The following is a 262,176-nucleotide window of genomic DNA, read 5'->3' on the forward strand; positions in this document are numbered from 1 at the left end:
CAGAAGTAGAGTCAACAAACACATCTCGATCTTTCTGCCATTGTTACATTCTACGTAGAATCATAGAATTGTAGAGTTGGAAGGGATCCTAAAGGTCATTGAGTCTAACCTCTTGCAATGCAGTTATCTCAGCTAAAGCATCCATGACAGATGGCCATCCAATCTCTGCTTAAAAACTTCCAAGGAAGGAGAGTCCAGCATCTCCTGAGGGAGACAGTTTCTTATGTTTGGTCAGAATCTCCTTTGTCATCTTGGTCTCCCTCCTTCCAGGTTGTCAACATCCTTCTTAAATTGTAGTGCCCAGAATTGGACACAGTATTCCAGGTGGGGTCTGAGCAATGGGCATAGCCAAGGCAGGGCAGGGAGGGGCAACTTAGGGGCAATTGCCCCCTAAGTCAATAAAAATGCATAGCTAACTGAGGTTGTGCCCCTCAAAAATCCTCACTATACCCATGGGTCTGACTAAGGCAGAATAGTATGTGACTATTACTTCCCTTGATCTGGACACAAGACTTCTGTTGATGCAGCCTGGAAGAGCATTTGCTTTTTTGCTGCTACATCACCCTGTGAACTAATGTGAAGCTTGTGGTCTACTAAGACTCATAGATCCTTTTCACATGTACTATTAGTAAGCCAGGTGTCCCTTGTTATAAAATGTTTAAGGATACACACACACACACACACACACACACATTCATAACTGTATATATAAACCACATGTCTGAAACCCCACAGATTAGGTCGTGAACAAATTGACCTCAAATACTGTATTTCTCTGCAAGGTCAAAGTGGGAAATCTCCCCATTGTCTCTTTCTTCACAAATCCTTTCCTCACAAATCCTGTTTTAAGAGGGCACATTCAAGATATGAACAGGGTGTGAGCCTCTGACCTGTGACCTAGATTCAGGAATTGAGTAGCAAAAGAGTGGCCAGGATGCCCAGGTAATCCAGTCAGGTAACTTGCCAGACAAGAGATAAACAATGCACTCAGACTTCTATTGTAGACCGCCTTTTCTGTGATGTATAATATATGATGTTTCTGGGGGTGGTCTTGGACTCCAGGGCGGGCAATTTAAAATGTCTATTTACAGGTGGGTAGCACCTGTAAGGGCTTGCACGCATGGCTCTGGGTCCTCCTCCTCAATCCTGCATGTGAGGGGAGCACCCTGTTGCAACAGTTAATAAAGATCAGGCTTCCTAGCTGCTTTGCTTCTCAATATTCTCTGGCTGGTCTCTGTTATTTTCTCCTACCGATAGAGAACCTACAAAAGGACTCTATATGGGCTGTTGGGTATCCCATAAGGGAAAAGGAGTTTTTTTTTCTTATATCACCCCATCTTCTTATATTTGTGTAGTTGGTTCTTCTTGCCTAAGTGCAGAACTTTACATTTGTCCCTCTTGAAATTCATTTTGTTAGTTTTGGCACAGTTAAAGTCTGTTAAGGTCACATTGAACCCAGATTATGTCTTTTGAGGCTTTAGCTACTGCTCCCAATTTGGTGTCAACCCCACAGAGGTTGTCTCTAATAACTCCCCCCACCCCTGCCCACCAGAGAAGCAAACAAGAAAAGCTGCTGTTCCCCATCTTGTGATGCAGTCACTTCGTAGAGGGAAATGTCTGAGATAAATCACAGGTTCCCCAAACTGTGTGGGAATTTTAACCTCTGGAGCAGAAGTGCAGAACCATTTCAGGCCAGGGTGCCACCACAGCTCATGTGCAATCATCTGGGGCTGCATAATGCTGGTAGGCGGGGCCTGGGGCAAAAATGGGTGGAGCAATTTTTGTGACTTACATTTCCACAGCTGGCTGCATTCCACCCATGCAGAAGTCAAGAGGTTTCTAAATACACACACACCTCCCTCTCCCTCATCATAAACAATATTTACCGGTATATGCCAATTAGCATGCAAAATCCCTGAGTGGTTTACATAAGGTAAAAGGTAGGTAAATGACCCCTGGATGCTTAAGTCCAGTCAAAGGTGACTATGGGGTTGTAGCGCTCATCTTGCTTTCAGGCCAAGGGAGCGAGCGTTTGTCCACAGACAGCTTTCTGGGTCATCCGCTCCTTCACATGCAGCTGCTGGGTGACCTTGGGCTAGTCACACTTCTTTGAAGTCTCTCAGCCCCACTCACCTCACAGAGTATTTGTTGTGGGGGAGGAAGGGAAAGGAGAATGTTAGCTGCTTTGAGACTCCTTCGGGTAGTGATAAAGCGGGATATCAAATCCAAACTCCTCCTCCTCTTCTTCTTCTTCTTCTTCTTCTTCTTCTTCTTCTTCTTCTTCTTCATGTGGCCAGCATGACTAAACCGCTTCTGGTGCAATGGAACAAACACCATGATGGAAACCAGAACGCATGGAAATGCCATTTACCTTCCTGCCACAGCGGTACCTATTTCTCTACTTGCACTGGTGTGCTTTCGAACTGCTAGGTAGGCAGGAGCTGGGACAGAGCAACAGAAGCTTACCTCATTGTGCGGATTCAAACCACTGGCCTGATCGGCAAGCCCAAGAGGCTCAGTGGTTTATACCACAGCACCACCTGCATCCCTCTCGGTTTACATAAAACACAGTAAGACCATTACATTTTTATTTATTTTTTAAGAAAAAATGTATATGAGCATTTAAAGTCAAAATTGCAAAGAAATGCATTGGTAAAAATGGAGACAACATCAACAAAACCTTAGATTAAATTTCAACAGATAATAAAATAGGACATAGTGATGAACCTAATGCCTAATTAAATGGAGGGATCTTCAGGGGGTGTTTAAAGTGGGCCACTGCCCATTATCAGAGTTGAAGACACATTTCAGGCAGGCAAAAGAATAATGGAAGGGTTTGGAGAAGGACCCAGCAATGGGTGTGGCCTCTGGAGACTGGTGTGGCCTCAGGAAAACCCAGAGGTCAGAGAGAGAGTCCTGCAAACCCACATTGGCCTGAGGTTTCCACTTCCTTCCATTTAGCATTAACAGTTAACCCAGCTCAAGCAGGAGACAGAAAAATGAAGGTGGCAGCCTCCTCCTCCTCCTCCACCCTTCTTGCCATTCAGAATCCTGCTGTTAAGGACAGTAACCTGATCTACAGCAAGAGAAGCAAAAGAAGTGATTAACTCATGCACAGCTCTGAATGGCTCTTAGAAAGCAGGATTTGAAACAAGCCTCTCAGGACAATGCCCGCAGATGGAGCCAGCAGAGGCCCTGAAAGGGCTTTTCTTCTCAGCCCTTCTTTCTCTGCCCCTGCAGCACGTACACCTGTGGGGAAGGCAGTGGGCTGGGGCTGCAGGGAAGCCCTGGTGAGTCGGAGGTGAAATCCAAATTGTGCCTACTTCCCCCAGCATGCATTGCAAATGGCCCATTCCCACCCACCCAGCAAGCATATGCACACCCAGTCAGTCAGTCAGTCAGTCAGTCAGTGTGCAACTGTTTTTTTGTTGGAGGAGAGTGAGAAGAGGGCAACTGGACCATGCTACGGTTTGGTGCACTGGTCTATCAAAACCAGTGTCGTCCTTCCCCACATTGGCCAACACCTGCCTTTAAGAAGTGCTCAAGCAGTGCAGGAGAATGTAAGGACATAAAGAAGAGCCTGTTGGATCATCCTGTTCTCACAGTTGCCAACCAGATGCTCCAATAGGAAACCCACAAGTATGACCCAAGCACAAGAACCCTCTCCCCTCCTGTGGCTTCCAGCAACTGCTATTCAGAAGCATTGCTGCCTCCAACTGTGGAGGTAGAGCACAGCCCTTGTGGCTAGGAGCCATCGATAGTCTGCTTCTCCTTGCTCCAAAACTCCTAATGACCACACTCAACAGCTTCATACAAATATTAAATAGCACTGGGGAGAGAACAGTAGGCTGCAGAACCCCATAGCAGAAATGGCAGGGGGCTGAGGAACACTCACCCGGTGCTACTCTATGGACACAACCTTGAAGATAAGAATGGCACCACTGGAATACAGTGCCTCTGATGCCCATCTTACTAAGTCGGTGCAGGGGGATATGATGATCGGTGGAACCAAAAGCCACTGAGATATCAAGCAGAAGTAACAGGGTCGCATTCCTCCTGTCCTTCTCACGATAAAGGTAATCCATCAGGGTAACCAAGTTTAATTCAGTTTTGAAACCGGGTCTGAATAGATTGTAGTGCCTCTAGATGATCAATCTCCGCAACCACTGTCTCCACCACCAGAGGCAGATTTAGGGGACCACAACCAGTTTGCCCCCACCGGGCAGTGAGCCTTATCTAGTTTTAAAAAGCCAGGATGGACAAGATCTAATGAGAGCTACACAGGTGCATCACTGCAATTATCCTGTCCTCATCCTCAGGACACATTCATTTGCTCTTTACCCTACTCTTCTTCAGCCAAAAAAGAAGAGGCACCCAGATTGACTTAAAAATGTCAGTGCTCAGATTTTAGGTTTACAGATTAACAGACATGATGCAAAATAATGAGGGAGGGGAGGGGGAGAGGAAAAAGCAAACTCAAGCAATATTTCTTAAGTTTTAATGTGATTTTGTTGTTCCATTATAATGATCCCATAGATCTTATATTTTAAAACAGTAATTTCCCTCCCACTGGGGGGGGGCACAGTATTTGGGAATTTTAAAGGCCATCTAAACGTTATTCCCCACTCTCCCACCTCTCAGTCTCTCTAAGTTTTTCATGTCTGCACTCAATCATCTGTTTCTTTTACCATTCACATCTATTCTTCTCATTGGGATGCCTTCACCAAAAAGCTCTAACTAATACAGGAACATTTGGAATTTGCTTAAAGATGCAGTCTAGATGAAGATACTTTATGATGTCACTCTGCAGGGGTTATGGGGCTAGCTAAGCAACGCCCCCCCTCTCTCTAGCACTAAACATTTGGGTTGAGGCTGGAGAGGACCCAAGTCATTTTGCAGATACACAACAAACTTTCATTTTGTTGGGAGAGGAAAGGTCGCTCTTGTTAATCCTTCTTTTGGGGTGGAATGTACACAACTGTCACTCTCCTTAACATTTAGAATTAAACAGCCCCTTTGGCTTGTGTTTGCTGGGTGTTTATTTTCCCCTCTTGCCAACAAGCTTGATTTTTAATATGCTTAGAGGCTGAAGGAGCACAGGGCTTTTAGGTGCACATTTTAGTTTCTCCAAAAAGCAAAACACAAACAGCAGTTGTCAAATCTGCAGCATTTTGGGGGGATTGGCCCTTAATCAATCAGTTCCAATTCTTATTTGTCTAAACTAATCAATAGCCTCTTTCCTAACAAAGGACATTGGTAATTATCTGGAATAGTTTTAGTAATTAGCTGTGGGTGTGTAAAGACAACGAAAGCACAAGGCAGGGTGATGGTGCAAATCATTCTAAGGAAGACAAGGGAAAACTGAGAGGGGTACTGCCTGTGTGATAGCGCTTCTTGTCTTGGAATCTGGAGACAGCCCTAGTAGAAACAGTGGTAGAAACAGTACAAGCAGAGAAGCAGTGAGGTGTAGTGGTTAGTGCATCAGACTAGGACTGGGCCAGGTTCAAATCCTTGCTTGGCCATGAAACTCTTTGGACTGTCTTCCCAACCTTGAGGTCCTCTAGATGTTGTTGAATTGCAATGCCCTCTCACCCCAAAGCATTTGTCAGACCAGGGGCTGATGTGAGTCCAGAACATCTGGAGGGCTCCCAAGGCTGTCCTTGTGCATCATGGCTGTGTCATGAGCAGCAGTCCAGAACAAGTCAAGAGCAGGGAGTTAGGACCAAACAGCAACCAAGAACAGAGGGCAGGACCAAAGACCATAACCAGAAACACAAGGAACATAACACCTCAAGTATTTACCACCTAAATCTACCACAGAGCACTGCCAGTTTCTAGGAATTCTGAACTTCTTGGTGCAATTTTGTCCTGCCTATCTGATGTTACCGGCCCACTCTGTCAGCTGTTAAAACTGAACAATGCTGGGGCCTGCGTCAGGAATGCTCCTTTAAAATGACCAAAGAGTGGTGCCTATTCTTTTGACATTTCCCCCACAGAAAAATGCTTCATTCAGTGCTATCTCACAAAACACTATTTTTATTTATTTTACCTATTTATTAAATTTGCATTCCACCCTTCATCTGAGGACCACAGGATGGTTCGAAATATAAAAATGGCGTAGACATGAATGAATCGCGAAACAAGCAACTGAACCAAAAAACCAGCACGCCTCAACACCGAAGAATGTGCGTGACACCCAACATTCTCTTGAAAAGTCACAAAAGAAAAAAAAGAGGACCAAACCCATCAAAGGTTCGGCTTTGTAATGGTACGGCTGGGGATTAGGATGCAGCCACAGGCTAAGTAGTAAACGCAGCAGCAGCATGGTTTTAACTAGAAGGAAAACAGGGGAAGAAGACACGTGCATGCATGTGTTTGTGTGAATGTGAGCGAGGGAGACACATCCACCATTCTACTCCATGAAAGGTCATATTCCTTCTTTCTTTCTTTCTTTCTTTCTTTCTTTCTTTCTTTCTTTCTTTCTTTCTTTCTCTTGAACTTGTTCTTTCACACAATCACATGCCGTCCCCACCTCCACCCCCCCAAAAAAAACACAGCAACCCCAGGCCCTTTCGCATCCCTCCCGGGCAGCACAGGCCAACCCGCACACTCCCTGACAGAAGGTCCAAGCAGGGGTGAAGTGCAGACCCGCTCCCCACTGAGAGCCCAAAGGCTTGTGTCTGATGCCATGACAATTGACAGAAAGGCTCTGTGGCTTCCAGGCAAGCAGGTGGTCCTCTACCTAGACCGAAAGGACAGCAAGCTCAGGGCTTTTTTTTTTTTTTTTTTTTTTGCTTTTTTTTGCACTGGCTGTATCACACTCAGCAGACAGGAAGCTGTTCCAAGTCTGGATGCCCTTCATGTCTCAGTAGAGCCATCCTCTCTGTCATCAGGCTCCTGCTGATTTTCTGCTCCAGTCATCGTTGGAAGCCATCTCTCCTGGAAGACCATCACAAAACGTAGTGTGAAGGACAGCCCCTTGTCAGTTGCCTCCTTGGCTGAAACAGGGAGCATTGCCAGGGAGCATTGGACCCCCAAACTTCCAACTGCCTACAGGAGCATGGGGGCTTTGGAGATTCTTTTTAATCATAACTCAGCCAGCTCTATGGAATCATAGTATTGTAGAGTTGGAAGGGACCACGAGGGTCATCTAGTCTGACTGTCCAACCCCCTGCAATGCAGGAATCTTTTGCCAAATGTGGGACTCGAACCTGCCACCCTGAGATTAAGAGTCTCATGCTCTCCCAACTGAGCTATCTCTTTTCAACTTTGAAATTCATGTGTGGATGCCAAGGAGCAAAGAAGCATCTGGTGCTAATAAGGGGTTAAATCCCCAACTGACACTGCTGTGGGTGGGAAGACATAGCAAGCCCCCAGTTACGAGTTAAATACACTGGGAACTGTTAAATAAGTAAGTGCTTATCCGTCACTCAAGAACTCTGTATGCACTGGCCAGCAACTCAGAAACTGCCTTATCTTAGACCACTGGTCCACCTAGTTCAGTATTGTCCACACTGACTGGCAGCAGTTCTCCAGGGTTTCAGGCAGGGGATGTTCCCAGCCCAATCTGGAGATGCCACTGGGGAACTGAAGCTGTGATCTCCTCTGTGCAAAGTAGGTAATTTAGCTCTTTGATAGGGGAGGGAAATGGAAGGTGGGCAGTTTTCCTGTAGAATATCTGTCTGCACATCACCGTTAAGTCTTTGTAAGTATGAGAACTAGAGAGACTGTATACTAATGCACAGAGCATGGGAAATAAACAAGATGAACTTGAGCTCTTGGTACAGAAAACTAAATATGACATAATAGGCATCACTGAAACCTGGTGGGATGAGTCTCATGATTGGAATGTAGTAATAGAGGGATACAATCTATTTCAGAGAAATAGACCAAACAGGAAAGGAGGAGTAGCAGCGTTATATGTCAGGGATGTGTATACCTGTGAAGAGATCCAGGATTTGAAACTCCAAAGCCAAACCGAGAGTATCTGGGTCAAAATTAAGGGAGAGAAAAATAACAGTGATTTCATTGTGGGAGTTTAATACAGATCCCCAAGCCAAACTGAGGACACAGATGATGCCTTCCTGGAACTGATGGCCAAGCATTCAAAAGGAAGTGAGATAGTAGTAATGGGGGATTTCAACTATCCTGATATTTGTTGGATGTCAAACTCAGCCAAGAGCACAAGGTCGAACAGATTCCTCACTGGCCTTGCAGACAATTTCATTGTCCAGAAAGTGGGAGAAGCAACAAGAGGATCAGCCATTTTAGATCTGGTCCTAACCAATAGTGATGACCTGGTTAGTGGGGTAGAAGTGGCAGGATCATTAGGTGGGAGTGACCATGCTCTACTGGAGTTTATTATACAGCGGAAAGGAGCAACCAAGCATACTAAGACTCAAATTCTAGACTTTAAGAAAGCCGACTTCATAAAACTTAGGGAAACGCTGGGTGTGATCCCATGGTCAGTAATACTAAAAGGGAAGGGAGTTCATGATGGATGGGAGTTTGTTAAAAGGGAGATATTAATAGCACAACCTCAAGCAGTACCAATGAGACGAAAACATGGAGGGGGCCCTAAAGAAGCCAGGGTGGCTATCTAAAGAACTTTTTTTTTTTTTAATAAGAATTTATTAGCATTTTCATAACAAAACATAAACCCACACCCACACCTACATATATAAATCAAATACAGACACAAATACAATTCTTCTTGTTTACACACTTAAGAAAATATTCTATTTCCAGATCTTGACAGTTGACTTCCCCTGCCTTCTCTCCTTCGGTTTTAAATCCATATTCTACTTTAATAACATCATCTCTCTAAAAATTATAGTCATTTTAAAAAAACTTCGAACCTTAAACAAAAATCTTAGTAACAATTCTTTAAATCTTAACAAATTATTCTTATATCAAATCTAAACTATTCTTCTTTCCCTTAAACTGCTGCTAATAACAAAAAATTTCAAAATATCCCTTTTCTTGTTAAAAATTAAAATAAAACTTAATGTCTTAACCCTCCGATTTCAGATTACCATAACAAAGCATTAATATTCTGTACTTGACACACTTCACCCTATCCCCCCTCTGTCCAATGTCCTTCTCCATCTTTCACCGGAACCACTCCTCAAATTGTCCTCTTTTCTTGTATGTCCACAGAACCAGACACAGTCCCCAACAATCTTTGCATCGAGCATCAGGATACACTGTTCATCTTCTTTCGGCTTCTCCCATTCAATGCTGCATTCTTCTATTTGTAAATATCTTAATTTCTTGCCCTTCGCTCCCGAGCTCACACCTCGGGGGCTGGATATAACATTCCTCGCCGTCCCCGGGCTGCCACCACCGAAGGACGTTTCTTTTTCCGGGAATCGCCATGCCGTCTCTCTCGATTTTTCAACCATCTCCTTCAGCTCTTTGCCAAGGCTTTCTTCCATAGTATCGAATATCTGAAAGGTCTCCTCTGTGGGAAGTAGATTTTTCTTCATATCCCCACTAAAAACCTTCAATTTCTGATTAAGCATTTCCAGTTTCAATATAATAATCCTTTCTTCATCAGTTAGTCCAGAGTCCAGAACAATTTCAAAAACAAAGCCCAACATGGTGAGGACGGGCATAGGTATCAAATTTCAGTTTCTATTTCAATGTTATCCGTCTTATAGCAGTAATTTTCCACTTCGGTTCAGAGTTTTCACAGCCATTTTCTCTGAAACCGGGGCGCAAAGACCAAAGCTTTCAAGAGGAATATTCTCCATCCTCTTCCTCCCCAAAGGGAGATCTATAAAGTCTCACTCATAAAAAAATCTTGACAATGTAGCCATCCAGTAGCAACAGTATCACAGTCCGTTATTTTCTTGCCACCGAAGGGAGACAGGCAGACTTCCTTTATCTAAAGCCTCCCGGATCGTTAAGTCTTTAAGCTCAGCAGTTAATCCCATCACGTACTCACGACCTCCGGGCTTCTTTTCCTTTCATCTCTCAAGGAGAACGGCGTCGCTCGTCACGGCCAGTACTCGCCGCTTTTCCGCCCGGTTGGGGCATTTCCCCTAATGGCCCGGCTCCGCGCTCCCTTCACCCCCACTCCCCCTTTACAGGGGGAACGAGGGAAGGGTGCGTAGCCTAGCGGGCCCGCCGGGGAGCCCGAGGCGCGGGACGCTCTTCCCGCGCCTCACCGGAGCCCCGCGTAGCGGTGGCGGGGCTCCAACCCCCGGGCTGGACTGGGTCGCCTCGCTGCCGAGGCAACCCAGCGACCGCCCGTGATGGCGACCTCGCCGGAAGTCTCCGGCTATCTAAAGAACTTTTAATTGAGTTAAGATTTAAAAGGGATATGTACAAAAAATGGAAAAAGGGGGAAACCACCAGAGAGGAATTCAAACAAATAGCCAGCACGTGTAGAGACAAAGTCAGAAAAGCTAAAGCACAGAATGAACTCAGGCTTGCTAGAGAGGTTAAAAGCAACAAAAAGGGCTTTTATGGGTATGTCCGTAGCAAAAGGAAGAACAAGGAAACAGTGGGGTCACTTAGAGGAGAAGATGGTGAAATGCAAACAGGGGACAGAGAAAGGGCAGAACTCCTCAATGCCTTCTTTGCCTCAGTTTTCTCCAAGAAAGAAAACAATGACCGACCTGAAGCAGATGATTCAGCAGGGGAAACACAGCCCAGAATAAGTAAGGAGGTAGTACAGGAATACTTGGCTAATTTAGATGTATTCAAGTCTCCAGGGCCAGATGAACTACATCCAAGAGTATTAAAGGAACTGGCAGAGGTGATTTCAGAACCACTGGCAGTAATCTTTGAGAATTCCTGGAGAACAGGCGAAGTCCCAGCAGACTGGAGGAGGGCAAATGTTGTCCCTATTTTCAAAAAGGGGGAAAGAGAGGACCCAAACAATTACCGCCCAGTCAGCCTGACATCAATACCAGGAAAGATTCTAGAGCAGATCATTAAGCAAACGGTTTGTGAGCACCTAGAAAGGAACGCTGTGATCACTAAAAGTCAGCATGGGTTTCTGAAAAATAAGTCATGTCAGACTAATCTGATCTCATTTTTTGACAGAATTACAAGCCTGGTAGATGAAGGGAATGCTGTGGATATAGCCTATCCTGATTTCAGCAAGGCCTTTGACAAAGTGCCCCATGATATTCTTGTAAAGAAGCTGGTAAAATGTGGGCTAGACAATGCTACCATTCGGGGGATTTGTAACTGGCTGACAGACCGAACCCAAAGGGTACTCATTAATGGCTCCTCTTCATCCTGGAGAGAAGTGACTAGTGGGGTGCCACAGGGTTCTGTCTTGGGCCCAGTCTTATTCAACATCTTTATCAATGACTTGGATGATGGGCTTGAGGGCATCCTGATCAAGTTTGCAGATGACACCAAATTGGGAGGGGTGGCTAATACCCCAGAGGACAGGATCACACTTCAAATGACCTTAACAGATTAGAGAACTGGGCCAAAGCAAACAAGATGAATTTTAACAGGGAGAAATATAAAGTACTACACTTGGGCAAAAAAAATGAAAGGCACAAATACAGGATGGGTGACACCTGGCTTGAGAGCAGTACATGTGAAAGGATCTAGGAGTCTTGGTAGACCATAAACTTGACATGAGTCAACAGTGTGATGCAGCAGCAAAAGCCAATGCAATTCTGGGCTGCATCAATAGGAGTATAGCATCTAGATCAAGGGAAGTAATAGTACCACTATATTCTGCTCTGGTCAGACCTCACCTGGAATACTGTGTCCAGTTCTGGGCACCGCAGTTCAAGAAGGATACTGACAAGCTGGAACGTGTCCGGAGGAGGGCAACCAAAATGGTCAAAGGCCTGGAAACGATGCCTTATGAGGAACGGCTTAGGGAGCTGGGTATGTTTAGCTTGGAGAAGAGAAGGTTAAGGGGTGATATGATAGCCATGTTCAAATATATAAAAGGATGTCATATAGAGGAGGGTGAAAGGTTGTTTTCTGCTGCTCCAGAGAAGCAGACACGGAGGAATGGATTCAAACTACAAGAAAGAAGATTCCACCTAAACATTAGGAAGAACTTCCTGACAGTGAGAGCTGTTGGACAGTGGAATTTGCTACCAAGGAGTGTGGTGGAGTCTCCTTCTTTGGAGGTCTTTAAACAGAGGCTTGACAGCCATCTGTCAGGAATGCTTTGATGGGGTTTCCTGCTTGGCAGGGGGTTGGACTGGATGGCCCCTGTGGTCTCTTCCAACTCTATGATTCTATGATTCTATGAACTGGGCTGACCTCCAAAGACTCAAAATGCAGCCTCTGAGCACAACACCAACAGATAAACAAAACACCATTTAGTTGTTGGTGGTTTGTTTTTTAGAAATTTATTAATAATGACATGCTTGCTGCTCTGTATTCTCTGCAAAGGGATTGGTGCCTTTTCCTACTGCATGGAGGCCTCTCCAGAATGGCCTCTCTTCCCATCACCAATCATGTCAGCTCTACAAGGACAGGCTTTGCATTAGTTCTGCCCATTTTCTTCCTAACTCCCAGCACCCATCTTTTCCAGGAAGTGGTCTGTTTGTTTGCAATTCAGGGGCTGTCTAGGCAGCCATGTAACATGCATAAACATTTCTCCAACATTTGTATATGTAGCTCACAATTAACCATAATCCAGAGTTTCAAATCAACAAAAGCTTAGTCTCAATGCCTCATGCCAATATTGCTACAGATGTTGAAAATTCAGTACAGGGGTCCAGCCCTCGGAGTAAAAACATGTCGTTGCTGCTTTGGGACATTGTAATATTTCCACTGTAGGTTTCTCAGGTGAGTGTCCACTAAAATCAGTCCAGTTACTGAATATGTATATATTTAAAAGCCAGTGGATGATGCTTAATACCATTTTTAAGTGACCATGCCAATTAACTCAAGATGAAACAAGGCTGCTGTTCTAAATAGCAATGAAAAACTTCCATCTTCATAAATCTCTTAAGGGATGCAAATATTGAGTATATTTACCATCTTATAATTAGGCAAGACTTCTCCAAAACACAAGAACTTTCCTTTGTTCACTACATCTACAACGAGTCCCTCCCTCGAGTCTTATTTGAATGTTTAAAAAATGAAACTTATTTGAAGCTGCTCTTTCCACGTGCCTTGGGAGGAGAAAGAGAGTTTTTGAGCAATCTTCACAAAACAAAATGTCACAAATTCAGTGAGGAGATAGTTCCACAACTATTTGGCAAGCAGAAGAAGTAGGACCGTTAGGACAGAGGCCAAAAGATCCAGACCCGGCATCACAATGCCTGTTCCAAGGTTGTGAATCAATGACACCTCTTTGCTTTTCTGATCCCAGAGCTGCTTGTTTGAAGGGATGCTGTCTGTGTCCAGATCATACGCCAGCTCTAGAATAAATAAAGAAAAGAATGTTGAATATGGAGTGGAACCTACTGCTAGTGGTTCAAATGACTTTAAGAGAGGGTTTGAATACTCCAGGTCCATCAGTACAATATACCCACATCTTGTGTGCATCTAACCCGCATGATTTCAACCATATGCTGCTGAAGCCTGGCTGGCTGAAATTCCATAAGTTAAATGCTAGTAAGGTGGGGAGCTTTTAAGCTCTCTGCCTTGCTTAGAGGGAAAGGCTCTCTTGATGCACCAGTTCTGGGATAATCTTGCTCTACCTTTTTGAAGAGGTATCCATTTCCCATTTTTACAATCTTCAGTTCTCCACATTTGCACAACTTTTCAAGTCTTCATGAAAATTCACCAGGATTGTAGTGGAAATCTCTCCTAATACACACATTTCACTTCACAATTTTGCCAAATGCACAATTTTGCCTAATGTAATGCTGACTTTCCTATGCCGTTTTTCACTTATATGTATTTTTATGCACACTTTGCCCTGCTAGATTCATTTTGGCAGAAGAACTGCATTTCATAATTCCCAGGTTTTCCCCACAACATTCCTTTCCTTTAAAAGAGCAGCCTGAGGTGTGGGAGAAGTGGGTTGAGGGTGGGGGGATAGAGAGAGAGAAGAATCCAGACACCTTACGTAGTGTTGAGAATTCTTCTCTATTCACTCCAGCAAAAGCAACCACAAAGCAGGATTCCATTGGGGAGCACAGACCACACACCACATGGCACATTTGCAGAGGACAAGGGAGCCCAATCACGTTAATAGCTTCTGTATGATGCAAACATTCCTGCCATGGAGCCAGTTCTCAATTAAATCTCTTGGTCCTGCCAAGATTCTCTCCCCCACCCTACCCCTCCACACAAGCTCTTCCAGGCAGCCTCCCAAAATCAGCTCCAGAGCTGAACCAGGCAGGCTACACCCAGGTGGCAATTTTGACAACCTGTGCTAATTCAGTTCCCCCAGCTTCCCTTCTCTTATGCTCCAGCCCTGTACTTTCTGCTTCTAGTTAGACAGACCTTTTGCAAGGATATTCGTTAGCTCCACTGGCATTTTCAAGCAGAAGAGGCACCTCCTCTCGCCACCAGCTCTTCTCTTGAAAGTACCAGCACACACAGACTCTCTCCAAGTGCATTGTGTGTAAAAGCTGCCTTTTGTGGTGAGTGGCTGGCTGGACTTGGATGTTTGGTTTTTCAAACTGGTAGCACATCAAACGCAAAGATCTTCTGGACTTGCTTCAACATGCAACAGGAATGACAGCGACCAGCAGCTGTAAGCCTTCAAATATGTGCTTTCCATGTCAACAACAAAAAAATGGGGGAAGGGTTAAGGGGTGGGGGACATTCCGCTGGGGAAACACAATTTGAATTATGCCTCTCATCTCGCTTGGCATAAGCTTTCCAGGTACCGAGTCATCACCAACCAGCCGCCTTTTGCTGGATGCCAACATTTCTGGAAAGCTCTGCAAGGGCAGCCAAAGTCATGCCAAAAGCCAGGAAGGGAAGGAGATTTGCTTTTGAGCTGCCATAGCCAGCCTGTGCATTGCAGCAGGGAACACACACACACACACACACACACACACACACACACTGTAAAAATAAACCTAGTGGGCAGGGGTTTTATATATCTGTGCCTGGCTACCTTCTGCTCTCCCCTCTGTTCATCATCCTCACCATCCTCACCCCATTTTCAGCACCATAAAAGGCCAACCTTTGACTCATGCCTTGCAAGCAAAAGGAAAATATCAAAGACAACATGAGGCTGGCAACCTGCCAGGCAGCCACAGGATAAGGGGGGGGGGAGAGAGAGAGAGAGAGATTGCTAGGTGCCAACGCCACAGAATGCCTTCATGTTGCCATGCCGCCTCTGGGCTTTCTGAAGGAGATGCCAAGCACAGTCTGGTGGATGCCTCGAGGTTGGACAGAGCATGAAGCTGAGCAACTTATCCTCTCCTGCAATTGCACTGCCGCCATGAAGACTGTGACGTGAGCATGGAGGGGAAAGAATTATTTGTTCTTTGACACCTAACACCCATCAAGGATGAATTGAATCAGGGGGTTGAGAAAAGTGGGGATGTTGACCCACAGATGAGCAAGAAGGGGTGGTGCTATCAAGGCACAGCTATCAAAGAGGCAAGAAAAGCAAGGGGGACCTGAATGTTGCCGAAAAGATAACAGATTTTGAACCTTGCTTTGTTTAACCAATAATGGTGACACCAAGTGTCCTTGGACCATTGTCAACTGGGAAACGGGAACATTAATACTCCCTGCCTTGGAAGGGTATTTGTGAAGCTGAATACAAAGCAGTAAGTCCCTTTGCACTTCCAACAGGCTAAATATTTAATTTTCAGTATTCCTTTGCTGCCTCTCTTTTGGGAAAAAGAAAGTAACAACCCATTTTGAAAGCTAAATAAAAACAAGATGGGCTACCGCATTGAGGCCATTTATTTTTTAAAAAATCAAACAAATAGTTAGGGAGGTTCTGGGATTTTGTCTATGGACTCTGACACACCTGGATCAGCAGCAGGGGCTCCTTCAGGCTCTTCTGCAACAGGGAGATTTTGTCACTGGAAAGGAGGAGGCAGGGAATCCCCAGCAAAGTCAAGAAATTTAACACTTTACTGTACTCATTCCAGTTAACAAACTTTCTCTCTCTTACACAGCAGTGAATGTGAATGCAGAGTATGAGTGCAAAGGCAACAGAAGATGGAACACTTTGGCAGACATTGGAACCAACTGCAAATCCCCACACTGAATCGGCCTTGGTTTCACCAACACGTGTGCAGAAGAGGGCTGCACTAGATGACCTCTGACAACCCATCCAACTCTTACAGGCTGTATCCAACCAAGTCCTACTCAAGGGTAGACCCATTAAAATAAATGAACCCAAGGCCTAGCATAGGGTGCAACCCTATGGTGCCTCATTGAGCAGCACACAGAATATTGTGGGTGCGACTTATCCCTGGTGTCTCAGATGTACAAGCCCTACCTCTCTGTGTTGCTGTTATGTCCTGGCCTCACACATTCCAGCCCCTTTCCTCTCCCTCTCCAGCTCCCCAGAAGCACATCCTTCACCAAGCTCCACTGAGTCTCAGTCTGAGAGTACAATGAATATGATGCTATGAGTTTCAACAGTCCTGCATTGGTGGGGGGAGGGATGGGAAGGAGATCTCTGTAGTGGCCCCTAGTGCACCAACTCCTCTTCTCCTTCATTTATTGCTGTCAGATCTGCTGGCGGTTGCTCACGAGTGACCAAGCATGAGTCCCAACTGTCTTTTTAACAGTTTATTGGTGCAGACTATTTACAGTGCAGAGAACAAGAAAACATGACCGTCTCAGTCACTTGCAGAATCCAGGAGTGCCGGTTTCCGGCTGTGACCCCAACATAGGAATTTAGGCATACTGAGGCGCCTCCTCCCGTCTCCTTTTGACCCCTCTGTGCAACTGGGGCGACGGAAGGGGCGCGCTCCCCTCAGAGCGAAACTCACGAGGCGTGCTGGGGCTCTCAGTAACATCCTCTGCCTGCAGTTTGCTCCTCCCCACTGGAGGAGGTACCGCTCTTCCTGCTGTTCCCGCTTGACAAGGTGCCACTACTGAGGTGTTGGGGCTGTTGATACATCAATGAGGGCAGTTCCCTGACAATTTCCAATAATTGTAGCCCATCTTGCTGCTGAGTTCCCTTTAAAATAAAATAAAATCCACTTGCAACAGTAACACAACACAACTTAAAAAAGGTGCAAAATTACAAAACTACTGATTGAAAAAAGAGCCAATTCAGCAACAAATCAATATCATAAAAAGGAGACAGGAAGCTGTCACATATTTGGCCAAACTATTTGCCCATCCTGCCCATTTGTGATCTGCTCTGACCAGCAGCAGCTCCCCAGGGCTGTGGCAGAGAAGGGTCTTTGCCCATCCATCCCGTGAGACCCCACCCTCTTAAGCGGAGATGCCAGGATTTTTTAAAAAGTATTTTTATTAAATATTTTCTTGATTTACAAAAGTATGTCACTCTCTCATATCCCCCCGTAACATTTTTACAAATCAGTTTCATTTGTTGAAACATTAGGAAGAAAAGGGGGAAAGAGGTGGGGGTGGGGAGATGAGTGGGGGTGGGGTGGGGTGACGATGTTTCTATTTTACTTAATATATGTAGGGTTTGGTGTCAACGTGGTTTGTGCAGGTTTTCTGTTGTTCACTTGTGCTCCTTTGGCGGTGAGAGGGGTCGGGGTTGGCGTAGGGTGTGGTTGTTCATTTGTAGTTGGCTGTGGTGGTCTTTGTTTTCATGTGTGAGTGGGGTGGGTGGGTGTTTTTTATCAGGTTAGCCATATTGATTTGTATGCTGTCGGTATATTTTTGTCATTGTCTTGTTGGGCTGTGTGTGTGATGAAGGGGAGCCATACCGGGCTGAAGGTGTCTTCTTCTGTTTGTCCCCGTGTCAGTTTCAGGTTACTGGTTAGTTTTTCTAGTAGGGCTGTTTCCCATACTGCTTGGTACCATTGGTCCATGTTTGCTCCTGTCAGGTCTTTCCAGTGTCTGGTTATGATGTTTCTGGCTGCTGAGAGTAGGTGGGTTATGAGTTCTTTGTGGTGTAAGTGGGCATTATTGTCTTGGAATAATAATAATAATAATAATAATATTTATTATTTGTACCCCGCCCATCTGGCTGGATTTCCCCAGCCACTCTGGGCGGCTTCCAACAGAAATCAAATACAAAAATATCAAACATTAAAAACTTCCCTAAAAAGGGCTGCCTTCAGGTTTTTTCTGAATGTCAGGTAGTTGTTTATTTCCCTGACCTGTGATGGGAGGGCGTTCCACAGGGCGGGCGCCACTACCGAGAAGGCCCTCTGCCTGGTTCCCTGTAGTTTTGCTTCTCGCAGTGAGGGAACCGACAGAAGGCCCTCGGCGCTGGATCTCAGTGTCCGGGCTGAATGATGGGGGTGGAGACGCTCCTTCAGGTATACAGGACCGAGGCCGTTTAGGGCTTTAAAGGTCAGCACCAACACTTTGAATTGTGCTCGGAAACGTACTGGGAGCCAATGCAGATCTCTCAGGACCGGTGTTATGTGGTCCCGGCGGCCACTCCCAGTCACCAGTCTAGCTGCCGCATTTTGGATTAATTGCAGTTTCCGGGTCACCTTCAAAGGTAGCCCCACATAGAGAACATTGCAGTAGTCCAAGCAGGAGATAACCAGAGCATGCACCACTTTGGTGAGACAGTCCGCGGGCAGGTAGGGTCTCAGCCTGCGTACCAGGTGGAGCTGGTAGACAGCTGCCCTGGATACAGAATTAACCTGCGCTTCCATGGACAGCTGTGATTCCAAAATGACTCCCAGGCTGCGCACCTGGTCCTTCAGGGGCACAGTTACCCCATTCAGGACCAGGGAATCCTCCACACCTGCCCTCCTCCTGTCCCCCCAAAACAGTATTTCTGTCTTGTCAGGATTCAACCTCAATCTGTTAGCCGCCATCCATCCCCCAACCGCCTCCAGACACTCACACAGGACCTTCACCGCCTTCACTGGTTCTGATTTGAAAGAGAGGTAGAGCTGGGTATCATCCGCATACTGATGAACACCCAGCCCAAACCCCCTGATGATCTCCCAGCGGCTTCATATAGATATTAAAAAGCATGGGGGAGAGGACAGAACCCTGAGGCACCCCACAAGTGAGAGCCCAGGGGTCTGAACACTCATCCCCCACCACCACTTTCTGAACACGGCCCAGGAGGAAGGAGCGGAACCACTGTATAACAGTGCCTCCAGCTCCCAACCCCTCTAGCCGGTCCAGAAGGATGTTATGGTCAATGGTGTCAAAGGCCGCTGAGAGATCCAGCAGAACTAGGAAACAGCTCTCACCTTTGTCCCTAGCCCGCCGGAGATCATCGACCAGCGCGACCAAGGCGGTTTCAGTCCCATGGTGAGGCCTGAATCCCGATTGGAAGGGATCCAAATGGTCCGCTTCTTCCAGGCGTGCCTGGAGTTGTTCAGCAACCACCCGCTCAATCACCTTGCCCAAGAATGGTAGATTTGAGACTGGGCGATAGTTGGCCACATTGGCCGGGTCTAAAGATGTTTTTTTAAGAAGCGGTTTAATGACCGCCTCTTTCAGCGGGGTTGGGAAGGCTCCCTCACAGAGAGAAAGAAGCATTCACCACCCCGCGAAGCCCATCGCTAAGCCCTTCCCGGCTAGCTTTTATAAGCCAGGATGGGCAAGGATCAAGGAGACAGGTGGTTGGTTTCACTCGTCCAAGCAGCCTGTCCACATCCTCGGAGGTAACAGACTGAAATTGATCCCACGCAACTGGACTAGACAGGACTCTGGCACTCTCCCGCCCTGGCCCTGCTCCCACGGTGGAGTCCATCTCTTTCCGAATCTGAACGATTTTATCTGCAAAAAACTTTGCAAACACATTGCAGGAGATCTTGGGGTCCCTACCAGGCCCCGATGACGAAGGTGGCTCCGATAGATTCCGAACCACCTGAAAGAGTCTCCTGCTGCTATTTTCCGCAGATGCAATAGAGGCGGTGAAGAAAGTCTTCTTCGCCGTCGCTATCGCCACTTGGTAGGCTCGACGTTGAGCTCTAACCTGTGTCCGGTCGGATTCAGAATGGGTTTTCTGCCACCGGCGCTCTAGCTGTCTCAACGATTGTTTCATCACCCTCAGCTCCGGGGAAAACCACGGGGCTGTCCGGGCTCCATGCAACCGGAGAGGGCGCTTCGGAGCCAAACAATCAATAGCCTTGGATCTATTAAGTGGCGGGGGCGGACCAATGTTTAGTAAGGCCAATTCTAGGGTGATTTCTAATCAGATGTTATATAGTGAGTCCAGCCAGTGATAGAATATTAACATATTTATTCATGGCAGCAAGCAAGTAAAAAGACACACACAAACACAAACCCTGCTGCTATATATAGGCACTTGGGCTAGCATAGCCAACCCAGGTGAAGCTAATTAAAAGCAATCACTACCTCCCTTAACTATTTCCTGGCTGCTCTGTTACTGTGCTGTGCCTGCAATTCAATACACAACACCAGAGATGCCAGGATTGAACCTTGGATCTTCTGCCACTCTGCCACTGAGCTATGCCTCTCACAAGTGTAAAGCAACAGAAAAAAGGAAACACATAAAGCAGCAAATGCAGAACAAAGCAAACCCACTGTACTCCCAGGAAGGCTCAGAGGAAAACGCAAAGGTCTTTGCACAGATTGCTTCACGGTCAACAATAAGGGCCTGAAGGGCAGATGCTTCCAACCAACATGGGGCACTAGTGAATGCTTTCACTTCCTGAAGACCATCTTATAGGGGAAGCTGTTAAACAACCTATGTCCTTTTAAATGTGTTTCTATTTATTGTTGTTGTTCGATGCATTTTGTGTTTTGTAAACCGCCCTGTGAAGGGTGGTATATAAATTTAATTAATGATGATGATGATGATGATGATGATGATGCAGGCATGAGATGAACCTCTTATTTCCTCTCATTTCCATGGACTCTGCCCAGTAACCACACCCCCTTCATACCTGGCTGCTGGAGAGCATCCAGTTCTGGAAAGCCCAACAGGCAGGCTGAGCACATGTTTAGGCCACCAGCAAAACAGATCTTGGCATTTGGTGCTTCAAAAGAATAAGTCACCACGGAGAAAATAAAAACTTAGCTGGACTTCCTTATACTCCCCATTTTCCTCTTCTCTTTTTATTACTTATCCCTGCCTAAGCCAGGGGGTACCATAGCTGTCAACTTTCCCTTTTTTGCAGGATATTCCCTTATTCCAGCGCCATTTCCCATTGCAAAAAAAGGCAAAGTTGACAGCTATGGTCGTTTCCCAATGCAAAAAAAAGAAAAAAAAAAGGAAGGTTGACAGCTCTGGGGGGTACCGATCAAAATAATGCAAGGAAGTCAGATCTTGCCATTACAATACAGGAAGAACTGGCTGCTGGATCAGGCCAGTGGTCCAACTCTAGTTCAGCCTCTTGTTCTCTCAGGGGCCAACCATGGGAAAACCACTAAGGAAGAATTAAGCCCCAAACTTCTCCTGCAGCTTCCAGCAACTGATATTCAGAAACAATTCTGCCACTGACATTGGTGGCAGAGCAGAGCCATTACGGCTCACAGCTGTTGATAGTCCTCTCCTCCATGAATCTGTCTAATCCTTTTAAAAAGTCACTTAGGTGAGTGGCAATCACTGCCTCCTGTGAGAGGGAGTCCCATAGTTTAACCATGCTTCGTGTTACACACAACATGCATGCATTTATATTTCAGCATACATGTAAATTCTGTGCCTTTTCAAAAGTAAAATTTTATTTTTCAGTGCAGTGCTCTTATTTTGAATTGCATGTAGAACCCACCACAACCTGTCCAGTGCTTAGGGCTTCTAAAGGGCATAATCTGGCCCTGACAGTACCCAGTTCTTTTCTACATCTTCTTAGAATCCTGCTGCATGGCAGGGTCTCCATGCCCAGCTGTGGCTTTGCCAACAAGTTGGCCTTTGTTATTGGAGGAAGCTGGTTTCGCTTGCCTAAATCATTCACTGCCTTGTACCGCAGCGTGTCCACCTACAGCCGAGGCAGCCGCCCTCTGAGCCTAATAGCAGGGTGGAAACAAAGCTGCTGGGTGCCAGTTTGCAATTATCCTGCATGTTGAGTCGCATCGTGGGCAAGTGTTGTGGCACCCAGAGAATTTGTGGTTTCTACCCCTCCCCACTCCAATTTAAAAGGGGTGTTCACTTTTAAATGCAGTGGATTATGAGAAAATGAAAAAAGCTGCTTCTCACCCAGAGAGGGACAGAGACACAGAGAGAGTGCTCATCAGCACCATGGGGTCTGCCCTTGGGCATTAAAGGCACAGGAGCAAAGATAGCTAGAACAGTGGCAACCCAGGAAGGCATGCAGACTTCTCTCTTGTGTTTGCCCAATCATTTCTGGAGCTGCCATGGATTCCAACACACAAGCGACCATTCAGTGTCATGGACAAAACATGGACAGGATGGTGAGGTTTACCTCCCCTATTGGAGACAGTTGCTGGTAATCACAAGAGCTGCTGCCCTTCTGCCTTATACAAAGTCTGGTCATTGGACCCATCTAGCTCCATATTGTCTGTACTGACAGGCAGTGGCTCTCCATGAATTCAGACATGAGAGAGGTTGCACAAAGTAACATGCAGTTGTGTTGTCATGGAATGAGTGGTTCTCTTTCTGTGTACGACTCACTGTTACACGTGCCTGTTGGGACCCCTGTGGGCATACCTTCCACCACCTCTGTGTGCTTATTCCTCTAAACACCCAGGTCTTTTCATACCTGTGTGTGCATGTACCTGTTCCTTTCATTCCTGCCTTGCCATCTGTGACATCCTGCTCAAATGCTTCAGCACATTTTGCACGACAAGGCTGCCCCTGTTCACCAGAGGTAGGGCCTTCTCCTCCTGCCTGGCATCCTCTTTGACCAGCTTGGATCTTTCAACTTACTCCTTGTCAAGAAGGCGTGGAGGGGAGAAGTATTGCCCTCAGCATGTTCTTACTTTAAGTGTCTTTGTTCTGATCTGGACCAGGCATGCACCAAGGGACAAAGTCATTTCCCAACTGGGCTCAGCTGTATCTGGAATACAGTGCACAGGGAAATGAAATCCCCTGTAGAAGTTTTGCAAGGGTGTCATTGTGTAGAAACACCCCTTACTGTACTAACAGGTTCTTGCCATGGCCATGGTTTTTGTAAAGGTTTAATGTGCATCAATTCAAGCATGAGATTTAGCTATGATTCCTGCATTGCAGGGGGTTGGACTAGATGACCATTTGGATCTCTTTCAACACATGATTCTATGGCTTTGTCTCTAACACACTCAGCCCTACCTGCTGCTGCTGCTGCTGCTGGGGACTGATCCTTGGATCTTCTGCAGACAAATGATGTGCTATATATCACTCAGCTGTGGCCTATCCCCTAAAGATACAGTAATAATCTAGTCCTGGTGGTTTCAGAGGAAGAACTGAATTAAAGAGCAACGTGCAAAGCTGCGTTATGCTGAGTCAAACCACTATTTCGTATAGCTCAGAACTATCTACACTGACTGGCAGTGGCTCTCTGGGTTTCAGGTGATGCCACTGGGGGTTGCGCCTGGGACCTTCTGCATGCAAAGCAGCTGCTCTGCCACGGAGCTACAGCCCTTCCTACAAGGACACATCATTTTAGGGAGTGAAACTTAATTTTTGCATATTTCTTCAGTGAGCGGTCTGAAAAGTATGTTTCTGGATGTGAGGAATTCAAACCTGCTATTATTTTTGTGACTGGACAACATTTAGTTTGGTAAGTCAAAGTTTGATGAAGAAAAACAAAGTCTGCTTTTGAAAACCGAAGAATTTTAATCTTACCTTCTGAAAATGTCAGGGAATGCCAAATACTACTGCTACAGGTAGTAATATATAATATAACTGCAAGTACTTGACAATTATTTTTAAATTTCTATGTAAATTATTTTTAAATTTCTATGTAAATTATTTTTAAATTTCTATGTAATTTTGCACAGATCTTACTTACCAGTCAAAACTAAATTATATTAATTTAACCAAAATATGTTTTGAATTCCCAACTCATGTTGTAACTTTTTGCCACTCCTCATTTTTGTAATTTGAAAGTTGAAAAATTCAACACACTCTAACAGAGCACAGAATTAGTGCTGGCACCCCTTATGCCAGAGGGCAGGTCCTTCCAAGAACCTTCAGACCTCCAGCAAGGAGAGGCAGAACAAACCCAGAATTCAGGCAGTGGCTGTTTTTTCATACAAGGTGCATTGCAACAGGGGCAGAGGATCAAAAGGCCTCAGCTTGCTTCCAGCCCTTGTTGCTATGTTGCTTTGAGTTACATCAGTTTTTTTTTTAAGCAACTAATAGGTTTAATAAATACACAATAATTTCCATGGTGCTTCTAACTGCAGCAGCTGCTTCCACCAACTAAAATCAAGGGGAGCCAATTCACTATTATAGCGGGGAGGCTGTGGCTGTCAAGATGTTGCTGGAATCCAACTGCCCCTCATTCCTCCCCATTGGGCCCTGCTCTCTGGGGTTGGAGGGAGCTGGAGTCCAGCAGCGTCCAGGGGGCTCCATGTGCTTCTTAATCCCTGAGCAAAGAGACGGCATCTCCCTCGCTCAGGAAAGAATGCCTCTTCTAAGCAGATGTATCCTTCCATATCCTGCATGCAGTCATTAAACCTTGGAATGAATTTAGAGGGGAAAGGCTATCAAATCTCTGATGCTTTTATTGGGAAAAGAATGGAAGATGCACAAAGAGAAGCAGTACTGGTAATTTTTTCCAAAATCAAGATGAAAAAACCATGGCAAATACAGCAGGTAATGGGAACAAAAGAAACAGAACTGGGTGCGAACTAATGAATACATAATGAGTAAAGAACTATGGAATATTATTTTAATATATGATCACAGCAGAGAGACTCTCGTGTGGACAAAGATGGAAAGGCTAATTATTGTTTAATACATAGGAATTGTTGAAGTTATTGGAGACAAAGTTGATAGTAACATTAATTAGAGAACCTCTTTTGGACTTTTTGTTTAAAAAGGAAAATGAATTAATCTATTTAGGTCAGAAGACTGGGGAAATATTGCCAAAATGAAAGCAGATCAGTTTGGTATCATTCAGTGGAACAGTCTCCCTTGGGAGGTGGTGGACTCTCCTTCCTTGGAGGTTTTTAAGCAGAGGTTGGATGGCCACCAGTCACGGATGCTATGGCTGAGATTCCTGCATTGCAGGGGGTTGGACTAGAGGACCCCCGGGGTCCCTCCCAATGCTAAGATTCTATGATTCTTGTTCTGTGAACTGCCCTGAGACCTCCAGGTATAGGGTGGTATATAAATTCAATAAATAAAAAATGATTCTATGATTCTAGAGAGAACAATTTGAATAATTTCTTTCATGTAACTGAGAGATGGGAAATCTGAAGTCCTATCTATCTATCTATCTATCTATCTATCTATCTATCTATCTATCTATCTTTCCTTTCCTTTGGTCCTTTATTTTCTTTTTTCTCCCACTCTATTTTAGTTTCTTTTATTGTATTATGAAAAAGGTTTAATAAAATCTAAAAGAAGAAGAAGAATGCTGCTTCTTAAATCAGGGGATGGGGACATGCAGCTCTCTGGGTGTTTCTGGATTCCAGCTCCCATCAGCCCTGGCCCTGGACATGTTGCCTGAGACTGGTGAGAGTTGGGGGTCCAATAACATCCAGAGATCCCTGGGGCCCCCAGCCTTGGCTTAGGTAGATCACCATTTAGGCAGGAGCCACAGTTTCCTGCTTCATACTTGAATAGCCCCAAGTTTAATCACTGACATCTCCAATTAAAAGGACCAGGGAGCAGATGGTTTTAAAACCATCAGTTGGAGGATGGATGGCGGCTAACAGATCCTGACAAGACAGAAGTACTGTTTTGGGGGGGGGGACAGGGGGCGGGTGGGTGTGGGGAACTCTTTGGTCCTGAATGGGGTAACTGTGCCCCTTAAGGACCAGGTGCGCAGCCTGGGAGTCATTTTGGACTCACAGCTGTCCATGGAGGCGCAGGTTAATTCTGTGTCCAGGGCAGCTGTCTACCAGCTCCATCTGGTATGCAGGCTAAGACCCTACCTGCCCATGGACTGTCTCGCCAGAGTTGTGCATGCTCTAGTTATCTCCTGCTTGGACTACTGCAATACGCTCTACGTGGGGCTACCTTTGATGGTGACCTGGAAACTGCAATTAATCCAGAATGTGGCAGCTAGACTGGTGACTGGGAGTGGCCGCCGGGTCCTGAGAGATCTACATTGGCTCCCAGTATGTTTCCAAGCACAATTCAAAGTGTTGGTGCTTACCTTTAAAGCCCTAAACGACCATAGTCCTGTAGACCTGAAGGAGCACCTCCACCCCCATCATTCAGCCCAGACACTGAGGTCCACTGCCGAGGGCCTTCTGTTGGTTCCCTCACTGTGAGAAGTAAGGTTGCTGGGAGCCAAGCAGAGGGCCTTCTCGGTAGTGGCGCCCGCCCTGTGGAACGCCCTCCCATCAGATGTCAAGGAAATAAGCAACTATCCTATTTTTAAAAGACATCTGAAGGCAGCCCTGTTTAGGGAAGTTTTTAATATTTAATGCTGTATTTTTTTAACACTCAGTTGGGAGCCACCTAGAGTGGCTGGGGAAACTCAACCAGATGGACGGGGGTACAAATAAATTATTATTATTATTATTATTATTATTATTATTATTACCCCCTCTCTCTGCATACTGTATTGTAGCTTCCTCTGTTTGAGGTGCAGACCAAGAAGCTCATCCCTCCACATCTGGCCACCTCCACCAGCCAAACAGTTAATTCATAGGCAAACTAGTTCTTAAAAATAAAATATCAGTTGCAAGAGTACCCAGAAGCAGGTGACTGCTTCATTTATTTACTTCTTATTCTTATTATTATAAAATGAAAGCCTGCAGTTTGTCAAAGGTTTTGTGAAACTGAGCTATTTATGTCAAACCATTCTGACTGTGTCAGGCTCCTGAGACTGAAACACCGTTCTGCTGTTCTCCCGCTTTCCTGAGGACAAGATGTTCTCTACATCAGGCTCATGGAAGAACCCCAGTTTCAGCCTCACCACGGAGCTGGAACACTGTGGCAAAAGAGAGGGTGGGGGAGAGCTTTGGAAAGCAACCCTCAATTTTCACAACAGATGCTTTGAGTCCCTTCTTTGGGAACTGGCTGTGCTCTGTGCTTTGCTGACTCTTCCTTTGCCACTCAGCACACTCTGGAAGAAACAGCCACAACACAGAATTCTGTGGGTGGGAGAGAGAGAGAGAAGCAGAAAGACAGAGAGGGTTTCTTTATCCACATTGCCACTTCTCAGATTAATTTGTAGCAGCAGCCCTTCTTTCAGTGGAGGCCTGATCATACATCTTCAGTTCATTATTCAACATATTGCAACGGAGCCTGCAGGGGCTCTGTAGACCCATCCATTTTGGAAATGCTTGGACCACAGACTGGAGCAGCCATAAATGGGAGGGCTGGGACCAGGCACGGGCTATTTAATGGAGGAGAAAGTTATCCATGGGTGTGCTCTGTCTCCATAGTTGGAGACAGTGATGCTTCTGAATATCAGCTGCTGGAAGGCACAGGAGGTGAAACGACTCTTGTGCTCAGGAGCTTCTTCCGGGTTTCCCACAGGCATCAGTGAGGAAACTGGGAGGATAGAATGCTGGACTAGATGGGCCATTGGCCTGATTCAGCATGGTCTTTTATGTTCTTAACTAAGCCCAGAGAGAACGTGTTCTGTATCCTAGGATAGGTTGATGCAGCTAGAAGGCTTAGGGTGTGTGCACAGATGTGTGCAACTACAACAACTAGAAGTTGCTATATGCTAAATCTGAATGTTGTTTTATCTAGCTCAGCATTGTGCACACCAGTCTGGCACCTTTCAGGTGTTGGACTCAAGCTTCCATCAGCCCCTGTGGCGAGCAAGGCCAATGGCCTGGGATGATGGGTGCTAGGGGTGATCTACGGCAGTGTTTTTCAACCTTTTTTGGGCAAAGGCACACTTGTTTCATGAAAAAAATCACGAGGCACACCACCATTAGAAAATGTTAAAAAAATTAACTCTGTGCCTATATTGACTATATATAAAGTAATTCTCTTGAATAGGAATCAAATAAACAATTTTTCCCAGCGGCACACCAGGCAACATCTCGCGGCACACTAGTGTGCCGCAGAACAGTGGTTGAAAAACACTGATCTACGGTACTGGTCTTCAGTGGGTCATCTTGGACCCTCTAATGGGTTGCAGGCAGGACTAACATGAGTCCCAGTAGCAGCACCCCAACATAAAAGTATTAAGAAGCTGGTAACCCAAATGCATGTTTGGACAAAACTTTCAATCCGAGTACCTGTGTTGGTTTCTCTCAACTATGCTGTAGGATAGTCAGGCAGCCCATGATAGAAATGGAGGCTGCATTCATACCATATATTTATGATGCCACTTTAAACATATGTGGGTTCCCCCAAAGAATTATGGGAAATGTAGTTTGTTAAGGGTGCTGAGAGTTGTTAGGAGACCCCCTATTCCCCTTCCAGAGCTACAATTCCCAGTGTTACCTTGGAATAGGAGTTGATTGTTAAAATCATTCTGAAACTGTATGTTTGTCTTTTGTACTGAGCTACTTGGAGACAATCAAGTGGTGCATAAATTGTAAAAATTAAATAAGCAAATGAACTGGGAGGGGCATGTCTTTAATCTCAGACTGCTTAGGCAGTCTGGCAATTCTAGAAAAGCAGCGGCTGCCACCAAGGTGGCTCTCCACTGATCAAGCAATAGATGAAATCTAGTCTCCCAGCATGTACTCCCTACGCAGGGAATTCCAAGGCTTCACTGCTGCCTCCCAATGTCAAGGGCAGATGCTGCTCACTCACGTTCCTTTCCAAGCCCTCAGCACAAAGGGATTTATGGCTGCTTCAGAAACACCAGGTTCCTCAAGAGTCCTTGAGCAGGGGCTAGACTGGATCATGGCCTAATGTGGCTCAGAAAATTATACCACCGCTAAGTAGTTTGAGCAACTATTTCATGAAACATGTGTGAGTGTATAAGCATAAACATGTTTAATTAGTCATTATTATAGAATAATAAAAGGGACGCGGGTGGCGCTGTGGGTTAAACCACAGAGCCTAGGGCTTGCCATTCAGAAGGTTGGCGGTTCGAATCCCCGCAACGGGGTGAGCAACCATTGCTCGGTCCCTGCTCCTGCCAACCTAGCAATTCAAAAGCACATCAAAGAACAAGTAGATAAGTAGGTACCGCTCCGGCAGGAAAGTAAATGGGGTTTCCATGCGCTGCTCTGGTTCGCCAGAGCCACATGACCCGGAAGCTCTACGCCCGCTCCCTCGGCCAGTAATGCGAGATGAGCGCCGCAACCCCAGAGTCGTCCATGGCTGGACCTAATGGTCAGGGGTACCTTTACCTTTATTATAGAATAATAGATAGTTACTACTACTACTACTACTACTTTATTAATCACCTTCTAAATGAGTCTCAAGGCAATTTTCACATAAGATAATTAAATACAGTTAAAACCACAAAACCAACAGATATGTTTAAGGCAAGACTAAAAGTCCAAGAAGTGGATCTTTGTGGCAAAGACTGATTCATCCAGCTGGGAAAGGCCTGTTGGAACAAAAGCATCTTCAGTTGTTTCCAGAGAAGCTTCATCTCAAGAGGGAACAGGGGCTTCCACACTAAAAGCTCTGCCGCAAGTTAGTGCAGAGTGGACTTCTGAGATCTTTGGAATTTGCAGGAGAGACCCACAGCCATGTATTTTTGAAGTAGCAAAAAGTATGACCCATGGCTGTCTCAAAGCCTATATTATCCCTAAATCAATAGATTACCTGCTTGGTTATACCACAGCTGACTTTTAAAACTTGGTCAGGATGCAAGCCTCTCCCCAATTTACAGTAACTCTCTCTCCCTTTTTAAAAGCAGACTCACCTTAACTGAAGCAGATATTGAGACTGCAATTATGGGAACATCTCCTGGGGTGGAATTGTAAGCTCAGCCCAATGGGCTTGAATTACTGAAAATTAGCAAGGCTAATTTTAATGTCACCATTCAGCCAGGCTCATGATTTGCAATTTCTTAATGGCCTTCGCAAAAGGAGCCTTTATATATGGCACAATCTTGGCTTCATTCTTACCTAAATTCCTTCTCTTATGTCCCGTGAATGGGCCTGTTTTGTAGCCAACACAAACTTTGTCCAGTAAAATAATGTAAGGGACTCAGAATGAAAGGAGCTTAGCTGTTCCTTTGCTCCTGTTATTTTAAAGCAGAAATAACTTTGGTTTCTCCCGAGCCTGGAGACAAAGCCCTGAAATGCAAAGCATGCCCAGCTCCGCAGCTCCCCATGAAAAGAACCTTCAAATATTCGCTAGGACAAGTAATGGACTTATTAGAGGGATGAAAGGAGGGCTTTTCAGAGAGAGAGAGAGCCCCTGTGCTTTAGTCCTGTCATATCAATGATCTTGCTTCAGAATTTCATTCTGTTTACATTCCTCTCCCTCCTCCCCTTTAAATTTCCCCCTCCGCCTCCAGCAGCACTAAAATACTGACACTTGTAAAAATTCTCATTTATGTATGTTAATGTGTGAGGTGCCAGGCATTGTGCAACATCAACTGGAGAGGGGGGAAGGAGGAGGGGAGAGAGTGCCCCAATAAAAAAAGAGGTGGAGCAAAGCAATCATGCAACAGTTTCAAAAAGTGTGCTCCATTTCATGAAGGACCCCAATACATTTGCACCCTCATATGGGCAAGGTCACACATTTAAAGAGTGGGGGGGGGGAGAAGCCTGATCTCACAAGTGACTAGCCTGTATCTGACATCTGCATAAACACAATGGGGAATACCACTGCTGGGGGGATATTCCTCTGTGCAGCCCCGCATGGCAATTTCACAGAAGCAAAGGCTTGGGGGTGAGCTATTGAGCACAGGATATTTCAGGTTTGGAAAAGGTTCAGAAAAGGGCAGCCAAACCGATTAAGAGGATGGAGAGACCCCCCCTCCCCCTCCCCGGAGGGAAGTTGTAGCATTTGGGACTTTTTAGCTTAGAGAAAAGGAGAGTAAGATGTTGTGATGTAAGTTTATAGAAGTATGAGTAGCATAGAAAAGTGGACAGAGAAAGCGGACGTACCATGAAGCTGAGAATTGGGAGATTCAATGAGGCATATGGAAGGAAAGTACATCTCCACACAGCAGAGCAATAGAACTCGCTCCCACAGGAAGTAGTGATGGGCACCATGTAAGATGGCTTTAAAAGGGGCCCTTCAGGGTTTCAGAGGGGGGACAACCATACCTGGAATTGCACCTGGAGTTTCTGCAAACAAAGCTGATGCTCTGATGCTTAGTGATGGTCCTTCCCCTTTCACGTTCCCCAGACAATTGCATATTCCAGTGGCAAGAATATCTTGGTATATACTTGGGGAAGTTTTGATCTGACCTTCCCTGTGCCTGATTTTTCTATTCCCACCGTGGCATGGAGGCCATCTGTGTGTGCCGTGGGCTACACACAAGCATTGAAACCTTGTACATCAAAGCATGCTGCCTTTGAGGCTCCCTTTGTTTCCCAGCCTGGATGTTTGTGGAATAATAAATCTGGATTTCAAGTGGGATTGGGAGGAGAGAGAGCAGGGCAAGAGTGGGAATGCCAGTCACCAGAATTAGCTCCCTATTCAAAAGTCACATCATCAGGAGAGTCCGTGCGTGCACACAATGTGGCGTCCACTGCTGGCTGTTTCCAGCATCTGGCAAGGATGTGTGCTTCTGGACCTCTGGCTGCTCAAACACTTCTTTCCATCTGCTTTTCTGGATGGCACCATCTCCCCTCCAAGGCTGATGGAACCAATCACCAAGGCACAGGTGCCAGGCAAACCCAGACCTCTCCAAACTCCTAAAAATCCCTGCTCCAGAAAACAAAAAGGTGTGCCTTTTATTCTTGTTTACAAAAACATCCTACCTTTCTTCCAGGGAATGCACAGAGCTCTTGCCCCCCTCCATATTTTATTCCCACAACAACCCCTATGAGGCAGCTTGGGCTGGGAGACTGTGGCTAGTCCAAGGTCACCCAGTGAGCTTCATGGGTGAGGAGGACCTGGAACCTGGGTCTCCCAGGTCCCACTCAAACACCACTCCATTCTAGCTTGGAGTTTTTGTTGCTTTAGCAGCAGCAGATGGCATGGTCTCCAAAGTGCAATGCAGAAGGTTCAATTCCTATTAGCATCTGCAGATGGGGCTGGGAGACAATCCTGTCTGAAAATCTGGAAAATACTCAGGTAAATGGACTGATGTTCTGGCTCAGCCTAGGGCAGCTTCCTATATGGCCCAATCCTACACTGAAATCAACCCAGGGGGTAGCTCCACCTCTCCATCAGAATACACAGATCAAGGAAAGTGGGTGGTTTTGCTTCCTGAGTGCCACAGTGTGGTTTGTGGTTAGAGAATCAGACTAGGACCTGGCAAACCAGGGTTCAAATCTTCACTGGGCCATGAAAGTCACTGGGTGTGACCTTGAGCACAGTCAATTTCTTTCAGTCTAACCTACCTCACAGGGCTGTTATGAGGAAAGATGGGAGAAGGTGATATTATGCACACCACCTTGAGATCCTTGAAGAAACAGGTGGTATAGAAATGGAACAAGCAAACAATATGGAATTTTTCTCATTCATGTATTGATTTTATATCCCACCTTTCCCCCCCCTCCCCCAAGGTGCTCAAGGTGGCCTACATGGTTTTCTCCCCCTCCCACAATAACCCTGTGAGGGAGGTTAGCCTAAGAGAGGCATTGACTGGCCCCCAAGTTTGCCCATTGAGCTTCACGGTCAAGTGGGGATTCAAACCCTAGTCTCCCATGTCCTGCCCCCCCCCCAACAAACACCCTTCCAAAGATTGGCTTTGACAGGAGTTTTACAAGATCTCATACAATATTCAAAGCAAAATCCTGTTTCATAAGTAATAACCGTCAGCTCCAGCTACTTGAAATTAATTTTGTGCAGAAAAAATTATGACTGGTATGTTTGTTTGTGTGTTTAGCACTAGGTGCAATTTGTGCCTGAAAAGGCAGTATTTTTTGTTTTGTTTACTGTCTTTTGTACAACAGTTGCCCTCCAGCATGATTTAGGGAGCATGCAATAACTCCCAGGGTACATATCTATGTTATGAGCTTTGCCTAACACAGAAGAGTATTTCGGGGGGTGGGGGTGGAGAGCAAAAAGTAAACAGCTGCAGCGAATTGACGGAGCTCAGAGAGAAACACAACATTGGGAGTGGGGGCAGAGGGAAGAGATATTACTGATATTCTGATAATAAGCAAAAGTCCCACCAAGCAGCTTGAGTGGTATGGTAAATAGAAACAGAAAAGGCTCTCCCCACTCTAACACCCCCCCCTTGATAACAGCTGTTTGAAAGAGTGAGTTCCTAGAACAGGAAGCACCTTTCGGAGACCCAAAATAGCAGCAGTTGCAACCCCTCCCATGCCCAAAGCAGGGAGGGGGAGGAGGAGGAGGGGGAGGAGGAGGAGGGTGCACTTAAGCCAAAATAAGGAGAGGCTGAAACAAGGTGCCAGACTCACTGCTAGGATGAAGGTGCTGAATGCAGGCTTTGCCATCCTGGTACCCTTGCAGATGTTTTGGACTGCAACTCCCATCCCCCCCGGCCACTGACTATGCTCACAGGGTGGGATGGGTGGTTGCCAGGTTTTCAAAGGCTGCACCAAACTGCTTCAAGGCAAAGAGCACAGGAAGTCACCTTATACTGAACCAGACTAATGGTCCCTCCAGCTTAGTATTGTCTATTCTTCTTTGGTGATCCCTTGTAGCCGGGTTAAGATTGTCTTCCATGAAAATGGTCTTAATGGTGAGTCCATAAGTGACTGTGGAGGCCAATTCTGGATCCACATGTCCTTCCACAGTGGGGACATAGGTTTCAGGCGGGATCACGGTGAGGGTTTTCCAAGCGCGGCTTCCTCTTAGCACATTTCTCCCTTTAGTCCTGAGTTCAAGCATCTTCAAAGCCCATGAAACCTTTCGTAAAGGTTGTTCTCCAACTGGAGCACTCGACTCGCAGGCCAGTGTTTCCCAGTTATTGGTGCTTATACTACATTTTAATTGTCTACAATAACTGGCAGAAGCTCTCCAGGGCTTCAGGCAGGGAGTCTCTCCCAACTCTTCCTGGAGATGTCAGGGATTGAACCTGAAACCTTCTGCATTCCAAGCAGGTGCTCTACCACTGAGCTCTGCCTCTTCCCCACAAGGTCAGCCTCTGTTTTGGTCATACTACCACCAATGCTTTATTGGCTGTATTTTGTGATGTTATATTGATTTGATCCTTACATGTTGTACTCTGCCTTATGAAAGTGCAGGTTACAAATTCAAAAAGATATAAAACCATCATTCTCCATCCTATTTTCAGCTATCTTGCCAGGAAATTGGTTCTTCACTTCTTTTCATTATATATATGATTTACATACCACTTAATTGTAACAAACCCTCAAAGCAATTTACAAAAGTAATATAAGAATAAAGTAAAACAGCAAAAACAACAATTTAAAACATTTAAAAATTATTAAAATCAAATATTAGCTGAAAACCAAATTAAATCACGCACCACATATCTGTGTGGTATTGTGAAAGCAAAAAAGCTTTTAGCAGGCGCGGAAAATAGTACAGTGAAGTCACCTGCCTGATATCAATAGGTAGGGGGTTCCGGAGGCTGACTTCTTACAAATGCTGTCCAAGCACTGTGCTGCATGTGAGTGGAAGATGATCTTGCAGGTAAACTGGCCCCAAGGTGTTAAGGAACAACCTCACCTTTAAATAGTCCAGGTAGTTTGTTCATTTATTTATTAGACTTCTACCCCATGATTCCTCCCAAAAGGGCCCAGGATGGCAAACAACAAAAAGTTAAAACAATATTTATTTTTCCCAAAAAAGAAAAAAAGCATTTAAACTATTTTGAAACAATTAAGAAAAACCAAAAAATACCCATAACTTCTAAACACATTTAAGAGCAAGCACCTACCCTCACAGCTGCTAATTTCAAGTACCGTTAAGTCGCCTGGTACCTGGGGAAACAGGAACGTTCTAAAATTAATCCTGAAGTCAAAGTGGACTTTGGCCCAGCAAACTAATCACAAGAACCTGGTGTGTGGCTCTGTAGGCTGTTGACAAAAACTCCAGGCTCAACATGCGATAATCAAGCTCCATCTGAGCACAAGACCCTGTTAAAGGTAAAGGTAAAGGGACCCCTGACCATCAGGTCCAGTCGTGTCCGACTCTGGGGTTGCGGCGCTCATCTCGCTCTATAGGCCAAGGGAGCCGGCGTTTGTCCGCAGACAGCTTCCGGGTCATGTGACCAGCATGACAAAGCCGCTTCTGGCGAAACCAGAGCAGCGCACGGAAATGCCGTTTACCTTCCCGCCGGAGCGGTCCCTATTTATCTACTTGCACTTTGATGTGCTTTCGAACTGCTAGGTTGGCAGGAGCTGGGACCGAGCAACGGGAGCTCACCCCGTGGCAGGGATTCGAACCGCCGACCTTCTGATCAGCAAGCCCTAGGCTCTGTGGTTTAACCCACAGCGCCACCTGGGTCCCCTCAAGACCCTGTTAGGCCACATTTTTTTAGTTATTGCATTTATCTCTCACCTCGTTTCATAGTTGCCATTCTCTCCTCTCCATTTAATCCCCACAACAACCAGGGGCGGAGCAAGGGGGTGCGATGGGGGTGGTCCACCCCGGGTGACACCCTGGGGGGTGACACTCGGCGTGCCCCCCCAAGCCTACAGCGTTGCATCAGCGTTGCATCAGTGGCCCAAGAGAAGCGTCCCCTCCTGCCCCTCACCTCCACCCACAGCCCGAGCAGCAGTCGTACGTAGCGATGCTGTGCACACGCGCTATGTAGCGATGCCCCACCCCCAGGTGCAAGTCGTGTTTGCCACTCGGGGGGGGAGCGGCTTCCTACGCCACTGACAACAACCCTGTGAGGTAGGTTAGGCTGGAAGGCAGGGACTGGCTACCCAGGGAGCTTCACAGCCAAGCAGGGATTTCAACCTTGGTCACCAGCTCCTAGCCTGAGACTCTAACCCAGGCTTCCTCAACCTCGGCCCTCCAGATGTTTTGAAACTACAATTCCCATAACCCCTGACCACTGGTCCTGTTGGCTAGGGATCATGGGAGTTGTAGGCCAAAAGCATCTGGAGGGCTGAGGTTGAGGAAGCCTGCTCTAACCACTATGCCACCACTGGCTCTAAATGTCCTACTTTACAGAGGAGAGTGCTCTGTCTGGAGGGCTGATTGTCCAAGAGGAAGAACTTTAAGGCATAGGGTTGCCCCATCCCAGCTAGCAGCTGGACAGCACAGTAAGTACATACTCAGCTGGTCCCAGTCTTCTGCTGTTCAGTGTGATGCATTAACTCTCTATTTAACTTACAGAAATTTGCATCCATCAATATATGCTCTCCATGGGCATGTGCAAAATTTTATGCAATGCCCATGTCCTTTTTTTCTTTTTGCAAATGCCCAAGTGGAACCGTAGATCTTGTCTGATGTACCAGTATATCAAGAGTCATCGTCATGCACTGCTATTAAACATGCACCAAAATCTCTACGCGCCTAGAACAAATCTGGCCAGAAGACCACAGATTCACTTTTCACACACCCACCCCTCTGCTTCTCCATAGTCTACAAAAACACATAATCCAGATACAGATGTCATCCCGGAAACACACAGAGAGCCAAGATGACCTAAATCTTGAAACGGCCACCACAAGAACGATCTGCATCTGATTTAACTAAATAAACTCTCATTTGTGCAGCAGCAGCTGCAAACTGAACTACTTCCATGGATTACAAGCTTTGCATTTCTCATTGAAAAGAAATTCAATTCTCTTGGTCAAGAGAAACCTTATCAAACAAAAAAAGCAAGTAGATGTTCCCTGGGCCTTGATTAAGGAATTATGTATGGAAGTGAGAGCTGGACCGTAAAGAAGGCTGATCGCCGAAGAATTGATGCTTTTGAATTATGGTGCTGGAGGAGACTCTTGAGAGTCCCATGGACTGCAAAAAGATCAAACTTATCCACCCTTAAAGAAATCAGCCCCGAGTGCTCACTGGAAGGACAGATCCTGAAGTTGAGGCTCCAGTACTTTGGCCACCTCATGAGAAGAGAAGACTCCCTGGAAAAGACCCTGATGTTGGGAAAGATGGAGGGCACAAGGAGAAGGGGATGACAGAGGACGAGATGGTTGGACAGTGTTCTTGAAGCTACCAACATGAGTCTGAGCAAACTGCGGGAGGCAGTGGAAGACAGGAGTGCCTGGCATGCTCCGGTCCATGGGGTCACGAAGAGTCAGATATGACTAAACGACTAAACAACAACAACAAAAGTTAAGAATAAAACAAATGCCCATTGGGTGCAGCATTCTACCTTACAGAGGCCAATCTGAGGTCTCTAAGGAAGTTGCAAATAGGGACAAAGGAAACAGTCCTCTTCTGCTGTTGCTTGCCACTCCTCCTGAGCTGGTATTCAGATTTTCTCAACCAGAAATTGATTACCAGTACATTGCAATCAAAGTGCCAAATTCCAACAAGCTGTGACCAGCCCAGGGCTCCTCCACCAGGTTTCCAAAAATCCTTTCTTCTAGCATTGATCTCTGGGCTTCCCATCTAATAATGCAGAAGGTCTTATATACAGAAGACATACAACCCAGTCATGCCAAATATTCTCTTGTGCTCCATCTCATAGCTCTGTCAGCCTTCCAGGATTTAAGGATTAAGGCTGTAGGTGACAGAAAGGACACTTTTCTGCTTGAAACCCTAGAAAGTTTCTGCCAGTCAGAAGAAATGGATGGACCACTATCCACGGACCACAGAACTGAGGGACCACTTTTGTCCAGATCCAACCCGCTTTTGACCATAATTGAGCAGTGGACCCAATCCTGCTAGAATTCATCTTTTCAGGCGAGTGTGTAGGACTTGTGCTTTTTAATACATTACTGGATGAACATGAAATATAGCATTGTTTGTTGTTTTACATTTTAAATTGCTTTTATTGTTGTATTTTATTTTTTCAAGTTTCTTTGAAACTTTCTTTTATATTGTTATAGGGTTTTTAATGGGGTCAGTCTGGATGTACGTGTGGTCCCCTTCTAGGCCTGTGATCCTTTATCTATGAGGTTAGGATCTATAAAAGGAAGTCAGTCAAACCAGCTATTTTGTAAAGGTAATGGCCACAGCTGCTCAGCTAAGTATCTATCATCAGCATCTTAAATAGGTTGCTCTGTTGTCATAGAAACAAATGGGCGGATGTGTCATCCTAGGATGGAGAACAACAGACTAAGATAGGCTGGGTGTGTGGGAGTTTTGGCTAATGCTGCAAGCTGGGTACATAGAAGCTTGCCTTTGGCTCAGGGATGTCTCTGGGAACCTAATGGGGAGGCAAGATCTGTTGGGGTAATGAGCCCCTCCATTCTATGTTCAGGTTGTATATATGTGTGGATAAAACCATATATCACCACAGTCCCCATTGGCCTTCATTCCAAGGAAACCAAATCCTGGGTAAGCGCTGGAACCCTGGTGTCTCTTGAAACTTGGAGATTGGGGTGCCCTCTCAGCTGCCACTTTGTGTCGGCTCTGGCTCTGGCTCTCCTGTCCTGTCTTTTGCACTGGGCTCTAGGTTCTAGAGGCACACAAAGTAGATCCTGTAAGTCAGACATCTGTTCTAGTTTCTGCCACAGAGTCCTTTGCAAAGGACTGGGAGGAGGTGGTTGGGCAGCACTGCTGCCGCTGCCTTGGAAGACAAACTGATGTGGGTTCTTCAAGAGTGGGTAATCAGACAAACCATTGCTTTCCTGCCATATTACACACAGATCAAATCCAGACAGAACTGCAAACCCATCTTCAAAAGATGAGAGGGAACTGATAAGCAAATTCCTTTTTACTGGCTGCACGCACCAGAAAACCATTGCTCTGACTTCGTTTCTATTACTTTAAAATTTAAAAGTATGGTGAGCAACAACAAGCAACAGCAATAGACCAATTAGCAATTCCAGTTGCAATTAAAATGGCATGAGAACACTCCTCCCTCTTCCTCTAATAAATCTGCATTTTGACAAGAAATTATTGATTTCCAATCAAGACTTCTTTGAAAACAAATCAAAAGAAGAGAAATTTCAGCAAATGTGCTTGCACGCTTTCAAGATAACAGTTCTGCTGCAGTGTTTTATATGCTGACAATATGCCAGCTCTCATGGAAAGATAATCTACTTGGAGCTTGGACGTGTCTCCCCCTTGCCTTTCTCCCATGCTAGGGTGGAATTAATGCCTTGTAAAACAGCAGGCTCTTTCCAACATTGGTTCAAATAGTAAGTCATTAAGAGCCCAAAATAAATAAGGTAAGACTTCACTATAACCCTAAGTTTGGCATTTGGAAGAAAGGTTTGCTGGCTCACAAGATAGCTACAACTCTGGCTGCAGCCACCCTCTGATACCACAAGAGGCTCTGTTTCCAGGCTGGGAAATTCAGAGAAGCACAGACCTATTCACCTATGGCGATTTAAGAACTTTTGCCAGGTTCCCAGGCAAAGAAGCTACCCAAACAGAGCCAGCTAAGGAGCAAGAACTGGGCAGAGGTGTAGCAAGGTCAGGTGGTACCCGGTGCAAAAAATATTTGTGATACACCCCCCCCCCGATGGCTTAGGGTAGGCTTGGGAGATGCGGGTGGGTAGCGATGACATCCAGGGTGGTCCGCACCCCCCTTGCTATGCCTCTGGAACTGGGTGCCGCCTCCATCTGCTGGTGTGAGTTGTGATCAGCTTTCTCTGCTGTGGAAGAAAGGCTTGACCTGCCATCTAGGATGCAGAGCAGAGCATATGAATCTGTACACATATTCTGTCTTAAGAGTTTTCCACCTGCAGGAGCCTGCACACTGATGTTTTCCAACATAAAAACAATAAGCAAGTGAAGCAGCTGCGTATCTTCCCCTGATTATGAGTTACTTCTTCAGTTCTTTTTTTGAAGTTGAATGATAGCTGTGGGAAGACTCAGTGGCATGCAGCCTTGAGAAGGGGGAAAGCAGGGGTAAGTTAAATCCTGTTGCCACGAAACAAGATCCTTGCAAAGACAGTGGCTGTCTAGCAGTTTACAGCAAATATATCTGATGTCTGCCAGGGTCACAACAGTAAAGCCTGAAGCAAACTAATATTGGGTTGTGTTCAACAATTCTTCCTTTTCTCCTTTTTATGATGATGATGATGATTATTAGTAGAAGTAGTATTTCAATTTATTCCCTGCCCTTCACCTGAAGGCCCCAGTACAATTTAAAATACAACACTAAAACTGGTTTAAAAATACTGCAATCACAAAAATAGGGTGGGTCCCAAACATATATGTCTGTTTTACTCAGAGTAGAGAAATTAAAATTAACTTAAAATCAGCTGAAAGTTTTCATCTCTCAGGAATGCTTGACATGGAAGCTGATGGCTGCCAGAACCTCAGCTGGCTGGGGTGGGGGGAGCCCATAATTTACAAACTGCCAAAGGCTTGGAGGACCCTGCAAAAAAAACATTCTATGCTATTTGTATATACAAATATAACTCCGTTGGTTGGAGTGTGGTGCTGAGAATGCAAAGGTTGCAGGTTTGAACCTCATACTAGCAGCTGCATATTCCTACATTGCCATATGCTGAAATGGACACAGGGAAACAAGTACAGTGTTAAAATGAGTAATAACATGTTTATTATTTTATGTATATACTAGTGATTTAAGCCCGTTAAAAAAACGGGCTAGAATATATGTGGAGGGGGCTGACGCCCCACCCCCACCCCTGCCAAAGCCTCCTTTAGCGGGTGGTCGGGGGTGGAGGAGAGGCAACCAGGGCTTCTCCGTTAAAGCGGAGAAGCCCTGCTTGCCCCCCCGCCCCCCACCCCCCCTGCCAAAGCCTGCTTTAGCGGGTGGTCGGGGGGTGGAGGAGAGGCAAGCAGGGCTTCTCCGTTAAAGCGGAGAAGCCCTACTTGACCCCCCCGCCCCCCACCCCCCTGCCAAAGCCTGCTTTAGCGGGTGGTCGGGGGGTGGAGGAGAGGCAAGCAGGGCTTCTCCGTTAAAGCGGAGAAGCCCTGCTTGCCCCCCCGCCCCCCACCCCCCTGCCAAAGCCTGCTTTAGCGGGTGGTCGGGGGGTGGAGGAGAGGCAAGCAGGGCTTCTCCGTTAAAGCGGAGAAGCCCTGCTTGCCCCCCCGCCCCCCACCCCCTTCCAAAGCCTGCTTTAGCGGGTGGTCGGGGGTGGAGGAGAGGCAACCAGGGCTTCTCCGTTAAAGCGGAGAAGCCCTGCTTGCCCCCCCGCCCCCCGCCCCCCCTGCCAAAGCCTGCTTTAGCGGGTGGTCGGGGGGTGGAGGAGAGGCAAGCAGGGCTTCTCCGTTAAAGCGGAGAAGCCCTGCTTGCCCCCCCGCCCCCCGCCCCCCTGCCAAAGCCTGCTTTAGCGGGTGGTCGGGGGGTGGAGGAGAGGCAAGCAGGGCTTCTCCGTTAAAGCGGAGAAGCCCTGCTTGCCCCCCCACCCCCTGCCAAAGCCTGCTTTAGCGGGTGGTCGGGGGGTGGAGGAGAGGCAAGCAGGGCTTCTCCGTTAAAGCGGAGAAGCCCTGCTTGCCCCCCCGCCCCCCACCCCCCTGCCAAAGCCTGCTTTAGCGGGTGGTCGGGGGGTGGAGGAGAGGCAAGCAGGGCTTCTCCGTTAAAGCGGAGAAGCCCTACTTACCCCCCCCGCCCCCCACCCCCCTGCCAAAGCCTGCTTTAGCGGGTGGTCGGGGGGTGGAGGAGAGGCAAGCAGGGCTTCTCCGTTAAAGCGGAGAAGCCCTGCTTGCCCCCCCACCCCCTGCCAAAGCCTGCTTTAGCGGGTGGTCGGGGGGTGGAGGAGAGGCAAGCAGGGCTTCTCCGTTAAAGCGGAGAAGCCCTGCTTGCCCCCCAGCCCCCCGCCCGCCTGCCAAAGCCTGCTTTAGCGGGTGGTCGGGGGGTGGAGGAGAGGCAAGCAGGGCTTCTCCGTTAAAGCGGAGAAGCCCTGCTTGCCCCCCCACCCCCCGCCCGCCTGCCAAAGCCTCCTTTAGCGGGTGGTCGGGGGGTGGAGGAGAGGCAGCAGCGCCATGCAGGCCAACGGGGCAGGAGGGGGTCAGCAGCAACAGGCTCTCCTTGTAGCGGCGGGAGCAGCAGCGTGACCTCCCTCTTCGGCTTCCCCTCGTCCTCTGCAGCGCCGGCATTCCATTTAAACCGCCCTGCTTGAACTGCTGACGCTGCTCGTGGCCCTATGTCTCTCTGCTCCAATCCCTGTGTCCCTGGGGCACATGCTCAGTTGTGCAAACCCAGAGACACACGGACTGGACGCAGAGACACTTGCATTTTATATATATAGATTAATTGAATTTCTTGCCCATTCTTTATGTCCCATAAGAACCTAAAAACATAAGGAGAGCCTGCAGGGTCAGACCAATAATCCATCCAGTCCAACATCCTGTTCTCAGTGGCCACCCAGACGCTCCAATGGGAAACCTGTAAGCAGGACCCCTGAGCACAAGGGCCACACTCGTCCTTCCTGTGGCCCCCAGCAACTGGCCTTCAGAAGCATTGCTGCCTCTGACCGTGGAAGCAGAGCAGGGGAGTTGTGTCCCATTTTGCTGCTTGAGGCAAAATGGGAAGTGGCTCTGCTACATTCCTCGACCTGCTGCCCCTGCCACCACGCCACCCACCACTGCCATGTGGCATCTCCCCGACATCACCTCTGCTGCCTGCATCACCACTGCTTCTTTGCCAGATGTCATAGGAGTCAACTCCTAGGGGCTGAGGTCACTTCAGCACCCCCCATGAAATATTTGAGGGGGCAAATAAAATAAAAATTGTGGGGTGGGGCTTACTTGCCCTCACCCCCAATATTTTATTCAAGTTGCACCCCTGCCAGTGGTGGAGGTTTCAGGGTGGGTGGGGGAGACTATGGGTGTGATGCCTAGGGGACTTCTGCAGCCTGAGGCAGCTGCTTCACCCCACTTAATGGGTGGGCTTGTCCTGAGGCAGAGAAAAGCCATCATGGCTAGTATCCCCATAAGAATTAATCAAATGTTCCCCATACATTATCTCCTTGCAAACAGAAGTCCTTACAAACACCCCTACTAGGGAAGAGTCCGTTTTGTTATTCCCATTTTCACAGAATAGAACCATACAGTTGTAGAGTTGGAAGGTACTGTGAAACCCCAGGATTTCCGGTTTGGTGCCGGTCAATGGCGGACGGGAGCTGAAGAGCTCTGGTTCTCTGAGGGGCTTTAGGGGTTACCGTGCCTGCGCCGCGGGCCCCTTAAAGCCACGGGAAGGGCGTCCCGTGGACCGTGGTCTTGTGGGTCCCAGACGTGCCGTCCCCGCTCCCGATTGACCCTCGTAAGGGGGAAAATCGGGCGAGCGAGGCTCCGGTACGGGACTGAAGAGACGGCTGCCTCCGGAGGACAAAGCAGCGATCCCGCCAGACTTGAGCACCCAGCACTTCCGACTTAGAAATTGCAAAGAGAAGCTCTGTAAGTAAAATTTTTAACTGGACTTTGACTTTTGAGAGCATTAACTTACAGAGAAAATTTTAAAAGGAAGCCTGTTCCCTTTGAACTGCTTGACAGAGCTTGGTAGCGGCAAAAGAGCAAAGCCGCGACTAACGGAAAAGTTTTGCGAACTCTGCCAAACTTTTTAAAAGTGGATTAAAAGTTGTTTGGATGATTTATAAAGACTCAAAAACAAGAGTTATGGCAAAAGAAGACACCGCTCGCCCTCTGGATTAGGATTCAGGGTCAGTAGCGGGCTGCGTTACATTGTTGCCATTTGTTTTTACAATTGTTTCAGTAACTGTTTACCAGTGGAGACATTCTAGTCTATTTGTTGCCGGCTACAACCATCTGCATGGACTTGGTGGTTACATTGCAAGTGGAAAAATAAGTACTGACTTGGACTATTTAAACTAATGATTCTTGACTGTGAAAAGTTTGAAACTTTGGAAGTAAGTGGAATCTTTGCCTAAAAGTTGGATTTGTTGGAACTGTTGGGGACTCCTGGCTCAGCAGTCTCTTTGTTCTCTGAATTGAGCTGCTGGCCACCTGGTGTTTATCTTTGGGACTGTTGGTCTTCTACTGTGAATGTCTGAGACAGTCATTACAACTGGGGTGACCTTGAGACTTCAGCTGCAGAGCACACAGGAAATGCAAGATAGCACTAGATCCAAAACAACTGCTTCTGCACAAAGAAAAGGCTCTGTTTCCTTAACTTTACAGGAGCAAATGGAGAAATTAGCTGCCAGTATTGCAGATATAGCAGAAGGACTTAAAAATGTAACTGATGAGTTGAAGCAAACGCAGGCTTCAGTAAATACAATAAATACAACAGTAAACTCTGCAACAGAAAAACTTCAAGCCGAGATTAAAGACTCCACCCAAACATTGGAAAAGTCAATTGGACAAATTGAGGAAAACGTAAGGAAAAACAGAGAGGAAATTAATAAAATAGGTCAAGAGGTGACAGTTTTGAAAAAGGACTCCGAGGAATTTAAAGTTGTCAAAGAGAAAATAAAAAAGGTGGAGGAGAAATTGGACAATATTGATTTGGAGAAAATAGAAAGAATTGGAACACAGCAGAGAAGTGTAGAAGAATCTCTTGCCTTTCTTCAACTCCGCCAAAGAGAAGGAAACATCCGTCTAAGAGGTCTCCCTGAACTGGAAGGCGATAGCCTAAAAGCATTTATTGTGGAGCAATTTTCAACATTTTGGAATTTGGAAGCGGAAGACGTCTCAGCCCTCATAGTGAAGGCCTTCAGGTTTGGGCCTAGAGGATCCAGAGGAAAGAAGAATACCAAAACAGTCAGCGACTGCTTGATTGTGTTGAACAATAGATACGACAGAGACTACTTTCTGGACTTACACTACAAGAATAACCTGGTGGTACAGCAGAATAAAGTCATTTTTTATAAGGATATCCCCAAATTTTTCCTGGACAAAAGAGTGTCGTACAACGACTTGGTAACAGAGTTAAGGAGAAGAAACATCCCCTTCAGTTGGGAATTTCCGGAAGGCCTGGCATTTACGTTTAAAGAAAAGAAGATAAGGATTAAATCCCCGGCAGAAAAGCAAAAGTTCCTGGACAAATACCTGGAAGATTTCAAAGGTTCACCACTCGATCCAGCTTTCTTTTACAAACTTCCAGGAGCATTCCCACCGCCGGGGCTACCAGGACCAAGTGAAAAGGACCCGGAAGAAGGCAAGAAAGCAGAGGCATCTGGAGGAGGAGAGTAAAAAAGTAAAGGAAAATGGCGCTCAAACTGATGACATGGAATGTTCGGGGATTGAACCAGAGACCGAAGAGACGCAGAGTTTTTTATAGTTTGGAAAAGAAGAACTTAGACATAATATGTCTACAGGAGACCCATATAGTTCGACGACACAAAAGACTACTACAGAACAAAAAACTAGGCAAGAATTCATATCATTGGATAAAGTCAAGAAGAGAGGAGTCGTAATTTATGCAAAGGAAAAATATAGTCCAAGACAGTTATTCAAAGATGAAGAAGGGAGATACATCGCGATTGAAATTAAAGTACAAGGCGAAAAATTTCTGATTCTGGGACTTTATGCACCAAATGATGGAAAGTCAATTTTTTACAAAAATATACATGATCTGCTGTTGGATTATTTGGATTATAAAATAGTTTGCCTTGGAGATTTTAATGGTGCAGTTTCCACATTAATGGATAGATCTCAAAGAACCAAGTTAACAAATGATGGGAAACTACCAAAGACCTTTTTCGAAATGGTGGATAATTTAAATCTGGTGGACTCTTGGAGGTTAAAAAATCCCACCGAAACAGAGGCAACTTATTTCAGTGAACCTCAGCAGTTATGGTCGAGGATAGATTACATCTGGATTTCGAAGGAATTGACACCGAAAATACAAAAAGCAGAAATCGGCCCAAAGACATATTCGGACCATAATCCGGTACAGGCAACTTTAAAAATGGTTTCCAAGGATTCTTTCAGATGGAGAATGGATGATGCCTTGATGAGAGATACCAAGCTGATAGAAAGAGCTGTAAAAAAGATGAAAGAGTATTTTCAAATCAATTGGAATTCAGAAGTTGAAAAGAGAACTGTTTGGGATGCAAGTAAAGCGGTAATGAGAGGATTCCTCATAAGTGAAAAAGCAAAAAAGAAGAAACAACAAAACGCAGAAATGGAAAGATTGCTGGAATTGATTAAAGTCAAAGAAAAAGAATTAAGAGGACACCCTAAATGCCTAAAAATTCAAAAAGAAATCAAATACTTGCAATCCCAATATGCAAAAATTGTAAACCAAGATATTGAATGGAAAGTGAAAATGATGAAGCAAAGAACCTTCGAGTCAGCAAATAAATGTGGAAAATTATTAGCTTGGCAGTTGAAGAAAAGGCAGAAAGCAAATGTCATCAGTAATTTAGTAGTAAATGGAAAAAATGTGGAGAACCCAGAGGAAATCAGATGGTGTTTTCAAAGATTTTATAAACAACTGTACAAGGAGGAGAAGATAGAAGAATCAGAGATAGACCGATTTCTGGAAAAAAATGGATTGCAAAAAGTCCCAGAGGATAAACTAGTAACGCTCAACCACCCGATATTGACTCAAGAGATAGAAGAGGCAATCAACAACATGCAACTAGGGAAGGCCCCAGGACCAGATGGACTGACCGCAAAGTATTACAAGATTTTGAAAGATTGGCTATCACAGCCTTTGAAAGAAATTTGCAACAAAATATTAGAAGGAGATAGGGCACCAGAGATGTGGAAAGAAGCCTTTATCACACTGATTCCAAAACCAGAGACAGATAAAAGTCAAATGAAAAATTATCGTCCAATTTCCCTTTTAAATGTGGACTATAAAATTTTTGCGAATGTTATGGCTACAAGATTAAAAAGAGTGCTGAAAGACTATATTCATAAAGACCAAGCAGGTTTTCTACCAGGAAGACAAATAAATAATAATACAAGAATTATTGTGGATATCTTAGAAAAACTGGAAAGAAACATAAATACAGATGCAGCACTAATGTTTATAGATGCGGAGAAAGCCTTTGATAATATATCTTGGACATTTATGAAAAAGAATTTGTAGAAGATGGGAGTTGGACAAAGATTCCTAAATGGCATTAATGCCATATATACAGAACAAAAAGCGAAAATTATAATAAATAGTGTGATATCGGAGGAAATCGAAGTTGAGAAAGGAACAAGACAAGGGTGCCCTATCTCCCCTTTATTGTTTATCACGGTCCTGGAGGTCCTCCTAAACATGATAAGAATGGAGAACCAGATAAAAGGAATAAGGGTGGGAGAGAAAGAATATAAATTACGCGCCTTTGCGGATGATCTGATGTTATCCCTACAGGAACCTGAAAGCAGTGTCCCCAAAGCCTTGGAATTAATTGAACTGTTTGGACGTGTAGCCGGTTTCAAACTAAATAAACAGAAAACCAAAGTATTGAGTAAAAATATGAGTTCAGAGCAGATACTAAGACTACAAGACTGCACTGGTCTCAATTTTGTTAAGACTGTAAAATATCTAGGTGTCAACCTCACAGCAAAAAATCTGAACCTGTACAAGGACAATTATGAAAAATTGTGGACAGAGATAAAGAAAGACTTGGAGATATGGACGAGATTGAAACTTTCGTTAATGGGGAGAATAGCAGCCATTAAAATGAATGTTCTACCAAGGATGCTGTTTTTATTCCAAGCCATACCAATTTTGGATAAATTGGATTGTTTTAAGATATGGCAAAGGGATCTGTCGAAATTTATTTGGCAGGGGAAAAAGCCTAGAATCAAATTTAAGATTTTGATAGACTCTAAAGAGAGAGGAGGCTTTGCCCTGCCGGACTTAAAGATCTATTTTGAAGCAGCGGCCTTTTGCTGGCTGAAGGATTGGTTTAAATTGGAGAATGTTGATGTGTTGGACTTGGAAGGATTTGACAATATGTTTGGTTGGCATGCATACCTTTGGTATGACAAGGCGAAAGTCCACAAAACTTTTAAGAATCATATAATTAGGAAAGCCCTGTATCAGGTTTGGATAAGATATAAAGACTTGTTAGAGAGAAAGACTCCTAGGTGGATCTCACCAGTGGAGGCCAAGGCGTATAAGAGACCGAACATGTCTGCAAGTTGGCCAAGATATGTGGATATATTGCAGCGAGATGGGGACTCAATCAAGCTGAAAAGCTATGATCAAGTAAAAAGTCAAGTCACCGACTGGCTGCAATATCATCAGGTTTATGAGATATTTAAATTGGACAAGAAAATTGGTTTTCAAATGGAAAAATCAAAACTGGAAACAGAACTGATTGAATCGAACTCTAAAAACCTTTCCAAGATGTATAATTTGCTGCTAGAGTGGCATACGAAAGACGAATTGGTTAAATCGACAATGATAGATTGGGCGAAAGATGTGGGTCATAATATTATGATGGATGATTGGGAGAGACTGTGGCAGAAAGGTATCAAATTTACAGCTTGTAATAGTTTAAGAGAAAATATAATGAAAATGTTGTATAGATGGTATCTGACACCAGTTAAGATAGCTAAGATGAATTCTAAAATGTCTGATGTGTGTTGGAAATGTAAATCTACGAAAGGTACCTTTTTTCATATGTGGTGGTCATGTCCAGGGGTGAATGCTTTCTGGGATAAGATTTATAATGCGCTTAAAAAGGTAATGAAAATTACCTTTAGTAAGAAACCAGAGGCATTCCTTTTGAGCATGACCAATGAAGAGATACCCAGTCAGGATAGAGTATTTTTTATGTATGCCACAACAGCGGCTAGAATTTTATTGGCAAGAACCTGGAAGGGTGAAGAGACTCCAACAGTGGAAGAATGGCAGATGAAGCTAATGGACTATATGGAACTCGCTGAACTGACCGCTAGAATCCGAGACCAGAGGGAGGAGAAGGTGTCGCAGGACTGGAAGAAATTTAAGGACTATTTACTTAAATGTGTAAAATTGAATATTTGAATATTTGAGCAGATCTATTCAGAAGAATCGGCTTTAGCAGGTTAATGTTAAACAAAATGTTTAGAAGAAATTTTTTGTAGTGAATGATTTAATTGTGAAAGAGTACTTTAAGATATTGAGTATAAGTTATGATCTATATTGGAATAAGCAAATTTAAAGAGTATTAAGAGATATGGTAAATGTCAATGGAAAAAGATACAAAGTTACCTAAATCGTATATATGATTTTGAAGGCAGTGGAGGGAACAGGGCAAGTCCCCCTAATAGAGAAGTTAGAAATAAGAAAAGTATAAAATAGGTGTTGGTTAAGGTATGTATTTGATTTTCTTTGTTTGTTGTTATTGTTATTGTTTTTATTTTGTTCATTGCTCACTATGTATTGTGTTTTTATTGTGTTTTTGTTTATGTAGTGTTTTTCCTTTGTTCCATTGGAAAATAATAAAAAATCTTATAAAAAAATAAAAAATAAAAAAGGAAGGTACTGTGAGACCCATCTACAACCCCCTGCCATGCAGGAATCTCAGCTCAAGCATCGCTGACAGATGCTTACAGGTGGCAAGGCTGAGAAATGCCTGTTTGCCCAAGACCACCTAATGAAACCAGGGTGAAGCCAGCATTTGAACTAGATGCTTTCCAGCTCACCCCTGTTAAGCCACTACTTTCCCCTCGTAGTCCTTCAACGGGCAAGGGTGGAGTCAGGTCTGTCCCTTGCAGTCTGAGTGAACATGATAGCACAGAGTTGTGCACCTGAAGCCTGTGCCCCTTTTCCACAGCAGATTTGACATCTGGCCCAGCATTATCATATCCTCTGGTTCTGCCCACCCCACCCCCTCCCAGTCAGGGTCAAACCACACATTATGAAGGGGAATGCTTTTCTTGACTAATGAACTGCAGGCATGTGGGGGTGCCACAAGAGACGTGGTGGACCCTCTCTCCGTTTACCTCATTTCTCTGGTCTCCATCTTTACCTACCCAACAACCCCCTCTGGGAGAAACAGGAGAGGGGCAAAGTGCCCATGGAGGGGTTTTTTGGTTGGGGAAGCAAGAACAAGGGTCAAACACCCCCTCCCCCCTGCATAGCTTCTCAGATCCAAAACTGGCTGCATTTCATTAAAGATGAGGCTGCCAACAGATCCAATTGCAGACCTGCAGTTTTGACCCTCAAGATGGCTTGAGCATTAGATAAGGAAAGGGAGATGCCTCCCTCTGTATATGAACCACAGATGTCCTCTCATTGCCCAATATTCACCAGGGCTGGATAGGATAGCTCAAAGGTCACTTTTTCTCTCTCTTACCCAGTATTTTACTATCTCAGTGGTGCCTGACAAGCAGTGGCTAAATAACTCAGCTTCCACTCCATTAAATAGCAGGTAATTGTCCCTGATCAAGGGGAGGGAATTTATACAAGCATCTGGCCTCATTTCCCACTTTTTCCTCTTTAAACTTGAAAGCTGGAGGGCTGAGCCTATCCAGGTTCATCTGTCTGGTGTTGGGCGAGGGAAGTGAGCAGCAATGCTTGGGAAAAGATTGCTTTGCAGGGACCAAAGGAGTGACATTTGCGCTGTGGTCCACATAGGAGGGAGGGAGGAATATGGGAGAGATTTCGTTCAGGTCACAGATAAAGCAGAACTCAACATAACACTCACTTTGCAAAACGGCGTGCAAAGCAAAACACACCCATCCTTCTATATCTGCACTTCTCCGAATTTTGTGATGTAGTTCTGCAGCCAAGGAACATGCAGAGAAATGCTAGGGTAACTTATGCACACAGATGAAAGTATTCATGAAAGCAGCAAATGCTGTGGAATGTGCTTCCCAGTGAGGTCCACCTGACACCTTCACTGACATCTTTCTAACACCAGGTAAAGACTTATATGGCCCCACTACCAAGCTTTTGACAAACTACTGTTCGCATGCAGACAAAGCTTCCTGTGGTTGCCTTTTGTTCTGCTTTATGGTATAAATATATTTATTTGTGTTTTTACCTGTGTTATAAGTCGCTTGGAAACCTTCAGGTAATAAGACTGGCTGATCTAGTACCAATAATGATAATGATAATGGTGGTGATGTAATTCTTATATTGGGGGAAATCACTTTGCAAATACTTGTATGTTGGGATAAATCCCTGTCCACATGGTGATGGGCAGGCAGGCCACTGGCCTGATGCAGCAGGGCCTTCTTACATTTTTGTATACTCAAGGCACAGTGGTTGAGGGCACCCAAAGGTGTAGAGTCGCAGGTCACAGCCTTGTTAGTAACACCCCAGGGAATTGTGATTCTCACCCATCTACTGGTGCTAGTTTGATGTCTATGGCTAAAAGATGCCCTGGAATCCACATAGGCCATATAATGAGATTCACCACTTTTGGAAATGACCTTTGCAGAACACTGTGGTCACTGAGCTATCACTTGGGTGGTTTTTCCCAAGCTAATCATTTCAATTTCTGGACCATTGTCCAATTTGGTAGGATCTCCCAAGGGTGGTTCCATAAAGTGCAGCATCAATGAGTCTGTTTCCAGGATACAGCATCTGCTGCGGGGAGGAGGGCAGCACACCACTCTCCTCCCAAAACAGTTTCTTTCCCATGATAGATGGGGAAACCAGAGTGGTGGTGCTGGTGGAGAGAGAAACTGTTATGTCAGCAACACCAGTTTTGAGGCCTATGTGAACAAAAGTGAGGGTTAGCAAGATGGTGTTGCCACGTGTCCCGGATAATTGGGTCCACCTGGCACAGCATTGTCTATATGGACTGGAAGAGACTCTCAAGGGTTTCAGACAGGGCGAATTCACAGCCCTGTCTGGAGACACCAGGCCTTCTGGTGACCTTCTGTATGCAAAGCAGATGTTCTTCCACTGAGCAACGACCCTTCCCCCATTACTCAAGTCTGTGCATTGGGGGTGGAGGAAAACAGAAGTTAGCCTCAAAACTGCAAATCCCTGCTCTAATCTAAGTCCTTCTTCACATGTATGTGTGTGTTTAGTTTTCAAGAAGCACAACCAGTCTGTGTGCAAGACACTGGCGCACACAGTGCTGAAAACATTCAAAACAGGTAAGAAGAGCTAAAAACAACATGCCCTCACTGCTAATAATTCCAAGCTTCCCAGGAATAGCCAGGGAATAGTTCAGACAGACTCCTTCACCAGGGAGGGTGTTCCACAAGAGGGGAACCACCACTGAAAGTCCTCACCAAAGGTCAGCAGTGGCACCACCAGTAGAGCCTCCTCTGTCAAGCATTGTGAGTCATCACTGATGGGTACCCACCACTCCTCAATTAATCTGCCCAGTCCTGCTTTTAGTTCTGGAAGTGGGGGACAGCTAATGCACAGCCATATATTGGCTGCCCTGGTTGCAGAAAAAACCCCTGCCAGGAAAGGATAAAGAACTGGCTAGTGTAGCCTTGCCCACCCACCTCACCAGTTACCTGCCAAGAATCTCAACTGACTCTTCACTCTTAATTCCCCATTTCCGGATGTAGCACCACCACAGTCGTCCTCATCATCACAGCCCCCACTTCCTGCTTCATCCTCATCTTCTGGTTTCTCCAGATTTTTCCGGCGCGAGATGGACATTCCTTTTAAGAGCTAGAAGACAACATATTTAAGGGGGAAAGGATCAGAGAGGCTTCAAATGCCAGGAGATTCATCACATCTGTTGCCTTTGATTCTTATGTAACTTTTATATTGTTGTATTCTCTGTAAGTCCTGTATCCCTCATAACAGCTTACACCCCCAGGAGTTCCCTGTGATCTGTGGGAGAGTTTCTCCTGCAAGTTCCAAAGATCTGCAGTTACTCAGAGCAGGGCTTTTTGTGTGGCTTCCCCAGTTCTCTGGAATAGCATCCCTGTCTAGATATGACAAGCACCTACTAGATGTACTTTTCAAAAACAAAATAAAAAAAAATATGTGTGCACACGAAAGCTTATACCAAGAACAAACTTAGTTGGTCTCTAAGGTGCTACTGGAAGGATTTTTTTATTATTATTATTTTTGTTTTGACTACGGCAGACCAACACGGCTACCTACCTGTAACTGTTTTCAAAAACAATTGGAGACATTTTTGTTCAACAGGCTTTCCCTGCTAGATGAATGGGTCTTTGCCACAAGGGTCCACTTGTCAGGGTTTTAGTCTTGTCTTAAAAATTATTTGATGATTGTCTGTTTTTTTCTGTTTTTAATTATCTTATGTGCAAATTGCTTTGAGATGGTGGTTTAGAAGGCAATCAACAAATTAAATGTAGTATCATCCTCATCATTAATAAAAGTTTGCAGACTATTAAACCGAGTGGTTTGTTTCAGGTACAATCTTGAGTCTGTGGTTTTACTGGTCAAACTTCACCCTGTTCCCCTTTGTTGCTGCTGAGCAACTTCAAACCTTAACCGAAGGATCAAATGGACATTATTGCATTCACCAGAATTTGGCTTTGATTGGATCTCAAGATTAATAGCCAAGAGCTCAAGGAAATTTCAGCAAATGTGCTGCTCAGTGTTAGAGCAGGCTGAACCAATTCAGGGGGCTGGAGGAGGGGGGGTGCCATTTCTGAAATGCTTCCCTTGCAAGTCAGAGTGTCAAGTATGCTATTTTCACAAACACATTAATTTTTATGTGCACTTTATCCTAGCATCTGCATTTTTTTGTGGGAGGGAGAAGCACACTGCAAAACTCAGAAAAGTGTGAATGGATTTCAAAGGGTGACTACATTGGAATTTGCACGTTGCTTCAAAAAGCACAAATTAAGTAGGTTTGCCTTTAAATGTGAACTGAACTGGATTCCTGCCCATTCCCTCTGTGGAGCAGCCTGCCTTCTATCTGATCAGACTGGATGTTCATCTAGCCCAAGACTACTGCGATATCTCGGCCTACCTAGATTCTATTTCAAGGAAGATGCCAGAGATTGAATTTGGGGTCTTCTGCAAACGAAGCATGACCTCTGCCACTGAGCTAAGGCCCTTCCCCAGCACTGAAATGACTGGGCAACGGGTGGGCGCTTGCCCTGGCTCTGAACTGTGACTCTCGAGTCCTTAATTAGGGGTGCCAACTGCCAAAGATTGCAGAAGTTTTCAAAATAACTGAACCAGTGCTTCCTAACCAGTGATATTCTTGAATTGTTGAAATGAAGGTTCATGCAGGCTGAGAAGTATCTGTTACTTCCACTGTGAGACTCAGAGCTCTGGAATTTACCACTCTTCTCTTTCTTCTATAAAGAGGGGCTCAAATACCAGAGTCAATATTTTAAGAATATATTCTAAAATGGGGAGTTATTATGGGCTATCCAAGGATTTAGCCGGCTTCATTTCATGGCAAAAGGCTACTTCTTTGAGTATTTTTGAAATACTTTGAATATGTCGAGCCAGGTTTTGAAAAACTTTGTGGAGTCTGCAGTTTGCGTGGCTGTAGAGTTATACTTGTGGCATCTGACCTCATATGTCTGCAGTAATATAAAAACTTTCCCTCTTGTTTGTCTTAGAGGAGCAAACTTTCATTAAGAGTCCTTTGGTTCGTTTTGTATTCTCTCCGCTGCTATAAGTTCCTTTCTTAAACATTTATAGAAGAGAACATCTTTTTAAAGTTGCTTTTAAAAAAATCACAGCAAGTGATGGATTTGTTCACACTGCACAATAAATATTTAAACCCTCTCCCCATTGAAACCACTGCCAGATAATTCAAGGTTTCCTGCCTCACCCTTTGTTCCCAGACTGGCAAGAAAGTCACCGAAACTTTTCCAGGATCCATGGAGTTTTGTTGGGCTCCTAGGAAGCCTTTGCAAACATGGTGTTCTTCATATACACTCGCTGATTGACAAGGAATGGATGGCAACGTAATCACAGGAAGCAGAAGCCCTATGCCGATCCTGAACCATCTCTGTGGCCCATGAACAACCCATGTCAGAGATCTGATGTCATAGAATCATAGAGTTGGAAGAGACCACAAGGGCCATCCATCCAGGAAATGAAACAGCCCCTAGACTGCAGACCTTCCCAAGTGTCCCTATTTTCCAGGGACAGTTCAGGATTTACAGAAGCCATCTCAGTTTCAGATGTGAACCCAGAATTTTCTACTTTTCCTTAGGAGACCCCTATTTTAATCAGAGAAATGTTGGAGGCTATGGCTCAGTTATGCGATCCCCCGAGCCAAGTAGATAAGTAACTATACGACCTTTAGAAGACATCTAAAGGCAGCCCTGTATCAAGAAGTTTTTAAATATTTTGTGTTTTATTATGTTTTTATATATGTTGGAAGCCGCCCAGAGTGGTGGGGTATAAATAAAATTATTGTCCGAAATTCTCGACTTAGAGGGATGGAATAACAGATAACGGATGGCACGCCTATTTGGTTTATAATAAAGTAGCAATACACAAAGAATTTCTAAATCATGTTATAAGAAAACCATTATATAAAAATGGGAAAAATATAAATGGTTGCTAGAACCTAAAGTACCAAAATGGATGTCACCCATAGAAGCAACAGCTATAAAGAAACAGAATACATATCATGAATATGTATCATGAATTAACAACAGCCGAAGAGAATGAGATCAAAATAAAACCGTATGAGGAACTAAAAAATGTACCGTATGTAACACTTGGTTACAATATCACCAATTGGTACAAAGATTCAGGCATGCTAAAAAGGAAGGATTTGAATTAGGAACATCTAAATCAGTGTTTTTCAACCTTTTTTGGGCAAAGGCACACTTGTTTCATGAAAAAAATCACGAGGCACACCACCATTAGAAAATGTTAAAAAATTTAACTCTGTGCCTATATTGACTATATATAAAGTAATTTTCTTGGATTTTTCAATTTTTCCCACGGCACACCAGGCAACATCTCGCGGCACACTAGTGTGCCGCGGAACAGTGGTTGAAAATTGCAAAGTGAACTGATCCAGCCCAGAAAAAGACCATTTCTAGATTATACAATCTCTTGCTGGAATGGGAATTAAAAGAGGAGATAACAAAGGAGGTTATGATAAAATGGGCAAGAGAACTAGGACAGGTAATTGAATTGGAGAAATGGGAAAAAATATGGACAATAGAAATGAATTTCACCGCGTGCTCCACGATAAAAGAAAATATGTTAAAAATGTTTTATCGCTGGTATATCACACCTGAAAAGCTGTCCAAGATTTATAGGAAACAATCAAATATATGTTGGAGATGCAAAAATGAGGTTGGTACATTTCTTCATGTATGGTGGGAATGTAAGAGGATAAAGCCCTTCTGGAATGAAATATATGAACAATTAAAGAAAATACTAAAACTCTCCTTTAATAAAAAACCAGATCTATTTCTGTTGGGACTTTTACCAGAAAGTATTCAAAAAAAAAATAAGAAAAATATTTTATTATATGCTACAGCAGCGGCAAGACTGCTGATCGCAAAAAACTGGAAAGGTGATAAGATCCCGACACTAGCAGAATGGAGATGTAAATTAATAGAATTTGTTGAAATGGCCAAAATGACAGCTAACATCAGGGGCTGCTCAAATCAGGATTTAATTAAAGAGTGGGAAGGGCTGAAAGATTATATGGAGAAGTACTGCTCCGAATTAAAATTGTGGTAGAATGAGGTGTGAAAGCGCATGGGAAAAGAAAGACAGAAAGTAATCTGAAGTCAAAAATAGACGTACTTAAAAACAATGCAACTGGAAATGTAACAATAACTGGAATTATCAGGTATGAGATCACACATGGGCAAGGGGAAGCAGAGGGGGGGTAGGAGGGAGAGGGAGTAAATATGGTATATGAAAAAGATATATCATGATGAAATATGTATGAACTCAGGAAATTCTTATTTGGAAAATGTAACACTTTGTTTGTTGTTATTTATGTCTGTAAATAAATAAATAAATAAATAAATAAATAAAAGTGGTAAAAAAATTTCTTATTATTATTAACACCCCTATTTTCACCAGAGAAATGTTGGAGGGTATGAGACTGGTTTGTAACTGGCTTGTATTATTTTAAAGTGTTCTGCCAGTAAAACTTTGAATAATACTTTTATGGGTCTGGACAATGATTTATTACAAAATGAGTCAGTTATTATGCTTCCAGTTGCTTCAAACTGCACAATATCAATATCTGAAACAGTTTTAGAGTAGGGTGCAGCTGCACTGGGCGTCCTGCTGCAGGGAGGAACCAGAATAACGCTGTAGAATTCTGTAGAACGCTGTAGAATAACGCACAGGAGGTGGGGGTGAATTTTAGTGTTGCACAAGTTTTTTTGTTGCGGGGGGCAGGACTTCTGGGGGGGGCAGAACCGATGTGATTGGTCAGTTAGTTAAGTATTTCTATTGTTTTGCTTGATCTTGGCTACGACCATGTTGCACAGGGTATGGCTGAAATTTGAGGGCCCGAAGTCCATCTCTGTCCTTCAGTATTACATAATTACCCAAGCGCTCCCTGCAATGGGTAAGGGATGCTTTGCATGTTAGCAAAACAGCAGCTGCACACCTGTACATAGAGTGTACCTGCTATATTTGTGACTGTCCTGCCACCATCTCCAGTCAATCAGGCTTTGAGGCTTGTGCAGCAACAGAAAAAAAAACATGAACTGCTGAGACCATGCAAGGATAATACGACAGCAACAATATAAAGTAGGCTCAAGGCAATGATGGCTCCATTACACTGTCTTTGAATCTCCGGGGGCAAGGGGGGGTGGCGGAATCCTATCGTTTGTAATAAAGTGTTCTATTTCCCCACGGCGGCTTGACAAGAATGTTTCAGTCTTTCAGCTTCTGCAAGAGTCAGACCCACAAGTCATGACAATTTCCTATTAAGTAACAATTACAACTGTTTCCCTCCCTCTTGCTGGAAAAAAACTGCATTTGGTGGTTTGTCTGCCTTTAAATAGCTGCTCTTGCTGAGTTGCTACCCTGACATTATCGCTGATTCTCATCTTGTGGCAAGAGGCAGGAAAATATGCAACCCGATAATCACTGAGAGCAAATGTAACAATAAGCAGGTTTTAACTTAATGATAATTTATCCAGCTGCAAGAGTTTAACCAGAACTTTCTCCTCCCCCCCCCCCACCAAACCAGGATGGCATAAAAAAGAAGCCAGCATCCCAACACAACACCACCTACGGAGGACAACAAATCAATCCTGGGCTTACATGGGAATGGCCCTCTCTTCAGAACACATGCCTACATAGTACAGTCTTTCAGGATCCTACCATGTTAAAGTAAGGGGGGGGATCACATGTTTTCATACCTATCCATGTAAATTCTGTCAAAAAGACATTTTCTTAGGGAGCAAGTGCAGACAGATGCTATAACAGAACACTGCTCCCTACAATACTAGCATCCACGAAAAAGGTTTTATTGGGGGCAGAGAAGGATACAAATACTCAGTTGTCCATTTGCATTTTACATTGGGGCAATCATACCACACACTGTCGCTGAATGTGTCACTCTACTCCAGAGTTTTCCAAACTGTGTGTCGCGACACATTCGTGTGTCAGCTTGCAGTGTGTGGGTGTATCGCACGAATGCTCCCCATGCTCCTCTCATGGGGCTTGAAAGGGGTTAGTTTAACCTCTGGTTTGCTAGTAAAACTGAATTACTGTGTTGCAAAATGATGCATGTCTAAAAAGGGTGTCACCAACATGAAAAATTTGGAAAGCTCTGCTCTACTTCCTGGGATGCTTCTCTTGTATGCAGGTACAGAAAAAAGCAGAATGATCAAGGGGGATGGAGCAACTCCCAGTGAAGAAAGGTTGCAGCATTCAGGGAGAGGAGACAGTATGCAGAAAATTATGGAGAAAGTGGATAGAGAAAGCCCCCCACCCCAACTTTATTACACTAGAACCAGTGGGCCTCCACTGAAACCGAATGTTGGAAGATTTGGGACAGATGAAAGTATGTCCTTCACACAGCAGCGCATAGTTAAACTATGGAACTCCCTCCCACAAATGTAATGACTGCCACAAACTTGGGAGGCTTTAAAAGGGGGCTACATACTTCCGGTTCGCTGCAGAGGAATGGCGACGTGCTCCGCCTTGTCTCTGTGACGGAACGAAGCGGTTTAGGCTGCAAGAGCTTCGGAAGCTGCTCCAAGGCTAGGTGCACCCTTGGAAAAGACCCTACGGATGAGTGGGGACCCAGGGGTCCAGCGAAGCATTGAGCTCGCCCCCCTGAACTCCCCGTGATCGTCTCAGCAAGGAGGGAAGGGAGAGAGGCTTGAGTCCACTCTTGGCTCCATCGCACTCTGCAGCCAAAAGCCTCATTGCCGCCACCGTAAACAGTGGATTTTCCCAATTAGAAGGTAAAGTCAAATGAAACAAAGTGGATTTAAAAAAAGGATTGGAACTAAATTAATTAATTTGGCAAAACAGAAACAAAAAAAGGAAGTCAGCTTCCGTTTTCTGCAGACAGGCTCTGCAAGGGTTGTTTTTGTGAATGGGAACAGAGTAACAGTGACAGCCAGTGGAAACTTTTGAGTAACTGTAAACTTTTAAAGATTTTCCTTCTTCTGGATATATATTGGGAACAATATAGCTTGATTGCCCTGTAAAGGGAAAATGTGAGTTACAATTTGGCAGCTGTGTAGAGACATTAATTGCAGTGGAACTTTTGGTAGAGCAGAAGATAAAAAGTTACTGTAAGACAGAACTTAGATTAATTTTACAGTAACCCTGCATCTTGGTGGCAAAAATTGAAGCTAAGCAGGGGAATTCTCTATCTGCGCTGGGGGAGAAATCTCCCAGAAGGAAAGGGGATCCTGGACTAGCTGGAATCGGATGGAACTGTGACATCCAAGCTGACTGAGACCAGGGAAATTGATATTGATATACTCTATCTGTCAGGATTTAACTTTGATTAACCTTTGGTGTATAGATGTACACTCTAATTTGATTTAAAAATTGGATGATTTGGATTACACAATTTGGACTACAACAATTTGGATTACAATCATTGGACTATTAGACATTGGATTACAAACATAGAATTGGATCACAACATATTGGATTATAATTTAAAGAATTGGACTACTCTTCATTAACCACTAGTACTTTGGAGAAGTGGAAGGACAGTGTTAACCTCATGGAAGAGAAGTATAATTTCTGATTGATTTTGACTGGACTTGACTGACTTTGACTGCTCTTTGGAGGTAATTTGCTGGGATTTAGCTTCTTGCTTTTTAAATTGGGAATTAATTTATATATTATTGTCTGCTATTAGGAATGACTTTGGTATAATTCTCATTTCTTGCAAGGGGAATTCTTGGTATACTTTCACTTTTGAGCAGGCTGAGAGAAAGCAAAACAAAGGTAGGAAATGCTTTTGTGTAGATATAGATAGAGGAAAACAGGACACGGGCCCTACTACTAGGAAATCTTCAATTGAAAAAAGATGTGGAAGTGCTCAGGAAGAGACAATGTCAGAAAAAACAGGAAGGCCAGATTTTGCTGAATTTCTCACACAACAGTTTATTGAGTTTAGAAATGAGATGGCCCAGTCAATGAAAAATTTGACACAACAAGTGCACTCAGATTTGGAAAAAACTACTAGTTTACTGTCAGAAAAAATTGAGAAACTGGATGACAAAGTAAAAGATTTGGAAGTTAAGGTTGACAAAATGGAAAAGAGCAATGAAGAACTGGGCCATTTAAAGGAGGAACATCTAACAGTGTTGGGGGCTGTGGGAGGCATACAGCAAAAACAGGGGGAATTGCAGGATCAGGTACTTCTCTTGCAGCGAAAAGAGGAAGATAGGACATTGAGATTAAGAAATTTACCGATTTCTGACAAAGAACCAAACTTAGAAACATATGTTTCAAAAACAATAGCAGGCTGGATGGAAGAAAGAGAGGAATGGGTGGTAGAAAGGATTGAGAGTTGCTTTAGAATTACTACGAAAGAAACACGACAGAGAAAGCAGCCAGATCAGCGCAGGGTGGTGGAAGGGCTCTCGGGATGCTACAGAGAGCCTCAGCCCCACCTGACCAGTAGCACTTCCTCTTCCAGCAGGGGAGACAGCGATGTCTCCAGTAGGGAGGGGGAGGCAGCCCAGGGAACTGAGAGCCAAGGCTCTGGGGATGTTGGAGAGACCCTGCACTCCCCTCAAGCAGAGGGATAGGAGAGAGACACGCCATTTCCATCGTCCCAAATGCGTAGAGGGGTGAAATAAAAAGAGGGGAGACAGGGATTTCGTATACCGAAGCTCTTAGGTTGGGGTCAGAACTGGAAGGGGCTACTCCCGGATTCTGCAGACGGTTGATACAGACATGAACTTTTAAGCTCTGCACTGTACATAGTATGCAAAATAAAACTACTAAAGGAATGGCTGGAGTTTTGCCTGGTTATTCATGAGCAACCATCCAAGGACCTTACAAGATGCAATATTACAGAAAAGTTTTCAGGATAATCTGATGGTTGCTGGACAGAAAGTGGAAATTTCCGGGAGATACCTTTTCAACTTAGACTTAGGAGACAGAGATATAGATTTTTGACAATAGTTTTGAGAAGAGCAGACACAAAATATAAATGGGAATACCCAGAAGGAATCTCATTTACATTTCAGAAAAAGAGATTCAGATTGACAACAGAAATGCAGGCTAGGGAGTTTTTTGAAAAGTATAGGAGTGAATTAGCTTTGCAACAATTGTCACTGGAAGGAACTGGAGGGAAAGGAGGAAGTGGAGGAAAAGCAGATATTGTAAGCGACTCTGATGATGGCTAATCTCAAAATATTGAGCTGGAATGTTAATGGTTAGAACAGCAAAGCCAAAGGTAATAGAATTCAGAATGTAGTAAGTAGATAAAAAATGGATGTTATTTGCTTTCAGGAAACACATATTGCAAGAAAACATAAAAGAATCCTAATTAATAAAAAATTAGGAATGGATTTTGTCTCTGTGGATAATGCAAAAAAGAGAGGAGTGGTTTTCTACATTAATCCTGCACTGAAACCCAAATTAATCCAAAAAGATGAGAAAGGGAGGATTTTAATAGTGCAAATTAAAAACCAATGAGAGAAAATAATTCTGGTTGGAATATATGCCCCAAATGAGAAAGTTTTCTACAAGAAACTGCAAACATAGCTACTTAATTTGCTGACCAAAAAATGATCTTGATGGGTGATTTGAACAGAGTACCCTCATTGGAAAAAGATAGATCAACTAGGGGGGAGGGACGATAAAGAAGGCAGGTTACCAAAGGCTTTTTTAAAAAAAAATTGGCCCAAACTCTGAAGCTGATTGATAGAGGGGAAAACATTTGTTTGATAAGCAGTTCACTTATCACTCTCATGTCCATGACAGCAGTTCAAGGATAGATGTGGTATGGATCTCCAAAGAATTGAAACCTAAAGTAAAAAAATAGAAATCAATCCCAGAACATTGTCAGATCATAATTATATGATAATGGAAATTCAAAAGGAGAGTCAAACATCATTTAGATGGAGGCTGAATGAAGATTTATTAGATGACCAAAATGTATTAGAAAAAGCAAAAAAAGACTCTGGAGGATTATTTTGAAATAAACCTCCAGGGTCAGACCAAATTACAAACTGCATGGGATGCAAGTAAGGCAGTGATAAGAGGAATGTTTATTCAACAGAATTCGATTAAAAAAATTGAGAGAGAAAAGGAAAAAAGAAATTTTGGGGGAAATAATGAAAAAAGAGAAGGAACTGTCAAAAAAAGCTAATAAAGAATTACTTAAACAAGCAATTAGGACATTACAAACTCGATATTCTATTATAAAATTATTAGCATGGCAATTAAAAAAAGTGAACAAAGAAATTTTATAAATAAAATTCACATGAATGGAAAAATTACAGATAAAATGAAGGAGATAAGAGGAGCATTTGTGAAATACTTCTCAGAGTTGTTCAAAAAAGGAAAGGGAAAAGGTGCCAAAATAGAGGAATATATTAGAAACAGTAACCTGCCAAAATTAAAAGTACAATTAACTATTTAGTTAATTAGCCTATCTTGATTTCAAGTGGATGTAGCCTATCTTGATTTCAGCAAGGCCTTTGACAAGGTGCCCCATGATATTCTTGTAAAGAAGCTGGTAAAATGCGGGCTAGATAATGCTACCATTCAGTGGATTTGTAACTGGCTGACTGACCGAACCCAAAGGGTGCTCATCAATGGCTCCTCTTCATCCTGGAGAGAAGTGACTAGTGGGGTGCCACAGGGTTCTGTCTTGGGCCCAGTCTTATTCAACATCTTCATCAATGACTTGGATGATGGGCTTGAGGGCATCCTGATCAAGTTTGCAGATGACACCAAATTGGGAGGGGTGGCTAATACCCCAGAGGACAGGATCACACTTCAAAATGACCTTAACAGATTAGAGAACTGGGACAAAGCAAACAAGATGAATTTTAACAGGGAGAAATGTAAAGTACTACACTTGGGCAAAAAAAATGAAAGGCACAAATACAGGATGGGTGACACCTGGCTTAAGAGCAGTACATGTGAAAAGGATCTAGGAGTCTTGGTAGACCATAAACTTGACATGAGTCAACAGTGTGATGCAGCAGCTAAAAAAGCCAATGCAATTCTGGGCTGCATCAATAGGAGTATAGCATCCAGATCAAGGGAAGTAATAGTACCACTGTATTCCGCTCTGGTCAGACCTCACCTGGAATACTGTGTCCAGTTCTGGGCACCACAGTTCAAGAAGGATACTGACAAGCTGGAAGGTGTCCAGAGGAGGGCAACCAAAATGGTCAAAGGCCTGGAAATGATGCCTTATGAGGAACGGCTTAGGGAGCTGGGTATGTTTAGCCTGGGGAAGAGAAGGTTAAGGGGTGATATGATAGCCATGTTCAAATATATCAAAGGATGTCATCTAGAGGAGGGAGAAAGGTTGTTTTCTGCTGCTCCAGAGAAGCAGACACAGGGCAATGGATTCAAACTACAAGAAAGAAGATTCCACCTAAACATTAGGAAGAACTTCCTGACAGTAAGAGCTGTTGGACAGTGGAATTTGCTGCCAAGGAGTGTGGTGAAGTGTCCTTCTTTGGAGGTCTTTAAGCAGAGGCTTGACAGCCATCTGTCAGGAATGCTTTGATGGTGTTTCCTGCTTGGCAGGGGGTTGGACTGGATGGCCCTTGTGGTCTCCTCCAATTCTATGATTTTATGATTCTATTTTAAATACCCAAATAACAGACCAGGAAATCATAAATGCAATCAATTGGACAAAAATGGCAAGTCACCAGGACCAGGTGGATTAACGGCAAAATATTATAAAAAGTTTAGCAAACAATTAGTGAATCCATTGAAGGATGTGATGAATGAGATTTCAAAAAGACAGGTGAAATCCCAGGAACATGGAAGGAAGCTTATATAACATTAATTGCAAAATAAGATTTGGATCTAATGCAAATTAAAAATTACAGACCTATTTCATTATTAAATAATGATTATAAATTATTTTAAAATATTTTAGGAAACAGTTTGAAGAGACTTTCAGCTGAATATATACAAGAGGATCAGGCAGGATTTCTTCCAGGTTGACAAATGAAAGAGAATATAAGAAATATTATAAATGTGATAGAATACCTGGAGGTAAAAAATGAGAAAAATGCAGCAATGATGTTTATAGATGCTGAAAAAGCTTTTGATAACGTATGTTGGGATTTCATGAAAAAATTGATGGAAGAAATTAATTGCGTACATAAATTTTAAAGAGGAATTCAAGTAATATATTCGGAACAAAATGTGAAGTTAATTGTAAATCAGGTGATAACGAATGAATGTAAAATACAAAAAGCAACTAGACAAGGATGTCCGTTATCACTGCTGTTATTCATTCTGGTTCTGGAAGTACTTGCTAGGAATATTAGAACAGATAAAGAGATTATAGGGATAAAAACTGGAAAAAAATTGAAAGCATTTGCTGATGATTTAGTAATTATGGTAGAAGATAAAAAAAACTCACTCCCTCAGGTAATAGAAAAAGTTTTGGGGAAGTAGCAGGATTTAAATTAAATAAAACTAAAACTAAACTATTAGCGGTAGTTAAAAACTTAAAAGAAGAGGAAAAAAATTTGGAGGAAAGTATTGAGATTTGTTGTTGTTCAGTCGTTCAGTTGTGTCCGACTCTTCGTGACCCCATGGACCAGAGCACGCCAGGCACCCCTATCCTCCACTGCCTCCCGCAGTTTGGCCAAACTCATGCCAGTCGCTTCGAGAACACTGTCCAACCATCTCATCCTCTGTCGTCCCCTTCTCCTTGTGTCCTCCATCTTTCCCAACATCAGGGTCTTTTCCAGGGAGTCTTCTCTTCTCGTGAGGTGGCCAAAGTATTGGAGCCTCAACTTCAGGATCTGCCCTTCCAGTGAGCACTCAGGGCTGATTTCTTTAAGGATGGATGTTTGATCTTTTTGCAGTCCATGGGACTCTCAAGAGTCTTCTCCAGCACCATAATTCAAAAGCACCAATTCTTTGGCCATCAGTCTTCTTTATGGTCCAGCTCTCACTTCCATACATTACTACTGGGAAAACCATAGCTTTAACTATACGGATCTTTGTCGGCAAGGTGATGTCTCTGCTTTTTAAGATGCTGTCTAGGTTTGAGTATTGAGAGAAATCCATAAAAAAGTTAAATATTTAGGAATTTGGTTAACAACAAAAAATATAAATGTGTACAAAGATAATTATGAAGAAGTATGATCTGAAATAAAAAAGAAACTTAGAAATATGGAGTAGAATGAACCTTTCCCTACTAGGAAGAATAGCGGCGATAAAAATGAATGTGCTACCAAAAATGATCTTTCTTTTCCAGACAGTCCCAGTAATGGTTAAAGATGACTGCCTCAAAAGATGGCAAAAGAATATTTCCATGTTTGTCTGGGAGGGCAAAAGGCCAAGGATTAAACATAAGATACTTAAAGATATAAAAGACAGAGGAGGCTTCGCCCTCCCTGACCTTAAATTGCACTACGAGGCTGCATGTCTGGTATGGATCAGGGACTGGATAAAACTGAAAAAGGAAATCAGTAGGTCTTGCCCCAGTTGTGGAGACTGCCTCAGTCTCCTCCTCCTCTGGGTCCTTCTCAAGTAATCTGAGACTATGTTAGCTTCCCTGTTTTTGTTCCTGCCACTTCATACCTCTTCTGGTCCTGGTAGAGTGGAGGGCAGGGGAGCTTATCACAGCAGAAAGGGGAGACCCCGATGCTTCTTCATCAGCCTGACTCCTCTCCTGCTTTGGCTTCTGTCTCTGATTCTGACTGCTGTCTGCCACAGACTCTTGCTCACTAAACCCTGTGACCTCTTCAGCTTCCAACATGTCCTCCTCCTGGGCTTCTCCCCCTTCTCCCCCTGACTGCTCAATGTCATACCGCCACCACTCTTCTGGCTCTGAGCCTTCCTCCCTTGGGGATTCCCCGGCTGGGGCCTCCCACCATTCCTCTGTGCCCAGCTGGTCCAAAGCTGCCTTATGCTGAGTCAAAACATTGACTAATCTCATTCAGTACTGTCTACACTAACTGGCAGCAGTGGCTCTCCAGGGTTTCAGCCAGGGGACATTTCCAGCACTACATTTAATCACACACACCAGGGTGCCTGCATTTGTCAACCCCAATAATGTAACAGGAGTGTGAGACAGACAGACAGTATCAATGGAGTCAGAAAAGGATGTGTTTGGGGGGGGGGGGGCTTGTATAGCTCCTCAAGCTACCATTCACCCACCCCAACACCTCCTGTGTCAAAATCTTTTATTTTCTTCCATTTTTACCCTCCCCACTTTCTCTCACCATGGAGCCCAAGACAGGGTGCAAGCACTTCCCAGACTGCCTCCCTCCTTACTACCAGCAAACACAGCAAGTCCACTATTCCAAACTGAAGCTGTCAATGAATAATGAAAGTTATCCTGCCCTTTTAAGGGTATTTTTAAAAGCTTCTCAACACCCCCTCCCAATTAAGCATAAACAAAGCAGCAAACTGTGACCTCAATCGTTAAGATAAGTGCAGAAGGTTTATTTCAAGCAAAGGGTTCCCTTAGGAGTCTGCCAAGGGAAAAAAGAGTGTGTCTGAATTAATATTTATACTCTTCCTGGAGTGCATATTTCTCCTTTAATTTAGTCTGCATGACTGAAAAGAATTTAATAAAAAATGTTCCAAGGGCTGTGCAGAAATTCTTGGCATATTTTTCCATAAGCCCTTGGACAATGATCAAGCGTGGAGATTGGAAAGGGTTGATAATGGGTCTGCAGCTAAAACAATAGTTTAAATGGCAAGGAAAATTGGAGCATGCAGAGCTGAAGGAGGGGACAGAGAAGAGGGAGAGAGCAAGAACCCGGGATCATCACTCTTCCTCACCTTTCTGTTATCCCTCCTGTACATTCACAGGTGAAACTAGTGAGGTGAAACATGGAAGTCGCTCCACTGCCAGAGGCAGCAATACTTCAGAATTCCAGTTACTGAATGCTGCCTATGGAAGAAAGGCCTGACACATTTATGTCCTGCTTCAGAGCTACCCATATGCATCTGTCTGGTCACTCAGCACCAGACTTGATGGTCTTTGGTCTAATCTGTAAGAAAATAAAGATGTGCCTGGTGGATCGGGCCCATGGCCCACCTGGTCCAGCAACCTGTTCTCATGATGCCGCAGTGGAGAGGCCCCAAGCAGCACCTGAGCACAACAGCAACTCTCTCTTTGCCTGTGGCTTCCAGAAACTGGTATTCAGAATCCAAGGGTGGAGGGTGAGTAAAGCCATAAAAGTACAAATAAATAGTTAAAACCAAGTTTTAGGAACAGGGTTTTCCTTCTCCTAGATGGGCTGCTTTCCCAGGTTGAGGAGCCCCTCTGATAAATACCCTGAGGTGTCACTTCTTCACCCAAAGAACCATCATCCCCTTTGAAAGAAATCCAAGGGAGGTACTGGGGTGTAGATTAAATGCAAATTTGTCATCTCCTGGGGTGACAGGGGGCTTCGGGGAAACCATAAAAAGGTAAAGGGAACCCTGACGATTAGGTCCAGTTGTGCCCGACTCTGGGGCTGTGGCGCTCATCTCGCGTTACTGGCCGAGGGAGCTGGCATACAGCTTCTGGGTCATGTGGCCAGCATGACTAAGCCGCTTCTGGCAAACCAGAGCAGCGCACGGAAACGCCGTTTACCTTCCCGCTGGAGCGGTCCCTATTTATCTACTTGCACTTTGACGTGCTTTCAAACTGCTAGGTGGGCAGGAGCAGGGACTGAGCGACAGGAGCTCACCTTGCTTTAAACTGCACTCCTGAGGTAGGCAAGTCGGGTTTATTGTTACTATAGTTTGTATTTTTGTGTTTTTTATATTGTTAACCACCCTGTGATCCTCAGATGAATGGTGGTATAGAAATTTCATAAATAATAACAATAAAGTTCAAAAACCTGATGGAGTAGAAAGAAAAGGATGTTGATTAGATGCCAAATCCCTGGGAACCTTTCCTCACCTCTTCTCCTTGAGCATACAGCCTTGCTTTCAGGGACCAGGATAAATATTTCCTGATAGTGCAAAGCTATCCAATTTGAACAGCTCAGGGGGCCTAGCATAGTCTTGCAACCTTGTTTACATGATAATTTTTTTTGGGGGGGGGTATTCATTAAAAAAGTAAAAGTCGATTAGGCTACCAGCAAGTGGATTCTGCCAGAGGAACAAGACTGAAGATCCGTCCTCACCTGACTTAGAATCATAGAATCATAGAGTTGGAAGAGACCACAAGGGCCATCCAGTCCAACCCCCTGCTTTGGATGCTCAGTGGTGCTATGCATTTTTTTAAATCTATAAACCTTGTTTTTTCCCTTCCACCAAAGGAGGAGCCCTAATCAGTTTACAAATCAAAAGCAAACACAAAGAGCAACAATAATCAACTGATTAAAATACATTTTAATCACACACAGAGAAAACTGTTTTAATTTATTGCTAGTGTTAGCTTTTGAGCATTTTGAAGAGTTGTTCTTACTGATAATTTTATTGTTCAATTCTTAATAATAATAATAATAATAATAATAATAATAATAAAATTTTATTTATACCCCGCCCTTCCTCGCCAAACTGGGCTCAGGGTGGCTGACACCAATAAAATCACAACAAAAACATAAAACAATTCATTAAAATATGGTGGAGATGCTGTGGCTGTAACCTGCACCTCCATAGAAAGTGAGGCGTCAAAGGTTACACCCAAACTCCTGACAGAAGGCGCTGGCACTAATTGGGCCCCCGCAAGAGATGGGAGCTGGCCTCCCAACCCCATGTCGTCCCGACCCAGACAGAGGACCTCTGTCTTCGAAGGATTTAACTTCAACCGGCTCCCACAAATCCATACAGCCACAGCCTCCAAGCACCTGGTCAGTGTGTCCGGGACCGAGTCAGGTAAATTGCTCTGAGATTGTTGCTTTTTTTACAATCAAGCAGTGTTTAAAATTTAAAAAAAAATGGTTGGTTGCCATTTATCTGTTTCAGGAGGGGTGTGCCTTTCGGGGTGAAGTCAAACTGCTGTGGCTGCAGTAGGGTTGACATATTTTTAAAAGTGAAAATCTGGACACAAAAGTCATTGAACTTTTTGGGCCAAAGTTGTTGAGCTGTTTTGAAATCTCCAAAGGCGATTCTTTGGCCACACGTCCAGATTTTCCCGGACATTCTGCTGTTTTCCGGCCAGACACTGGTTCTGACTGCAGTATTCCACATATGTCCAGGAAATTCTGGACGTGTGACAACCCTAGGCTGTAAAGACTGATGCAGGAGAGACGTGTTTTGTTGTTGCTGCGGCAGATGAAGGCATAAAATAAAAATAAGTAACAAAATAAAAAGAAATAAACCACTCCCATGAGCAGCCCTAAGAATCAGTAAATTTAGCAGCAACAGAATTAAAAGCCTTTGAAGGAGGAAAGGATAGGTAGCACAGTCTTCTGACATTCATTTCCCAATTTATTAGTTTCTTTCTTTCAAAGGAAGGGATTCATCTACTGTAGAGCCAAGTAATGTGTCCTGGGGTTTCATGCAACACTCTGGAGCAGATTCTCCCCACAAAAAGAGAGAATAAAAATCAATAAACAATGGGATTTAAAACAAGAGCAGCAGATTAAAACACAACAACGCTTGTGTAGTGAAAGACCAAATCTTTGGTTTTGGAGCAAAGATTTCTGGGAAAAGCTGAATTGTGGGTATCGCTGTGCCATGGGAAAGTGACCGGGAAATGCCCTTTTGGGAATGTAAAAAGGGGTTGCCTTTAAAAGATTTTACAATCAGTAGATCACTGGAGGTGTGTAAGTCTTGGCTCCAGAGAGGCACCCTGGCCCTGATGAGAACTATGCTGGGGCCAGCTGGTGTTTATTAAGTGGATGAGAAATAAGGAGCTTCCGGTTTGGTGCCGGGTAATGGCGGACGGGAGCTGAAGAGCTCCGGTTCCCCGAGGGGTTTTAGGGGTTTCCGAGCCTGCGCCTCGGGCCCCTTAAAGCCACGGGAAGAGCGTCCCGTGGACCGCGGTCTTGTGGGTCCCAGACGTGTCGTCCCCGCTCCCGATTGACCCTCGTAAGGGGGAAAATCGGGTGAGAGGCTCCGACACGGGACTGAAGAGACGACTGCCCCCGGAGAACAAAGCAGCGATCCCGCCAGACTTGAGCGCCAAGCATTTCCTGTCAATTTAAAGAAAAAGAAAAAAACCCCGGCTGCTGTAAGTACGGAACTAATTGGATTACAATTTAACAATTGGCAACCGGGAGGGATGTCAAAAGGAAGCCCGTCCCTCTCCTTTGTTGTGCAGAGAAGGTAATTTAGTCTCAAGTAGCTGCAGCTGCACTGTTAGATACAATGTCGCTTTGAAGTACTTTGACAGATGAGATGGATTAAATCCCTGTGAGGGGGTTGAAGATTTTGGAAATATCTCTTTTGTGGATTTTTGGATTGTTCTTGGCACCCTGTCTCAGGGGAAAATGGCGCTGGGAAACTAGCACTCAAAGATGGAAAATTACTGACACTTGATACCCTTTGTCTTCTTCAACCATGCTTGCTTTCGTTTTTAAACTGATCTTAGATCCGGGCACTACCCAGGAACAAAGGACAACCCTTTTACAATTAGAACTGATGAATCAGAAAATGGACTTGATAAGGCTTAACTTTAAAGAAATCATTTATGGATCGAGAAAAAGTAGCCAGATTTGGGAGAATTTTGACAAACTGGAAGTAAACTTTGCCAGGGAGCTGGAGGAAACACTGGAGAAATGCAATAAAGTGACTGAGCAAATCCAAGGAAATGGAAAATCCTGTTGGAGTGAGAGACACAGGGTTTTTTTGACTGAAAGAGCAACATCCTGTCTCTGGAGTGGGAGTCCAGAGATGAAGGTCAGAAGATTTTTGAAGACTCAAGTGGAAGATAATCTAAACTACGAAGTGGAGATGCTGGAAGATGAGAGTTGGTGTTTCCCGAGGCTCCCAGGGGGGGAGGTTTATAAATTGTGAGCTGGCACTGAACAAGGATGTGGGAGGGAGATGTAAAGATGAATGGGGGGTGAGCTTGGGAGAGTGTAGGAAAATGGTAAGAAGGGGGATAGGGTGAAAATGATAGAAATTTAATTAGGACGGCTCTATGGTACCCTGAAGATAGCGTGTTAAGATTATAGGATTTTGAACTAGTGAAGAGATATGTGATTGACTATCAGCAGCAGTTTAAATAAGAAGAAATATAAGATTGATTTAAGAATTATTATGTGATATTTTAAGTTGTTAAGTTTTTATGATTTTGAACTAAAGATATATGAAGGATTATTAAGGCAAAGAAAGTTATTGGAATATTTTAATAAAAATGAATATGGATAATGGATTTTAAAGCCAAAAATAGATGTTATCAAAGTATATTAGTATTGAAGGCAAAGGAGGGAAAACGGGGGAAGTCCTTTTTTTTTTAGAAGATTTGGAACAAGAATTCCTTTTATCTGCAAAAAGTAAAGGGATGTAGGTGTTTTGTTATAGATGTATTTATGTTTAGGTTTGTTTGAAAAAGTTGTATGTTGTATTTGTGTATTGTTTTTGTGTTTTTGTTTATATGGAAAACCAATAAAATCTTATTAAAAAAAAAAGAGAGAGAGAGAAATAAGGGAGGTAACGGCCCAGAGACACACAGCTGCCCTTTCATCTGTGACAGGTGAGAATAATGACCTAAGGGCAGTGATTGGCTAACGGGATTAGAGGCCAGGTCCTCTATTGGATACTGAATAGAGGATTCCACATGGGCTAAAGCCTTATCTATTCTGGGCTGTGTGATGCAAATGGGCCGGAGTTGGAGGGTCGAGTGGAGCTTAGCTTGACCTACTGCCGGAAGACTGCTGCTCGAGAGCTGAGGTGTCGGAGGGCTCTCTAACACCTGACTAGCCTATTATGGCTTGGAGGAACATCTGAGGACTTTGCCAGCTCATTCAAAAGCAAATGCAGCTAAGTATTAGCCCCTGCCTTAGGGAGAGGGATTAAGTAACTAAGTGTCTAGACTAGCCTAGTCAGAATGTTGTTGTTTTAAGCATGTACCTTGCCTTTTGGAAATTGTGCCTTTGTGTTTTGCTAACCTTTAATTAAAAGATGTTTTAAAGAACTCTTGTTCTTGTCTCCTGTTTGCTCTGGCGTTTGCTTGGCTAATTCCAGTCCACCCGCTTGGTCATTCTACCGTTAAAAGTTAAATATCTGTGGCTCTGTTTGAGCTGGGAAGGCTGTCTGCTGGAACGCAGGAAAAGCGGCCCTCTCGTTTTGTCCTGTGGCGTCAGCCAGGTTCCAAATTTCAGAGGGTGGTGGCAGCGAAAGACCTGCCTCGACCCGGCCAGAGGGCTGGGGAGAGGTGAAAAGAAAAGAGGATTTTTCCTCACCCCGGACGCCGGTGGCTGGGATAGCCGGGAGGCGGGGGGTGGGGAAATCCTACACCCCCTACAGCTTGAGCAACATTTAAAAGCCCTGGGAATCTTTTAAAAAGGTCTCTGCCTGACACTGAAAGGACATCAGAGGAGGTACCAGGTGAGTCTCATTGGGGAAAGCCCCTTCCTAGTCACCTCCCTATCCTCAGAAGATGGAGACATGAAGAAATTTCTGCTGATCATTGGACATCCACTAAGCAAGTCTCTGTGGGTGAAGCTTTCCCCAAACTGGGTGCCACCACCAAAAAGGCCTTCCCAAGAAGCCATCATCAGGTGGGGGAACCTGCAGAAGGCCTCCAATGAAGATCTTAAGACCTGAGCAGGGATATGTTGGAAAACACATTCCTTCCGAATAATCTTCACACCAAAATCAGTGGGGTTTCATTCCTCCTTTTATAGTTAAAGCTGCCACCTCTGCAGTGTGCATGTCAGGGACTCAAAACCTCACAGTGTGGCTAATGAGCTGCTTAGGACTCTGTGTGTTAGTACACAATGAAACTGTCATGCACAGAATCTGAAACATCAGTTAAAAAGGATCACACACACATCAACAGTGAGTGATCAGAACACCGCTTCCGAATATTAACTCCCTCCCTGCCAAAGCCTAGATCAAGAGATGTGTCTTTGATCACCACTGAATGAAAAACCACATTAGTGCCAGACGTGCCTCAGAGAAGTGGAGGACCATACCAGAGGTGGGGAGCCATCACAGAATATGCACTCAGGCTTCACAGCCCCTTCAGGCACAAAAGGAGAATTGGGGGGCAGGTAGCATTGGCAGGTAACAGGTGGATCCTCTGAACTCACAAGATGCAGACAAAGATGCTAGGAGCTTTATCCTGGTCAAGACAGCAAACATTTCTCCTTGCTGATATTCAAGATCCAGCTTGAAACCACTGAATTTGGCAACCTTAAGTGACTAGTGTTAGACATGGCAGCCCAAGACCCCCTAGCGCTCAGTGGCCTGGAGTGCAATTCCCTCATGGTCAATCTTGGGGGGGGGGCACACGCCAGTGATGGGCAGGGCCAAAGTTTAAATGTGAACAGTCCAAAAGATTAGACTTTCAGCTTTGCCCAACAGAGTGCATTCCAGCTGCACAGAGACCAGATGTTCAAACACACACAAGAGCAGGGTGAGAGAGTGTGGAGTGGTGAGGGTCTTAAAGGACAACCAAAGAGGTCTGGAAGGCCACATCTAGGCCCACCCCGTGCTACAGTGTGCTTCCGTACCACACTGGCATCTCCCTTATAGAATTTTATTGGTTTCTCTCCATCGCTTTGCATGGGCCAGCTGTGTTCTTGGCATCTGTGTTTTGAAGGAGAAGACTGCCAGTGAGGGGAAGGATCTCTTTCAACAAAGCACATCCGCCACGCATCCCTGGGGAGCTTCCAAGCATCTCCAAAGGTCCCTTGTAACACAATTTGGAAGCCACCCATCTACAATGCTTCCCAGAATTGTGAGGTTCTAGTCAATTAAGGGCTGTTGACTCTGAAGGGTCAGGGCCACATACCAGCCTCTCCTTATAAGCCTCCAATTTCCTGAACCACACACACTCTTCTGGCTTGTGAGTCCCAAAATATTTGCTCAGGTCACATAGCTGATAGCTTTGGGTTTTGTAAACAACATGCACACGAAAGCTCATACCAAGAACAAACTTAGTTGGTCTCTAAGGTGCTACTGGAAGGAATTTTTTTATTTTTTATTTTGTTTAGGCAGTTCTCAAACTCTCTTGATACTTTAGCAGGGGAGGATGAAGCAGCAGGACACTTTGAATGCAGCCCCTGCTCCATGGTAGGTCTCCACGTCAATTACCTAAAACTTCTTTTTACTGGCCCGTTTGCCAAAAAGATTACCATATCTCCTTTGCTTTTTCATCCAAATGATTAAGCCTTACTTTCCTAAATATACAAAAAGTTATTTCGACTTAGGGCACATGTGAGAAAAGCACAAGCATGCCACAGTTTCCTGAAGATTAATTATTCCAGCTGTTAATGAATTGTGGCTTCACCCTAACCCGCTCTCTCCCCATATTGCTCTACAAATGCTATTTGTGGCTTGTTTCTGTGTTCTGATTGCGATCTTTCACTTCCAAAGGCCTATCTCAACATCTAGAAGTAGAAAGAAGCTTTGCATTCATCAACCGGACCCCAAGGAGACCAAAGGAAGTGGGTTTCTGCAAGGGTTCCTCTGGCTGTCTGCTACCCCAACAACAGGTGGGGTCATGACCCCAGAAAGAGAACAACAAGGAATCTTCCAAATAAGAGGGCACAAACTATCTCCGACATTTGCTTATCTTGCTAGTGCAATTAGAGATCAGCACCACCATTGCATTGGCTGAGGAAAGCCTTGATGCCAACACAACAGCATGTTGAGCACTGTCAAACTCTCCTTGATAGCTGGCTAAAGCTCATGAACCAAAAGGATAAAATAAACATAAAGACATGTATGGGGTCCGTGTGTGAGAGTTTGTTTTTGGTAAAGAGGGACCAGGAGGGGGGGAGGGGAAGAAGAAGAAGAAGAAGAAGAAGAAGAAGAAGAAGAAGAAGAAGGGCAGCTACCATGCCCAAACTGCATAATTAACTTTGGACCGACCTTCCACAGAATTTAGAGATATTCTGAAGGGAGAAAGTATCAAGTGACATGAAAAGTCATTAAATGCTATTATCACCAATGCCTGTTCACTCCTACTTTAGACATGAGCTTGACTTTTGTGAAACCACCAAAACTAAAAAGAAAGGGCGCTTGCTGAATTCAATGGATTTAATGCCAGGCTCCTTTCCTTGCATACTCCCAAAGGACGGCTCCCAGCCATAGCTTCCTTTCTCCAAACTTCCACTGCCAGTTGCCTGGGTACTTTCCCCATCTGCCAGCCCCTTTCATTATTTTTACCCGGGCCTCAAAGCCTCCCCCCACCCACCTTTGCAGGCCAGAGAAAGCTGTACCCGAAACCACAACTGTGAATCCCATTCCAAATTTGGCACCACACGTGCCAAGTGGAGGCCTTTTGATTTACAGCCCTTGCAGATATGAACGAGGGATGCTTACAATGTTGACCCCGAGGAAAGGCACACAATAGCTTTGGCTCATGGGTGAGAAGCTAAGGCTTTAAAGAGCCACACCAGGAGGGTGATCTACAGGCTTACCCGCCCTTTAGATTTTGCCCTTCTGCTGCTGAGTCAACCAACAGCAGTTGCCTTTGTTTGCAAGGGAGCTCCACAGCTTCCTATCAAAGGAATATTGCTAAAACTATTAATAATTGGATGTGCTGAGCATTTTTAGGGCAGAGATGCCTAATCTATTTCAGCCTGAGGGCCACATTCAGCCTTAGCTAACCCTGATGGTGGGTGCAGCCAACTCACACTCTTGCATGCCCCTCCCCCATGCAAGGACAAAACACCTCCTCCCTAAGCTGATCTGTGCAGATCTACTGAGGAGGAGGTGGGTGATCACTCATCCCCTGGCAAGGGAGGGGGTGACTCTGTATCCCCCAGTGTAGTCCCTCCAGTCCCTTCAGCAGCACCCCCACCTTGCTTTTTGTCAGTCCCAAATTGTTTGGGCATTGAGGTCTGGGGGGAAATGTTTATGGAGAGCCAAGTCAGTTTCTCAGTCCAGGCATTAGCTACCCCTGATTTAATGCTTATTGGGTCTTCTGCAAACAATATCTCTGTAGTTCCATCTGACTCGAGTGATTGCTAATCTGCCCTTCCCCGCTGTTCACACTGAACTGGTTTCATTCTGCTGCAGCATTACAATGTTATGCGGCCAGGGAATCAGGATTGTAGGCTTGGAAGGGACCTCAAGAGTCATCTAGTCCAACCCCCTGCAATGCAAGAATCTCAGCTAAAGTATCTCTGACAGGTGGCCATCCAACCTCTGCTTTAAAACATCCAAGGAAAGAGATTCTGCCAGCTCCTGAGGGAGACCATTCCACTGTCAAACACCTCTTACCATCAGAAAATTCTTCCTGATGTTGAGTCAGAATCTCCTCTATTGTCACTTGAATTCAGTGGCTTGAGTCCAACCCTCTGGAGCAGCAGAAAACAAGCTGGCTCCATCTTCCATGTGTCAGCCCTTGAGATATTTGAAGATGGCTCTTTTATCTCCTCTCAGGATCCAGGCTAAACTTGCCTTATGCCCTCAACCGTTCCTCATAAGCCTTGGTTTCCAGACCCAGATTGTCAAAAATCAAGGTGCTACTACTAGCATACAAAGCCCTAAATAGCTTGGCACCCAAGTACCTCAAATAGTTCCTTCCCGAATATCAGCCACTTCAGACCCCATGATTAGTAGGCCTTGTTGGTGGTGCCTGGTTGGCTGACCTGTGACAGGGACTTTTCAGTGGTGGTTCCTTGGTTGTGGAATGCCCTCCCAAATGAGACGTGTCTGCCACTACAGCATCTTTAACTTTCAGGGGGAATGTGAAAACATTTCTCTTTACCCAGGAATTTTGTGGCTAAAGAATATTGCTCCTGGCAACCCTAAGATCATAGGATGGAAAAATGTTTCAAATTGCAACTGCTTTCAAATGTTTTGAAATGCATTGTTTAAAACTGCTTTATAATGGTTTTCTGCTTTGTTTTTGTATTTAAATTGTGTGTGTGTTTGCCACCCTGGGCTCCTTCAGGGAGAAAGGGCAGAATATAAATGCGATGAAGGAAGGAAAAATACTGATTAGAACATTCCCAAAGAACTAGCTGTGTTTGTTTGCTGCAGCAAAATCAACAAGAAAAGTCTTGAAACATCCCTAACAGTTCTGCCTAATTTCCACAGGCAACAATGCACGTGGAGACACTGTCGTTCCACCCTCTGCAAATCTGACCCAGCAGCCATTGCCCTGGCTTCTGACTTTTTGGCATGCGTTGCCCACCCTGACTATCTCTGTAGTCCATACGGAGCCAGAAACCTGCTTTTGGCTGTGTCCCAGGTGCATTGCCATGCCCTTCTGCCCTCACAGAAATGGGCACTTCTCACATTCTAATATTGTGTATGCCACATCTAGTCTGACATCCTTTTCTTACAGTGGCCAACCAGGTGCCCGTGGGCTCTGAGTACATGAGCAGCACTCTCCCTTCCTGTGGTTTCCAGCAACTGGCATTCAGAAGCATTATTGGACAGAGCATGTCATTCTGGCTAGTAGCCTCAGATAGCTCTCTCCTCCTCCTCCATGAACTGGTCCAATGCTCTTCAGTGGCTATCACTGCCTTCTTTCGGAGGGAATTCCATCGTCCGACTTCATGCTGTATGAAGAAGCGCCATACTTTCTTTTATCTCTCCCGAATTTTCCACAATCCTGGTATGTGCTGCCTAATTTCCGACAGAACCCTCCCAAGAGAGGAGAGAGAATCCAGGTGTTTTGTAGGCATTTTGGGAGGAGAGGATATGAAGTGTACATTCTTATTGAAAATGTCAAGGGGAACGGGAAGATTTTTTAGCAATTAAAAAAGGCACTGTATGTTCAGACTTTTAATTATATGTAGCAGTCAGAGTCTGTCACACTTATTCTGATTTAACTGTCCCAGTTGCTCCTTCCATATGGAGCGGAAGTCTGGGAGGAGCCCTGCGTTATGGTGAATTGCTCCTGAGAAAGCCAACAAATTTTTCCTGAGTCACAAAAAAATGTTGTTAGTCTTTAAATATGGGGTGTGAGTCATGCGGAGTGATAGATTACTGTGCGGCTTTTTTATTCCCCCCCCCCAAAGGAAAATACAGAGGCCAAAAGATTCCTGCAGTACATTCATCATGGGTAAAAAAAGCCCTTCCGTCTTCTTGCTTTAGTAGCAAATTATGGCAACAGCTGGGTGGATCCTAGCAGCCCTTGGATTTCAGATTTCACAGTTGTCACACAAAATCTAATAATGCCATCCAGAAAGGGCAGGCCCAAATTATTATTGGTGCACTTTCAGAAAACTTCTTCCCTCCCTCTTGTCAGATGAGGCATAATGCCATCATGAAAATGAGTTCCTGAATTCAGGCAAGATCCAGCACCCTGAGTAATATGGATACATATCAACATCTCCTATGTGGTTGCCATGCAAAGGTTCCTGCCATGACCCTGGAATCAAGTTTCCCCATTTTCAGGGGTGACAGCAATAACTCCCTTGTCAGTAGGGGGATTACACAGAGGCACAGGAGTAGCACCGCCTTCCTCTGACTCAGAGAAATCCCACCCCAGTAGTGTACAGCACTGGCAAACCCAGAAGTGCAGGGTCACTTCACAATAGTCACAGCCAGGCTCCCACAGCTGTACCCCTTCTAAAATTATACAATAATTTTATAACTATGCAATAATAATAAGGGATGCATTGCAACAATTGACCTAGCTCTCTGTGTGCCAACCTTCCAGCTAGATCTACTATTTTCTGTGTACGTGCCTGGGCCAATGAGTTTGAGTTCACCAGTACCTTTTTTTTTTTTTTTGAATGACTCCCATTGTGTTTACATCAAAGCTCCACTGTATGTAACATGCACACCATTTTCTTGAGACTGAAGCACATCGCGTCAATACCCACCGCGGGCAGACTGAAGCACCTTCTGCTTTCAGTGTTCCCAAATGCTTAGGTTTTGAGCATACAGAACAACACCACAGAGCTCTTCCTGTATGACATCTTCTCCAGAATGACCCTAGGAACCCATCCTCTGTGGCTGACTCATCTCCTTCCACTCTGATGGGTTCCAATTAGAGCAAAGGGTGAGGAGGCTCTAGGTTGTTGATGACAGGGATCCTTTTGGGATCCTGCTACAGTAATAGTCATGGGTCTTGAAATCTGGACCATTACAGCATCCAATTTTCCCACAACTGGCAGTCAGATGCCCTAGTGAGATACCCACCAGGTGGGCTTAAAGGCAATGGCTCTTCCACCTTCGGCAACAGGTTGTCTGCATCTCAGCATGGAGTTTTGTCTTTAACCATTAATGGCTGCTAACAGACCTGCCCTCCACAAATTTGCCTCATGTCATTTTATAGCACAGGTTAAGCAGACACTAGACTGGAATTCACTGACATATCTCTGGGTGGATTTGCTATAATCACCTTTCTAGATTCTGAGAAATGCACCTTCTTCCTAGCACTTTTTGCTGACAAGTTCTACTACACAGCCCACCTGGTGCCTTCCAAATGCTTTAGACTACAATTCCCATCAGCCCAGTCAACACAGTCAATGCCCCAGGTTGAGAAAGGCTGAGTATCAGAGTGTGCAATACTTTAAAATCAAGGAAGGAATCCTTTAACCCCCCAAACCGGGCTGTTAACAAAATTTTCCCTCTGGTTTTCTGAAGAAGTAGGCAATAAGCTCATGACAGCTTATGCTCCATTAATAAAATTAATTAGTCTTGATGGTGCTGCTGGACCAGAATACACTTGCAGCTTATCAGCTTCCCAGCACTTGCACAAACTTCTTGCCAGGTTTTGGGTTCCCATGCTGTTTGCTTCCCTTATCCCTCAAGAACATTGGAGACTGTTAGGCTTTCTGGCCAAAGAGCAAGCCATCCCCCCCCAAAAAAAAAAACCTTAAGTGAAAGGCTGATTCTGCAAACTAAGTTATAAATTGGTTCACGTGCATCCCAAAGATCTGTCAAGATATGGTAGGCCTGAAATATTTTCAATCATCGGCTGCACTGTAACCTCTGGAAGAGAAACCATTTCCCTTCTAAAAGCCTTTCAACCTGCTAATGATCCTGCCTGCCCAATGCAATTTCTTTTCCAGAGTCACAGCCTTAAGTTGACTTATGAATTACAAATTATGGAAACTGTGCATTTGATCACAACAATAAGCATTTGACTATAACTTCCTCCCTCCCTGTCTGCTCCCCCCCTTTACCACCTCCAGTTTCAAGCTCAGGAGCTGAATAAAGTCACACTCACTCTTTGATTACCCTCAGATGTTTTAATTGCTTTCTTCAAGGCTGATAATTGGGGAATGGGGTCCACATTTGAAACAAATGCTTTGCCTTTTGCAGGGAAGTAGCCTCTGGAGCTTAATTGTCTAATACTATAGAGAGTATGGACATTTTTTTGGCAGAGACCTTAAGCATAACTGTTTGGAAGTTACACCGAAAGAGCGCTTTGTTCCAGGGCTGATCCAAATGCCAAATTTTTCTGTCTTCTCTCTTCCAACCTCTGTTTTGCACCCACCCCTATTTTTACCTTCCCACTATGAATTTATCAGCAAATATGAATTGAGGAAGGAGTCCTCGAGACAGTGCTGGCCTTTCTACAAATATGTTAACATCATGTGGAAGAAGTAAGAAAGAAATCTATTGGGAAGACACCTTAAAAGGAACATGGCTTAAAAATCCTAGGGCTTACTGTACATCACTACCTTCCTCCACAGCAACAGATGGCACTGTTGCATCACACATTCCTATTAGGAGCAACACAACCAGCTCTACACCATCACATCCATGGTCTCTCACTCCATACATTCATATATATCAACAGGGTCTCCCCTGACTCAAAATCTCTTAAGTACTGAACAGTTCCTCAAGGAACAGCTTTTAGCCTTACCAACTGACCTGGAAAAATACACTCTTCAGGTCTAGATTCAGGTACAGCCACAGCCAACCCTGGCTCAGCTATGCACAGCTCTGGCTTCCAGTATGGAGTAATTTCTAAACAGGGAATGATGGAACAAAACAAAATAAAATAAAAAATTCCTTCCAGTAGCACCTTAGAGACCAACTAAGTTTGTTCTTGGTATGAGCTTTCGTGTGCAGGCACACTTATTCAGATACACTGAAACGGAAATCACCAGACCCTTAAATATAGTGAGGGAGTGGGGAGGGGTATGACTCAGAAGGGTGGTGGGAATGGGTGATTAGCTGATAGGTGTGGAAAACCTGTTGACGACTCTTAATGGCTGCAATTTTTACAGGGTCTTACAGGGAAAGGCAAGGGGTGAGATGAGATTTACTAAGTTGGACAACTGGGTCATTATGAACAATACTTGGAGTTCATCAAGCCAGAAGCATCTAAGAGAGAGTACGTGAGCTTACCTGATTAATGTGTTTCAGCTTATCAATGATCTGGCTAATGACGGGTTCAGGTCCTTTCACCTTGACTTCATGGTTGCTGAGCTGGGCCTTTCCTCCGTTCCTCACTGCCTGGCGGGTGTACCTGCAAGGGCATGACAAGCATGAGCAATGCAAATGGTGTGCAAGAAACAAGACATAAGAAGATGCTGAGTTTGAGGGTCCCAGAAGGAGGCACAAAGTGTGGAATGCCCCCCACAAGAGTCTAAGGCAAATTTCCCAAAGATTTTCCAAATTGAGCAGTGAAGTTTGGATGTTGGGAGAACCTTCATTTTCTGAAGAGGCTGGGATCCCTTTGAAAAGAACGTGTTAAAAAGTCCCAAGGGCGTCACTTCTTTGAAACACCAGGTCGGAGTGTGTGCATCGCCTCGTCCCCCAATGTGGTAGGTTTGGGGTAAGGGTTGGGGTACCTCATCCTCTCCTTCCTGGCCATTGTCCTCGGCAACCGGCAGAACGACCTGCTTCACGAGGAGCTCAAAACAGAGAACAAAGGGGATATAATGTAGAAGAGGCAGGAGGGCCCTTCTCTCATTTGTATCTGGATTGAACTCTCTCATCCTTCCTCCTCCCTCCCCACCTCCCTCACTGCCTTTCCTTCGCTGCTGCCAATGGGGGGGGGAGGAAACGTCCAACTCGAAGCCTCAGGATCTGCAGACCTCACCTGCGTGCCACTTCTGGAGACACGTCCATCCCTCATGATTTGCCAGCTTTGGCCTCTGCCCCCTCTGCTGATTGGCTGCCGATGGAGGAGAGTGTGACACCGGTACCCCAACCCTTACCCCAAACCTACCACATTGGGGGACGAGGCGATGCACACACTCCGACCTGGTGTTTCAAAGAAGTGATGCCCTTGGGACTTTTTAACACCTTCATTTTCTGAGTTACCCAAGTTTCTCTGCCGTTTCCAAGTCTTGATAACAATTCCCTTGGTTCCATCTTGTGGAACAACAGCCACAGTGCATGACTCCTGGTGCAAGTGTCTTATGCTTTGAGTAATCTGTAAGTGCTCTGTTCCTGTTGCTTTTGCAGCAGCAAAGGCAGGCAAGAAAAGATCAGCTCAGAACACATATATTAAAGCAAAGACCCTCATTAAATTAAAAACAATAACAGCAAAAGTGGGGGGGGGGAGTGAGCAGAGTAACATGCAAAACGGAATGACCAAGAGGATGGAGCAATTCCCCCAAAGGAAAAGTTGCAGCATTTGGGACTTTATAGTTTAGAGAAAAAGCGAGGAAGAGGTGACATGATAAGACCTTCATAACATTATGCATGGCATGGAGAAAGTGGAGAGAGAAAAGTTTCTCTCTCTCATAGAACCCATGGGCATCCAATGAAGAGGAATGCATGTTGGAAGATTCAAGGCAGTTAAAAAGAAAGGCCTTCTTCACACAGCTCATAGTTAGAGGATTAGACACATTCATGGAGAACAAGGCTATTTATGGCTACTAGCCAGGATGGCTATGCTTGGCCTCCATGGCCAGAGCAGAAATGCTGCTGAACACCAGTTGCTGGGAACTGCAGGATGGTGGGCTAGAGGGGCTCTTGGCATGATGCAGCAGGCTTCTCTAATGTCCTTATGTGTTTTGGTCACTTGCAAAGGATCACTTTAAAACTATTTCATCGCATAAATGTATATATAGTATTTCAGATCTTCCATTTCTCACGTAAGACTGAGGGGCAGCACCCACAATCACAAATAGTTGGCACCAAGTGGGCTTCTTATCTGGTCATGAACAGTTGGCAAAGTTGACAAGAAGGAAAATAGGCCCATTGGGTCCCAGGTGCTTCGTTATTTATTTCATTTTACAGATTTATAAACTGCACAGCCAGAGCAGCGTGTAATAAGATACTATACAAATTCTAATAGCAACAGAGCCATTTCTACCCATGTGCCACTAATCCTCCTTCTACCACCTCCAATTTGAGCACAACACCCATGACCTCCCACAGGGTAATCCAGTGTGGTGTAGTGGTTAAGAGCGGCAGACTCGTAATCTGGGGAACCGGGTTCGATTCCCTGCTCCTCCACATGCAGCTGCTGGGTGACCTTGGACTAGTTATACTTCTTTGAAGTCTCTCAGCCCCACTCACCTCACAGAGTGTTTGTTGTGGGGCAGGAAGGGAAAGGAGAATGTTAGCAGCTTTGAGACTCCTTCGGGTAGTGAAAAGCGGGATATCAAATCCAAACTCTTCTTCTCTCCTGGCCAGGTGAATACAGGGTGTGAACATGCATACTCCATGCACCCCAGTCTCCATGGTGGAAGGGGGCAGGATCCACAGTATGCTTTTAAAGCACAATTTAAAGGTAAAGGTAAAGGTAAAGGTACCCCTGACCGTTAGGTCCAGTTGCGGACGACTCTGGGGTTGCAGGTGCTCATCTCGCTCTATAGACCAAGGGAGCCGATGTACAGCTTCTGGGTCATGTGGCCAGCATGACTAAGCCGCTTCTGGCGAACCAGAGCAGCACACAGAAACGCTCACATTTAAAGCACATGGCTTTCTCCCAAAGCATCATGGGAAGAGTAGTTTGTTATGGAAGCTGAGAGGTGTTAGGAGGCCCCCTTTCTCCACACAGAACCACAGTCCCCAAAGTTCCCTGGGAAGAGGGAATGACCATTAAGCCACTGTGAGAACTGCAGCCATGTGAGTGGAATGGAGGGTCTCCTAATAACTCTCCGCCCCTTAGAAAACTACAGTTCCCACAATGCTTTGGAAGAGCTCATGACTGTCCAAGTGGTATAACAGCCCTTACAATGTAAGGTGTGGATGTGGCCTGCGGGTGGTATGCCCTTCCCTTTTCGCAGTTCTAGTCTGAAAGCCCAAATACGGCTTGCCTAAGCCTCTGGTGGACCACCATATGCAGCTGAATTTGGTTTCGAGTCCCTGAAGATGGGAGGGAAAATGGAAAGGAAACAAAGGGAACAGGACAGAATGTCTGCCAGGCTCCGGGGGCCACCTTATGATTTGTATATAAAACCCTCACACAATCTGTTGGCAATAAAAGCCAAACTGGAAACTAATTCACCTCCAGGAGCAAAGCAGGAGGAGTTTAGGGAAGTGGTTGAAGTCTTTTAAGTAATGAGGGAATAAACTGAGAAAAGGGAAAATTTAAGATGAATTATATTTGTGCAGGATCCAATTCTCTTCTTTACTGTTTGGTAACAGCAGCACATTCTCACAATGCGCTTGAAAAAAAAGTTGTTTTAAAAAGGGAACTGTGTCTGTCATCTTATTCAGGAGAGAATTACAAGAATAAACCATCACTAAGAAGCTTATGGAACTCTGTGAATCTGAACACATATTAGGATTTGAGATTTAAGAACTGGGAAAACCCTGACACCGTGTAAAATCCTTCAATTAGCAAGGAAATCTCCAAGCCTAATAGCCTTTGTATATACATTTATAAATTGGGAATATGCCACCCGGGAGAAGTATATATTGCCAGCATTTTGCCATCAACAGGCAACATCTTTTGTAATCACAGTCTTGTTACTTTTCACCCCTCCAGATGAGTTTCTCCAGCAATTCTGCAATTTCACAGCCAAGAGCCTCTACACCCTACGGAGATTTGAAGAGAAAAGCTAGTTTCCCTTGGAACATTTCATACAAACATAGTATGCACAGCCATTCATTCATCAGCCCTGGCTACCACTGATGCGAAACCAAGGTAATGGAGCTTTAAACTAAATCCTGGGGAGAAGGGAGAGAATATTACAAATGACAAGGAAATACCTAGTCCTGGGGATAATAGCTTTACTGATGCACAGGAAACTGAGGTGGTGCTGCAGAATCCACTAAAGGACAGGAAACTATAAGAAGGAAGCATCTGGAGGAAATGACTCATGGTTTCAGTTGTCTCTGTATTAATGCACAGAGTATGGGAAACAAAGAAGATGAGTTTCAGCTCTTAATACAGGATGGCAAATAAGATCTAATAGACATTACTGAAACCTGGTAAGGTGAGACTTATAGGTGAGCCTATTCAAAAGGAAAAGACCAAACAGGAAGGGGGGAGGAGGAGGAGCATTATATGTAAAGGATAAGTACACTTGTGATGAGGTCCATGACCTGGAGCACAGAAAGCAGATTGAGAGCATATGGGTAAAAATTGTAGAAGAGGGAAGGAACAGTGACCTATGGGTTTCTGCTATAAACCTCCAGACCAGACTGCATACTTGGATGATGCCTTCCCAGAGCAGATTACCAAACATTCAAAAAGGAGAGATGGGACACTACAACTACCCTGATATCAGTTGCAACTCAAACTCTGCCAAGAATGTAAGGTCCACCAAACTCTTCAATTACCTCACTGACAATTTAATTTCCCAGAACATGGAAGAAGCAACAAAGGAATCATCTACTGTAAAATAATGCACGGCGTAGAGAAGGCAGTTAGATAAAGAAAAGTTTTCCTCCGTCTCTCATAATGAACTTGTGAACATCCGGTGAAGTTGAATGTTGGAAGATCAAATAAAGTACTTCTTCACGTGGCACATAGTTAAGCCATGAACTCGCTTCTCCAGGAGACAATGATGACCACTAACATTAAAGGAGGATTAGACAAATTCATGGAGGAGGAGAGGGCTATGGATGGCTAGCAGCCATGATGGCTATGAGCCGCCTCTACAGCTGGAGGCAGGAATGTTTTCAGATATCAGTTCCTGGAAACTGCAGTAGGGCAGAGTGCTCTTGTGCTCAGTTGCGTGTCGAGACCCCAAAGCCGCCCTCCCGGGAATGAAATAAAAACACCAGGACACAGAATATAAGGTTAATGTGATTGGGTAAAAATTTGGCCACAACTTTATTGGTTACAGCATGTGAGCGGTATTGGCTTAGGCATTGAGTGGACCTGACTATATCTGACTCCTGCCCGCAGAGCAGGAAGTCCAGTAAGGGTAAACCACTGATAAGGGGAGCCCCGTCGATTCAGACCAACTCGAGTTCCCCTTGGGTTCCAATGGGGTCGTGGCATGGCCCTAGCCCCGCCCCGGGCTTCGGACAAGATCCCACACCCCCGGATTCCTTTAACGGACTACCCTTAAGCTTGGAGGGGCAGGCGATGGCCCGGCCTCCCCTCCCCCAACATTAGGTCACTCAATGCCTAACCGCCACCTTACAAAGTTGTGACGATTGCTAAGTGGTAGGCGAAAACCAAATGGCCCAGCCAATCTGCCAAGTGGAAAAATTCCTACCAGGCCCCCGACAAGGGCAGGCGACCAACCGAAGTCCAAAGCAAGGCCATAGGGTGAAACCTGCCTACAGGGAAGGGAGGGAGGGTGGGAGATCCGAGGAAGCGAGCCGAAAGGAGGTCTCTCGGCTCGCGCCTCTCCTTTTGAAAGGGAGCCCCCGGCCACGCCCCCAGCCGGCTGATTGGCCGGTTGCCTGCTGACGCGGCCGGGGACTCCTCCGAGCAGCGAGGGACAAAGTCCCCCGCCCACAGGAAGTGTGGAGAGCGGCTCTGCGGTCCACCGCAACTCCTCCCCACGAGGAGGTGGAGTGGATTTCCTGCTTGCCGGATTTCCTTTGAAGCATCTGGGTGGCCTCTGTGAGAAGAGGAATGTTCCTGGATGAGGTGGGTCATTGGGCTGCTCCAACATCTTACATTTGCGCACATACTTCCTGCTTCTGATAAGGTTCCAGGAGACCTTGAAGTTCCAATCTGAGTTGCAGAAAAGCAGCCATGTAGCCTAAACAATGATCTGTGGGAGTTTTATTGTGCAAGCTTCACTTGTTCCACTGAGTTGCTGATGAGTAAAAATTAAACCTCACTGGGATCCAGTGAATATTTAGGCATTGATCAGGATTTGCCATGGGATGCAGTGCTGCTATTCTATTCTCTTGCAAATTGCTTGGAAATCTGTGGTAACAAGTGATTAACAAATCTAATAATAAGTATATCAATAATATTAATATTAATAGTTTTGAGCCTAATTTCAGCAAGATTGAAGTGCAGAGAAGATAGCACTCTATGAATGCTATATGTGTGAGGCTCTGTTGTGCTTTTGTATTTTCTGTTGGAGTGGCTGGGGCAACCCAATTGGACAGATGGGGTAAAAAAAACCATAGTAGTATTAAGCTCACAGAACCAACATTATCAACCCATGCAATACATCATTAGCAAACAAAAAAACAAAGCTAATGCTAGGCTGCATTAATAGAAGCATACTGTCCTGATCAAGGGTAGCAATAGTCCTGCCTTGGTCAGACCACACCTGCAGTCCTCTGGGCACAGCAATTTAAGAAAGATGTTGACAAAATGGAATGGGTGCAGAGAAGGGCAACTAAGATGATTAAGGGTGTGGAAACCAAGACTTATTAGGAATGGTTGAGGGAGTTGGGTATGTTTAGCTTGGATAAGAAGAGACTGAGAGGAGATATGAGAGCCATCTTCCAATATCTCAAGGGCCGTCACATGGAAGATGGGAGAAAGCTTGTTTTCACTTGCTTCGGAGAGTGGGACTCATACCAATGGATTCAAGTTACAAGAAAGGAGATTCCAGCTAAACATCAGAAATAACTTTCTGACAGTAAGAGCAGTAGAACAGATTCCCTTGGGAGAAGATGGACTCTCCTTCCCTGGAGAGGTTGGGTGGCCATCTGTCATGGATGCCTTAGCTGAGATTCCTGCATTGCAGGGGGCTGCACAGGGTACCTTCAAACTCCACAATACTATGAAACGATTGATCAAACTAGTCCATAGTCTGGGAGAGGGGAGTCCTTGACCCAGCATCATTACTAGAGGCACAAGTATCCTCTGGGACTGCTTTTTAGCAGCTTTAGCCTCTAGACACTGTGACACATGCTCTGGTACCCTCCTCGTTGAGTACTGTATTTTTCCGTGTAAAACATGCCCCCCTGTATAAGACGTCCACTATTTTTGCAGACTCGAAATTCAGAAAAGGGGGGGGGAGAGATTGTTGTTGAGCTTTTTTAGGGGAGTTTGCTGAAAATTTCTCATCTGTCTGACCGGCGCTGATACTCGAATGCGTCGCAAAAGCTGCCAATAGCCCACCCAATTGCCATGGCAGCAGCCAATCAACACCAGCCCTTACTGCAGCAAACAAGAACACGCCCAATAGCTGCTGTCAATCTCCAGGTAGCCACAACAACCAATCCCACGTCCCCCCCATGCACTATCTATGTTTAAGATGACCCCAAATTTTGACATTATTTGCATGAGTTGTAGGAGGATTCAGATCCTGCTATTTATTTATAAAGTCATTAAAGGGTTGTCCACTTGCAAAGGATAGATCTTTTTTGTTGTGCCTTGCAGAACCTGGGCATGCTGGGACAGTTTCTCCTATAAAGCTTTGTGCCATAGTTCATCTATCTATTTGTGGTGTGGAAAATGCACAACATTCCAGTGACTCCAATCTAGCTGTTCACAAAAGGAAAGCTAGCAATGTTTTAGTGTGAATGGAAATGTAAGCAATATTTATTATTGCCATTAGTGCTGTGGTGGGACATGGCAAGACATCTTAACCAGAAATACTGTAGAACATAAGGCACCAAGTAATATAATCATAGAAGGGGCCACAAGAGCCATCTAGTCCACCCCTGCACTGCGGAATCTTTTTCCCAACGTGGGGCTCAAACTCACCACCCTGATAATCTCATGTTCTACCAACTGAGCTATCCCAGCAATCAAATACCTTGTTCCAGAAGTGGGTGAGTGCTTAACCACTCCACCACATGTGGATAATAGTGTCAGTTTCTGAGCAGCCTTACCAACATAAGAGGGAGTCAGATTGATGCTATGTAGGCAAGGAGGTGTCCAGTGCAAGTAAAACAGGATTCATAAAGTTGCTTCTTGAGTGTTTGTCAAAATGGATTTCAACAGTGGGTTTTTGTCCAAAGCCTTCCCACATCCACTCCCCTATTTGAGTGGTGAAGTTGGTTTCCTACTGGGATCAAGGAGTTGTGGACAACCCCATGTTTAGGACAAATAGGAGTTTATAAATTTGGGAAGCCATCTCTTTGTAGTCCAGGGTGGATCGGGTGCAGTGGTGTTCATATGTGGCTTGAGATCGCAGAAATTGCTCTTGGTTGCACTTGCATGCAAATGAATGAGTTTGCAAATCCTACAGCCATGGGTAGGAGATTCCTTCTAATCTGACCGCTAGTGCCTCTTTTCTGATGGGTTTGCCTCTAGAAAGAAGATTGTGAAATCTGAATACCCCTTTCGCTTCCCAGTCTGCACATACTTATCCTCTTGTTGAAAGTTGAGGAAAGGAAGAGCCATAGGAGGAAGGGGTGCCAGAAGAGGGGCTTATCATTTCCAGATTGAGAAAGTGAGTCTTAAGAACAGATTTTTAATGTTATTGACTGCATTCCAGGACATAGGCAAGAAAGGAAGGCCTCGTATTGTCAGTGGTTTTGGTAATGACTCCATTCTTACCCAGGGTATGTCCAAACCTCTGGTGATGTGGAACATTGTTATTATTCATTTTAGTTGAAAAGCATCAAAATAAAGTGGTCTATAGAGGGTATTTTTGGCAAATCCGTTGTGCTTACCCTTTGTTGAATTAGAATTATGGTGTGTTGCTGCTTCTTTAGAGTTTTGATGGGTTTGTATATTGGCAGAACTTGGGATAGAAATGGAAAGCAAGGTAAGGTGGCCATTTTGAGGGCAGTAATGCAACTGAGTCGTGAAAGGCCTGTTTGTTTCCTATTTCCACCTGCAAATAGGTCAGATTGCAGTTTGGAAGCAAGGCTGGTGTCATTTCTTTTTGTACAGTTGGTTTAAGTCTTTAGTCTCTAAGATGTATAATCTGCTCATAGAATGGGAAACTAAAGAAGAAGTGGTGAAAAGCGCCATGATAAAGTGGGCCCAGGACTTGGGCATAACATCTACATGGCCCAATGGGAAAAATTATGGAACGAAGACAAGATTCACGGCATGTACCAACTTAAAGGAAAATGTCATGAAAATGTTGTACAGGTGGCATTATACCCCAACGAAACTATCCAAAATGTATAAAAATCAGTCACCTATATGTTGGAGGTGTAAAAGTGACCTGGGGTCCTACTTCCACATGTGGTGGGAGTGTGCTGTAATCAAAGAATTCTGGGGAAAGATCCACAATGAATTAAAAAAACTCCTTAGAATCTCATTCAAGAAAAAACTTTCCTTTTAGGAATTTTACCGTCAGAGGTAAAAAATGAGAATAGACCCTTACTTACGTATGCCACTACAGCGGGCAGGATTCTAGTTGCAAGGAATTGGAAGAGTGATAGTATTCCCACAGTAAATGACTGACAGGTTCTTATGATGGAGTATATACAGTTAGCCATAATGACGGGGAGAATTAGAGGACATCTTAATCAAAAGGTACAAAAAGAATGGGTAACCTTTTCAAACTACTTAAACCAATATAACAACATTAAAATCTCCTGGTAGAATCAAGGTGACTCTTGTGTATAAACAGAATATTAACATCTTATTGGAAATGACTTAAGGAATATATATTCATGTAACTGGACCCGTGTGTTAAAAAATGGTTAAGATAAAGAAGTAAAGAGTACAAATGGAAGTTAAATCTGTTTATTTGTTCATCAATGTTTGTTCATCAATGTTTAAAGTTTAATGTATGTTTGTTCCCCTTTCCACCCCCCACATCTTACCTACCCTACCTTTCCTTCCCCATATTCCCCCACTCCCACTTTTTTATTTTGTTTATATGTCAATTTATGTCAAGATATGTTAAGTTATGTAATGTTTCGCAATGTTTTGTTAATTGGTGTTACATCAATAAGCGTTATGTTAGGTTAGGTTGTTAGTTTATGTTACGTTTTGTTACTTTGTTATTTTGTGCTTTGTTATGTCTATTATGTTTTGTCATCAGATTTGTTAATAAAATTAATAAAAATAAAAAAGTCTTTAGTTAAGTATCTGAACCCTGAATAACGCGGCTAGAAGCCAGAGAAGGTTTGCATATAGTTTCTTGCTTCTCCAGGGATATTGAAAGTCATTATCGTGGATTTGAAATTATTTTTTAAGTATTTTTTTAATTGAAGATTTTCTTGATTTACAAAGGTAGTGCAATGTCTCTTGTATTTTTTCCAAATAACATTTTCACAAATCAATTTTGTATGTTGAGACATTAGGAAGAAAAGGGGGAAAGAGGTGAGTGTTGTGGTGTGGTGTGGGGAGATTGGTGGGGTGGGGTGACGATGTTTCTATTTTACTTAATATAACGGTATGTAGGGTTTGGTGTCAGTGTTGTTTGTGTAGGTTCTCTGTTGTTCACTTGTGCTCCTTTGGCGGTGAGAGAGGTTGGGGTTGGCGTAGGGTGCGATTATTCATTTGTGGTTGGCTGTGGTGATCTTTGGTTTCCTTGTGAGTGGGGTGGGTGGGTGTTTTTTATCAGGCTAGCCATATTGATTCGTATGCTGTCGGTAGATTTTTGTCATTGTCTTGTTGGGCTGTGTGTGTGATGAAGGGGAGCCATACCGGGGTGAAGGCGTCTTCTTCTGTTTGTCCCCGTGTCAGTTTCAGCTTACTGGTTAGTTTTTCTAGTAGGGCTGTTTCCCATACTACTTGGTACCATTGGTCCATGCTTACTCCTAACAGGTCTTTCCAGTGGTTGTGATGTTTCTGGCTGCTGAGAGTAGGTGGGTTATGAGTTCTTTGTGGTGTGAGTGGGCATTATTGTCTTGGAAGATGTTTAGTAAGACCAATTCTGGGGTGATTTCTAGCACTTGCTTGGTTATCTTTCATATTACTTGCATGGTTGTTGTCCAGAATGGTTGGATTATGGGGCACTCCCACCACATGTGGAGGTATGTACCTGTGCCTGTGGAGGTTCACCCTCTCCAGCATTTTGGTGAGGTTCCTGGGCGTATTAGCACTAATTTTCTTGACGTTAGATACCACCTGTAGGTTAGTTTCAGGGTGAGTTCTTTTCATTGATATGGATTTAAAGGGGGGTTTAGACCACATTCTGGTCCATTGGGTGGGGTTGATTTCATATCCTATGTCATCCTCCCATTGTTTTTTGATTGTGTATAGGGAGTTTGGGGTTTTTTGGAGTAGTATTTTGTATATTGTGGATACCATCCCTTTGCTGTTTCCCTTTGTCATTAGGATGAGATTTTCGAAGGTTGTCAGGGGCCTAGTTGCTGCTGATTTCACTGCTGGATTGTTTAAGAGGGCATGTAATTGGTGTTGTGTTAACCAGGGCATTTGGGTGTCTTCTAGTTTGTCCTGTATTTCTTGTGTTGACAAAGGTTTGTTGTTTTTATAAAAGTCTATTAGGCGATATATGGATTTGAAATTATTTGATTCCTGCTGCTGCGTGAAACTGCTTTAAGATGGATTAGAGAGCTGGTATCACACAGCTAGGACTTCTTGTCATTATCAATACCTCAACTGAAAACAGATTGGTAGTATGTGAGTCTTTTCCTGATGGTATGCCTTGAAGGTTGTGGTTTCTGATCTTGTTTGCCAGGGTTTCAACCGCTAGAGCAAACAATGGGGGGGGGGGTTTCCCAGCAGGTGAACGTGTCAAGTGCCTCATTGTAGTTGGATTACCAGTGATCTGAGTCTGTTCATTAGGGTTTTGGCTGATTTGTATATGTGTGGTCTACAAAGTGGAGCATTTCTCCCCTCCATTTTGTTTCACAAAGATTTCATAAAGCTGCGTTCAACTCTGCCTAAGGCCTTGAATGGCTCCAAGGAAATGAAGGCTGCCTGAATTTTGCTTGAGGAAATTTTACAAACGGCTTTTAAGGCTTGGTGTATAGAGTAGGATATGTGTTGCTTTCGAATAAATCCTGTTTGATGGGGAGATATCAGCATGCATATCAACACATTCAACCTCTTTACCATTACTGCAGACAATATTTTTGCATCTTAATTAATTAAGAAAATTGGAAAGTAAGATCCTAAAAGAGCTGAGTCTTTATCAGGTTTACATACAACGCTATCTTGGAGCGTCCCCAGGATTCAAGAATAGCTCCACCTTCAAGTATATTGCTGAAAGGTTTAGTGAGCCATGGAGCAAGTTCATTTTTAATACTTTTTGTAGAATGTGGCACCCAGAGGCGTAGCAAGGTGTGGTGGTACCCGGTGCGGGAAAATTTCTTGTCACACCCACACACACCCCACATTGAAATTATTAAAAGAAAGAAAAATAAGATACTTACAGTTGCAAGTGTTATTTTCTGGTTTATTTACTTAACATTGTGAGCATAAGCACTTAATCCCCCCACCTAACTTGGTTCTCACACCCCGCCTCTCCTGCTGTGCATTCCAGGGTTTGGGTCCTGAGTTGAGGGAGCTTTTGCTTCTCTCCTTCCCTCCCTGCTCCGCCTGTTTGCTCCCCTGCCTCCTTTCCATCCTCTCCCTGCCTGCCTGCCTCCTTCAGCAGTCCGGGAGCGTGGAACAATGGCGCGCCACCCACTCGCGACTCCCAAGCCCCCCCTGAGCTGTCAAAAACGAAGGGGGAAGGCTGCTGGCAAAGCAGCACAGCTCCCCCTTCCCGCCCCCACTGCACCCCCCTTCCTACGCCTCTGGTGGCAGCTATCCACCAGGAGCTGGGGATTTCCCATTTTTAGTGTTTTGCTAATGGAGAATACCTCTGATTCTTGTATTGGACTATTGAGAAATTACCCTTGATCTAGTGTAGGCATGTCTATCAAAGATGATGTTATAAAGTTCTCCATTATTTTCATGTCAGAATTCCTTGGGAAGTATAAGTCAGAAGATAAAATGCTGAAGTCCTTATTAATGCCCTATTGTGTATTTCACCTGCTTCTGTCCATATTGAGGCAACTGAGTTCAAAGGCTAGTAATGTTAGACCCTTATCTCCAAATTCATAGTACTTGCCTTAAGTTTAGTCTTTGCCACATTAATGTTGCCAATCATAATTTTTAGACTGAAGAAGGTGGTATGCGTGACCCCCCTGTTTGTTCATTTATATTCTCTTTCAAGATCTGTTGTTCCTGTTGTCATGTTAGGGATATCCTGGTTTTCCAGATCTTGCTGGCTTCCGCAATGAAATGACTTCTCAGTACCACCTTCACAGCATCCCAGAGGGTTCATGGCTCCATGCCTGGAGTGTTATTGCTTTCTTAAAGGTAAAGGTAAAGGGAACCCTGACCATTAAGTCCAGTCGCGTTACTGGCTGAGGGAGCCGGCGTGGCCAGCATGACAAAGCCACTTCTGGCGAACCAGAGCAGCACACGGAAATACCGTTTACCTTGAGATTGCTCAGTGTTAATTTTAAAATGTTGATTGATTGGTGCATACAAAGCTCCCAGGGTGTATAGTTCTCTGTGAAGCATCCCCTTAAAAAAAGCATCCATTTTACAAAGGCGAATCTTCCATTAAGATCTGTGATAGTATTTTTGTTGTTGTTCAGTCGTTCAGTCATGTCCGACTCTTCGTGACCCCATGGACCAGAGCACACCAGGCACGCCTATCCTCCACTGCCTCCCGCAGTTTGGCCAAACTCATGCCAGTCGCTTCGAGGACACTGTCCAACCATCCCATCCTCTGTCGTCCCCTTCTCCTTGTGCCCTCCATCTTTCCCAACATCAGAGTATTTTCTAGGGAGTCTTCTCTTCTCATGAGGTGGCCAAAGTACTGGAGCCTCAACTTCAGGATCTGTCCTTCCAGTGAGCACTCAGGGCTGATTTCGTTAAGGATGGATAAGTTTGATCTTTTTGCAGTCCGTAGGACTCTCAAGAGTCTCCTCCAGCACCATAATTCAAAAGCATCAATTCTTCGGCAATCAGTCTTCTTTATGGTCCAGCTCTCACTTCCATACATCACTACTGGGAAAACCATAGCTTTAACTATACAGACCTTTGTCGGCAAGGTAATGTCTCTGCTTTTTAAGAATCATAGATCATAGAGTTGGAAGAATCATAGAGTTGGAAGAGACCACAAGGGCCATCCAGTCCAACCCCCTGCCAAGCAGGGAACACCATCAAAGCATTCCTGACAGACCTCCAAAGAAGGAGACTCCACCACACTCCTTGGTAGCAAATTCCACTGCCGAACAGCTCTCACTGTCAGGAAGTTCTTCCTAATGTTTAGGTGGAATCTTATTTCTTGTAGTTTGAATCCATTGCTCCGTGTCCGCTTCTCTGGAGCAGCAGAAAACAACCTTTCTCCCTCCTCTAGATGACATCCTTTGATATATTTGAACATGGCTATCATATCACCCCTTAACCTTCTCTTCTCCAGGCTAAACATACCCAGCTCCCTAAGCCGTTCCTCATAAGGCATCGTTTCCAGGCCTTTGACCATTTTGGTAGCCCTCCTCTGCACACGTTCCAGCTTGTCAGTATCCTTCTTGAACTGGGGTGCCCAGAACTGGACACAGTATTCCAGGTGAGGTCTGACCAGAGCAGAATATAGTGGTACTATTACTTCCCTTGATCTAGACACTATACTCCTATTGATGCAGCCCATAATTGCATTGGCATTTTTAGCTGCTGCATCACACTGTTGACTCATGTCAAGTTTATGGTCTACCAAGACTCCTAGATCCTTTTCACATGTACTGCTCTCAAGCCAGGTGTCACCCATCCTGTATTTGTGCCTTTCATTTTTTTTGCCCAAGTGTAGTACTTTATATTTCTCCCTGTTAAAATTCATCTTGTTTGCTTTGGCCCAGTTCTCTAATCTGTTAAGGTCATTTTGAAGTGTGATGCTGTCCTCTGGGGTATTAGCAACCCCTCCCAATTTGGTGTCATCTGCAAACTTGATCAGGATGCCCTCAAGCCCATCATCCAAGTCATTGATAAAGATGTTGAATAAGACTGGGCCCAAGACAGAACCCTGTGGCACCCCACTAGTCACTTCTCTCCAGGATGAAGAGGAGCCATTAATGAGCACCCTTTGGGTTCGGTCAGTCAGCCAGTTACAATTCCACTGAATGGTAGCATTGTCTAGCCCACATTTTACCAGCTTCTTTACAAGAATATCATGGGGCACCTTGTCAAAGGCCTTGCTGAAATCAAGATAGGCTACATCCACAGCATTCCCTTCATCTACCAGGCTTGTAATTCTGTCAAAAAATGAGATCAGGTTAGTCTGACATAACTTATTTTTCAGAAACCCATGCTGACTTTTAGTTATCACAGCGTTCCTTTCTAGGTGCTCACAGACCGTTTGCTTAATGATCTGCTCTAGAATCTTTCCTGGTATTGATGTCAGGCTGACTGGGCGGTAATTGTTTGGGTTCTCTCTTCCCCCCTTTTTGAAAATAGGGACAACATTTGCCCTCCTCCAGTCTGCTGGCACTTCGTCTGTTCTCTAGGAATTCTCAAAGATTACTGCCAATGGTTCTGAAATCACCTCTGCCAGTTCTTTTAATACTCTTGGATGTAGTTCATCTGGCCCTGGAGACTTGAGTACATCTAAGTTAGCCAAGTATTCCTGTACTACCTCCTACTTATTCTGGGCTGTGTTCCCCCTCCTGAATCATCTGCTCCATATTCTTCAGGTCAGGCAATGTTTTCATTCTTGGAGAAGACTGAGGCAAAGAAGGCATTGAGGAGTTCTGCCCTTTCTCTGTCCCCTGTTTGCATTTCACCATCTTCTCCTCTAAGTGACCCCACTGTTTCCTTGTTCTTCCTTTTGCTACGGACATACCCATAAAAGCCCTTTTTGTTGCTTTTAACCTCTCTAGCAAGCCTGAGTTCATTCTGTGCTTTAGCTTTTCTGACTTTGTCTCTACACGTGCTGGCTATTTGTTTGAATTCCTCTCTGGTGACTTCCCCCTTTTTCCATTTTTTGTACATATCCCTTTTAAATCTTAAATCAGTTAAAAGTTCTTTAGATAGCCACCCTGGCTTCTTTAGGCACCTTCCATGTTTCCATCTCACTGGTATTGCCTGAAGTTGTGCTTTTAATATCTCCCTTTTAACAAGCTTCCAACCATCATGAACTCCCTTCCCTTTTAGTATTTCTGTCCATGGGATTTCACCCAGCATTTCCCTAAGTTTTCTGAAGTCGGCTTTCTTAAAGTCTAGAATTTGAGTCTTAGTATGCTTGGTTGCTCCTTTCCGCTGTATAATACCGGTAAACTCCAGTAGAGCATGGTCACTCCCACCTAATGATCCTGCCACTTCTACCCCACTAACCAGGTCATCACTATTGGTTAGGACCAGATCTAAAATGGCTGATCCTCTTGTTGCTTCTCCCACTTTCTGGACAATGAAATTGTCTGCAAGGCCAGTGAGGAATCTGTTCGACCTTGTGCTCTTGGCTGAGTTTGACAACCCACAAATATCAGGATAGTTGAAATCCCCCATTACTACTATCTCACTTCCTTTTGAATGCTTGGCCATCAGTTCCAGGAAGGCATCATCTGTGTCCTCAGTTTGGCTTGGGGTTCTGTAGTAAACTCCCACAATGAGATCACTGTTATTTTTCTCTCCCTTAATTTTGACCCAGATACTCTCAGTTTGGCTTTGGAGTTTCAAATCCTGGATCTCTTCACAGGTATACACATCCCTGACATATAACGCTGCTACTCCTCCTTTCCTGTTTGGTCTATTTCTCTGAAATAGATTGTATCCCTCTATTACTACATTCCAATCATGAGACTCATCCCACCAGGTTTCAGTGATGCCTATTATGTCATATTTAGTTTTCTGTACCAAGAGCTCAAGTTCATCTTGTTTATTTCCCATGCTCTGTGCATTAGTATACAGACATTGAAGACCATTGATCATTCCCCCATGGCTTTTATTTAAGGATATTTTCCTCCCACCACTAGGTCTGCGTGCTGTTTGCTCCATTTGGTCCTTGACATTTGGATGATCATCTTCAGTACTTCAGATGCTGACTAGGTTTGTCATTACTTTCCTCCCAAGAAGCAGGCGTCTTTTAATTTCATCTGCAGTGATCATGGAGCCCAAGAAAGTAAAATATCTTACTGTGATGGTATACTGCATTACAAAGGGGCTTTTCTGGGTAATAATAACTGCCACCACTCTTGCTTTCGATATGCCAGCTCCACCTATTTGTGATTCTAGCCGCCTTCCCTTGAGGTTCTATACCCAGAATTTTTCTTTTGCTCAGTTTCCTGAAGAAACATGGTTTCCAGTTATTATTATTTTGGGAATGCTTCAATTCCTGCCCTTTAACCAGGTTTCCAAGCCCTTTTACATTCAATGTCAGTACCTTAATTGAGCCACTAGATGTAGCTCTTGTGCTTGAAGTACTCATTTAGCCAGAAAAATGTGTGATGCAATAGGTGGAAAGATAGCAAAAAAGAGTTTGAAAAGGTAGAAACTTGAAACAGTAACTGCAAATTGAACAGGGCATTAAACTCATTAATGATGGAGTTTGGAGCAATTCTGAGAGTTGCTGCTTTTCAGGGGGAAACTTGGGGGGCCGTGGGGAACCTGTTTCTGAGCAGAGTCTGCTCTCTCCCCACGGCTTGTAGTTGTGATTGCAACCATCCACCTTGCTGAGAAAAACTCCATTTAAGATTTAATAGTAATGGTAATGAGAAACACTTATGTTTTGCTTTCAATCTGTTTCACTTGAAAACATTTCAGGGCTTGGGTTACTGGCCGGTCGCTTGTTTTTCTTCTTGAGGTTTCTCACTAGCATCAAGCAGCATCTTGCCCCATGGGCTGAGCATCCAAGTAAGGATTAAGTGGTTTGTGAGGTTGGGGCGGGGGGTTCTAAGCTTATGGAAGTGTTGCTCCATTTGTGTTGTATCTGCTGCAGAAGGCATCTTTCCATTATGTTGGACTAGCAGTCCAAAGGGGAAACCCCAGCAATCCAGCACTCCCTTTTCTTGCAGAGCCTGATTCCCCTTCATGCCTGGGGGCTCATGGGAGTTAGTGTCCAAAAACAGCAGCACGGTCACAACTCTGAGTGTTGGAGGGTTCAGAACAGACTAAAGTTCATACAGCACAACATTAAATATGATCCCCCCCCCCCAAAAAATAAAAAACATATGATGGCTTGAAAAGAGACAAATTCATGGAGGATGAAGACTTATCAATGGCTGCGAGCCACAATGACTATTTTGTTCCTCCACTGTCAGAGGCAGTCATGTGTTATGTATTGGTTTAATATGCATACATGAGTTTCACTGCTAGTTCTGCAACTATCTTTCCCTCTGCAGGGTGATTCAAACGGGTGCGGTGACAGTTGCTATTGGTTAACTTGTTGGCACATTTTGGATCCTTACTCTGATTGGGTCCCGCCAAAATCTAAATGTATCCTTTCCCCAACGCCTGTTCCTGAGAGTATAAAAGGAGCTCGCCCTTTCCCTCCAGACAGTCAAGTTCCTACTGCAATAAAGCAGATTGTTCTTGTTAGACTTGACTCCTAGCATATCCTTGCTAGCATGCTGAATCACTACCCAGAGCTGATTACACAAAGAGCTGAAATCGTATAGACATTGCGCCCACGACTTAACATCATGCTTCTGAGTACCAGTTGCTGGAAATGCAGGAGGGGAGAGTTCTGCTGCTCTCAGGTCCGCTTGCAGGCTTCCCATCTGCTTGGCCATTTGGAGAACAGGATGCTAGACAAAGTGGGCCTTTAGCCTAATCCAGCATCCAAGCTCTTCTCAGGATGGGATTTGGAGACCAAAGACACACGCAAGGATAACACATAAAGGATGTCATCTAGAGGAGGGTGAAAGGTTGTTTTCTGCTGCTCCAGAGAAGCGGACACGGGGCAATGGATTCAAAATACAAGAAAAAAGATTCCACCTAAACATTAGGAAGAACTTCCTGACAGTAAGAGCTGTTTGACAGTGGAATTTGCTGCCAAGGAGTGTGGTGGAGTCTCCTTCTTTGGAGGTCTTTAAGCGGAGGCTTGACAGCCATCTGTCAGGAATGCTTGGATGGGGTTTCCTGCTTGGCAGGGGGTTGGACTGGATGGCCCTTGGGGTCTCTTCCAACTCGATGATTCTATGACTCTATGAAAGAACTGCTGCAGATGGACAGCGTAATACTACTACTAAGAATTTCAAGCTGGGGTCAAGCATAACAGCAGCAGCAGCAGCAGCAGCAACAACAACAACAACAACAACAACAACAACAACAACAACAACATCTCAGAAATGCAACATCACTAAAGGAGAAGGGAAGGAAAGAAATGAATTCATTTTACCTTTCTACAACTTCCTGGCCATTCCAGCAATGGGTATTATTCTGTGCCGTGGAGCTGTGGCTGCAGATGTATTCTGGCAAACTGCTGTAGAAACCACTGTGGGCTCTCAGTTTTGTGATAAGTTCCCTGAAACAAAGCAGAGATGCCAAAAATGAAACTAAAGGCTTAAAAAAGTAATGCTATTGTTTTAAACTAGTTTGCAAACCAGTCTTGAATCACAACAGAAAGCCTTTAGCAGATGCAAACATACAATGAGTTAATATGCTTGTCCTCCAGTGGTTGGTTCCTTGGGTTTGCATGATGATTTACCGTATTTTTCGCTCCATAGGATGCACTGGACCATAGGGCGCACCTCATTTTTAGAGGAGGAAACCCAGGAAAAAAACATTTTTCTGGTTTTCCTCCTCTAAAAGCCCTGTTTGTTTGTTGTTGTTTTTTTGAGGATCAGCTAAAAGTTTTGCAGCTTTTTTGCAAAGGGAAAAGCCCTGGTTTGTTTGTTTTTTGGTGTTTTTTTTTGAGAATCAGCTAAAGGTTTTGCAGCTTTTTTTGCAAAGGGGGAAAAGCAAAGCTGCTTTTGCAAAGGGGGAAAAACAAAGAGGAAAAGCCCCATTTTTATGGGATTTAACTCACATTTCTGAAAAATCTTAAGGAGTCATTTCTACTGTTTCCAGACAGATAATCTAATCAGCCAGTCACATGTCCTGGGGAAACAAACAACCTCCCTCTGCAGCACATTCAACAAAGGAGGGCGGGGCTGAAAGGGAGCCGGGACTCTTATCTCTCTCCCGATCTATTTCTGATCAGCTGCTGAGCGGGGTCCTTTCAACACTCCCTTTTCTCTTTGTAAAATAAAAAGCACAATCTGCTTTTGGCCCCTGGGCAATTCAGCTCCAGGGACCACCATTCACTCCATAAGACGCACAGGTATTTCCCCTTACTTTTTAGGAGGAAAAAAGTGTGTCTTATGGAGCAAAAAAATACGGTAAGTGGTTTCCAGTCTCTGTGGCTTGCTGGGCTGAAATCCTACAGAAATGCTTTGGGGATTCCTCCTGCAACAGCTTTGACCAATATTTAAACATGACATTGTAATGTTTTCCTCTGCCGCTAGGTGCTGCTGAAGGATTGCAACAGTTTTGGCTTCTGCAATAGGCAGAATATGAAGAAAAGCAGCATTAAGCACATACAAAAGTCAACTACAGAAAAAGTAGCTGTTTCCCTGTTGCAGCAGAACCCACACAGCACCCCGAAGACCAACACATTTGTTGTGGCACACACAGCCTGCTCATAAAGCTGCTGCCTTATCCCAGGATGGTGCTATTTATTTGTGCATCCAGACCAGAACGATCTGCTTTTGGACAGAGGCTGCCCTCCCAGTTCTGGGAAGAGGCTCCTTCCCTTCCCTAACACCTGGATCTATCTCAGTGCAGATGCTGCCAGGGAATGAGCCTGCATGTGGAACGCGCTATCTGCCCCAGGGGTGGGCAGAAGATATACAACCTTCTAAGATGATCCAATAATTTTGTAACTATTCAATAATACTGATTAGTGATGCATTGAGATGATCCAGTACAGATCTCCATGTGTTGCCTTTGAGCTGGACCTACTGCTTCCTGTGTGTGCATAGGCAAATGATTCAGTTGGGTTTTCCTTGAACTTCCAGGGTTCATAATGGAACTTGCACACCTCTCTCTGGAAACTGAAGCCCCTTCTCTTTTCAGTGCCCCAAAATCCTTAGCCGTGGAGCATATAGAGGAAACTGCTCCTCAGTGTTCTTCCCATGCCCTTCTCCAGAGTGACCTTCAAAGCCCATCCTCCATGGCCGACTCACCTCCTTTCCCCTTGATGGGTTGCAATCTGCACAAAGGGTGAGCCATCTTCTTCTCGGGGCTGAAAAGCTCCCCTTTCCTGCTGACTAGGTGGCAAACAGTGATAGGTCTTCAACCCTGGCCACCCCACCAGCAGCATGATCTACTGAAATATCTCTGTATAAGAAAGGGCTCCTGCCCCCCAACTGTTTAATGATCAGAAATGAAGTTGCTCATTGAAACATTCTCTGCCCTGGCTGGCTGCTTATTTGTCGAAGGCTTATGCATCCTCCCCTATGGCCACACCACCTTGAACTTGCCCAATTTTGGAAGATGGGGGGAGGATTTCCCCACAGTGCAGCTTCACCCAGCATGGCTGAATTGCACAGGTAAAAAAATGCACCTGCCACAATTACCTGCTTTGCAGAGTTCCCAAAAGCAAAAGAAAAGGAGGAGGACTCTCTTCACTCATGGACTTTCTGGCGACATGCATAAACTATGGCTGCTGTTTGTTTCCTGGCATTTTCAGCTATTTGTTTAAAGAGACAGCTTAAGGCAGTATATCCCCTTCAGGCTAAAGGAAACTCTTACACAGATTAGTTGTGAGCTGTGAAGCACCCAGCTGGGGGCAGCCTTAACAAACACAAACCTTTGCAATGCTGCCAGTGGGAGTTCTCATCTCTCTCTCTCTCTCAATTTGTTTCTCCCTCTTTAAATAAGCCACCTAGGTTCCTCCCTGCACACAGGCTTTGCAATGAAAAAGCCACAGAGAGAAATTGAAATATGGATCTATTGTTTTTATGTTTATTTCACCCCCTGTACTGATGAGGAGTAAGGCAACCCATTCATGGAGGATAATGCCAGGAGCGGCCACACATCTCCAGCAGCAAACAAAATTCAGTTAATGAGTGGCATTCAAATTTTCATTAGTTTTCCTGAGTATAATGCTAGTGCTTTCCTAATCTGAGTATAATGCTAGTGCCTTCATCTTCATCTGTCACTGGGAGACTATAAACTGAAAGTGGCCCAGAGGGGAATGTGGCTCTTCATTTAAAAGCCCCTTTCAAACAGGCAGAGGAAATGGTTTGCTTTTGGTCCTTGTGGGTCATTGTACCGTAATCTGCCACTATGCAACTGACAAGATCTAAGATCACTTCAGGGTGACTTGCCTGCAACACCAACAGGAACATTGCACAAAACTCATAACTGGCTGGGTTTGCACCATATATGTGTGTGTGTGTGTGTGTGGCTTGCTGATCAGAAGGTTGGCAGTTCGAATCTGCATGACGGGGTGAGCTCCCATTGCTCGGTCCCAGCTCCTGCCAACCTAGCAGTTCAAAAACATGTCAAAGTGCAAGTAGATACCACTCCGGCGGGAAAGTAAACAGCATTTCCATGTGCTGCTCTGGTTCACTTAGTCATGGCTGGCCACATGACCCGGAAGCTGTCTGCAGACAAACACTGGCTCCCTAGGCCTATAGAGTGAGATGAGCACGCAACCCCAGAGTCGTCTGCGACTGGACCTAACAGTCAGGGGTACCTTTACCTTTATATAAAATATATGTTCATAAATGTACCAAGCAAACACATACAAATATGTAAACCACATGTCTGAAACCCACAGAAAAGTCCTGAAACCATTTTCTCTCTCCCAAAATGACCTCAAATATTTCTCTGCAAGGTCAAAGGAAATGGGAAATCTCCCCATTGTCTCTTTCCTCACAAATCCTGTCTTAAGGGCACATTTAAGATATGAATAGGGTGTGAGCCTGTGACCTGTGACCTGGATTCAGGAATTGAGTAACAAAAGAGTGGCCAGGATGCCCAGGTAATCCAATCAAGCAACCTAGCAGACAAGAGAAAAAAACAACACAGATTTCTGTTGTAGTCCGCCCCTCCTGTGATGTATGTATGATGTTTCTGGGGGGTGGTCTGGAGTTTGAGGGTGAGCAATTTTAAAAGTCTATACAAGGGCAGGCACACCTTTGTTCTGGGTCCTCCTCCAACCGCCTGTTGCAACAGTTAATAAAGATCAGGCTTCCTAGCTGCTTTGCTTCTCAATATTCTCTGGTTGGTCGTCTCTGTTATTTTCTCCTACCGATAGAGAACCTACAAAAGGACTCTATATGGGCTGTTGGGTATCCCATAAGGGAAAAGGAGCAGTTTTTTCTCACAGAGCTCATCCGGAGATTTCCCACAAGAGATGCTGCAAGGATGGGGGGGGGGGATATCTCAAATCTTCGAAGCCATTTCTAAAGTTACAGAGCAGTCTGTTAAGTTGGATCCAATGTTAACGCTTTTGTCATTGGACATTACTATCAATTCAGTTCTGCAGCACAGGGAGCTGGTCTGCTGCCCACTTGGTGATAGTACAACAATGGAACTCTAAAACCAAGTTACTATTCAATGCTCAGAATGCCTTATGTGACAAGGAAGACTTGTAAGAGGCTCCTTAGAAGAAGATGGTTTTGCTGGAGCCTGGCTTCTCTTTCTTTCGTGCATCAATGCAAGAGGGAACACTCAGCCTTCACCTGCTACCCAAGCTTGGATGTGGACAGGATATGTTAAAAATTAGTAAATCTAAGGATTTTTCACGTGATGGTTACAGTGTGGGCTGGACCTTAAAGGCACAGAAAATAAGACTTGTAACTGGACCAGTGCTTTCTTGTTTACCTGGTTGTACTCATGATGAAACTTTTTTTTCCCTGCTGAAAGAACTATGCACACAGTCCAGAGCTCCTTACAGGAAGGGGGTGGGGATAAAAATATAATACGTACATATTGAAAATAAATGGGAATCTTACGAAGATGGCTGGCATTGGCTTTCTCACCTCCTTCTAGCAGACAGAGTTTCTTCATGTTCCACAGGAGCAACCCGTGTCATCTTCTCCTCAACGAAAAGGTCCTCAGGATACCAAGCTGACCGGGAATGCCTCTTCTGAGAAGGGCTGCATAACTTGCCAATCTGAAAAAAATAACAAAACCGAAAAACCATGAACCTCTCTCCCTCCCTGATCTAGTTGCTGAAATGCTAGCAATTGTCAGGGCAGGTTCAGCTGCAGAGAGACTCAGAGACAAGCAATAAAGTTGATTCTTTGTTCAAGGAAACAGAATACAGAGAAACCCATAGGCAATACTGTCTCCCAGTACAGCAGTTGCCATAACTGATGATCTGGGCCTCCCACTTCCTTCTACATCTTCTGGGCCAGGTGTTTTCTCCTTGAACTCCTTCAGGGAGAGGCCCCCTGTGCTCTTTGTTCTCCTAGATGCAAGGTCTTTCCTGCCCATGGAGACAAGGGAAGAGGGGAGCTGGACACATTAGGACCCACAGGCTCCTTGTGAAGCTGCTGCAGCCTCTGTCCCCTCCTGCACCTCAGCTGCCTGTTCTACTTTGAGTGCTTTCTGCCTCATCTTCCTCTCTCTCACTCAAGCCTGTTGCTTGTTCAGCACCCAACCATTCTGCCCCCACTTCATTCTCTGACCTGTCTTCCATGTCCCATCACCATCTCCCTGGCTCTGAGCCTTCCTGTTCTGGGGCAGCACTTGCGGGTTCTCTAGCTAGAGCCTCCCAACCAGGGCCATCTTAAGCATATCCAGCACCATGGTGCAAAGATCCCTCTGGCACCCCCCCCCTTTCCCAGAGTTGTCTACCTTTTTTAGGAATGGTTCCCCAGAGTTGTTGACCTATTGATCAAGGTGGAAAATGAATCAACCCACTAAAAGTCACTAAAAGTCAATGCATATCAAATATTTTCTCAAATGGAGCCACGGTTAGTTTGCTTTCATCTCATTAACACATACTGTATGCTTCAGATTCCAGTTAAGAGATTTTGAGTACTACTGGTCAGATAACATTGTTAACAGCAATAGAATTCACAACAAAAAAATGCTTGCCCCTAGCACATTTCACAGCTTCAAATGCTACAGACTGTCACTGAAAACAATGCATTGGTCAGTCTGAACCATGTCAAGTAAACTATGGAAGTTGCATATCCACAACACAAACTTTCTTTTCAAGTCTAATTCCATAGTGGGTACAATCTGAGGGAGCCACTATTCCCAGCCTGTGAAAAGTAGTGGAACTTGGCTATCAGACATTTTGAAAATGTGATAGTTACAGTACATTCTTGCAGCCCAACGCCAGGTTCTAGGCATTGCAGTGGGTTGGACTAGATGACCCTTCGGTCTCTTCCAACTTTACAATTCTAAGATTTAGTAAAAGGTCCTTACAACATAATGCAGTTTAGTCCCATATGATTAAGCAATTATAAATAAATGAGTCCCAGCCACCCTGAGAATAATGCACTCAGATAAACCAGTTTGTGCAGATCTTTTTGGGTAAGATACTTTGGTCATAATAACAGGCTACATCCAGCTAAATCCTACTTAAGGCAGACCCTTTGAAATTAATGTTTGGATTTTTAATTCATTTCAGTGAGTCTACAGTAGGACTACAGTAGGACTAGCATCTGAGGCAACCTGTGTGTCTGTGTGTGTGTGTGTGTGTGTGAGAGAGAGAGAGAGAGAGAGAGAGAGAGGAGGAGGAGGAGGGAGGGAGGGAGGTATATATGTAAATTTACATAGCAGGAGGAGGGCAAATGAGGGCTGACAGCAGAAGGATGGGACAGCTGCATATTCCTGCATTGCAGAGGATCCCTTCCAACTCTACAATACTATAATTCTAGGGGAAAGGAGATATAACTCTCTCCCACAGTGCGTCTAGCCACTATTACAGACAGATCCTACCTGTTGAAGGCTTTGTTTTAAAGGGACCGGAAATTGTGTTCTACCTGAGCTATACATAATCACGTTTTTGTAGGAATGCTTGGCATTTGTTGAAGGATGGAAGCCACCTTGAGTAAACGTTTTGAGAAAGAATGCAGGGTATCAATGATAAAAGGAAACAAAAATTGGGTCAAGCTAGACATGACATTGTGTGAACGTGATTAACCTAAACTCTTTATTTTGTTATGTTTCCCCTAGGATTTTGCCCTATAGACAGTTCTTACGTTTCCCCAAAACCTGTCTATGCCCCATAGATCTTAAATTGTTTAAGATGCTGTACTTAAAAAGATGGAAAGTACAATTGACAGCTTCTTTTTCTAGTGTAATGTTAATAAACTGACAGTGCAATGCCAAGCATGTCTACTCAGAAGTAAGCCCCACTGTGCTCAACTGGACTTACTCCCATGTAAGCAGGTGCAAGATTGCAGCCTCGCTTGCTTCTTCTCCTGCATTCTCCCTGTTCCTTCTCTTCACTTTCCTCAAAATGTGAAATCCTTGTGTCTAATAGAAAAAATATATACTGTCAGGGTTAGGGTTAGGGAGCTCAGGAAAAATCTGAGCCCCAAGTAGAAGGTATCTGGGCGGGGGGGGGGAGCTCTTTGCTCCCCATGTAGTAGCGCTCGCCTTCCCCAGCCCCCAACTGGTGAGAGGCAGTGGCTGCAGCCGTAGCAGAACAGCCTGCAGCGCTCCGACGGGCTCTTCCCTGGACTCCAAATCTCGGCACCGGCCAGGCGCCCCTGAGAGCTCAGCACTCTGGCGCCCCATGCCAGGAACGCATATGGTTAAGACGGCCGTGCTCCCACCCCTCCTCATCCTCCAGCCAGTCCCTGACAGCAACACTGCCTTATATGGTCTATATCTCCAGGGTTTCAGGCTAGAGTCTGCAGATGCCATTGGGGAACCTTCTGCATGCAGAGCAGGTTGTCCTCCACTAAGCCCCACCCCTCTTTGCATACGCCAGATCATTTTAAGCCAACACCCTTTGAAACTTCAGGCCATTTTTTCATGGTTTCCTTCTTACATGACCAAAGGATCAGAATGTGAATTTGTCTCATGTGACCAAAGTTGCAGCATGTTTTTAGCTTAGAACATTCTCTTACGTTTATATATTTAAAAATTACGATTTTGTTCAAAAATCACATCATTTCAGAATACACAGAACCACAAATTCATTAAAAAAATAAAAAAATAAATACATGACAAATATTTGTTGATGTGAGCACTTTTTATTCCAAGCATGAAAAGATAGCCAGCTCTCAGCAACTTTATTGCCACTTTGCCTGTTTTCTTAATTCTAAGGCAATTAACTTAATAGCACCATTATGCCTTTTATTTTCTACTTATTCTGCTGTTGGCATCCCTCCTACTCTCCAGGATTTAGCATAGAAGATCTTTGCATCTTACCACATACCCTTAATACTTCTCAGGATTTGCTATTTGCACGCGCGCACACACACACACACACACACACACACACACGTCAATAAAAATGTTCCACAGGTCCAGAGAGCTGCATTCAGCCTCCACATTCAATATTTGTCCAATAGTTATTTGCTGCTGGACACATCCACCACAGGTGGTAGAAAAGTTCCCAATCCCTCCTCACGTTTTCATCACATGAGATATTAAGTACCTGTCCTATTTTAAGGTTTCCTAGTGTTGTGTTTGGTGTTTGGTATAAGGTTGAGATGGGAGGTGGTCCAGCGTCAAGTCTAACCCCCTCCCCATGGCACCTATCCTGGATCTGGCACCTCTGGGAGGTACTTTGCTCCTCTTTGCCCTTGCTTCCTCTTAGAGTGCAATGGTCCCTCATCACATCTTGCTCTTGCCGTCTCTGCAGCACCTTCATCCAGCATGAGTCACTCCATCCTTCTCTGTGCTCCAACATCCTATATGGTCTTCACAATACTCCTTTTCATGCCTACCCTGGAAAGTTGTGTTGACACTTGGGGCTTGCCTCTTCTCCCCTTAAATAGGGCACTACTGTTAGGGAGGGTTCCAATCTGAGTCAGCTACAGGTGCAGGGATCACCTGCTCTGTGCTTTCAGCCTGCTCAGGCACAGCAGGCCAGCATTTCCTCAGGCATTCGACACTTGTGTCTGGCGGGTATTCTCTCCAAGGTGCTGACCACATGCATGCAGCTACCCACTCCTTCTCCTTGGCAAAACAATGTTGTTTTTCCCTCCTTGCCTACTTACAGGCTCACAGTGACAGCAGCAGCAGTAGGGTGTGTGTGGGGGGGCTCCCTTCTTGCTTGAACAGATCCCTCTGGTAATTCTCCCACCAGTCCCATGGTCCCTCCTCAGTCCATGTTGCTGCCCTCTTCCCGGTTCCCCATGTCTGCCCCATCCTGAAAGCTCGACATCAAGCACTCTTCACCCTCACTGTAACTTCCCCCTCCCCAGCAAGCCTCTTCCAGGTGATCCTCATCATCAGTGTCAGCTTCCTCCCCCTCCTCTGTGGTGCCCCTGCGTCCCCTGGCTTCACAGACACCCTCTCCCAGGCCCTCTGTGCATGGCCAATCATGGGGAACAGGCTGATCCATGACACGGAGGTCCAATATTTTGCAACATTAAATGTGTCCTTGGATTTCAACCATTATGGGTGGAATAATGCAGCACATGAGTTTAAGACATGGTAGTATTTGACAGCCCAAGTCAGTAAGAAAGAGCAGGGGCACTGGGTAGGGAGGGCTCTATTTGCTTTAACAATCCCAACCGACAGAGCTTGTCTTGAGAGGTGCACAACCTCTCCTGTATTAATGCTGTCCACAGCAGGTTGTGTGCACCCACCTGTTAGGCTCCAGGGACTTAAATCACAGCATGCCACTGGCTTCACCCAAACTCTGATGGTTGATTCATCCACAAGAGCAGGGTTGTTGTTGTTTTTTTTACAGATAGTGACTGGCGTTATTTAATTTTTATGTTCTTGGCCCAGCCAGCCGGCTGTGTTCAGCTGTTCCTGATAAGCGCCGTGGTGAATTGATGTTAAAGGGAGATGTCAATGCTATCAATCAACGGTCTCTATATATCTGAACCTTTTTCTAGGTTGCTGAGCTCAAGGGAAAGAGACATACAAACAAGCAGCACACTGAAAAACTTGCTAAAACCTCATTTGTGGCCTTCCTTCAGAGGCTGGAGCCCCCATTTTTTACAAAGAGAAGCTTATTTTGTTTCTTATTAGTTTACAAAGGAAAAAAAGGGCAACAATTAAGGTTAGGCCATCGACCGCAGTTTAAAAAATTATGCGTGGTGTAGGGGAGAGCGGGAGAAAATTTCTCTTTGTGTGTGTTAAATAACGGAATAACTCAGGGTCACCCAGTGAAATCAGTGGGCAGGAGGTTCAGAGCTGACATGAGAAAGTACTCTATGCACCATATGTGATTTATGGAATGCACTGCCAGAAGCTGTGGCGACAGTATCTAGCATAGACGGCTTCCAAACAGGGCTGGACACGTTGGAGTTCCACTGAGGAGGAGAGAGATATATCCATGGCTAATGAGCATGACAGCTGAATGGAGCCTCCACATGCTCAGAGGCAGAATACAGGTGAAACTCGAAAAATAAGAATATCGTGGAAAAGTTCATTTATTTCAGTAATTTAACTTAAAAGGTGGAACTAATATATGAGATAGACTCATGACATGCAAAGCGAGATATGTCAAGCCTTTATCAGAAAATTAGAATATAGTATATAATGCCTTAGGAGGAACGGCTTAGGGAGCTGGGTATGTTTAGCCTGGAGAAGAGAAGGTTAAGGGGTGATCTGATAGCCATGTTCAAATATATCAAAGGATGTCATATAGAGGAGGGAGAAAGGTTGTTTTCTGCTGCTCCAGAGAAGTGGACAGGGGGCAATGGATTCAAACTACAAGAAAGAAGATTCCACCTCAACATTAGGAAGAACTTCCTGACAGTAAGAACTGTTCGGCAGTGGAATTTGCTGCCAAGGAGTGTGGTGGAGTCTCCTTCTTTGGAGATCTTTAAGAAGAGGCTTGACAGCCATCTGTCAGGAATGCTTTGATGGTGTTTCCTGCTTGGCAGGGGGTTGGACTGGATGGCCCTTGTGGTCTCTTCCAACTCTAGGATTCTATGATTCTATGAAAGCACATTAATGGAAAGTTATGCAGAAGGGGAAAATTTGGAAGAAAAAGTTGCACAAGCAGCAGGGATGACCACAGCCTGGAGAAGATTGTCAGGAAAGGACCATTCAAACATGTTGGGGACTTTCACAAGGCGTGGACTGAGGCTGGAGTTAGTGCATCAAGAGCCACCACACAGAGATGGATCCTGGAGATGGGCTTCAGATGTCGTATTCCTCTTGTCAAGCCACTCCTGATCAAGAAACAATGTCAGAAGCGTCTTACCTGGGCTACAGAAAAAAAGAACTGGTCTGTTGCTCAGTGGTCCCAAGTCCTCTTCTCTGATGAGAGCAACTTTTGCATCTCATTTGGAAACCAAGGACCCAGAGTCTGGAGGAAGAATGGGGAGGCACACAATGCCAGATGCGTGAAGTTTCCACAGTCTGTCTTGATTTGGGGAGCCATGTCATCTGCTGGTGTTGGTCCACTGTGCTTCATTAAGTCCAGGGTCAATGCAGCCATCTACCAGGAGATTTTGGAGCACTTCATGCTTCCTTCCGCAGATGAGCTTTATGGGGATGCTGACTTCATTTTCAGCAGGACTTGGCACCTGCCCACACTGCCAAAAGTACCAAAACCTGGTTCAGTGCCCATGGGATTACTGTGCTTGATTGGCCAGCAAACTCGCCTGACCTGAACCCCATAGAGAATCTATGGGGCATTGCCAAGAGAAAGATGAGAGACATGAGACCGAGCAATGCAGAAGAGCTGAAGGCCGCTATTGAAGCATCCTGGTCTTCCATAACACCTCAGCAGTGCCACAGGCTGATAGCATCCATGCCACACTGCATTGAGGCAGTAATTGATGCAAAAGGGGCCCAAACCAAGTACATATGCATGCTTCTGTTTTTCAGAGGTCCACTGTTGTTCTATTTGCAATCCTTGTTTTGTTGATTTCATTTAATATTTTAATTTTCTGAGATTGTGAATTTGTGGTTTTCATCAGCTGTACGCCATAATCATCACAATTATCTATATATATAAAACGCAAGTGTCTCTGCGTCCAGTCCCTGTGTCTCTGGGTTTGCTCTACTGCGCATGTGCCCCAGGGACACAGGGATTGGATGGAGAGACATGTGGCCGGCAGTTGAAGCGGGGCGGTTGAATCCGAACGTCGGCGCTCCAGAGGCCGAGGAGAGGCTGAGAAGGGAGGCCACGCTGCTGCTGTCGCCACTGAAAGCCAAGCCTCGAAGACTAGTGGCCCAGGAACAGCACAGAGCAGCCCGCCCCGTGGAGCGCCGACGTTCAGCCAGCTCCCTCAGGGGTCGCCCTGCCACTTCGCGACGGAGGGAAGAGAAACGAGAGTGAGGCACGACGGAGCCCGCCTCTCCCCTCAGGACCGCGGCGGAGCCTCAAGGCAATGGCCGTGAACCCCGGCAAGGACGACGAGGCTCCCTCGGCGGGGAAAGCGCGGCGGCGCGGACGTCCATTTCTCACCGACGGGGAAGCGGCGAGTCGTGAGGAGGCGAACCGGCACCAAGCAGCGGCTGCGGGGGAGAGCAGCGGCGGAGAGAGAAGAGTTTCCCGGGGACGCGGCGGCGGCGTTTCCCTCAGCCTCGCCTGCGTGAAGAGCCCCGCTGCCTTTTCCCACAGCCCCATGCCTGCTGCTGCCGCCTCCGCCTCCTCCTCCCCATCCCAACCGCCATCTTCCAGCCCCCGCGGCGGCGGCAGCAGCTCCTGCCTTCGTTTCCTTCCCACCCTCTCTCTCCTCAGTCTCTGCTGAGATTCCTGGGTCAGGCAGACGGAGCGAGGGCGGGCGGGGGGAAGAGGAGGAGGGCAGGGGCGGGTCGGAAAACGACGGAGATAGCCGAGCGTCTTCGGCACTGAGGGGATCGGGAGTTGGGTAGCCGGGAGTTAGGCAGGTCCTCCTAACGGTCATGCGCAAGTTCTCTCGGGACCCTCCACTCGCCAGGAATAGGAATTTGCGACGCATTCGCGCAAGCGCAGGTGGAAGCGCTGACGGGGAGGGTGGGGTGTGTTTCAGGCTTGCTTCTCAAGCGGTGGAGGTTTGTTTTCATCCTCCTTCGCTTCCCCCGCCTCCACCCTTTTGAATTTGGTGTCAAGTTGAAGGAGGAGTGGGAGGAGGCGTCAAAAAGCGCACGAGCCCTCCAGAAAGCCGCCGCCTCACAAGGCTAAGTTTAAGGCAGCAGGAGGGTTGCTGAAGCAGGAGTGGGTTTTTAAAAAAATTTCACCACATATGTTCTAGCGCCCATTATTTTAACGGGCTGAAACCACTAGTAACAAATAATGGCTTGACATCTCTCGCTTTGTATGTCATGAGTCTATCTCATATATTAGTTTCATCTTTTAAGTTGAATTACTGAAATAAATGAACTTTTCCACGATATTCTAATTTTTTGAGTTTCACTTGTACACCTGGGAGTGACAAGGAGAGCTCGGTGTCTTGCTTGTGGACTCCCTGGAGGAATCTGGTCGGCCACCACAGGAAGCAATGATGCTAAACTAGATGGGTCAGCATCTCACTTTCAGATATTCTTCAGATGCAACTGGAGCTTAAGCCAACTTCAAACAATGGCATAAGATCCCGGCAAATCTAGTTTCCTGGTTTGGACGCAATGAGAAACCATGACTAACTGCACCCAGGAAGTGTTGAACTGCAGCAAGCTAATAAGGAATGAGAGAACAGGCAGCAAGGGTGAAAGGCTCACATAACCTTGGCTTAATAAATTAAGAAGCATACATCCAAACCAGGCCGTTGTCTTTGCATATCTAACACTAGGCCATAGTTTAGTGTTACACATACAATTTTTTTCCAAGTGTCAGGCTCAAGTGCTACCTCCCCCACACTCTCCATGTGCAGTAATCAGAAGCAAAGCCTCCTTTGCTGCTGTATGTGAACTTGACTTGCCAAGACCTCAAAGCATGGTCTGATCCTGGTTTGCTGGAGAACTGTACCTGAGCTGCCCCACCATGTAGCAAACTACCTATATGCCTTTCTTTCCTCTGCCCTTAGCCAGCTGCATGCTCTGTGATTAAAAGGGAAACGTCCCACCCCATTAGCAGCCTCACTGTGCAGTTCAGTAACTAAATTAGCAACATACACATAGACACTCCTCTGCCATCACTGTATTATCTGCAGCACCGTTTACACAGGCAGCTGTTCTGCTGTCAAGACATTTCTATTTTAATTACTAATTAGATCTCAGCTGGCTAGCAACAAGCTCCTTGGCACCTGAAACCATCCTCTATGAAACAGCTTCCACTCCACAACAGTGTTTGCTTTTTCAGTTTCCCTGCAATCATTTCTTCCCTTCCTTCTTTCTTTTATCCAACTCTCTCTGTAATTCTTCTCCTCAACATGCCATCTTCAGCGCCGCCACCACCCCTGCTGCCAAGTCACAGACAAGGAAATGGCAAAATAAGCCCTACTGTGCTCTGGCAACCACCAAAGAAGGTCAATTTTCCCCACCAATTTCACCAATTACATTATATTAGGGGGAACAGCTTGCAAAAATGTGCACATTAGTTAAAAATACACACAAAATACACACAGCAATGGGCACCCGCATGGCCCCACAGTATGCCAACATCTTCATGGCAGATTTAGAACAACGTTTCCTAAACTCCTACCCACTCAAACCTCTCTTGTACCTGCGATACATTGACAATATTTTTATTATCTGGACACGTGGTCAACAGACCCTGGACGTCTTCCACCAGACATTCAATGACTTTCACCCCACCATCAACATAACAATGAACCAATCTATACAAGAAATACATTTTCTGGACACTACTATAAAAATACAGGATGGACACATAGGCACCACCTTATACCGTAAACCAACTGACCGACAAACATATCTACATGCTTCTAGCTACCATCCCAAACATACCAAACAATCCATTGTATATAGCCAGGCCCTACGTTACAGCCGCAACTGTTCCAACTCTACAGACAGAGACTCTCACCTAAGAGATCTAGAGCAAACCTTTTTAGAACTAAAATATCCGCTTGATGAAGTTAAACAACAGATCAACAGAGCCAGACTGCTACCCAGAGAGAACTTGCTGCAAGACAGATCCAAAAAAGAAAACAACAGAACACCACTAGTAATCACATACAACTCCCAAGTTAAAACAGTACAAGGCATCATCAGAGATCTACAACCTCTCCCAGGACATTCTATACAAGATCTCAAAGTAGCTGTCTTACTACAAAGGAATTTCAAAAATGGACTGGAAAGAGAAGTTGCTGAATTGCAACTCATTACCAAACTCAAAACCATGGAGAGACCTGGTCTGAACAAAGACATTGGATTCTTATCTCATTATACATGACAAAGCTATCTTTAGCCATCTCACCCCTTGCTTTTTCCTGTAAGACTAATTGCAGTCGTTATCAGTCCACACCCATCAGCCAATCCCCCATTCCCACCACCCTTCTGAGTAATACCCCTCCCCACTCTCTCACTATATTTAAGGGTCTGGTGACTTCTGTTTCAGTGTATCCGCAGAAGTGTGCATGCATACAAAAGCTCATACCAAGAACAAACTTAGTTGGTCTCTAAGGTGCTACTGGAAGGATTTTTTATTTTTTACTTTTTATTTTGTTTTGACACAAAAGTGTGTTTATGAGGAGAAATTCACATTACATCTCTGAAAATATTTCAAGACAATCAATCATTCACAGATGAAACTTGAAAAATTAGAAAATTGTGGAAAAGTTCATTTATGTAAGCAATTGTCTTCATTAGCTACTGGAGTTTAATATATGAGATCGACTCATGACATGCAAAGCGAGATATGTCAAGCCTTTGCTTGTTATAATTGTGATGATTATATTGTCCAACTGATGAAAACCCCAAAGTTGAGATTGTTAATTTGGGGTTCTCATCAGCTGTACGCCATAATGATCACAATTATAACAGATAAAGGCTTGACATATCTTGCTTTGCATGTCATGAGTCGATCTCATATATTAGTTTGAATTACTGAAAGAAACGATCCTTTCCACGATATCCTGATTTTTTGAGTTCCACTTGTATTATATGGCCACAGACTGCAAAAACAAAGCATACAAAGAATAAAAGCATGAGCGTGTAGAACACACAATTGTTTAAAATAAGAACATAAAATACAAATTACAATTACCATAAAATGAGACTATCATCTTGCAAGACCTTCAAACAAAGAAGAGTCTTCCATTAGCCTGTTTCTATCAGCTGAGAAATATCTCAAGGACTATTTCAGTGTCCTGCCTGGGCTCACCAGGGGCAAAAAAAAACCCAGCTACTCCCCGCCGCCGCCTAGCTACGACACTGGCCCTTGTGTGGCTTTTTCTTTTCTTTTTAAGCATTGCAAATTGCTGCAGAATGGTGAAGAACTTGATTTAAGAATGGAAAAATGAAAAACAGGGAAACCGAAACCAGAAGATTCGCCTGTCCCTAATTGTAAATTTATTCCCGCTTAGTTTTAATTAATGTTAATCCCTACTATTCTAAAAATATTTATCATAAAGTTCAGCCTTTCCCTCAACTGCTTCATCTTTGCAGCCCCCACCTTCTCCACCCTTTGCAGCTTTGCAATAAGCAGCCCCCCCTTCCTGCAGCAACCTGTTAGCAGAATGCTCTGCAGTGCAAATAAGTGCATTTCTTCCATTTAAAGTTACCATAAGGTGACCCTCAACTCCATTAAGCACTTATTGCTATAGAAGTCAGTTAATTAAATTCCCCTCTCTTTTTTTAAGGGAAATGTTTAAAACATACATTGGAATGATGGGGTGTAGAGCATAAAGTTTTTTAATAGTAGTAGCCAGCTCCATTTAACATTTCTACAGGTGTAATAAAAATGCTAATATATGTTAATGTTTAGTCTGTGGTTAATGTTTTGTCTTCTTAATTTCCCCAGGGCTTTTATTGCAGATTTAAATCTGCCAGGATTCTCAATGGATTGCATCGCTTTCTGCAAAGGCACATCTCCCGAGCAAATACTGATTAAGAACAAAGTGAATAAACTTCTCACTGCCCCCACCTCAAATCGCCCTCTTATTGTTGCACGCCTGTAATCATTATACACATTTTGTCATAAAGAGTGGGAGCAAGAGGAATCATGCTCCTCCCTCCTTCTTGCTACCTTGGGTTGGGGGACTTAGGGGAAAAGTGAGAACATTCATGCTAACGCTTTTTTAAAAACACCAGAAAAGGGAATACTTTGCCTGGACTAGTGGCCCAAATCATTTAAACAGGCTAGCTGGAAGAGTGGAAGTCTGACAGCAGAATACCAGAGCTGGCTCTGACATTGGGCAGATGCTGGAGACAGGGGCAGCAGCCTCCTGGCTGTTCCAACTGGGCATTCTCCCCCAAGGGAGGACAGGGCGTGCTGCCTGCAGGTGTGCTAGGGGACACTGTCCTGAAGCCAGTACTGGAGTAAGAGCCAGCTGCCAGTTTACTTAGCTTCTGTAAGTCATAGGATCATAGAATTGTAGAGTTGAAAGGAGCCTCAAGAGTCATCTAGTGCAGCCCCCTGCAGTGCAGGAATTAATTGCTCAGCTAAAGCATCCATGACAGATGGGCGTCCAACCTCTGCTTAAAGACCTCCATGAAAGGAGAGCCCACAACCTCCCAAGGGAGACCGTTCCACTGTTGAACATGAGAAAGTTTTTCCGTATGTTTAGTTGGAATCTCGTTTCTTGTAACTGTGGGAGCGAGTTCCATTGTTTAACTATACCTGTATGCTGCATGGAGGAGCCCTTTCTCTTTCTCTTTCCTGAATCTTCCAACAGTCAGCTTCATTGTATGTCCACAAGTTCTAGCATTATGCATGAGAAAAGCTTTCCTTCATCCACTTCCTCAGAATCATGCATAATATTATGCACACCATCATGTACCCTCTTGCTTGCCTTTCCTCTGTTTCCCCTCAATTATTTCTCAACCATTTCGAGCTCTGAAATATCCTTTTTGAGGGGGACTGTCCTGATTGGACTGCATCAGTTGCAAGGACCCCCCCCCCAATTTTCTATGCTCCACCTCAAACATTGAGATCTCATGATTTGGCACCACTGGTGGTTCCTGACACCCCTGAGGTTCAACTGACCTTTGTCAGGCCCTGACCTGTGGAACTCATTGCCAACAGAAGAGTCCAGCAAGATTCCGGCTGCTTTTTTTTAAAGGCATCTCTTGGAAAATGTACTGTTCAGACAGGCCTTTTGAATGCTGTTGTTTTTAATCCAGCTATATGTTTACCGGTATTTGTTTCATAAAATTTATATACCACTTGATTAGTAGAACCAAAGAAACCTTAAAACAGATTACAAAAGAATGAAGCAATGAATTATCAGTAAAAACAACTATTTAAAATATTCAAAGATTAAAATAATCCGTAAACTAAAAACCAGGTTGAAACACACATAAACATTCTACATGTCTGAACAAGCTTAACTAAACAAAAATGTTTTTAGCAGGTGCTGAAAAGCATACAGTGAAGGCACCTGCCTGATATCAATAGGCAGGGAGTTCCAAAGTGTAGGTTCTTCCACACTAAAGAATGAAAACCAGCTCATTTGATTGACAAACTGTAGGTGTTTCTTTTCCCCCAAATGTTTTTGTTGCAGTATTGTATTTTCATGTTGCATATTGCCTTGTTACTTGTCTTTGGAAGTACAGTTCATACATATTAGAAATTAAACAAATAAAACCACCAAAGGATTCTGTAATAATTGGCTGCTACTTCAAAGGCAGTGAATTGGACAAAGTTATGTAAAAGCAACTTTTAAAATTTAAGTCCTTCTGACATGACCTCACATGCCACAGGAGAAGGAAACACACTCTGTGCCCAGCAGACAGTTCAATAATGCAAGCGCTTTCAATAATTCATTGTCAAAATGTGTAAAAGCATCAAAACATAAATGCTTAGAATAACACAGTCTTTGTCACAGCAGTTAACACTCTCTCCTGAAAAACACGCTACTGACATACACATCATGGCCACAACTGCGACAGGTGTCAACATCGGGTTAAGTGGGGTGGCAGTAATACAGAATGAGACACAGAGCGGGCAGGGGGTGGCAGCAGAAAATCTATTAAGTGGTTCAATTCCACTACTTAAAAAAATAAGTGGAGGGGGGGAGCCCATTGGATCATTCCAAAAGGCCACCTAGCCCAGGATCCTGTTCTCATCGTGGACAAGCCCCTAAGCAGGACCTGAGGGCAGCGGTGACACTCTTCCCACTTTTGAACCCCAGCAACTGGGATTCAGAGGAATGCTGCTCCCTGCAAGCTGAGGGGCAATGGAACTACAGTGGTACCTCGGGTTACATACGCTTCAGGTTACAGACTCTGCTAACCCAGAAATAACGCTTCAGGTTAAGAACTTTCCTTCAGGATGAGAACAGAAATCGTGCTCTGGCAGCGCAGCGGCAGCGGGAGGCCCCATTAGCTAAAGTGGTGCTTCAGGTTAAGAACGGACCTCCGGAACGAATTAACCCAAGGTAGCACTGTATCAGAGTTTTCAGATACTGATCTTGATTAGCAAGTTGGACTTACCATAAAGTTATTCTGGTCAGCAGAGAGTGCGGCACGCAGGAAAGGGTTAACACTTCCTAGACGCAGAGTCAAATCACATTTGAAGAGTGTGATGGCAGCAGGGGGAGGTAGCCCTGGCCTCTGCCTCCAGAGAGACCACAGTCAACACTGGCTGAAGGACAGGAGCCGGCCTGGCTTCTTCAGGAAGGCAGTTCCAAAGTCTGGGAGCGGCCTTCTCCTGCGCCCCCACCAAGCATGCTCAAATCAGTATGATACTTGGGGAATCCAGGAGTCAAAGGCGCAAAGACAGTGACACCCCCCCCCCCGACTCCTGTTATATAGGAGCAGGGAGGACAAGCAAAGACAGTGACACACACACCCCCCCAGACTCCCGTTATATAGGAGCAGGGAGGACATGGCTTTAGCATGGCACTTCTGGTGGGCTGGGGCTGCACCACTGTTTGCACAAAGGTGATGGGAGCACTTCCTTCCAGGGAGCCAGACTTTACTCCTGACATTTCCTCTTTAGGCAGAGGAGTCTCAGCTGAAGTGGGCAGGGAGGAAGGATCTAATGGCACAGGCAGCAGAACGGGGGCTTCTGGAGAGGCTTGCATGGGCTGGCTCAGTGACAACCCACTAGCAGGGCTGTGTCTTAGCCATAGAGGCTAGTGGTGCGGGGAACCACGGCGCCACGTTCTGGAGGGCGCCAGGGAAGAGGCGGAGGCTGGACGTGGCGCCTCCCAGCATCAGCTTGCTGCCCTTGTCCGCCTCCACCATGCTGTGCTGTGCCCGGAGCCTCCATTGTGGCTGCTCCCTCCCCGGCGTGCCCTGCGCCCTCCCGGGACACGTGCACGCCCCCGTGCAGCCAGCCAGCCGAACCCAGCGCGCAAACACGAGGTGCAGCATGTTGTGTCGTGGGTTCTGGGAGCAATAAGTCCAGCAACACTTCTTAGTGAACAGCTCTTTATTTTAAGGATAGGACAAGACTGGGGAATAGGGGGTAGGGAAAGCTCTATTTATAGACACATTGGTACAGAGGGAAAAAATACATTTAAGCGGGAACCAATAATATTCAAACTTTCCGGCGGGACCCAATCAGGCTGTGGATTGTGATTGTACTCTTTAAATTGACCAATGACAGTACTCCACCCGGCTGACAAATATCTTACTTAATACACAACACTCCCCCGCACCCAGTTGATACTATGCACGTAATCTTTCAAGTGCTGTGGAGGTCTTCGAATCCTACCGGATCGCCTAACCCCCGGTGTGTCACTCATTGGACTATCCGTGGTCAGACTTCTCTCCCCACTAACATCAGGTACCTCAGCTGGAACTGTTTTGCTAGCTGACTCCCTAGGCTGACTAGTTGTCACCGGGTTAGGTTCACCAGTGGTGATCTCAGCTTCCTGACTCTCTGAGCCCACAGCTTCCTGACTCTCTGAGCCCTCCACCTCCTGAGGCCCGGAGCCTTCCTGGCCAGACTGCTGTGATTCACTGAACGCCGGCAGAGTTGTGCGCGGCTCCTCCCCACTCGGGCTTACCCTGCTCGGAACCCGGCGCCTTAACTGGTCAATGTGGCGGCGCATTACTCTGCCATCCTCTAACGTCACAAAATACGACACTGGCCCACTGGGTCGGATGACCACCCCCGGCACCCATGCTGGTCCCCTTGCATAGTTCCGGACCCAAACCAAATCCTCTGTTGTCAAGTATCGGGTTCTATCAACCTCGGCAGCCGGTGGCTCTCTTGCATAGCGGCCCGGCACCTTGTCAGGGTGGACGTAGTCTAGAATTGTGGCTAACCTCCTCCCCATTAATAACTCTGCTGGGGACTTGCCTGTAGATGCACACGGTGTTGTGTGCTGTAGGAACAACATCCTTGCAATGCGAGCAGACCAATCCCCTTCCAAGAGGCGTGCTATTGAACCCTTGGCCGTGCGCACCATCCGTTCGGCTTGTCCGTTCGAGGATGGATGAAAGGGAGCTGAAGTTACCCCTCTAATGAAATTATCGGCCAGGAATGCCCTGAACTCTTGGGACACAAAAGCCGCCCCGTTGTCTGACACAATGGTCTCAGGTAACCCATGCGTTGCAAACAAAATGCGAAGGGCCCTGATTACAGCAGCTGAGGACATGTTAGGAACAATTGAGACCTCCAGCCACTTCGAGTAGGCATCTACTATGATTAAGAACACCTTTCCCTGATACGGCCCTGCAAAATCTACATGGAGCCGGCTCCACGGGTTCTTGGCCCGCTCCCACCAATGCACTGGGGCCCTGGGCATTTCTGGGTGCACCTCCTGGCACGCTCGGCAGGTGCGCACCCATTGTTCAATGTCCTTGTCCATGCCTGGCCACCACACATAGCACCTGGCTAAAGATTTCATCCTAACCATGCCGGGATGACCCATGTGTAATGTGTCTAACACCTCATTCTGTAGAGAACTTGGAATAACCACCCTGTCACCCCACAAAATGCAACCCTTATGGAGGGACAGCTCATTTTGTCTTGCCATGAAAGGTCTAAATTTCTCTTCCGGAGTCCCTCTTGGCCATCCCCTCCCCACCCACACAAGGACACGGGCGAGGACGGGGTCCCTTTTTGTTCTCGCAGCGATTTCGACGGCTGTCACGGGTGGTCCGGGAAGTGTCTCCATCATCATGACGTGCTCGGCCGGGGCTGGGTCATCGTCAGCTGCTCCAGGTATTGGTAGACGACTCAGTGCATCCGCATGGCACAACAGCTTACCCTTCACATGACACAGTTCGTATTGAAATCCATTCAAAAAGATGGACCATCGGAGCATGCGTGGAGACAAAATTTGAGGCGTTTGTTTATGCGGGCTGAACAGACCCAACAAAGGCTTGTGGTCCGTTTGAATTGTGAAAGGGCGGCCGTACACGTAGTCATGGAACTTCTTGATTCCTGTGACTATAGCAAGTGCCTCCTTATCAATCTGGGCGTAGTTCCGCTCTGTGAGGCTCAAGGTTCTGGAATAGAAGGAGATTGGACGCTCCGACCCGTCCGCCTCCCTGTGACTCAGGACAGCCCCCACGCCATATTGTGAGGCATCACACGCCAGCACCAATGGTTTAGCAGCATCGTAGTGGGCAAGTGTACTTTCCTTTGACAGCACTCCCCGCAGCGTTTCAAAAGCTCTCTGTTGCGGTTGCCCCCAACGCCATGCACACTTCTTTTGTAGTAGCCGATGCAATGGTTCGGCTATCGATGCCTTGTGTGGCACAAAGGCGTGATAGAAATTGATGAGGCCCAAGAAGGACTGCAGCTCAGCCTTGTTACTAGGTGTCGGTGCTGCGGCGATAGCCTTAACCTTGTCTTCCATGGGGTGGATACCAGCAGCATCAATTCTGTATCCTAAGAAGTTCACAGCTGCTACCCCAAAACTGCATTTCTCCTTTTTTAGTTTTAGACCCGCATCCCTGAATTTGCATAGGACCGTCTGGATGCGTCCCAGTAGCTCTTGAGCATCCTTTCCCGCGATTAACACATCATCAAAATACGGGAGGACGCCTGGCAGGCCCCGTAACAGGCGCTCCATAAGTCTTTGAAATATGCCAGGCGCCACGCAGACTCCAAACTGTAGCCTATTCACCTTAAAGGTGCCCTTGTGCGTCACAATTGTCTGGATTTCTGCGGACGATGGAGTCACTGGAAGCTGCTGGTATGCCTGTGCCAAGTCAATCTTTGCAAACACCTTGCCCCCAGCCAGCTTCGCTAATAGTTGGGACACTACTGGAATTGGATAAGAGTTGCCCCTGATGGCCTTATTAATCGTACATTTGTAATCCGCACAAATTCGTATTTCCCCATTAGCCTTCAGGGGTGTGACAATGGGTGTTTCCCATTTAGCAGAGTCCACTGGTGAAAGCACCCCTTGCTGTATTAGCTTCTCCAATTCAGTCTCTATTTTAGGCTGTAGTGCAAATGGCACCCGCCTGGGTGTGAGGCGGATTGGCGCAACCCCCGGGTCCAGTTCTAGGTCAATTGGAGGCCCTTTATAACATCCTAACTCTCCATTAAATAGCTCCCCAAATTCCTTGTACAGGGTGTCAAATGTCTCGGGAGCTATCTGGACCGTGTTGAGCCCTGAGATTCCCAAACCTAAGGCCGGGAACCAGTCTGTACCCAGCAGGCTAGTGCGCTTCCCTTTTGTGATCACTAGCTTTAATACGGCCTCCCTCTCGCGGAACTGTACGTTAACTGCGCACATACCCATAATGTCTATGCGGCCGGCGGAATAGGATTGTAGCGTAGCCGGGAAGGGCTCCAATCTAGGAAGCTTACCTCTAGGGAATAACGATCTGGCCGTGTCCTCCGAGACTATGGAAAATCCGGATCCGGAATCCACCTCCATGTTACATGGCTTCCCTTAAATTAGGACCCGCACAGCTGGTTTTCCTTGGGCTGGAAATGGCACAGTTTTGCCCTCGATTTGCGTGAGGTAGTTGCAATTGTCGAGTTGGTGAGTCGCTGTGGACGTCCTCTGACCCCTTGGTTTCGCGGACCCCGACGTGCCACTCGACCTGCAGACCCTTGCTATGTGCCCCGTTTTCCCACAAGCATGACACGTTGCTTCTCGGAATCGGCACTTTCTTCTCTCATGTGATCCGCCACAGCCAGGGCATGCCCCCCGACAGTCTTTCTTTGCTGTGCTCTCCTGCCGCACCATCTCTATTCCCCGCACCGGGCTTTGGTTAGGGCTGACTTCCTGGTCGTCCACAGTGTGGGTTGTCTCTCCAGCTCTCTTTTCGGCTCGCTGGCCCGGGTTTTGCTCCTCTCTCTCAGCACTTTCCATTGCAATGGCCTCTCGGAGCGCTGTCGTGAGATCCATGTCTTGTTTTGCTGCAATCCGCCTGCGGCCCTTGCTGCTGCAAAGACCGCACACAAACCGATCCAGCAGGGCTTCTTCCAAGTTGGCGAACTTGCAGTGTCTCGCCAGCTTCCTTAATTCGGTGAGAAAAACTGCTACAGTCTCTCCAGGTCGTTGTTGTCTCTTATGGAATTCGATGCGCCATGTCATCTTAGATGCTGTAGGATTAAGGTGCTTCGAGAGGTGTTCCGTAATACTCGCGAACGACGCCTCCCGCAGTGTTGTGGGGGCCAGAATTGCCCGAGCCAACTCAAAGGTCTCTGCCCCGCAGCAACTCAGGAACAACGCCTTCTTCTTATCCTCGTCAGTGACCCCTTTTGCAGCCACGCTGAATTCAAAACGCTCGAGGTAAGCATCCCACGCCTCAGTTGCTCCGGGATGAAATGGTTCCATGAACCGTGACGCTGCCATCTTAGTGGACTGATCTGTCCTGCCAGTCACAGGGAGTCTTGTCGCCAGAATCAGGTCGCTAGGGTCGAAAACCCTCAGACGGCCTGAATCCCACCTTCGTCGCCAGTATGTTGTGTCTTGGGTTCTGGAAGCAATAAGTCCAGCAACACTTCTTAGTGAACAGCTCTTTATTGTAAGGATAGGACAAGACTGGGGAATAGGGGGTAGGGAAAGCTCTATTTATAGACACATTGGTACAGAGGGAAAAGATACATTTAAGCGGGAACCAATAATATTCAAACTTTCTGGCGGGACCCAATCAGGCTGTGGATTGTGATTGTACTCTTTAAATTGACCAATGACAGTACTCCACCCGGCTGACAGAATATCTTACTTAATACACAACACAGCAAAGTGTGCAATCGGGGTCTTGGCTATGCATATGAGGAGGCGCAGGACCCGGCGAATCCATAACCTTCTGGGATCCCGATTGCATGCTCTGCTGTGCCTCCCTTGTGCTCCACTGGCTGGCTGGCTGCAGAGAGCGAGCAAGAGCAGCGCCTCCGTCATTGGCTGCCTTGGCAGCCTCTCTCCCTCCTTGCCCTCCCCCAGCCAGGCACTGTGGCCGGGCAGTCAGGCTGAGCCTTTGGCCAGCAATCGGGGGGGGGGGGAGAATCCATCTCCCTGCTCCGCCTTTGTGCGGCCGCTGCTGCAACTGGGAAACAACAGGCAAGGCGGGGAGGAGCTTGGAGGGTTCTGTGCGAGAGTTGTGGGGAGGCCAGGAGAGGAAAGGTTCCAGAAGTATTCCTCTCCCCCCCCCTTCTCGCCATTTGGACATGCATGTTGCACGCTATGCACCCCCGTGGGGAACCTTTCCTAAAAATGGTCAACAACTTTGGGGGGTCCCTCCTCCTAAAAAAGGTTGACAATTCTGGGAAAGGGGGGGCGCCGGAGGGATCTTCACATCACGGCTCTGGATATGCTTAAGACGGCCCTGCCCACTAGGTCTCTCCCTGGGATCTGACTCGCCACCCATCATGTCCTCTCAAGCCAACTTGGATCCCTGGACTGCCAGCCTCCATCTCTGACCCTCCCCTCCCCTCCAAGTCAGCTCCATAGGAATCGTGGCCCCTGGCCCTTTCACTTACAAAGGAGCTGCTCTTCCATTGAACTACAGCCTACACTTTTTTTCTTGGCTCAGATTCTGCAATGTTTCTGCCCAGCCAGACCTCTGTAAAGTTGGACCCAACTGGACCCTTCCTCAAACCAATTGGCACACACACACACACACACACACAGGCAGTCTCAGGTATGAGCTGCTTGAGGAGACAGGAGTCCATTCATTCTTTAGGCCTTGCAAATCTGCCTGTTTGAAGGCAACAGGATTCTCTTTGCTTTCCCTGTGAGCAATTTACATTCTAGCAAGTAATTAGCAATGGTTGAAGGGTGGGTGGGGTGGGGGTGGCTGAGGTTCAGAAGACCTGCTGTGCTGTGCCCATTCTCCTATGCAAATCATATTCAATTGCTTATTAGCACTCTAAGCATTTGCATACCAGCAGACATGATATGAGGCTGAGACAAGAGAATTAGAAAGGTTAAGTGCAGAACAAAAACAACCCATTAGGAAGCTGTCTTCAGCAGCAAGTAAAAATCACAGAAAGGTGTCAGCATTTGGGGTGGGGAGAAGGCTGGGGTGGGTGGGTGTCTGTGCACACACACGGCAGGATTACGGACACTCAAGTCAGCCTGTGATGTCAAATGTGCCAACAACATAGCAGAAATGAAGCCAGATGCAATTCTGACGCACATCAAAGAGAGCTGTGACTTTTAATGGATATTTGTTGTTGTTTAGTCGTGTCTGCCTCTTCATGACCCCATGGACCAGAGCACGCCAGGCACTCCTGTCTTCCACTGCCTCCCGCAGTTTGGTCAGACTCATGTTGGTAGCTTCGAGAACACTGTCCAACCATCTCATCCTCTGTCATCCCCTTCTCCTTGTGCCCTCCATCTTTCCCAACATCAGGGTCTTTTCTAGGGAGTCTTCTCTTCTCATGAGGGTGGCCAAAGTATTGGAGCCTCAGCTTCAAGATCTGTCCTTCCAGTGAGCACTCAGGGCTGATTTCCTTCAGAATGGATAGGTTTGATCTTCTTGCAATCCATGGGACTCTCAAGAGTCTCCTCCAGCATAATACCGGTAATTCAAAAGCATCAATTCTTCGGCGATCAGTCTTCTTTATGGTCCAGCTCTCACTTCCATACATTACTACTGGGAAAACCATAGCTTTAACTATACGGACCTTTGTCGGCAAGGTGATGTCTCTGCTTTTTAAGATGCTGTCTAGGTTTGTCATTGCTTTCCTCCCAAAAAGCAGGCGTCTTTTACTTTCGTGACTGCTGTCACCATCTGCAGTGATCATGGAACCCAAGAAAGTAAAATCTCTCACTGCCTCCATTTCCTCCCCTTCTATTTGCCAGGAGGTGATGGGACCAGTGGCCATGATTTTTTTTATGTTGAGCTTCAGACAATATTTTGTGCTCTCCTCTTTCACCCTCATTAAAAGGTTCTTTAATTCCTCCTCACTTTCTGCCATCCAGGTTGTATCATCAGCATATCTGAGGTTGTTGGTATTTCTTCCGGCTATCTTACTTCCAGCTTGGGATTCATCTAGTCCAGCTTTTTGCACGATGAATTCTGCATATAAGTGAAATAAGCAGGGAGACAATAAGCAGTACAGCCTTGTCCTACTCCTTTTTCAATTTTGAACCAATCAGTTGTTCCATATCCAGTTCTAACTGTAGCTTCTTGTCCCACATAGCGATTTCTCAGGAGACAGCTGAGGTGATCAGACACTCCCATTTCTTTAAGAACCCCCCATAGTTTGCTGTGGTCGACACAGTCAAAGGCTTTTGCATAGTCAATGAAGCAGAAGTAGATGTTTTTCTGGAACTCTCTAGCTTTCTCCATAATCCAACGCATGTTCGCAATTTGGTCTCTGGTTCCCCTGCCCCTTCGAAATCCAGCTTGCACTTCTGGGAGTTCTCAGTCCACATACTGCTTAAGCCTGCCTTGTAGAATTTTAAGCATAACCTTGCTAGTGTGTGAAATGAGCACAATTGTGCGGTAGTTGGAGCATTCTTTGGCACTGCCCTTCTTTGGGATTGGGATGTAAGACTGATCTTCTCCAATCCTCTGGCCACTGCTGAGTTTTCCAAACTTGCTGGCATATTGAGTGTAGCACCTTAACAGCATCCTCTTTTAAAATTTTAAATAGTTGGAATATCATCACTTAGTGGAATATCATTCCAAATAGTTGGAATATCATCACTTCCACTGGCCTTGTTATTAGCAGTGCTTTCTAAGGCCCATTTGACTTCACTCTCCAGGCTATTTGGTTCAAGGTCAGCAACCACACTACCTGGGGTGTATGAGACCTCCATATCTTTCTGGTATAATTCCTCTGTGTATTCTTGCCACCTCTTCTTGATGTCTTCTGCTTATGTTAGATCCTTTCCTCTTTTGTCCTTTATTATGGTTATCTTTGTACAAAATGTTCCTTTCATATCTCCAATTTTCTTGAACAGATCTTTGGTTTTTCCCATTCTGTTGTTTTCCTCTATTTCTTTGCATTGCTCATTTAAGAAGAAGGCCCTCTTCAGCAACAAGGTGCCCCATGATATTCTTGTAAAGAAGCTGGTAAAATGCGGGCTAGACGATGCTACCATTCAGTGGATTTGTAACTGGCTGACTGACCGAACCCAAAGGGTGCTCATTAACGGCTCCTCTTCATCCTGGAGAGAAGTGACTAGTGGGGTGCCACAGGGTTCTGTCTTGGGCCCAGTCTTATTCAACATCTTTATCAATGACTTGGATGATGGGCTTGAGGGCATCCTGATCAAGTTTGCAGATGACACCAAATTGGGAGGGGTGGCTAATACCCCAGAGGACAGGATCACACTTCAAAATGACCTTAACAGATTAGACAACTGGGCCAAAGCAAACAAGATGAATTTTAACAGGGAGAAATGTAAAGTACTACACTTGGGCAAAAAAAATGAAAGGCACAAATACAGGATGGGTGACACCTGGCTTGAGAGCAGTACATGTGAAAAGGATCTAGGAGTCTTGGTAGACCACAAACTTGACATGAGTCAACAGTGTGATGCAGCAGCTAAAAAAGCCAATGCAATTCTGGGCTGCATCAATAGGAGTATAGCATCTAGATCAAGGGAAGTAATAGTACCACTGTGTTCCGCTCTGGTCAGACCTCACCTGGAATACTGTGTCCAGTTCTGGGCACCACAGTTCAAGAAGGATACTGACAAGCTGGAACGTGTCCAGAGGAGGGCAACCAAAATGGTCAAAGGCCTGGAAACGATGCCTTATGAGGAACGGTTAGGGAGCTGGGTATGTTTAGCCTGGAGAAGAGAAGGTTAAGGGGTGATATGATAGCTATGCTCAAATATATCAAAGGATGTCATATAGAGGAGGGAGAAAGGTTGTTTTCTGCTGCTCCAGAGAAGCGGACACGGGGCAATGGATTCAAACTACAAGAAAGAAGATTCCACCTAAACATTAGGAAGAACTTCCTGACAGTAAGAGCTGTTCGGCAGTGGAATTTGCTACCAAGGAGTGTGGTAGAGTCTCCTTCTTTGGAGGTCTGTTAGGAATGCTTTGATGGTGTTTCCTGCTTGGCAGGGGGTTGGACTGGATGGCCCTTGTGGTCTCTTCTATCTCTATGATTCTATGATTCTATAATTCTTGTGTCTCCTTGCTAATGGATTACAACTATGGAAAGGGGATGTAGCTCCAAGACAAATCATCTGCTTTGCATGCAGATGGTCCCAGGTTCAATCTCAAGGAATGCCTGGGAAAAAGTCACACCTGAAACTCTGAAGAATCATGGTCAGTCAGTCTAGGTGGGAAAGGAGTTTGGATTCTACTACGAGGCAGCTTCTGATATTCCTCAATGAAATAATTGATTTAGCAAAAGGAGCTGTTAACTGTGCAAGAAATGTCTTCAACTAATAAATATCATTTTGTTTCCTGTCTGAAATTGGTGAGAGCAAATGGCAAGAACCTACTTTTTAAGAACTTGTATTTTATATTTTGTACCACTTTGTATTTATTTATTGACTGCATTGTACATTTGGGAAAGGCCATTGGCTAAAAGCAATGCATACAGCTGTTCCTAAACAAGACATGAGCAGATTTTCTTTCTTTCTTTTTTGCCAAATCATTTTTATTAAAGTTTCCAATATTACAAAATCACATTGAAACATTCCAAATTACATTCCCAATTATTTATCCAATTATCAATTATCAATTATAAAAAAGTTCCAAATCTACCGAATTATTAGTTCATTATTATTTAAATTTATGTGGGAGTTCCCATGCTTCAAACTCCTGAGGTATTTGGTCAACTATTGTCCTTTGTTTTCTGTCCTTCAATATTTTCACAGCCTCTGATATATTCCAACAAGCAAGATAAATCAACGCAAATAATGTCTCTGTGTGGATTTAAGTCCATATTTCATCTCCATATAATCGCTTTGCCCCTTGACTCTCTTGACTCCAAAAGCCTAATCACGGACAGTCGCCATCTTCATTCTCTCCCGATAACATCCAAACATCTATTTCCACAGCTGTTATTTGCCCGTCTGCTTCTACTTATATCTTTCTGGAGAATTAGCCAGTTGTATTAAAAGTGTCATATATTGTAGAGGTTTTTTGGGGGGGGGGGCAAAGTTTTTCTGTTTTTTGAAGCTGTTTTGGTTTGTTGTTTACATAATGTGGTCAGTAATCTAAAAAGGTCAACAACTTTGAGCCGAACCCAAAAAAACGGGGGTAGATCACTGCTGAAAGTAGATCACAGTCTCTTGGGAGTTGGCCACCCCTGGTATAAGACATGTAACTAGAATAATTTTTTTAAAAAAAAAATCAAGCAAATAATTGTAATAATTACCGTAATAAAGCATTGCTATAATTATATATAATTTTCCTAAAATTTTGGTTTCATTTGCCTTTCCATGCTGAAATGTCACAACCTGAATGACCATGGCTTGCCCCCCCCCCCCTAGTTTTGATCCTGGCTACGCCCCTGCATCTTAGGCTGTATTAACAGAAGCACAGTGTCAAGATAGCAAGGAGCTGTGCTTCTACTCTATGCTGTACTGGTCAGACCACATCTGGAACACATTTGGAGCACCAAATTCTGGTTGTCACATTTTAAGAAGGACACTGACAAACCAGAGTGCGTCCAGAGGAGTGTAACTCCAGCTGAACTATTCTAAATTGCACAGAGAGCTAGAAATAAATCTCTATCTGCCTTCTGCTCATTGCTAAATTAGGCTACCCTTGATTTACCTGAATGCATCCAGTGTTTATGGCTTGTGTGGTCCAGTTGTTGGACTACAGTGCAATGTAGTAATCAGAGTACTGGCCTGGTAGACTAGGGTTCGAATATATGCTCAGCCATCAAGCTCCCTGAGTGACCTTGGTCCACTCAGCGTCTTTCAGCCTAACAGGGATGTTGTGAGGAATGCCACCTTGAGCTCCCTGGAGGAAATGCAAGATATAAATGTGGCAAGCAAAATCAACAACGAATCATTCCTGACCGTTTTCCATGCCAGTGGGGGTTCAACAAAACCAGGAGGGTGAGAGAGCCACCACCCCTGGTTTAGAGTAATAAATGTCTGTGTTAGAAAGATCACAGCACACTTCACATCTCAAAAGCAAAGAATGGATATCGGGGAATTCACGGAAAGTTCAGAAAAGGCCACCCAAAGTGATCATGAGGCTGGTACACCATCTGGAAGGCACAACATTGCCTGAGCTGGAAATAAATAAATTAGAACAGACTACGGGGGATATTATTTAAGCACCAGTAGTGACAAACCACAGACATCTTCTTCCAAACTTGGGGACAGGGAGGAACTGTTGTGAATCACTACAATGCACAAAAGAAGCTCAAGAAGTTTAACAGCTTCCCTCTAAGAAGGCAACAGATTTACAAAAGGGAGAAAGTCCAGACCTATCAAACTCTGGAAGCAGATGCTTTTTTGACTGTGGGTTTTCTGCAGTTAGCGCCTGTGCGGCCCCCCCCCCCAATGATGGACTATCATCTTCAGAGTGAAGAGCAATATTCTAGGAAACGGAGCATTAACTTGTCCACCAATGACTTTAATAGGGCCCTTTTCAAATTACTGCTTGTGAAAAGCAGAGTGGAGAGGAGAGGGAGGAAACTGATGATGATATCCTATCTCCTTAATTAGACCTCTCTCCTTCCTTTCCTCCCTATTAGCAACTTAATAGCAATTGTACATATTTATATAACAGTGTTCCAGCATGGCATACCAACGAAAACTGGCCATTTAATTATTAGCTGGTAGAAGGTAATCACAATTTTGGAACACACGAAGCAACCTTGCAAGACGCTCAACTTGTTTAGATTTACAATCCAATAAAAATCCCTTCCTGGAAGCATTCCAGGAACTCTTTTGCTACCCACACCTATCTGTGAACAAGTACCGGTAAGTACATTAGACAAGACATACAGTCAGAAGATCAGGACAAACATTAACCTCCAGTCTTGGCTACATTTAAAATGTAATGCAGAAGCCAACTTCAGGTGCTCAGGACATCAAGTAGGTGCCTGCATCGTTTTCAGACCTACCAGTTAGAAGGACCCCCTCTTTCTTGGGAGTGGGGAAAGAAACTGTCAGGATGGATGCATTTGCATTATTTCAGGGGATCATTGGGAACCAAAAGCCATAGCCAGATAGCCAAGAAAAACTGTTCTGGGAGCCGCAAAATACCCATTTCACAGAAGAACTGGTAATGCTCAGAACTAAAGACATAAAGAGATGAATCTTCTGCATACAGAAAATCCTAAACACACCTATGAAAACCCCAATAATTATTGCTCTTTCTCTCTCTGTGGTCCTTGGGTCCCATATATGTTGTTATCCAGACGTCCCTGCCCCTCCTGATATTTTTTTAAATAAAAAATGCCAGTTTTTGAATTCTTTCCCCCCCTTTCCCATGAGGCTGAGACTATCTTCATAGGAAAGGAAAGGTAGAGTGAGTGGTTGGGGTTGAATATGCATTTCGCCTAATCTTTGGTGGTTTGTTACTGTGGATTAGAGGAGTGTTTTGGAGGGAAGTGTTGCCTGAGTTGGGGCAGCGGTGGGGTTTTTTTTGGGGGGGAGTATTTTGTCTGGGCATGGTGGTTCTAATCACCCCAGTTTTTGTTATGTGAAATGAGTAGTCTGTGGTGTCCATAGCAATTTCTTACATTTCCAAGAAGCTGGGGCTGCTGGGAGTTGTGGCACAAAATGTCTGGTGAAGCTTGAGCCAAGACATCCACTGCATCCAGAACTCTGCTCAGTTCTGACAAAGTACGATAATTCGGAGAGGAGCACTGGAGCACTAGCTGTAATGTTCAGGAGAAAATGGCAGCTGGGTCGATGTCATGCATATATACAAAGGATGTTCTCCAGCAAAGGGAGCCTGATCTAATTTATCCATTCAGAAACTGAAATGCACTTGCTGCTACATTCAGAAAGAACAAGATATACAGCAAGTGAAGAATCTTTTGTTTAGCAACATAACAAAACAAAAATCTGATCCACATTTTTATAAAAAGAACAATTCAATGATGCAGGATTTGAATTTGAAAATAACTTAATCCCTCAGTGAAGAAGGAAAATCTGATGAGCATCCTTTGCACTTCCTAATCCACATTTCAGGTTAAATTATCTCTATAATAATATTTAATTGGATTAGTCTAGACCTGGTTGAAAATAAAATAAAAAACTTTGTCTATCAGAAACCTTCTTACCATTGCCCCCCGGGGGACAAGCAGCCAGAGGTTGGGAAAGAACATAGGAAGAGGACATAGGATCAGGCCAATGTCCCACTGAGTCCAGCATCCTCTTCTCATAATAGCCAACCAGGTACCCATGGGAAACCTGCAAGCAAGACTTGAGCTCAACTGCAGCACTCTTTGCACACGTGATTCCCATCCCCTGGCACCCTGAGGTACACTGCTTCTGACAGTGCTACCATGCAGGGATGTGTGAGATCCACACAGCCACAACCTGAGTGGATTTGGGAGGGCGTCACACCACAAACACTTTCAAAAGAACGAAGAGCAAAGCTGCTGAATTAGGCCAAAGGGGGCCCATCCAGTCCAGCATGCTGTGCTCACAGTGACCAAGCAGATGCCTGGGGGAAAGTCTCAAGAAGGACCACAGCAGCACTGTTGGCATCTGGAGTAAAAATGCTCAGGAGATGTTGAACTTAATTCTGAATCTCTGTTGGAGGAGCTACCCTGGATATAATCACACTGAAACTCTGACTTCAGAAAAAGAAAAAAAAACTATGTTTATTGCAGCAGGAAGTACATATTTAATAGGAAAGATCACTAGCTCTACTTAACTAAGGTGGAGGTGCCTTGAGCCATGCTTGCTCTTGCACCTTAACAGGACAGGTATAGCATTTGTCTCCTCTGCTGGTATGGGGATGAAGAAGCAGGAAGCAGGAAATGAGGTCAGCAACCCTAGAGTCAATCTAGCACCCGAGTAAAGGTCATCACAGGTTAGGAAAGAAATGATAGTCTGGGAAATTTGGAGGCTCCCCTCTCTTATCTACTTTTTCCCATGCAGTGCAAGCTGAATTGCATCCCAACAGTTCCAGCACTCTCTCCCTTCAGCTGGTATTCAGAGGCATGCTGTCTCTTGGCAGTGGAGGCAGAGCACTGCAATCAGGGTTGGTAGCCACTGATAGCTTTCTCTTCCTCCATGAATTTGTGCAATTCTCCTTTAAAGCCATCCAAGATGGTGGTCATCTTGTGGGGCAAGGATCTCTTTCCAATTCTCACCCCAATAAAATTAGCAGAAAGGCAACACTTCTTGGAGCAGACAAAGTTGTTCACGAGAAGTGTGTTCCTATTCAAGACTCTCAAGCAGGAGATGGGGTGGGGGGGAGAAGATTAATTGCTACCACCAAAAGTAAGCTTAAAACTTATCTGCCAGCAAACATGGGTCAATATATCTGGAATATGCAACCAAGGAGTAAATAAACAGGATGGCAAAACAGCCCAGTAAAAGTGAATCCTTCCACGAATTAATGTCACCAGCACTGGTGCACTCTGCTCTGGGTGAGTACCTAAAAGCCTCATTTCCACAACTGATGTTGGGAAGGACAGGGAACTAGGGGTGAAAATTGATTTAGGATAGAAAGACCAGCCAGCATAAATGACTGCTGAACTCCATGGTACATGGGACCCCTTAAGTAAGCTGCAAACCAAACGACTGCCATCTTGTTATGGGGAAGACCCATGACTCAGCTGGCATACCCCATGTTCTGCAGGCAGAAGGCCCTGGATTCAGTCCCCTCTTAGAAGGATCAGGAAAGATGTCTCTCTGCACAAGATTCTGGAAGGCAACTGTCAACCACCCAGCCATCACCCACCTGGCAGCTTCCAGAAGTTGTTGGACTACAACTCCCACCAGCACGGCTGTTGGGAGCTGTAGCTGAAGAACACATGGAGGATACAAGATTGGCAAAGGCTGGTGCAACCAGCAGGGCCAGGCAGGTAATCCACCTCACTTGGTGGCACCATTCAGCCGTAGAGTTCCCAGTACAAGCATCTGCCCAAATATTCTTCCTATGTTAACAGAGTCAAAAGTAGTCATAACAAGGCTCAAACTGCACAAAGTACTGTACATTCAAATCACTATCATACCACTTTAAACAGTTGTGGCTTCCCCCAATGAATTCAGGGCACTGTGGTTTGTTGTGGGTGCTAAGAATTGTCAGGAGGCCTCTATTCCTGCCCCCTACCCCACCCCGAGCATCAAATTTGCAGAGTTCCCTGGAAAGAGAGGCAGGGTTGTTAAACTGCTCTGGGAATTGTAGCTCAGTGGTGGGAATGGGGCCTCCAGAGAACTCTCAGCACCCTCAATGAACTACACTTCCCAGGACTATTTGGGGAAAACTGTGGTTGTTCTAAAGTGGCCTGATACAGCTTCAAATGCACAATGCAGATGGAGCTCAAGTCACCAAGGGACTCCTTGGACTAGGGCAGGGCGAAGCATTCCCAACAGCACACTCTTGTTGCAGGGCTTTGGACCCAGCAAGTTTATTAATGGGTAGCAGAAAAGAAATTAAGAGATGAATAATGGAGCCTTTAAGAAGGGGAGTTAATTCATTTGGCTTCAATCAATACACATCATTCTGAAATCCGGTCAGCAGCCTATGTGTGATTCTGCTGCCGTGGATTACTGCAAATTCTGGTTTTATTGCTATTACTCATTTTTATTTCACTTCGATTTATTTCACTCATGGGGATGTGGGAAAAGAAAAGGAGATATAAATGAATGATACCCATTCCGTAGAATCTTTTGACCAGAAAGTATGTAATGCTATGTCTTGACTACACACAGAGAAAGACACACACACACACACACACACACACACACACACACACTGCAAAGAGAGACAAGGAAGGTTACTTTTGGCTTCATTCTCTACAGACCTGCTAACAAAGCAATTAGCCAGGTTCTAACCTAGTACAGTGGCACCTCGTGTTACAAACGCTTCGGGTTACAGACTCCGCTAACCCAGAAATAGTACCTCGGGTTAAGAACTTGACTTCAGGATGAGAACAGAAATCGCACAGCGGCAGCAGGAGGCCCCATTAGCTAAAGTGGAACCTCAGGTTAAGAACGGACCTCCAGAACAAATTAATTTCTTAACCCGAGGTACCACTGTAGTTCCCTTGGGAGCAACTGCCAGTGGTAACAGAGTCAGTGCAGCTAACATCAAGGATGCCCTAGGAATGACCCACTAAACAATGCACAGGTTGCAGCCTGAAGAAGGAGATTTTTATGCAATTGGCAGACAGATCTAGAGTTTGCAAAGGGCTGCAACATTTTTCAGGTGGGGCTTATATGGGTTGCCATCTTTTGAAGAGCAAAAAAGAGGACACATTTGCAGTACCAGCACCTGTTTTTGTTGCTAAAAAGTGTGGCACTTACTTTAACAATTTCATGGTGGGTTCCAGCACCTATTTTTCTAGAAAAGAAAGCACTGGATGTAACTGACCTTTAAATTTTGTGTTGACTCCCAAGCTTTCTACTTGGGTGGGCTAGTGGTCTGGAAGAACATAAATTAAGTCTGCAATCCTAGACACTTAGCCAACAAGGGACTTACCGGTAACTTCTGAGTTAAGGATAACACTGTAACGCTCTCAGAACTGTTTCCAACTTTTGCTTTCTGTGCCAGTCAATTCTAAACTTAGCTTTAACTGTCTTATTGTTGTATTATAGGTTCCTAGACACATTCTTGTCCAAGAATTGAATATATTTTGTATTAAATGCTAATGTATTGAGGTGTCACTGCGTAGTGCTGTGAAAACCATGTTCACTTTCATGTTCAGATAAAAAAAATTATTTAAAAAAAAGCAGGAAGTGGGGGGGGGGAGAGGACACATTTGCCAACTTCTACTTTTAACTATGGATCACTATGATGATTCTCATTTTACATACCCATGAAAAAGAGGACGTGTCCTGGAAAAAAGAAGACATATGGCAAACCTATTCAGGGTTTAACCACACTTATCTTTTGCCTCACTCTTTCCAGGCACAAGTCTGCACTTCAAAACTCTCTTTTGCCCTGGAGTTTTCCTTGCAAAAAAAAAAAAATCTTTAAAGCTGAAGTTTTAATGAGTGCTCAGACATGGGGCTTTAATGTGTGGACCATGGACTTCCGGCGAGAACGCCATTGCGGGCGGTCGTGGGTCACTTCGGCAGCGAAGCGACTCACGCCGGCCCGGGGGTAGGAGCCCCGCTACCGCAAAGCGGGGCTCCGCTAAACCGCGGGTCGAGCGTCCCGCGGCATGGGCTCTCCGGCGAGCCCGCTATGGTTCCGAACCCTTCCCCCGTTCCCCCTGTAAAGGGGGAGTGGGGGTGAAGGGACCACGGAGCCGGTCTGTGGAGGCATGCCCCAACCGGGCCGGCGAAGCGGCGGCCGCCGCTCACGATGAGCGATATCGTTCTACCTGGCAGAAGGAAAATAAAAGAAGCCCGTTGGCCGTGAGTACGTTAACAATTGAATCTATCTTTGACATTTGGCGCTCCGGGAGATATGACAAGATAGTCGTCTCGCTCTGAAAGAGTCTCTGCCCTGTTGTGCACATTTGTGCTACGTTGCCTCACATTTAATATTGTGTTTTCGGCACATTTCATTCCTGGTGCCGTTAATGAATTCTCCGATGCTTTGTCACCTTTTCAGATGGAGCGCTTCAGAGCTTTAGCTCCAGCAACTTCCAGAATTTTTCCCTCTGCAGTTTTGGAGCCTTGGTGTTTTTACATGAGTAGAATGTGTCCTTAAAATGCATCTCTATGTTATTTGGGGGGCCTGCCTGGTGTTTTTACATGAGTAGAATGTGTGCTTTTATTTAAAATGCATCTCTGGGTTATTTGTAGGGCATAGGAATTCGTTGATTTTTTTATTTTCAAAATATAGTCTGGCCCCCCACAAGGTCTAAGGGACAGTTTGCTGCTGAAAAGGTTTGCTGACCCTTGGGTTAGGCTAAGAGACTGGGTCTATGAGTGACTTTGAACACTGCTCATCTTGATCCTCTAACCACTAGACCACACTACAGAGGCCCACCAGGCTGGCAGATGAAACTTCACTGCTAACAAAACAGAGTCCATCGCTGCAACAGGTTGGCCTAGTGGGCACAGGGCAGGCTGCATGGCACTCACAGCTCTGTGGAGCAGGCAGGGAAGGAGCATCACTGCTTATTTCACAGTTGAGTATGGCAATGCTCTCTGTGCCAAATAAATAAGCTTTTACTCATTCATCCTTTTCCTTCTAAAGACCTTTTTATCTCCCCAGGCTTTATTAACCTCTGCCTAACCCCCTGCACATAGATCGTTTTCAGTACTGCCTATTACAGTTTTTAAAGGAATTTGTATTAGTTCTTATAAACTGTCTTGGGAATTTTGAATGTAAGGGCAGGTGCATAAATATTTTAAATACAGTGGTACCTCCACTTACGGACGCAATCCATTCCAAGGTGCTGTTTGCACCCCGAAAAGTCTGTAAGTAGAGCGCTGCTTCTGTGCATGCACGTGACGCAATGGAGTGTGCATGCGCATGTGGGAAGTATGCAGAACGATGGGGGGGGGCGCCAGAAGGTGATCTCGCCTAGGGCGCAAAAAACCCTAGCACCGGCCCTGGCCTTCACTACCATGATAGAGCAGATTATGAGACTGAATCTCATTTCCTCACTTACGCTCCAAGCGGCATGTTTCATCAACCACAGCTCCTCAGCATACGGAGGAGCAAAACAGACCCCACAGCACTGGAGGGGGCACTCAGAAGCGATCATATCAATGGCCCCATGAGACTCACCATTCCATGGGGAAACTAGGGCCTCCACAGCAGCAGCATGGCAAACCACTCAGGTGCCTGGGGAGGGTGCTTGCCCAGTGCATGTGTGCCACCCACGGGGGGGGGGAAGCCACCCACAGGGCAGGGTGAGCCAGGACAGGACACGCTGCCAGAACTGTGTCCCTCCCACAGGGACACTGAGTAAGATGCAGTGTGCTTGGCTGGCCCAGCGCTGCCCACAAAAGCAGCGCATGACTGGGGCCCAAGCCACTGTGTTCTTGTGGGTCACCCTCCAGCTGAAGGGCCCCTGGGAGAGATGCAGCACAGTGGCTCTGGCGCTCTCCCGTCACTCATAGGCACTCTCCTGAGTCCTGCTGGAGGGCAGCTGAGGGGAAGGCAGTGGGCGGAGTGTAGTGCTTGCAGGCGCCTGAGCCTAACTCCCAGGACAGATGTGTGGCTCGGACACACTGCAGGCCCTGTGGGACCAGCACAGGGTAGTTGCATCCCTCCCAGCTGCCCTCTGGTGGCTGGGGGCAGTCACAGCAGCCCAGCACACAGGGAGCCAAGCCCTGGGCTGTGCTGATTTTGGGAGCAGTGCATGCCAGGCTCTGGGGTGCCTGGCCTTGGGCATCACCTTGGGCAGTGCACCCGCCCCCCAGGTAAACGCCGTCCAGGGCACCCCGCCCCCCCTTAGCTACGCTACTGCTCAACAAGATCACCTGCTCTATCATCTGGAAAATCCCACAGAACAGTCAGGAATCCATCAGTCTCTGGGAGTGGACCGTCATAACTGGTCCCTCGCCTTTGCAGGGGAGAATCATTGCTGCACTTCCAAACCTCACCATGAAGTGTTCTGACCATGATAATGAGTGATGGTCACCCTCTATTTCCAGACCAATGTTGGACCAATGACCACCTGAGACAGGCCCATTGTTGCTGTGGAGGCCATGAACTTCTGAGCGAGAGAACTGAGGCACCCTCAGCATGGATGGTGAAGTCACCTGCAGCCTTTCTTTCCCAGATACTTCGGTGAAATTGGTGCCGTGAGTAGCAAATGAAATGCTGAACAGCTTTATTCGCAAGTGCTTTAATCAAGGTTCTCCTCCAGTTATCCATTTGAATCTTTGTTTACCTTTAAAGTACCAGTAAATTGTTCACAAGTTATTAACCCCAGAACAGAAAAAGCCATTTGTTTAAAATCACCTGCCCTTCCTCCTCCCAGCACCCCTCCACCTTGTCAGTTAGTTCCCTGCTGTTAGAGAGCTTTTGTAAGGCAGAAATCCTTCATCACACTTTATGACTTCATTCCTTTCAAACTGCGAGTTAAATCTTCTCTGCTGTTCCTCTTTCTCCCAGCCCCAAATAAAGCTTTCCAGGCCCTTTTTGCAACTTGCATCCACAGCAACATTCTACCAACCCAAAGCTATTTCTCTGCCAAGCCCATGATACTCTAGGCTTGACTCAGAGCAGCTTACAGCAGCATCTGGATTCTGGACAGTTCCTGCCAGCCACCAGCCAGCATGCCTAGTGGTCAGAACTGACCCTTCCTCCTAAATCCATCAGTTTGCAGATACCATATTATCAGGAGTTTGCAAGTACTCATTTGACTTCCTGGGAATGCAATGGTGAAGAAGAACAATCAGCACAGATAATTAATTCTGACAACGCATTGCTCAGCTGGAAGGGAGGTCATTCTAAGGCACTCAGGCTAAGCCAAATATTGTTGTAGGATGCACAAATTTTTAAATATGGATCCAATAACCATCAATCTCATTTAGATGCCTATTTGGACATGTGGACAAACTGCATTAAGTTATATAATTCAGGATTGGTGTATTATTTTTATTGTTGACATCAGCTGCCAATGTTATTATACTGATAAAAAAAATTAAAAGAAAAGAAATCTAAAGGTTGTATCCAATGGAGCAGTAAGTTAAAGTCATTTAGTGGGACAGTTGTCATGCATCACGCACAGGGTTACATTCTAGGGATTGCACACAAAGTTGTGGGTACAGCCAAAACAACCCCATATAACCACCCCACCTTTCTGAAGCTGACGTGCCAAGCGAGCTTTGTTCTGTGCCTTGCTTGCCAGGCTCTGTGAACCTCTCAGACCCCAGTAAGCAAGTCTGAGAGCTTATAAGCTCTCCACCTTGTGTGCATTTAATTTGTGTGATTTCAGCTGGCTGGTGACCGAAAAGCTGCGTAAAGCTGCAATCACACAAGTTGCAAGCCAACTGCACATTCATTCCAACAGTGAAATGTTTTGGGCCAGCAGAAAGTTGTTGCACAAACGAACAAACAAGCAGATCGCTCATAACATTGTTGCACAACAGACTGCACCTCAATTGCCTGGGCAATGTGTGTCCACTAGCACAACTGTTGCACTGAATTCCTCTGTTGTGCAACATTCAAACTCACCCATCTCCTAGTGCAAAAGTCCTTGTGTCAATGAACAGAGAACACTGGATCCAGCCCCATGTTGTTGTAGGAGAGTTAGCCATTATCAAGACCCCACACCCTCAGGCTGGTCAATGCAAAGTGAATTTCAAGGAGGGGAAAAGGAAGCCTCTCTCATTTTATACTGGTCATCAGTAGCATTTGCCAGAGGTGCACCTTAAACATCACTGGCAAGGCTGGTCTTCAAGCAAACCTGACAACTGTTCTCCTGAAAAAACTTTCTGAGAGGGTTCTAGGGGGCTTGAGTGAAGGAGTGAGGAGGGACCCTCCCATTCTTCTCATGTACACTTGTGTCTGTTCCTTCCTCCAGAGTGCAAGGTTCGGTGGGGGGCATTTCCTGAAGATATACTGGGGAGGAATCAGAATGCAGTTTTTTTTGCAATACCTTTTTTGCAATCTGATGTTAACTTCATTTACAATTAGTTCTGTTAGGGAATATCCCCCACAATCAGTTGGTTTAGGGAAGCTTTTAATGTTTAATAGATTATTGTATTTTAACATTCTGTTGGAAGCCGCCCAGAGTGGCTGGGGAAACCCAGACAGATGGGCAGGGTATGAATAAACAAACAAACAAACAAACAAACAAACAAATAAATAAATTGGTTTAGAAATGTGGAATTATGGACAAATATATCTCAATGTAGCAATTTTGCTTCTTTGTGCATATGCTGCGGTCTTATCCAGAAATGGTTTTTTTGTGAAATTCTCACAAGAATCATTGGCCAATTCCAGGCACTCTTGCAGGAAAGTGATTTTCTAGATCCATTTCAGTAGGGGTTTAGGCCTGGTTTTTGCATAGAAACTGCTTTGGTCACCCTGTATGATGACCTCTGTTGAGAGAGAGAGATAGCGGAAATGTGTCCTTGTTCATTCTCCTTGACCTCTCAGAGGCTTTCAATACCATGGTATCCTTCTGGAGTGGCTGTCTGAGTTGCGGGTAGGTGGCACTGCTTTGCACTGGTTCCAGTCCTACTTGGACGTTTGCAGTGGGAGTTTTTTGGGAAGTGCTTTCAATGTAGGATTCCTCAGGGTTCAGTTTTATCCCCCAAGCTGATCAACTTCTAAACGAAACTGCTGAGTGGGGTCATCAGGAATTTTGGAGTACGTTGTGAGCAATATGCTGTTGACACACAGCTCTGCTTTTCTTCAGGTGTGGCACTGAATGAGTTGGACTGTTGTCTTGCCTTGGTAATGGACTGGATGAGAACCAACAAACTGAAGCTCAATTCAGGTAAGACTGAGGTCCTGTTATCAGGTGGTTCCTGAGACTGGATAGATGGCAGGTGGAAAAGGATAGCTGAGCTACAGTTGTCTATGCTCCGGTAACTTCTAGATTACTGCAACAAGAGACTGCCTCTGAAGATGGTTTGGGAACTTCAGATGGTGCAAAATTTAGCAGCCAGGTTGCTCACTGGGGCAAGAGAGTTTGAGCATATAATGTGAATCCTGGCCCATCTGCACTGACTGCCAAATAGTTTCTGGACCCAGTAAAAATGCTGAGCCTTAAACAGCTCAGGACTACAATACCTTAAGGACAGCTTCTCCCCATATTGACCTTCCTGGACCCTGAGTCTGAGATCATCTTCTGAAGCCCTTCTTCATGTGCCCTCTCCATGAGAGGTCCGGAGAGCGGCAGCATGAGAACGGGCTTTTTCTGCAGTGGCTCCTTGTTTGTGCAATGTTCTCCCTAGGGAGGCTCACCTGGTGCCTTCATTACATGTCTTTAGTTGTCCGGCTAAGCATTCCTCTTCTCCCAGGCCTTATAAATGGGGGGGGGGGAAGGTGTATTGTTGTGTTTACTATGTTATACATTTTGTGTTTTTATACTGTAAACCAGCCTTCGCTCCTCACTATTTAATACATAATAGTAATAACAAAAACCATCCAGAAGGCAGTTGGGTTTTGAGTAAACATGGCCAACATCATTACAGTTCTATAATACACCCAAATACTTCATTTTCATGTTTTAAATCCTAATTTAATATTTTTGATTGTTAGTTTGTTTATCATTTCCCCTTCCTTCACCCCAAGGTACTAGAGCAGGTTACAAGAATTAAAACACAGTATCAGAAACAGTACAAAGCAACTTGAAATAAGGTGGGCCCTGAAAATAGGGTAAAGAGGCACATCTTCAGCATTCATGGTGCCAGACACACCTCTGCAGGAAGGAAGTTCCACGACTCAGTCAGCAGCAAGGAAGGGGGAAAAGGACAGGTGAGAGTATCTGCCTGCATCTCCTTATTTCCCCCCCCCCTCCCACAACTGCATGTATAAATAGGGTTTAAAACGGCCACCCGCTTTGACAGTGCCAGATTTTTCCAGGTGTATCCAACCCAGGAATGCCTCAACCCATTCCAAGCAAACCCTGGATCAGCCTGATTTGGGACCTGGGATTTTCCTAAGCTGTTGCTAAGCTCTATTGCACATGTTCACATGTAGTTGCTTCTGTATGATATGTTTCTTTCTCTCAAAGAAATAAAGAAACAATAGGATCAAATGAAGAGCCTGCTGGATCAGGCCAGTGGCCTGCCTGGCCCAGCATCCTGCTCTCCTGATGGCCAGCCAGATGCCCCAATGGGAAACCAGCAAGCTGGCCCTGAGCTCCCCTCCTGTGGCTGCTAGCCACTGGTATTCAGAAGCAGAACTGCTTCCGACTGCAGAGCAAATGGCCTGTAAAAACTGGAAGGAGAACTCACCGTCGCTGACAGCTTCCCAGCATTCTTCTGCATGTATGTGATGGCATCTTGTATCAAGGAGAAGAGACTGAGAAGCACATGCTCCATGTTGTAGATGCCCCTCATGCCTCTCATCAGCCTTTCCAGAGAACGGAGGTACTCCTGCCAATAGCTATCTATCTCCACCACACTGGCCAGGCACCCCTGCAGCACAGAGCCACAGAACCCAGCACATGGCTTCACCATCATAAGGTCTTGGCAATGGGCACAGTACCACATCTTCAGCAGGGCCCTCCCACAGTCCTTGCTGAACTTCAAGTGGTCGGTGGTGTTCACCACCTCAATGCCAAGGTTGAGCACCTGGAGGAAGACTCGTGTCACCTGGAGAGACTTGGACACCTGCGTCATCATGATTTTGGGAAAGTTCCCAAACACCTTCAGGTCTCGCCGGGCAAGTCGGAGGCACTCGGTCATTTCCAGCGAAGGATCCGGTGACCCTGGGTTCACCAGGCGCGGGTAGACCAATGGAAACAAGCTGTCAAAGAATTCGTTTATCATGTCATTGACGTTGATGTCTGAGCCCAGGATGTATAAGGATATGTCTGTAAAAAACTCCCCCACAAATTTAGAAGCTCTGGCAGCTAAATTGCGATAATAGTTTCTGAACATGGAGTTGGTGTAGTTTCTCGCATGCCGCACTACAATTTCAAAGGCTTCTGGAAAAAAAGAAAGAAAGGAGGAGGGGTCAGTGAACCCTGTTTCCAGAAAGCAGAAACAGGGGAGTGAGTGAGAGGTGGGTCTTCTTCTATGAGGAGGGTCTTCAACTATGGAATCCAAGTTGACAGCAAATCAAAAGCAACCTTGAAGAAATGTGTAACTCTCCCCAACTGGAAATAATTTCACACACCCTGGCTACCCAACCAACTAGCAACTCTCCCTAGACACAAGATAAATCAGAACATTACTGAAGCATGTTTGGAGGACAGGAGACTTTTCCTTTCCAGTGTACATTTAATATATGCCAATATGCTCCAACACAGATGGTTTAACAGGTATGTGGCTTTGCTTTTTTTATTCTTTTTTTGCTGACCAATAAGGTATTGTGGACTTTTGTCATTTTTAGAATCATAGAATCTTAGAGTTGGAAGGGACCCCACCCCCTGCAATGCAGGAAACTCCGCTAAAGCATCCGTGACAGATGGCCATCCAACCTCTGCTTAAAAACCTCCAAGGAATGAGAGTCCACCATCTCCCAAAGGAGACCGTTCCACTGTTGAACAGCTCTTACTGTCAGAAAGTTTTTCCAAAGGTTTAGTCAAAATCTCCTTTCTTGTAATTTGGAATCATTTTAATAATATTGCTGTTAAATATGCTGAATCATCTCTAGTTAACACAGAGTTTTTAAATTCTGCATTTTGTTTTTACTAAATTGAAATGTTATACTCTATTCTAGGTTAAAGCATCATTTTAATTTTTAACATGGAACCACAGACATATGCTTATGCATTTATTACACATTTAATGAAAGAGTAATATTTCAGAAAGCTGTCCCTTTATGGAAATATAGCATTTTGCACTTTAAAAAAGAGCATTTAACATCATTTTAGCGGATCAATATTAGGTAATGTCACCTTTGGGGTCTACCTGGCATCTTCACACAGATTGGAGATAGAGTCACAATAATGCTACCCTAGTTACATTAATGGAGCCAGATCACAATATCCAACTGCTGCCATGACTTCTTCCCTTTCTGTTGAGCCATATTGGACCAGCAGCTCCTGCCAAGCAAGGGTCAATTGTGTGCCAAATGGGTTGATTCAGAAGAACTGTTTCTTCTCCTTCTCCTACCTACCCAGGTCCCATGTAAAGCTGGTGCCCAGCTCAAAGGGTCTCACCCTGAGGCTCTCACTTGAGGCCAAGCAGTTGGCTCATAAGATGGAGAGGACATTAAGGGACTATTAATTCAGGCAGCCTATGCACAGAGATGCGAGGAGACAAAGAACCCAATGGCTCTGGCACAGCAGTAGCCCCCCAGTTCTGCAACACCACCCTTCTGGATGGTTATTGGAAGTTCATTTCTCTATAGAAATTTCCTTGCTTCTTTCCAGCTTATGGAGTCTATCGTTAAGACTGTTTTCCAGCCTTGAGCCCATTTGCTTTTATAGAACAGATTTTGTGCCTGTTGATATTGATGTTGCTGGAAGTTTTTTTTTTTTATACCTTAACTGCATTCTATGATTTGTAATTTTATGATTTATTCTATTTTAATATGTAAACTGCTTCGAGGTCCCTTGTGATATTCAGCAGAAAGTAAGCACATTAAATTGAGTCAAACTGAAGCAAGTGAAGCCTTCTGCATCCTCCCTATGGAACCCCCCACAAACCTCTGGGTGGAAAAAGCACATGCACATTTCTCATAGATTTTGGCCCATTTGTATAATTCTGCACCCAGAGTCATGCAGAACTTCCCTGCTCAGGAGACACAAAATGACAAACTCTTTCTACCCACCAGGACATAAAAGGAACATGTTAAAAGAGGAGAGGCTTATCATGACAGAAAGATATTATATTCTTTCTAATGCTAAATTGCCGCACGGCTCCAGGGCTCCTCAGCTCTCGAGGGCACCCTTAATAAAGTGATGGTAAAGTCACAAACAGACCTTGCGGTTCACAGGTCACTAACCCTGTTTGGAGTAACAGCTTTCTATTCTGTCACCCTGGGAATGCGGGGGAGGGGGAAATGGATGCAGCAGGCATGAAAATGATTCACATGAAATATTAAACATATATATCTATATATCTATTAAAGTTTCAAAAGCATAAGGTTTCACGTCTCCTCCCCCTCCTGCCCATGGCCCCTTGCTCAAATTATGGCTGAAGAGAGAGCGAGTTACAGGAGGAGCCTTTGCAGCAGAGCCTGCAACAGCAGCTAGAGCCTTGCATTAAGTTGCTTAGGAAGCTGAAAGGAACAACTGCCTATAAATTACAGGCTAAAAAACAAGAGTTTCTTGTTTTAATACTTTTGGCAAAGTTCCCCATGATACTCTTGCAGAGAGGCTAGGAAATGCCACAGTTAGGTGGATTTGTAGCTGGTTGACTGACCAAAGCCCAAAGAGCGGTTATTTGTCATCCTGGAAGGAAATAGCAAGTGGAGGGCCGCAGGGTTCTGTCCTGGACCTGTTGTTGTCCAACATCTTTATACATGACTTGGATGAAGAGATAGAGGTGGTGCTCACCAAATATGCAGGCGACACCAAACTGAGGGAGGTGGCTGAAACCGCAGAATACAGAATCTGATTGGAGAACTGGGCCAAACTAACAAGCAAACCCCACCCCCAAGACTGATGGCTGGGCTGCGAGGGGAGGGAGGGAGCACCAGGAACCCATCAGGTGGCTTGATTGACATGTGTAAAGCTGGCGGCGAGTGTGGCAGGAATTTGCGGGAATACATTGCCTAATTGGAAATTATAAAATCGCTCTTGCAACTTTAACTTTAAACCACTTTCAGGCAATGTATAGATACATCTCCCAGGCCTTCTGAAGGCGCATCTGCAGAACCACACAGGGAGAAAAAGATGTCAAAACTGAAAACTATTAAAGGGGAGTGGTGACATCACGGAGTGAAAAGGGCATCTTAAACCATGACTCCCTCTCACCCTGAAGGCAATTAGAAGCGCAGTCTGCTGTAATTAAATCATTTGCTTCAACCTGTGTTAGCGCCACACCCCCTCCCCCATGCCCCAAGGTCTATTTACTGTAGAAGCTGAAAACTCCAAAATAACAACACACTGGATGACTGGTTTTTGACTTTCTCAGACCAGCGGAGAACTGCTGGAATGGGAATGCAGCAGTCCCACTACAGCAGCAGAACCTCAAAGGATTGGCAAAAATAATTCAGAATGAGGGAAAAAGTCACTTGACTTTTTGATGCAACCGTGACCCTGGAAGGAGTTGCCCCAAGATTGAGCAAAAACCTCACATCCGAACGTATCCAAACAGTTGCAGATGTTGTGATAGCGGCAAACAAAGCTATGGAGCTCAGCCTGAAAAACTGGTCTGCAATCAAATTAATCAAAATAATGCAGGACATCAAATTACTGTTGAGGAATGCACAGGACAGAGACCGCTGCCTTAACGTCTGTATCTGTGGCGCACTGGTAAAAGGTAAAGGTAAAGGGACCCCTGACCATCAGGTCCAGTCGTGTCCGACTCTGGGGTTGCGGCGCTCATCTCGCTCTATAGGCCAAGGGAGCCGGTGTTTGTCCGCAGACAGCTTCCGGGTCATGTGGCAAAATCAAATTTATGGGAAGCTTTTACATTATTAATTAAATGCTTCGTGATATTGCTCTGTAGTTTGAATCAATTGAAAGAATCAGGTGGCGCGGGTGGTGCTGTGGGTTAAACCACAGAGCCTAGGGCTTGCTGATCAGAAGGTCAGCGGTTCGAATCCCCGCAACAGGGTGAGCTCCTGTTGCTCACTCCCAGCTTCTGCCAACCTAGCAGTTTGAAAGCACGTCAAAGTGCAAGTAGATAAATAGGTACTGCTCCGGCGGGAAGGTATACAGCGTTTCCGTGTGCTGCTCTGGTTTGCCAGAAGCGGCTTACTCATGCTGGCCACATGACCTGGAAGCTGTACGCCGGCTCCCTCGGCCAGTAAAGCGAGATGAGCACCGCAACCCCAGAGTCGTCCGTGACTGGACCTGACGGTCAGGGGTCCCTTTACCTTTATAGCATCCCCAAAACCTAAAGCAGAAGAACCCCCAAGGGACATTGTTGTTATTCTTTTGTTATTCACGCCTCCCCCCCCCTTGGGCTGGCAGCAGCCAAGGCATGCAGAGCAGCCCAAGCCCAAGCTCCGCCCCCCCAATAGACTTCCTTTAAAATGTAAAAGTGAAGAACAGGTTTAAGGATTTAGATTTGGTGGATAGAGTGCCTGAAGAACTGTGGATGGAGGCTCCTAACATTATACAGGAGACAGCAACGAAAACCATCCCAATGAAAAAGAAATGCAAGAAAGCACAGTGGCTGTACAAGGAGGCCTTACAAATAGCGGGGGAGAGAAGGCAAGCAAAATGCGAGGGAGATCGTGAAAGATACAGGAAATTGAATGCAGATTTCCAAAGAATAGCAAGGAGAGACAAGAGGGCCTTTCTAAACGAGCAATGCAAAGAAATAGAGGAAAATAACAGAATGGGAAAACCCAGAGATTTGTTCAAGAAAATTGGAGATATGAAAGGAAGATTTCGTACAAAGATTACCACAATTAAGGACAAAAGTGGAAAGGACCTAACAGAAGCAGAAGACATCAAGAAGAGGTGGCAAGAATACACAGAGGAATTATACCAGAAAGATATGGAGGTCTCATACACCCCAGGTAATGTGGTTGCTGACCTTGAGCCAGACATACTGGAGAGTGAAGTCAAATGGGCCTTAGAAAGCCTCGCTAACAACAAGGCCAGTGGAAGTGATGATATTCCAGCTGAACTATTTAAAATTTTAAAAGATGATGCTGTTAAGGTGCTACACTCAATATGCCAGCAAGTTTGGAAAACTCAGCAGTGGCCAGAGGATTGGAGAAGATCAGTCTACATCCCAATCCCAAAGAAGGGCAGTGCCAAAGAATGCTCCAACTACCGCACAATTGCACTCATTTCACACGCTAGCAAGGTTATGCTTAAAATTCTACAAGGCAGGCTTAAGCAGTATGTGGACCGAGAACTCCCAGAAGTGCAAGCTGGATTTCGAAGGGGCAGAGGAACCAGAGACCAAATTGCAAACATGCGCTGGATTATGGAGAAAGCTAGAGAGTTCCAGAAAAACATCTACTTCTGCTTCATTGACTACGCAAAAGCATTTGACTGTGTCGACCACAGCAAACTATGGCAAGTTCTTAAAGAAATGGGAGTGCCGGATCACCTCATCTGTCTCCTGAGAAATCTCTATGTGGGACAAGAAGCTACAGTTAGAACTGGATATGGAACAACTGATTGGTTCAAAATTGGGAAAGGAGTACGACAAGGCTGTATATTGTCTCCCTGCTTATTTAACTTATATGCAGAATTCATCATGCAAAAGGCTGGACTGGATGAATCCCAAACCGGAATTAAGATTGCCGGAAAAAATATCAACAACCTCAGATATGCTGATGATACTACCTTGATGGCAGAAAGTGAGGAGGAATTAAAGAACCTTTTAATGAGGGTGAAAGAGGAAAGCGCAAGATATGGTCTGAAGCTCAACATCAAAAAAACTAAGATCATGGCCACTGGTCCCATCACCTCCTGGCAAATAGAAGGGGAAGAAATGGAGGCAGTGAGAGATTTCACTTTCTTGGGTTCCATGATCACTGCAGATGGTGACAGCAGTCACGAAATTAGAAGACGCCTGCTTCTTGGGAGAAAAGCAATGAAAAACCTAGACAGCATCTTAAAAAGCAAAGACATCACCTTGCCGACAACGGTCCGTATAGTTAAAGCTATGGTCTTCCCAGTAGTAATGTACGGAAGTGAGAGCTGGACCATCAAGAAGGCTGATCGCCAAAGAATTGATGCTTTTGAATTATGGTGCTGGAGGAGACTCTTGAGAGTCCCATGGACTGCAAGAAGATCAAACCTATCCATTCTCAAAGAAATCAGCCCTGAATGCTCACTAGGACAGATCCTGAAGTTGAGGCTCCAGTACTTTGGCCACCTCATGAGAAGAGAAGACTCCCTAGAAAAGACCCTGATGTTGGGAAAGATGGAGGGCACAAGGAGAAGGGGATGACAGAGGATGAGATGGTTGGACAGTGTTCTCGAAGCTACTAACATGAGTTTGGCCAAACTGCGAGAGGCAGTGAAGGATAGGCGTGCCTGGTGTGCTCTGGTCCATGGGGTCACGAAGAAGAGTCGGACACGACTGAACGACTGAACAACAACAACAAAATGTAAAAATCCACCCATGTTGGCCCTCCAAAAGAGGACATGTCTGGGTTTTCCCGGACATATGGCAACCCTACGCAACCCTCTTTGAAGACACCTCTTTATAATATTTTGTGGAATATATATTTATATACACACACCCTGCATGCAAAAACAGGCTCCAGTGGTTGGAGTGGACAAGACCAAGAGTGGGCGCAACAGTAAAGATGGCAGTTTCTGCACGTGCTGTAGAGGGAAGTGAGGGGCAGATGGGGCTCATCCACCTGGGAAGTAGCCCATCTAGGAGAAGGAAAACTCTGATCCTAAACCTCTATCGCCCTGTGGGATATTTTCAGGAGAATAAATAGCTAGGAAGTGAACCCTACACAAATCTGGAGTGGAGCCTTGTACACCTCCTTCCAGCAACTCCTGCAGCCAAGCTGGTGCCAAATGTATTGCTCTGCTTTCCTTTGGACCACATCAGTGAGGCCGAGAGGGAGGGATCTTGCTGTCTGGGCAGGCTAGGACCTCCAGACACACTGCCCAAGCTTGAACCCCAGAGAGTTCACTTCAGTGCTGCTAATGCAGCAGTCTGACTTCACCCCCCCCCCAAAGGCGCACTCCATTGCCTCTCAAGACAGATGGATGCCAAGAAAGATTGTTTTACTCTGCAAACACAAGCACACACTATATTCACAGGGAATAAAAGGACAAACTGTTCCAGTAGCAGTTTCTGCCATGACATCCCTGGGAATCTTTCTTCATTTTTATTATTAATATTACACTACAAAATTAAATTAAATAAGATAGTGAGCTAAAAATGCATTGGGATCTGCTAATATCTTTTGAACATACAAGATAGTTTAGAAAGAGTTTTCAGGCAATTAAAAACGCACAATGACTTTCTTCAAGGAGGAGGACTTGCCAGGATTGCAGATTCTCTGCTGATGGAGATACAGCTCATGAAAGTCTGCAGAAGCCAGGTTTCAAAGATCAAGAGAACGTCTGATTTATAAATAAATTATATCAAGGTGCTTTGGAATAAGGAAATGGGTTGGAAGATGAAAACATGCTATCAAAAGTAGAGTTGAGATGTAATCATCCCTGCACTATGAATACATATTTAATAATGTTTGCATATACATCTCCATTATTAAAATGTTTAGACTCATGAATTTTGCTGCTGTGGCAGCTAAAAGATTAAAATGGGGTGAGGGGGAACAACAGCATTGTTCTATCTGTTTGGAAATTTGAACTCAACATACAATTCTGGACAATGTAAAATCCTAGGAGTTAAACTCTTCCAAAGCTTTATGAAATTGACTGCAGACTTGTCCCTCCGCCTTCCCTCTGTCTTCTGCACTCCCAATTTCTTCCTGATGCTGCACAACCACTAAAGCCATCTCTCAAAAAGAGGGAAACCAAACTAAGCAATGGCTGCTGAGAAGACATAGCCTGGAAGCTCTAGCTTGTGGGAGAAGCAGCTGCCATGCAGCCACTCTTAATCCATCTCCCTGATGGAAAGAAAGAAGCCCAGGTGGTGAGAGAAAGTGAAGAGGAGGGAGAAGTCCAATGGAGCCACTGGGAACGGGCAGCCAATTTGAAGGCATGGAACCTGCCACTTTTGATGAGTCCTTTCCCCAGAGATATAGAAGAGATTTCTAAAACATACAGGGGAGTAGATAAGTTAAGGCGCAGCCATCCAGAACTCTCCAGGAAAAAGCTTGTTTACTTTGGACCAAGATTTAGACTCCAATGAGTGGTTTCACTTTCAGCTTAAGCTTAATTAGCTCATAAAAATAGCTTATTCTGACAAATGATCCACTTTTAATTAAAATAAACACCTGAGATTAGAGATCCTGGTTTTACACTCCAGTTTGAGCAAAACAATAGTTGGCAATAATAAGGCTTGTGTCAATTCAGACACTACAAGAAACCACAGGTGTGACTAACCAGCAAAGGGAGGGGAGGGGAGTGTGAGCGGCAAACCACAGTTCACCTACTAGACTGCAATGTTTATTTACCATATCAAGGGAAGGGAAGGGAAGGGAAGGCACAAGAACTAGGGAATTTTGAGGAACAACCTCAATTGCCACCTGATTTTGCCAATATCCCGGGGGGGGGGGAATTAACTGGTTCAGCTACTAAAAAGTTACATGCCTCTTGCACTTACCGGTAATTCCTATTAATGTGCACTAACCAAAACTGTTGGGAATCCAGAGGAAGACTCACTTTCCTACATAAAGAAAAGAGGCTTCTGGCAAGTGAAAACCAAATGGAAACAAACTGAAGTGGAACAGGAATAAATTGTCCAATGATTTGCATCGGTCATATATGAGTTGGTTAGTATACAAACCAACAATGTGTTTGGACAATGTGAGATATATTTTTTGTTAGTTATGCAGCTGACTAAGCAGTCCCCTGCAATGTATGCCTGAAGCCAGAAAAGAAACAAAGTTATCCAGCTGTCATGAAGGACATATTTTAAATTTCTTTTTATTTATTTTAAAGGAATGCATTAGTATTATGCATAATGCTTTGTATTTCACACATTTCCCTTGCTTTATGATATCTGCAGAATCTGTAAGAACGCCCCCTCCCCCTTTATAGGCAACTGTCTTAAAACTGTCCATTTTTGTGATTAAGCATGCGATCATATCAACTCAGTTTTATCATCTCATATGTCCCCCCCCTTTTTTTACCAGAAAGATGTCAGAAAATAAGAGTTCATGTAATAGACAAAAAAATTATTTTCTTTGCATTTGTATTTTATGCTACACTGTCCTGGGTTCCTTCAGGAGGAAAGGAGGGGAAGAAATGAACAAACTGTTACTATATGAAAGCTAGGCCAATCTCAGAAGCGGATGGATGTAGCAATCAGAGAAAAAACGGCTTAGGTTCAAAAAACTGTCAGCAGAAGTATGGGTAAAGAGGATAGGTAACCCCTTTGGCGTTCTTGCAAAATAGCGCATTAAGTTTCCACTGCCTTATTTCACTCCTTCCTCTATTTCTCTTCTTCATTTCTCCTTTTTATTTTTTCTTAATATTGGTGTGTGTTTGTATGCAGCATTTTAGAGAGATGCTTCATAGGCACAATGTTTTCTCTTGTATTGCAGTATTTATACTCAATGAAGGAACACAAATGTATTTTTGAAATCACAAGGCAGCAGACTCTTCCCTTCCACCCACAACAGGCCAGAGAGGCTTCAGGACTTCTTTTCCCACCTTTTTTCTTTAAAAATTATTTTTTTCTCCTAAAGCTCGGGTAAAGCCTTTAGTATTGCCAAATGGTTCTGACATATTGGTGCTGTCTCATCATTGCTTTTTATTTTGAGGGGAGGAGAGTTTGCTAAACAATGAAAATTTGAACATAAGTAGGGAGAAAAATAATACATTTCACTATACTAATAATAATACACTAAGAGAGTGTTGTAAGTATTAAGCAGTATGGAAAAATATTGAAATAAACAACATTGGAAAATATCTGCATGGCAGTAGAATAGAGCCTCTTTTGTGGAATATTTTGTAATTTGCAAGGGAAAAACACACCTGTCAATGGTTAAGTAACAATTTGTTGCAAAAGTGAGCAGCATAAAACTGTGCCAGTTCATCATGCTATACTCCTCTTTGTCCACTGAAATATATCCATACCTAAAGGACCTTCTTTCCCCATATAAACTTGCCTGGACCCAGATATGACCATCCAAGGCCCTTCTCTGCATTGCATCTCCATGTGTGCTCCTGCTCTGATGCCCACAGCAAACTACAAAACTGCAGGTTGGAACATTTGCCCAGACAATGAAGTACATTTGTTTGTTTGTTTGTTTGTTTTTTAAAGATTTTATTGGTTTTCCACAAAGACAGAACACAGAGACAATACAAAACAAATATAACATAAAACATTTACACCTAAACATAAACACATCTAAACTGGAACACCAGAACATCTCTTTACTTGTTTCGAAAAATAAAAATAAAAATTCTTGTTTTGAATCTTCTTGGGGTGACTTCCCCCGTTTTCTCTCCTTTGCTTTCAATGCTAATTTACTTTAATAACATCCATCTTCAAATTTAAAATCCATTATCATTATCCATTATCATTAAAATAGCCAAATAGACTTCTTTACATTTGATTAACCTTATAATACAATATATTACTTCTTAAATCAATTCTTAAATCTTATTTACCTAAACTTCTGCTGATAATCATTCAAATATCTCTTCTCTAGTTCGAAAATCCTAAAAACTTAACATCTTATAATACAACATAATACTTCTTAGATCAAATCTTAAATCTTATTTTACTTAGACTGCTGCTGATAATCAATCACATATCTCTTCACTAGTTCAAAATCATAAAATCTTAACACGCTATCCTCAGGGTACCATAGAGCCGTCCTAATTATAATTCTATCATTTTCACCCTATCCCTCTTCTAACCATTTTCCTTGGCCATCTCAGGCTCACCCACAAATCATCTCTCCACCTCCCTCCACCATCATTGTTCAGTGTCACCTCTTTTTCTTTAATGCCAAAAATCAAAACACAGTCCATAAACTTCCTCGCAGGGAACTCCGGGGAACGCCAACTCTCATCTTCCAGCAACACCATTTCAAAGTTCAGATCATCTTCAACTTGTATCTTCAAAAATCTTCTCACCTTCATCTCTGGACTCTCACCCCAGAGACAGGATATAAATCTTCCAACCCTGGGTCTCTCACCCCCCCAGGGTTTTAGGGCACCAACCCTGTGTCTCTCACTCCAGCAGGGTTTTTCAGCTCCTTGGAGTTGCGTAGTCACTTTGTTATATTTCTCCAATATTCCCTCCAGTTCCCTGGCAAGGTTTACTTCCAATTTGGCAAAGTTCTCCAAAGTCTCACTAGTTTTTCCTGTTCCATAAAACATTTCTTCGAAATTCAGTCTTATCAAATCCAATTTCTGATTCAACAATTCTAATTTTAAAAGGGTTATCCTTTGTTCATGGGTAATACCCGGATCTAAAACCAGTTTGAAAACGAAAGCGAGCATGGTTGAAGAAGACAAAGGGTATCAAATTTCAGTACTTTTCCATCTTTAACTGCTAGTTTCCCAGCGCCATTTTTCCCTGAGGCAGAGTGAAAAGATTACAATCCAAAACTCCAAAGAAGAGATATTTCCAATACCTTCAATCCCCTAACAGGGATTCAATCCGTCTCATCTGTCAAAAAACTTCAAAACAACATTGTATCCAACGGTGCAGCTGCTGGAAACTTAGTTATCTTCTCTGCTCAACAAAGGAGAGGGACGGGCTTCCTTTTAACATCCCTCCCGGTTGCCAATTGTTAAATTGTAATCCAAATAGTCCATACTTACAGCAGACGGGTTTTTTTTTCCTTTCAGTTTTCAGAAGAACGACACGCTCATGCAGGCGGCAGCCGCCGCATCGCCGCCCGGTTGGGGCATTGCCTCCACAGCCCAGCGCTGGGTACCCTTCACTCCCTTTCCCCTTTTACAAGGGGATCGGGAGAAGAGCCCAGCGCTATAGCGGGCTCGCTGGAGAGCCCAAGCCGCGGGACGCTCTTCCCGCGGCTTATCGGAGCCCCGCTGTGCGGTAGCGGGGCTCCAACCCCCAGGCTGGCCTGGGTCGCTTCGCTACCGAAACGACCCACGGCCGCCCAGCATGGCGTCCTCGCCGGAAGACAATGAAGTACATTTGGATTCCAGCTTGGCACCCCCTGCCCAAGCCAGCCACTGTATCCTCCTGGACAGTTAAGCTGCACCACAGCAACAAGGTCTTCCTGAGCTCTGGCATGTTTCTGTGGCAACAGTCGCACAGCATGGTAAACCACGGTGAACAGTTAATCATGAATGTGCAGTTGGATCATCCTTCACTCTTCTCCTAGCGCAAAGAGGATCGACAAACCGTGGTCTTCCACTCGGTGTTCCAAGTGAATGAGAGTTCATGGGAATGTATCCAACAGAGTTCTACTCAAAGCAGACTACTGGTAGATATTAAATCGACCTGGTCTACTCTGAGTAGAACTAGCATCGGATACGAACCCTGTTTTGTTGCTCTGTACTGTGTTATATCATTATGTAATATGAAGCCAAGATTTGTTCTTAGCTTACATTTGAAGAGAAACAAACCACAACCTCATAACCTCATACCTGTAACTGGAACTCATTTTCAGAGATAACACTAAGCCAGGAGTAAGGACTAGTCACTTGTGCCAGAGGAGACCCGAAGTGGGAGCAGTCTAGCATGTTCACAATAAATCATGAACCTTGCCATAGGATCATAGAATTGTAGAGTTGGAAGGTACCCAAGGATCATCTAGTCCAATCCCCTGCAATGCAGGAATATGATATGGAAAACTGCCCAGCTCGGTCGCTGAACTCCTGGCTCACCTGGGGAAGCTTCTAATAGCTCAGTCCCACCACTTTTCTACATTTCCCTTAATAAAGTCAACACATACACACACCACACAAACTTCTCCAAAGAGCCATTTTGTTGAATTAGAGACAGGGATGCAGCTCTCGTTAAACAGAGAAGGGACTGATGGTTATGAAACACTGTGTGGCTTGCTGAAACAAACACATTACAGCATTTGCTATCAGAATCTGTAAGTGTATACATATAAAAAAATCAAGCAGAAAAGCTAATTCCCACGTGAATGATTATCTGCAACTGCTTTTTGCCACAAAACAGTTTCTGCTGGCCTAAGCAGCATTAAGGCAATGCCAAGTGGGCAGAAAGGGGGGAGAAATGCATTTGCAAATGACAGAAAAACAATTTCAGGTTCGAATTTAGTCATGACAGCATCTCTGATTAGGTGCAACAATAAAAGAAAAGTAGCTAGACTGGAAATATCTTAAGCTTGACTACAAGAAAGGGAAAGTTTGCATGTCAAGAAGAAACAAGAAGAGAGGATCAGCAACATGGTAAACTTGGAGTTTGGTTGCCAGTGTTTCTCACCTGCCTTTCCCCATTAGCTACCAAGAACAGCCACAGTATCTCTCTGGAGAACAGGCAGAGGAAGGGGGGACATTCACAGCTTCTGCTGGACTGCTGCAAGCCTGCCCTTCCAAAATGAAGAGCAAGCAGTGGCCAGTGACCATCCTGCTGCACTGCATTATAGGCAACCCTTCAAGCGTGGCAGTCATCGCACGGAAGCAGATGAAGAATCAAAGAATCATTGCAGAATTGGAAGGGATCCCAAGGGCCATCTAGCCCAGGCATAGGCAAACTCAGCCCTCCTGCTGTATTGGGATTACAACTCCCATCATCCCTAGCTAACAGGACCAGTGGTCAGGCATGATGGGAATTGTAGTCCCAAAACAGCTGGAGAGCCAAGTTTGCCTATGCCTGATCCAGCCCAACCCCCTGCAATGCAGCAATCTCAACTATAGCATCCATGACAAATGTCCACCCAGCCTCCAAGGAAGGAGAGTTCACAACCTCCCGAGGGAGACCGTTTTTCCTGATATTTAGTCAGAATTTTTTTGTAACTTGAAGCCATTAGTTTGAGTCCTACCCTCCAGAGCAGGAGAAAACAAGCTTGTTCCATCTTCCATGGGACAGCCCTTAAGGTATTTGCAGGTGGCTCTCATATCTCCTCTCAGTCTCCTCTTTTCAAGGCTAAACATACCCAAGCGGACACAGAGCAATGGATTCAAACTACAAGAAAGAAGATTCCACCTAAACATTAGGAAGAACTTCCTGACAGTGAGAGCTGTTTGACCATGGAATTTGCTACCAAGGAGTGTGGTGGAGTCTCCTTCTTTGGAGGTCTTTAAGCGGAGGCTTGACAGCCATCTGTCAGGAATGCTGAACAGAGTGGTACAATTACTCCCCTTGATCTGGATACAGTGGTACCTCGGGTTAAGAACTTAATTTGTTCTGGAGGTCCATTCTTAACCTGAAATTGTTCTTAACCTGAGGTACCACTTGAGCTAATGGGGCCTTCTGCTGCTGCTGCGCTGCCGCCACGCGATTTCTGTTCTCATCCTAAAGCAAAGTTCTTAACCTGAGGTACTATTTCTGGGTTAGCAGAGTCTGTAACCTGAAGCGTCTGTAACCTGAGGTACCACTTCTCTTGATGCAGCCTAGAATGGCATTAACTTTTTTGCTGCAGCATCACACTGTTGACTCATGTGAAGCTTGTTTTATTTAAAGAATTTATTGGTAAATTTATTACAGTTTGGTGTGCATATATACAATGATGATTGTTCATCTGATAATAAACTGTAAACAAAACCTTTGTATATTTGAAAACCAATCAAAATTTGAATGACAAAATTCACACTGAAAGGCACTGTCAAAAGCTTGGGCTGAATATTCCATTTCTTCTGAGGAAGGGTTCTCTGTAGTGGAGCTGGCATGGTGTTGAACGGAGGGGGGGGGATGGAGATTTTTTCCTGCCGGCCAGATTGACCGTCTTGAAAATTTGACTTGCTGCCAGTGGAGAGGTGGTGGTGACAATCCCCACAAGATCTTCTTTCTCTATCACAGGAGAAATGGGATAAGGCTTCCTCTGCAATTACACCCCAGCCATGGAATTCCCTCCCCCCCCCCCCAGAGGGAAGGATGGTCACAAGTTTGAAGAACCTCCTCTGCCTTTTTGAAACACACTTAGTCATCCAGGTATACAGTGGAATTCTTTAAGCCTCCTCTGAATCACAGGACTCATTGTGTACTGCAATATTCTGGTTGTGTTGGATCCATTATGTTTTAAAGGTTGCATTGCTCTATTGTGTCGGAAACTGCTTTGGGCCAGTGCAGATGTGAAAAGCAGTCTGTGTAATAATTTTGTGACTTTGGTAATTGAGTTTGATCTGTTTCACCTCTTCTTCTTCCTCCCCTCCCCCACCCCATTGTCTCCTCTTTCTTTCTTCTGTAACATTTGCATACAGAAGGTGCTAGGGGAGTCTTTTTGGCTGAAAGGCATGTTAAACATTATTATTTTTAAAGAAAAAACAAATAAAAATTCAAAGAAATGAACTAGAGGAAATCTAAGCAGATTGTGTAAAACTTCCAACCCTAGGGTCAACTCTCCACTAGCTATGGGGTGAACAGGAAAGCAACTACTTCAAAACTCCCTTCGAAAAAGCCACCAGTATTTACAGGTTCTTTTCAGCAAGGGTGTATAACCACTAAAAATCAAAACTATCAAATTAACCCAACAGCGATTTGTAAAGCAAAGTGGGCCAAGTATTTTCTGGTTATCATCTTTCTTTGGTGCCAGAATAAAAGAAATGGCACACAAATAACTTCAGTAATCTCATTCACCATTTCATTTTGTAGCATAGTGTCAGCTCTCCCTCACTTACTGCAAAATCCTTTTTTATTGACAATTCAATCATGTCCGTCTGGAACAGTAGGACCACTGATTTGATCAGCCATCAGTGGATTTACAATATATAAATGACAGGACCCTATCGGACTCGATTCTAGAAGCAGCTGCCTTTTATTGATTTATATTCCACTCGCTAGGAAGAAAAATTGCAACCCAATCTAGTTGGGATAGGCTGAGATCGATGCCAATTTTTTTCTTAATGACATGAAGGCTGAGATAAGGATGGCATAAGTCAAATCTAGACAGATCAAATTTGCCCCATATCCCTTTCAATTATGGTGGACATACGGTGGGATGTGTAACATTAAAGCCAAGGGGAATATAATCAAAGGGGCTTAAAATTACAGCGGGCAGACAAGGCCTGGGTCCTTGGAACTTGATACAAATGGAGTTTTTAAAAAAGTGGCCTTGAAGATAGAGGATGCTCAAGTTTCCCAGTTTGCAATTTAGCTTGCAGAGTGGTGTTAAGCAATAGCTGTTTGCCAATGTGTCAGAGGAGCCTCTTGAAGCAGAGGCAAAAAGATCTCTCCAGCATCCTGTTTTCAGCAGTGGCTGAGCATATGCCTTTTTCCAGTCCCCCCCCCCCCTTGCTGAATATCGGGTCCTCCCTTAAAGAGGGCACGTATTGCGGTGAGACCTGGAAACTGACACCCTGTGTTGTGGGTGGGTTCGATTGGTCAGCCACAACACCCAATTGGAAGGTTCCTCGATGCTAGGTTCAATCTGGCCAATGGGGCGCAGTCTAAACGGATCGAGGGACCTATTTATACCCATGCACGTGACCCAGAGCTTCCTCTTTCAGTGCGTGCATTTGGAACACCAACAGCGTGTCCTCTGCGAGCCAAAAGAGAGAGCGATTTACCTTCAACGATCGTCTTGGTGATATCATTCTGTTACCCCCTTTTCTTTATTTTTCTTACGTTTTTCCTTTCCCTTTGGTTGTTAATTTTTCCTTCCTTCCTTCCCTTCCCCTTTGAGGGGCTTGCGGCCCCCAGAGTGCTCCAGTTGTGGAGCTTCCCGCTGCCCCATCTCCTGCTCGCACAGTGGCTTGCAATCCTTTTGTCGGCAGGGGGTTCCCCCCCCCCAGAACACTCCCGGTTCGTGGAGCTTGCCCTCTCTGTGGAGCTTCCCGCTTCCCCTGGGTTTTCAGACAGCGGCTTTGCTGGCTTTCACTGTGGCTGCAGCTGTGCTTGCCTTAAGTTTGACTTGTTTGGGGCAGTTTGGGGTTTATTCAGTCAGTTCTTTCTAGCCAAATTATAATGATGGTTCCCTCTCTTTGGCTGGCCGAGTTTCTTTGCCCCCTTAGTGATTCAAGCCACTGGGAGGAATTTCCTAGGGCTGGGAGGACCCCCCCCCATTGCATGGTAGCAAAAGTTTAGCTTGCTGGGCGGGAGCACCATTTTGTTTTGGTGGGAGCGTCATTTAATAGCCTAAGCGTTTTATATTGTGTCTCCTTCAGTATCACTTTTTTTCCTTTTTTTTTAAAGGAATCCTAGTCCTTCCCTCCCTGCCTCTTCATCTCCTGTTGTTTATGAGGCTCAGGGTCCCTCTGACATGAGCAAAGGGTGCGAGGCTTATGATCCTTCTGGAGCTTTGCTTTCCCAATTGCAGTTTCCCAGGGTCCCAGCTCTGGCTAGCCCTAGGGGTCGCCCTAGCACTGTGGGTCCCTTGGTTCCGCAGACCTTTCAGTCAGGATTGTCACGCTCACAGTCGGCCCCTCCTATTGCAGGAAGTTCAGGGCTTCCAGCTGCCCAACATGTGGGAAGGAGAACTTCATCTCTGCCTAGCTCCTCACATATATTTAGTTCTGTGCAGGTGCAGTTGGCTCAGTTGAGAGAGGTGATCAGTGTCCAGTCTTCAGAGGAGGATCTCCTGGTGCCCAGGGTCCCTTCATCCAGTGGCAAGCGGCAGAAGAGTCATCACTCCAAATGCAGGGCCAAGAGGCGCAAAGATGGTGACACCTCTTCCTCTACTGGTATGGCCTCTCAGTCCTCTGATGACGATTCAGATGCAGTTCTGGGTCTGTACTGGGGCCATGGTGAGGGGGCTTCGGGGCTTCCTAGATGGGCCTAGCAACGCAGAGCCAACACGCATAGAGCTAGGTACGGCCTTCCGCTCAAATGCATCAATAGTGAACCGGTCAAGGACATTAAAGATTTGACCAATGCTGTCAGGGATATTATCCCTGGAGCGCATTTGCCATCAAGGATGTGTAATAGGATTCTTAACGGTCGTTACATTGATATTTTCAAACTCCTTTCCCCTAATGAATGCCCAGAAAGGGAGATGAAATCCACATCTGGGAAGGGCAAAGCTAGCCTTAAGGTGGAGAGAACTTTTGAGAAATGGCTTGATGCCTTTCAGGTATTTGCTGGAGATATTTCTGCAGCATATCCCAAGAGAAGTCGGCACCTGTGGATTTATCAATCTTTGGTGTGTAAGGCTTTTGTATTGGCCGGGGAGGCAGCAGTTATAAGTTACGATGAGAGTTTTTGTCATCAGGCCACAAAAATCCCATCTGCTCACTGGGATCGCAAGGATCTTGATGTGTGGACTACATATGTGTCTTGAAATTTTGAGAGCAAGTCCACTGAGCAGCCAAAATCCAAGCAGGATGTTAAGAAGCCAGGGAGGCGTCTTATCTGTTGGTAATATAGTAAAGGCTCCTGCCAGCATCAGGGTTGTAGGTTTTCCCATATTTACGACAAGTGTTTTGGGAGTCATTCTGCTGCTTCCTGTGCAGTTAAGCGGCCCTTTCGTGGGGCAAGGAGAGGTTCTCAGCGGGACCAGAAAGGATCCTCTCCTCCAGAAGCCCACGATGTTAAGTGAGGTCTTATCAACCTTAGCTCGTACTCCCATTATGTTGCCCACCTTGAGGGCATGGCTTGGCAGGTACCCTGATGCAGTCGCTGCTTCCTATTTGTGGCTTGGATTTTCTCAAGGCTTTCGTATCCCAGTGGTTTTCCCGCCTAGGGCTACCAAGGTTGAAAATCAGAAGTCTGTGAGAGAATGGCCTGGTGTCGCTAGGAAGAAGATCAGGAAGGAGTTGGCTTTGGGTAGGATGGCTGGCCCATTTGTGTGCCCTCCCTACCCAGTTTTGCACCTTTCCCCTTTGGGTGTGGTGCCTAAAAGGGCCCCCAGAGAATTTTGCTAAATTCACAACTTATCTTACCCACAGGGTTCATAAATAAATGATGCTATCCCTCCTGAGTTGTGTTCTGTTAAGTATGCCACCTTTGACCAGGTGGTCAAGTTGATCAGGAGTTTTGGAGGCTTCCGGGTTGGTGCCGGATAATGGCGGAGCGGAGCTGAAGAGCTCCGGCTCCCGGGGGGTTTTAGGGGTCTCCTTGTCTGCGCCAAGGGCCCCTTAAAGCCACGGGAAGAGCGTCCCGTGGACCGCGGCCTCGTGGGTCCCAGACGTGCCGTCTCTGCTCTTGATTGACCCTCGTAAGGGGGGGAAATCAAGCGAGCGGAGCTCCGACACGGGACTGAAGAGGCGGATGCACCCCCCCAGGAGATCAAAGCAGCGATTCTGCCAGACCTGAGCACCAAGCTTTTCCTGCTAACTTCAAAGAAAAAAGAAGAACCCCGGCTGCTGTAAGTACGGGACTAATTGGATTTACATTTGAATAATTGGCAACCGGGAGGGATGTTAAAAGGAAGCCCGTTCCTCTCCTTTGTTGTGCAGAGGAGGTAATTAAGTTTCAAGTGGCTGCAGCTGCATCACTAGATACAATGTTGTTACGAAGCACTTTGACAGAGAAGATGGATTAAATCCCTGTGAGGGGATTGAAGATTTTGGAAATATCTCTTCTGTGGCTTTTGGAATTGTTTTTGGCACCCTGTCTCAGGGAAAATGGCGCTGGAAAACTAGTACGCAAGATGGAAAATTACTGACATTTGACACCCTTTGTCTTCTCCAACCATGCTTGCTTTCGCTTTTAAACTGATTCTAGATCCGGGTATTACCCAGGAACAAAGAACAATCCTTCTGCAATTGGAGCTTGTGAATCGGAAAATGGTCTGGATAGGGCGTAATTTCAAAGAAATTTGTTTTGGAGCAAGAGAAACCAGCCAGATTTGGGAGAATTTTGATAACTTGGAAGCAGACTTCTCCAGGGAGCTGGGGGAGGTGCTGGAGAAATGGGACGAATTGATTCAGCAACCCCAGGTAAATGGACGGCCCTGGCGTAGTGAGAGACACAGGGCTGATGTTTTGACTGGAGCTACAAGACCCTGTCTCTGGAGTGGGAGTCCAGAGATGAAGGTGAGAAGATTTCTGAAGACACAAGTGGAAGAAAATCAAAATTGCGAAATGGAGTTGCTGGGAGAGGAGAGTTGGTGCCTCTTGAGGCTCCCAAGGAGGAGATTTATAAACTATAAGATGACACTGAACAAGGACAACAGAGGGGAATGTAAAGATGAATGGTGGGGGGGCATGGGAGAGAGCAGAAAAATGGTAAGAAGGGGAATAGGGTGAAAATGATAAAAATTGAATTAGGACGGATTTATGGTACCCTGAAGATAGCGTGTTAAGACTTTAGGATTTTGATGTTAAGTTTTAAGACTTTGATGTTACGATTTTGGGAATTTTGAATTAGTGAAGAGATATGTAACGGACTAATAGCAGCAGTTTAAGTGAAAAGAAGTATAAGATTGATTTAAGAATTATTTCATGATACTATAAGATGTTAAGTTTTTATGATAGTATAAAAGGTTGGATAATGAATTGTAATGTTATAAATGGATGTTACCAAAGTATATTAGTATTGAAGGCAGAGGAGGGAAAGCGGGGGAGGTCCCTTTAGAAGATCAGAAACTAGATTTCGTTAAGTAGTAAGAGATAGATTGGTGTTCCAGTTTAGGTATGTATTGGTTTTGGTTTTGTTTTAATTGTTCTCTTTGTTGATTGTGTTTATGTAATGTGTTTTTTATTGTGTTAATGTTGGTGTTTATGTTATGTTATGTTTTTCTCTTGTTTTACTGGAAAATAATAAAAATCTTATAAAAAAAAAAGTTGATCAGGAGTTTTGGGAAGGGTGCACTTTTGGCAAAGTGTGATGTGGAAGCTGCCTTCTGCTTACTTCCTGTTCAGCCACATTATTTTAAGTTGCTGGGGTTCTAGTTGGATGGAGCCTCTTATGTGGATAAGGCCATGCCCATGGGCTGCTCTATATATAGTTTTAGGCGCCAGTTATTTACACAGACCTTTAGCAGTCCAGTGAGCCTCTACTGTGGGGCTCATTATTTAGCAGGTTGGAGAGGTGCCGTTGGATGAGCATTTTAGGAATTTTTTTCTATAGCATTTACATTTCCTGGTTTTAGATATATTTTATCTGTTTGTAGCGCTGTGGGTTAAACCACTGAGCCTAGGGCTTGCCAATTAGAAGGTCAGTGGTTCGAATCCCCGTGACAGGATGAGCTCCCATTGCTCGGTCCCAGCTCCTGCCAACCTAGCAGTTCAAAAGCACGTCAAAGTGCAAGTAGATAAATATGTACTGCTATGGCGGGAAGGTCAACGGTGTTTCCGTGCGCTGCTCTGGTTCGCCAGAAGCGGCTTAGTCATGCTGGCCACATGACCCGGAAGCTGTACGCCGGCTCCCTCGGCCAGTAAAACGAGATGAGCGCCGCAACCTCAGAGTCGTCCGCGACTGGACCCTAACGGTCAGGGGTCCCCTTACCTTTTAGTCTACCTTAAGTCAATTTAATACCTTTTTGTATAAAGTGACAAAAGCTGTAAGTGAGAATAGCAAACATAGGCAAATGAGATATGTAGGTATCTAAAGAAGTGTGCGTGCACACGAAAGCTCATACCAAGAACAAACTTAGTTGGTCTCTAAGGTGCTACTGGAAGGAATTTTTTATTTTATTTTGTAGGCCAGTGGCTTGATTCACTTAGCCAAGTGCTCAGGTCTTTAAAAAGACCGCACCTCCTCAAATTTACAAATAATATTAGTATGCAATATTAGGGAATGTTACTACTATAAATGCTACAGCGCAAAACTAATAAAGGTATTTAGCAAAGACCAAAATGGGGGGAAAGAACATAACCCCATGCACCATTAAGACTAATTTAAGATACAACTGGGTTAAACAAACTTAATAAAGAATACTTGGGAATCAGATCTAGAGACAGGGATTGAAGAGGTGGTTGGCAGAGCTTATGGGTAAGAAGTCCTTAAAATCATCATCATCATTATTTACTTATTAAATATGTATACTTCCCTTTATCTGTGGATCTCATGTATCCACATGCATAAAAGTAGACATGCATATTTTCACATGCATAAAAGTGGGTGTGGCACTGGGGTGGCACAAATCTTCTCAATGGTTGGTCAATGTTTGTTTGTTTGTTTGTTTGATATACTGCCCTTCATCAAAAGATCTCAGAGTGGTTCACAAGATGAAAATAAACAGTATGTGTTTCCAGTGAAGATCATGGGACAGCCAGCAACCCCAGCTTTGGATTCTTCAGTAGCCCAATAATCACCCTTAGTAGACATACCTATGGAGGGTGAAGGAGGTCCAAAGAATGTGCATGGAAATGTGGTGGAAGTTGCACATCAAAGGGACATGGAAGCTCAGGTGGCCGTTCCTGGGGACCCTTCAAATGTGAACCACTTAGCTGCTGTTTTGTTATATTTTTTCAATGTAACTTCAATCTCACTTCAGACAATCCCTTAAGCATCTTAAGTGAAGACTCCACTTTCTGGACTGAATGGTCCAAAGTTGGCTCCCAGTGTGAAGTAGAAGCAGATCCTCATCCTTATCTCCAGCATACAATGGCACCACCACCACAGACAGCCTATGTGCAATACTACAATTCCCAAGCCAGGAGGGAGCAGGGTCCCATCTAGTCTTAAATCTCCTGACTCTGACCTGGGTCTCACATTTTGAGAACCTGTCACTCAGACAGTTATTTCTGGGGCCACTTGACTCCTGTCTGTGGTCTCTGAGCTCTCACCTCCAACAGCTTCCTTCACCTGGGATAGTTCTCCATAGCAGTCCTTTGTTTGCAGTCTGTGCATTGTTCCCCACTCCTCTTTCTTTTTGTTTATAGCTCATTATGCTCTGTACAATATGTCACTGTGCCCTTTTAGTGCAATTATACTGAAGAACTGGCTTCTCAACTCAACTAAGAACCAAAGCATCAGAGTAGGGGAGTGCCGTCAGTTTCAGCCTTTAGCTGCTAAAATGTGGGTCTTGATGGGATTCTCTTGTCTTTGTCGTAGATGGATGATGTCCTTGTATCTTCATGAATTGAAAGTGTGCTTTTTCCTAGTTGTTAAAATATACGTATGAGAGAGGAGTCTTGTCTTTCTCTGTTTTATTCCTTCTGAAAATTAATTGCACCCACTGTTTTCACTGATGCTCTGCATATCAGAAAATATCTGGGAACCCTCTAAGTGCCAGAATTACTTCCTTAAGCAATATTTCTAAATGTCAAGATAATGTAGTTAGGAAGCCATGAGCATTACTGCACACACAAAAAGGACCGTAATTCAAAAAGATGTACAACAAAAAATGAAAAACATGTAACACAAATGTTAAAAGGAGCATTAAAAAAAGACAAATTGGAAAGAACAATTGTCTGTAATCTTGCAACTTCTCTCTGGCTTCTCAAGGAAGTGGCTCCCTAGTGTGCAGAGAAAACACATCCAAAACACAGCTTCTTCTTTTTAATGTTGGGCATCACAAGCTGCCAACTGGGAGGAGAATTCACATTCAATAGCCAGATTGCTTAAATGACACTGCAAGATGAGGGATAACAGAGAGACTTGGTAATCTGCTTCCTTTGGCCATATTTCTTCCTTGGACCAAGACCAGTTGGGGGAGCCAGTGATCTACCAGTGATCTACCACAAGACGTCCAGTGATCTACCAGTAGATCACGATCTACCTGTTGGACGTGCCTGCTCTATGGCAACAATGAATTGCTTAAATGATTGCTTCCAAATTCTTCAGCTCCAACATGCATCACAACAAAAGGGGCCCTTACCTATTGGGACAATTATCAGTTGGCTGGAGCCAAAGATCTCCTTGCAAAATCACTTCAGAAATGGTGCAGATCAGAATTTTCAGCTGATCAAAACAAGCCATCATGAATCAGAAAAGAGCAAGATCATTTCAGCGGTTCAGTCAGCTAACCAAAGAACCAGAAGAAATAAACCCAGATAAGGGGATAGAGAATACATGTGAACGTAAAGAGGATGACCCTGGAGCTGTGGAAGAAGAGCATGGTGTTATCATGCAACTCCTGCCTCTTTCGCTAATAAACTCCACAAACAATGACAGCCTCCATGCTCTCAAATGTCATATGAACACCTGTGCACTCAGTCAACACTAGACTTCAAGTGCCTAGCTTCTCAGATTTATAAATTTTGCCAGACTGGCTCAGGGCACTTTTAGAAAAAGGAGGAGATTGTTGGTTGCAACCTGGTATCCTTTCATGGACTTTGTCAACAAGCACCAGGACACCTGCCCACGAACAGCACACGTCATCTTGGACAGGTCCCAATTGTAACACAGATATAGCATAAAGATTTCTGATATTTCATTCTGCCCTCCCCATTCCCCCCACCCTGCTCACAAAACTCATTTACCATCCTCCTCTCCTTTCTATTTAAGGCAAGCCCTAGGCTCTGTGGTTTAACCCACAGTGCCACCCGCGTTCCATACAGCAGGTAGCCAGGTGAAAAAGCCAAATGCTACCTGGAGCAATGTCAAGTTCATTATGATATAAAAGGTAACAGATAATGATATTACAAGTATTGAGCCTGGAGTTGCTATAGGAAATAAGCAATAACAGAAGTAGTCTTGACAGTAGCAGTGGTAGGATCAGCAGCAGAGGAGGAAGAAGCTGGCAGTATAGCGATCACATGCAAACTATTTTGGGCTATTTAATGAAATACACACATCTTGTCACAGGCTGGAAGTGCCAGTATTTTGTCTTAAACAATGAAGCTGGACTCTTGGAGTAATTGGCACAAGTAATCTGGTTACCAGAAGAAAATAATTAACACCTCCTGTAAAAGTTACAGGTAGGTAGCCGTGTTGGTCTGCCATAGACAAAACAAAATAAAAAATAAAAATAAAATATAAAAATTCCTTCCAGTAGCACCTTAGAGACCAACTAAGTTTGTTCTTGGTATGAGCTTTCGTGTGCATGCACACTTCTTCAGATACACTGAAACAGAAGTCACCAGACCCTTATATATAGTGAGAGAGTGGGGAGGGGTATGACTCAGAAGGGTGGTGGGAATGGGTGATTGGCTGATGGGTGTGGAAAACCTGTTGACGGCTGATAGCGACTGCAATTGGTCTTACAGGAAAAAGCAAGGGGTGAAATGGCTAAAGACAGCTTTGTCATGTATAATGAGATAAGAATCCAATGTCTCTATTCAGGCCAGGTCTCTCCATGGTTTTAAGTTTAAGTTGCAATTCAGCAACTTCTTTTTCCAGTCTAAGACAGCTATTTTGAGATCTTGTATAGAATGTCCTGGGAGATTGAAGTGTTCTCGTACTGGTTTCTCTGTCTTGTGATTCCTGATATCAGATTTATGTCCATTTATCCTTTGGCGTAGGGTTTGGCCTGTTTGTCCAATACTGTATAGAGAGCTGAAGGGCACTGTTGGCATTTGATGGCATACACAATGCTGGAAGATGAGCAATGAAATAGTCCTGAGATGGTATGTTTGATGTTGTTGGGGCCAGTAATGGTGTTGTCCGGGTTTATGTGGCAACAAAGTTGGCATCTTCGTTTATTGCAGGCTCTGGTACCAGTGTCCATGTTAAGTCCTGTTGTTATATTATTGTGGGTGAGGAGTTGTTTAAGATTGGGTGGCTGTCTGTAGGCGATGAAAGGTCTTCCTCCCAGAGCTTGAGAAAGACAATCTTTCTCAATCTTAAACAATCTGGAAGGATTTATTTATTTTTTATTTTGTTTTGACCTCCTGTAAAAGAATGGCTTGGGGCCCTAGTTTCACTATGGAATGGTGAATTCCTGAGTGCCCTCTCCAGTGCTGATTAGTATGTGGAGCGGTGATCAACGAAATGGTCTGGGAGAAGGCATAAGTGGCACAGACTTCACCCAGGAGCTGACTTAGCAGGTGTTCAAGCTCGTAATCAGACCTTTGAAAAAGTCAACAGTAAAGAAGGAGAACCCAGCCAAAAAGAAGTGTGCATGCACATGAAAAGCTCATACCAAGAACAAACTTAGTTGGTCTTTAACGTGCTACTGGAAGGATTTTTTATTTTTTATTTTGTCTAGCCAAAAATGGCAGCCATAAGGGCAGAATCTTAAAATGTCTTAGCAACATTTCCAGCTTTAAAAGTGAATTCTCAAGCTTCCGCTATTAGCAGTGTCATCATGTGATTTTTCTGCACCACACTCAGCTGCCAGTGGGAGGTTTGGTGCTGCCTGGCTCACTGGTTTCATTCCTCTCTAGTGGAGGAAAATGCTACACTCACTGTCCAGGGGGCACTGGCGGAGCAACAGAAGTTGTCTAAAATAACTGTTCCTTGTCATGCAAATTTCATCAAAGCAAAAGCAAACTGGGGGTTTGTAGGAAGTGGAAGTGCCCAATAGCCCAGCCTCCCAGCTGGCTTTGTCTTCTTTTTTTCTCTCCCCTTGGGCACCCTTAAGTCTTTGGCTCATCATGTGGCCATTATCTGTTCCCATCCCTGCCATGAGAAGTCCTGCTCTCCTTGGGTCAGAAGAAGTATCTGAAGAAGTGTGCATGCACACGAAAGCTCATACCAAGAACAAACTTAGTTGGTCTCTTAAGGTGCTACTGGAAGGAATTTTTTAATTTTATTTTGTTTTGGGCCAGAAGAGTCCAGGAGGAGTTCTCCAGCCAACCTTCTGCCCATTCATGGGTCCTATTTAACACACATCTGTCCTCCTAAGCGTTGAGAAGATTTGGCTAGTTCTGCTCTGAAAGTTAGGAGTGTTTGTGTTGCACCACTGCTGCTTGATTTTACTTGCAGAATCTTTAAAAGTTTGTGTTGGTTTGGGACTTCACTGTGGTGAAAAGCAGTCTATAAAATGTATAAATGTTTGGATGGTCAAAACAAAATCGAAAATTCTTTCTAGTAGCACCTTAGAGACCAACTGAGTTTGTTCCTGGTATGAGCTTTCGTGTGCATGCTCATACCAGGAACAAACTCAGTTGGTCTCAGTTGGTCTCTAAGGTGCTACTAGAAAGAATTTTCGATTTTGTTTTGACTATGGCAGACCAACACGGCTACCCACCTGTTTGGATGGTTGAAGGTAAGATGCTGAGAATATTTTCTGACATCCTACATCAGTTTGGGCTAATATAATGGGGGCTGGGTGGGCGGGGTTTTCTTTAAGGATTTGTGCTTTCATTTCATTTTACTGCTGCTGCTCTGTAAGAATTGTTTCATTTTAAATAGGTTTTTATTTTTGTACTTAATCCCCCCCCCCCACTGCTGCTTTGAGCTTTGCTGAAATGGCTACTATGCTTATTGAATTGGTTAGTGAGATGCTGCCTGTGTTATGTGAATGCTGTTATGTTTAAGAACAGGGGCCTAGCCCTCTGCCCTCCCCCCCCCCCACACCCCTGGCCAACCACCCCTTAAACCTGCATACACATTTTAATGGAGGGGAGAGGTACTTCACTGCTTCCCCTCCGTTAACCAACTCCCAAGGGGCCGGCCAGATCCACATGCTGCAGCTGCTTGGCTGTCTATCAGCAGCTACGGTATGCAAGCTGCAGAGCATGATGACACCTTACATTTTTATGCATATAGGAAGATATGAACTGCTACAGTAGTGGAAATACACTTTGTTACCTATTTCAGTTTTGCAACAATTTATTATGGGGCTTTTGTGGCAAGGTATCTACTAATTAAATTAGGAGGAAACTGCTACCTCTGCATGCAAATTTTAAAAGCCAAGTCCTCCCCCCATTCCTCAAGAGCAGTCTGGCATCAACCTGCTGCTTTAATTGAGGGATCATGTTCAATACACTGTTCTCTTAGACCTTTGCATTTATGGGAAACGCAGTCATATGTAATGGCTGACAGGTAGCAGGCACCAACAAGGCAATGACTCTTATAATGTGTGGCTTCTTAGCAAATATTTAATTACCAAAGGTGAGGAGGGAGGTGGTCCTCCCTTGCAGGGCTCATCTTTCATTGCTCTGTTAATCCTTTACAATTTATGCACTACACTGGAATATAATTGCAGGAAATATCCCAAGGTATATTTTAAAGCTTAACCACAGTTACTTGTTAAATATTGCCTCACTAAGCCTCCACACTGCGCATTCAAATTACATTGTTTTCAGCAATCTTTGAGGATGAGCCTATAAGGTAGGTCAGTGTTATCCATATATTGCAAGGGGGGAGATGCTGAGAAATGTATTTACACTTTTATATCCAGTCTTTCTTCCAAAGAGATCAATTATTTCCCTCTGTCCCTTGTCTCTCTCCCTACATCCCTTTCATTTTCGCAACAAACCATGCAAGAAAGATTAGGCTGAAGGGAGTTTGTCAGCTCCTAGAATTCTTTGCAGGGAGAGGATGTGTTTTAAGTGAAAGGTGTGTGCATAGCCAGAGAGAGAGATGGAAAGAGACTGGTACAAAAATCACTCAAAGTGCTTCAGGGCCAAGTGGGTATTCAAAACTGGGTCTGCTTGGTTCTAGTCTGCCATACTAACCACTGCACTATTGTAGCTTGAGAGAAAGAAAGGGAGCAGGTTGCTTAATGCTAATGGAGACAGGGCACTATGGACAAGAGACCTCTTAAAACACAACATGGCAACACCTATGAAGAGTCAGAATTAGTAGAGTGGCCACTCCTGCAGCTAAGACAAAATCTCCCATTAGGCATCCAAATGTGACTTACATTTTGTGCTATGTATGGGATATCCAGTATCATATAACCAACATGCTTAACTCTAATTATTGCACGAAGGGGTTAAGTCCATAGAATAAGTTGTCCTGCTAAGCTTAGCTAGGTCACTTCCCCTCACCTTCAGTGGAAGGGTTACCAAACTCTTTGTTCTCTCCCTTTCCACCATGTGAACCCTACCAGTAAGCAGAGGCGTAGGAAGGGGGTGCGGGGTGCAGCCCACCCCGAGTGTCATGACTGAGGCAGGCAAGTGGGCAGCACACCTTGTGCTCAGCAGCAGCAGCTCTTCTGGCCCAGTGGCAGAGAGCGGCCCTACTCAGCCTTGGCAAGGCACACTCAACCGCAGCAGCTCCATTGCTGGGCATCTCTGACCTGGATGTGGGGAGCAGCAGGAGAGTGAGCAGCAGCTTCCCTGCATGGAAGGGCACCCTCCACGCCCTACGCCCCTCGGGAGCATGCCCCGCCCTGGGCAGCACAGGCATATGCTCCGCCGCTGCCAGTAAGGAGGTCTAAGCTGGGATGTGGGTCGCACTGTGGTCTAAACCACTGAGCCTCTTGGGCTGCCGATCAGGTTGACGGTTCGAATCCCTGCAACGGGGTGAGCTCGCGTCGCTCTGTCCCAGCTCCTGCCAACCTAGCAGTTCGAAAGCACACCAAAAATGCAAGTAGATAAATAGGTACTGCTCCGGCGGGAAGATAAACGGTGTTTCCGTGCACTCTGGTTTCCGTCATGATGTTTCATTGTGCCAGAAGCAGTTTACTCCTGCTGGCCACATGACCCAGAAAACTGTCTGTGGACAAATGCCGGGTCCCTCAGCCAGTAAAGTGAGATGAGTGTCGCAACCCCATAGTCACCTTTGACAGGACTTAACCATCCAGGGGTCCTTCACCTTTACCTTACCTAAGCGGGATCCTCCAAGCTTAGACCATGTAGCTTAAGCAAATCACCTTTGTGTTTCTATACAAATTATTTACACTTACCATTTTGGAAACTAAGTTATACTGCTTGTCTTTTCTTGAAGTTGTATGGAAAAGCACATGAATCTGACTTCTAAAGGATGTCTAAGTAAACAATTTAAAACGTACCTAACATGATCTCTTTCTATGCTGCAGCACATGGGGAATTTTGGGAAAAAATTAGAAGGGGATATTTTAAGGGTCTAACAACCTGTATTTCCATGTAAGTATTACTATATACATATACGCTCATCTCGTTACAGGGATCTTTCACGGTGTTGATTTTTTCTTTTTATTTGGATATTCCTGTGATTGTCTTCTTTTTACCATGCAAGAGGAAGCATCCCTTTCTAACTTTCTCCAAAAAAAAGTTGGCAGGCAGACGTCCAGTGAAGTGTTGGGTGCCCTTCATTTGTAGATCTCAAAGTGGTTGATGAAAGACTAAAAATATTTGTTTTAATTTCCTTGCAATTCCTCAACTACCAGTATATGCAACCAAATCTTTTTTTTAAAGAACCAGTCAAATGTCCAACCCTAGGGAGGGGGCCCACTGACATTGTGTTGACACCAGCCAGATAGTGAAGTCCGATACGATACTATTTACTTTCATCTTGTGTTTGGATTGGTTCCTGACATTGCTTCCAGCTACAAAACTCAGGTTAAAACACACAAATTAATCAGCACAGAAAACAAGAGAGGCCATTATACTTTTTAAAATAAATAAAAAAGAACATTGGCTGTTTTGGAATGGCAGCCTTTTGCTAACATGGAACAACTTATATCACTTTGAAATATGCAGCACTCTCAGACCTGTGCAAACAGAGGGGGGCTCATTTCTTATTGACTAGTAACATGAATTGGCCATCACCCAGAGTTTATTGAAGTTCTCAGCCTGTACAGATAAAAGAGCCTATTGCAATCTACAATGAGCAAGCAAACCGAGAAACATTAATGCTCAACAGTTCCAGTTGCTTACTGGAACTGCAGGCTCTGATTCCTGGGCCGTGTTCGATTTTTGTAAGCACAACATAATTTCCACTTCTTAGATACCTGTTTCATTATAAGATAATGTGATCTGTAACAACGGTGAAGAGAAGAAATGGGACAGTACCAGGTTCCATGAACACTCAAACACTGCAGTCCCTTAAGGCATATAAGTCGGAAACCTTTCCTCTAAACACTAAGTGCTTCACTATCTCAAAAGTCCAAGCACCAATTAAAGGCTTAGCAGGGCTCTGGGAGTAACTCAGTCTCCCAAGCCAGATAAGAATCTCAGCTCTGCTTTCAAGATTTGAAGGGGTCTTTTAATTCCACTGAATGTTTTATGTACCTGGAAATCCAAACAGGCAAGAAAGATGTTATCAGGCTGATCCTCTATAAAGAATTCTCTCAAACACACGCACACTTCTAGAGCATTAGCTGCCTGGGGATGCAACACCATCTTTCATTTGGAAATCTGACTGCATTTTGCAGTTAAATGGCAGCCTAATAGTTTCAGTCTGCAAAGCTTCCATACCTGAGTTCTAAAATCAGTTTCCAAAGGTGATGGGGCAGGGAATGGCAATGAGAGCAAATGAAGCTTAGGGAACAGATCATAATAACTGTTGGAGCAGCTGCTTTTGTTAACAACATATGAGCAAGGAGTGGGATTCACTTGCCTGTCTTCCCACCCATCAAGCAGGAGAAATGTGCTTATGAAAGGGGCACCTGTGCCATCAGCATCGGTTCCCCCTCTCTCCCCCTCCCTTCCATCTAACTGTCCCCTGGCAAAAGCAAAGGGTGGAAAGGAAGGTGTGCAGGGTTCTCCTTAAACTGCTTCCATTCCAGCAGCTCGTTAGAAGAAGTGGCAACTAAGAAACAGCACCTAAATTTGCTCATTTCCTCTGCCATCTTTGTCTCTATGTCTTTCTGGACTGAAAGCCCAAGTGTGGGGACTGTCTTGCTTTTATTGAGCTGCAAGCCATCCTGGGTGTCTTCTTTGACTGGAGAGAGGAGTGGAAAATATTGAAATAACTCAGGCCTGGTTGAGCATCTTGAACCCCACAATGGCCAAGCAAATATCTCCAGGAAGCTCACAAGCAAGATGTTAAGGACCCTTTTCTGCTGTTGACTCCTCTCCCAGCACCTTGGAACACACAAGCTAATTGCTAGAGGATGATTTAGCCTCCATGAATGTTTCAATTCCCTCTTAAAGCCACTGGTCATCACCACATCCTCCACCAGTAAATTCCAAAGGTTTCGTGCTGTGTGCTTCTTTCCCCTCCTCCACACCTCCTGAATTTACTGTTAATCTATTTTGTTGAACTTCCAGGTTCTAATAGGTGGGAAGAAAAATCTTCTTATCCCACTTTCACCCCAACATTTATCAAGAGATTTATCAACCTCTATTAGGCCCCTACCCTCAACAATCTTTTTTCCAACTTAGACAGCCACAACAGCCTTCTCATGGGGGAGCAGCCTCCTGATCACATCAGTTATCTTTTTTCTGCACTTTTCCCAGCCTCCTGAAGTGAAGCAAGCGGAACCGGCCATTCCTGGATCAGGATAGACCATGGTTGCCTGTGCATTGATAATATCAGGGCTGGATTACTGCTATGCACTTTATGTGAATCTATTCCTGGGGGTGCAGAATGCAGTGGCTGGATTGCTTGTGGATGCTTATAACTTGGTCAGACCTTTGGGCCTATCTAAATCAGTATTATCTACTACAATTGGCAATGGTCTTTCTCAGCCTCACCCAGATATGCCAGAAATTGGACCTGGAACTACTTCCCCTTCCTGTGAAATACAGAGCTGGCTCAGAAATGCTTCCCTGACAGATGAGGTCTTCACTCCTGAGCTGTGTTAGAAATTCAGTTACGGTATATAAGCAGGGCACCAAATGGCTCATTAAACCAGGGTTACAGTCACCAAAACAGAATGTCTAGTTGCCATTTTGAGGCCAGGCGACTTTTGAGTTCCAGAAATGCATTCTGATTGTGCAGATGAATAGAATTTTACAGGATGGGGTATTAGTGTGTGAAAACAGGGGAAATCCAAGGATCCCCAAATATGGTGGAGATGTCAGGTGCCATTCTGGTGCCCAGTCATCTTCACTTGGTGGCAAGTGGCCAATAAAGGTAAAGGGACTCCTGACCATTAGGTCCAGTCATGGACGACTCTGGGGTTGCAGCGCTCATCTTGCTCTATAGGCCGAGAGAGCTGGCATTTGTCCGCAGACAGCTTCTGGGTCATGTGGCCAGCATGGCTAAGCTGCTTCTGGTGAACCAGAGCAGCACACGGAAATGCCGTTTACCTTCCCGCCAGAGCGGTACCTATTTATCTACTTGCACTTTGGGGTGTGCTTACAAACTGCTAGGTTGACAGGAGCTGGGACCGAGCAATGGGAGCTCATCCCATTGTGAGGATTTGAACCACCGACCTTCTGATCAACAAGCCCTAGGCTGTAAAAGGCACCTGGTGCCCAGCAAATTCCGAACAATGCTCCTGAGGTCTACTCAGGTGGAGGAAAAAGTTAAGGAAGAACCATGTGTGCCCTGGAAGTAGGAAGGGGATGGGTGCCCAAGAGGATATAAGCATCCCAATTTCTCTTGGGTGAAATCCAATTTCTTCTGTGGGAACCATCATAGGCGGGCTATTCCATCTGCCTTGCCCAAGGAGAGAGGAGCTGCTGTATGAATTCATACTAAATTTCCTGTGCATTGCACCAAAATGAAACTAGGCCGCAGAGTACAGAAATCCCACTTATTCCTGTAATTTCTTGAATCACATGGGTACTATTGATTTAAACTGGTTCCAAATTTACAAAATATATTAGGACCAAACCTCCAGTCTTTCCTTGGTAAAAAAATTCAAACTGTCCTATTTAAAGAGTAACACATTTGATATTTTGAAATCATAAAGTGAACAGAATGTGATTTTAATAGTGCAAATCTATTAGCAACCACCTTAACACTTCAGTTCAACTGCAGTCTATCTCTTTGCAAATGTTGCCTTGTTTGTTTGTTTGTTTGTTTGTTTTAAAAAATTGCTTCAAGGTCATAATTTTCAGAATCTACTTTTGGAACACTTTGTTTTTAAAAATCATTCTTTAATGTAATAGATGGAACTTAGAATGCTTAAATCGCATTGTATTTTTTGTTAATAGTTTGTGGCATTAACTACATTGTTCCTTGGTGATTCCTTGCAATGCTAAACTGATGGTTCAATTTGTGTAACAATTAGGAAGGCGGCCCTTCAGAGGGGCAGGCAGAGGCCAGCTGAGCATCATTCTGGTCCTTGCCTGATCTGCTCTCCCTGCCAGCAAGTGGGGGTGTTTGCACAACAGTTGCTTGACCTATGCAACATCTGGCTGCAGGCAACAAGTTTTCTGTTGCTTGTGGGCTATTGTGTGATTGCTGACTGAGTGGATGAAACTGTGGTGGAGGGAGAGCCCATGGCTTCTCCTCCAGAGGAAGAAGAGTAGTTACAGAATCTAAATCTACTTGTATCCAATGTGATATGGGGATGCCAAAGTGTTTTTGCAACATGAAACCCCTAAACCCCCACTTTTTAAAAATGAAAAAATAATCATTCTTTGAGGAAGATGCAATGAAAACTGTCCCACAAAATTGTGGGCTTATTGTTTTATCTTTTCGTAAACCTCTTTGAATTCTTTCTCTCTCTTTTACAATCACACAGTGTATAAATTTTACCCGCCCCCCTTGCAAAGGTCTTTCTTCCCCACAACCTGCCTTTCTTCAGTTTTTAGGGGCGACAGCCATAAAGGAAAACAAAAAGCACCAGCTTCCATTTTGCCTCCAACTTGTCTTGTTTGGTTTACTTCTGAAGTTCAAAAAAATGCACCACAAGTGCCATTTAGCTGCCATGCACTATCAAGCAGGCACAGCTGGATCACAAGCAACTTAGAAATTCGCTGGCTTCCAGGGTTTCTTGCTGAGCTGCCTACAGTGAAACAGATTTCAGAGTCTAAATTCTAAGTGCGCCTGCCACTCTCATTAACTGTAATGGCAACCAGGAGAGAAAAGAAATTGCCAAAGGGGCAGTGAACTGAGGAATGTTGAAGAGGAAGCCCCCACCCCCACCCAGTGGCAGAGCGCTCATCAAACTTTGCTTTCATGACCCCATTTTGAGAGATCTGTCTCCCACAGCAGCCATAAAGATTAGCAAGCCGTCCCAAAATTCTGGCACCACATATTTAATCAAGTTTACTGAAACTGGGTCTTGTGTAAACATGGTACAGCTTTTGCTCTGCAGCTGGAAAGCCACAAAAGGTTGGGCTCATTTCCTTGATCAAAGGAATGCCACACATCAAAATTCTGTTTCCCTCGCCTTGTAAGGTTCCCCTCCACACTTCCACTCTCCCTACTCCTCAGGGATTATCCACCTCTGTCATTGGTGCTGTGCAATGCCAGGTCTATTGGCAATAAAAGCGCCATCATGCAGGACTTTTTGTCTCGCTGGGGGCTGACCTGGCTTGCGTGACGGAGACCTGGGTGCGAGAAGGTGAAGTAGTCTCCCTACGTGAGATAGCACCCTCAGGTTTCTCCGTCCTCCACCAATTGCGGACTGGGGGTCGGGGGGGGGGGAGGAGCATTGTTAATCCGGGAGGTTTGCCCTTTCAGAGCTCTACCAGTACCGGTGATCTCTGGCATTGAATCTGTTGGTCTGGTGTGGGGCTCCAAGGAGAGCTTGGCTGTCTGGCTGGTGCACCGACCACCCAGCGCACCAGCAGCCACCCTGTCAGACCTGCTGGAGGTGGTGGCGGGCTGGGCCTTGGAGTTCCCAAACCTATTGGTTCTGGGAGACTTCAACGTCCATGCAGATGACACTCCCTCCTCACAGGCTCTGGACCTAGTGACTTCCATGGCAGCACTAGGGCTCTCCCAGTTTGTTTTGGGCCCCACACATCAAGCAGGCCACACACTGGATTTGATCTTTGGTGCTGGCATAGATGTGATCATGCTCCCTTCTGTGAAAGTGCCATGGTCTGATCACTACGCTCTGAGAGCAGAGATTGGCTTCCCGCTCCTCCCCTGCTCGGGTGACGAGCCTATTTTGGCTCGCCCGCGAAGACTGATGGATCCTGATGGATTCTGTCAGGCTTTGCGGGACCCTGCCCGCCCCCCCCCGGCGACTCATTAGATGACCTTGTCGAAGACTGGAATAATCTACTCTTGACTGCCATCGATGAGATCGCACCTTAGCGCCCCCTGCGACCCCACCGAAACCGGACCCCTTGGTTTACCGAGGAGCTCCGAAAAATGAAGCGGGAACTCAGACGGCTAGAGCGAGTATGGCGGCGTGCTCGCGACGGAGCCTCAGGAACATCTTATAGAAGGTTTATGAAAACCTATGAGATGGCAGTGAAAGCCGTGAAGAAGTCTTACTTCTCGACTTCCATTGCATCCGCTAGCTCTCGCCCAGCGCAACTCTTTAGAATAATCAGGTCTCTAACAACCCTAGAGGAACAACCAAATTTAAATACAAATTCGACCCATAGCTGTGAGGCGTTTGCGAGCTTCTTTGTGGAGAAAGTCCTGTTGCTCCGCCGTGACCTCCCTGCCAATTTGGATACAGTAACAGAACTGGAGGCCCCTTGACTGTCCTCGGGTCCAGTATTGGACCTCTTCGATCGGATACTCCCTGCCGATGTAGACAGACTCCTCCGAGCGGGAAGGCCCACCACTTGCCCCCTTGACCCATGCCCGTCTTGGCTGATTAGAGCGTGTCCAGACAAGGTGCGGGTGGGTGACACCCTGGGTGACACCATCAACTTGTCCCTTGGCACAGGGACTTTCCCACGGGAGCTGAAGGAGGCAGTGGTGCGTCCGCTCTTAAAGAAAACATCTCTAGATCCTTTAGATCTATCCAATTACCGCCCAGTTTCGAATCTTCCGTACCTGGGTAAGGTAATTGAGAGAGCGGTTGCTGAACAGCTTAGCGGATTTCTGGATGAAACATTGGCTTTGGATCCATTCCAGTCCGGCTTCCGCCCTGGTTATGGGACCGAGACAGCTTTGGTGGCGCTAATGGATGATCTCCATAGACAGCTGGATCGAGGCAGATCGGGCCTGCTGATCCTTTTAGATTTATCAGCAGCCTTTGATATGGTCAACCACGATCTTTTGGACCACCGCCTTGCCGACGTGGGGATTCAGGGCACAACCTGACTATGGCTGCGCTCCTTTATCTCAGGTCGGGGACAGAGAGTGGCGCTAGGGATGGAGTTGTCGCCGTGACACTCCTTGGTGTGTGGAGTTCCGCAGGGCGCAATCCTTTCCCCAATGCTTTTTAATATCTTTATGCGCCCTCTCGCCCAGATTGTCCGGAGTTTCGGGCTGGGCTGTCATCAATATGCTGATGACACTGAGCTTTATCTGTTGATGGATGGCTGCCCTGGCTCGGTCCCGGACACACTGACCAGGTGCTTGGAGGCTGTGGCTGGATGGATGCGTGGGAGCCGGTTGAAGTTAAACCCTTCGAAGAAAGAGGTCCTCTGGCTGGGTCAAGACGACATGGGGTCGGGGGGCCAACTCCCATCTCTTGCAGGGGTGCAATTAGTGCCAGCGCCTTCTGTCAGGAGTTTGGGTGTAACCTTTGATGCCTCACTTTCCATGGAGGCGCAGGTTACAGCCACAGCAAAGGTGGCATTTTTCCATCTCCGCCGTATTAAGCAGTTGGCCCCCTACCTCTCTCGCCCTGATCTGGCCACAGTGTTCCATGCGATGGTCACCTCCAGACTTGATTATTGTAACTCGCTCTACGCGGGGCTGCCCCTGAAGCTGACCCAGAAACTCCAGCGGGTGCAGAATGCCGCGGCGAGGCTCCTCACGGGGTCTTTGCCACGGGACCACATTCATCCAGTGCTTTACCAGCTGCACTGGCTCCCGGTGGAGTACAGGGTCAGGTTTAAGGTGCTGGTTTTGACCTTTAAAGCCCTATGCGGCTTAGGACCCTCATACCTAAGGGACCGTCTCTCCTGGTATGTCCCGTGTGGGACCTTAAGGTCCTCAAATAATAATTTGTTGGAGGTCCCAAGCCACAAGGATGCTAGGTTGGCTTCAACTAGGGCCAGGGCCTTCTCAGTACTGGCCCCGACTTGGTGGAACAGTCTGTCACAAGAGACCAAGGCCCTGCGGGATTTGGCATCTTTCCGCAGGGCCTGCAAGATGGAGCTGTTCCACCAGGCCTTTGGGTTGGTTTCAGTTTAACCCTGATGTTTCGTTCTTTTGGTGTGATTGGTGGGCTACTTAAAAATGAGGCTGCAGTTTAGATTTAATTTTAAATTGTATTTTAATCTGTATTTTAATGAACTGTTTTATGTTTTTGTTGTGATTTTATTGGTGTTAGCCGCCCTGAGCCCGGTTTGGCGGGGAAGGACGGGGTATAAATTAAAAAATTATTTATTTATTTATTTATTATTTAAGTTGGGCAACTTAATTTCTTGAGTCTAATTCATCTGATCATAATCTAGCATTAAATCCAAAGCCATTCAAACAGAGCTCAAATGAAGTTAAAAAATGGTTTCTTGCATATTATTTTCTCAAGCAGCTGTATCCCACTAAAAAGGAGTTATATAATTACTGCCATACATTCTGTGTGCTTGGAAAGCTGGTGTTGGATCATTCTTTGGGAGAAACAGCCTCGGATCTTGTCCCAGTTGGATGCTCTAAGCCACAGAAACGCCCAGGCTCTTGGCTCAGTGGGTGCAGTGGTGCAGCGTGGCACACAGGAAAGAAACCCATGATGCTGTCAAAAAAGCCAAACATGGTGTCTGCACAACCCTGGTGGTTACTCTTAACACCAACACCATGTACGCAAAGGGTTTACAAAATACAAAATATTTGAGGCATAGTCAGGAGAGTTACACTAGTAATCTTGAAATCACTGTCCTCCCACTAAACATATTAGATTTCTCAATTCTGCCCACCAAGTCACCCTTGAAAAATGGTAGTACTAATGTAAAAAAATAGCTCCTGTTATTCCAAGGTGAGCTGCAAAAGGCAGTAGTATTGTAATAATTTTTGTAAACTCAGATTACATTATGATTTGCAATCTTGCTTCATATTAAAGTGGTCAGAAATGCACTGGTAATTACGAAAACAATGCCATTTATGGATGCACATACTTTTAAAAACATAAATACAAATTCAATCTACTTATAAAAATAATAGTAAATAAGCCACACAAACACTTTGACTCTCGGCAAAGCAGACGCGTGAAACCAAATCTACCTCTAAACCCCAGAGGGAAAGGGGAAAGGGGCGTAAAAACAGGCCTGCCCTTGGCGATACAACACCAAGGGGAGGGGAGGGAGAGAAACATCCTGCCTTTCCCTCCTCCTCATCTTTTCCTTTTGTTGTTCTGTGATCCCTTTAGCATTTCCCTACTCCCAGGGCTGTGTTTCGGTATTGAGAACCCATACTATTACGTGCATCCATGTTTTTAAAGTGTCTGGAATTAATTCATTTATTAAGGGTCCTGACTACGCAGCTTGCTCTCAAAGCCTGATGGAAGGAAAAGGGGATGCTAGCTAAACTGCTTCGGCTTCTTGAACCAATTGAGGTGTTTAGGAGTGGGGGAGAGGAGAGCCTGTAAAACAGGCTTAGGCAAACTCAGCCCTCTGTCTTGCCAAATGCAAGATGGTTCTTTCAAAATTTAGATTCAGAAGCAATACAAACGCAATTGGGTAAGAAGATTAAATATTTTATTCCAAACAACAAGCAAAAGCATAACGGTACATTACCAAGCAAGCACTTCAATCAGCCCCTGGGAAGCCCTGTCAGAAGTGGCAAAGTGTCCCCCAGGTAGTCTTGATGCATAGCACTGTGGCCACAGCCTATGCGGAGCTCCCGACTGGCATGCTAAGAAACTACCAGTAGGTATTTCATAGACCTGTGTCCTATTGGACTAACACAGGCTCAACCAGAGCTACTCTACATCAAAGGCTTTGCTGACCAGTTTCATCAACACATCAAGGGCCTTTTCACAAAGGATATTGAAAGCAATAAAACACAGTAACCAGAGTCAGGAAGAGAAAACCAGAGACAGAAGAGCTGACCATGCCAGATCGCTATCTCCTCAAAGTACTGTACAATAATGTTCTGCAAATGATTATCCCATACACCCTCCAGCTGTTTTGGGATTACAACTTCCATCATCCCTGACCACTGGTCCTGTTAGCTAGGGATGATGGGGGTTGTAGTCCCAAAACATCTGGAGGGCCGAGTTTGCCTATGCCTGCTGTAACACTGCAACCAAGTAGGAGGCTGAACACTTGACTCTAATCATATTATGATTACATTACAACAGAGCCCCTATCATAACCACCCATTAACTCTGGGCTTAAGTAATAATCAGAAACCATTTATAATGCCCATAATGTCTTAGGCATGCAATTTTAGAAGTTGATTCAGTAGCACTCTCCCCCCCCTGCCCCCCACAGTCAGAGAAATGTGGTGCTTGCGCATTAGGGTGATGCTTAACATGGCTAATAACTGTGAGCGGCTTAAAGTGGATTGTGAATTTCCCTTCTTAAAGCATCAAAGATTAAAGAGAAAATTAAAAGCACACACAGAAAGCCAAGGGGAAATATAAAATGAAATCAGCAGCAGCAGCAGCACCATCCCGGCAGCAGGAAAACCAGAAAACCCTTCCACTCCCTTGTACGATGGGAAGTTTCAACAGCTCTTGGTCCACCTTAGGCCCTGTGACTGGGCAGGGGAGCCCTGTTGCTGGTGCCACCACCAGGTGATACCCAGTTGGCATTGACCCATGGGCATCATCAGGGTCCCTCAGTGGCAGTTCCCCATTTGTGGAATGCCCTCACTGGTGAGGTGTGTCTGCCTCCTTCATTGTTAACTCTCAGAAGGAACTTAAAATTGTTCCTCTGCACCCAGACACTTCACACCTGAAAGTCCTGGCAAACTTGAAATGGGGGGGGGGACTTTGAGAGAGAAAGTTTTTGCACAGGCAGATGGTGAGTCCCGGAGAGCAAGAGAGGTTTGCAGTACACAGGCTGGTGAAGAGAGATTTCTTTTTGCGCTTGCAGAGGGGGCAGGTGGGCCAGACTTGGAAAACGAGAGGGTGGGTTTGCAAACAGGCCTGCTCTGGTGGAAAGCAGAAGAGTTTGCAGTGCATAGGAAGCCAAGGAGCATCCCGAGTGCAGTGGAGCAGCTAGGGCACTGAAAACCCCATGTGCCTTTGTAATGGATTGCTTTGAAGTCATTTCTGCACCAGGTAAAGTAATTTTTAGCCCCCCCCCAACCTCTACTTTAGTGGCAACACCTGCCAAAGGTGGCGACCCTAATGAGCCCTCTGGTCCATAATAAGACCACGATCCCCCACAACTTGATTGTGGATGATTGTGGATGAACGCACTGGTTTTCCTTGCATTATGGAGACTTGGTGAGTGAGCCAACTAGGCCTGTCTGGGTTCTCAATACTAGAGCATCTCATTGACCAGGAAACCCCTTGACCTTGGGATGTGCACAGTGTGCATTTGCTGTTGGGCCAAAGACACAGATTGGGGATGCTGCTGGTCACCCGACCACATGGCTGCCTAACCCCTGGTCAGTAGTTCAACAGCTTTGGGGTCTAATTCAGCTTGCACTTTCTACGAAGAATTATATTTGAAAATGCTTGTTTTTGAGGCCTTTTTCATTTCTTTTTCTTTTTACTTTTTCATTGCTGATATGCTTCCCCCCACCTTCTTTTTTAATATTCTGATTTTATGTGTGTATGTGAAACCCAGCCAGATGGGCAGGATATAAATAATAAATAAGTAGTAGTAGTAGTAGTAAAATCAAAATAAAATTTAAAAAAAACAACTTTGGGGTCTGTCTAAAAACAAGTTCAACAACTTCTGGGGTGTCATGTGATCATCACCTGTTCAGGGGACAAGGAGCCAAATCCTTAGGCTTTGATTGGGGCATATCATCTCAGAAGGGGTATAAAACCAACACTTACCTTCTGCCCCATAAGCATTTGCCTTCAAGGCAGTATAGAACCCTTTGCTATTTCTGTAGCAGGCAAACCCAGCTACGCCTTCTGGAATCAATGGGAGAAGACACTCCCAGGAATCCCACATAAGAACAAAAGAACTCAGAGACCTCTTTGTATTGTATGATTACATGGAAGATTAATTTAGGATGCAAAGGAAACTCTGTGACAAAGAAAAAAAGTCACTGAGTAGAGTACCGGTAATTGCAAAAAAAAAAATGCAACACTTTCCAGAGGAGTTTACCATCTCTGAAGCACCAGGCGGATAATCAATGCCTAATTAGATCCTCTTACCCTGATGCAGACCTCATTAATGCTCCTGTCATCCTCTTATCAATTGGGCTGCTCCCCCCCCCCCATTCTTTCCTCATTCAAAAGGATCTGTCCTCTTACAAAAGCCCATTGTGATTTGGTAAGTGGAGGGCAGGGGAGAAGGGGGATGGAAAGTGGCAAGATAATTAATTTTTCAGCAAAAGTTGTTGTTTTTCCTCAGAAACATCATACACTTCAGGAAATGTCAGAAGTGTCAGAATGCATAAGCGGGGGGGGGGGGGGTGTGTGTGTGTCAGAGATCTGTACCATATTAATACTGCATGACCTCTTTGGCTGCCTCATTTAGTGAAAGGAAAACTGGACATTCCAGGGGGGGCATTTGTTCAACACATCAAAAGATGCTAAATTACGTTTTAATGAGGTGCAAATCCTTCATAAAATAAGGAAGGAGGGGAATTGTGTGCATATGGGAACCAACACATTAGCCTAGCAACTCCCAATTTAATCTCCACCCAATCCATACTTATGAACATAAAGTGGAATTTCTGTGGTATCCGATGGAAGTCCAAATAAGATTTAAAATAAGAGTATAACAAATAGAATGGTGTGTTCCTGTGTTTTTGTAGTGTCAGAGGTATGTATTAGTTTTTATTTGATTGTTATTTGTATTGTGTGTTGAGTTTGTTTTTATATGTAGAATGTATGTTTTTTCATTTGCTGTTTTTTATGTGGAAATGCCAATAAATTTTCTTTATAAAAAAAAGGAAGTCAATGGCTCTATGAAACAACTGACAGTTGTTCTCCAAAGCCTCTCATAACTGTAGCAGGAGCTGCTGGGGGGGGGGTCTATCCATATTCACAATGGCAGCAATGAAGCCCTCACACAGTAAAAATATCATTATCACAATTGCCCCTCAACTGACAAAGGGTGAGACGCCTTGTCCCATCAGATGTTGCAGCCCGTGACACAACCCAAATCCTACAATTAAAAAACTTTTTATTTACTGAAAGCATTCCTGATCCCCTCCCCATAAAACATCTGCTTGTATTTTATATCACACTTGCTTGATTATTAAACACCACTTGAAACACTGCATTAGATGTGGTAAAAAGCAACTGCTATTTGTGCAAACTCAATCTAAAGTTTTTATAGAGGGCACATTACAGTAGGTTTTTCTTCTTTTTTTAAGAGTGCATAATAATGGTTGGCTGTGCACCTGGCACCTTCATGCATAATTAAAGAGAATGAATCTTTGTCCCGCGAGATTTAAAAACGCATCAGTCGGGGATGCGGAACCTGTGCCCTTGCAGAGATGACGGACTTCAACTCCCATCATTCCTGACCCTTGACCCCATGCTATCCAGGGCTGGTGGGATTTGGAGGCCAACATCACTACAAGGTCCACAGGTTCCCTACAGCTGCATGAATCTGCAGCCCAAGCGTTTGGGAGTCAAGACTTGTCTTTATTCCAGTTCTGGGCACTTCACTTTGGCCTAGTTCCTGCTGGGCTTGGGGGTCAAAGGAGTTGGAGAAGGAGTGAGACAAAGCAAATGCCCAATTACAGTCCCTAGAATGATCAAGGAAGCCCCTGCCATTAAGACATAAACCACACGCTTTTACTTAAAAGCACTAATACTAAAAGCTGACTCTTGTATGTTAAAGATAATTGTATGCAGCATGGCAAAAGAAGAGGAAAATAATCATAATGCGTGCATATTGGTTGCGTACTACTTTTTAACTGTGTCATTTCAGATATATTTAAAAGACTTCTCTCCCCTCCCCATCCCCCACCACACACACATCCCTGAATGTCAAGTGCTGTGTTTGATTCTGAATACACACAGCTATAATAAACATAGTTTTGAGGTAACAGAACTGTTTACTCAGGTAGCAATTCTTCCCTAGAAAGTCTTTCATCTCCCAGCCACTCCACTGCAGGAGAAGCACATTGCAAAATCCAAGGTACTCACTACAAAGCACAGCGGGAGGTGGGGGGGGGGGCTGGAAACACAACAGACACCACACTTGCAAGGTTCTGTCATGCAACATCGAAAAAGGTGAAAAGCAGGGGGGAGCTGTTTGGGGCACCCCCATTCATAATTGCATCAAAAGACCTGACCTACATTTGGCAGCCAATATTTTGGAATTTGAAAGGCAGTTGGGTGGAGGAGAAGAGAAAGGGAGAGACAGGAGATGCCACTGAATTTATTTATTCTTTTAAGGTAAGGTAAAGGGACCCCTGACCATTAGGTCTAGCCGCAGGTGACTCTGGGGTTGTGGCGCTCATCTCGCTTTACTGGCCGAGGGAGCCAGTGTGCAGCTTCTGGGTCATGTGGCCAGCATGACAAAGCCGCTTCTGGCGAACCAGAGCAGCGCACGGAAAGGCCATGCTCCACTTTAAAAAGGAGGGAGGGGGCCTCCTGGTTTCTTGCCAGCACTTGTCTTTGTGGAGGGGCTGTAAAGACCACACAATGAAGATTAAAAATGTAAGTGGCCATGTGGGGGGAGCTTCTTCTACCTGCCCCTTCTTCCATATCAGAGACTCCAACAATTCTTATAAGGTTTTCTTGATAACTTCCAGCCACACTCTCAGACATATGAGATGTACTCTCAGGCATGGCAGCGTTTCTCAGTGGCGTCTCTCTCCCCATTTGTGAAATCCAGTCCTCTCCAACAAGGTGCTTCTGTCTTATCACTGATGCTCAGAAGAAATGTAAAAACATTCCTGTTTAGCCAAGCACTTGACTGTTGAATGATACTGGCCAGAGCAACCTTGAAGTTAGCAACTCTGGGAGGATATTACCGGTACTTCTTCTCTTACTTTCATGCCTGCTTTTGTGGAAATCTCATTCCGCACCCCCATCTCCATTTTGGTTTGTTTCTTCTCTCACCTCGGTGCAAGAACCTCCTTGAGGGTTCACCTGCAGCTGCACAAAACTCTTAATAAAATAGGTCCATTTTAAAGTGTGGAATTCTGGGCTCTGGTTTCAGGAGGGCAGGAAGAAGCTCCACCCTGGGAATCTAGTCTCTGTGAGAGGGTGTTGTAAGAATATTAAGGTTATATATATATATCAGCACCATTTTGACTCCCAAGTATTTCTCTGCAAGGAGAGAAGACAATAGGAAGAGCTTCCCAATTCTCTTTGGGACTTACACCTCCCTGAAAATACAGTCTGGCAAGAATCTTTGGCAGGGGAAGAAACCTAGAATTAAATATAAAATATTGACTGATTCAAAAGAAAGAGGTGGATTCTCCCTGCCGGACTTGAGAATATATTTCAAAGCGGCCGCCTTTTGTTGGTTAAAGTTGGAGGACACTGATGTTTTAGATTTGAAAGGACATGACAATGTATTTGGCTGGCATGCTTATTTGTGGTATGATAAGGTGAAGGCCCACAAAGCTTTTAAAAATCACATTATTAGGAATGCCTTGTATCAGGTTTGGATACGAAACAAAGATTTGTTGGAGAGAAAAAACCCCAGATGGCTGTCTCCAGTGGAAGCGAAGGCGTATAAGAGACCTAACATGTCTGCGAAATGGCCAAAGTATGCTGATATTTTGGAACAGGATGGTCAGAATTTTAAACTGAAAAGTTATGAACAATTGAAAGAGGTTATGACAGATTGGTTGCAGTATTATCAGATTAATGAAATCTTTTAGATAGAAAATTAGGTTTTCAAACTGAGAAGTCTAAGTTGGAAACAGAACTTATAGAACCAAATAGTAAGAATCTTTCCAGAATGTATAATTTGTTGCTAGAGTGGCATACAAAAGATGAAATGGTTAAATCAGTAATGAGTGGCTGGGCAAAAGATGTGGGACATAAAATTATGTTAGAGGATGGGGAAAGACTTTACATTACCAGTAGTAATGTACGGAAGTGAGAGCTGGACCATCAAGAAGGCTGATCGCCGAAGAATTGATGCTTTTGAATTATGGTGCTGGAGGAGACTCTTGAGAGTCCCATGGACTGCAAGAAGATCAAACCTATCCATTCTCAAAGAAATCAGCCCTGAGTGCTCACGAGAAGGACAGATCCTGAAGTTGAGGCTCCAGTACTTTGGCCACCTCATGAGAAGAGAAGACTCCCTAGAAAAGACCCTGATGTTGGGAAAGATGGAGGGCACAAGGAGAAGGGGACGACAGAGGATGAGATGGGTGGACAGTGTTCTCGAAGCTACTAACATGAGTTTGGCCAAATTGCGAGAGGCAGTGAAGGATAGGCGTGCCTGGCGTGCTCTGGTCCATGGGGTCACGAAGAGGCGGACACGACTGAACGACTGAACAACAACAACAATGCTTTGAGAGAAAATATTATGAAAATGATGTATAGATGGTATTTGACACCTGTGAAATTATCATATAAACTTCTCAGTTTATATGGACGTGCCCAAAGGTAAAGGACTTCTGAGAGAAGATTTATAATGAGCTTAAAAAGGTGTTGCTATTAAAATCCTAGCAGCTGTTGTGGCATACATAAAAATGTTTTGTCTCTGTTGGGAATCTCATGGTTGACAATGCCCAGCAGGAAGGCTTCTGGTTTCTTAACAAATGTGTTTTTTAACACTTTTTTAAGCTCGTTGTAGATTTTCTCCCAGAATTCCTTTTTAATAGCGAAGAATTGGAAAAGTGAAAATTTACCGACAGTGGAAGAATGGCAGATGAAGTTGATTGAATACATGGAACTCGCTGAACTGACTGCGAAACTCCGAGACCAGAGGGAGGAAGCGGTGCAGGAGGATTGGAAGAAATTCAGAGATTATATGAAAAAATGCGAAAAGATAAGAGATTTGAATTGGAAATCAGTTGAACTAATGGCAACAGAATAGACTATGTTTAGTAAAAGTAGGATATAATTGCTAGAATTGTTAAGGTGTATAGGAATGATATAAGTTGTTAAAGTTAGAGATAAGATGATAGATAAGTAAGGTATAAATTAATTGTGAATGATGATTTAAAGTTGTTATAAAGTTACTAAAGTTAATTTGCAATGAACGCAGCATAGAAGATGGGAGGAAGTCCATTAAGTAAGAATTAAATAAGTATAAGGATGCTTAGGATTATTATTCTTTGTATTTTTGGTGTTTTTAGTTTTTGTTGTTTAGTTAAGTGTAGTTTTTATTTTTTGGATTTGTAGTGTTTGTATTTTGTATTTTGTATTGTTGTGTTTTGTTTTTCTTTTTGTTATTCTTGAAACATAATAAATTCTCTTTAAAAAAAAGAGATTCCATTTTAAAATGATTTACTTTCACAGTCCTATTTCTGTCACACATTAAATGATTAAGACACTTGCTCAACATATCCAGGGGAAGAGGAGAACAGTGCTTGTCCTGAAGCTGTAGATGACAGTGCTTAGCACAGACTTCTTACTTTGAATCTCTCTTCTGTCCCTAGAAAACACAGTGTTATTTGAAGACTTAAATATTCCTGTCACAAAAAGTTGATGTGTAAATAAAGATGGATTCTGCTCAAATCTGAAATCTGATTTAATTTATATTTTATATTTGCTGTGTTAAGCCATTATAGCTAAGATGAGTAAAAATGTCAAGGAAAAAATTAACAGCTGCAATAAAAATCAGGGCTTACCATGAAGCATATACTACTGCTGCAGGTTCATAGCTTTAAAAAGAAATAATTAAAAATTCTTCAGCAGCATGGTGATATGCAAGCCACTGTTTGTCATTTGGATTTCGAGCTGTGATGCCTTTGCATTCTGTTTCTATGGTATAGCCGGGAGTTTTAAGACATATTTAGCCTGCATAGCTGGAGATCAGAACAGATTTATGGGAGGTGGTGCACTGTGCTGCTACTAAAATATTGTAAAACGATTATGATCATTGAGCTGTTATTGTGTGTTTTGTTGTCTGCCAGTTATATATTTAATTTTGACAGTTTTTTCAATTTTTGCATACACATGTGAGAGAAATACACCATGTTCATCTAAAACTTTGATTTCATTCATTAACAGTATTTGCATTCAGTGATTGGTCAGGGGTTAAGTTTACTTTCCTGATCTGGGTGTCACAGCAAATCAAGGAAGGAAGGAAGCTGCAGTTCATTCCCAATCCTCCAAGCCAAGGTTTGGAGGATCAGCTGAACCAACTCAATGCTTAAAATCTGCAAGGGCTAAGTGTTATGCCTAAGCAGAGTGAATGTGCCTCAGCCAACTCCTGAATGTTCACATTATCTGTAGGACAGCTCCTCCTGTGTGTGCATGCTCCCTCTCTCCTTTTATTTTAAACACAGATTAATATACCATCATAACGTATCATAAGACTATAAATGGCTGGATTGATTTTGCAGCACCTGGCAAGTGTCACCAGCATGAGTAAAGGTTCTGAGGTGACCCAGTTTGTCAGAGAAGATACGAAATCAGGGCATATTGACAGCTTGAATGAATGAATTTATTTTACGGTCACAGACCAACTCACTAAATCAACAATACAAAAGTGATACATTAAAATTTGCACAGCAAATACCATACACGTAGATGCACGTATACAGCAGCATCTAAAATATATAGATTAGAATCGGGGCATTTAAAATATTGCCTAAAAATTGCCATTTAGGGTTCTGTTCATAGCGATAACACCGCTTGTTCTCTGAGCCTCATGGCTGCTACACAGTATTTCGCTACTTTCAGGGTAATCTCAGGGTCCCTGTCCTCCACAAGGCATTTAAGGCATAGGAATTCATTTAAAGGATTTTGCATGACTGGGGAAATAAAAACACGGCGTATGTCATTGTAAAAGCGGCAACGTAATAAAACATGAGTAACAGATTCTACCTCCGGCAGGCCACAGGGTCAGAGTCGTTCCGCATATGGTTTACCTGCAAATCTTCCCTGCAGTAAGGCAGATGGTAATACATTAAATCTAGCAAGGGTAAACGCCCGTCTATATTTGGGTATTTGTAATTTTGTCAAATACCTCGCTGGAGAAAATCCTCTCCCATTGTCCCCTATAGCTAGATGTTTGCTCATCTCACTCGTATGACGTTGGAGTTCCACATCCCAGACTCGTTGGCGAATGGTTGCTCTTGCTTTCTCGTATCCCGCAGCCAACAAGACCTGAGGCGAGAATCCCAAGTCTCTTAGCTTTCCATACAGAGTGACTTTCCATTTGGATTGGAAAGCATCCAAAAGAGTTAAGGGTGCCAATCCAACAGGAAAGAAAATAAGTTTCAGCCAGTAATGAATCTTCAGAATCCATATGCGGGCGCTGACAGGAATTTGCCCTACCTCCAAGCGAACCGCTATATTAATAATAATAATAATAATAATATTTATTATTTGTACCCCGCCCATCTGGCTGGATTTCCCCAGCCACTCTGGGCGGCTTCCAACAGAAACCAAATACAACAATATCAAACATTAAAAACTTCCCTAAATTTTTTCTGAATGTCAGGTAGTTGTTTATTTCCCTGACCTGTGATGGGAGGGCGTTCCACAGGGCGGGCGCCACTACCGAGAAGGCCCTCTGCCTGGTTCCCTGTAGTTTTGCTTCTCGCAGTGAGGGAACAGACAGAAGGCCCTCGGCGCTGGATCTCAGTGTCCGGGCTGAATGATGGGGGTGGAGACGCTCCTTCAGGTATACAGGACCGAGGCCGTTTAGGGCTTTAAAGGTCAGCACCAACACTTTGAATTGTGCTCGGAAACGTACTGGGAGCCAATGCAGATCTCTCAGGACCGGTGTTATGTGGTCTCGGCGGCCACTCCCAGTCACCAGTCTAGCTGCCGCATTTTGGATTAATTGCAGTTTCCGGGTCACACAAGAAGGGATCCCTAGCAAACAGCGGTAGAACTTAGTTTGAAATGATTCCAGGGGATCATAGTTTGAAAAGCTGCAAATCTGTGAGCCAAAGGTCAGTTGTGCTAATATTTTTGCAGCAAACACCTGAGAGGCTGCTGGAATATATTGTCCTCCTCTCCCATAGAAAAATCTTATGGTAGCTTTAGTAGATCTTTGGACATTTGCAATGGTGTTTTTAACATGATAAATCCATGACCCCCTTTCCTGGAAGGTTATACCCAGGTATTTGAAAGTTGCTACTTGTTCAATAGGGTGATTGTCAATTCTCCATCGCTTCTTGGCCTTTTGGCTAAGATCAAGTGTAGTATTGACAGCTTAATTGGCTCAGGAAGAGTTCACATCTCTGCTTTGAAATGTGTCATTGGCCTTTTTATCACTTCATCTTTCTGCGAAGCAGATGACTATCCAGCAAAATGTTTCTTTTACATAAAACAGATGCCTGTCCTTGACTTCAGGGCTGCCCCTCCAAGCACCCCCCTTCCCTGCTTTGCAATGTTTACAGACTGCTGCTTCTCTGCATTTTAAATACTCCGGCACAGTTGGAGAGAATTTATCTCCTGGCTTAATCCTTCAGACTCAGAAACCCAGCACATTTGGCAAGCCCAGAGTTTGCACTAAGGATTTGGGGGTGGGGGTGGGGAGCAGGGAGAGGAAAGAAGCCAAAATAGTGGCACCGAGGAACATAAATACAGCTTTGGAAGGTATCTTGACATTTATGGCTGCCTAGCGAAAATCCTGAAAACATAATTTGGCTATTTTATAGCTTTATGAGGGCAGTTGAAATATATCAGGACTTGAACTGGTGAAGATAACTCTTGCCTTGGTGTAATTACGGAAGAAAAGAGCTAACCACATTTGAATGATTCAGAGAGAAAAGCCCTGATGGAGGTTGGTGCAAGAGGCCTCCACTCTCACTGCATACCCTCCAACATTTCTCACCTCCCACAACTAACCCTCCGCAACCCCCCACAAAGCATTTCTACCAATGGGACACGGCACACATGCCCCCACCATCCTTAGAAAACCCCTTAATCCCGATTTTAATTCATTTTATTCTATGGTAGATTTACAAAAAGAAAAACACACCAATCATTTATATATATATTTTAGGAAAATGCAGACGTACAAATCATTTTTTTAAAAAAACGCAAGTCTCCTTGCGCTCTACTCTGCTCCCCCTTTCTGCCCTCTGCCTGCCCCTCAGAGCTGGCGTGTCACATGGGGCTGGGCCTTGGCGGCGGCAGCCTCTCCTCCTCCTCGCCTGCTCTCCAGCAGCCACTAAAGCTGCCCAAGGGAGAAGGCCATGGAGAGGTCATGAGGAGGCAGCAGGATGCTGCTCCCCTGCAGCCACTGCTGCTTGGGACAAGTGCTGGCTCCTCCTTCCTGAGCTCAGTGGTGGCAGCATTAGCAGGCAAAATAGGAACATTCCAGGATCAAATCAGAAGCTGGGGTGGCTTTTGTAATTCCAGGACTGTCCCTGGAAAATCAGGACACTTGGAGGGTATGCCACTGACGTGCTCATTCGAAAACCAAAGCACCCCAACTGCAAAAGGAACAGAATATATGCAAACTTGATACTTTATGCAAGTATTAATTCTGATCTTCAAACAGCCAGGAACCACTCCTCAGATCTGCTCTTCAAACATGCAATTCACTAGAGAGAAGCACTTGTCATTCTCCTGATCTACAGCTTCCTACCAGCTTCTGAGGGAAAAGCAGAGAACGGCCGCTCCTATGCTGGTTCATCTAGTCCAGTATCCTGTTCTCACAGTGGCCAACCTGCAAGAAGACCCAAAGCAGGACCTGAGCACAATAGCATTCTGCCCACCTGCCATATGCAGCAACAGGTGTCAAGAGGCATTTCACCTCCAGCACTGCAGGTAGAACAGTAGTAGTCATGGCTACTAGTCATTCTGTGGATTTTGTGTTACTCTGTGTCTATTCTATTGACATAAGCCACTCTGACCTTTGAGTTGAGTTGGGAGTGGGAAACAAGTTTTATAAACCAACTTTCAGGCTTTGGGCAACGTGGGAAGGGAAGGTCCACTGGCTTCTAAGATCCAAAAGGAGCAGCTTGCCAGCCCACATGTCAAGTGGGCTTTCAAAAAAGCTGTGAAATCTGTGATCAAAGAGAATGTGCAAACACAGACAGTTTCACATCCTACTTCCCTTGGAATGCAGTGCATTTTGTGTCACAACTACTGTAGCTGCATTTGTTTCAGGAAAACTGCCACTTCGCACTTGCTAGTCTGTTCATGATGGGCTTGACAATCTGCTAAGGAAACCCTTCCAACCCAAGGCACAGCTGCCCCTTCCAAGAGTTCTGCTCCTGCTTAGTATTCTGCCCACTCTTCCTTACCACCAACACCATGCTTTCCAATTATTCAGAATTGCTGCTTTGAATTCTGGCTTTGCATCCTGACATTAACACACCCAGTCTTACTCCACCCGTTCATTCACCACCACGGTGGGGGGGTGCATTAAAAACAGCTCTGGATTTTGGAAGATGGGATTTCGGTTATGCAATGTGGGGAAATTATGAGGATTTCATAAGCAATAGCTATTTCAAGTGGACTGGGGGTGGGGGTCCACTTTAGCACCACCCCTCCAAGATACTGAAAGATTAAGGTTCCAATGACACTTGTAAAGGGTGGCATGGAAGGGCAGACCCCAAAGCTCTGCCATGCGTAGAAACCACAATCAGTGGCAGCTGATGTAGAAGGAAGATGCCAAGTGTGTACCAAATGCCTAAAGCTTCAGAACCAAGAATGAGCACTAGCAACTCAGTCCTTTGCCTTCTTTCTGCATGAGCAGCACCAATTTCCAAAACATATATTTTTTAAGAGGCAGCACAGGAAGAGCAATGCAAAACCTGTCCCTTGATTTTCCTCTCAGCAGACATGGAGAGCTGCCTTGCCCTTCATTGTCAGACCTCATTGGTTTCAAAGGAGAGGAGCATCAGAAATATTAATGTAACCCAGAATTACTTCAGAAAGAATACCCAACAATTTCATTCTCCATAATAAATACCACCCAAAGATAATCCAACTTGTTCTTCTAATGCACAAGCTTTCTCTGTGGCAGCTTCTTCATTGGGGGTGGGAGGACATCAGGCAGCCCCATTCCTTAGCCACTCAGGAGGAACTCAAAGACCCTTTCACATATTTGCTCCTGCCTTTAGAAGGGGATAATTATTGTTAGGCAATAGACCAGGGGTTGGCAAAAAAAAGTAGCCGCAGGCCGGTCCACTGTCCCTCAGACCTTGTGGCAGGCTGGAGAAGCGGCACTGGGGGGGGGGGGGGAGCTGGAAGAATAGGCGAGGGGGGGGAGTAGTCCTCCTCCTGCAACGAACTTCCCTTTCACACTCTCCTCCCCTGTTACTAAGTTTACTTATTTTTATTTTTATTTGCTCAGGTGTTCCGGGTCAGACTAATTAGCCACCCCACCTGTCCCTCGGAGGTCCGTCAATGGAGTTCACTCCCTTGTAGTTATAAAATAGGAGTATCTTAGTAACTGGAGTTTCTTTGTCCAGCTGCCGCAGCCGTTTATAATCCTTGCTCTGGGCTTCAGGGGTTAAACACCTTATTGCCTACAGCCCCAGGGTCTCGCTCTCTAGATCCCTCACTGTAGCAGTCTGCTAAACCCTTTTAGCAACTCAGTGGCATTACACAATGTTTCAGCCCGCCAGCCCCTCCTGAGTGAAACCCCTAAGACACAAACTAACCCCCTGCAGGATAGTTTGGACTCTTCCCTGGGTTCACCTCTTCATGAGCAGTTTATAACCTGCTGGACGCACAAATTGACAACGACTGACTTATAGCAACAAAACTAGTCTTTATTTTCTTTTTCGAGCATAACGGTTTCAGAGAATCAAATGTTTAAACGTAATTTCATAAAAGGTTTTCTATTCAGTATAACATACTAAACCTTTGACCTAGCCTAACCTACCCACCACTATCCTGGTCTCTATCCTTCTCTCCCTCAGTCACCACTCACTCCCTCTTTCTCCCTCCTGACCAACTGCCCTTCCCTCCTTTTAAAGGGTGAAAAGTCCCGCCTCCTGCGAGCGAGCTGCCAGTCACATAGAGTGTATGTTAACTCCTAACACGCTGGGGCTCCTGACCATACCCTGCCTAAGGGCAGATCCGTTACAATTCCCCACCCCCCAGCCCCAGCTGTTGTGCTTACCTTCCCAGGGGCTGCCACCACCACCACCACCACTGCTGCTGCTGCTTCTCGTGGGTAGGCAGAGGGAGCTTGTCCGCTCCACTCTCTGGCCAACAGGAGCACCAGGGTGGCAATGGCAGAGGGAAGATGGGTGGCGCGAAAGGGCTGGCTCTGGAGAGGGGCTGTTTAAAATGGCGCTCAGCCCAGCCCCCTTCCTCCTCTAGGCAGGGTGGGGAGAAGCCAGGAGGAGGGAGGGAGAAGGAAGCGCCATTGCGGTATATGTGAGGGAGAGGGGGGTGGAACGGTGCTGGGGGGGGGAATGAAGCAGCCCGAACAAACAGAATCCCCACACCGATCCACGGACATGCGCGGGCCAGATCCTGAAGGGAATTGGGCCTGATCCGGCCCCCAGGCCTTAGTCTGCCGACCACTGCAATAGAAGAAGAAATGTGCATGCACACGAAAGCTCATACCAAGAACAAACTCAGTTGGTCTCTAAGGTGCTACTGGAAAGAATTTCCTATTTTGTTTCGACTATGGCAGACCAACACGGCTACCCACCTGTCACTGCAATAGAGTTTTAAGCCATTGCAGAGATATGGCTGCTGTTGCATGCTGACAGCATATAGGAGCCACAGGTGATAGCTGAGTGCAGGGTGGGGACCAAAGGTGGACAAACTATCCCAGAAGGAGCATGATGGGTACTACCCCTCCCCTAACACCCCATATACCCCAGCTAAACCAGGTGAAGGTAGTCAATGGGTCTCTAACCCTTAGGGACTTCCCCTGCATACAAAAGACAGGCTCAGGCGGACGGAGCAGACGAGGCCACTAGTGGGTCTAGCAGTCAAGAAGGCTGTTTCTGCATATGTTGCCCAGGGAACTGAGGGGCAGATGAGGCTCATCAGCCTGGGAAGGGAGCCCATCTAGGCAGCCCAGGAGCTCCATATGCCCTGCCCAGGTTTGTGCCCTGGGGAGGTAACTTCAGTGCTGCTAACACAGTGGTTTGACTTTAAAAAAAAATTAATCAATTTTTTGATACAAACACCAACTTCAAAAGACACATACAACTAAAACCATAATAACAATAACACAATTTGACAATTCAGATTTGAATACGCTGATATACCTATGGCTACACCTTTTTAAACAATATTTTCCCACCTCTCTCTCCTTCCCCTACTTTCAACCACTATCCGGCCTATCGCTTAAATATTTGTTCCAGATTTCTTCATATTTGGATGTGTTGAATATGCCCTCATCGTGTGGTGAGTGCCCATTTGGACATATATTTTTTACATTGTTTTTACATTGTTTTTATAAATGTAAATATCTTGTTTTATGCTGGTCTGTGACCGAATAAAGTACATTCATTCATTCATTCTTCATATTTATCCATTCTTATTTTGTGTCAACATACAATTTGTTTGTATGTAGCTAATCTGTCCATATTATCAATCCAAGTGCTCAATGCAATCTTTTTACGGCTCTTCCAATTCATCAAAACAAGTTTTGCTTCTAATATAGCATTGTACCTCCTTCATGGATCACTGCCTTGTCGTGGCGAAGGGGCTTGAATAACTCAGGGAAGCTATGAGCTATGCCATGCAGGGCCACCCAAGATGGACAGGTCATAGTGGAGAATTTAGACTTAATGTGATCCACCTGGAGGAGGAACCGGCAAGCCACTCCAGTATCCCTGCCTAGAAAACTCCATGGACAAAGACAACAGGCATATAAAAGATATGACGCTGGAAGATGAGCCCCTCAGGTCGGAAGGTGTCCAACATGCTACTGAGGAAGAGCAGAGGACAAGTACAAGTAGATTCAGAGCTGATGAAGCGGCTAGGCCAAAGCCGAAAGGTCGCTCAGTTGCGGATATGCCTGGAAGCGAAAGGAAAGTCAAAAATGAGATGGCAAGAATAAACATTGACATCCTGGGCATCAGTGAACTAAAATGATGCTAAAATGAACTAAAATGAACTAAAATGGACGGGAATGGGCGAATTCAGTTCAGATGACTATTATATCTACTACTGTGGGCAAGAATCTCGTAAAAGAAATGGAGTGGCCCTCATAGTCAACAAAAGAGTGGCGAAAGCTGTACTGGGATGCAATCTCAAAAATGATAGAATGATCTCGATACAAATCCAAGGCAGACCATTTAACATCACAGTAATCCAAGTTTATGCACCAACTACCGGTGCTGAAGAAACTGAAATTGACCAATTCTATTAAGACTTACAACACCTTATAGAAATGACACCAAAGAAGGATGTTCTTCTCATTATAGTCAAAACAAAATCGAAAATTCTTTCTAGTAGCACCTTAGAGACCAACTGAGTTTGTTCCTGGTATGAGCTTTCGTGTGCATGCACACTTCTTCAGATGAAGAAGTGTGCATGCACACTTCTTCTTCTCATTATAGGAGATTGGAATGCTAAAGTAGGGAGTCAAGAGATAAAAGGAACAACTGGCAAGTTTGGCCTTGGAGTTCAAAACAAAGCAGGGCAAAGGCTAATAGAGTTCTGTCAAGAGAACAAGCTGGTCATCACAAACACTCTTTTCCAACAACACAAGAGACGACTCTACACATGGACATCACCAGATGGGCAGCATCAAAATCAGATTGATTATATTCTCTGCAGCCAAAGATGGAGAAGCTCTATACAGTCAGCAAAAACAAGACCTGGAGCTGACTGTGGCTCAGACCATCAGCTTCTTATAGCAAAAATCCAGCTTAAACTGAAGAAAGTAGGAAAAACCACGGGGCCAGTAAGATACAATCTAAATCAAATCCCTTATGAATACACAGTGGAAGTGAGGAACAGGTTTAAGGATTTAGATTTGGTGGATAGAGTGCCTGAAGAACTATGGATGGAGACTCGTAACATTATACAGGAGGCAACAACGAAAACCATCCCAATGAAAAGGAAATGCAAGAAAGCAAAGTGGCTGTCCAATGAGGCCTTACAAATAGGGGGGGAGAGAAGGCAAGCAAAATGTGAGGGAGATAGTGAAAGATGCAGGAAACTGAATGCAGATTTCAAAAAAAATAGCAAGGAGAGACAAAAGGACCTTCTTAAATGAGCAATGCAAAGAAATAGAGGAAAACAACAGAATGGGAAAAACCAGAGATCTGTTCAAGAAAATTGGAGATATGAAAAGAACATTTCGTCCAAAGATTACCATAATAAAGGACAAAAGTGGGAAGGACCTAACAGAAGCAGAAGACATCAAGAAGAGGTGGCAAGAACACACAGAGGAATTATACAAGAAAGATATGGAGGTCTCGTACACCCCAGGTAATGTGGTTGCTGACCTTGAGCTAGACATCCTGGAGAGTGATGTCAAATGGGCCTTAGAAAGCACTGCTAATAACAAGGCCAGTGGAAGTGATGATATTCCAGCTAAATTATTTAAAATTTTAAAGGATGATGCTGTTAAGGTGCTACACTCAATATGCCAGCAAGTTTGGAAAACTCAGCAGTGGCCAGAGGATTGGAGATCAGTCCTACATCCCAATCCCAAAGAAGGGCAGTGCCAAAGAATGCTCCAACTACCGCACAATTGCGCTCATTTCACATGCTAGCAAGGTTATGCTTAAAATTCTACAAGGCAGGCTTAAGCAGTATGTGGACTGAGAATTCCCAGAAGTGCAAGCTGGATTTCGAAGGGGCAGAGGAACCAGAGACCAAATTGCAAACATGCGCTGGATTATGGAGAAAGCTAGAGAGTTCCAGAAAAAACATCTATTTCTGCATCATTGACTACGCAAAAGCATTTGACTGTGTCGACCACAGCAAACTATGGCAAGTTCTTAAAGAAATGGGAGTGCCGGATCACCTCATCTGTCTCCTGAGAAATCTCTACGTGGGACAAGAAGCTACAGTTAGAACTGGATATGGAACAACTGATTGGTTCAAAATTGAAAAAGGAGTAGGACAAGGCTGTACTGCTTATTGTCTCCCTGCTTATTTAACTTATATGCAGAATTCATCGTGCAAAAAGCTGGACTAGATGAATCCCAAGCTGGAAGTAAGATAGCCGGAAGAAATACCAACAACCTCAGATATGCTGATGATACAACCTGGATGGCAGAAAGTGAGGAGGAATTAAAGAACCTTTAAATGAGGGTGAAGGGGAGAGCGCAAAATATGGTCTGAAGCTCAACATCAAAAAAACTAAGATCATGGCCACTGGTCCCATCACCTCCTGGCTAATAAAAGGGGGAGAAATGGAGGCAGTGAGAGATTTCACTTTCTTGGGCTCCATGATCGCTGCCGATGGTGACAGCAGTCACGCAATTAAAAGACACCTGCTTCTTGGGAGGAAAGCAATGACAAACCTAGACAGCATCTTAAAAAGCAGAGACATCACCTTGCCGACAAAGGTCTGTATAGTTAAAGCTATGGTTTTCCCAGTAGTAATGTATGGAAGTGAGAGCTGGACCATAAAGAAGACTGATTGCCGAAGAATTGATGCTTTTGAATTATGGTGCTGGAGGAGACTCTTGAGAGTCCTACGGACTGCAAAAAGATCAAACTTATCCATCCTTAAAGAAATCAGCCCTGAGTGCTCACTAGAAGGACAGATGCTGAAGTTGAGGCTCCAGTACTTTGGCCACCTCATGAGAAGACAAGACTCCCTAGAAAAGACCCTGATGTTGGGAAAGATGGAGGGCACAAGGAGAAGGGGATGGCAGAGGATGAGATGGTTGGACAGTGTTCTCGAAGTGACTAGCATGAGTTTGGCCAAACTGTGGGAGGCAGTGAAAGATAGGCGTACCTGGCGTGCTCTGGTCCATGGGGTCATGAAGAGTCGGACACGACTGAACGACTGAACAACATAGCATGGTACATGCATTTCTTTTTGACCCCTTGAAATCTCCCACGTTTCCAGAATATAATTTAGAATTAAATTCAGTTCCCATAAATAACAATTTCTTTTTATTACTCTTGCTATAAATATCCTCACCTCGCACCAAAATGATCTTATCATTGGGCAATTAATCAACATATGTACTAAGTTTGCATTTTTACTCCCACATCTCCAGCAGTTGTCTGCACTTGTTATTTTCTTCTGGTATAGTTTGCTGGAGTCCAGTGGACTCTGAATATTATTTTCGGTTGAATAAGTCTTAGTCTTAAATCTTTAGAGGTTATTTCTGTTGATTTTATACTTGACTCCCATATATCATTTGTTATCAGTATCCCTAACTCTTCACTCCACTTTTGTCTATCATATTCTAAATCATATTTCTTCCTGTTGAGTAGGGTTTTATATTGTGCAAGTGTAGGATTTTTTGTTTCTGTTGCAGAGATTAAGTCTTGTACCAGCATGGGTGTTTCTGATGCTGCTATAGCGTCGAGGCCAAACTGCCTTTCCAACATATGTTTCAAGTGGGTGTACTGCCATAGTGTTTCACTGGTTAATCTGTACTTTACTTGCAAAATCTTATATTCCACAAATTTATAATTTTCATCAATTAATTGATTCAATGTCAAAATACCTTTTTTCATCCAATTTTGCCAAATTATTATTTGATTTCCAATTTTTTATTTTGTGTTGGCCCATATTGTTAATTTCTCATGCTGATGGGGTCATCCTTATTTTTATTTATATTCATCCAAATTTTCTAGGTGCTTTAATAGTCTCCAGGATAATAGGATATTTCATAAAATTGGAGCCGAGTTTAGTCCACCCTACAAGAGGTTCAAAGAAACTACATTCGAGAGTAGCCCAATTGTGATTCCTGCTAGTTCTCCAATAATTACCATAGTCTTACTCAGCAGGTAAGCCTGGTGATATGATTCCAGATTTGGGAGCCCAAAGCCACCTTCCTTAGTGGGAAGTTGCATTTTATGTAATATTTTTGGTGGCTTTGTACCCCACAGACATGATCTAAATAGTTGATTTATTTTTTGGAAGTATAATATGGAAATATATATTGGTAATCCTCTAAGAATGTATAAAAGCTTTGGAACAACATTCATTTTGAGGACATTAACCTTTCCCCAAAGGGGGAGGTTTAGATGTCCCCACCTTTCAATATCAAAAGAAATCTCATTTATAATTTGATTCAAATTTAATTTTACAATTTGGTCTATATCTGATGAAATCATTATACCCAAGTATTTAATAAAGTCTTTGCACATCCGAAATTGATGGTTTCTATACAATGTAGCCCTTGGCTTTATTGGTAAAATCTCTGATTTTGTCCAATTTATGGAATATCCCGATATTCTGCCAAATGTTTTTATTTTCTCCATAATTTTTGGAATTGTATCTTCTGGTTTTGTAATAAATAAAAGGATATCGGCCACAAATAATACAATTTTGTAATTATCTTTGTTGTGCTTTACACCCTTGGTATGCTCATCCTGAATTGTTGCTCTTGTTAATGGTTCCAGGCAGAGATTAAATAGTAATGGAGAAAGAGAACATTCTTGTCTTGTTCCTTGATTTAAACTAATCAAATTTGAAATTCTTCCATTTGTAACAATCTGGAATGTTGGGTTTTTAGAAATCATTTAAATCCAATTACAGTATTCTTTTTTGTTTTGTTTTTTTCCAATTACAGCCAAATTTACGTAACACAAACCCTATGAATTCTTTATATATTCTGCCTTTTCTGCATCTAATGACAATATCATAAACTCCATCTTTGTTTAAATTTATCAAATCTATTGTTAATCTGATATTATCTGTAGCTTGTTTTATAAAACCTGTTTGATTATTAGGTATCAAGTCTTGAATAACTTTTTGAAATTTTGCAGCCAATATTGCATTCAAAATCTTTGCATCAACATTCATTAACAATATTGGTCTATAATTTGCACATTTAGTAGGGTCTTTGTTAGGTTTTGGTATAAATATTATTAAAGCTTCATTTAATGTTGTAGTAGATATACCTTTATGAGCTATTTCTCATAGACTTCTAGAGGTCTGGAGACTAGTAGATTTTTGAATATTTTATACCATTCTATAGGAAAACTGTCTGGTCCAGGTGATTTCCCATTCCCCATTGTTTCTATTACATTCTCAATATCTGATATATTTAGGGGTACTGATAGCATATATTTTTATATTCTTCAATAGTTGGCATTTTAATATCTTGAAAGAAGTTCTCCACCTCATCCTCTGATATCAATCAATCTTTATTAAGCTTTAAGCTCATATCAAAACAAGACAAAGAAGTAGAGGCACAGCAATTACACTCACACACAATTGGACTTAGAAACTTGGAAACAATAAAATTAGTGGCAATAAAAGACTTGATAACTATACAATAATTATATGAATAATTACTTCGTCAAATTTCAGTTTACTGCTAACAGTCCATTACGTCTCTTGTGTGTCAGAATGGGGGTTAATTTTTTTGCCATTTGTAGGGTTACAAATTGCTCTGTATCTTGCAGTAAGAAAGCAAGAAGGAAGTCAGCTGGGTGCCCAGACAATTTTTGGATTCTTCCGGCCAACCTCATATAGAGGGCAGTTTAACACTATATGGTAAAGTGATTCTATCGTTCTGTTATCACAGGAGCATAAGACCGAAATTTGACCCCTGGAAAATCTATGGAAAAGGAGGTTTGAAGGGAATACATTAAAACACGCTTTAATGAAAGCAAAACGGTGATTGGCGATAGAGATGATAGATAGGTTGTTACATGGGATAGTGGAGCAATTCCCAACTGTCTCGGGGAGCAAGTCCCCCCACCGAGCAGAACATTACGTTGCCACTCTATATCATCCAATCTTTGGTTGATATACCTTTTGGCTGTGATAAGGTCATAATTCAGAACTTCTATGGGTGAAATTCCAATAGATGAAAGCTTAGTATGAATCATACTAACATATGGTTATGATGTTTGCCAATTCCCTAATAGGATGCAGGTCAAAGAAACAGGGATTTGTTGCAACCTCATCCTGTGAGGCAAAATACGGGAGTCTGTCACTAGCATGAAGCCAGCTCGGCAGGTAGGAAAGATGGCGAGTGCTGAGCGGGTGAGTTTGAAGTGCGGTGGTTGGAACGGTCAGTTGGAGGAGGCGAGCATGGAGGCTCCTTCCACACAGCAGCTGGAGGCACTCAAGTACGGCGAGCTGAGGTGCCTGGCCAAGAGCGTGGGGCTGAAGGCTAACCTCAAGGCAGACAAGTTGTTACATTTGTTGAAGCAGCACTTCCTTGCACCAGTAAAGGAAAATGACAGTATGGTAAACAAAAGAGGCTTATTTACAGATACAGATAGGCTGAACCGCAGTCAAAAGCTGGTAAACGAGTCCATGGTGACTAAAAGGCATAGAGAACAGAAATATGATGATGCACAGGGAAACCCAGAAGGAAACTTCCAGAGAAAGAGATTCTGACAGAGGTGACAGAATGTGAAGAGGCCCAGGATGTTGAGTCTAGAAAGACGCTGAAGACCAGCCAAAACAAGTGTCTGTTGAACAGTGGAATTGTAGAAGATTTAGCAGATAACTCAAGATACTGAAGGTCAACAAAAAGAGAGAAAAACCAGAAGAAAAGGAGGTAGGATTCTTGTGGATCCTGTCTCTGAAAAGAAACTGTTAGGAGTCATTCTGCAAAGAAACAGAAAAGATGATTGTAACTTTAAGAACTGTTTCTGTGAGTTCTGGGTGTGAGTTCTGGGCTGATAAGAAATTAAGAAGGTGCTAAAATTATCAATATCTAAAAGACCAGAAGCTTATTTATTAGGAATATTAAACCAAGAAATACCACAGAAAAACAAAAAATTATTTCTATATGCAAGCACTGCAACAAGAATGATAATAGCTAAGAATTGGAAATCACAGAAGACCCTATGGAGCCAGTGGCTGTGCGTTGAAGCTGTTGGTGGCAAGCTGTAACTGTCTGAAGCGACGCTAGAGCGGCTAGGATCCGAGGATCAGGAAGGCACCCAGCATCAGCTACTGGAACAGTTTGAACTGCTAGAGGACCACAGTAGACGACTCACAGAATGACTACACCGGTTGCAGAGCCAAGCGGGACCTGAGGGTCGACAGAGGCAGCAGCTAGAAGCCAGTGAGTGGCAGCCAGGACCATCCAGTCGGACTCTAAAGAGAGAGTCAGAAGAGATTAGTAAAGTAACAGAGAAGTAGCAGTGAATTGTACTCAGTAACAATCCCAACTGGAAACAATGTTAAAAGTTAGCTTTAAAAGTTAGTCTCGCCGCCCGCTAACTGACCCAGTCTCCAAATCCAGAGGGTGTAGCGGTGTCTTCTAGCACAATTGTAAATCCACACAGGAAGAAATAGGTTAAAATGTTCTTTTAACTTTCAATAGTACGCACAGTCCAACAAGCAGTGAAATCAGTCTTTCTTTAAACAGCAAGCACGGCTCAGCTCCATTGCCGTTACTTCCTTCTCTCCGCTGTCAAAAAGGAACGGGCTTCCTGATTTACGTTCCTTTCCGCAAGCCAATTAAAAAATTTTAAAAGCCAAATTCTTAAGTCTCTACTTAAGAGGGCTGTAGCACGGTTACAAGCACCCCAAAACCCCAAAACTACCGGAGCTACAGCTCCCGGCTGCAAACGGAATGGCGCCCTCACCGGAAGTGGACTCTAAAGAGAGAGTCAGAAGAGATTGCTGGAGGCCCCACAAAAGGAGAACAGGATTTGATTCTACCACTCCAAACTTTAAGAAAATTTACGAGGCTCAGTTCAAGAAAATGCAATCTATTGATGAATACAACTTCAGGATCTGTCCTTCCAGTGAGCACCCAGGGCTGATTTCCTTCAGAATGGATAGGTTTGATCTTCTTGCAGTCCATGGGACTCTCAAGAGTCTCCTCCAGCACCATAATTCAAAAGCATCAATTCTTCGGCAATCAGTCTTCTTTATGGTCCAGCTCTCACTTCCATACATTACTACTGGGAAAACCATAGCTTTAACTATACAGACCTTTGTCGGCAAGGTGATGTCTCTGCTTTTTAAGATGCTGTCTAGGTTTCTCATTGCTTTCCTCCCAAGAAGCAGGCGTCTTCTAATTTCGTGACTGCTGTCACCATCTGCAGTGATCATGGAGCCCAAGAAAGCGAAATCTCTCACTGCCTCCATTTCTTCCCCTTCTATTTGCCAGGAGGTGATGGGACCAGTGGCCATGATCTTAGTTTTTTTATGTTGAGCTTCAGACCATATTTTGTGCTCTCCTCCTTCACCCTCATTAAAAGGTTCTTTAATTCCTCCTCACTTTCTGCCATCAAGGTTGTATCATCAGCATATCTGAGGTTGTTGATATTTTTCTGGCAATCTTAATTCCGGTTTGGGATTCATCCAGGCCAGCCTTTCGCATGATGAATTCTGCATATAAGTTAAATAAGCAGGGAGACAATATACAGCCTTGTCGTACTCCTTTCCCAATTTTGAACCAATCAGTTATTCCATACCCAGTTCTAACTGTAGCTTCTTGTCCCACATAGAGATTTCTCAGGAGAGAAATGAGGTGATCAGGCACTCCCATTTCTTTAAGAACTTGCCATAGTTTGCTGTGGTCGACACAGTCAAATGCTTTTGTGTAGTCAATGAAGCAGAAGTAATGTTTTTCTGGAACTCTCTAGCTTCCTGACAGATGAGAATGTGGTAAAAAACAAAAATTAAAGGCATAGCTTACAGTAGCAGAGAATCCACTAACTTTGGAGAGTGCCAAAATCTATCAGGAATGACATCGCATTTGCGGGTGGGGGCCCTACTACAGTGCAAATGAGGAGGAACAGCATCTCTAAATGAAGCTGAATAAAACAAGCTTGTGTGTTATTCTGCTTTATCAGAGCACCATGGGAGAGCCAGGGGACGTACAGACATTACTGTAACATGGTGTAACATGTAACATGATAACATGGTGACAATTACCACATGATCTACCCAAATTTCAGAGTACTTTTATGCTAGCACAAGTACCCATTTTCCCCCAGTTGCAAGTTCACTTCTCCACATTGCCACATCAGTCTGTGATTACTGTTAATGAAGCAACAACTAAAAAATAAGCTAAACACCACAATAAAACAAAGTCATATCATTAACAAATCAATACAGCATTTATAATCTGTAAAACAATTTTTGTGACACTAACAATATAGTAGTCCAAAGATAAACTGAGCACTGTTAAGTTCATACCTACACTCTCCCCACCCCCATGACTCATAATCTTCCACGATATTCAGCTCATTAAAATGCACATCATGCCTGTGGCAGCAACTCCTTGGGCTGGACGTGGGTCAGCAGAGGTGAAGTCAACCACCCCCTGATAGCAGGCAGAGTCTCTCTTCCCTTACACTTGTTCTTTCTTTTGTAGTTGGAGTCAGTCCAGGCCCTGCCATCAAAGGGGAAGTGGGGAAAGGCCTGCAAGGAAGAGAGAAAGTGCATACTGCTATTTGAGATTCGTGCATTTAAGTGGGTTAAGGAGCTCTAGCCCAACAATTTTTTCCTCTTTCTTTCTTTTTCAAGCAGACTTTTTGCACTTTGAATGATTAATGGGAGAATGTGTTACACCTCACAGGCAAACCAGGGTGCTGAATAAGCAGATTATCTGGAAGTGCCCATAGAAACAAGATTTCTATGTTACACTGCGACAACCCACCTGGTTCCCCTGACTCCTAAAAAGGAGAACAATACAGACTCTTGAAAACAAAATGAGTATTGTGAAAACCCCTCTATGGCAAATGGACAGAGAAGCATATGTAAAACCACCATTTCTTCCCCAGCCCTTATTTGTGTGTATTATTCCTGTTATACATGGCCTGAAGGTCTCAAATCTTCATAATCTAATAAATTCTGGTTACAGGTAGGTAGCCATGTTGGTCTGCCATAGTCAAAAAAAATAAAAATCCTTCCAGTAGCACCTTAGAGACCAACTACAGTAAGTTTGTTCTTGGTATGAGCTTTCGTGTGCATGCACACTTCTGCAGATACACTGAAACAGAAGTCACCAGACCCTTATTAGTGAGAGAGTTGGAGGAGTTGCATGCAGCTCTTCCTGGACTCAAAATATTCTGGTCACAACTTCTGCTGTGACGTGAATGGAGGGGGAGTAATTGCCCAGCTGCCACAGAGAGGGCCAGGAGGCAGGTCCAGAGCGCAGTGGCCAAGAAGGTTCTGGGCTTGGGTGGGGTGGTCATCCGCCACCAGGGCATTACCTCTCGCAATGCGTCCTTTTACAGGCTTGTTGACGTTCATCTGTCTGTGACTGGGAATGATTTGTGGCTGACCTCCGTGTCAGCGGGGTTAAGGGATTGGTTACAGGAGCAGGAGTGAGCGGTTGGCGGAGAGCGCTCGCACTCATGTGGCGGATAGGCTCTGGTTCAGGTGATAGGGGTGGCAGAACGCTCTAGCCATCCCTATGTGAAGGGTATTCCGTTAAAGGAATCCAGGGACTCAATGGTTTGGTAAACCCTAAGAGAGGGTTGTGCCCGTGCCTGAGTCCAGGGGGACATCTGGATGATGGACTAGTATGACTCCACTTTCCGCTGTTCCGGGTGTTCACCCTAGGCTGACCTATGCTGGTGCCCTGGGTCAGTGCTACCTGCCATGGTGCAGGGAGCTAGTCGAACCAGAGCCTATGCAACCACTCACTTGCTGTAATCAATAAAGTTGTGGCCTAAATTCTGCCAAAAACCAAACCAAAAATTTGAGTCTTGTCTGAATTTATTTAAGGGGGAGGTTAAAGGTCTACACACGCAACTTCTGACAGGAGAGAGACAGGGGAATGTGTCCTTGTTAATTCTCCTAGACCTCTCAATGGCTTTTGATACCATTGAGCATGGTATCCTTCTGGAGCGGCTGTCTGAGTTGCGGGTGGGTGGCACTGCTTTGCACTGGTTCCAGTCCTACTTGGATGGATGTTTCCAGAGGGTGATTCTTTGGCCTTGTTGAGCCTCCAATGTGGGGTTCCTCATGGTTCAATTTTATCCCCTATGCCAGAGCTTTCCAAACTTTTCACATTAGTGACACCCTTTTTAGACATGCATCATTTCTTGACGCAGTAATTCGGTTTTACTAGCAAACCAGAGGTTAAACTAAACCTTTCCAGCCCCAGCAGGAGCATGGGGAGCTTTCACACAACACACCTAAACACTGCAGCCGACACACTCATGTGTTGTGACACCCAGTTTGGAAAGTTCTGCCCTATGCTGTTTAACATCTACATGAAGCTTCTGAGTGGGCTTATCCAGAGGTTTAGGGTACGTTGTCAGCAATATGCTGATGACACACAGCTCCTTTACCTCTGCAGGTGAGGCAGTGGAAGTGCTGGACCAGTGTCTTGCCTTGGCAATGGACTGGAGGAGAGCCAACAGACTGAAGCTCAATCCAGATAAGATGGAGGCACTGTTAGTGGGTAGTTCCCTAGACCAGATGGGTGGGAGGTGGCCTGCTCTTGATTGGGTTACACCCCCTTTCAAGAAGCAGGTATGTAATTTGGGTATACGTCTAGAGCCATTGCTGCTGCTTGATCCTCAGACAGCTGGCCTTGGTGGTGTGGAGTGCCTTCCTTCCACCCACTTTGGCTGGTGGCCCAGCAGCACCCCTATTCAGGTAAGACTGAGGCCCTGTTATCAGGCAGATCCTGAGACTGGATAGATGGCAGGTGGCCCCTATCTGGAAAAGGATAGCAGAATTACTGTCGTTCATGCTCTGGTAACTTCTAGGCTAGATTACTGCAATGAGTTAGGGCTTGCTCAGAAGATGGTCTGGAAACTTCAGCTAGTGCGGAAATCGGCAGCCAGGTTGCTCACTGAGTCATGATGATAATAATTAATTAATGATGAAGATGATGATAATTAATAAAGAACAGAAATCTCGCCCTTCTGTAAATTCTGTTGGCATATCTCATTTCCCCCACAAGAATCTAGTATAGATGACACATCGGCCTTTGCAAATTAAGGCCTTATAAGAAGGGATGGATGAAGCATGACAACACGGGCGCAGGAGACTTTTTTATTTATAGCAGCTTGGTGTTTCTCTCAGATGTCTTTTCAGTCAACAGAAAAAATGCAAGGCAAGATGGCAAGCGCCACAGCAATGCAGAGCTCCTGGGGACCCATCAACACCAACTGTGCTCTTGGGGACCATCAACACCAACTGGTACTCACACCAACACTGCCACAATTGGGGGAGAACCAGGAGTGCCCAGTGTGACAACCAGGGAGGCCATGCGGAGCCCCCAGCCCCTCCCCAAGTGGTCTCAGCAAAATTAAAAATATGGACTCCAATATCATAGCAATCCAAAGAGGCACAAAACAAGGATGCCCACTGTCTCCCTTCCTATTCATCTTGGCCCTGGAACCCCTTGCAATCCGACTGAGCAGCCCCAGGTATCAAGGGTGTGGAAATAAAAGGTTAAATTCCTGCATTGCAGGGGGTTGGACTAGATGATCCTCCTTGTCCCTTCCAACTCTACAATTCTATTGTTTGTTTGTTTGTTTGTTTGTTTGTTTGTTTGTTTGTTTGTTTGAAAAAAGCTCTGAGCTATCAGATTATTTCTTCCCAGCAGTTCTGGTCAGGATATTTCTTAGCAAAGTTGCATACTTCCCCCACTTGCATTTGCAACTGAAGTGTAGCATAGACAGCGAATGAGAAACCAGCAAAACCCTTGACCAGTTCAGGGGACCTGACAGTGAAGCTATTCATCATTCTCTAAGCACAGTAACAAAAAGGGTTACTGTGACACATGAGAGAGGATGGCCTTCTTAACGGCTGCTCCCAGGCCTTGCAATTTCCTTTCCTGAGAAGTAAGACTGGCCTCCCTCTTTGTTGTCCTCCTGTCAGCAGGTAAAGACTGTTTTTTTTTTAATTCTGGAAGGCTTCACAGAACTGGCTATTTCTAAGGAAAAGGCTTTTCATAGTGCTGTGCGGTTTCTTACTAGATTTGTCCTTATGTTGTTTAGATTCTATTATAAAAACCCCATGGGGATGGACTGCCAAGACCCCAAATAAATGACCCAGAAGAGGGGAGTCACCACTATCTCGCCCTGCTACATGCAGATGGAGAAAGAGCCACAACTTGCAACTTCCCCCTTCTGACAATCCCAGGCTTTTTATCTGGGAGAATGAAGTTGTAACACCTGCTTTAGCCCTAGTTTCCACCACTAAAAACTTGTTAACACTTCAGGCAGGAAAACTTCCAAAGGCTGCTTACCTGAAGAACTCCTATCATGAAACTCCTCCACTATTGTCGTGGCCTGGGGGTTCATGGTTTGGTTTGTCTACGTTTCAACCTTTCTGCAGCAGCATTGCATGAATACAGTATCAACACAAACCTCAGTTTTCAAATAGATGTTTATAACTACCAATCTGTTGCTGTTTAAAACATAAATAATTCTTATTGACATGTTTGTGGGTAGATGTAGGTGCACTGCTCAAAGACATCTGTACAGCTGTTAAGATCACTGTTCAGGGCTGATGATCATTAACTATCCATCCAGGGCTGATCCATCCAGGGCTGATGATCATTAACTATCCACACACACACACACACACACACACACACAACGTTTTTGGAAACAAAATTTAAAAAACCCATATCCCACTCTAAAAGGCCATAGATAGTTAAAATCAAGCCAAAGGCCAGGCTGAAAAGGAATTATTCATTTTACTAAGTTCTAAACATACTTTTAAAAAAGTGATTGTTCGCTGCTTAGTAGTGTTTTCTCAACATGTTGCCTAAGAAATTCTTACTGTAGTGAGATGATCTATTAATGGACTATGAATACTGTAGGGACCAGCAGACCGCTGATTGCAACATGAGTGTTATGTGAGGCAGGTTTTCTGCACTACAGCAACAAATTGGATCTCCACCGGGACATCCCAAAATGAACTGTGCCAATCTGAAGCTCAACTTCTGAGCAGCTCACTGGGCACATGCAGCTCTCATTTGCAGTTTAGCTATGTTTCATTAACTCAGGAAGAAGAATGGGAGACTTACTCCCTGACCCTCTGAAAATACCTAGCCTGACACGCCTGGCTAACCCCAGCTAGTGGCCTTCCCACCTCAGGACTTCCCAGCAGAAGCTCCACTTGCTTGGAAGACCCACCACGCAACGCTGCCACCTACCTTGGAATGTCGCTGCATTCTGGGTGATGAGGAACTTCAGCTCCATGCTGGCCGACTGCAGGAGCTGCTCCATGTTGGAACGGGCCATGGCTTGGTATTTCTCCTCCATTTTCCGGGAGCAGCATGTCAGGCCTCTAGGGATGCATACCTGCAAATCTGATCCTGTGGGCAGAACATCAGGGAGAATCCCATTAGCACAGAGCAGGTCCTCAAACAGGCAGGGACTAGGATATTCAGAGACTCAGGGTGCTTTGGTAAAGGAATACTGGAGAGCTCTGGTCTGTGGTTGGAATATTTGTGCTGTTTCCTCTCTTTCCACCAATCAAGCTGCACATTGCATCTGGACCCCAGAGAAAAAGGGGTTGGAGCAGGAACCCCTTCACAGCTGCCCTACTGTGAGGTTTTCTTTTTTCTAAAAACTCACAGGTATAATTTTGATGCATTTCCATCAACCTGGAGCCCCTCCCCCTCCATCTATTTTGGACCACATCTGCATTGGTTATGCTGGTTGGGGCTGGCAGGAGTTGTCGTCCAAAAGAGCTAGAGGTCACCATGTTGGCAAAGGCAAGGTCAGGTGTGATTTATTTACATCCCACCTTTCTCCAAATATGGGACTCCTGTCTGCCTACACAGCATCTTCCCCAGTGACCTCCTGAGAAGATCTGGGCCAGACTGAGAGCTGCTTTGCTTTAGAAAGGGAATGACCTCATGTACCCACAAGACCAGGCCCTGGAACCATCCATTTTAGCAACAAAAGGGGAGGATTATATTTGTATCAAGCTGATGGCCATACCCTGCCTCCATGGTTGGTCAAAGGAAAACAAAAAATTAAAGAAAAAAAATCCTTCCAGTAGCACCTTAGAGACCAACTAAGTTTGTTCTTGGTATGAGCTTTTGTGTGCATGCACACTTCTTTAGATACACTGAAACAGAAGTCGCCAGACCCTTATATATAGTGAGAGAGTGGGGAGGGGTATGACTCAGAAGGAGGGTGGGAATGGGTGATTGGCTGATAGGTGTGGACTCATAACGACTGCAATTGGTCTTACAGGAAAAAGCAAGGGGTGAGATGGCTAAAGATAGCTTTGTCATGTATAATGAGATAAGAATCCAATGTCTTTGTTCGGACCAGGTCCCTCCATGGTTTTAAGTGGTTTGCTGCCACATAAACCCGGACAACACCATTACTGGCCCCAACAACATCAAGGGGGTTGGACTGGATGGCCCTTGTGGTCTCTTCCAACTCTATGATTCTATGATCTCAGGATTATTTAATTGCTCATCTTCTAACATTGTGTATGCCATCAAATGCCAACAGTGCCCTTCCGCTCTCTATATTGGCCAAACCCTACGCCAAAGGATAAATGGACATAAATCTGATATCAGGAATCACAAGACAGAGAAACCAGTAGGAGAATCATAGAATCCTAGAGTTGGAAGAGACCCCAAGGGCCATCCAGTCCAACCCCCTGCCAAGCAGGAAACACCATCAAAGCATCCCTGACAGATGGCTGTCAAGCCGCCGCTTCAAGACCTCCAAAGAAGGAGACTCCACCACACTCCTTGGCAGCAAATCCCACTGTCCAACAGCTCTTACTGTCAGGAAGTTCTTCCTAATGTTTAGGTGGAATCTTCTTTCTTGTAGCTTGAATCCATTGCCCCGTGTCTGCTTCTCTGGAGCAGTGTTCCCCAACCTTGGGCCTCCAGCTGTTTTTGGCCTATAACTCCCATCATCCCTGAGCACTGGCCTTGCTAGCTAGGGATGATGGGAGCTGTAGTCCAAGAACAGCTGGAGGCCCAAGGTTGGGGAACACTGCTCTGGAGCAACAGAAAACAACCTTTCTCCCTCTTCTATATGACATCCTTTTATATATTTGAACACTTCAGTCTCCCAGGACATTCTATACAAGATCTCAAAGTAGCTGTCTTACTACAAAGGAATTTCAAAAATAGACTGGAAAGAGAAGTTGCTGATTTGCAACTAATTACCAAACTTAAAACCATGGAGAGACCTGGTCTGAACAAAGACATTGGATTCTTATCTCATTATACATGACAAAGCTATCTTTAGCCATCTCACCCCTTGCTTTTTCCTGTAAGACTAATTTCTGTCGTTAACAGTCAACAGGTTTTCCACACCCATCAGCCAATCACCCATCCCACCACCCTTCTGAGTAATACCCCTCCTCACTCTCTCACTATATTTAAGGGTCTGGTGACTTCTATTTCAGTGTATCTGAAGAAGTGTGCATGCACACGAAAGCTCATACCAAGAACAAACTTAGTTGGTCTCTAAGGTGCTACTGGAAGGAATTTTTTTATTTTATTTTTTTTGTTTTGACTATGGCAGACCAACACTGCTACCTTCCGGTAACTGGATCCATGGTTGGTGGCAGTAATGCTTATTGAGCAGCAGTTGCCAGAAGCTGCAAGAGGGGAGAGTCCTGCTTTTGCTTTCAGGTCCTCCTTGTGGGCCTCTCAACATGGCCACCGTGAGAACAGGAGGAGAACAGACCCCCTTTGGTGCTTTTGACCTGCCTTGAACAAATGGTGCCCTGAACAAGGAACACAAGGCCCTTGCCACTTGCCCTCCAATACGTCATCTCTAGTGCACAAATTAAATCTTCCACTCTTGCTTGATCCATTTTTATAAGGGCAAATTGCAAAGGAATGCCAGACAAGCACCGCTTGTTCTTCCACTCGATAAAAATCCCATTGAAAACAAAAACACAAAGGGAAATATTAAACACCCCTGGTGGGAGCAGATGCTCCAGCTGCACAGGGCACTGTTGGCTGGCAAGCCCACTTTCTCCGCTATAGACAGATATATAGAAGGCAATCAGACACCGTTCTATCACCACAGAAAGCCTCAGCGAGGGCAGGAAGTCCTTCTAACAGCATGGTCCCTGTGCATCATGCTAAAAGATAGTAACACAGGAGGATGGAAGACATGTCCTCAAAGCATAGCAAGAAAGAGGCAAATCTATGGGCTTTGACAGCAAGTGGTATTGAGGTACACTATGCCTGGTCATGAGGACACAGGTGGTGCTGTGGGTTAAACCACAGAGCCTAGGGCTTCTCGATCAGAAGGTTGGCGGTTCGAATCCCCTTGACAGGGTAAGCTCCCGTTGCTCGGTCCCAGCTCCTGCCAACCTAGCAGTTCAAAAGCATATCAAAGTACAAGTAGATAAATAGGTACCACTTTGGCAGGAAGGTAAACGGTGTTTCCGTGCGCTGCTCTGGTTCGCCAGAAGCGGCTTAGTCATGCTGGCCACATGACCCGGAAGCTGTACGCCAGCTCCCTCGGCCAGTAAAGCAAGATGAGCACCGGAACCCCAGAGTCATCTGCGACTAGACCTAATGGTCAGGGGTCCCTTTACCTTTATGCCTGGTCAGGGTCATGGGGGCTCCATTTATTCAAGGGAAATGGGAGGTGTGTGTCCGACTGTACGCAGCCCCTCAGGCTTCATATATTTGGCTGGCCCCTGCCAGCAGCCAGGTGCTGGCCCCCCAGGAACACTTCACCACCCATACAACTCTTCTAGCATGATTCCCCATTGCATTGAAAAAGCCAGATTTTTTAAGGAACTTACGGTAAATGCAGCGGAAGCAGACCAGAACAGCTGCAAAGTCAGGAAATTAGGTTTCAGAGCAAGAGGGAGGGAGGTGAAGAAGTACAGGACTGAGCTGGACTGTGCTGTTGCAGGGAAACAGAATGTGAAAATGACATTGTCCCTTCCTGAGCCAGGACTGTGGGAATCAGTGATTAATTAATTATGATTGATTGATTGATTGATTGATTGCCTTGGTATCCCACCTTTTCCTCCAAGGAGCTCAAGGTGGCATACATGTGTCTCTCCCCCCCCTCATTTAACCCTCCCACAACAACCCTGTGAGGTAGGCTAAGCTGAGACAGGCAGAGACTTGCCCCCAAGTTCACCCAAGGAGCTTCTTGGTTGAGTGGGGAATTGAACCCAGAAGAAAGAAGAAAGGCCTGCTGGGCTGGACCCAGGGACATTTGACTAAACCGAAAAGGCTACATCTCACAGCAAAGTGTGACATCTCCCTCACTCTTTCTGCTCTGTTCTTTTGTGCCGGCCTTCTCAATGTCCACAGTTGGAAAGGATTCTCGGAATCCCCTTGTCCAGCACCCTCCACAATGCAGGCTTCCAGAAGCTGCAGCATCTCCTCCAAGATACCTGGTGTGCTGCTGAGGGATGCAGGATTTGGTAGGACTTGGGGCTGGCCTAGCAGGACTCCTCTTCCAGCAGAAGAGCAGAACTGACATCTCCCGTCTTCTAAACAGCTTCTTGCCTGATGCAAGTAAAAATTGCCTCCCAAATGAAGAGTTTGTTTAACTGGTAGGATTTTCTCACTTGCCCATCTCAGTTTTCCAGACCACTTGATGTGCCGCAAATGGCAAACAGCCACTCACGAGGGCAAGCCGACTAGTAAATACATTTGGGAGCCAATCGTTTGTGCTAAATCACACTAAGTTCACCCTGCCACTTCCATGCAAGGCTGCTGCAGAAATATGCTCACTGACAAAGAGGGCAGTTAGATGCATCTGGTCACCCCTGGGGAGGTGTTCAGGTGCAACTATTGTTCTGCTGCATAGCTGCCAATCACTAGCCTCAGGTGGAGAGTGGAATAAGCCCTGCAGAGCATCAAGTCTGCCTGAGCATGCAACACACCCAATCATTTTAATTCAACTCTGAGAGCTCTCTGGAGATAAAACCTGTGTGTGTGTGTGTGTGTGTGTGTGTGCGCGCGCTAAGATAATTTATTTGCTTGATGGTGCTTAGCCTAAAGATTGCTTTATCTTCTGAACTGTTTTCAGGTGGTTGGTGGGGAGGGGAAAGGAAGGCATATCAAAGCCACTCAGAGCCGTCTTAAGAAGATCAGCCGCCCTGGCGCGGCTATCCCTCCGGCGCCCCCACAATGCCGCCTCTCCGCCGCCTCCCTCCCGCGCTTGCCGCCCCTTGGGAGGGGGGTGGACGAGCGGGGGATGAGGGGCGTGGTGCTGGAGCGGCATGGGGCTCTGCGCGCCCTTCCAGCGCTTCCGGGAAGGGAGACGAGGGTGGCCGGCTCGCGCTCCCGCGCTCCGCGGGGCAGCCGGATGGCGCAGCGCAGCCAGGCAGCTCGCGCTGCGCTGGGCAGCTGGAGGGTGCGGCGCGGCTGGCCAGCTCTGCTCCCGCACTCTGCCGCGCTCCTGTGCTCTGCCCTTCCAGCGCTTCCGGGAAGGGAGGCGAGGGTGGCCGGCTCGCGCTCCCGCGCTCCGCGGGGCAGCCAAATGGCGCAGCGCAGCCAGGCAGCTCGCGCTGCGCTGGGCAGCTGGAGGGCGTGGCGTGGCTGGCCAGCTCCCTTGCTCTGCTGGGCAGTCGGAGGGCGCTGCCGGCAGGCGCTGCCAGCGGGGCTGGAGGGCGGAGGCGCCCTCCAGGCCATTGCGCCCTGGTGCGCCGCGCCACCAGCCCCAATGGATGAGACGGCTCTGAAGCCACTGTATCTCATGATTGCTCTTGTCAGTCTCCCAAACACCTCCTTATTTGCAACTATGCCATTGGCAACCCACCCTCAATTCTGAGAAAGGAACCCACCCTCAGTTCTACTAATACAACACTTGGGGGAAAGTGTGCCCATTTTGATCTCTTTCTGCTGCTGTTTTCACAGACCAAACACCAACCAGCCTGTACTTATTAATCAAAGCCTTAACAAAGATGAGCAAAGCTGGACAGAGCAGAAGTACCACTGAGCACAACCTCTTGCCCCAAGGCAACATCCCCATGGCTTGTGACTGCCTGCCACAGCAGCAGAAGAAGAGGAGGAGGAGGAGGAGGAGGAGGAGGAGTTTGGATTTGATATCCCGCTTTTCACTACCCGAAGGAAGAAGAAGAAGAAAAGTTTGGTTATGGATTAAGATGATTGTTTAGATTTGAATTTTTTTTAAAATGAATTCAATTTTTTGAGAGATGAAGTTATTAAAGTAGAATCTGGATTTGGAACCGAAGGAGAGAAGGCAGGGGAAGTCAACTGTAAAGATTCGAAACTAGAAACTTTTTTTTCTTTATGTGTGTAAAAAAGAAGAAGAATCGTGGTTATGTTTGTTTTTGTTTTGTATAAATGTGGGTGGGTGACGGTATTCTTTGTTATGGAAAATACCAATAAATTCTTTATAAAAAAAAAAAAAAAAAGTTTGGATTTGATATCCTGCTTTATCACTACCCGAAGGACTCTCAAAGCGGCTAACATTCTCCTTTCCCTTCCTCCCCCACAACAAATACTCTGTGAGGTGAGTGGGGCTGAGAGACTTCAGAGAAGTGTGACTAGCCCAAGGTCACCCAGCAGCTGCATGTGGAGGAGCGGGGAAGTGAACCTGGTTCCCCAGATTACGAGTCTACCGCTCTTATCCACTACACCACACTGGCTCTCAAGAGATGCAACCACAACTCATGAGCCAAGCAGCTGTATAGAGCAAATGTCCTGTTAAAAGGTGCTCATCCTGGCCAGCTACCTGACACCATATGCAGGCTGGAATTCCTCCACAGAAAGGAGCAGGCCCTGTGACAGACAAAACAGCGTTAAGGCTTTAGGTCTGCTAGGCCTGGTATAAACACACTTGCAGACAACATTTCTGTCTGGTCAATGGAACAGCACATCCTGCATGCCACCCTGTTGGGCTCTTGATTCACATTTGCCCAGAGTTTCTGGCTCCCATCTCCAGCAAGGGACCTTCAAAGGTCTAGATTCAGCTACTGCACAGCCCAACTTGTTCCAGAAAAGCAGGGTACAAAGTTGAACTTCGCATCTCAGCAAGAGTTCAAAAAAGCATCCAAGAAGAGTCTGTGACAAGAGCATCCCCAGAAAATTGGGGGTGGGGGAGAAAGGCAAAGAGGGGGGAAGCATTGCATTGTGTGGAATTTGGCAGCTTCAAACCATTTCTTTACAAATCTCAAACAATAACAGTTTCCCCCCCCCCAAAAGACCAGATCGAGCAGCAGCCTAGCAAGGATGTGTTCGGTGACAGGCAGAGGTATACCATGGGATCACACTTTATATATATATATATATATATATATATATATATATATATATATATATAAAGCATGAGAGAATTATTAGACAATTAGATTTTCCTGTGTCAAATTTTATTTTACTGGAACGCTCATATATCCGCAATGCAATAAACACATTGGGCGTCTGATGCAGAAAGTTTTTTCATGCCCACAGTGGTGAAGAAAAAGAAAGAGGTAATGGCTGGCAGGGAATGACAACACGCAGGTCAAGTTCTGGGCTATCTGTTTTTAAGAACCTAATTAAAAAGAGATAAATTGTATACCAACAATGCTGAATAGGATATAAAAAAACAGAACACAAGGATGATCAGGCTTAGGGCATCTGTTATCCCTTATCCTGTGTGACACCCTCCTGCCTCCAGGCCCAAATGTAGTGTGTCTTAGTCAAGCTGTGCCGGGTTGAGGTTGCAATGGCCAGGAAAAGGATGATGCCACGGGTACCATGTATCTCTACCCCAGCACAAGCAAAGGAAGTCTCTTGATCTTAAGCAAATCCACCATAGCACCAGGCAGGGCCCCTGTGCGGTCGAGAGGAGAGAGTGTTAGGGCTGTGAGCACCTCTTTCACAGGCAGGTGGTCTCAGGATCACCACACACACACACACACACACACACACACATACACATACACACCCATAACTTCTAGCCAGAACTAAAGATGGAATAATTTAGAACAGGGCAGTCCAACACACCCAAGGGCAGTCCAACTGCAGCCCTCAAGACCTTTTTCTTTTCTATTTTGAGGCCCGTGACAACATTTGACACCCTCCCCTCCAGTAGTCCTCATGCTGCCTTGCCAGGCCAGTGAGGATCACTCTGTACTTCATCTGCCTGCAGCTTTCCTCCAGGTGTTTCTCCCTCTGGTCACTAGTTTGGAACCTGTGATGGGCTTCAATCCCAACACGTGCAGAAAAACAAGTGGGGTAGGTGCCGCATACAACAGGGACTGGATCAACGTTCACCCATACAACCCAGTGTGGTATAGTGGTTAGAGCACCAGACTAGGGACCCAGGAGATCAGGGTTCAAATCCCCACTCAGCCATGAAACTCACTGGGTGGCCTTGGGCCAGTCCCTGCCTCTTCGGTTTAACCTACCTCACAAGGTTGTTGTGGGGATTAATGAAGAAGTGGGGAACTGTGCACTCTACCTTAAGCTCCTTGGAGAAAAAGATGGGATATAAATGCAACAAAACGAATAAATGTGGAAGCACCACATGTACCAGGCACGTGGTTCTGCCAAGTGGAGTTTGGGGGACTCAACACATGCCACAGCTGGGCTAGTGTAGCACAAGAGTCGTAATTTGGGAAGCCCTGCGTCCAGATGCTACCTCTCCTAGAAACTTGCCAGATGACCTTCTGCAGGAACACCTCCTCTTAGCTTATCACAAGAACCTAAATACATGTGAAGCACTTTGCCCTGAAGATACAATAATAATAATAATAATAATAATAATAATAATAATTTATTATTTATACCCCGCCCATCTGGCCGGGTCTCCCCAGCCACTCTACAAGCCTTTGTTATCCAAGTGAATAAAAACATGGAACTGGGGGCCTCTTACAGCACTGTCATAATGGTTTCTGAGACAATGTATGGAGTACTTTGAACACTCAAGAACAGCCCTGGCCAACCTGATGTTTTGGATTACCATTACCATAACAGCCAGCCAGCACAAGTCATCGGTCTATCCAGCTCAGTTTTAATTCCATTGACTGGCAGCAGCAAACCAGGGCTTCAGGGAGCAGCTCTTCCAGAGAATGAACCTGGGAGCTTCTACATGCAGGGCAGATGTTCTATCACTGAACAAAACAGTGAAAGATATTAATTTCTACAGTTCTCTGCCTCGTGGGGGAGGGGGTGGGATTAAGTTAACATTTGCTGATAAAATCATAAGATTCTCAAATAACACAAAGAGGGCCATGTAAGCACCCAATAGATTCTGAACATTTCCAACCACAAAAAGAGCGCATTTCCAATCTGTATATATTTTAATTTTGCACATAAATACATAACACAGTTCCTAAAGCCATCAAGGGAAAAGGAACACTTGCGAAAAAGGAGCACTTCAGGAAGTTGTTAAAATTAATCCCTTGGCAGAAGAGGAACAAGCCCTAAATGGCCACAGTGTACAGCAATTGCCGCAAGCAGGTTGAGGCAGTTTGGAAGGGGGGGGGAGCCTGCTCCTTCCTTCTCTGCTATCAAGAGAATAACTTATGGGCCTGAAATAATTAAGAGCAGAAAACTAAATTATGCGGCAAACTAAAAGACCTGAAAACTGCCACACACTACTAAATGGGGAAGGAGGAAAGCGACCAAAAGCATCATTAGCATCCACTTTGAAATCACATATATATCTATAATGCATACATGCCTGGGAGAAGCCAATAACCACGACAACTCCAGGTTCTGCATCTTCTTTTCACTTAACCTCCTCTCCAAAAATCTCATTTCTCTGTAGCGAAATGTTACAGGTTAATCATTCCTATTTTTCCAGGAGGGCATCCATATCTGCCGCTTTTGCAGAGATGTGCTGGGGAAGCAGCAAGCAGACACAAATGCTATGAGCCAGGAAAGAAGTCCAAGCAACCAACATCATCTGCTAGGAGCAAGCTATGAACTGCAATTATCCTCCCCTTCAGTTCAATTCAGTCTCCAAGGTCTCAGGGAAGAACTGAGCACCTTTAATATGTTTTCTCCTGCTCTGGAAGTCAGGACTCGAACCAATGGCTTCCAGCTACAAGAAAGGAGATTGTGCATTCAGAAAAACTTTCTGACAGTAAGGGCTGTTTGGCAGTGGAACAGTCTCCCATGAGAGGTGGTGGACTCTCCTTCCTTGGAGGTTGGGTGGCCATCTGTCATGGATGCTTTAGCTGAGATTCCTGCATTGCAGGGGGTTGGACTACATGACTCTCAAGAGTCCCTTCCAACTCTACAATTCTTTGATTCTATTATTCTAATTTGGTGCTTCTAGAGACTTAAACAAGAATAATCAACTCAAATAGTGAGAAAGGAGAGGGCGGGAGGGCAAGAGTTTTTGTGTGAGGTTTGGAGCTTACAGAGTTAACAAGCTCAAGAGATGCGTACTGCCCACAGGGAAGACATTTCACACATCTGGGTATTGCTGTATGCAGAAGCCTGTGTGTAATGTGACACTTTTGTTTTTCTGTTCATTCTGGTTTCGGTTTTGACCGGAGAGGGAAAATGTCTTCTGTCTCTCTGGGAATGTCTCCGTGATTTATGCTTGTAAATAAAGCTTGCTTGCTTAGAACAAGCTGGACTCTGTGGACTTTATTTGCTGGCAAGAATTCACACACACCGCTGCGCAAAAGAAGTTTGCAAAACTTTGCTGAACACTGCTGGTAAGCTAATAAACTGTGAAGTGGAAGCGCTGCTGGACACCATTGTTTTCAAGTGCTACACTGTTTTGAGGCTTTTTATAGCTCAAAACGTACACATTTTGCCCCAAGCTTTACCAGCAAAAACCCGCTCTCTAAGGCTGAATTGGAGCAAACATCAATTGAGATTTTCCAGGATTGTGATTTGCTCCTATTGAGCTTTAAAGCTCTGGAACAACAACAACAAAAGGACACTTGGACATGGAGCTTTAAATTGCGTATGATGCCTGGAAAGTGCAGAGGAAAGGCAAGTGAGGATAAGTCCTTAGTTTGTTATGCATCTTTACTGACCTTGTTCAATTCCAGGTTTCTGTAGAGAAGCAGGATATGCCTCTCTTAAACACAGAGGGGCTCCAGTGCTCCCCCAAATGTTTAAGTGTTACACAGTATACATAAAGCAATGGTAGAAAAATCCCAACACTAGAAGCAGGTGTATGATTGAAGGGGTACCATCTATCTACAACTAGACAATGCACTCTGCAGTTATTGCTTGCTTGTACCAAAGGTGGGGCAAATGCTTGGGTAGGTTAATCACCTCCAGACTGGCACCTGAAGCAGAGCTAAAGCAGCTCCTGCCCTGCGGAAAGCCTTGCACCTTGATTTTGGACTCCACAGCTACACACTGGAGGGCAGCAACACCATGAACAGGGAAATCAGGCTCAATGCATGTTTCATATTTCTGGTACTTACTGAATGTCCAAGAGAGAATTCTATATTACTAACAAAATCCTGACTATGTTCTTCTCCATCACATAAACATAGAATCATAGACCTGGAAGGGACCCCAAGGGCCATCTAGTCCAACCCCCTGCAATGCAACCAAAAGCACACATTTTTTGTGCAAGACCTTTAGTGGTCACTAGCAGTTGAATGAAACAACCTCAGGTTGGGTGGCCAAATGGCCTGACCTGATTTAAAGCAATTTCCTCTCTTCCACTCCTGGCTTTTCTCAGTCTGTATGAGCTTCACTTAAATGATGTGGCTTTGCATGCCCCTTCTCCAAAAGCAGTTACCGTATTTCAGTATGCAAATTTGTGAAAACTCTTACCCTATTGGAGTGTCTCTCTCTCTCTCTCTCTCTCTGTCTGTCTGTCTCTCTCTCTCTGTGTGTGTGTGTGTGTGTGTGTCTCATAAAGCTGATCTATCTATATGCACTAGACATTATCTAGTTATATGAGGATGGATTTGCAAATCCAGAAACTCTTTTGAAGTGGGCTCCTTTTGGAGCAATAAGAATAGAATAGAATAGTTAAACTTATTCCAGGACAACTATGTCCCAGTATGGAATAATTAAAGGTAACATGGAAAAATGGAACAACCTTAAACTGTCTCTATTGGGGAGGATTGCCACTGTAAAGATGACGATACTTCTAAAGCTTTTGTTTTTATTCCAAACAATACCAATACTTTGGGGGGGGGGGTGAGAGATTGAGAGAATGGCAGAAATACATTTTGAGGTATATATGGCAAGGGCAGCACCTCCGAATAAAACATGTTTACATGATTGAAATTCAAGCTAGAGGAGGACAGGCCATGCCAGATACAATACTGTATTACGATGCTGCCTGCCTCTCTTGGCTTGCAGAGTGGTGTCGATTGGACAACCCGGAATTATTAGATTTAGCAGGTTATAATCTAAGATTTGGCTGGCACGCTTATTTAAACTATGAAAAATATAAAGTGCACAAGGATTTCTCAAACCATGTTATTAGAGGTTCCTTATTGAAAGTTTGGCTTAAACATAAACATCTGATGGAACAGCATGTACCATGGTGGAATTCCCCATTGGAGGCCTTGGCTATGAGGCGTGGCCCACCTTATTGGAGGAAAAAAACGATAAGCTAGAACTAAAACCATATGAACAATTGAAAAATATAGGAAATGATTGGTTTACATATTACCAGCTTTTTTAAAAATACAAAATGGATAAAAAGGAAGGATTTGGGAAAGAACCTTAAATATTTGAACTTGAGGTGGTAAATTCAAAGGTAAATACACTTTTGAAGGCCTACCGGTTATTATTAGACTGGACGGTGATACAAGAGCAGGTTAAACCCACAATAACTCACTGGGTGCGGGATATAGGCCATAATATTCTGTTAACGAGGTGGGGAAACCTATTGAACAAAAGCTGGAACTTCACCATGTGTAACTCAATTAGAGAAAATTTAATAAAAAATGTTCTACAGATGGTACATTACTCCATACAAACTTTCACGAATGTATAAAAATGTAAGTAACGCTTGTTGGAGATGTGGGGAGGTGGGGAGTATGTACCATGTCTGGTGGGAATGTAACAAAATAGAAATATTTTGGAATGATATACACTCAGAACTTGAAACGATCCTTAAAATTAGATTTCCCAAATCAGCAGAAGCATACCTTTTGGGCATAACAACCCCCGATAAACCCAACAAGATGAGGATTTTATTTTAATATATGCCTCCTCAGCTGCAAGAATCTTAGGGGTGTCACATTGGAAGAGTGAAGGAACACCTAGCAAAAAAGAACGGCTTTATAAAATCTTAGAATATATTGAGTTGGCTGACCTTTCAAAAAAAATTAAAGATAAACTGAGGAATAGATTTATTGAGGAATGGAATAGTTTTCTGTATTATTTTAAAAAGCGGTGTAACAACAACACGGTCCTTGTGTTGGAATAACCCTTGTCTGAATCTGATTTAATATGGCGGTAAAGCAATATGTGAAATTATATGAATGAAATAACGCAATAGGTCGAAGTCAGTGTCATATTTTTTCTTCTTCTATGGTTTAAACTTATTTGAATTGGTTTAATGGAGAGATGAGATTAGGAAGTCTAATATAAATATATTAATATATAACTAGCCCTCTTTCTGTTATGAAAGGAATGGCTAGGAAATTATTATTTGCAAATATCTTAACTTATATTTAATCAAGACATTTTGGTTATGTAAGTGTATTAGTGTTTGTTTGTTTTTCGTATGTACGTAGGTGTATGTGTATGTGTTGCTGAAAATCAATTTTAAAAAATAGAATAAAATAGAATAAATTTTTATTGTCATTGTCCCCTTAGGGGAAAAACGAAATTCCTCGGTTGCTATATCAACTCAAATAAGGCACTCCACATAATTTAAAAATACTAATAAACACAGTACAGTACAGGACAGTGTAACAAATAAAATAAGATGACTTCAGAGTCCAGAGTTTCCATTTAAGGCCAAAATTGCTCTAGGAAAGAAACTGTTCTTGAGACGCCTCGTTCTCGCCTTCATTGTTCTGTATCTCCGTCCCAATGGCAGTTGGTGGTAATACAGTTGGCATGCTGTGCAGAAGGCATAGTGCTCTCTCTCTCTCTCTCTCTTAGGCTCTCTGCAGATGTGAATGTAAGCATGTTATACCTGAACACCTAAACTGTTGCTTCCTGTGAACTAGGAAGTGACATTGTGCGCTGAAGTGGGCTTGCAAACCATGGCTATTGTGTGTCATTGTTAGGGTTGTTTCCCTGCTTCTACGCTTGCCAAACGGCAACAAGCCAGGCTGGCTGACATTTCCCTCTATGTGCCTTTTGGGCTTAACTGGGCAAGCTGAACTTTGGCTTCACTGTATGTCTGGGGATTCTAACCAGGGCTAAGGCCAGTGTGGAGAAATTGGGACCCAGCTGTTGAGCTGCATGCTTACCTCACCCTCCTCTGTGGAGTTGTTCTTGCTTCCACAAATTCACCCATCTCTAGTCACAAACGTAACCCTCAAACATTCCTCAGATGAAAATAGGGAGGTTTCTCACACACACACCAACTGGCCCTCCTTGACTCCCCCACTCCACCCCCCATTTTTGTTACCAGCACCCCAGCGGAGCATCTCCTTCACCACTAGACCAACAGAACAGAGCACACATACCCTCCTCCACTGTCCTGAGAAAACCCCTTAATCCCAAGTAAATTTTATGTTATACTTTGCAGATTTACAAGAGGATAAACACAAACAAATAAATAAATTTTAGAAAGGGGCAAGATTAGGCACGGATGCACAAAGCATTTTTTTTTAAAAAAAATTAAAGACTCCTTGCACCCCTTTCTTCCCACCCAGGGTGGCCCTGCCCTCTGCCTCCACGTCATACAAGGCTTTGCAGCAGCACCCTCTCCTCCTCCTTGCCCACTCTGCAGAAGCCGCCCCAAGCTACGCAAGACTGGTAGCAGCAGCCATGAAGAGGCCATAGAGGGGCAATGGGTTGCACCCATGTACATCCCAGTATTGAATCAGAAGCCCAAATGGTTTTTGTAACTCCAGGACCGTCCGTGGAAAATAGATGCACAGATTCGGTAATTACAGAACTGCCACAGGTTAAAAAATCCCATTGTCGCCCTGAGCCTAGCAGCTGTGTGAATAAGGTCTGGATTGGTCCAGGGAAAGGAGTGTTCTGCATTTCATTCTTGCTGCAGGGATGCTGGTGGCAGAGGCGTCCTTCCCATAGGGCTTAGTGGCGCGTTGCACCACAGCACCGGCCTCTCAGGGGCACCCCGCCAACCACTAAGCCCTATGGCTCCACCGCTCCACCTCCTCTCCCTCGCGCATTGGTGGCAGCGGCGCTGCTGCTCCTGCTACTCCCCCCTCCTGGGCGGGCTGCGAGCCGACCACTTTCCAGTAAGTGCCCATTTCTTGTGGCTCGTTTGGGCTTCGAGAGGTTCCCAAGGGACCTCCTCTGCGCCTCCGGTGCCCACCGCCCCACCACCACCCGGGGCACCGGGGGGATCGTTGCGCCACAGCACTGGATGTGCTTAAGACGGCCCTGGCTGGTGGGACCTCCATTTGCTGAAGACCATAATTGCATGTTGCCATAATGAACACAATGGCTGCCTGTCTCAGAATAGGCCCATTCCAGAAGATCTCTGCAGAGTAATTACACTTAGGTGATCGTTTACTTTCCAGAACTGACTACATAAATCTCAGGAATCAGGGAAGAGTCATTCTGGAAGGGTCATTGAGCTCTGGCTCCCGGTTCATTCCTCCCTCTCTTTCTCTCTCCGTCTTTTTCATTTCTCATTTGAGAAAAATAGCCTGACCCACCCCCCTCCTGCCCCCAGTTGCATGTATGTACGTCTGTTGTGAACTTCAAACATGTTTGCTTGCAAGGCTTGGCAGGAAATGAGCATTTTCTAATTGAAATAACCTGGTGCAGATAAAAAGCAGTGCTAAGGAGAAGGGGGTGAGTGGGTGGCTTGTGAATTGAGAGCCAGTGCAGCATAATGGTTACAAGAGTGTTGGACTGTGACCTGGGAAACCAGGGTTCAAATCCCCACTCAGCCATGAAGCTCCCTGAGTGACCTTGGAGTCAGTCACCATCTCTTAGGCTAACCTACCCCACAGGGTTGTTCTGAGGATGGAATGGGGAAGAGGAGAACCATGTATGTCACCTTAAGAGGGGAGTAATCCACGGAGATACTGGCCTACCTTACAGGAGTGTCACAAGGAGTAGAGTTTGTGCACGACAGATTTTGTGTAACAAAGCACATAGTTAACCTGTGGCACTTGCTCCCACAAGAAGCAGTGGTGGCCATCAACCTAGACTAGGTGGGCATTTGGCCTTGATGCAGCAGTCTGTTCTTAGGTTCTTAAAAAGGAAACAGTGGGTAGATGTGGGGCTTGAAGGGGAATGGCAGCATTAACCTCCCCAGGTGAGAGTTGGGGAAGTGACAGAGAGGAAACCCAGGTGAGAGCTGAGATGCCACAAATGCCAAGCGTAGCCACCATCCAGCTCATGCAAGTCAACTGAGGAATGCCTTTCGGAACACTGACTCGCCATCCCCACCTCCAGTTCTGCACATTACCATTTTATTCCTGGGTTTGGCATTGTTCTCTCTCCTGCTTACTTGTAAGGCATTAAAATTAGGTTAGCTTACAGGTGATACTCAAAAAATTAGAGTATCATTGAAAAGTTTATTTATTTCAGGAATTCAACTTAAAAGGTGAAACTAACATATGAGATAGACTCATGACATGCACAGCGAGAGATGTCAAGCCTTTATTTGTCATAATTGTGATGATTGTGGCGTACAGCTGATGAAAACCCCAAATTCACAATCTCAGAAAATTAGAATATTGTGAAAAGATGCAGTAGCTACTCAATCCATAACACCTGCAAAGGGTTCCTGAGCCTTTAAATGGTCTCCCAGTCTGGGTCAGTAGGAATCACAATCATGGGAAAGGCTGCTGACCTGACAGCTGTGCAGAAAACCATCTTTGAGACCCTCCATAAGGAGGGAAAGCCTCAAAAGGTAATTGTAGAAGAAGTTGGGTGTTCCCAAAGTGCTGCATCAAAGCACATTAATGGAACGTTATGCGGAAGGGGAAAATGTGGAAGAAAAAGGTGCTCAAGCAGCAGGGATGACCACAGCCTGGAGAAGATTGTCAGGAAAGGACCATTCAAACATGTTGGGGACTTTCACAAGGCGTGGACTGAGGCTGGAGTTAGTGCATCCAGAGCCACCACACACAGACGGATCCTGGAGATGGGCTTCAGATGTCGTATTCCTCTTGTCAAGCCACTCCTGATCAAGAAACAATGTCAGAAGCGTCTTACCTGGGCTAAAGGAAAAAAAAGAACTGGTCTGTTGCTCAGTGGTCCCAAGTCCTCTTCTCTGATGAGAGCAACTTTTGCATCTCATTTGGAAACCAAGGACCCAGAGTCTGGAGGAAGAATGGGGAGGCACACAATGCCAGATGCGTGAAGTTTCCACAGTCTGTCTTGATTTGGGGAGCCATGTCATCTGCTGGTGTTGGTCCACTGTGCTTCATTAAGTCCAGGGTCAACGCACCCGTCTACCAGGAGATTTTGGAGCACTTCATGCCTCCTTCTGCAGACAAGTTTTATGGGGATGCTGACTTCATTTTCAGCAGGACTTGGCACCTGCCCACACTGCCAAAAGTACCAAAACCTGGTTCAATGCCCATGGGATTACTGTGCTTGATTGGCCAGCAAACTCGCCTGACCTGAACCCCATAGAGAATCTATGGGGCATTGCCAAGAGAAAGATGAGAGACATGAGACCGAGCAATGCAGAAGAGCTGAAGGCCGCTATTGAAGCATCCTGGTCTTCCATAACACCTCAGCAGTGCCACAGGCTGATAGCATCCATGCCATGCCGCATTGAGGCAGTAATTGATGCAAAAGGGGCCCAAACCAAGTACTGAGTACATATGCATGCCTCTACTTTTCAGAGGTTGTTCTATTTGCAATCCTTGTTTTGATGATTTCATTTAATATTCTAATTTTCTGAGATTGTGAATTTGGGGTTTTCATCAGCTGTACGCCACAATCATCACAATTATGATAAATAAAGGGTTGACATCTCTCGCTTTGCATGTCATGAGTCTATCTCATATGTTAGTTTCACCTTTTAAGTTGAATTCCTGAAATAAATAAACTTTTCCACGATATTCTAATTTTTTGAGTATCGCCTGTATTTACATTCTTTCCTGAAATGTTGTACAGAGTGATTTTTGAACTGTTATTGTTATTCCCTTGATATGCTGTGATCACAATTTTGTGGGAAAGTGGTATTTAGATAAATGGAAGATGTGGATGCTGAGCTCCACATGATCAAGGGCAGATTCATTTTGAGCTTCTGACTCTTGATCCCCCATTTTTACGGGTGCTGAACTGGGGTTCTGGGTGTTGTGGAGAGGTGCCCTGGGCTCCCCCCAGGGAAGGTAATCCTTCCTGGACATTCTGCCCTCTAGGTCACCTAGAATCCCATTCTGCAATCCTTAACAAAACACCTTTTCTTTTTTAAGGCTCATTTAAGAACTAATTACAGATCCGTTTTTAAGCCAGCATTTGAAATGGAAAAATGTTATGGAGTCAAGTGGTCACTTTGATGTCTGAAGGCAATCGTGTTATTTTCAGCTCTTTTTGATGCATCTAAGGATATTCAAATTGAACAAATGCTTGTTCCATTTCAAGTGACAGAAAAAACGAATCTGGTCCCATCCAAACTGCAAACTTAAAGCACATGGCTCCCTGCAAGAATCCTGTGAACTCTAGTTTACCCCCACAGAGCTACAGTTCCTGGTACCATTCACAAACTACAGTTCAACAGTGGAAGGGAACATTGACAATGCAGCTAGTAGCGATGGCTAGCTGAAGTTTACCCTGGAGCATCTCAACATACCTGCCCCTTCCCTGTAGAGGAAAAAATACTTCAAAAGCTGCAATCTTGCCAGAAAGGGAAGGGTGGACACACACACACACACACACACACACACACACACACACACAAAATGGGCATAGCCAGAGGGCAGGTAGGGCAGCTGCAGCTCCCTAAATGAAGTAAATAAATAAAAATACTTAACTAAAAGCAGAAATTGTAGAAATATTTTGACAGCTTTTTCTGAGCACCTGGGGTCAAAATTAAGTATCTAAAACAACTGTTCAGACATTTCATTCTGAATCTGCCAGACAGAGGCCGACAGGTGGGAGCCACCCAACCCCAACATGAATCCTGGCAACGCCCATAACAAACACACACCATCTCAGTCCCAGAGTCACAAAAACCCGTCTTCAGGTTTCTTTTATACGACCATTTTTTAAGGTTACCAAACCATTAACAGCAACGCAAAAGGGACAGGCTGGCTCCCATTTTCAATAACCCAGCTAATGCGTTGCTCCTGCCTTCATTTTTCTAACAAAAAGCCAGGGAAGGGACAATGAGCAGGGGCGTAGCAAGGGGGCGGGGGAGGTCCTCCCCAGGTTCCATAATGGAGGGGGTGACAAATTATCAAGGAACAATTTTTTTCTGAAAATTTTTTTGGGGGGAAATTGAAATTTTATTTTGAATTTTCCCCCCGAAAATGCCTGCTCCGAAGGTCTTATCTTACCATACTAGGGATTATATAGCTATATATGAAATTTCATGCATATTGGTTAATATCTTGACCCTCCTCCACCAAAATAGCTGTTCACTCGGCTGTTTTCCTATGTCATGAAGGCTGAAATTTCAGTTCAGGAAGCACTTACTGTTCCCAACCCTAACCCTGTGGAAAGCCATCTAATTAGACTTTAATTTGATTTTGAGATGTTTTAGGAGGTAATTTAATTATTGTTTGATTTTATACCAATGTTATGTATCAGATATTAGCCACCCTGAGCCTGACTTCGGCCGGGGAGGGCGGGATATAAATAAAAGTTGTTTATTATTATTATTACTTGTTATTATTCCTTTGTACGAAAATATGAAATAACATAAAACTATTTTTGCGGGGGGGGGGATCAAGAAATTTTCCACACCGGGTACCACCTGACCTTCCTATGCCTGGGGGGTGGTGACAAAAAAATTGCCCCCCCCGGTACCAATTTACCTTGCTACGCCCCTAACAATAAGCAAGACCCCCCCAAAAAAAAATTAAAAAGAGGGGAGAGAAGACAGGCGGGCGCCCAGGATACCGGGCTGCCAGTCAGGTCCTCAGGAATTCAACGAGCAGGTTACAAAACGAACACATTTCACGAACATTTTCCCATGGAAACGGAAAGCGCCAGAGAATCTCCCCGATCACGTTGCGCTTTGGAAAACTTTCTGCTGCGCATCCAGGCGCCTCTGCGCGTAGCCACCACACCAACTGGGCTCCCCAAAACAAGCTTCCGGGTCCTAAACCTGACCTCTCCGGCAGCCCTGCTATCCCAACCGCGAGGACCAGGCGAGGGAGGGGCATTCCCACTTCCCCGCCCGGAGACGCCCGCGATTGACCCCGGAGCCTCTGCATGCAAAACCGGGTCTCCACGCCCGAGCTGTACAGCATATCCCCCCCTCAGCATCAAAGCATCCAGGGCTCCCCCCGCCCCATCATATACAAGTTCCCCCCTCGGAGTGCACAAAAATGCGTTTGCAAAGGGAAAAGACAAAGTTGCGGGCGGCACAGTAGACCGCTCTGCTTTCTTCCCCGGGAGTAAACCCAGCCAGGAGAGCAGGCTTCCTTCCGAATCCCAAATAATAAAAAGCGCAAGATTCTCTAAAACTCGTCCCCGCCCCCAGCAGCTCCAGGGAAATCTGCCCGGGAACAGGACGCTGGGAGCAGGACCGGCACCCGCTGGGCACCAAGGAGCAGCGGTGGAAAGTGGGGTACCCTGGGCCTGACCAAAGAATGGCAGCTTTGGAGGGCCGGGGGAGAGGCACCCAGGCAGGGGCGTACCCAGGATCAAAACTAGGGGGGGCAAGCCATGGTCGCCCCCCCCCCCCGTTTTCCCAGAGTTGTCGACCTTTTGGCTGGCGGGGTGGCATGACATGGGCCCAGGACTCCCGTGATGCAGGGGGCAATAACCAGAGGCGTAGTAAGGTTAGGTGCAGGGGCATCTTAAGCATATCCGGCGCCGGAGTACAAAGATCCCTCCGGAGGGCCCCTCCCATTTCCCACATGATACATTCAACACACATTTAAAGCACATGATTTCACCCAGAGAATCCTGGAAACTGTAGCTTCCCACTCACAGAGCTACAGTTCCCAGGATTCTCTAGAGGAAGTCACGTGCTTTAAATGTGTGGTCTACTCTAGAACTGGTGTCAGCGGCTGAACATCTGCTTGACATGCGGAAGGTCCCTGGTTCGGTCCCTGACATATCCAGGTATGCTGGAATAGGACTGCATAAAAATCCCAGAGGGCTGTTGTCAGTCAGTGTAGACACTATGGAGCTAGGTAGGCCAGTGATACAACTCTGGTTAAGTTATCCCTCTATAAAAGTAATATTTCATTTCCTCAGGTCATGTGTCCCTTGTTAAACTGGCAGAAAAGGAGGGGCCCCACCCATTTTTTGCACCTGTCCTGCCCACCACTAGTATGCCACCCCTGAGAAATGGCCCTTCATGGAAAAGGTTACCCATTCCTGGTTTAAACTACCTTTTATGAGTAGCTTCTAGCTTCATTCCAGAATTACAGTATCTGATGTTTACATAAACATTTTGGAAACAGATTTGTCAGGGGTTGGCTTCATAATTTCTCAAACTTTTTGGAGTCCTCTGTCCATAGGAAGCCCAAGTGAGCCAGTAGCATTTGCTGAAGTTTGCTTGGTATTCTTCTTCCTCACTTACTGGAAAATTAAGTGTCTTCCTTGTATTTTTGAAGTAAAAGGTAAAAGGTAAAGGACCCCTGGACAGATTAAGTCCAGTCAATGGCGACTATGGGGTTGCGGCGCTCATCTCGCTCTATAGGCCGAGGGAGCCAGTGTTTGTCTGCAGACAGCTTCCGGGTCATGTGGCCAGCATGACTAAGCCGCTTCTGGCGAACCAGAGCAGTGCATAGAAACACTGTTTACCTATTTAACTACTTGCACTTTGACGTGTTTTCGAACCGCTAGGTTGGCAGGAGCATGAAAAAAAATTGGATTAAGCAAATAAGAGAGCCAGGGAAGTATAGCAGTTAAGAATGTTGGGCTAGGTCGGACCTGAGGGAGGCCCAGGTTCAAATCCCCACTCAGCCAAGAAGCTCATTGCATGACCTTGGACCAGTTGTCCTCTCTCAACCTTGCCAACCTTGCAAAGTTGTTACAAAGATGAAAAGAAAATCATGTTTACTTCCTTGGACACCTTGGGGGAAATGGAGGAGTATAAATGTAGTAAATAAAGAAAACAAGCAAGCAAACAAATATGGACTGTGTTACTGGAAAGGTACTTTTCCCCAAGTCAAACCATCTAGCTCAGTACTGCATACACTGACTGGCAGCAGCTCTCCAGGGTTTCAGGCAGGGGAGATTCTTAGCCGTACATGCAGATGCCAGGGAGGAAAATTTGGGTGCAAGGTGTTCTAACCACTTAAGGGGATGACCTTCCCCTTAAGACATAGATACATTGGGAGCCACATTATGCAAAATCAAGCTCTTGGTCCATCTAGCTCAGTATTGCCCACACTGACTGGCAGTGGCTCTTCAGGAGTCTTTCCCACTTCCCAGCCATACCTGGAGATGCCAAGGATTGAACCTGGGACCTTCTGCATCAAAGCAGATGCTCTGCCACAGAGCTATGACTCCGCCCCCTGCTTTATTTGCAGATTAAATAAATAGCTGGAATGTTGGGAATTAGAAAAAATGAAACAACCAGTTATTCCCAGCCTAGCTGGTGGGGGGGGCACTCCAGCCATCCTTAGGGCCATTTGCCCCTCTACCCGCCTTACCCAATTCCCCCTTCCCTACCTGGCTGACTGGGGAGTGGGTTCCACTCTGCCAAGGGGGGATGCGACAGAGGTTGGCACCCTCTTCCAACAAAGCCAAGTTTGCTCATCTAGTCTTCTCTTGTTTCCCCCACCTGGCATGGACCTGGGCTGGGAGGGATGAGATGGAGCTTTACTTCCCTCCTTCCCCTCCCTCTTTGATTCCAGGTTGTTGGGAGGGGGGTGTTTCCCCCAATGCATTGCCTTTTTAACCCTTCTCTGGCCCCTTCAGCCACAGAATCCTATGAAGGTCACTATGTAGCATCTTGGTCAATGCTGAGGTTCATGGACAGGAATTTTGAAGTCGTTTTCTATATCTTGCAAACCCCGTTCTGCCCTGTTATGCCTTGTTCCTGCCCCGCCACTGTTCCACCCGTTTTGCCTTTTTCCAGGTCCAAAAGGATCTATGAGTTGGCAATTGCCTGAAATGGTCTCCGGCTGTACAGTTTCACAATATGAGTATTTATTATCATCGCCAGCCCACCTTTTATTATTTTCACAATATGAGTATTTATTATCATCGCCAGCCCACCTGGGAAATCCTTCCCAGGAAAGTAACATTTTTAAATGCATTGAGAAATTCATTTTAAAAAATTAAAAAATTCCTTCCAGTAGCACCTTAGAGACCAATTAAGTTTGTTCTTGGTATGAGCTTTCGTGTGCATGCACACTTCTTCAGATACACTGAAAAAGAAGTCACCAGACTTGAATGCAAACTTGATAAAGACTTGAAGGCAGGAAAGTGGAAAACAAAGGGTTAAATGCTGCTGGGCAAAACAGCAACTAAGGAACAGGGAGAAGCCACAACAAGGAGGGTCTTAACAACAAGGTAGTTTTAACACAGCAAAAGGCAGGGAGGGGCTGAACAACAGTAATTGCTAGCGGCAGGTAAAAGGACGCTGCGAAACACCAACCCAGGAGATATTTTTGCTAGCGGTAGAAAAGCAGGGATTTTAAACAACTCAGAAAAAGGGGGACAGAGGGAAACACCAACTTCAGAGCAGTAAAGTAACTTTAAAAGGGGCGAACCAGAGGAGTTGGGGTGAAGGAATGACAGACAACACAACGCCAGGAACAGGCAAGCCCTCCAAACGTGTTAATATTCCCAGAACACCGGGAGGGAGGGAGGCGTGAGAGGGAAGAGCGAAGCCTGACGCAGGGGCAAAAGCCAGCCCGCCGCTGTGAGCGCGCTCCTCCTTGCCTCCGGGAGGAACTTGGGCGGCAGGGACAGCAGCCTCCTTCTCCGCTCCTCTCCTCCTGCCCCGCTTCTTCCTCAGCCTAAATGGACGCGCCAGGAAACCCGGGATGCGGCTCCTCTTGCCCGGCGCCGATCATTTTTGCTTCTGGGGGGGGCAGCTGGCTTCTGCCCCCCCTTCGGTACGCCCATGCACCCAGGTGCCTTCCTCGAGGCTATGCCCGGGCTCAGCCCCAGCACGTACTGGCCAGACAAAGTCGCCTTTCCCACCCAGGCAGACCCCGGGTCCGTCTCCACAGACGTGCATTTCAGTTCAACCTTCCTTGAGGACTTCCGATGTTCGGAGCCGACCAGACGTCCCCAAAAGCTCCCACCACCTGGGGCCGAGAGCCAGAAGCCAATTGGCGGGCTCTAAAGTTGCGCAAGCCTCCGGAGCTGCTCAACGCTTCAAAGTTGCTACCCCGCGTACCCCGCCATCAGGAACTCACCTGCCCCGGGACTCTCGGGAAGCCACTTGGCGCCGGGCTGAAGCGCCTGGAAAGCGGCGCGGACGCGCTGGCAGGTGGGCTCCGCCCTGACGCTGAGCAGAGCGGCGGCTAGGATCGCGCAAAGGCGCAGTGGACAAGGAGGGGGCGCCGCGACTGGCGGAGCTGCCCCGCCGCCCTTCATCTTAGCCTTCGGGCGACTGCCGCGCTCTACCGCTGCCCTCGGTCGTGCATTCCAGGCCCGGAGGAGAAGAGACGGCAGCCAGTCGCCCAATCAGTCAGCGGGCGATCGAGCTAGAGGCGCCACAACGGCTCTCCGGAACGTACCGCCAGGCCGACTGAAGCAGCCAAACCGACGCCGACGCTTTAGCACGAGAAGCCGAGGTCCACGCTGATTGGTACCAGCGGCACGCCGCCCCCTCCTCACTGGCTCCGCGCAAACTTTCCCCGTCGCTCATTGGTACGCCCGGGCGCGGAGGGAGGGCGCGAAAAGGAAGGAGGAGGGACTAATGCTTGGAACAGCTGGAGCTCTGGTGGGTTGGAGCAGCCCCTCCCGCTGGTTTGGTACACTGCTTCTGACCAAGGAAGCTCCACCTAGCCATCCTCAGTAACACCGGAATCTTCCAAGTCTATAGCGCGAAAGAAAATGCAGCGAGTTCAAGGGGACTCTACTTCCTATGCTCGAGAAACTGTCAGGTTACCTGTTCTGGATGCAGTTGCATTCCCTCTGAAGGAGCCAGTGTGTAGCTTGGAGGTATTCCTGTATATCTCGTTGTCACTAGAGGTCCAAGTGTCCGCTGTGGCTAGGAGTGTCTGGCTCCTCAACTACAAAATAAAAAAAATCCTTCCAGTAGCACTTTAGAGACCAACTAAGTTTGTTATTGGTATGAGCTTTTGTGTGCATACATTCTGAAGAAGAAACGTTTAGAAATGAATGGGGAAAATTTATAGATTATTTGGACAAGATTTGCAAGATATGAATGGATGTCATAAAACACTCGGCGTTTAGATAGACAAAAGAATATTTAAGAAATAAGGAAAGTTATTTAAGATAAATACCAGATTGTGAGAATAAAAAGCAACTCGATAAGGGAAAACTTTATTTGTGGTAAAAGGAATTGAAGTGCAAAATACAGAAAAATGATTTAGAGAAGACATAAGAGGGAAGAAGGGAAGAGATGGAAATGTTAAGTGTAAAAGATAAGAGCGATATATATTTTTTGTAATATAAGTTCTACACATTAGTTGCATTTATAAGTTGTATGTTGCATCCTGTTTTTTTTTTCTTTTTTGTCAAATTTAAATGAAAAATCAATAAAAATTACTTACAAAAAAAAAAAAACATTCTGAAGAAGTGTGCATGCACACGAAAGCTCATACCAAGAACAAACTTAGTTGGTCTCTAAGGTGCTACTGGAAGGAATTTTTTTTATTTTGTTTCAACCAGGGCCATCTCATCCATAGGGGCTAGTGGCGCAGCGTGCCGGGCCGCCCCCGCGAGCCCACCGGCATACCGGCCGCCCCCCTCCCCAACCTGCCCCCGCCCCCACGGGCGGGCTGTTAGCCGGGCACTCGCGCGCCGGCGGCACAGCCGCTGCCGCCCATGCCGGTCCCGGGCAGGCTTCAAGCCGGGCGCCCTCGCCTCCCACCCCAGGAGCACTGGAAGGGCGCATAGAGCCCCGCGCCGCTCCAGCGCCACGCCCCTCATCCCCCGCTCGCCCACCCCCCCTCCCGAGGGGCGGCAAGCGCGGGAGGGAGGTGGCAGAGAGGCCGTACGCCGGGGGCGCCGGAGGGATTGCCGTGCCACGGCGGCCGATCTCCTTAAGACGGCCCTGGTTTCAACTATGGCAGACCAGCACGGCTACCTAACTGTATCTTCAACTACAGTCTTTCCTGGACAGGGATAGCCATACCCAGGTCCTTCAACAATTCCTCAGAAGGCTTTGCTTCCAAAACCTGGATCACGTTCCAGCCTGTCTATCCCCTTCTTAAATTGTGGTCCCCAGAATTGGACAGAGTAGTTCAGAACAAAGGGGACTGCCATTACAACCATCAGGAGCGACACCTCAACACCTTCCACATGCACTGCATCAAGAAAATTTTGGGTATCATATGGCAGGACAGAGTTTTAAACAAAGATGTGTTCTCCCAAGTCCACATTCCATTTTTTTTTAAAAAAAGTTTTATTAACATATTTCACATTCCAAAAAAATACAAACTAATAACACAAAAAAGAATTTTTTTTAAAAAAGAATGAAATAACAGATAAAAGGTAGAAGAGATAGATAAGTAGAGAATTGTCTCTCACAGACATATCTTAACTTTTGTCCCATACAGAAAAGAGTATGTCCTCCCAGCTCACATCTAGGAGCATCCTTCTCTTCTCTCAGCCTCTCACCCTGGGAGATTCCACACCCACCCCACCCAACCCTGACTCTCACACAGGGTCCTTCTGACTGTACATCACCTTCATTTGCATGCAATTCAGTCAGATAACATATTATAGACTCTCAGCTGTCCATGGAGGTGCAGGTCAATTCTGTGTCCAGGGCGGCTGTCTACCAGCTCCATCTGGTAGGCAGGCTGAGACCCTACCTGCCCGCAGACTGTCTTGCCAGAGTGAAGCATGCTCTGGTTATCTCCTGCTTGGACTACTGCAACACGCTCTACGTGGGGCTACCTTTGAAGGTGACCCAGAAACTGCAATTAATCCAGAATGCTGCAGCTAGACTGGTAACTGGGAGTGGCCGCCAAGACCACACAACACCAGTCCTGAGAGATCTGCATTGGCTCCCAGTACATTGCCGAGCACAATTCAAAGTGTTGGTGCTGACCTTTAAAGCCCTCAATGGCTTTGGCCCAGTATAACTGAAGGAGCGTCTCCACCCCCATCGTTTAGCCCAGACACTGAAGTCCATCTCTGAGGGCCTTCTGGTGACTCCCTCCCTGCGAGGTTACAGGGAACCAGGCAGAGGGCCTTCTCGGTGGCGGCGCCCACCCTGTGGAACGCCCTCCCATCAGATGTCAAGGAAATAAACAACTATCTGACTTTTAGAAGATATCTGAAGGCAGCCCTGTTTAGGGAAGCTTTTAATGTTTCATACTGTATTGTGTTTTTAATATTTGATTGGGAGCTGCCCACAGTGGCTGGGGAAACCCAGCCAGATGGATGGGGTATAAATAAATTATTATGATTATTAATAGTAAAATACTAAGAAAGGAGAAAATAAGAATGATAACAAAACAGAAAGAGAGAGGTAGAAATAAGGTAAAGCGTGACTTCCAACTATCAATCCATCAGTTGTGCCAGCATTAAATAAATAAAATCTTAATTAAATTAACTGACTAATTGTGTTGCAGATAACTCAGTTCATCCCACCCCACCCCAACATAAAGCCTCTCTCCCCGATAAATCCTGGCTATGCCCATGCTCGCACTCCTGTCTCAGCAACCTCTATGCTGGTTTGGTCATGTCTCCCAGATGGAAGATGGCAGGATCCCCAAGCTTGTTTCAAGCACCAGGCCTGTTAACAGACCAACTCTATGTTGCAAAGATGTCTGCAAATGTGACATGAAGACTGACAACACCAATTCTGCAGTGTGGGGATCCCAAACAGATGACTGCAGCGCCTGGAGACATGGAGTCAGGTCATGCATCCTTAGGAGGGACCAGAGGGAATACTGAAACTCCCAGTGAGCCTGGATAGCTCAGTTGGTTAGAGTGTAGTGCTGATAACGCCAAGGTTGCAGGTTCAGTCCCCATATGGGAAAACCATATGTTCCTGCATTGCAGAGGGTTGGACTAGATGATCCTCAGGGTCCCTTCCAACTCCATAATTCTATTATTCATTCTCAAGAGAATGGTATGCAAGTTACATAGTGTGGAACTTTTTTTTAAGGGAATTTATTGGTATTTAAACAAAATACAAAAAAAAATACATACACAATACAGACTACAAAATACAAAACAAAAAGAAAACTAATACAATACATAAAAACACACCTGTACCAACAAAAAAAACATACCTTACATTCAAACACCTATTTAACTATTTTAATCTTATTATCTTGGGATATCTCAGTAACGCATCATCCATTCTCCATCTAAAGGAATCCTTGGAGAAATTTTTTTAATCCAATTGTACAGCATTATGATCTGAACAGGTCTTGGGGCAGATTTCTGCCTTCTGTATTTTAGGTGCCAATGCTCTAGAAATCCAAATATAATCTAGCCTTGACCATGACTTCTGTGGTTCTGAGAAATATGTTGCCTCAGTTTCTGTTGGATTCTTCAGTCTCCATGCATCTATCAAATCCAAATTATCCACCATATCAAAAAAGGTTTGGGGCAGTTTCCCTTCATTTGTAATTTTATTTTGATAAGAATTTATTGACGTTTTTTCTTATAACAACATATACCCACACCCACACCTACATTTATACAAATACAAAACAAATACACTCATAAAACAAATACAAACATTGCCAAGTTTTCTTATTTAAATCTCTCCTGAAAAAAAAAATTCTATTTCTAAATCTTGACCATTGACTTCCCCTGCCTTTTCACCTTCGGTTTTATATCCTTGATCTATTTTTTAACCACTTCTTCTAAAAGTTAAACACAGTTATATATATAAAATACAGCAATCATCTTACTCAGCTTAGTCTATATTTCATCTTATACTAGTTTTACTAATAATACATCATCATAATAATACATCATCATAAATCTTCATGAATTATTCTTATCAAATTCTATACTTACTCCTCTATCCTTTAACCTGCTGCTAGTAACATAAAGCTTCAAATATCTCCTTCTTATTTAAAAACAAAAAAGCTAAATAAAACTAACGGTCTTCACCCTCCGATTTCAGAATACCATAACAAACCATTTTAAATTTTACTTAATACTTCACCCCACTCCCCCTCTATCCATTGTCTTTCTCCTAGTGACACCAGAGCCAAATTCCTCATTGTCGTCTTTTCCCAAATAACCACAGATCCAGGCACAGTTCAGAACGCTCCTTGCAGCGAGCTTCAGGGTATCCAACTCATCTTCTTTCGGCTGCTCCGTTTCTTTAAACCATTCTTCTTCTTCTTCTTGTAAATATCTTAATTCTTTGTCCCTTGCCCCCGAGCTCACACCTCGGGGTCTGGATATAACAAATCTTATCATCGTCTTGGGGCTGCCACCCCCCAAAAACGAACCCTTTTCCCGGAGTCGCCCTGTCATTTCTCTCCATCCTTCAAGCAACCCTCTCAGCTCCTTGCCAAGGTTTCCTTCCAAAGTGTCAAAAATTTTAAAAGCCTCCTCTGTGGGTAGTAAATTTCTTTTCAGATCCCCACACAAGACTTTCACTTTCCGATAAAGAAGTTCCAGTCTCAGCTCAGTGAGCCTTTGTTCATCCGTTAATCCAGAGTTCAAAACAAGTTCGAAGACAAAGTTCAACATAGTGGAAGAGGGGGAGGGAGGGAGTGTCAAATTACAGTTCCTGTCTCTTTGTTCTTCCTTTTGTGAGAGTTGTTTTTCACCTCGGTTTAAGCTTTTCATCGCCATTTTTCTTGAAGCCAGAGTGCAAAGACCGACACTTCAAACGGAGATATCTTTCACAAATTTACTCCCAAAAGGGAAATTGTAACAGTCTCACTCATCAAAGTTCAGATACTTTGTAACCAGTTCTGTAGCAGCAGTCACTCAAACTGGTTAGCTTCTTTCATCCGAAGGGAGGGAGGCAGGCTGCCTTTCTCCTTCCCCCGGGTCGTCTAAAAAGCATAATAACTAGTCCAATCAAGTACTCACAACCACCGGGTTCTTCAGATCCATGCATCACAGGTAGAACTTCAACGCTCATTTCGGGATTTGTCGCCGCATTTACATCCCGGTTGGGGCATGTCCCCTATAGCCCGGCTCCGTAGTCCCTTCACCCCCACTCCCCCTTTACAGGGGGAGCGAGGGAAGGGTTCGGAGCCACAACGGGCACAGCCGGGGAGCCCAGGGTGCGGGACGCTCTTCCCGCACCCCATCGGAGCCCCGCTTTGCGGTAGCGGGGCTCCAACCCCCGGGATGGACTGGGCGCTTCACAGCTGAAGCAGCCCACGACCACCCGGAATGGCGTCGCCGCCGGAAGTCTCCCTTCATTTGTAATTTTAGTCCTTTGTGACCTATCCATCAAGGTAGAAACTGTTCCATTGAAATCTCCTAGGCAAACGATATTATAATCCAAATAGTCCAAAAGCATGTCATGGATCTTTTTCTTTTATAAAAGATTGACTTTCCATCATTTGGTGCATAAAGTCCCAGAATCAAATATTTGTCGCCTTGTACCTTAAATTTCAATTGCAATGTATCTCCCTTCTTCATCCTTGAACAACTGTTTTGGATTATATTTCTCTTTTGCATAAATCACAACTCCTCTCTTCTTGACTTTGTCTGATGATATAAATTCTTGGCCTAATTTTTTATTCTGTAAGATCCTTCTGTGGTGCCGAATTACATGGGTCTCCTGTAAGCAAATTAAGTCCAGATTCTTCCTTTCTAGTGCGTGGTATACTCTGTGTCTCTTCAGCCTCTGGTTCAAACCATGAACATTCCATGTCAACACTTTCAACATCATCTTACTTCGCACTGCCTCCCGTCGCTCCTTCTAATTCTTCTTCTTCTTCTTCTCCTGGGCCTGATCCCCCTAGTCCAGCTGGGTACAATCTTGCAGGGTCCAATGAGGATCCTATGAAATCTGCTGCGTGGTTGTCCAAAAAATTCTTCTTGTCTTCAAATGATCTAATTCTCACTCTCCTTTCTTTATACTTGAAAGTTAGGCCTTCTGGAAATTCCCAGCTGAAGGGGATCTTTCTTGCACGCAGTTCGGTTGATAAATCATTGTAATTAAATCTCAAATTCAGAAAGTAACGTGGGACGTCCTTATAAATGATGACTGATTTCTGTTGGACCACAAGTTTCTTCTTATAATGAAAATCAAGGATCTGGTCTCTCTGTTGTCTATTCTGGAACCCAACCACACAATCATTCACTATCTTTGGGTTCTTTTTTTCCTTTGGCTCCAAATCTATAGGCCTTCACTATGAATGCTGCCAAATCATTTTCTTCCAGCTCCCGGAATGCGGAAAATTCTTTAATTATGTAGTCCTTCAAACTATCTTGCTCCAACTCAGGAAGATGTCTCAATCTTAGGTTCGTCTCTCTCTCCTTCAATTGCAGAAAAGCAAGAGATTCTTGCACGTCTTTGTTGAGATTCAAGCCTCTGAATTTTTTCTGGATCAACACTTTCAAGTTTATATTTTTTCTTTAAATTCCTCTGATTCTTTTTTAAGGACTTTGACCTCTTTCCCAATCCTATCAATCGCCGCAGTGTTCTCCTTCACCGTCTTATCAACGGCTCGAATCGAATTGTCCAATCTATCTGATGATTCTTTAATATCACTTTGTAATTTCTCTGCAACAGCCTGCAGATTGGTATTGAGTTTATCAATAGCAGCAAGCATTTGCTCTTCAATGCTTTTTGAAACAGAGGCTTTTCTCTTCACTTCTTCCTTTTGCTCCTCTTTTTATGCTCTTGCCCTTGTAGTTGGAGTTATCTCTTGCATTTCCAAAACACTCTGCTACTGGGAACTCAAGGTCACCTCAGTCACAATGAGTCACAGTAAGCCAGACCCAAAACAATCCTAAAAGTAAACACCAGGTGGCCACAAGACAGAATCAGAGAACAAAGAGAGCAGAGCAGACCCAGCAACTTCCTTTAAAACAAAAGTCCCCTTGCAATTCCAGCTCCACAGTCTTGCAACAGTCTTAGGCACTTAAATTTCTAAAAAGTCTTCCAAAGTCAAGAAAAGTATCCAAACCAAAGCAATCCAAGTCAGTTGTTACTTAGAGTCCAAATTGCAGTGCACCTTAAGCAGTTCCAAGTTAAACAGTAGCAGGAAAACGAAAGTATCCAATTGTAAACACAAATTGGAAGCAATATAATACAATGTATCCACCGCCCGCTAACTGACCCGGACTCCTTAATCCAGAGGGTGAGCGGTGTCTTCTTATAAAATTGTAAATCCACAGAAAGAAAGCAATAAAATGTCTCAATCTTACCCCAAACAGGGGTTTCGACAGTCTCTAAAATCAGCGCTACTCTTTAAAGCAAGTCTTAAGCAGCTCCAGCTCCTTTGACGTTACTTTGATCTTGCCACTGTCAGAGAGAGATGGACTTCCTCATTTTAAATCTCTCTCGTAAGCCAAATTTCCACACTTTAGGTTCAAATTAAGCTCCATACTTACAGAGTCCTTATTTTAGATCCAGATTGAAGAAAAGCGGAGCGCTCAAAATCCGGCAGTACCCGCTGCTTCGTGTCTTCGGTTAGCGATGGCTCTTCAGCGCCGTACCGGAGCCCCGCTTGCTCAAGCCTCCCTTTTACAAGGGTTGCTCGAGAGCAAGGTCGGCACGTCTGGCGCCCGTTAGAACCCAAGCCCTCGGGACGCTCCTCCCGCGGTTTAACGGAGCCCGCAACGCGGTTGCGGTCACTCCAATCCCCGAAAACACCGGAGCTGTCTCGGAACCGAAACAGCTCCCGACTACATGGAATGGCGCTCACACCGGAAGTCTACATAGTGTGGAACTTTAATGTAAACACAACTGAAGTCACTCAAAAAAAAGATAATGGAGAAATGCACAGAAAATAGTAGATGCAGCTGAAAGGCAACCCATGAAGATCTGTATCAATCATTGCAATGCATCCCTAATTATTATTATTATTGTATTATTAAAAGATAATAATCTCATCGTAGAAGAGGGCATGGCTGTGAGGGGGCTGCCTTGACTCTGCGCTTCTAAATCTGCCACCATGCTTCTGAGTCATGTTCAGTTTCTGTTTCTGTTTCTTCTACCCAAGAACCATTCATGCTGTCAGCTTGCCTGGCAAAATATCCTCCAACAGAACTTATTGGGTTGGTTAATATATTTTCTTTTTTCAGGTACAATGAAAGTCATGCTTCCATAATCCCTTCCTTGTTATTTCAGAGTCTACCGGTATATTTCCCAGCAAGGCACCAAAAGCTGTAATCGCCTATCGTTGTTGTTCAGTCGTTCAGTCGTGTCCGACTCTTTGTGACCCCATGGACCAGAGCACGCCAGGCACGCCTATCCTTCACTGCCTCAGTGTGTTGCAAAAAGAAATCATTCCAGTCAAAAGGGTGGGGGAATGAAACTGTTTAAGATTAGCATCTGTGTTGGTAGAGGTAGCTTTTTCCACAGATTTGTGGGTAATCCTGCTTGGTGTTAAAAAGCCTGCTATATTTTCAGAACTGCCCTGGGGCTCCAAGGACTTCAAAGTGCACAGCAATAGCAGGGAGGAAGCCACCTTTGCCCATTGAGATCTTTCTGACTGCTGCCAGCAGGTTCCCACATAAAATTGACACCAGCCCATCAGTGCAAGGATAAAACCACACATTCCCCTTAGAAGAAAGGAACTGATGTTTGGAAACTGAGTTCCCTTGCATGGTGACTAGTTCCTTTGCGAGGGCTGAGGATCCTGGGAAACTGAGTTTTTCAGCCATTTGGGGCTTTCTGTTGGGGGGGGGAGTTTTTCTGTTTTTTGAAGCTGTTTTTGAGTTTACATAATGTGGTCAGTAATCAAATAATTCAGTATTTAGTGTGCTCTTGCTAAAGTTTCTACTGCTTAGAAAATTAATTAAAAGGAATACATATTTTTTTAAAATAATCATTGTGCATTTTATGTTATAAAAGATGGTAATGGAGCCATTGGTGCTTCAGCTTGTCCCAGGTTCCTTTTGTGGGGCAGGTTCCAGCCTCCATTGGGGGTGGCATTGTTTTGCAGCAAGGTTTGATTTCTAGGTGGTTTGCCTGTGCAGTTGCAATGGAATACAGCTTTTGTTTTAAGTTCAGTTCTGAGGTTTGCTACTGCATTTGCTTTTAGCTTTTTGGTTTACTTTGGAGCTAGTGTGGTGTGGGTACAGTTGTTTGGGCACCATATGTGAAATCGAAGGCCTAGCATGCATCAACTGGCTCCTCAGGTCTCTGTAAACTGGTTAGCTGAGTTGGTTTTCCTTGTCTGGGTGTTTTGTACCTCAAAGGTTGTCACACTTTACAAAGCAGGCAGTCTTCAACAACTAAAAATGAACCGAATCCCTTAAAAATGGGGCATTCCTCATCCCCAACTTTGAGCTGAACCCCAAAAAAGGGGGTAGATCACTGCCAGATTTTAATTCTGAAAGTAGATCACAGTCTCTTGGGAGTTGGCCACCCCTGGTATAAGACATGTAACTAGAATTTTAAAAATTTTTTAAAAAAATCAAGCAAATAATTGTAATAACTACCGTAATAAACCACTGCTATAATTATATATAATTTTCCTAAAAATTTTGTTTCATTCGCCTTTCTGTGCTGAAATGTCACAACCTGAACGACCCCCTAGAATCATAGAATCATATAGTTGGAAGAGACCACAAGGGCCATCTAGTCCAACCCCCTGCCAAGCAGGAAACACCATCAAAGCATTCCTGACAGATGGCTGTCAAGCCTCTGCTTAAAGACCTCCAAAGACAGAGACTCCACCACACTCCTTGGCAGCAAATTCCACTGTCGAACAGCTCTTACTGTTCTAGTTTTGATCCTGAGTACGCCCCTGATGGTCACAGCTGTTTTTGTTGTCTCCCACCCTCCCATACCTGCCCCTGAGTAAGGAAATTTATTTGTTGTGCAAACTTGGACTTCCTCCAACTCCCGCTTTGTGTACAAATTGTGCCATTTTGACTGCCTAAGTGTTGGTTTCATGTAATGAAAAAGGATGCTAAGATCCTGGTTTCGGGCAAGTACCCTTCAGTGAGAGAACTCCAGCAAAGATTTAAAATCATGAGATGTGCAGCAAGGTAAAGCATGGAATTATAGACTGTTAGACCTTTACAAAGGGGCGCGGGTGGCGCTGTGGGTTAAACCACAGAGCCTAGGGCTTGCTGATCAGAAGGTCAGCGGTTCGAATCCCCGCAACAGGGTGAGCTCCCGTTGCTCAGTCCCTGCTCCTGCCCACCTAGCAGTTTGAAAGCACATCAAAGTGCAGGTAGATAAATAGGTATCGCTCTGGTGGGAAGGTCAACGGTGTTTCTGTGCGCTGCTCTGGTTCGCCAGAAGCAGCTTAGTCATGCTGGCCACATGACCCGGAAGCTGGACGCCAGCTCCCTTGGCCAATAAAGCGAGATGAGCACCACAACCCCAGAGATGGACATGACTGGATCTTTACCTTTACCTTAGACCTTTACAATATGCCTTACAATATACTTTTCCTTCTGAAGTTTACCTCTCCCCCCAGCATTGAAAAAGACCACACATTAGGTAAAAATGGTTTACTTACCAACTCCCCAAACAGTCAGGTTCATTTGTTTTATCCATACAGCATTCAGAAAAAGCTGCAAGGACAGTAAAATTTGGCTTAGTCACAGTGGTGAAATTTCCTAAATTATTTATAAGAAGTACAAAACTGAAGTACTGTTTTTGGGGAACAGGAGGCAGGCAGGTGTGCAGGACTCCCTGGTCCTGAATGGGGTAACTGTGCCCCTGAAAGACCAGGTGCACAGCCTGGGAGTCATTTTGGACTCACAGCTGTCCATGGAGGTGCAGGTTAATTCTGTGTCCAGGGCAGCTGTTTACCACCTCCATCTGGTATTCAGGCTGAGACCCTACCTGCCCGTGGACTGTCTCGCCAGAGTGGTGTATGCTCCGGTTATCTCCCGCTTGGACTACTGCCATGCACTCTAGGTGGGGCTCCTTTTGAAGGTGACCTGGAAACTACAACTAATCCAGAATGCGGCAGCTAGACTGGTGACTGGGAGTGGCCGCCAAGACCACATAACACTGGTCTTGAAAGACCTACATTGGCTCCCAGTATGTTTCCGAGCACAATTCAAAGTGTTGGTGCTGACCTTGAAAGCTCTCAACGGCTTCGGCCCAGTATACCTGAAGGAGTGTCTCCACCTCCATCATTCTGCCCAGACACTGAGGTCCAGTGCCAAGGGCCTTCTGGCAGCTCCCTCGCTGTGAGAAGTCAAGTTAAGGGAACCAGGTAGAGGACCTTCTCGGTGATGGCACCCGCCCTGTGGAATGCCCTCCCATCAGATGTCAAGGAAATAAACAACTATCTAAGGGGTTAAACAGGGATGTATTCTGGCCCCCCATCTGTTCAACATCTACATTAATTCTCTTATCACCCAGATGGAAGAGGCAGACTCGCATCCCTCCAAACTATCGAATCAAAGGATCCCTATCTTACTTTATGCAGACGATGCTGCCATATTGTCACAGACCCGTATTGGCCTCCAGAGAGCACTAAATAAACTGGAGCAATACTGCAAGGTGGAACAGCTATTAGTGAATTTTCAAAAAAACTAAAATAATGATATTCTCCAATAAAAGGAAAACACTAAGGTGGCAAATAGATAAGCAACCTATTGAGCAGGTGACTTGCTTCAAGTATCTAGGTGTAGTCTTTCAATCTTCCAGAAAAACATGGCGCATATTAAATATGCATCCTTGATAGCTCAAAGGAGTGTGGCCGCGATTGTAAGATACCATTGAACAACCGGGGGAAATTATATCCCGGCAGCCCTTAAGCTTTTTGCGGCCAAACCGCTAGCCTAATTACCATATGGCACACCCTTCTTGATAAATTCCAAATTGGATGCGTACGAGAAAGTTCAGTCGGGTTTTCTAAGATCTATAACTCTAACCCCTAAATGTATTCCTAACGCAGCTTTACGACTGGAAGCTGGAGTGCAGGAAGTAGAAACTAAAGTATGGCATTCAGCTCTACAGTATTGGATAAGAGTGAAAACGTCCCCAAATGGTCTTCTCCCCTTAATCAATACTGATAGTTTTCAACCCACTTGGGAGCAGACTATTCAAAAGAAATTAGCCTCGTATGGACTGCCGGTGGCGACTACTCTATCTATGGGAAGCGAAAGGGCGAAAAAGATTATTAGGGAAAGAATCGCAGATATCGACCGCCAAAACACCTTAACTCGTCTTCCCTCAACGTACAGACAACTGTATGAGCACTGCCCAAACCACCCAGCTATCTATCTAAAGACGTTAGAAAACCCGAGTCACCGATGGGCCTTTACTAGGGCTCGTTTTAATGCATTACCCTCGGCGTTACTAACTGGTAGATATCTTCGGATCCCGATAGAACAGAGGCTATGTCCTTGCGATCTCAAGGAAATCGAATCTGTTAGCCACGTTCTCCTATACTGCACTCTGTATCGAGATTTGAGGAAGGAGTTAATCGAACCCCTGTTAAAAAATCTACCAGGCCGTTCAATTGAAATGCTGACTAGATATTTAATTGAGGACACCAACCCAGAGTGAACTATGACTGTAGCTACCAGTAAATTTTGCTATCATGCGGCAAGACTGAGACGCGTCGTGACATCAACTAACAACAGCGATAAAGCCGTCCACCAAGCCATAGCAGATAATACTTAAATGGAATTATCTCCCACTAAATTTTAGCTTAATTTTAATCTAACATGGGATCTGAAATAGTATTGTTAAAAGACGATATTTAAGAAATATTTATACTATGTACTATCGTTTTATTTTCTCTTTTGCTGGTCTATGACCGTAATAAAGATTTATTATTATTATTATTATTATTATTATTATTATTATTATTATTATTAACAACTATCTGACTTTTAGAAGACATCTGAAGGCAGCCTGTTTAGGGAAGCTTTTAATGTTTCATGCTGTATTGTGTTTTTAATATTTGATTGGGAGCTGCCCACAGTGGCTGGGGAAACCCAGCCAGATGGGCGGGGTATAAATAAATTATTATTATTATTATTATTATTATTATTATTATTATCATCATCATCATCATCATCATCATCATTATTATCATCATGGAACTCAAAAGTGGCTTGTGAGTGTGGAATGTCAGTCAAGTCCAACATTCTAAGGGAGGACCAACTGCCACTTTGTGTCAGTTAGTTTTGGCCTTTTGGTCTATTAGGCTGCTGCTGCTTAAAGATGTGTTAAGAGACTCACTAATATAATTTATATAGTTTATATCCTTTGTTTTGTAACCTAAATATGTACATGAATGAATGTCAGCAAATTACTTTATTTCAGTTATTAATCAGATTCATGTGTATCTTTATTTTGAGAGGGATATAGGGATTGACAATCAAGAAAGGACAAAAGACTCAAACGATTCAGCAAGCCGTTTGCCGCTGTGCAGGTTTAAATAAGGAACGTTTAACTCTGCAACTATATTATATAAATGTTCCCACATTGGGTTATGGGCTGAGAACTGCATAATGTTTTTTTTAGTTCTTGGTTGTCTAGTGGGGATTAAGTAAGCCCTCCCTTCCCTCAGAGGTTAAAATAACTTAAAGTATTTGCTGGATTTTTGCTATAAGAAGCTGATGATCTGAGCCACAGTCAGCTCCAGGTCTTGTTTTCGCTGAGTGTATAGAGCTTCTCCATCTTTGGCTGCAGAGAATATAATCAATCTGATTTCGATGTTGCCCATCTGGTGATGTCCATGTGTAGAGTCGTCTCTTGTGTTGTTGGAAAAGAGTGTTTGTGATGACCAGCTTGTTCTCTTGACAGAACTCTATTAGCCTTTGCCCTGCTTCATTTTGAACTCCAAGGCCAAACTTGCCAGTTGTTCCTTTTATCTCTTGACTCCCTACTTTAGCATTCCAATCTCCTATAATGAGAAGAACATCCTTCTTTGGTGTCATTTCTATAAGGTGTTGTAAGTCTTAATAGAATTGGTCAATTTCAGTTTCTTCAGCACCGGTAGTTGGTGCATAAACTTGGATTACTGTGATGTTAAATGGTCTGCCTTGGATTTGTATCGAGATCATTCTATCATTTTTGAGATTGCATCCCAGTACAGCTTTCGCCACTCTTTTGTTGACTATGAGGGCCACTCCATTTCTTTTACGAGATTCTTGCCCACAGTAGTAGATATAATAGTCATCTGAACTGAATTCGCCCATTCCCGTCCATTTTAGTTCACTGATGCCCAGGATGTCAATGTTTATTCTTGCCATCTCATTTTTTACCACATCCAGCTTTCCAAGGTTCATGATTCTTACATTCCAGGTTCCTATGCAATATTTTTCTTTACAGCATTGGACTTTCCTTTCGCTTTCAGGCATATCCGCAACTGAGCGTCCTTTCGGCTTTGGCCCAGCCGCTTCATCAGCTCTGGATCTACTTGTACTTGTCCTCCGCTCTTCCTCAGTAGCATGTTGGACGCCTTCTAACCTGAGGGGCTCATCTTCCACCATCACAACTTTTATATGCCTGTTGTCTTTGTCCATGGAGTTTTCTTGGCAGGGATACAGGAGTGGCTTGTGTTGTGTATTTTGGAAGGAAGCCTGCTCTCCTGGCTGGGTTTACTCCCGGGGAAGAAAGCAGAGCGGTCTACTGTGCCGCCCGCAACTTTGTCTTTTCCCTTTGCAAACGCATTTTTGTGCACTCCGAGGGGGGAACTTGTATATGATGGGGCGGGGGGAGCCCTGGATGCTTTGATGCTGAGGGGGGGATATGCTGTACAGCTCGGGCGTGGAGACCCGGTTTTGCATGCAGAGGCTCCGGGGTCAATCGCGGGCGTCTCCGGGCGGGGAAGTGGGAATGCCCCTCCCTCGCCTGGTCCTCGCGGTTGGGATAGCAGGGCTGCCGGAGAGGTCAGGTTTAGGACCCGGAAGCTTGTTTTGGGGAGCCCAGTTGGTGTGGTGGCTACGCGCAGAGGCGCCTGGATGCGCAGCAGAAAGTTTTCCAAAGCGCAACGTGATCGGGGAGATTCTCTGGCGCTTTCCGTTTCCATGGGAAAATGTTCGTGAAATGTGTTCGTTTTGTAACCTGCTCGTTGAATTCCTGAGGACCTGACTGGCAGCCCGGTATCCTGGGCGCCCGCCTGTCTTCTCTCCCCTCTTTTTAATTTTTTTTTTTTGGGGGGGGTCTTGCTCATTGTCCCTTCCCTGGCTTTTTGTGAGGAAAATGAAGGCAGGAGCAACGCATTAGCTGGGTTATTGAAAATGGGAGCCAGCCTATCCCTTTTGCGTTGCTGTAACGGTTTGATAACCTTAAAAAATGGTGCTAGAGCAGAAACCGGTTCTCCAGTTTCCGCGCTGGATTCGGCTAAGTGGCTGCATCGTCAATGTTCCCTTCCTGGGTTAGAGGCAGCATCGCTTCTCTGCATCCAAGTTGCCGGGGATGGGTAGCGGGGAGGTGGCTATGGACTCTGGTCCTTCACTTGGCTTGCTTTGGCTGAAAGGCTTTTTTGTCGCTTCAGGTGTAAACTGCTCGCTCGTGTCACAGGGCGGCGCTCGAGGGTCTCCTTCTCCCTTTCCCTTCTCCTTGTGTGCTGTCAGAGATGCCTGGGTGGGTTCACGGCAAGGTGCGCAGGGTCCTTTCCTGGCTTTGCACCTAGGAAAGCCAAGTTCAGAGGGAGTTTTTTGTGGGGTGCAAAATGACATTGGGGGCCCTTCCTTGAAGGCAGCATGTTGACTCAATATTTATTTACAGTTTATTAGTTTATTATTTGAATTATGGTGCTGGAGGAGACTCTTGAGAGTCCCACGGACTGCAAGAAGATCAAACCTATCCATCCTTAAAGAAATCAGCCCTGAGTGCTCACTGGAAAGACAGATCCTGAAGTTGAGGCTCCAGTACTTTGGCCACCTCATGAGAAGAGAAGACTCCCTAGAAAAGACCCTGATGTTGGGAAAGATGGAGGGCACAAGGAGAAGGGGGCGACAGAGGTTGAGATGGTTGGACAGTGTTCTCGAAGCTACTAACATGAGTTTGGCCAAACTGCGAGAGGCAGTGGAGGATAGGCGTGCCTGGCGTGCTCTGGTCCATGGGGTCACGAAGAGTCGGACACGACTGAACGACTCAACAACAACAACATATTCTCAACAGAGCTCTGGATAGCATACATGTTTTTCGCTCCTCACTTAATTGCCACCACAGCCCTGTGAGGTAACTAGCCTTGGTGAGTGGCCCAGGTGCACAGCAATGACAAAAAGATTGTTTTTTTGGAGAGGGGTGCACACAGATTTAGCATACATGTCTCTAAGTTTTGCAATTGCTAAGCACATTCACAAGGCCAAGCGGAAGCCTCAAGTGGGCGTCCTGCCTCCCATTCTCCCTAAATTGTCCTCCTTTCCTTCCCTCTCCAGGATCCTCTGTGTGTGATGCTCCCGCCTTCCCTACATTGCCACATACTAGAAATGCCAGCTTTTGCTGCAGAGAGAACCTTTGGCTCATGTTGGAGAAGCTTCTTCATCTTCTTCTTCTTCTTCTTCTTCTTCTTCTTCTTCTTCGATCCCTTGTAGCTAAGTAAGATTCTCTTCCTTAACACGTTTTGACAGTGGAGGCCAATTCTGGATCCACACACATCCTTCCACAGTGGGGACAGAAGCATCATCACTTCTATGGAGCCATAACTGGAGGCTGCAACCAGTTTTCTGGACTTCATGAACAATTTGTGAAGAAGGACATGTGATGCATGTCCATCCCTTCATGAAGCAAATCATGTTCCAGATTGGGTGCATATTCTGGGCTGGAAAGCCTCATCAGCACTGAAAGCAGGAGGAGACAAGTGGCTGCACAAAGTGCAGTCAAGCTGTGTTCTGCCTCTCACTTCAGCCCCTCTACATCACCCAGAAAATCTTTGATCATTTCCAAGACCAGACACTTTTACAGTCAGTCAAAACATCTGCTACAGCGATGGTAGCATTGTTTTGTTGTTGATGATGTGTTTAAAGAAAATTTGTAGGTTTTTCCACAGGATTCCTCAAAGTCCCCCCCCCCCCAGGAACAAGCCCAACTTCTTAGCTATGAGTACTTTTCACTTCTTTTCTACATGATGATTGAACTCCTTGGCTTAGACCCCCACCCGGACACTGCTGTCAGGTGGGGAGAATTTGGCCACTAGGAGGAGATCTTCTTAAAAATACTTGTGTGTCTTTGTTTCTCAATTTGATCCTTTTACATAGTTTTGTATGTTTTGTGGTATTTTATGCATTGTGATTTGCTGTTATTATTTTTTAATGTATTTTTATTAAAGATTTTCTTGATTTACAAAGGTGTGTGCAATGTCTCTCTTTCGTATTTGTCTTTCATGTAACATCTTTACAAATTGGTTTCATTTGTTGAAACATTAGAAAGAAAAGGGGGAAAGAGGTGGGGGGAAGATGAGTGGGGTTGGGGTTGGGTGACGATGTTTCTATTTTACTTAATATATGTAGGGTTTGGTGTCAGCGTTGCTTCTGCAGGTTCTCTGCTGTTCACTTGTGTTCCTTTGGTGGTGAGAGAGGTTGGGGTTGGCCTAGGGTGCGGTTGTTCATTTGTGGTTGGCTGTGGTGGTCTTTGTTTTCATGTGTGAGTGGGGTGGGTGGGTGTTTTGAATCAGGTTAGCCATATTGATTCGTATGCTGTTGGTGGGTTTTGGTCATTATCCTGTTGGGCTGTGTGTGTGATGAAGGGGAGCCATACTGGGGTGAAGGCATCTTCTATTTGTCCCCGTTTAAGTTTCAGTTTATTGGTTAGTTTTTCTAGTAAGGCTGTTTCCCATACTATTTGGTACCATTGGTCCATGCTTACTCCTGACAGGTCTTTCCAGTGTCTGGTTATGATGTTTCTGGCTGCTGAAAGTTGGTGGGTTATGAGTTCTTTGTGGTGTAAGTGGGCATTATTGTCTTGGGAGATGTTTAGTAGGGCCAATTCTGGGGTGATTTCTAATACTTGCTTGGTTATTTTACATATTTCTCATATGGTTGTCGTTCAGAATAGTTGGATTTGGGGGCATTCCCACCACATGTGGAGGTATGTGCCTGTGGAGGTGCATCCTCTCCAGCATTTTGGTGAGGTTCCTGGGCACATTAGTGCTAGTTTTCTTGGTGTTAGGTACCACCTGTAGGTGATTTTCAGAGTTATTTTCTTTTTGTTGATATGGATTTAAAGGGGGGGTTAGACAGGGGTGTCTTAGCCATAGAGGTTAGTGGCACGGGGAACCACGGCACCATGTTCTGGAGGTTGCCAGGGAAGATGCGGAGGCTGGAAACGGGGCCTCCCGGTATCAGCTTGCCGCCCTCGTCTGCCTCTGCCATGCAGCACTGCGCCTGGAGCCTCCTCCCTGCCAGAGGAGCTGCCCTCTAGCCCCACCAGCAGTGCCGCCCTGGCCTGACTCCACCATGCCACGTGAGCCGCCCTCCAGCTGCTGCCCGCCCGGAGGGAAACATGGGGGTGGGGTGCCAGAGAAATCCTTGCACCACAGCACCAGAAAAGTTTAAGACAGCCCTGGGTTTAGACCAGTGTTTTTCAACCTTTTTTGGGCAAGGGCACACTTGTTTTATGAAAAAAATCACGAGGCACACCACCATGAGAAAATGTTAAAAATTTTTAACTCTGTGCCTATATTGACTATATATAAAGTAATTCTCTTGAATAGGAATCAAATAAACACAATTTTTCCCACGGCACACCAGGCAACATCTCGCGGCACACTAGTGTGCCGTGGAACAGTGGTTGAAAAACACTGGTTTAGACCACATTCTGGTCCATTGAGTGCAGTTAATCTCATAGCCTGACTCCAGAAAGTGGGAGAAGCAACAAGAGGATCAGCCATTTTAGATCTGGTCCTAACCAATAGTGATGACCTGGTTAGTGGGGTAGAAGTGGCAGGATCATTAGGTGGGAGTGACCATGCTCTACTGGAGTTTATTATACAGCGGAAAGGAGCAACCAAGCATACTAAGACTCAAATTCTAGACTTTAAGAAAGCCGACTTCAGAAAACTTAGGGAAATGCTGGGTGAAATCCCATGGACAGAAATACTGAAAGGGAAGGGAAGTTCATGATGGTTGGGAGCTTGTTAAAAGGGAGATATTAAAAGCACAACTTCAGGCAATACCAGTGAGACGGAAACATGGAAGGTGCCTAAAGAAGCCAGGGTGGCTATCTAAAGAACTTTTAATTGAGTTAAGATTTAAAAGGGATATGTACAAAAAATGGAAAAAGGGGGAAACCACCAGAGAGGAATTCAAACAAATAGTCAGCACATGTAGAGACAAAGTCAGAAAAGCTAAAGCACAGAATGAACTCAGGCTTGCTAGAGAGGTTAAAAGCAACAAAAAGGGCTTTTTATGGGTATGTCCGTAGCAAAAGGAAGAACAAGGAAACAGTGGGGTCACTTAGAGGAGAAGATGGTGAAATGCAAACAGGGGACAGAGAAAGGGCAGAACTCCTCAATGCCTTCTTTGCCTCAGTTTTCTCCAAGAAAGAAAACAATGACCGACCTGAAGCAGATGATTCAGCAGGGGAAACACAGCCCAGAATAAGTAAGGAGGTAGTACAGGAATACTTGGCTAATTTAGATGTATTCAAGTCTCCAGGGCCAGATGAACTACATCCAAGAGTATTAAAAGAACTGGCAGAGGTGATTTCAGAACCACTGGCAGTAATCTTTGAGAATTCCTGGAGAACAGGCGAAGTCCCAGCAGACTGGAGGAGGGCAAATGTTGTCCCTATTTTCAAAAAGGGGGAAAGAGAGGACCCAAACAATTACCGCCCAGTCAGCCTGACATCAGTACCAGGAAAGATTCTAGAGCAGATCATTAAGCAAACAGTCTGTGAGCACCTAGAAAGGAACGCTGTGATCACTAAAAGTCAGCATGGGTTTCTGAAAAATAAGTCATGTCAGACTAACCTGATCTCATTTTTTGACAGAATTACAAGCCTGGTAGATGAAGGGAATGCTGTGGATATAGCCTATCCTGATTTCAGCAAGGCCTTTGACAAGATGCCCCATGATATTCTTGTAAAGAAGCTGGTAAAATGTGGGCTAGACAATGCTACCATTCAGTGGATTTGTAACTGGCTGACTGACCGAACCCAAAGGGTGCTCATCAATGGCTCCTCTTCATCCTGGAGAGAAGTGACTAGTGGGGTGCCACAGGCTTCTGTCTTGGGCCCAGTCTTATTCAACATCATCAATGACTTGGATGATGGGCTTGAGGGCATCCTGATCAAGTTTGCAGATGACACCAAATTGGGAGGGGTGGCTAATACCCCAGAGGACAGGATCACACTTCAAAATGACCCTAACAGATTAGAGAACTGGGCCAAAGCAAACAAGATGAATTTTAACAGGGAGAAATGTAAAGTACTACACTTGGGCAAAAAAAAAAAAAATGAAAGGCACAAATACAGGATGGGTTACACCTGGCTTGAGAGCAGTACATGTGGAAAGGATCTAGGAGTCTTGGTAGACCACAAACTTGACATGAGTCAACAGTGTGATGCAGCAGCTAAAAAAGCCAATGCAATTCTGGGCTGCATCAATAGGAGTATAGCATCTAGATCAAGGGAAGTAATAGTACCACTATATTCTGCTCTGGTCAGACCTCACCTGGAATACTGTGTCCAGTTCTGGGCACCACAGTTCAAGAAGGATACTGACAAGCTGGAACGTGTCCAGAGGAGGGCAACCAAAATGGTCAAAGGCCTGGAAACGATGCCTTATGAGGAACGGCTTAGGGAGCTGGGTATGTTTAGCCTGGAGAAGAGAAGGTTAAGGGGTGATCTGATAGCCATGTTCAAATATATAAAAGGATGTCATATAGAGGAGGGTGAAAGGTTGTTTTCTGCTGCTTCAGAGAAGCAGACACGGAGGAATGGATTCAAACTACAAGAAAGAAGATTCCACCTAAACATTAGGAAGAACTTCCTGACAGGGAGAGCTGTTCGGCAGTGGAATTTGCTACCAAGGAGTGTGGTGGAGTCTCCTTCTTTGGAGGTCTTTAAGCAGAGCCTTGACAGCCATCTGTCAGGAATGCTTTGATGGTGTTTCCTGCTTGGCAGGGGGTTGGACTGGATGGCCCTTGTGGTCTTCTTCCAACTCGATGATTGTATGATTCTATGATTCCCTTCTTCTCCAGATTGACCCTAGGAGCCCATCCTCAGTGGCTGATTCACCTGCTTTCACTCTGAACCAGCACAAAAGGTGAGAAGTCTTCTTAAAGTGGGCTTGAAGCTTGCTTTCCATGCTGACTGAGTGGCTCTAGGATGCTGGAGACATGGGCCCTGCTGGGGTGCACCCTGGAATTGTGGGATAGGCGGCACTCTTACCACACTTTCATCCCCATGTAATTGGAAAAGGAGATTTCAGAGCTTCTGTTCACTTCTTGTGGAGCCTGTATTTTAGTATTCATGGGGAGGGGAGAGTAGAGATGTCCTGCTCTAATGGGGACTACTGCTCCAGTTCACTAGGCAAGCTCTGTAGGCATAGCTTATTGCATTGATTCTTGATGCTTTTGTAGTCCTAGGCTGGTAGCCCAAATAGGACTAAACCCCTGGTGGACCACAAAAGAAAACTAACCCAGAAATAGTACCTCGGGTTAAGAACTTTGCTTCAGGATGAGAACAGAAATCGCATGGTGGCGGCAGATCCCATTAGTTAAAGTGGTACCTCAAATT

At 44.9% G+C, this 262,176-nt stretch overlaps 1 protein-coding gene across 1 annotated transcript; it reads right to left on the reverse strand.

The window, feature by feature from the left end:
• Positions 1-12,685: 12,685 nt before the first annotated feature.
• On the reverse strand, positions 12,686-239,975 carry GPC3 (glypican 3). Its single transcript, XM_033137608.1, has 8 exons — positions 239,669-239,975; positions 215,346-215,507; positions 144,975-145,669; positions 105,552-105,685; positions 100,916-101,041; positions 81,780-81,900; positions 52,379-52,538; positions 12,686-13,361 (listed from the first exon to the last, which is right to left on the reverse strand). The coding sequence occupies exons 1-8, from the start codon at positions 239,847-239,849 to the stop codon at positions 13,192-13,194; spliced, it is 1,749 nt and encodes a 582-aa protein (XP_032993499.1). The 5' UTR covers positions 239,850-239,975; the 3' UTR covers positions 12,686-13,191.
• Positions 239,976-262,176: the final 22,201 nt, after the last annotated feature.

The sequence above is a fragment of the Lacerta agilis genome, chromosome Z (assembly GCF_009819535.1).
Source record: "Lacerta agilis isolate rLacAgi1 chromosome Z, rLacAgi1.pri, whole genome shotgun sequence".
NCBI classification, from domain to species: domain Eukaryota; kingdom Metazoa; phylum Chordata; class Lepidosauria; order Squamata; family Lacertidae; genus Lacerta; species Lacerta agilis.

What these genes read in the sequence shown, in the direction of transcription:
- GPC3 (XM_033137608.1), bottom strand. Translation starts at nt 239,849, where the DNA reads ATGAAGGGCGGCGGGGCAGCTCCGCCAGTCGCGGCGCCCCCTCCTTGT. An exon ending in AGCTGAAACACATTAATCAG is followed by an intron (nt 52,539 to 81,779) that starts GTAAGCTCACGT and finishes GTTGTCTTCTAG; the next exon opens with CTCTTAAAAGGAATGTCCAT. An exon ending in TCAGTTGAGATTCTTGGCAG is followed by an intron (nt 13,362 to 52,378) that starts GTAACTGGTGAG and finishes TATTTATTCTAG; the next exon opens with AGCTGGCGTATGATCTGGAC.